Consider the following 243,793-nt stretch of genomic DNA (forward strand, 5'->3'; position numbering starts at 1 on the left):
TAGGATTCTAGTTGTTTTGCATATTCGTTATAAACTCTTTTTACTCCTTCAAGGAGACCTCTGTATTCTAAATCATCATCTCTGGCTTGTTTTTTGTTTTTATATATACGATATATCCATTTAATAAAATTATCATCATTTACATTTTCAAAACCGGGTTTTAAGATACTAGATTTATTAAACATACCAATTAATATTTTTCTGGGCAATTCTTCTCTTGTAGTATTTTTAATATCTTCAGCAAAACCCTCCCTAAATTTTGCAATCAGTCCAGTATTTTCCTTTATTGGTTTGGACGCGAGTTCAGTACGAATTTGCCCAATACCTTCAAGTATTTCTTCGCCGACGGGTGGAGGTTGAGCTGCAGCTATATCAGTTGGAAGATCTCGTAAAATCTTTTTTGTTTGTTTGGTTCTTCTAGCAATCTTTTCAGTCTGCTCAGCGGTTTGTTTTAACACTGGAAGAATACCCTTTTCATCTCCCAATAAAGCTCTTTCAGTGGCCGCCGCAGCTTTCTCAGTAGCTGTTGTAATGGGTTTAAATAATTGTTCTGCACCTGTTGCAAATTCAACTTGTGCTTGCTGCCGTGCTTGTAATTTTTGTCTTACACTGTCTCGCACAGGAAGAAATTTTTGTATTGCTTCTAGTCGCTCTCGAGCCAGTCTAGCAGAATGTGCTTTTCCGATGTTGGCCATTATTGTTAACTTAAATTTTTAATTCACAACAGAAATCCTAGAATTTTTAAATCAATAGCAGCAGAGAGACTAGGCCACCAAGTGTTTCGTCTAACCCCCCCCCCCCCAGTCAAGAAGTATTTTTATAGTTAGTTATTTTTCATGAAATAACTCTTCTAGTCAGCAGAGAAGGCTTATTTATCATAGTTTTCTGAATAGAGGGTTTATTTTGTGAAATAAGACCCTCTATCAAGAGTGTTCTCGATAGAAGGTTCTGTTGGACGGAATAGTTGGTGGGCTCAGTCTCTCTGCTGCTGAAAGACCTGCAAAACTGACCTAACAGTGGAGCGCTAACGGACCAAACACTAATTTCCCGTTCGAAATTTGTGATAGGGTATAAAATCAAAATGAAAAAATAAACTAAAGATAATTGTATAAAGCCACTTAATTCATCAAGGTTAATCTTATTTAGTTATTTTAATCTCGATATCATTTTTGATTCATTTAAGAACATAAAACATACAATGTATTGAAGACATATTTGTGAAACGTAACTGAATTAATTTTTCATAATTCAAAAAATATTTGAGAAGATTCTAACCATTTTAGTAATTACGAATTTTTAATTAAAATTAGCACGAAATCGACTGTACAACGGACCAACACATATTATATAGTAACTCTCAACAGGACGAACCTGATATCACATAACGGACCAACACATATTATATAGTAACTGTTAACAGGACGAACCTGATATCACATAACGGACCAACACATATTATATAGTAACTCTCAACAGGACAAACCTGATATCACATAACGGACCAACCCAACACATATTATACAGTAACTCTCAACAGGACGAACCTGATATCGCATAACGGACCAACACATATTATATAGTAACTCTCAACAGGACAAACCTGATATCACATAACGGACCAACCCAACACATATTATACAGTAACTCTCAACAGGACGAACCTGATATCGCATAACGGACCAACACATATTATATAGTAACTCTTAACAGGACGAACCTGATATCACATAACGGACCAACACATATTATATAGTAACTCTTAACAGAACGAACCTGATATCACATAACGGACCAACACATATTATATAGTAACTCTTAACAGGACGAACCTGATATCACATAACGGACCAACACATATTATATAGTAACTCTTAACAGAACGAACCTGATATCACATAACGGACCAACACATATTATATAGTAACTCTTAACAGGACGAACCTGATATCACATAACGGACCAACACATATTATATAGTAACTCTCAACAGGACGAACCTGATATCACATAACGGACCAACACATATTATATAGTAACTCTCAACAGGACGAACCTGATATCACATAACGGACCAACACATATTATATAGTAACTCTCAACAGGACAAACCTGATATCACATAACGGACCAACCCAACACATATTATACAGTAACTCTCAACAGGACGAACCTGATATCGCATAACGGACCAACACATATTATATAGTAACTCTCAACAGGACAAACCTGATATCACATAACGGACCAACCCAACACATATTATACAGTAACTCTCAACAGGACGAACCTGATATCGCATAACGGACCAACACATATTATATAGTAACTCTCAACAGGACGAACCTGATATCACATAACGGACCAACACATATTATATAGTAACTCTCAACAGGACGAACCTGATATCACATAACGGACCAACCCAACACATATTATACAGTAACTCTCAACAGGACGAACCTGATATCACATAACGGACCAACACATATTATATAGTAACTCTCAACAGGACGAACCTGATATCACATAACGGACCAACCCAACACATATTATACAGTAACTCTCAACAGGACGAACCTGATATCACATAACGGACCAACACATATTATATAGTAACTGTTAACAGGACGAACCTGATATCACTTTTTTGTGGCTTTTTATTAACCTACTTACTAACTGGTCATCTAATGCAACATTACGTCTGAACTTTGATTTCGTTGATGTCTGTCGACATGGTTACTGTAATCATGCAGAAGGATTTTGCTCAGGTATTTACTCCACCTCGTCAACTATCACGCATATGGACAGACCATTTTCTGAGAACGAAACAAGGTTACAGTAAAAAGTTAATTGTATTTACTAAAATTATTGCAGATATTTAATCCAAGGCCGTGAACACTCATTTGTCGATTTAATTATTTACTAACATGTGAAACTGGTTTAATAGACTATTCTCAGTGACATTATAGAGATAGCTTCAGCTTTATCTAATATCATTCCGGGACGCAGGAAATTGTGCTGATGATTTATTTTGCTAATAAATCTTTCACTGGTTAGCCACTATCTATTATTTTGAGCGATTAAGCGTCTTTTTAAGGACGTTTTGTTAAGTCATATCAGGTTTATATGTAATTTTCCATTATCACACATATTTGATCTAGTTATCAGATATGCTCATCACAGTATACACACACTGTGCAAGTTTAATGTAAATGTGTTAATATATGGGAATTACGGCCCGGACAGGAAGAATGGACAAACGTTTTAAGAATATTTTATATATCCTAGAAATTAGGTCACAACGGAAAGGGTCTGTTGAGCAAAGATACATCAGTCATATGAAGTTCCTTTAGGACACCTGTGGAGGTAATAATTAAAAGAGTAGTGGAATGAGGGTCCTGAAAAGTTTTAACATTATTTTATCTCAGAAAATACTGGAAAGTAGATCACGGCTACTCAAATGTGGTACATAACACATGCTCGTCCCAAGTATGTTTTTTGCATAAAAAGACAGTCAGTTGGACAAAGTAACGCCCGTAAACATCCAAATTATGAAAATTCTGAAAAGTACGTAACTCTTGCGTAATGGTCATTGATTCAGGGTAAGCTCCTTTACACAAAAATAATAAACTATAATGGAGTTTATAAGAGAAATTTGAAAGGTGCTTAAGAAGCACGGCTAGATTTGGCCCAAGGGAGATAACTCACCATGCTCACATTTAATTAAATTAGCAGTACGCCGGTTAAATTAGGTTCAAAGACATGTAGCATCTGTTGGAAATAAACTTTGCAGACAGTACCTTGTCTTCCAATGATACAACCATTGTAGGAAATGTAAAACAGTACCTTGTCCTCCAAGGATGCAACCATTGTAGGAAATGTAAAACAGTACCTTGTCCTCCAAGGATACAACCATTGTAGGAAATGTAAAACAGTACCTTGTCCTCCAATGATACAACCATACTAGGAAATGTAAAACAGTACCTTGTCCTCCAAGGATACAACCATTGTAGGAAATGTAAAACAGTACATTGTCCTCCAAGGATACAACCATTGTAGGAAATGTAAAACAGTACCTTGTCTTCCAAGGATACAACCATTGTAGGAAATGTAAAACAGTACCTTGTCTTCCAAGGATACAACCATTGTAGGAAATGTAAAACAGTACCTTGTCCTCCAAGGATACAACCATTGTAGGAAATGTAAAACAGTACTTTCTTCCAATGATGCAACCATTGTAGGAAATGTAAAGCAGTACCTTGTCCTCCAAGGATACAGCCATTGTAGGAAATGTAAAACGGAGACTTGTTTCATTAGTATTTAAAAGAAGCTAATTTATAAAGTTTGATTTCAATTGTCACAGTAGTTGTAAACGTATCAAAATATATTTCTTGCCTGATAGATGTAACAAAACATATGGCACCATCAAGGCAACAAAAAGCAAAATTGACTAGAATGTCTTTCAAAGTTTTATAACATTAAATGTAATTTGTTTAGAGAATTATGATTCTCACCTAGGTGTATTCGAGAACAACAAACATTGTATTATAATCATGATGACACACATTTCCTCCCTCATGATATATTCACATTTAAGCTTGGTGTTTTGAGGATGTGATGTGATGTGATTTTGGATTGTTAACGTAGCTTTAACAATTTTGCAGTCATATCGCTACGATGTCTGCAATATGGCAGTTTATAGTGATGTCTAGCACTGGGGCATCATGCCAAAGACATGTAAGATGATGTCCCACCCAGTCGCATTATCCTGACACCAGGCCGACAAGTCCTAACACTAACCTCTTAATGCTTAACGCCCAGCGAGGCAGCTGTTAGTGCCATTTTTGTGAGTCTATGGTATGACTCAGATGGGGATCTAACACACGACTTCCAACATCCGAGGCGGACGCTCTAACCACTAGGCGACCGGAACGGTGGTGTTTTGAGGAATTGGGAATCATATATTTTCTACCTGGTCGCTATGGCGGATTAAATATTGCTATGCAAGCTACGAAAATTCAGTTATAAGTTAATAAATATATAACATAATATTAATGGATAATGCGTGATATACGTATAATGTCTATGACAGATGGACGTATGTATGTCTTAAAGTAACATAGGCATCAAGACTAATACAATAATATAATATGACGTCAAAGTTACATGTCAACATAAATAATTGTCTTAAAAATGACCTTGACAAATGACACTGAATATGGTACGCAACACATTCTTTAATTATTATATATCAAAATGCATACATCCTTCGTAAAATCATGAAAAGCGTTAGATGGCTATGGACAATGATAGTTTCATCTCTCTAGATATGGACACGTGACCATAAACCAAAGACTAAGATTGCAAGAAAGTCACAAAAAGCAAAGATGTTATATTGTGCAATGTTTGAAAATACTAATTTGAATGGTTTCAAAGTAACAACATAACCATTACGAGAAAGTAAGCTAAAGATAACTGTTTCCTTAATTCAGATCTTGATCAAGACATGCCATCTAAAATATATCATTGTCATTACTTAAGCAAGTTCGGAGCTAGCGGTAGTGAAGGAAAGGGGGGGGGGGTCACTTTACGGACAATGAGAATTACCATTGCAAGACCCCCTGGATACGTTTATGGACAAGATTTATAAGGACAAGAAAAATCCCAGTCAGAAAGATCGTGGGTACGAATAGGGACAATGGAAATTTAACATGGACAAACCATGGGGCTGTTTAAGGACAATGGACTTTAACATGGAATTATTGGGTTTTTATAGGGACAAAATAATTGGGCTTGTATAGGGACAATATGAATTGAACAGAGCTAACACAGACAACAGACAATATACATCATACAAACAACTATACAACACGCTAAAACAAATCTGAGGCAAACAAACATATCGTTTCGATGCATATGAGTGGCCCTCAAAGGGCCTTTGGGTTTTTCTATTTTCTCCAGGTCTTTCACCATTTCCTCACTTTTTCAAGGATTCCTTTCTTCTTCTTCATTTCCGTTTCTAACATCCAGACAGTATGCCCCATCGATCTAAATTTCTCCTGTATCTTGATCCAGTTGTTATTAAATATATCAAACTCCTCTTTTATCTTTATTGTTCCTTTCTCTCCTTTGTCCAGATATCTTTAATGTTTTTCACCTCCTCTTTCATTACCTTTCTTATCATTTCTTCTTATTTATTTAGCTGGCATAATCCCCACTTTACAAACGACCACTCTGTCCAATACAATGTCTCTTCTAGAAAGCACCTCACTTTGATTACATTATCAACTGCTTTAGTCGACTCACCTACTCTCACATACGGAGGTTGAATGAATCTTCTTTTTTTCCACACCTCTTCCTCAACCTTGTACCAGGTCTCTGGCTACTTTTAGTCTGGTCTACCTTGATACTTTAATTCCTTCTCAAGCCTTTCCACCACATACGCGGCATCCATCATCCAGTACCAAATGTGTTGAATAAATCGATCGCAATCGTCTTGTTTTGTTATTCCGTATAATGATGAACGCTTCCCTTTGTATTCTTCAAGCAGAGACGTGAAGGAAAACATCCCCTACACTCACTTCACATATTATTTGCTATCCACACACGGGAAGAAGAACAAACAAGCCCCAAATTCTACTATCCACAAAATCATAATATACTATCCACACACGGGAAGGAGAAAATAAATCCTTACTATATTATCCACAAAACCAAAATGTACTATCCACAAACGAGAAAGATAAAAACCCAAAATATACTATCCACACTCGGGAAGGAGCAAACAAACCAAACTCATAAAATACTATCAATAACCAAAATATACCATCCACACACGGTAAGGAAAAATACAACCAATGTACCATCCACACGGAAGGGAAGGGAAGGGAAAAACTCCACAAGCTCTACTATTCAGACAAATGTACGCGAACGCCTACAAAACCAAAAAATCTACTATCCACACAAACATATGCTCACTTATACAATTACACACTCTACGATCCACACAAACGTACGTGAGCTCACACACACTTACACACACACACACACACACACACACACACACAATAACATCGGTAAAGGAGTGAGTGTTTATAATCACACTACTCCACATTCACACAAATTGGCAACTTGAATAGTCTCTTTTCTAGAGATTTGGTTAGCCATGAGGAGGGCTGGCTTTTGAACTCCAGATGCACCTGTTAGTGACTACATCTCGCAGGCCGTGCCCCACACACACATGGCCTACTCCAATCGTTCTCCTAATTCACCGTTGTGGTTGGGAGCGCTGAGGGAGGTTGATTTGCTTCACTCTCCCAATCTTCACTTTCAGGGATAGCGAAGGCTTCCCTGTGTCTTATCCTATTCCACACTCTTGGATGTTGGGGTCTCCTTATATCTTCCGCACGCACCTGAACAGCAACTTGCTGTGGTGCTGGTAGAGGATGCGGTGTTGGTAGTGGCTGTGGTGTTTGTCCCTGTGGAGGTTTCCTCGCCTCAGGTATCCATATTTTGTGTGTTTTTTTCTTTTCTTCACAGGTAACGATAAGTGATCAATTCAATCCTAACATTCTGTTTGGAAATATCTGACAAGTAACCTTTGCTTCGCTTTGTCTCCGCACTATGAACAAAGAGAGCTTCGATGTGATGGATCTATAGAGTCATCCATGGAGGAGAGGAATGATCACGCAAGTCTTTATATCACTGATGCAAAAAGGCTCCTTCCGAGATGAGACTCCAAGCTTCGTCCAGATATTCGTCCAAATTCTCTTCTTGACTCAGCATCATACATCTATCGTGTTGAATTTGACTTGGATGATCGTTTTGACATACATAGCAATCTTTCTTGATCAATTCCATAATTGTTTCTGCCAAGTGTGTGGCCAAACAGGAGACTAAATGTTGTTCTTGTTCTGGTCATCTGGACGTCATGACTATGTCCTTTTCGTCTTTGTCTTCGGGTTCTGTTTCCACGATATCTTTCCATTGTATTTTCGTAGTTTCTCCAACATTCAATGAGGTATTACAGTCTTCTATTGCTTCTAATAGTCTAGAATAACTTCTCTCAAACTTTTGATTTCTATGGTATTGTCGAATTCGGCATACATGATGATGTTCACTGTCTGCTTCAGCTAGCATGAAAAGTGAAGTTCCACACGAATCTGACAGGATTGTAAAGCGGGGGGGGGGGGGGAAGGTCGTTCGTTGCTGCTTTTTGGTCTGGAGTAAAATCAAAAGCCCACAAAGCGTAGCCTCCTGCGTAATTTTCGTACGTAATACTGTGACTAGTGTTGGTTCCTAGCTGTTGGTTCCTAACTGTCCGGTGGCTTCGTACAGGGACAAGTACAATGTCGAGAAATTCTTCTGGGTAAAGTTAGATTCGAAACGTCTGGTACACAAGGTCTTGCCTTCACGATTGACTTCGATTTTGGACTAGTCAAAGTGTTTAAAGTTGAAAGGGTTTTTATTGGCAGCTCCGCTGAAGGCTTCATTTTCGACGATACCAAGGATTAAACGTTTGGGTAACTGTTCTTGAAACAGATGATCTTCGATCATGGATCACTGATTCCTGGGAATGGTGAAAGTTTTCACTTCCACGCGTCCTATCGGATATTTGGCAGTCCTTCTGCTCAAAATGTGACTGATGTCGTTTCCAACTTTAGGTAACACTTCCACGCGTCGCACGTAGAGTCGAGCTTCATGGATAATGGGTTTTTATTTGGTAGCATCATCAGTTATCAAATGGAAAGCGGTAATGCTACGATTCAGTCTGAGGAGGACATCCATGCCGTTCAGCAAATACTTTTCTTGCAACCACATGTCCAAATGCTAACGATCCTTCAGATCTAAACTGCTGTCCACTGGTGTGATTTGTGCTTCGACGGACTACGAATCCAGGATTTTGACTAGTTATATCGTCTCAATTCTTCGTGTCAGTTTTCCATAACACACAGGTATTCCGATGAGTGTTATTGTCTTCTATTCCGTACGTCAAGATATTTTCCAGGTACACCTGGTACTGGTAAGTATTCACACTGCTGCTGACCAGTTTGTTATTCAAATACAAATCCATTCGCTGAGCAAGGAATGCACGAAATTGTTGACGGGGGCTACTTTATCTTCGTCCTCTGGATTATTATTGTCTTCCTTTTCGATCACTCTGACTTTCAGGTACAAGTAACTGCTATTCAGATCGATGTAATCTTCGGGCTGTCCTTTGATTTCAAACTCGATAGGTGCTCGATAGGTGCTCCATCTGTCAAAGAGGAGATGGGATGAAATTCGACCTACTTTGTCTTCTTCCTCTCAAAACAGCTTTTGGTTTGACTAGGAATGTGAATGATACCTTGCAGTAATTGACGTTTTGTCACCGTAAACCAATGTAAGAATTATTTGAAACTGGCTTCTAAGACACGAGCACGTATTTGTAGATGTTTTTCGCGACTGATGCCGTACAAGGCACGAATCAATTTGACTGGAAAATGAGACTGAAGGGACGTCATGTTGACGCTGTGTGAGACATACCCAAAGTGTCCGAGGTTTTGATAGGTTATTTTTTTTTAAGTCGACGACGGGTATTTGTACAGGACAGGTCATCCGTCTTGACACCAGTGGTGAAACAAATGGGTACGAAATCACTAATGATCGTGGGTGGTGGGTTTTAAATCCTGTTTGGCTAAGATTTGCACTTGCTATTTATCTCTAGGGTTTTTAAACAAGACCACTTAATGAGCACTCAGACTGATGGTTCGATGAACTTTACTTTGTTGAAACTAATTTTGAGGAATTTTACCAACTCTCAGTAAATGCGTTCTTTCAACTCCACAGCAAACCACGAATGCTCTCCTGTAAATAATCCATCCAGGAATTACTGACATTGTCCCACCAAAGGTCGGTAGTGACAATTCGGAGACCATCAAGCATGATCCAGGTATTCTGAATCTTGTTGTTACCACTGGTGTAATGACACACCACAACTGAAGCACTTGACTTTATCCCCTTCGCCCAAGTAGAACAATCCGGCTCTGTCGAATTCTTCGGTTGTAGGTCCTCCCACCTATTTAGACCATTTTCCTGGGAACGATTGAAAACGATTTTCAGTCACAGTATTCAGGCAAATGCACAGGGAACGAGCATTCGTCTTTTACAGGTTCATTTCGACGAGGGCAGGGTGCAATCGATAGGAGTTTGGTCAGCTTTGGATGACATCCGTTGGGTGGTAGACGCATGGTTTCACGTGAAGTTTGGAATTGACAAAGAAAACCAGTAAAGAGTCCACGATAACGAGTGACATCGCTTTTGCATCTGTCAGGTTTTACACGCACATCATCACTTTCCATGGGAGGTGTAGTGGTGGCAGTAGTTATAACAACGTTCACATCATGCGTTACTGTATCGCTGAGGTAACAGCTTACGCCATCGCTCTCATCACAAGGCACATCATCGCACTCCACTTGAGAGTCCCCAAACTTGAATGGTGTCTGTTTAAAAGGATTCATCGTTCTCGCTTGGTCTTGGTAGTGACAATGAACTATCGATCTTGGACGTTATCCCTTTTTATTTGCTGACCACTATCGACCTGACCGTACGTTGAATTGAAGTGGTTGGGAAGCCACACCCGCTTCTGGTACACAATTTGATACAGTTTTTCCACGGGTCCACAGACGGGTAAACGTGCAATCTTGTGCGGTTCGCAGATGGTTACTTTAAAGTTTCCATCCTCTCCCGACTGTAAGATTTCTTTCAATACGCACAAGTTCACCACTCGACTGGTGCGATAATTGAAAGTCAATCCTTTCACTTTACACTCCGTGTGCACTTCTTCTTTGTTTGTCCCGGTATTCATAGCCGTAATTTATAGGACCTCCACTTGCAAAACTTAGAATCTTGTCGTCGGGGTGCTCGTCCGTCCAGGCTCCTAAACGGTCTCCTTCGATGTCAGGGTGATGTGGACAATGGTGATCGTTGTAGATGCAACTGTCCTTGTCAAATTACACAGTTCTAAAGCTTCGTACAATTTTAAACGAGCATGGGCTGTCATGTGAGCCGCAATGATGACCTTTCGAAATTCGTCGGTTTGTGCAAAAGTCAGTTCTTCTTTGTAACTGACTAAGATCAAATCCTCACTAACGACGTACATGTGCATCATGTAATTGGTTTTGTCGTGAATCATCTGGAAGTACCGCGAAAGTTCTGTCAAATTCTCCGTGTTAGGTAAACATGGTCGTTGTGCCATTTCGCCCCACAAACAATTTAACATCACTTTGGTCTTTGGGAGTACGACAACAGGAAGGATAGCCGATAGCTTTTTGTTTCAATTTGAAAAAAGCATCCACGAAGTCTGCGAAAATGCTTCTCTGAGTCTCGTCGCCCTTGTTGTACTGTTCTGCCATGGAAAAGTGGTAAATTTCGTACACTTCTAAAAGTTGGTATCCCAGGTCCAGAGCTTTTCACGATTCCACGCTGACTCACGTTCCTGTCAAGGAGTGTTCTCCCTGAAATGTGCTGACTAGGTCGATCTTGATTGCACGTTTCGGCACAAGTACGGCACAGGGGAAGTATCAGTTGTCTCGGCAATGGTGAGGTAACACGGGATGGGTCAAGTCGGTGGGAGTCAAGACTTTACACTTGATGAACCTTTCGTATTGTCGAATGTTGTCCAGGTCGATGTTTTCCGTCAGCAATTGTGGGTGCCCTGAAGGAAAGTGACATTTGCACACGTAAGGATACAGCGAACACACGTTCTTATTATTGATTTCTTCTTCTTTCTCCTCGTCGACGTGGTACAGCAAACAGATGACATTCGTCCTTCCTCAGTAGAAACTACTCCTCTGGTTCAGTGGGTCCACCAACTTGTAATTTTCTACGATGCGATGAAACTCGGGATCGGTTTTCAAATGGTGATTGTACTCCCAAAACTTTGCATCCTTGATGTTCTAACCGTTAAACTCGTGCACGATCTTTGGGTTTTCTAAGTCCCAACCAACCATTGAATACCTTCCGACGGTCGTTTTGCCTCCTCTGTTGCGGGCGGGCTGAATCCATTGGTCTAACTTGTCGAACAAGTATTGTAGCCAGCGTAGACCTTTGACCGAGTACTGACTTTTGACAAAGTTGGTCGTTTGAGGACTGATGACATCCAGGGTGTTTTCGATCATGAATCGTTGGCAGTACACTAAGGAACACGCTTTGGCAATGGTGCAGGCTTATTTCAAAGGATCGATCCCTATGTGTACCATGAACAGTTCTCGAAATTTTCCACAGCAACGCCGTAAAATGTCCACGTTAGAACAACCATAATTTAACATTTCTTCCTGAAAGTCAAACGTAGAAAGCTTCTCGTTTTTCGGTACACATGTTGTCGGGGTTGTAGTAGTTAGCCTCAGGCAAATGAGGTAGAACGGCATGTTGATGGGTTTCGGTATTGAAAAAGTGAGGAAATTAAAATTTGGCCATTACTGTCATTCCAAAACGTTTTGGCCATTCGACTCAAGAGCATTGCCAATTAGCTCATTGAATATTTAAACTGTACTTGTCCCACTTGCATGGAAATGATCTTGACTCCATTCAAAGTCACTTTAGTACGTTCTGTACTTTGCTCCGTATAAATCTCAAAAGAAATTGCCCATCGTATCCCGAGAATTTGTGAGCCATTACCGTGGCATGGCGATGACAATCACCTTAATGTTCAATGTCCTCTTGGCTGCACGTCTCGTCGATGGGGTCTAAGATCAATTTGGCAAAATCGGCTAGCGTGTTCAGTCCCCGAAATATTTTTTTCACGTCCTCAAGGAATCTTACTGCAGTGACGGCAATGAATAAAGATAGGCTGTTGGATGCACTTTTTGCACGCTCAGTGAGCCATGCAGAAATTAGGAATGTGAATGCCAGTCTCTTGCATACATTCAGAATCGAAAAAGATGAAATTGCCTTTCTTCTGTTCATCTTCCTCCTCTTGTCTGGAATGGTATTTTCAAAAGTGCGTTTACATACAGGGCAATCCACTCGTTTTGTTGTCCTTCGTCCAGACAGGGTTGAGGAGATGCCAAACATCCTGAGCTTTTCGATCCACAATGCTTGTGTTCCTCGCGGTTGTTATAACTATGGTCACATTTCGCGCAATAATAACTGTATTCTATGAATGCAGTGATACTGGTGATGGCATGGAAATGTTCATCATGATAATAGACGTGAATGTATTTTCCGTCTTTGAAGTATTTGACTCGTAACAACAATGGTCCGCGCACTTCTTGACGGTGCACTTTCAAGGTGTAGCGTAGAGCCAAGACGTCTTGCAATTTTTGCATTTCAGGAATGCCAACGGATGTGTGTTTGGATAGCTCTGCTTGCTGTAATAGGACTTCTGCTTCTCTTCGTTCTTTGACGCAATTCGATTTATTAATAGTTTGCCAAGCTCTTTTCCTTTCTACCGTGTCGTCCTTGTCAACAAAGGATCCCACACCTCCATGATTAAGCCCTCTGCTTTCTGCAGCGGTACGTTGGACTTGAAATATTTAAACTTTACCGGGTATATGTAAGCAGTACTTCTAAATTTTCTAGAGGAGCGCTTTTCCGTCTCGGATGTGATATTTATTTTCAGGATTTACTAATGGTGAACTTTGGCTGGGTGTAGAGTGTCTGGGTCTGGATTCTGGCTCACTCATGTCATCTTCAAAATCGCTGGCATGAATTTGTGCCAAGATTTCAGCTAATGTACGAGGCGATAAATCACGTTTCTGCCTCATACTTTCTTCTCCTTTGTTTGCGATATGATGCGATTGTTTCATCCTAACCGTGATAAGTCAAACGACAAAATTTTAAACACAATCCATGTCAGACCAGTGTATATATAAAGGGCGTGTGTCTTTTATTATAATATTCATTTTCACTCTCAAACCGAGCACAACGATTGAAGAGCGCACACACATCGAACTTTTGATCAGAGCTTTGCGAGGTGTCATAAGAAAATTTTCTTCAGACAAGCCGACAGACTACTCACCCTCCATTCGAGATAAAAGTAAAGATACTTCCTATATCTGTAAGAAAAAGGGAAATAGTCTTTGTAGTGTACAGACCGTCAAAAAGCAAAACAGGTGTTAGAAGAGACAAATGTCAAGATACCTGTTATCATTGTCAAGAGAAAGGACATTGGTCTTCAGAATGCCCTAAGAAACAACAGGAGCAAGAAGAAGAGAGGGGTTCAGAACAGGAAGAAGAGGTACCCTTCCCAAAGGAAGAACCCAGACACGTGCAGAAAGAGAAAAATGAGAAGAAAAGAAGAAGAGGAGAAAGTGAAGAGAAAGATGGGGAAAAACATGTGAAAGTGAAGAAATCGGAAAAACAGTGAACAAAGATACAGAAGAATTCTAGGAGTTTTTTAAAGTGTTGAGTTGTGTTGTGAATCAGATTGTAAAAGGTTGTACCAGAATAGACCAGGCAGAAAACACGTGTCTCTTGGTTTGGATTTATTAGAATAAGGACCTACACTCATACACTCACACACGTACATTATGGGTAAAAAGGCATTTTTAGTTTTGATTCATTTTGGCACTCGAAATACTATCTCTTTTCGAGAGAAGTATGTGGCCCTGAAAGGGACCGTTAGGTATCTGTTTGTTTAAAACAACAAATTTAGGAACGGGACGTAATCATCTTTAACTGTTTTAAGCCTTTGCCACGGCCAATGCCTACTTCTGGTCTGGCTCCTGTCGATGATGATTTGGTAGAAATCATTAAGGGTGGTATCACAGGCGTAGTAACATTACTGGATTATTTAGCTCGGGAAGGTCTTTTTCTCTTCGGTCGTAATAAAGAAGCCTGATATAGTTGTTTCAGACTCCTTAACTCTGCTAAAATTTCTAAAAGTACCGTTACCGTGTGGCTTTCACTATTCTCCCTTTCTCCTAGACCTTGCTTCTCTGCTGCTTCTTCCTGTCGTTTCCTTATTGCCTCTTCTTCTTCTCGTTGTTGCTGTTGAAATAGGAAAGCTTGTCTGCTTCTTTCTGCTGCTGTAAACGTTTCTCCAATTGTTCTTTCTGTCTCTGTTTAAAAACATCGACATGTGGCAAAGAAGGAGAAGGTGGCGAACAAGAAAGAAAATCCACTAAATCCCAATTAAAATCAACCTCTTCTGGAAGTAGACCTGTGTTGACTTTGGTAGCCCTGCTATTCCATTGCTTCCCGTCTCCATGGATGGTACACCCCAATTCATTGTCTTCTTACTTTCCGTCATGTTTGAAAACTGTGTCGCATGGATTGACTGCGCACCGATGCTAGAGCTTCTATATAGGGAATGTGACGTCACAGTCCACTCTTTTCGGATTGGAAGACTGGCGCCGTGTTGAAAATAAATTTTGTAACGCGTGTGAATTGGTGAATAAACTCAATCCGTTTTGATTTACACTTCCTCCGTAAATAACCGCAGTTTACTGCATTCCCTTCTCCTGTTCTGGTCACAAGATGTGGACAAATGTAGAATCATCTACGTTCGTGTCGTCGATGCTGTTCCGTACGGACTTACCCATGTATGTCAGATCATCATGGACAAATTATCAGGATCACGGATACGAGTGTTTGGAAAAGAAGAATTTATGTGGAGAGATAGGGCTGTTTAAAGAGAGTTCTCATCTACGGACCATAATTCAGAAGAAGTTTGAGGAAGAGAAGAAGACCTATGCGATGCCCTCTCTGTTAACAGAATAATATTAACATAAACTCAAAAGCCCTTTTCAGGGCCACTCATATGCCTCCAAAAGATTTGCTTTCTTGCCTCAAAATTGTTTAGTGTGTTGTATAGTTGTTTGTATAATGCATATTGTCTGTAGTCTGTGTTATTTCTGTTCTATTCATATTGTCCCTATACAAGCCCAATATTTTGGTTCCTATATAAACCTAATAGTCCCATGTTAAAGTCCATTGTCCATAAACAGTCCCAGGGTTTTTCCATGTTAAATTCCCATTGTCCCGAATCGTACCCACGATCATTTTGATTTTCCTTGTCCCTATAAATCTTGTCCGTAAACGTACCCAGGGGGGTCTTATAATGGCAATTCCTATTGTCCGTATAAATCTTGTCCGTAAACGTACCCAGGGGGTCTTATAATGGCAATTCCTATTGTCCGTATAAATCTTGTCCGTAAACGTACCCAGGGGGTCTTATAATGGCAATTCCTATTGTCCGTATAAATCTTGTCCGTAATCGCACCCCGGGGGGTCTGTAGTGTATTTTCCCATTGTCCGTAAAGTCCCCACCCTCTTCACTACTGCTAGCCCAGACATGGGAAACGACATTGGTTTTGAATATGGAGCCATATGGTATGGAATGCAAAATATGACCTTACGATATGATGAACAATATATGATGTTTTATCGTAGGTTTACTATCCTTTAAAATTTCTGAGTTAGAGCGAAGACTTACACAAAATACTGCTGATAGCGAACTTAAACTTGATAGAAATACCATGAAAAATAATGACTCTCAGAACGTATGATGTAAACATAAGATCAAGAAGAATACATTTCAGCGGTTTTAATACAAAAATGAGTAACCGTCGATCTTGCTGATAGGGACATAGTACTGATGCACATAATAGGAATGCAAAGCACTCTCAAGCTATGAACTACCTTTGTCAAGAGCTTCTAGGTGGGAGTATTTACACAAAAAGCTATATGGACCTGAGACCTGGCATTGCAGGTACATTAATGAAAGTGTTAAGTGGCAAAACTAAGTCATAATGTGTAACTCTAACAAGTTTCATGTCTATTACTTTGTATAATTGTTTACAGGTTACAGCTTCAAAGACCAACATGTTCTCATTTGGCTTTGAAGTTAGAACTATGAAAGTGGTCAATTTGGCAACATTGCCTTAAATGCATGTAAAACTTTACCAATGTTCATATCACTCGTTGTATCAGTTTTAGAGTATCAAACTGCATATTAAAAGTTGTTGTTGTAGGGTTTAACGCCATTTTAAGCACAATATAGGCTATACATGTGTCACGTTTACCCCGACCCGGAGTAGCCCCAGTTTGAAACATGTATAATCAAGGTAATTCTGACAAGCCATTGTTTGATGTTAAACATTGCCGAAGGATAGCACTAATCCATTACGTAAGATTGCCGTGGCTAGAAGTGGAGACCTAGGAGCTGCGAGGACGCCAGATAGCCAATTATGGCCTAGATGTGGAAACGTTTGTCCAGATCAAAAGAAGTTGCACGAAGGAGTGGGAGTGTCTTAACTTTTTCCCCTGCAGACAGACATCCAGGTTGAACTGGCCGCTAAGACGATTGGACAGGGTCACAGCGCCACCCAATCAGAATCGAGATAGGGGAGAGACCTTGAATTGGGTAGAATTATATCCCCCCCGTCTTCCGGCAAGAATTAGTTCGCTAGAAAGTTTGCCCAGAGGAGAGCAGCGTAACTCCGAATAGCCATTCGTTATTGGCGGGAATATCTTAGAACGGGAAATTCTAAGTACAGACAGCTTCAAATAATGAAGCTTTGAGGGACAGACCAGTTACAGTTTGGTCCCGTAGTCTCAGATAGAGAGACGGAAGAAAGGAGAGAAGTCAGGAGAAGTTGAAGTATAGGAGGAAAAGGGGAGAGAAGGGAGGAAGAGGAAATTGGATGCGAAATTGGAGGAGGAGCTATTCGAGAGGGAAACGGAGTCGAAGGAGGTGTTGGAGGAACGGAAGGAAGGAAGGAATTAACGGGAGAGAAAGAAATGAGTAGACGCAAGAACAGGGGGGAAAATTGAACTCACACTGTAAATCACGGGATGAATTAGGCTATCACTTGGTTGAGGGAAAGACGGGTGATTGAGAGTTTATCGTTTAAATTATCGAATTTATTAAATTGTTATTAATTGAATTTCATCTTCGTGTTCTGTATAATTTAGCCGTCGGCATTGATGACTGGGGGCTCAGAGCTGTAAATCTACCTCGTCACTAATTTAACTTTCTAACCCTACGAGCCAGGGTGGAACTTTCATCATAATTTAATTAATATATATTGGAAGAATCCCACCCCACTGCGTGCAAACGTCACAACATGGCAGTCAGTATAAATGATGGAGGAAGAACACGGGGAAAACCCCAGAAAGAACCACTTACCCACGAGAAGCTACTGGCAAGCTTTTCCACATACCCACATTGGCCGAACCCGAGACTCGAACCCACGCAGACAGAAGTGAGATGGCAATTATCCGTAACGGTGAGAGTTTTAGACCACTCAGGGCCTCTCATATTAAAAGTAAATGTAACCTTGATATGTGACTGTCTGTCAAGGGAGGTTAGCAACATACCCTCTAGGTCCGATGTGTAATTTTGCAAAATGCCATTCAGCCAATGAGCTGGTTTAAGTAAACTTGGCAAGCCAAATAATTCTGGACGCTTTTGCACAAAATTACACAAGAATCTATGCATGCCATATTTCCTTCAAGAAGTGTGCACAGTTTAATTGTATAGTTTTCAGACTGGATGACTATTTGCCTACACATGACATTCAGTTTAGTTCAAAGTGAGACATAGAAATAAACTAGAATATGATAATTTGCATGACACTGCATATCATCGCGCTTCCACGTTATGCCAGGGCAAGTATTCCAATTGTGTAAATGCATACTTCTCTTTTCATAACAAACTGAATCAAATATGGTTATAAGGTGGGATTCTTGATTGCTTCAAACTTATGAGCCACGGGCAGCTACCCTACTTCGGGGCATGACTCATGATATGGATGTACAAGGACAAGTATCCAACTCGAGGGACAGGATCCAGGATATTGGTATACAAGGGCAAGTACCCTACTCTAGGGAAATGACCCAGGACATGGGTGTACAAGAGCTTTATTGCATCATGCCCATTAAATGTATACATGTTTGTTGGGTGGGGTCCTAAATAGTTTACAATATATGAGCGAGAATCAGGTTGCATATCCCAGATGCACAACCTATGGCATACAGAAGCAATGGTTGTGTACACAACTGGTGAACGTGAAAGGAAAATTAACCAATAACAACCAATGTACGATGCGGGGTATTATAGATTATAAAACTCTCCACATTAATTTCCTCTGACGACGACTATGTATGCAATATTGAAGGAATATCCATTTCTCTGGCACCTTTTTTATCAACATTAAATCATATCACGAATGCATACTATATTTTAGAAATAAATCAGCATTTTTATTTGAATGTTTAATTTGTTGTAACTTATTTCATGTTTCTAACACCATTGTATCTTTTGTACTGACGATTTATCCACAATTAATAAATCGTATTATGGGATCCACGTCTTCCACACAATCTTGTTTACTGGGAGGTGTCAGTGTCTATGATAACGACCAAAGTTTTCGAACATCAACGGATTTAATTTAAATAATCTATTAAACTCAAAAACGACGTCATTTTCAAATTTGAAAGTCTGACTTAGCTTATCTATGTTAACCCGTATGTCTTCATCTACGTGATGTATCAGATAGTTGTGTCCTTACAGTTGCAAGAATTTACAATATAGTTGTTTTTTTTATTATTCTATAGAACCGTGCTCCTTTCAACACTGCTCGAAAACTATTTTCACGTTTTAATCATCGCAAGATTCAGGAACGTGAAGTCATAGTAAAAATACAAGTACCTTTTGGAAATTTGATCATACGAAGAATTTAAACATTTTGACAGACTCGTGGATGCGGTTTGATTGGGTTTATATTTCGTACTTTGCTCCTCAATTTCGTCACTTTTTGGGGGTAACCATTTATAACTTTGGTCCTAAAAAGTCTTATCAAGCTGTGCATGTTTCAAGAAACACCACACAGAAACAGCACACATTCCCGTTCATATATAATTAAATGGGTTTTCTTTCTTGTCATTACAATATGAACACCCTCTACCTGATATTGTGCGATAATGATGGATTGTATTTCATAATTATGAAACAAACTGCGTTTCCAAATGCACATGGTTAATTTTGTATTGGAATTTCTAATGTAAAAAGCTACATGAGTAACCGCTGTAAAACATGATATGGTTCTGTTGTTGTGAGAATTTCAATTGTCTCAGGCTAGTTAAGAAAAGGCAAAGATATGCACATTCGAAAAACATGTGAAAGACTTCAATTTGAATTCGCTTTACCAATTCGTCTTCATCATATCGCTAACTTAAAATCGATTTAAAACCTTGTTTTTTTCTGCAAAACTGCCATTTGGGAGTGCCTGAATCAATCGAAGCGAGTTTATCATGTCATTTATAAGCAAAGTCTCTCGATCATTACGCATGACGGATATAAATCTAATTTGCATAAAATCATACAAAACATAACAAGATTTGCATCCATGACATGCTTCTGTCCTTTCGAGCTTTTCGCAACTGATGGTATGAGAGAAATCGATGTAGAAGACCTTCCACCGATGTTTCTCGCAGAATTTCGGTGATATCAATTACTAAAATGGTAATGTACATATGTTACGATCACACGGACTAATGCATTTCTAATTGCTTTTAGACGGAATTTTATTGTAGTCTGTTATTTGTTGTCTTAAAGCTTACATTTAATAGACTGAGAATACGATGTTTTGTTTGTTATACTGACTGATAGGAAACTATATGATTTAAATAACAAACATTACAAACAAAATGAATTACAGTCATGTTACACATGGGTTGTAAACAATCGGACGACTTGAGATCAGTGAGATAAGATCATATCATGCGCATAAGTACGAGATCAATTCCAACAAAATAATTAATTTTTATGCTTTTGTATCGATTTAATCACCAACATAAGTAGGTTTATTATTTTTACACTAACTTCAGTTACTTAGGCAAATAATTTGAGAAAATATTTCGACACTTAACATAAAATATGTCTTATCTTTGTTTCTTAAAATGTTTTTCTCAGCACATTACTAAGGGTTCCGGTTTTGTAGATAACAATCACCATAGCTATCAATTAACTATTTTTAGACGATAATGTTTGAGTAATACGATGCATAGTTACCTGCAAGAAAAATGACTAATGGTGTTTACGACTAGCCTTATCATAGTCGTGCCAGATCATTTGCTCATGTTTCCACCTACACGTGGCATAATTTGATTGTAATGTATAGAAAATTATTCACATTATACACATAATGATATGGAAAAATGCCACATATATTTCATATCTCTGACTTGAAACAAAAGAAACAGATTAATGTTATGTTAACATTCCATGCACAGAAAGGCTAATTGGTGATATTTTTTTGCAGGCAGTTTGCAATATATATTAACTATATGGACACATTGAACTCGTTTTTAATGAGCCTTCAAAGGCTGCTATTAGCCAAAAAGAACAGCAAATTTTTCCAGAGATCGTGTTACACATAAATATCATATATATATATATATATATATATATATATATATATATATATATATATATATATATATATATATATATATATATATATATATATATATATATATATATATATTGGACATATTATTTATTGATATAATGATAAAGGTTTGTATTCAGAACCTGTAATATGTCGTTCCAGCTGGTCAAGAAAGAAAGAATTTCTTTAATGATATTAGTAGTGAATAGGGGCACCCTAGCCTCAATGGGAATTAGCATTACAGACCCCTCTTGGGCAAACCTAGCCTCAATGGAAATTTAACATGGGAAAAAATCGTGGGCAAACCTAGCCTCAAGGGAAATTGAACATGGGAAAAAAATCATGGGCAACTCTAGCCTCAAGGGGAATTGAAAATGGAACAGGGTCGGGACCCTATTTTAATGCGGTCCCGACCTGATGAGTCTATGGAAAGGGAACAGGCGAAAATTGAAACAGGGAGGGTCTCTATTTTTTGTTTTTGAAAAAATAAAATAAAATAAAAATAAAATAAAAAAATAAAAAAAGGGTAGGCAATTGAAAGTCGATCTCTTTTCGAGACATCTGGGTGGCCCTGAAAAGGGCCTTTGGATTAATGTTAATATGCCCTTAACATAAAGCGCATCTGTGGCATCTTCTTGTCCTCAAGCTGCGTCTTACTGCAGGGCCATAAATCAGAGTCCTCTTGAGGCATCCTTGTTTCTCCACGTACACTCTTTGTATCCACAGACTGGTGTCTGACTTGTGGACAACTGTCCACTTGGATCGGACATACATTAGCATGTCCGTCCTGAACATCATCGAAGAAACAAGGGTGGATGATTCGACTGTGGTCCACATCTTGAGGCGCCGAGAACAGGTGAATCAATGCAGTGAACTGCGCTTATTTATAGGTAGAGGAAGGATTGAAACGAATTGAGTTCATTGGCCAATCAAAACACGCGTTACATAATTCAGTCAGCCCGCATCCAATCCGAAGAGAGCAGTCTGTGACGTCACGTGGTCTATATAGATTCGCTAGCGCCTGTGTGCAGTCAATCTATGCGACGGTGATTCAACATGACGGAAACTCAGAAAACGATCCATTGGGGTGCACCAGTAGTGAAGACCACCTAAGGGAACTCGGACTAACTTTCAGAAGAGGTAAATTGGGATTTTGTGGATTTTCTTACCTCGCAAGAATTTGTTCCGGGACCTTCGTCACCTTCTTCGTTACCGCACGTGGAGAATTTTAGACAGATACATAAAGAAGAACTGGAGAAATTTATACAACGACAAAAGGAAGCGGAACAAGCTTTTCTCCTACAGCAACAGCAGCAAGAAGAAGAGGTAAGAAAAAAACAACAACAAGAAGAAGTAGCAGCAAAGAAACAAGAGGGTGAAAATCAAACGGTCACGGTACTGTTAGACATTTTAGCGGAGTTAAGAAGTCTGAAACAAATGTATCAGACTTCTTTATCACGACCGAAGAGAATACGACCTTCCCGAGTTAAACACTCCAACCCTATGACTAAGCCTACCGTACCACCCTTAGTGATTTCAACCAAATCATCATCATCAACATTACGCAGTCCAGAAGTAGGCCATACCCGTGGCAAAGGCTTAAGACAGTTAAAGTTGATTGCTTAAACTCACCCCTACACGAAAAAAAAAAGGCCCTTTTCAGGGAAACTCCAATTTCTCGAAAAGAGATAGACTTGCAATTGCCAATAACTAAAAAAAAAACCATTTTATAGTACGTGTCTGTGTATGAGTGCGTGAGTGTACGTTCTTATTTTAAAATCAAAACCCAAAGACACTTATCTTTTTATACCTAATTTATTCTTTTATAAATATTTACAATCCAATTCACAATTCATAACAAATCACTTTAAAAAAGTTCATACACTTCTTCTGTCTCATTGTTTAGTCTCTCTGTTTTTTGAATTTCTTCACCGTCACAGTCTTTTCCTCCTCTTCCTCCTCACTTTCTTCCCTTCTTCTTTTCTTCTCCTGTTTCTTTATCTTTACCTGGCTGCTTTCTTCCTCTGAAGAATCCCTCTCTTCTTCTGAAGAATCCCTCTTTTCTTTTGACTCCACTTGTTTCTTTTTTGGGCAATCTGGAGACCAATGTCCTTTTTCTTGACAATAATAACAGGTATTTTGACTTTTGTCTTTTCTAGCCCCTTTTTCTTCTTTTTTGACGGTCTGGACACTCTGAAGACCAATTCCCTTTCTTCTGACAGATATAGCAAGTATCTTGACTTTTATTTCGAAAGGAAGGAGAGTAGTTCGTCGGCAGGTCTGAAGAGAATTTTCTAATGACCCCTCGCAAAGCTCTGATGAAATGTTCGATCTGTCTAGTCTCTTCCATTGTTGTGCTCGGTTTGAGAGTGAAATGAATAGTGAAAGGACAAGATACACACCCTTTTATATACGCTGGTCTGCCATGACTATAATTTAGTCTATGGTGTTTAAACTTTAGTCATTTGACGTTTTGCACTCAAGATGAAACGATCCAATTCATTCGAGAAGAAAGAAGAAGAAAGTAAGAGGCAGAAACGTGATCTATCTCCTCGTACCAGGGCTGAAGTCTTGGCACAAATTCATGCCAGTGATTTTGAAGAGGACATGAGTGAACCAGAATCCAAACTCTCTAAACGAAGTTCACCACCTTAGTCAACCCTGAAAAGTACTATTCCATTCAAAAGACGGAAAAGTGCTCCTCTAGAAAATTTAGAACCACGGCTTACAAATACACGGTGAAGTTTAAAGATTTCAAGGCTGAAGTACCGTTAGAGAAAGCAGAAGGGTTCATCACCGGGGTGTGGGATTCTTTGCTCACCACACTCAAGCGACAATGTCAACCCAAAGAAGACGATCGCTTGAGACTTTCCATACAACACGACGGTTTGAAATCCCCTGTTTGGATCGAGTTTAGCAGCCCTGCAGAATTGACCGCTTCCAAAGTCATGGACAAGATTCAACACGTGCAACAATCCAATGACCAGTTTGACATCACCGATGGAAAAGCCACAATGGACATGACCCACGTTTCTCCTCCTCAAGGGACTGGACGCAAAAAGATGTTATTGGTGGTCGAGCTTCGCAGCACCAAAACAAGTCTCGTCCGAATTCACAACCCTCAAGACCAGATGTGTTTAGCCCGTCTCATCGTGGTGGGACGAACCTATGCGAACAAGAACGACACGGTAGAATGGAAAAGAGCCTGGAAAACTATTCGTCAATCGGACCGAGTCAAACAACGAAACGAAGCAGAGCTGTTACGACAAGCTGGCTTGCCCAAAGACAAATCCTGTGGCATTCCTGAAATGCAAAAATTGCAAGATGCCCAAGCTCCACGCTACACCTTGAAAGTGCATCCTCAAGAAATGCGTGGGCCTCTGTTGTTTCGAGGGAAAGACCTTAAGGACGGAAAATACATTCACGTCTATCATCACGATGACCATTTCGATAGCATTGCCACTATCACTGGATTCCTGGGATACAGTTATTACTGTGAGAAATGTGACTATGGCTATAACAATCGAGAGCAACACAAGCATGGTGGATCGAAATGCTCAGGATGTTTGGCCTCTCCACCGTGTCAGAGCGAAGGACAAAAACCAGTGCATTGTTTCACTTGTCTGCGCACGTTTGTCAGCCCTGCCTGTTACCAACAGCATTTGAAGACGCAAGGTTCACAGAAGAAATGCGCTTGTCAACTGCTCAGATTGTGCCCCACGTGTGGACAAGGCCTATGTACCAATAGTGCCAAGCGACACGTATGCTCAGGAAAGAAAAATGTCACATTTGTCACCACATCGTGGACTTGGAACACCAGTGCTACGTGCAAAGATACCAACCCCCACCAGAGAAAGAGGACGGTCACAAGAAGAAAGGCAATTTCATCTTTTTCGATTTCGAATGCATGCAAGAGACCGGCATTCACATTCCTAATTTCTGCGTGGCTCATCGAGCGTGGGAGAAGTGCATTCAAGAACCTATCTTCAGTCATTGCCCTCACTGCAGCAAGATTCCTGGAGGGCGTGAAAAAATCTTTCGAGGTCCTAACACGCTAGCCGATTTCGCCCGATGGGTCTTAGACCCCATCGACAAGACGTGGAGCCAAGAGGACATCGAATGTTACGGAGATTGTCATCGTCATGCCACAGTGATGGCTCACCATTTCTCCGGATACGATGGACAGTTTCTTTTGAGGTACTATACGGAATATGGCACCGAACGTCCTAAAGTCACTTTGAACGGAGCCAAAATCATTTTCATGCAAGTGGGACAAGTGCAGTTTAAAGATTCGATGAGTTACTTAGCTATGCCTTTGAGTCGAATGCCTAAAATGTTTGGAATGACAGAAATGGCTAAAGGGTACTTTCCACACTTTTTCAATACGGAAGCCAATCAACACGCCTTTCTACCCCATTTGCCTGAGGCTCACTATTACGACCCAGACAACATGCGTATCGAACAACGAGAAGCTTTCTACGCTTGGTACCAGGCTCACGCCTCGGACCCTTTCGACTTTCAGGAAGAAATGCTAAAGTATTGTCGTTCCGACGTGGACATTTTACGGCGTTGCTGTGGAAAATTTCGAGAACTGTTCATGGAACACGGAGGGGTCGATCCTTTAAAAGAAGCTTGCACCATTGCCAAAGCGTGTTCCTTAGTGTATCGGCAACGATTCATGCGTGAAAACACCGTGGCTGTCATCAGTCCTCAAACGACCCACTATGTGAAACGTCAATACTCGGTCAAAGCCCTACGTTGGTTACATTACTTGTGCGACAAGGAAGACAAATGGATTCAGCATGCCCGCAACGGAGGAGGTGAAAAGACCATCGGAACGCATTCGGTCGATGGCTGGGACTTAGAAAACCCCAAGATCGTGTACGAGTTTAACGGTTGCTTATTTCACGGATATCCCGTCTGTTACCCTGACCACGACACTAAAAATCAGTTTTTACAACGAACCATGGAAGACTTGTACCAGGCTACTTGTCAGCTACGCCTAAAGTTAGAACAGGAAGGATGCCAAGTGTTGGAAATGTGGGAACACGAAAATTATCACCGTTTGAAAACCGATCCCGTATTTAAACGTGTCGTTGAAAGCTACCAGTTCATGGACCCCCTGAACCCGAGGGGTAGTTTGTACGGAGGAAGGACCAATGCCACCTGTTTGCTGTACGAAGCCGACAAAGAGAAAGGAGAAGAAATCAAATACTTGGACGTGTGTTCGCTGTATCCCTACGTGTGCAAATATTGTCGCTTTCCTGTAGGGCACCCACAATTGTTGACGGAACACATCGACCTGAAAAACATTCGAGAATACGAAGGTCTGATCAAGTGTAAAGTTTTGCCTCCCAAGGACTTGTACCATCCCGTCTTACCTCACCATTGCCAAGGCAAACTGATGTTTCCTTTGTGCCGTACTTGTGCCGAAACGTGCAACCAAGATCAGTCTTGTCAGCACACCCACGAAGAACGGGCTTTGACGGGAACCTGGGTCAGCGTAGAGTTGTTCAAAGCTCTGGACATGGGATACCAACTGTTAGAAGTGTACGAAATTTGTCACTTTCTCAAGACACAACAATACCACAAGGGTGACCCCACTCAGAAAGGCATTCTCGCCGACTACGTGAATGCCTTTTTGAAACTGAAGCAAGACGTCAGCGGCTCTCCGTTCTGGTGTCACACTCCCGAAGACGAAACAAAATTCAAAAACAAATACTGGGCACAAGAAGGCATTTCTTTAGACCACATCGAGAAAAACGAAGACAGGCGATCGTTTGACAAAGTGATGTTAAATTGCTTGTGGGGTAAAATGGCACAACGACCGTGTTTACCTAAGACGGAATATTTGACAGAACCTTCCCGCTACTTCCAGATGATTCACGACAAAACCAAATACATGAAACACGTGGACGTCGTTCGTGAGGATTTGATCATGGTCAATTACGAGGAAGATCTGGACTTTGTACAAGACGACCCTTTTGGAAATGTCATCATTGCGGCTTATGTGACAGCCCATGCTCGCTTAAAATTGTACGAAGCTTTAGAACTGTTATAAGAACGCGTCCTGTACTTTGACACGGACAGTTGCATTTACATCCATCACCCGATTCAACATCACCCTAACATCGAAGGAGACCGTTTAGGAGCCTGGACAGACGAGCATCCCGACGACAAGATTCTAAGTTTCCGTATGGACACGTTGGTATTGGTCTGTATATAAAAAGGAACCCTAGGCAAGATCGATAGTTCATTGTGACTACCAAGACCAAGCGAACAAGATGAATACTTTCAGAGAAACACAAAACAACTTTAGAAAGGCACAATTCAAGTTTGGGGCTTCTGAAGTGGAATGCGACTGTGAGCCTTGCGATGGGAACGATGCTGTACGCTGTGACCTTAGCGATGCCGTAAAGCATCATGGGAACTTTGTTCTCACTACCCCTATCATGGAAAGTGATGCTGTGCGTGTCAAACCTGAGGGATGCGAAAGCGATGCCGCTCGTCCACTTGGACATTTTACTGGGTTTCGTTTTAAAGGTGGATGTTCACCTTCACGTCTACCTCCCTATGGATGTCATCCAGCCCTGAGCAAACTCCTGTTCATGTCACCCAACCCTGATCGAAACGAACCTGTGAACGACGAATATTCGTTTCCTGTGCGTTGGTCGGAATACTGCGACTTTGAAAATCGTCTTCAATCGTTCAAAGGAAAATGGCCTAAGTATCTGGGAGGACCGCCCCCCGAAGAATTAGCCAGATAATGATTGTTCTATTTGGGCGAAGGAGATAATGTCAAGTGCTTTAGTTGCCTTGTGTCACTTCACCACTGGGAACCGCAAGATTCGGCCTACGTAGAACATGCTCGATGGTCACCGAATTGTCATTACTTACCCTTCGTGGGACCGAGACATTGAAGTAACTTACCATAATCTGTTTATGGATACTTTACAAGAGAACATTCGTGCTTTGCCTGTGGAGTTGAGAGAACGCATTTACCGAGAGCTGGTCAAAATACAAGTGAAACGTAAGGAACAATTGCATCCATTACGTCACCAGATGTTTAATCACTGGTACCTGAATGCTATACAAGGACTAATTGAGTTGAAAGTATTCCATTGGACAGACATTGATCAACGACCCCCTGTTTATAAAAAGAATTGGTTTGGTATGGATGATTCTATCTACTACATTGTAAACTTACTGCATCGAATTCCAGAGGAAGAGTTAACGAATTACCAACATCTTGTATACAATGTCAACTTAGTGAAAGAGGAAACTTCTGAACGAATTGTAATGTGTAAATTAGTAACTAAACGATTTAAATTCGACAATGAAGTAAAACCATTTCTGTGCAAACGGTACATTTCTTGTGTCAGACAAAAGAGGATTTAGTATGACCTATTGATGGATACTTTACAAGAGAACATTCGTGCTTTGCCTGTGGAGTTGAGAGAACGCATTTACCGAGAGCTGGTCAAAAGACAAGTTAAACGTAAAGAACAGTTGCATCCGTTACGTCACCAGATCTTTAACCACTGGTACCTGAATGGTATAAGAGAACTGATTAGTCAAAAATTGTTTCAGTGGTCAATACTTCCAGAGCTCCGATGATCCACGTGTTCATCATTTTGGTTACTTCGAGATTCACCAACATATTTTACGTGGAATCTACTTAGCGGAAGAGGAAACTTCTAAGCAAACTCTGACGTTTAGGTTACTGTATGCAAGATTTAGATTCCCTACTGGAGAACGAAGATCTCTGGCTAGAAAGTACGTGTATTGTTTCCGAAACAAAGAGACTATAAAAAACAGGCTGCCATGCCACGACTTTTATCACATGTAATTGAACAGATTCCGTGGGAGGAACCCAATGACCATATTCAAACCGTGGATCATTACCATCGATTATTACAAGAACTGTATCCAATCATTTTGGGACGACGCATAGTGTGTGTCTTAGTGACTTGTTTTCTGGGATTTCGTTTACCAGCCGATTCCTTGTGGACTCTTTACGAACAGTATTTACCACCCCTTTTGCTCAAAGCCTTACGTTTTCATCTGGATACTTCTCGACCTCTACGGGAAAAAAAGATTCGTCAGCTTTTAGCTATCCAAGACGTGTATGACGATGTGTGTGTAGCTTGTGACTTACACCCCCATTGGACAGATGTCCGTGCCTGGAAAAAATGGGATTTTGAGGCTTGGACCCAAGAAGTGGCCCAGTATGCTCGAGAGTTGTGATCCTTCCTTTCAACGTCCAAAGACAAAAGTCACTTTTCAACCTGTGTTAGTGATGGTGTCAAAAGAAGCCGTCACCCAGGACAGGACTGTCGTGGACAGGCCTGAAAGACCCTTTCGGGAGGACACTTGTCTGACCTTACCCCTTATAGAACTGGTCAGAACTTTACCCAAAATATGTTGTACAGACACTTGTGTTTATTCCACGTTAATGATTATCATGTGCCTTTTATCGTTGTACATAAGCCTTTGCTTTTATATATTTTTGTCTTTCGTGTTCATGCTTAAAACATTCAATAAACGTGTCCTGAACAAAGTATATAAACTCTCTTCTTGTCTGTTTTCGTGTCACAAGTGACATTCCTCACACTATGGCTACCTCTGCTGTCTCTGCTCCCTCTTCCTCCACTGTCAAAGTCATCGACGAACACTTAGATCGTGCCAGTTGGGAGGTTTTATATCTTCGCCATCCCTTTAACATGCTCATTGCTGGACCTATCGGTTCAGGCAAAACCGAATTCGTCAAACGCTTGATCGAACATAAACATCATTTGATCGATCGACCACCTGAACGCATCGTGTGGTGTTACAAAGAGTGGCAATCGGCGTACAGCCTCTTGCGAAAAAGTCAAGGCGATTCCATCGTGTTTGTGGAAGGCATTCCTAAAGAAGACGACGGGATCGTCTCTGACTCCCGTCAAGCCCATTTGGTCATTTTCGACGACATGTTAGGAGAAGACGAAGAAGAAATTAAACTGTGGTTCACGCGCAAAGTGCATCATCGTAATGCCAGTGTCGTTTACATCACCCAAAATTTGTTTCAACAAAGTAAAGCCCGTCGCATCATCAGTCTCAATGCGCATTACGTGATCTTGTTTAAAAGCCCTCGAGATAAATCGCAAGTGCAAGTCTTAGCCAAACAGTTAGGAACACCTTGGCTGACTCGGGAGTACGACGATGCCACTCAAACTCCACACGCCTATTTACTCGTCGATTTGAAACCTACGACCCCCGATGATTTGCGATTTCGTACCCACTTGTTTCACCACTGGTGCCAAGACGGAGGGCCTGTCCTGTACACGTCTCCGTCCTCGACTTTCATTCCACAAAAAAATCTATAAAAACCTCAGACACTTTTCGTCTGTCTCACACAGTTTGAACATGACATCCCTTCAGTCGCATCTTCCCGTCAAATTGATTCGTGCCTTGTATGGCATCAGTCGAGAACAAAATCCACAAATACGAGCTCGTGTCTTAGAAGCTAGTCTCAAAGAAGTCTTACGATGGTTCACGGTGACGGCACGTCAATTACTCCAAGGGATCATTCAGATTTCTCATCAAACCAAACGCTTTTTTGATCGAAACAAAGTCGCTGTGACCCAACTGGCCGATCCCCGCATCGACACTCAAACCAAAAAACAAATCATCTTGAAACCTGGAGGGAGCGGTACTCTAGGAGGGGTCATCGTTTGCTCTCTCTTAAGATGGGATCCTAATGCCCCCAAAGTTCTCCCCAAGAAAAAAGTCAAACGAAGTTCCAAGAAGAAGAAAAAGACCAAATTCACAAGGAGACCCGTGTCTCCAAGAACTTCTCCAGTGGCGGGACCCTCCTCTTACCAGACACCTCCCCGGAAAAAGAAAAGAAGCCCCCAGAAAAAGAAACAGAGAAAAAGTCCCCAGAAAAAGAAAAGTCCACAGAAGAAAACTAGTCGCAAGAGAGGCACTTCGGCCAGGACGCAACCTTACACTCGCAAACCACGACCTGCAAAGGCGGTGACCGCGTCTCCGGTAGCCTCAGGTTCATTCACTTACCCGTTGATGTCACCAAGAACTGAAGAGTATTTGGAGACGTTGATTACACCAAGAACTTCTCCGTTGATGACCCCAAGAACTTCCCCAGTGGCAGGACCCTCCAATTTATTGGCAGTGGCTGCTGCTCACAAAGTATCTTCTCCCAAAATCAAAGTCCAAGAAAGATCGGGCATGTTACAAAGTTTACTGGATTTGTCCAAGCAAGAACTGGCTCGATTTAGTCCGTTACGTACCCCTGCACGACGTGTCATGCCTGTCCTCAAGTTGATACGACGTAAAGACAATGAGTGGCGACGCGTTCCAGTATAAAAAAGGCCTGTGACCAAGTCGGGGTATCAGTGTTTTTGGTGCTGAATACTCAAAGATGTCACCCTCCAGAAAACATCCCTCTTCTAAACAACCCCAAGGAAAGAAAAGGAAAGGACTGCCTCCTCGTTTAGTCAAACAAGGGGCACGATCACTTTGACCAAGTCGGGGTAGCAGTGTTTTTGGTGCTGAAGACTCAAAGATGTCACCCTCCAGAAAACATCCCTCTTCTAAACAACCCCAAGGAAAGAAAAGGAAAGGACTGCCTCCTCGTTTAGTCAAACAAGGGGACATGTTATTTGTCCTGTCCAAAGCTTCTCCACCTCTACGAAAAAAACTCATTCAATCAGCCTCCAAAGACGTCATCGATACCGTGTGCGAATGTTGTTTGAACGTCTTGAAAGGCACGATCCCTTTGTCCAAACACCAGAAACAATACTTAGGCAAACATCGTCACGTTCTGCGCCAAATGGTTCAAAAGAAAATTCCCCTTCGTCAAAAAAAGAAGATGTTGGTCCAACGTGGAGGCATTTTACCCCTCTTGTTAGGTCCCTTACTGAAAGGAGTCTTGGGAACCTATTGGGAGGACTGGTGGGAGCAAGATAAAAAGGCCATCTGAAGTCCCAAGATCTCAGAATCGACCCCTGACAACCCCATGGAAGGACGAAAACTAGCTTTAGTGCCTTACAAACGATGGATGGAATACCATCGGTGGCAAGAAAAACTCACCCCGCATTTACCTCCCAATCCCCATTTGAGCGAGATGTCCCACTTACAACACGAATTGCAGTCCTTGATGGATCGCCAAGATTTGTCCGAAACAGAAAATTCGCAAAAGTATGGTCAACTCTTGCAATGACTGCAACTCTTTCACCAGAAAGCTTTTGACGAAACATCTCTACCCACTCTGAAAGATTTTAAGACCTTGATGAAAAGTCCAGCACCATCACCATTACCACTACCACCACCACTACCAGTGACCAAGACAGAAAAAGGAGAAGAAGAAGAAGAGGAAGGGTTTCAAACTCCACCAGAAAAAGTACGCAATTTAACAACACCACCTACCTCCAGAATTGGATGGATTAAAAAGATGATGATCACCCCTTCTTCATCACAAGAGAAAAAGAAAGTGAAGACAGAAGTGAAACAAGAAAAAATATCCCCTGTTCCGACATCCTCCTCCTCCTCCTCAACACCTATTGCCGGTCGCACACGCAAAGCATTGCAATCCAAGAAAGTACCCCAAGAGAAAAAGAGTAGCATCTTCCAAGAGTGGGTGCCTTATTAAGACACAAACAAACAAAAATGGAAAAAGTCTTAGCCAGCATTTACTACGATACCTCCCATCCTGCAGGTTACGCAGGAGTTCAAAAATTGTATCGTGCTGCCAAACCTCGACTGAAAAGTCTCCGTTTACCTCAAGTGCAACGATGGTTACAAGAACAAGCTACTTAGACTTTACACAAACCCATTCGACGCAAGTTTTCCGGAAGTCGCACCGGAGTGGAAGGCATCGATCATCAATGGCAAGCCGATTTAGCCGATGTCTCTCATTTGGCCAGCTACAATCGTGGCTACAAATATTTGTTTTGTGTCATCGACGTCTTTTCCAAATTTGCCTTGGTCGTGCCCTTGACTTCCAAATCGAGCAGCGAGTTAGTGCGAGCCCTGCAACGGGTGTTGAAACAAAGCGGTCATCACCCTCTTCGATGGCAAACGGACAAAGGTACCGAATTTCTGAACCAAGCTTTCCAAAAAGAATTAAAGAAACGTGACATTCATTTTTTTACCACCGAGAATCCCGAAACCAAAGGCAGCATCGTGGAACGTTTTCAACGCACTTTGAAAGAACGCATGTGGAAATATTTTACGCATCACCACACTCTGAAGTACATCGACATCTTACCGCACCTGGTTCAAGCGTACAACCAATCTTACCATCGAAGCATCGGACGTGCCCTGCAAGAAGTGACTCCTGACAACGAAGTGTTGGTGTTTGAGCGCCTGTTTGGTACGTCCCCGACGAGGGCTGTCCCCAAGAAAAGTGGAGAGTTGACCATAGGAGATTGGGTGCGCATTGGCAAAACCAAACGCACTTTCGACAAAGGTTACTTACCTAACTGGACGACCGAATTGTTTCGTGTCACTGGACGAGTGCATGGCCGTCATCCTGCCGTCTATAAATTGGAAGACATGAACGGAGAAGTGCTCAAAGGAACGTTTTATTTGCCCGAGTTACAACGTGTCGCCAAAAAAGAAGACGACGTGTACGACATCGAAAACATTCTCGAACGCAGAACCCGTAAAGTGGGCAAACGACGTGTCAAAGAAGTGAAAGTACGTTGGAAAGGATATCCACCCAGTTTTGATTCTTGGATCGACGCTTCGCAAGTCATCGACTATAAAAAGAAGCGACCATCATGCCCTTTCACACAGACGCAGCTACGTCGACCACTCCTTCACCCAGTCCTTCTCTGCAAGATTTACAGAAACAACCCTTGTGGGTGTGGTGTGGAGAACGTGTGCCTAAAACGCAAATCGTCTTTTTCTGCCAAATCTTCGTGGTGGATTGTGTCATCGGGGCAGTCATCACCAATTTGAGTTTGCAACAAGGAGACAAACAATTGTGGACCATTTTATTGAGCAGTTGCATCGGTTACCTGCTTCCCAATCCCTTCCTGAAATTCTCCTCGGACGGGAACCACGGGAACCTTGTGTCCAGTGCCAGTGCAGTCACCACTCCAACCACAATAACAACTCCATTTTGGCCGGAGACACGCCTCTGACGTCCAGTAACCCCTCGGACAGCCACAGAACTCTGGAATTATGAGTCACCAAAACCAATTTTACTTAACCTTACCCAGTGACAGTTCCATTTAGGCGTTTCCCCACAACACGTTGTGCTGTTATACGGCCAAATTACCTCAGGCCATCCCATGAGATCACGAAGCCCATTGGGAAGTGGCTTTGGTAGAAATAATTTACCCAACACAAATCAAAAACATCACTGAAACTCAAAACACTTTTGACGTCGAAATTCTGGACCCAACGGTGCAGCAAACCATGATGACCACTCCTCAACATAAATCACTTCCGCAGGCCCTAATAACCCGTAGCAGCAGTGACCCTTCTCCTCCTTTTTACGTTTATCACTTTAAAATTAACCTAGGCCATTATTTTAGTGGTCAACGTCTGGTGGAGGCCATCGCTGACAAATTCTATGCAACATTTGACAAGGTTCTGACCAAACTAAATAAACGTGTCACCATTGAGTACCACAAACTGTCTCACCGTCTACTCATCAAGTTTGAAAGTGAGGAAAAAAGTATATGTATTAAATTTTGCCCTGAATTGTATGACATTTTGGGTGGAGATATCAATATGGTCACGGATAAGCAGACCAAAAAGATTCACATGGCAGACATTGAGAACAATGCGCATTTTGCGAGGTATTTTCGTTTCCCGGTAGAACTGAACCAGGGACTGAATTTGATCTTCGTGTACTCCGATGTGGTGGAGTACAACGTGGTGGGACACACCTCCGTACCGTTACTCCGTGTCATTCCTTTCAAAGTGAATTCTGCCATGAACGATGACCAGGAAAGTGGAAACACTTATCACGTTCACCGCGAATTTGTACATCCTCATTATTTGCCCGTCAGCAAGTCGTATTTGGACACGGTCAACATTGCTATAAAAGAAGATTTGGGACAAAATATTCCATTCACCAAAGGAAAAGTCACGGTGAAACTTCATTTTCGAAAACGGTTCTCTCACGACTCGTAAGTAAGTCATGTATCCAGTGTACCGAGGGGTGGCTCGACAGCGAGGACACGGTTTAGGAGATATGCTAAAATCGGCCTTTCGTTCGGTGGCCCCGGTGTTGAAACCGATGGTGACACGCGGATTGCACGCCTTGAAAGATGCGGCACTGACGCAAGGCAAAGAATTTCTCCAAAATGTCATCATCGACAAACAAAACCCTAAAGAAGCCTTCATGAGGGCAGGCAAAAATGTCTTGCTGCAAACGGGCAAAGACCTTTTGGGCCGACGAGAAACACCTATAAATGCCCTGCACGCTACCGAGTCAGGCATTCAGCAAGGACAAGGCAGAAAGAGACGACGAAGAAAACACCCTTTCACCAGACTTCACACGTCTAAAGCTAGAAAGACAAAGAAAAGAAGAACCGTTCGAGACTTAGACGTTTTCGATCATTGAGACACAGAAAAAAATGATGCACCGAGAGTCATTCGCTTGTTCCAAGTCGGAACTGGATCTGTTTGCCATGCCACCTACCATGATGACGATGCAAGAATCCCAATGGGTGGAATTTCACCCTGTCTCCTCATTGACAGATTCCGCTCCCATCGAGTTTGAAATCAAGGGACAGCCCGAAGATTAGATCGATCTGAATAGTAGTTACTTGTAATTGAAAGTCAAAGTTCTAGATAAGGGAGGAGATACTATAGTGGACGAGAAAGTAGCTCCCGTCAACAATTTCATGCATTCCTTGTTCAGCTCAATGGATTTGTACTTGAATCACAAACTGGTCAGCAGCAGCATGGATACTTACCCTTATCGTGCCTACCTGGAAAATCTCTTGACATACGGAATAGACGCCAAGAATACTCATCTCAATGCCTGCGTGTTATGGGAACCTGACGATGCGGGCGAGTTTAACGATCCGAACCTGATTGAAGCAAATTACCACACAATGAGAGATTTGAAGAACGAAGAGACAAAATATTAAATGGAAAGAATTTAGAACTGATGGATCATTTGCATTTGGACATGTGGTTGCAAGAGAAATATTTGCTGAACGGTGTAAATGTTCGCTTGAGACTGAATCGTAGCAGTACCGCTTTTCATTTGTTGGCTGATAGTGCTGGCGTCAACCCCAAAAGCAAAATCGATGAGGCCAAACTCTACGTACGACGCGTGGAAGTGTTACCTAAAGTGGGAAACGACATCAGTAACACTTTGAGCAGAACGACCACCAAGTAACCCATACGACGCGTGGAAGTGAAAACGTTCACCATTTCCGCTAACCATCAATCCATAATCGAAGATCATCTATTTCAAGGACAGTTACCCAAGCGTTTTATCCTTGGTATGGTCAAGAATTCAGTCTTCAACGGAGCCTTCACTGAAAATCCTTTTAAGTTTAAACACTTCAACGTGAAGAAAATCGAAGTCAGTCGCAATGGCAAGACCTTGTGTACCAGACCTTTCGAACCTGACTTACCAACAAGAATTACTTGAGATCGTACTTGTCCCTGTACGAAGCCACCGGACAATTAGGGACCAACACCAGTCACGGCATTACGTACGAAGATTACGCAGGAGGTTATGCTTTGTGGGCTTTCGATTTCACTCCAGACCAAGGCAGCGACGAGGGACATTTTCACACTATAAAATCAGGCCAGATTCGTGTGGAACTTCAGTTTACAGAACCACTGAAAGAGACAGTGAACGTTATCCTGTATGCAGAATTCGATAATACCATATAAATCAACAGTTTGAGAGAAGTCATTCTAGACTATTAAAAGCTATGGAAGACTGTTATCCCTCTTTACCTAGTGGAGAAACTTTGGAGATGGAATGTGAGGAGACTGTGGAAGAAGAAGAAGAATCCCAAGACGAAGAAGTTATCATGATGAAGTCGAGATGGCCAGAACAAGAAGCCCATTTAGTCTCCTGTTTTGCGACATTCCTGACAGATGTAATGAAAGAATTGATCAAGGAAGAGTGCTATGGATGTCACAACGATCATCCCAGTCAAATTCAACACGACAAATGTCTGATGTTGAGCCAAGAAGAAAAATTGGACGAATATCTGGACAAAGCTTGGGGTGTCATCGAGATAGAATTCGTGTTGAACGAGTGGTATAAAGGCTTGGATAAACATTCTACTCCTCCATTAACTTCTCTGGAGCGCCGTCGCATCGAATCTCTCTTTGACCAGAATAAGAAGTCGGAGCCAAACGCCTTTTACTTGTCAAACATTTTCAAGCAAAAAGTCAGGATCGAATTGATGACTTATCATTACCTGTGAAGAAAAAAACAACACAAATCAATGGATACCTGGGAACTTTATTACCTTTTGAACCACAGCTCGTACACGGCTTCTTGGAATCCTGTCGTCTGTGCTAAAGATGAACTCCCTCATCACAAACCTCAAGACCATCTAGCTTATGTGATCAACACGGACGACAGTCATCTCCCAGGAACCCACTGGGTAACCGTCTACTTTCCTCAAGAAGGATGTGTGGAATATTTCGATTCGTACGGATTGCCTCCTTTGGAAGACGATATCATTGACTTTATGAGAAGAAATGCTCAGACCACCCGATTCAATAATGTGAAATTACATGGCACAGATTCCTTGGTGTGTGGACAATATTGTGTGTATTTTCTGTATCATCGCAGCCTGGGCTATTCCTTAGAACATTTAGTGACTCATTTTGATCCTCGTTCTTCTTCTAGAAATGATGTGAAAGTAGATCAATAGTTTTGTGACCATTATGCTTATCTTTTGTCTCTAGCTAGGAAACGTAGTGTCCATCAATGGCCTAATGACTTCCAACTGTGGAAATCACAATTTCATTCACAACGTTGCCAACCCTGTTTAAAGTAGAGTGTGAATTGAAAAAATGTTTGAGATTTGAAAAAATTATTTGATTTTATATTGTTGGATTATTGTTAAAAAATGTTAGAGTTGTTGGTTAGTGTTAAGTGATTTTTGAATAAAAAATGTTGTGTTTTTGAAAAAAATGCCTTTGTCTTTTGTTTGGCTATAAGAATGTTGATTCATGCTCTTTGACTTCTTTCTATCTCTCTTATGACACGCATTGATCGTTCCGGCTCGAAAATCGTACAGGGATGTTTTCCTTCACGTCCGCGCTTTGACTTTAAGAATCGGGGTAGTTTCCAGTCTAACCATCCATTGTCGACTCATCCTCCTACGAAGATGTGCTCCAAACTAGCTAAGCTAAACGAAGCCTACGTGAATTTGCATAGGGTTAGACATAGTCTGATACCGAAACCAGAAGAGATAGAGAATGTGAGAATGCTAAAAGTCACTGAAGACCTGATAGAAGAGCTCTTGAGAGAAGAAGTGAACAGAAAGAAAGAAGAATGGACGGAGAAGTACAGACTTCAGAGACAGCAGCAACAGCAACCTGAACCTGACAGAGGCTTTGTCGATTGTCGTATCGACACCAAAGAGTTCTTCTTCTCTTTCCGAAGAAGCATACCTATCATCAGAAAGTCTATCCTCAGAGGACGTCGCATTCTTAGAAACTAAAAGATTGCCATAGCAAACAAAAAAAGAAACCAGCCCTTTTCAGGGCTACCCAATACTCTAGAAAAGAAATAACAATCGATTTGCCAATGTGTGTATGTAGAGTAGTATGAATATAAACACTGACTCTTTTGTGGTGTGAGTGTATGTGTTTGTGTCGATAGTAGATGATGATCATGTTTTTTTTGCTGTTTGACGTGCGTGGAGAGTAGATTTGGGGTTTGATTTGATTGCTTTGCGTATGTGAATGGTATATTGAAGTGATTAATGAAAATTTTTTAATTAATAATGGGTAGTATAAAAAAGTGAGTGAGTGTTACTTTTTGGTCCCCGCGTTGTTTGGTCATGATCTAGGTAAGATCAATTTTAGGCTCTGTCTACCGGAATATCGGACTGGGAAAGGCAATTGATGATATCAAAAAAGCGGGCCACTTCGTCAATGCCACAAGACCAGGTGTCCTAATGTGACGTCATCGCTGCCGATCAATCGTAGCGGGAGTCACATACTGCTTGGTTTGACACCTGGGGCATTTCGATCCTACTAAGAAACACGAGTGTGTGGTGTGACTATTCCCACTCATGTTTATTAGCCTTTCAGTCAGGTTGTTAAGGACTAGTTAGTCCTACACCTGTTTGGCTAAATTAAAAAGTACTCTTTGAGTACATAAAAGCCTGGGAGATGAGGCTCCTTTTCCTTCACCCAGGAGTAATTAAAAATCACGCAGTGCGTGAATAAACAAGTGGTACATGTTCAAAAGAACGAAAACCACTATAATCCAACTAACTAACTAACAATTTTGTTTTAGGGGATGTTTTCCTTCACGTCCGCACTTTTAGTATAAATTGAAGTTCGCTCGGAAGTCTAACTACCCTTGATGATTGATCAAGAGAATGAACACCAGACTAGCAAAACTGCTTGAACTTCATGTACACCTGGAATATGCCAGGGGTATAGTGAATGAGCTGGCTGCAGAGGCCCTAGTAGAAGAGGGAAGGATGAAAGAGGAGGAGAGAAGAAACAAAGAAGAGGAGGAGAGAAGAAACAAAGAAGAGGAAGAAAAGGAGAGAGGAAATTTCAGAATCCCAGAGACAGAAGACTGAGATTCTGAAGCCACTTATCCCGCCTCTGCACTCACAAGAAACAAGGTAAAAGGAGACTGGGGAAGAAGATGTGTGTGTGGTGCCAGGCCTGGAAGGTGCCATTATTAACCAGGTGTCACTGGAGTTCAAAACCAAACAGCCCTTTTCAGGGCTACCCAAACGTTTAGAAAAGAAATAACAATCGATTTGCCAATGTGTGTAGGTAGAGTAGTGTGAATATAAACACTGACTCTTTTTTCTTGTGTGTGTGTGTGTGTGTGTATGTGTGTGTGTGTGTTTGTTTGTAAGCGCTCACGTATGTTTATGTGGATAGTAGATTTGGGTTTCATTTTAATGTTTTGCGTGTGTGAATAGTAGATTTGGGGTTTGTTTATTGCTGCTTCACTTATGTGAATAGTATATTATATGAAATGAGAAAAGTAGGGGGATGTTTTCCTTCACGTCCGCCCGTTGTTTGGTCATGATCTAGGTAAGATCAATTTTACGTTTTAAGGGGATGTTTTACTTCACGTCCGCACTTTAACTATAAAAACTAAAAGTGTTTGCCATTGGAGCCCATTCCACGGAATAAGCAAACAAGAAGATGCCAGTAGCTTCAGCTTTGGATAACAACCTTATGGGAAGTTGGTATTGGATGGTGGATGGATTGAATGTAGCAGAAAGGCTTGAACATGAATGGAGGTATGCAGTGACAAAAGGCTTCGTCTCAAGACAAGTAACCATCCTCCACTTAGCCATCGATATTGTGAAAGAAATGATAGAGGATGAGGAGAAGAGAGTCAGAGGTTTCATTAACCCACCGTATGTGAAAGTGGGCAAGTTGAAAGAAGCCATAGTTTATGTGACGAGTGTAAGGTGTTTTTTAGAAGACATTGTAGAATGGATAGATTGGTCTTTTGTGAAGTGGGGTTTAGACAAGCTTAAGAAAGCGGAAGAAGTAATGAGGAAAGTGCTGACCGAAGAGGTCAAGAACATCAAAGAAAGTGGTCTAAGGAAAGAAAAGAAGAAGAAAATATAAAGAAAAAGGAAGAACTAGAGAAACTAAACGCTAACTGGATGAAAACCCAACAGAAGTTCCGAGCCATGGGTCACCCGGACTGGATACCGGAAAATGAAAAGAAGAAGAAGAAAGGAATGATGGAAAAAATAAGGGGATGGATAAAGAAGTTAAGGAGTTAGAAGAAGAAGAAACCCAAAGGCCCTTTTCAGGGCCACTCCAATCTCTCGAAAAGAGATAGACTTTCAATTGCCTAGCCATATTTATTTTATTTTTTTATTAAAAACAAAAAATAGAGACCCTCCCTGTTTCAATTTTCGCCTGTTCCCTTTCCATAAACTCATCAGGTCGGGACCGTATTAAAATAGGGTCCCGACCCTGTTCCATTTTCAATTCCCCTTGAGGCTAGAGTTGCCCATGATTTTTTTCCCATGTTCAATTTCCCTTGAGGCTAGGTTTGCCCACGATTTTTTCCCATGTTAAATTTCCATTGAGGCTAGGTTTGCCCAAGGGGGGTCTGTAATGCTAATTCGCATTGAGGTTAGGGTGCCCCTATTCACTACTAATATTTAAAAGAAGCAATGTAAGTTGAATTAGGTATCCTCACTTGTAAGGAATTCCATACATAGGTGCTGATACAGTAAATAAGCATGTGCAATGATTTGTTTTCGACCAAGGAATCTGGAGATCGTTGTTAGTCGTTGATGGGAGATTACACTCAGTATTTGATGATTTTAGTTCAATTAGGTTAGATATATAAACTGGAGATAGACCACTTAAAGACTTATATGTCATGATTTCTTTAAAATAAAGAATACGTTTTTGTATATGTAGCCGTTGCAGACGCGAAAACAAAACATTTGAGGGAGTCATAACAGGAAGCTTCAGTATTATTCGGGCAACCCTTTTCTGGAGTTTATCAACTCTGGACAGATTATAATTGGATGTGTTACCCCACATGGTACAGCCGTAATCAATCAAAGGTAGTTTATATCCCGAATAATAAAGTTCACGTGATTGGGGAGGTAGAAATTTCGAAAGCAATTTTAACGGCGTTATTCTGTTGACTGCCATTGCAAATAGGTGATCGATATGTTCATTCCAGCTGAAATACTGATCAATATGGATGCCAAGAAGTTTTTGATTTTTGAGAATATATACGTCTTAGCCATTTTGAGTTAGAAGTAAATCCATGTTAGTAGATAGACACTGCCTTGTTCCGATTGTCATACATTTCGTATTAGAGATATTAATATGCATTTTGTTTTGCTGACACCAAACTGATATATTGTTGAGGTAGAAATGAAGTTTATTTTTAATAGAGTCTAGAGATTTACTAGATAATTGCGATGTGGAGTCGTCAGCGAAACGATCAGTGTTAGAGTGCGCTGGATACAACGCTAAGTCATTGATAAATAGTAGAAATAGAAGAGGCCCTAATATAGATCCTTGAGGAACACCACTTAAGATATGGCTTTTTTTCGGAGGTGTATTTACCCGTGTAAACAACATGGCGTCTGTTACTGAGATACGACGTGAATCAGGGAACTGAGTTTGGAGAAAACTTGTAGACTGAAAGTTATTTAATGAGCACCGAATGGTCAACCAAACTGAATGCGTTTTTCAAAATCGATGAATATTGAAATAGTAAGTTCGCCTGATTCTACTGTTAGTAGTCGTTGGTCTCTAAGTTTGTTAATGCAGTTTGACATGAATGATTCTGTCGAAAATCTGAATGTGATTTATGTAGGAGATGGTACGTATGAAGATATCTGAAAATATGCTTGCTGACACGTTTTTCAATAATTGTTTTAAGTACAGATATAACAGATATGGGTCGATAGTTGGATGGGTCATTATTTTCATTTCCCTAATAAATCGCGAATGTTTTTGCTAACTTAAATGGCTCAGGTAATTTACACGAAGTGATACTACAGCTGATTGTTTCTTTCAATGATTGTCCGATTGATAAAGCCGACATTTTAAGAGTTCTGGGGTGTATTCGATCTAGACCACCTGATTTGGTTGTTGCAAGTGTTTTGGACAATATCAAAAGCTTCATTTATTGTTATTAAGGGAATGTTGAAACAAACATGATCGGGTATCCTTTAATCCACGAATTTAGCAAGTTTGTCTAAATTAAGATTAGTAAGATTAGACCTGTCAAGGGTTTGGGATATATTAGTAAAAAAAGTTTATTTGTTTTGCAATATTGAGCTCATCAGTATAACTATTACCATCAACTAAAATTTCACATACAGCTAGAGGTGCAGGTTTCACTGAAGTTAAATTTCGCAAGTGATTCCAGATGGATCTTTTATCACAGTTTGAGGTGATCGCTTCTTTGAAAAAGTAGTGCTTTCGTTTTGCAATAAGTGATTTGACTTTGTTCCGCCATAAACGATAGTTAATAAAGTCTTTATATTTATGATAGTAGTTTCGTTTGCGTTGTGCCTTTGCGATTTCGTTTGCGTTGTGCCTTTGCGATTTCACTTGAATACCATTCTGGTTGTTTTGATCGTTTAATTCTTTTGATACATATGGAGGCGTGCTTATTTAGGATAGTAAGAAAACTTTGGTTCCAGATAGTCAAGTCATAATCTGAGTCTATGTTAGAGAACGTTAATGAGTTCATGTTTTGTGATAGTTCTGTGAGAAATTCATTTTCAGCAAAGTTTTTAAAACATCTGTATTGTATATACGCCCTGTTGCTTACGAGTTGCAGATATGGGATAGTGATCACTAATAGAGAAATATGGTACGTTTATATCATACACATCATATCATATTATAACACACGTTCTCAGTTTTAACAATCTTGTACTGAATAATGAATACTTACAAATTAATGCGATTGCAATGGACTTTAAAATGGCACCTAGGTATGTCAATATTTTCATGGGAAGACTATGGCAAAAGCTTCTCGACGAAGCACTATATAGACCCCTAAGCTGGTGTAGATTCATTGACGGTACAGTATCAAAATATAATGAAGTAGGATAACATTTCAAAATATTTGTAGAATTCTCCAGTAACGTTTCACCCTACGATTAAATTTATGTCGGAGTCATCGAATATATCCAGTATCTGTTTGGATACTCAATCTATGCTTTTGGAGGGGAACATAAAGCTGACCTATACTCTAAACCTAATAACTCACCAATATCTACTCCCGACAAGCTGCTACCGACAGCACATACTAAGATATCTCCTTTATAGTTTGTGCATTCGAACTAAAAGCAGTTGATCTAATCCTGCCACCTTTGTAAAGAGACTCCGAGAGCTCAATGCTCATCATTGAAAGAGAGGATAGAAGAAGAGCTACATTGAGCAAACTAGATTCATCGACAGAGAAAAACCCCTGAAGTATAAAATTAAGAAAACCAACAAGTATGTTTTCTTCGTGCTAACATTTCACCCCCATTCCCGAAACCTACAACAGATCATGCTCAAGGAATGGCGCCATTTTGAATCTTCTGAACGTCTCAATGGTCTATTTCAAGTAGTTCCAAAGACATAACATTCTCATGGCTCACCTGGTACGTGCTAGAGTAACTTCAAATAAGAGAACAGGCCCAGGCACATATCATGCAAAAACAATTTGAAAACATATGCCCAAGACCATATTTTTCAGATGTTTGACTACATGAGTTAACTACACGATCAACTAGAAGTTAGGATGTCGAGACAATAACAAAACCCATCTACTGGCATGCAAGATCTGTGCCACTCAACATGTTGCTGAAACATTTCTGAAAGCGAATAAATAATCACGAAAGCCGTATTAGCAACAATGTGATCGATAAAGTCGTCAACAACAACTCGAATGGATATTCAGTCGAGTTACTCAAAATGTTATCGATTGAATCTGACCTAGGGTGGACAGACACATAACGCACTGGATACTACAATTAGAAACGTATTGGAAATTTAACCTAAATGAAAAAGATCTAACTTTCTCATTGCGACCATGTCAAAATTACACTTAATCATTAATTTTGTACCAGACGCAAATTTTGTGCTAATACCTACCAAAGTAATTACATTTTAAAATGATTTTATTATTATTATTATTAATATTATTATTATTAGTATTATTGCTATTATTATTATTATTATTATTATTATTATTATTATTATTATTATTATTATTATTATCCCGATAAATAATTACTATAATATCTTTCCTTCAAAACCTCCCTGGACAACTCTACCGGGATATAATGTCTGGCGTCGATCTCTCACCAATGCTGACATAGCTTCCTAAATTCAGTACACGTATTCCTGTTTTTCTCATTGTCTAATTATAGGAAAATATGCGTTTAATGCTCCATAAATCTCATTTTTCAGATATTTATCGAAATTTTAATTGATAATTTAATTCAGAGTGACAAAGCGGATGAAAGACTTTTGAGCGCATAAAATGTCAGTGGCTTTGAGATAATAATTACAGTAAATAATGAAGTGTAAAACATTTTAAAGGGTACAATGAGTACAGCAATAAACCATTTCGTCAAGTCATAATCATAATGAATGGTAATCACTCAATCGAAATCTTACCCTTGAATGAAAACATGAATGACTTTGATATTAGTGATAACACTTTGAGCATAATTTAAATACAAGTATTTAGTTTTGAAATCAAATGACGACTCACATTATATATAATTTTAAAATCTGGCATACAACAAATAAAATATGATGCTATAAGATTCGCATAAAAATACAAAGGTAAACATTACCACTGAAAGTCATTTTTAATGTCGGCATGTGTTTTTTCTTCCTAATATATATATATATATATATATATATATATATATATATATATATATATATATATATATATAATTTGCAATTTGTTAGCCTTTTTATTCATTATATGCTATGGATTATTATATTTTGGACATGACCTTGTCCAAAATCAAGTCATTATTTACCTGACCAGAATAATTAATTTCGGTTTCGTAAACAACGTTTATTTCAATATGAGTCCAGAACATTGGAAATTCAGCATGTTACTCAGCACATCTTAGATTATAATTTTAGTAACAGATCTTCTAAATATAATTTTCTATCTTATAAACATTGGAATCTTCCAGTATGTTATTTATCCAATAGGTAATAGTTTGTTTTAAAAAAGGTTAATTGTGACATGTGGTAAAGTAGAGATCTATATAATCTTGCTGATCTAGAAATTGTTAATTCGTGCAGTAAGATCTGAGCAGAATACGTTTTATTAATGTTGTGTCCAGTTTTAATTTGGGCTGGAATGTATTTATTCAAATTATTTATTTCAATTTATTCTTCCCGGAAAATATAAAGTTATCTCAGGACATTCTTGGAAAAAAGAGAATTGGAATAATAGTGAAATTCAAATAATGACATATTTTGGATTCTATTAATGTGATTCAACACATGAACGTTGGCACATCACTACGACGAAGGCCCTCACAGGCACATCAGCAATTACAGCGTTGGATTTATTTTGGAATACCATTAAGGTTTTCTTAGAACTTTATTCATTAGGACTTGTGTTAGAAATTCTGTGATTATTTTCGATTTAATTCGCAAAACCGTAAGTCCTTCTTTCCAGTTTTAGCTTGGTATTATAGAGAAATAAAGTATTTGTTGAATTTTACAAAACTTGTTTGCTTTCACTCTTTTCTTTTACTTGGTTTACGACTATAGAGTCCTAATATTCCTTAGAAGATAAAAAATGATTTTGAAAGAAGATACCTATTGGGAATTAATTCAGCTATTCACTTTTGCAGACAGATATTTGTTTACATCAAATAAACTAGACTATGATTGCATTAATGTTATAAATCCAGAACGGTCTGCAAGAATGATGAATGTTGTACTTTGGATATTGTTTTGAGAAATCAAAGTTAAACTGATGCAACATATGGAAATAACTTTGCTTACCCAGTCCCATATGCGTTTAACTATTAGTTTCAGACATACAAGGATGATATACAGTAATAAATCCAATTTAATCATTTAGCATTGCTGAATAAGTAGAGATATAACTTGTCTGATCCTGGGACTCTTGAGCATCACTTTATTGTTATTTCATCCTTGTTTGAACCCGATGATTCTTGACGGGTAGTTTTGATTCTTGACGGGTAGTTTATCGAGTGTCAGCATGTTGCTTTCGAACATTCTTTGAACCCGATGATTGTTTATAGATAGCTTATCGAGTTTCATTGTATTTCTTATTGATCTTGTTTGTACCGCGATGATTCATGACAGGTAGTTTATTCTTTTCGTCACAACAGTGGCAACATCATTATCTATCTTGTTTGTAACGCGATGATTCATGACAGGTAGTTTATTTTTTTCGTCACAACAGTGGCAACATCATTATCTATCTTGTTTGTAACCCGATGATTCATGACAGGTAGTTTATTCTTTTCGTCACAACAGTGGCAACATCATTATCTATCTTGTTTGTAACGCGATGATTCATGACAGGTAGTTTATTTTTTTCGTCACAACAGTGGCAACATCATTATCTATCTTGTTTGTAACCCGATGATTCATGACAGGTAGTTTATTCTTTTCGTCACAACAGTGGCAACATCATTATCTATCTTGTTTGTAACGCGATGATTCATGACAGGTAGTTTATTTTTTTCGTCACAACAGTGGCAACATCATTATCTATCTTGTTTGTAACCCGATGATTCATGACAGGTAGTTTATTCTTTTCGTCACAACAGTGGCAACATCATTATCTATCTTGTTTGTAACCCGATGATTCATGAGTAGTTAAGTGGGCCACTTTACCGTCAATTGGAATTAGCATTACAAGACCCCTTGGGCAACTCTAGCGTCAAGGGAAATTTAACATGGAGAAAAATCGTGGGCAACTCTAGGGACAATGGGAATTTAACATAGAGTTTGGGTCTGCCTAGGGACAAGGGAAATTAACATGGGGAATAGAGTTTGGGCTTTTGGGATATTTTTTTTTTTTTTAAAAAGTTTTTTTAAATTTAAATTTAAAAAAAGGGGTAGGCAATGGAAAGGCTATCTCTTTTCGAGAAATATGGCTGGCTCCTGAAAAGGGCCTTTGGGTTTTCTTCTGCTTCTAGTTTCTTCTTTTTCTCCACCAAGTTCTTATTTTATCTCCAACACTCTTTCTCTTCTTTTCTTTCTTTTTTTTTCTCCTGCTCTTCTTTCTTCTTCTCTTTCTCCACTTCTTTCTTCCTCTTCTCATTTTCTTCTTCTTTTTCAATCTTTTCGTTCCATTTGCTTATTCTTGTTCTTTCCTCTTCATCCTCCTTCTCCTCCTTTATCTCTTTCATGACACCACTAATCTTGTCCTTTACCTTTTTTAAGTTATTAATTTCCATCTTTACACGATGGGGACTATAGCAATAATGGTCTTCAACCAGTCTTATCAACATCTGCTCCATCATTCCTAAGTTGTCTAAAACGTCTTGTAATGTTTGTATTTTGTCCATTTGGTTAGAAGCCATCTTCTTTTTTTATTCTTTGCAGAATGGTTTGAACGACGAATACTGTGGGTTCTTATACTTAAAGCGCGTACGTGAAGGAAAACATCCCCCTAAAACGTAAAATTGATCTTACCTAGATCATGACCAAACAACGCGCGGACGTGAAGGAAAACATCCCCTACTTTTTCATTTCGTATAATAAAACCCAAACTATACTCTCCACATACGCTAAGAAACAATAAACAAATCTATAATCTACTATCCACACAATCGTACGTGAGCGGATACAAACACAAACACACAAACACATACGCTAAGAAACAATAAACAAAATCCATAATCTAATATCCTCACAATCGTACGTGAGCGCTTACAAAACCCAAACTATACACTTCACATACGCTAAGAAACAATAAACAACTCCATAATCTACTACCCACACAATCGTACGTGAGCGGGTACAAACACAAACACACAAACACAAACACACAAACACATACGCTAAGAAACAATAAACAAATCCATAATCTACTATCCACACAATCGTACGTGAGCGGTTACAAAACCCAAACTATACTCTCCACATACGCTAAGAAACAATAAACAAAATCCATAATCTACTATCCACACAATCGTACGTGAGCGGGTACAAACACAAACACACAAACACATACGCTAAGAAACAATAAACAAAATCCATAATCTACTATCCTCACAATCGTACGTGAGCGCTTACAAAACCCAAACTATACTCTTCACATACGCTAAGAAACAATAAACAAATCCATAATCTACTATCCACACAATCGTACGTGAGCGGGTACAAACACAAACACACAAACACAAACAAACAAACACATACGCTAAGAAACAATAAACAAATCCATAATCTACTATCCACACAATCGTACGTGAGCGGTTACAAAACCCAAACTATACTCTCCACATACGCTAAGAAACAATAAACAAAATCCATAATCTACTATCCACACAATCGTACGTGAGCGCTTACAGAACCCTAACTATACTCTTCACCTACGCTAAGAAACAATAAAGAAACCCATAATCTACTATTCCCACAAACATACCTTAGCTCTTACAAGCACCAACACACAAACACATACCCTCACACTATCTTAAAAAAGAGTTAGTGTTTATATTCACACTACTCTACCTACACACATTGGCAAATCGATCGTTATTTCTTTTCTAGAGTATTGGGTAGCCCTGAAAAGGGCTGTTTTTTTGGAACTTCATGGACACCTGGTTAATGGTGGCACCTTCCAGGCCTGGCGCCACATACACATCTTATCCCCCAGTTACTTTTTACTTTTTGGGGGGAGAGAGCAGAGGCAGGATATGTCGCTTCAGAATCCCAATTTTCGCTCTCTGGGATTCTGAAATTTATTCTTCTTCTCTTCTTTTCCTTCTCCTCCTCTTCTTTGTTTCTTCTCTCCTCCTCTTTGTATCTTCTTTCCTCTTCTTCTTTATATCTTCTCTCCTCCTCTTCTTTTTTTCTTCTTTCCTCCTCCTCTCTTATCCTTCCCTCCTCCACAATGGCTTCCGCGGCCAGTTCATTCAACAGGCGCCTGGCATATTCCAGATGCACATGAAGTTCCAACAGTTTAGACAGTCTCGTGTTCATTTTTGGTGTTGATCAATCAACAAGGGTAGCTACACTGCCCAGCGAGTTTCAATTTATAGTGAAAGCGCGGACGTGAAGGAAAACATCCCCCTAAAAACATAAAATTGATGTTACCTACATCATGACCAAAAACAACAACGCGCGGACCTAAAAGAAACACTCACTCACTTTTTTATGCTACCCATCACTATTTTAAATTTTTTTATAAATCACTTCATTAGACTATCCACATACGCAAAGCAATCCAATCTAACTACAAATATACACCTCAAACACCAAAAAAAACATGATTTTAATACACTACTCTACCTAAACACATTGGCAAATCGATCGTTATTTCTTTTCTAGAGTATTGGGGTAGCCCTGAAAAGGGCTGGTTTTTTTTGTTTGCTATGGCATTCTTTTTTTAGTTTCTAAGAATGCGATGTCCTCTGAGGATAGACTTTCTGGCGATAGGTCTGCTTCTTCGGAAAGAAAAGAAGAACTCTTTGGTGTCGATACGGCAATCGACAAAGCCTCTGTCAGATTCAGGTTGCTGCTGCTGCTCTTGTTGTTGTTGTTGCTGCTGTCTCTGAAGTCTGTACTTCTCTGTCCATTCTTCTTTTTCCCTGTTCATTTCTTCTCTGAAGAGCTCTTCTATCAGGTCTTCAGTGATTTTTAACATTCTCACATTCTCTATTTCTTCTGGCTTCGGTATCAGACTGTGTCTGACCCTATGCAAATTCACGTAGGCTTCGTTGAGTTTAGCTAGTTTGGAGCACATCTTCTTAGGAGGATGAGTCGACAATGGATGGTTAGACTGGAAACAACCCGGTTCTTAAAGTCAAAGCGCGGACGTGAAGGAAAACATCCCCCACACGGTTTTTGAGTCGCAACGTTTAGTGAGTGTCATGAGAGGGATAGTAAGAAATGAAAGAGCATCAATCCAACATTCTTATAGCTAAACAAAAGACAAAGGCATTTTTTTCAAAACGCAACATTTTTTATTCAAAAATCACTTAACACTAAACAACAACTCTAACATTTTTAACAATAATCCAACAATATAACATCAAACAATTTTTTTCAAAACACAACATTTTTTATTCAAAAATCACTTAACACTAAACAACAAGAACTCTAACATTTTTTAACAACAATGCAACACTAAAAGTTTCTCCATTAGGTAAAGAGGGATAACAGTCTTCCATGATTTCTAGTAATCTAGGATGACTTCTCTCAAACTGTTGATTTCTATGGTATTATCGAATTCTGCATACAGGATGACGTTCACCGTTTCATCAGGGTCTCGGTCTTTAAACTGAATTTCCACACGAATCTGGCCGGATTTTGTAGGGTGGAAATGTCCCTCGTCGCTGCCTTGGTCTGGAGTGAAATCGAAAGCCCACAAAGCGTAGCCTCCTGCATAATCCTCGTACGTAATACCGTGACTGGTATTGGTTCCTAACTGTCCGGTGGCTTCGTACAGGGACACGTACGATCTCAAGTAATTCTTCTTGGTAAAGTCAGGTTCGAAAGCTCGGGTACACAAGGTCTTGCCATCGCGACTGACTTCGATTTTGGACACGCCAAAGTGTTGAAAGTAGAAAGGATTTTTTTCGGCAGCTCCGTTGAAGGCTGTATTCTCGACGATACCAACGATCAAACGTTTGGGTAACTGTCCTTGGAACAGATGATCTTCGATCATGGATCGCTGTCCCTTGGGAATGGTGAAGGTTTTCACTTCCACGCGTCGTATGGGATACTTGGCAGTCGTTCTACTCAACGTCTGACTGATGTCGTTTCCCACTTTAGGTAACACTTCCACACGGCGTACGTAGAGTCTGGCTTCTAGGATTTTGGTTTTGTAACCGTCACTATCAGTCATCAAATGGAAAGCGGCACTGCTACGATTCAGTCTCAGGCGGACATCCACCCCGTTCAGCAAATACTTTTCTTGCAACCACATGTCCAAATGCAAACGATCCATCAGTTCTAAACTTGTGTCGGCTCCCGTGATTCTCTTTCTTCGTTCTACAAATCCATCATTGTTGTCTTTCTTTTCATCAGTTTCCAATATTTCAAACTTGGTAGGTTCGTCAGCTTCCCATACCACACAGGCATTGAGATGAGTGTTCTTGGCATCTATTCCGTACGTCAAGAGATTTTCCAGGTAGGCACGATAAGGGTAAGTATCCATGCTGCTACTGACCAGCTTGTTATTCAAGTACAAGTCCACTCCACTGAACAAGGAATGCATGAAATTGTTGACGGGAGCTACTGCTTCATCGTCTATAGCACCTCCAGTCTTATCTAGAATTTTGACTTTCAGGTACAAGTAACTGCTATTCAGATCGATGTAATCTTCGGGCTGTCCTTTGATTTCAAACTCGATGGGAGCGGAATCGGTCAGTGAGGAGACGGGGTGAAATTCCACCCACTGGGGTTCTTGCATCGTCATCATCGTGGGGGGCATGGCAAACAGATCCAGTTCCGTCTTGGAACAAGCCCAAGATTCTCGGTGCATCATTTTTTTGTCTCTTTTTTCTCAATAATCGAAAACGTCTAAGTCTCGAACGGTTCTTCTTTTCTTGGCCTTTTTCGCTTGAAATCTGGTGAAAGGGTGTTTTCTGCGTCGTCTCTTTCTGCCTTGTCCTTGCTGAATGCCTGACTCGGTAGCGTGCAGGGCATTTATAGGTGTGTCTCGTCGGCCCAAAATGTCTTTGCCCGTTTGCAGCAAGACATTTTTGCCTGCCCTCATGAAGGCTTCTTTAGGGTTTTGTTTGTCGATGATGACATTTTGGAGAAATTCTTTGCCTTGCGTCAGTGCCGCATCTTTCAAGGCGTGCAATCCTCGTGTCACCATCGGTTTCAACACTGGGGCCACCGAACGAAAGGCCGATTTTAACATGTCTCCTAAACCGTGTCCTCGCTGTCGAGCAACCCCTCGGTACACTGGATACATGACTTAAGAGTCGTGAGAGAACCGTTTTCGAAAATGGAGTTTCACCGTGACTTTTCCTTTGGTGAATGGAATATTTTGTCCCAGATCTCCTTTTATAGCAATGTTGACCGTGTCCAAAAACGACTTACTGACAGGCAAATAGTGAGGATGGACAAATTCGCGGTGGACGTGGTAAGTGTTTCCACCTTCTTCGTCAGCGTTCGTGACAGAATCTACTTTGAAAGGAATGACACGCAGTAACGGTACGGAGGTGTGTCCCACCACGTTGTACTCCACCACATCGGAATACACGAACATCAAATTCAGTCCTTGGTTCAGTTCTACCGGGTCAGGAAATAACTTGCTAAAAGACTCGTTGTCGTAAACGATGGGTAATTCGTTTTTCTTGAGCATGGCCTTTCTCATGTCCATGTCTCCGCCCAACATGTCAAACAATTCAGGACAAAATAAAATGGACATGATTTTACTTCGTTCAAATTTCATCAAGAAGCTACGAGCTGCTTTGTGGTACTCCATGGTGACACTTTTGTTTACATGCTCCAAAGCTTTCAGAAACACGACATTAACCTGGAGGCTATGGTGCTGACCAAATGTTGACCACTAAAATAATAGCCTGGGGGAATGAACAAGTGATAGGTGGTGTACTTTTGTGTACGGGTTTTCTTGTCATATTTGACATTGCTATCCATCCACTGTTGCATTTGCTCGTCATGAACTTCCACATCAAAAAAATTTTGATTGGGAAGGACATTGAGGACTTGGGTCGGGTGAATCATTTCTACTAAAGCCACTTCCCAATGGGCTTCGTGATCTAAGGGGATGGCCTGAGGTAATTTGGCCGTGTAACAGCACAACGTGTTCTTGGGAAACACCTCCATGGAACTGTCACTGGGTAAAGTTAAGTAAAATTGGCTTTGGTGACTCATAATTCCAGAGTTCTGTGGCTGTCCGAGGGGTTACTGCACGTCAGAGGCGTGTCTCCGTCTAAAATGGGGTTCTGGTTGTGACTGAAGTGGTGACTGGCACTGGCACTGGACACAAGGTTCCCGGGGTTCCCGTTCGAGGTGAATTTCAGGGAGGGATTAGGAAGCAGGTACCCGATGCAACTGCTCAATAAAATGGTCCACAATTGTTTGTCTCCTTGTTGCAAACTCAAATTGGCGATGGCTGCCCCGATGACACAATACACCACGAAGATTTGGCAGAAAAAGACGATTTGCGTTTTAGGCACACGTTCTCCACACCACACCCACAAGGGTTGTTTTTGTAAATCTTGCACAGAAGAACTAGGGGAAGGAGGAGTGGTCGACGTAGCTGCGTCTGCTGTGTGAAAAGGCATGATGGTCACTTCTTTTTATAGTCGATGACTTGCGAAGCGTCGATCCAAGAATCAAAACTGGGCGGATATCCTTTCCAACGTACTTTGACTTCTTTGACACGTCGTTTGCCCACTTTACGGGTTCTGCGTTCGAGAATGCTTTCGATGTCGTACACGTCGTCTTCTTTTTTGGTGACACGTTGTAACTCGGGCAAATAAAACGTTCCTTTGAGCACTTCTCCGTTCATGTCTTCCAATTTATAGACGGCAGGATGACGGCCATGCACTCGTCCAGTGACGCGAAACAATTCGGTCGTCCAGTTAGGTAAGTAACCTTTGTCGAAAGTGCGTTTGGTTTTGCCAATGCGCACCCAATCTCCTACGGCCAACTCTCCACTTTTCTTGGGGACAGCCCTCGTCGGGGACGTACCAAACAGGCGCTCAAACACCAACACTTCGTTGTCGGGAGTCACGTCTTGCGGGGCACGTCCGATGCTTCGATGGTAAGATTGGTTGTACGCTTGCACCAGGTGCGGTAAGATGTCGATGTACTTCAGAGTGTGGTGATGCGTAAAATATTTCCACATGCGTTCTTTCAAAGTGCGTTGAAAACGTTCCACGATGCTGGCTTTGGTTTCGGGATTCTCGGTGGTAAAAAAATGAATGTCACGTTTCTTTAATTCCTTTTGGAAAGCTTGGTTCAGAAATTCGGTACCTTTGTCCGTTTGCCATCGAAGAGGGTGACGACCGCTTTGTTTCAACACTCGTTGCAGGGCTCGCACTAAATCGCTGCTCGATTTGGAAGTCAAGGGCACGACCCAGGCAAATTTGGAAAAGACGTCGATGACACAAAACAAATATTTGTAGCCACGATTGTAGCTGGCCAAATGAGAGACATCGGCTAAATCGGCTTGCCATTGATGATCGATGCCTTCCACTCGGGTGTGACTTCTGGCAAACTTGCGTCGAATGGGTTTGTGTAAAGTGTAGGTAGCTTGTTCTTGTAACCATCGTTGCACTTGAGGTAAACGGAGTCTTTTCAGTCGCGTTTTGGCAGCACGATACAATTTTTGAACTCCTGCGTAACCTGCAGGATGGGAGGGATCGTAGTAAATGCTGGCTAAGACTTTTTCCATTTTTTTTTGTGTCGGTTGGTGTGTTAATAAGACACCCACTCTTGGAGGATGCTACTCTTTTTCTCTTGGGGTATTTTCTTGGATTGCAATGCTTTGCGTGTGCGGCCAGCAATAGGTGTTGAAGAGGAGAAGGATGTCTGAGCGGGGGATATAGGTTCTTGTTTCACTTCTGTCTTCACTTTCTTTTTCTCTTGTGAGGAAGAAGGGGTGGCCATCATCTTTTTAATCCATCCAATTCTGGAGGTAGGTGGTGTTGTTAACTTGCGTACTTTTTCTGGTGGAGTTTGAAACCCTTGCTCTTCTTCTTCTCCTTTTTCTGTCTTGGTCACTGGTACTGGTGGTACTGGTACTGGTACTGGTGATGGTGCTGGACTTTTCATCAAGGTCTTAAAATATTTCAGAGTGGGTAGAGCTGTTTCGTCTAAAGCTTTCTGGTGAAAGAGTTGCAGTCGTTGCAAGAGTTGACCGTACTTTTTCGATTTTTCTGTTTCGGACAAATCTTGGCGATCCATCAAGGACTGCAATTCATGTTGTAACTGGGACATCTCGCTCAAATGGGGATTGGGAGGTAAATGCGGGGTGCGTTGTTCTTGCCACCGATGGTATTCCATCCATCGTTTGTAAGGCACTAAAGCTAGTTTTCGTCCTTCCATGGGGTTGTCAGGGGTCGATTCTGAGATCTTGGGACTTCTGAGGGCCTTTTTATCTTGCTCCCACCAGTCCTCCCAACATGGTTCCGAAGACACCTTTCAGTATGGGGCCTAACAAGAGAGGTAAAATACCTCCACGTTGCACTAACATCTTTTTTTGACGAATGGGAATTTTCTTTTGAACCATTTGGCGAAGAACGTGACGATGTTTGCCTAAGCATTGTTTCTGGTGTTTGGACAAAGGGATCGTGCCTTTCAAGACGTTCAAACAACATTCGCACACGGTATCGATGACCTCTTTGGAGGCTGTTTGAATTAGTTTTTTTCGTAGGGGTGGAGAAGCTTTGGACAGGACAGATAACATGTCCCCATGTTTGGCTAAACGTGGTGGCAGTCCTTTCCTTTTCTTTCCTTGGGGTTTTCTGGAGGGTGACATCTTTGAGTCTTCAGGAGCACCAAAAAACACTGATACCCGACTTGGTCACAGGCGTTTTTTATACTGGAACGCGTCGCCACTGATTGTCTTTACGTCGTATTAGTTTGAGGACAGGCATGACACGTCGTGCAGGGGTACGTAACGGACTAAATCGAGCCAGTTCTTGCTTGGACAAATCCAGCAAACTTTGTAACATGCCCGATCTTTCTTGAACTTTGATTTTTTGGAGAAGGTACTTTGTGAGCAGCAGCCACTGCCACTAAATTGGAAGGTCCTGCCACTGGGGAAGTTCGTTTGGGGGTCATCAACGGAGAAGTTCTTGGTGTGATCAACGTCTCCAAGTACTCTTCAGTTCTGGGTGTCATTAACGGAGAAGTGGACAAACGTGAAGCTGCCGGAGACGCAGTCACCACCGTGGCAGGTCGTGGTTTGCGAGTGTAAGGTTGCGTCCTGGCCGAAGTGCCTCTCTTGCGACTGGTTTTCTGTGGACTTTTCTTTTTCTGGGGGCTTCTTTTCTTTTTCCGGGGTGGTGGTGGTGTCTGGTCAGAGGAGGGTCCTGCCACTGGAGAAATTCTCCTTGGGGACCTGGTCTTTTTCTTCTTGGGGCTTCGTTGGACTTTTGTCTTGGGGATAACTTTGGGGGCATTAGGATCCCATCTTAAGAGTGAGCGAATGATGACCCCTCCTAGAGTACCGCTCCCTCCAGGTTTCAAAATAATTTGTTTTTTGGTTTTTAGTGTCGATGCGGGGATCGGCCAGTTGGACCAAAGCGACTTTGTTTCGATCGAAAAAGCGTTTGGTTTGATGAGGAATTTGAATGATTCCTTGGAGTAATTGAAGTGCCGTCACCGTGAACCATCGTAAGACTTCTTTGAGACTAGCTTCTTAGACACGAGCTCGTGTTTGTGGATCTTTTTCTCGACTGATGCCATACAAGGCACGAATCAATTTGACGGGAAGATGCGACTGAAGGGACGTCATGTTCGCACTGAGAGTGAGACAGACGAAAAAGGGCCTGAGGTTTTTATAGATTTTTTTATGGGGAGTGAAATGAAGTCGAGGACGGAGACGTGTACAGGACAGGCCCTCCGTCTTGGCACCAGTGGTGAAACAAGTGGGTACGAAATCGCAAATCCTCGGGAGTCGTAGGTTTCAAATCGACGAGTAAATAGGCGTGTGGAGTTTGAGTGGCATCGTCGTACGCCTGAGTCAGCCAAGGCGTTCCTAACTGTTTGGCTAAGACTTGCACTTGCGATTTATCTCGAGGGCTTTTAAACAAGACCACGTAATGCGCATTGAGACTGATGGTGCGATGGGCTTTACTTTGTTGAAACAAATTTTGGGTGATGTAAACGACACTGGCATTACGGTGATGCCCTTTGCGCGTGAACCACAATTTAATTTCTTCTTCGTCTTCTCCTAACATGTCGTCGAAAATGACCTAATGGGTTAGACGGGAGTCAGAGACGATGCCGTCGTCTTCTTTAGGAATGCCTTCCACAAACACGATGGAATCGCCTTGACTTTCTCGCAAGAGGCTGTACGCCGATTGCCACTCTTTGTAACACCACACGATTCGTTGAGGGGGTCGATCGATCAAATGATGCTTATGTTCGATCAAACGTTTGACGAATTCGGTTTTGCCTGAACCGCTAGGTCCAGCAATGAGCATGTTAAAGGGATGGCGAAGATACAAAGCCTCCCAACTGGCACTATCTAAGTGTTCGTCGATGACTTTGAGAGTAGAGGAAGAGGGAGCAGAGACAGCAGAGGTAGCCATTGTGTGAGAAATGTCACTTGTGACACGAAAAAACAAACAAGACAAGAGTTTATATACTTTTTCAGAACACGTTTATTGAATGTTTCAAACATGAATACGAAAGACAAAAATGCATAAAAGCCAAAGGCTTAAGTACAAGAATAAAAGGCACATGATAACCATGAACGTGGAATAAACACAAGTGTCTGTACAACATGTTTTGGGTAAAGTTCTAACCAGTTCCATAGTAGGGGTAAGGTCACACAAGTGTCCTCCCGAAAGGGTCTTTCAGGCCTGTCCAGGACAGTCCTGTCCTGGGTGACGGGTTCTTCTGGCACCGTCACTAACACAGGTTGAAAAGTAACTTTTTTCCTTGAATAACTCTCGTGCATACTGGGCCACCTCTTGTGTCCAAGCCTCCAAACCCTGGTCTCGGTGATGTCCAACATTTGACTCCTAACCAATCTGGTTTCTTCTTCGTCAACGACATGGTAAGTTACTTCAATGAACAATGAACTATCGATCTTGCCTAGGGTTCCTTTTCATATACAGACCAATACCGACGTGACCGTACGGTAAGGTGAAGTGATTGGGAATTCGCACTCGCTTCTGGTATACAATTTGATAGACTTTTTCCAAGGGTCGACTGACGATGTGGTGAGTGGGTAAACGTACAATCTTGTTCGGTTGATAGGTGGTCACTTTAAAGTTTCCATCCTCTCCCGATTGCAAGGCTTCTTTCAATACCCCAAAGTTGACCACTCGACTGGTACGATGATTCAGAGTCAGTCCTTTCACTTTGCACGTCGTGTGCACTTCTCCTTGATTGTCCCGGTATTCGTAGCCGTAATTTTTGGGACCACCACTGACGAAACTTAGAATCTTGTCGTCGGGATGCTCGTCTGTCCAGGCTCCTAAACGGTCTCCTTCGATGTCAGGGTGCTGTCGACTCGGGTGATGGATGTAAATGCAACTGTCCGTGTCAAAGTACAGGACGCGTTCTTCTAACAGTTCTAAAGCTTCGTACATTTTTAAGCGAGCATGAGCTGTCACGTAAGCCGCAATGATGACATTTCCAAAAGGGTCGTCTTGTACAAAGTCCAGATCTTCTTCGTAATTGACCAAGATCAAATCCTCTCGAACGACGTCCACGTGTTTCATGTATTTGGTTTTGTCGTGAATCATCTGGAAGTAGCGGGAAGGTTCTGTCAAATATTCCGTCTTGGGTAAACACGGTCGTTGTGCCATTTTACCCCACAAGCAATTTAACATCACTTTGGCAAACGATCGCCTGCCTTCGTTTTTTTTGATGTGGTCTAAAGAGATGCCTTCTTGTGCGTAGTATTTCTCTTTGAATTGTATTTGGTCTTCGGGAGTGTGACACCAGGAAGGATAGCCGCTGGCTTCTTGTTTCAGTTTCAAAAAGGCATCCACGTAGTCGGCGAAAATGCCTTTCTGAGTAGGGTCACCCTTGTGGTACTGTTGTGTCTTGGGAAAGTGGCAAATTTCGTACACTTCTAACAGTTGGTATCCCATGTCCAGAGCTTTGAACAATTCCACGCTGACCCAGGTTCCCGTCAAGGCACGTTCTTCCTGGCTGTGATGGCAAGGTTGGTCCTGGTTGCACGTTTCGGCACAAGTACGGCACAAGGGAAACGTCAGTTTGCCTTGACAATTGTGAGGTAAGACGGGATGGTATAGGTTCGTGGGAGGCAAAACTTTACACTTGATCAAGCCTTCGTATTGTCGAATGCTTTTCAGGTCGATGTGTTCCGTGAACAATTGCGGGTGCCCTACAGGAAAGCGACAATATTTGCACACGTAGGGATACAGCGAACACACGTCCAAGTATTTGATTTCTTCTCCTTTCTCTTCGTCGGCTTGGTACAGCAAACAGGTGGCATTGGTCCTTCCTCCGTACAAACTATCCCTCGGGTTCAGCGGGTCCATGAACTGGTAACTTTCCACGAGGCGTTTAAACTCGGGATCGGTTTTCAAACGGTGATCGTACTCGTGTTCCCACATTTCCACCACTTGGTATCCTTGCTGTTCTAACTTTAGGCGTCGCTGAGAAGTGTCCTGGTACAAGTCTTCCATGGTTCGTTGCAAAAACTGATTTTTAGTGTCACGGTCAGGGTAACAGACGGGACATCCGTGAAATAAGCAACCGTTAAACTCGTACACGATCTTGGGGTTTTCTAAGTCCCAGCCATCGACCGAATACGTTCCGATGGTCTTTTCGCCTCCTGCGTTGCGGGCATGCTGAATCCATTTGTCTTCCTTGTCGCACAAGTAATGTAACCAACGTAGGGCTTTGACCGAGTATTGACGCTTGACATAGTGGGTCGTTTGAGGACTGATGAGAGCCACGTGGTTTTCAGGCATGAATCGTTGGCGGTACACTAAGGAACACGCTTTGGCAATGGTGCAAGCTTCTTTTAAAGGACCGACCCCTCCGTGTTCCATGAAAAGTTCTCGAAATTTTCCACAGCAACGCCGGAAAATGTCCACGTCGGAACGACAATACTTTAACATTTCTTCCTGAAAGTCGAAAGGGTCCGAGGCGTGAGCTTGGTGCCAAGCGTAGAAAGCTTCTCGTTGTTCGGTACGCATGTTGTCGGGGTCGTAATAGTGAGCCTCAGGCAAATGGGGTAGAACAGCATGTTGATTGGCTTCCATATTGAAAAAGTGTGGAAAGTACCCTTTAGCCATTTCTGTCATTCCAAACGTTTTAGACATTCGGCTCAAAGGCATGGCCAAGTAACTCATCGAATCTTTAAACTGTACTTGTCCCACTTGCATGAACATGATTTTGGCTCCGTTCAAAATCACTTTAGGACGTTCGGTGCCATGTTCCGTATAGTACCTCAAAAGAAACTGTCCATCGTATCCGGAGAAATTGTGAGCCATCACCGTGGCATGACGATGACAATCTCCGTAACGTTCGATGTCCTCTTGGCTCCACGTCTTGTCGATGGGGTCTAAGACCCATTGGGCAAAATCGGCTAACGTGTTTGGTCCCCGAAAGATTTTTTCACGTCCTCCAGGAATCTTGCTGCAGTGAGGGCAATGACTGAAGATAGGTTCTTGAATGCACTTCTCGCACGCTCGATGAGCCACGCAGAAATTAGGAATGTGAATGCCAGTCTCTTGCATGCATTCGAAATCGAAAAAGATGAAATTGCCTTTCTTCTTGTGACCGTCCTCTTTCTCTGGTGGGGGTTGGTATTTTTGCACGTAGCATTGGTGTTCCAAGTCCACGATGTGGTGACAAATGTGACATTTTTTCTTTCCTCGACATACGTGTGCCTTGGCATTGTTGGTACGTATGCCTTGTCTACACGTAGGGCACAATCTCAGGAGTTGACAAGCACATTTCTTCTGTGAACCTTGTGTTTTCAAATGTTGTTGGTAACAGGTAGGGCTGACAAACGTGCGCAGACAAGTCTAACAATGCACTGGTTCTTCGCTCAGACAGGGTGGAGAGGCCAAACATCCTGGGCATTTCCATCCACAATGCTTGTGTTGCTCTCGATTATTATAACCATAGTCACATTTCTCACAGTAATATCTGTATCCCAGGAATCCGGTGATACTGGTAATGGTATCGAAATGGTCATCGTGATGATAAAGGTGAATGTATTTTCCGTCCTTAAAGTCTTGCCCTCGAAACAACAAAGGCCCACGCATTCCTTGAGGGTGCACTTTCAAGGTGTAGAGTGGAGCTAGGACATCTTGCAATTTTTGCATTTCAGGAATGCCACAGGGTGTGTCATTGGACAGGCCAGCTTGTTGCAACAGGAGTTCTGCTTCGTTTCGTTGTTTGGCTCGGTCCGATTGTCGAATAGTTTTCCAGGTTCTTTTCCATTCTACCGTGTCGTTCTTGTTGGCATAGGTTCGTCCCACCACGATGGCACGGGCTAAACACATCTGGTCTTGAGGGTTGTGAATTTGGACGAGGCTCTTTTTGGTACTGCGAAGTTCGTTCACAATAACACCTTATTGCGTTGTCCGGTCCCTTGAGGAGGAGAGACGTGGGTCATGTCCAGTGTGGCTTTACCATCGGTGATGTCAAACTGATCATTAGATTGTTGTACGTGTTGAATCTTGTCCATGACTTTGGAAGCAGTCAATTCTGCAGGGGTGCTAAACTCGATCCAAACAGGGGATTTCAAACCGTCGTGTTGTATGGAAAGTCTCAAGCGATCGTATTCTTTGGGTTGACATTGTCGCTTGAGTGCGGTGAGCAAAGAATCCCACACCTCGGTGATGAACACTTCTGCTTTCTCTAACGGTACTTCAGCCTTGAAATCTTTAAACTTCACCGTGTATTTGTAAGCCGTGGTTCTAAATTTTCTAGAGGAGCGCTTTTCCGTCTCTCGAATGGAATAGTACTTTTCAGGGTTGACAAAGGGTGATGGACTTGGTTTAGAGGGTTTGGATTCTGGTTCACTCATGTCCTCTTCAAAATCACTGGCATGAATTTGTGCCAAGATTTCAGCCCTGGTACGAGGCGATAGATCACGTTTCTGCCTCTTACTTTCTTCTTCTTCTTTCTTCTCGAATGAATGGGATCGTTTCATCTTGAGTGCAAAACGTCAAATGACTCAAGTTTAAACACCATAGACTAATTTATAGTCTTGGCAAACCAGCGTATATAAAAAGGGTGTGTGTCTTGTCCTTTCACTATTCATTTCACTCTCAAGCTGAGCACAACGATGGAAGAGACTACCCAGATGGAACGTTTCGTCAGAGCTTTGCGAGGGGTCATTAGAAAATTCTCTTGAGACCAGCCGACAGACTACTCTCCTTCCTTTCGAGATAAAAGTCAAGATACTTGCTATATCTGTCAGAAGAAAGGGCATTGGTCTTCAGAGTGTCCAGACCGTCAAAAAAGAACAAAAACAGGGGCTAAAAAAGACAAAAGTCAAGATACCTGTTATTATTGTAAAGAAAAAGGACATTGGTCTCCAGATTGCCCAAAACAGAAACAAGAGGAGTCAGAAGAAAAGAAGGATTCTTCAAAAGAAGAGAGGGATTCTTCGGAAGAAGAGAGGGATTCTTCAGAGGAAGAAGAGGAAGAAAGAAGACAATTCTATTTAAAAGAGGCAAAGAAACAGGAGAAGAAAAGAAGAAGGGAAGAAAATGAGGAAAAAACGGTGAAGAAATTCAAAAAACAGAGAGACTAAATAATGAAAAAGAAGAAGTGTACGAACTTTTTAAAGTGTTCTGTGGTGAATTGTGAATTGGATTGTAAAAAAATGGATAAAAGAATACATGAATGATATAAGGTAAGTGTCTTTGAGTTTTGATTTTAAAATAAGAAGCTACACTCACGCACTCATACACAGACACGTACTATAAGGGTAAAATGGGTGGGTTTATTTTTGAGTTATTGGCAAATTGAAATTGTATTTCTTTTCGAGAAATATGGCTGGCCCTGAAAAGGGCCTTTTTCTTTATGGTGTAGGAGTGAGTTTAACCAATCAACTTTAACTGCCTTAAGCCTTTGCCACGGCCAAGGCCTACTTCTGATGATTGGGTTGAAATCACTAAGGGTGGTACGACAGGCTTAGTCACAGGGTTGACGTGTTTAGCTCGGGAAGGTCGTATTCTCTTCGGTCGTGATAAAGAAGTCTGATACATTTGTTTCAGACTTCTTAACTCCGCTAAAATGTCCAACAGTACCGTAGCCGTTTGATTTTTACCCTCTTGTTTCTTTGCTGCTACTTCTTCTTGCTGTTGTTGCTGTTGTTTTTTTCTTACCTCTTCTTGTTGCTGTTGCTGTTGCTGTAGGAGAAAAGCTTGTTCCGCTTCCTTTTGTCGTTGCATAAATTTCTCCAATTCTTCTTTCTGTCTCTGTCTAAAATTCTCCACTTGCGGTAATGAAGAAGGTAACGAAGGTTCCGGAACAAATTCTTGCGAGGTAAGAAAATCCACAAAATCCCAATGTACCTCTTCTGAAAGTAAGTCCGGGTTCTCTTGGGCAGCCTCCCCTGCTGGTACACCCCAATGGATCGTCTTCTGAGTTTCCGTCATGTTGAATCACTGTCGCATAGATTGACTTCACACAAGCGCTAGCGAATCTATATAGACCAACTGACGTCACAGACTACTCTCTTCGGATTGGATGTGGGCTGACTGAATTTTGTAACGCGTGTTTGGATTGGTGAATGAACTCAATCCGTTTCAATCCTGCCTCTACCTATAAATAAGCGCAGTTCAGTGCATTGATTCACCTGTTCTCGTCGCTTCAAGATGTGGACCGATGTGCAATCTTCTACGCTTGTGTCTTCCATGATGTTCCGGACGGACATACCCATGTATGTCCGATCCAAGTGGGCCGTTGTCCACAGGACAAACACCAGCCTGTGGATACGTAGGATCTACGTTGAAAGACAAGGATGCCTGAAAAGAGTGCTGATTTACTGACAAACAGTGAGACGTAGCCTAAGGACAAGAAGAAAACCAATGCGGTACCATTTATGTTAATGAATACATTAACATAAACCCAAAGGCCCTTTTCAGGGCCAGCCATATTTCTCGAAAAGAGATAGCCTTTCCATTGCCTACCCCTTTTTTTAAATTTAAATTTAAATTTAAATTTAAAAAAACTTTTTTAAAAAAAAAAAATCCCAAAAGCCCAAACTCTATTCCCCATGTTATTTTCCCTTGTCCCTAGACAGACCCAAACTCTATGTTAAATTCCCATTGTCCCTAGAGTTGCCCACGATTTTTCTCCATGTTAAATTTTCCTTGACGCTAGAGTTGCCCAAGGGGTCTTGTAATGCTAATTCCCATTGACGGCAAAGTGGCCCACTTAACTACTTTCATGACAGGTAGTTTATTCTTTTCGTCACAACAGTGGCAACATCATTATCTATCTTGTTTGTAACGCGATGATTCATGACAGGTAGTTTATTCTTTTCGTCACAACAGTGGCAACATCATTATCTATCTTGTTTGTAACCCGATGATTCATGACAGGTAGTTTATTCTTTTCGTCACAACAGTGGCAACATCATTATCTATCTTGTTTGTAACCCGATGATTCATGACAGGTAGTTTATTCTTTTCGTCACAACAGTGGCAACATCATTATCTATCTTGTTATGCATATTTTATTTAATTGTTTGTTGGTTAGTTTTAAATTTTTTTCTTCATCAAATGGTATGGTAATGTCACATTGTATGCTGCACTTGAGCTTGTCCAAAAATGAGTTAGTTTCTACTTGACCTGACTGGCGTTTTATTTTATTTTGTGTAAATAACTAATATATAGCTAGATTATTCTCTCTGTGTATGGCCTTAATATCAGGGTCACTATTAATGGATGAAGTAAATATGTTTATTTGGGTCTAAATTTTGGAATTTCCTGAGTATAATCCAGGTTGTGGTTTTAATTTTGTAAATATCAGGATCATTCTAGAATGTTATTTTCCATTAGGTAAATGTTTTCTTAAGACAATGCTAAGTGTGACCTGAGGTCAAGTAGAGAACAATATAATCTTGTAATTGTGAGGACTTGGTCATTTGTGATTTAACATCTAGAACCTTGAATTTGTATTATGTGACCAGTAGCTTTGGGCTAGAATATTTTTTGTTCAAATTATTGAACTCAAGTAATTATTTTCTCTGGAAATACAAAGGTGCTCTGATAAAATTCTTGGATAAAGATATTCACTGGAATGTATACTGAATTCAAACCTGGAAATATATTAATGTGATTCAGCAAAAGACTGTCGACACATAATCACTCTATAAGCTATACTAGACAAGTCGTGACCTTTAGTTTTTGGATTTGTTCGGGACTTGTACTGAATTTTATTCAGGACTTTAAGTTAATAGGACTTGTTTTTCTAACTCTTGGATTATGTGGGGATTTTGTTCGCAATACCGTACATTCATTTTTCTCATTTTCACTTTTGTATTCTAGGGAAAGAAATTATTTGTTAAATTTTACAAAGCTTGTTGTCTTTCACTTTTTCTGTTACCTATTTTAAGAGCATAGACTCGTAGCAATCTTTTACCTGCAAACTGTTTTAAATCTAACTAAAACTGTATTAATTTATGATTTTTTTAATGAAGCGAAGTTTATTTAGATCAACCTCGCTATATTTTTTTTCTTCAAAATTAATTTATATTACATTAGTCATAAAATGATGCTATAATAATAAGATAAAAAGGACATATAAAATTCAAACAACAATGGTTATGGTAGGCATGATAAAGCAGTAGAATTTGCACGCACCTTACATACTACATCGATCAAACCGACACCGATGGAAGGCAAATTAATAACATGAAAGACGCATAAGACACGCACGCACACACACACACACACACACACACACACACACACGCACGCACACACACACACACACACACGTACATACACACAAAATTACAACGTTCAGACACACAATGTCATTATTGAAGCAAAATCAAACAAAAGGACTGAAGCAAACACGTTGTTAGTTTCTTCGATCTATTCATCAGTTTGGTATTTGAAATTTCGTATGTTGCACGAATAATGTTATTATTTCCAAAGAATAAGCCATTTAGCATATATTGAATAATAGACTCAAAGCCCCACATGTATAACATGTTTAGGTTAATTTGAGAAAAGGTTTGTACGGACATTAACGTATGATGAAGCTACCATTTATTTGGAAAGTATTTGTTTGACATAATACGTTTGAGCTGCTTTATAACACACGTATTAAAAACAGATCATACTTAGTTTCTCAGTCTTAGGATTGAGTTTCCCTTCATAGCAATAGGCATCCAGCATGTTCAATGTATTCCGAAGGTTTGTTACTGGAAGAATAAAATTATTTTATCTGGAAAACTAGACAGTTAATATTTACATCAGGAAACAAATTGTTAAATGTTGAGGGTAAATCTTTAAATATAGATACCTGAACCAGCATATCAGAGAGAACGGTTAGCAGAGCAAACAAACACGGACAGCATGATAATTGCCCGATAAGATGCGTGTGGAACATTGTTCTGTTGTAAATGAGACGTGGTTGTAAAACGTTTAGAATTTGACATACATCACAATAATAAACTTTCACCAGAATATCAGATTTACCAGCTAGTAACAAAAACTTTCTAAGTTGTTGCCTAATATAGTGGAATATATGTAAGTCTTGATTGATTAATTCGCTACTAGAACCATAAGTACAGCCGTCGAAGCTCCTTATTCCTTTTCCAAATCACTATTTTAAGTTTTTAAAATAGATGAATGATAAAAGCGATTCCATAACTATCTCAGTCCTCGACAGATCTTCATCGTCGACAATCCATGCAGCGAACTTTATTGTTACAAGATTATCGATTTTTCAGGACACAATAACGCTAGGTGAAGTATTTAAGAGGGCAAACACGTTCACGTCCGTAATGCTGCTTCTGTCTCATGAGATACTGTACACACGAAGGCGATAATTAAAAGACCTCTAAACTCCAACCTACAGCCCAACAATGTATGACTAGGTTTGAGTTGCCGTTCTGGAATCATAAATAAAATCGCTTTTGCACGAGATGTCCAAAATCTAAAGATCAAGGAAACAATAAAAAGAAAAATTCACAAAACTTGCTCGAACACGGATCCTTTCAGGATGGATATATTTTACTGCATCGTTTGAATACGTACTATATCGTAAGTAGATTTATTGTTTTTAGTTAATATTTGCAGGCTTCTGTGTCTGCTTTTAGTTAATATTAGTAATTTTGTGGATAACTTGTTCGAAATTGTACATATGGTTTCTAGTTTCTTGCGCACCAAATCTATCAATAATGCCATGCGTGTATAAGTACTATGTCGACCATGCATGTTTGATATGCCTGTCAGAACTAATGTTTCACAATGTATTAACAATGATCACACAAAACATCATTATTCATCACTCTCGTTGACGTCAAAATTGTGATCGTAGTTATTCGTAGTTATAGTATATTTAGCAGTGATACTGTTGTTTTTGTGTTTTTCCTTTAGTTGTAACAGTAATTGTAGTTTAGGTAGGATCAACAATGTGCTGATAGCATTTTATTTGATTCACAATATTATAATCCAAAAATATATCCTTACTGGAACTTCACTGTAAATTCAAGGCTCTATTAACAAGAATATTATTTCAAGAATATATTTAAATAAATAATTTGATTACATAAATTCCAGCCCAAATGAAATACTGGACACAACAATATTATATCTGTATCTGCTCAGATGTTAAAACAGGAATGAAGTATTTCGAGGTAAACGATATTATATAGCTTTCTACTTCACCTTAGGCCACAATTAGCATTTTCTATTAAACAAACTATTACTTAATAGACAATTTCATTATGGAAGGTTCCAAATGTTCACAAGATAAAATCTTAGTTATAATTATAAGGTACGTTGCTAAAATTGTAATATAATATGTGGTAAACAACAGGTAGACACGGCGTTTTATTGGGAAATTTCAATGCTCTGGTCTCTTTTGAAGATTTTGTACAGTACGAGATATCGTATAAGGTATCATATGAAACAAACGAAAACATCCACCACATCCATTGTTCGTTCATGGAAGTTACGAACTATGTTATAACGAAATACTGCTACCGCACCGGTGGCCTAGTCATTAGAGCGTCCGCCTTGAATGTGGGAGGTCTTTGGGTTCCAACCGCAGCCGAGTCATACCAAAGACTTACAAAAATGGTACTAACAGCTGCTTCTTTAGGCGCTTGGCATTAAGAGGTTAGTGTTAGGACTGGTAGGCCTGGTGTCAGGATAATGTGACTGGGTAGGACAGCATGCTACACGTCTGCGGCATGATGCCCCAGTGCTGGACATTACTATAAACTGCCACACTGCAGACATGGTAGCGATATGACTGAAAAATTGTTAAAGCTACGTTAAAAATCCTAATCACACACACACACACACACACACACACACACACACACACACACAAACGAAATACCGCCTATGACAAGACTATTATTGACATTGCTTTTGTTAGACAACATCATTTCACTTTGATATAAAGAGTCATTCGAACGGACATCGATGCTGCAATATAACCTTATCTATGTGCAAGCTTTAATAAATTTATGTTGCAAATAAGGACGGCGTTATGTAAAACCCAGTACGTGCAATAATCAAATGGAGTCATGCTGATCACATTCTTGGCAGGTAATACAAAATTATACAATACAATGATATGCACGTCGTCGTCATTAATGGAAAACCGATTATTATTGCCAGATGCATGTCACAGATTTTCAAAGATCTGTACCAATGTCCAGGAAGCAGGGCCGTCACAGGGGACACATAACACAAGGCTATTTCATTATAGACAAAATCTGAAATTATAGAAAACGTCCAAAGTAATCAGCATTTAGAATCTAAAATAACACAAAACATTGATTTGCACTAAGTTTAGTCACACCATTGTTATATGCGTGTATGTTGAATTAAATAAAACAACTAATTGTCCAAGTTTATACCGTGTATCGTATTTGATTTGTTTAAAGGACTTTATGCTTGGCAACTAATGCATATGTAATTTTTATTTCTGTAACGAGAGATTTAAATCTGCGTTCGTGAAATCCTGTCATAAGTAGAGTCGGCGTATAAATAGCTAGAAAGGGAATGATGAGAATTCTTTTACATCCTCCAATGCAGTCGTGCTTGATTGAGACCCGTTTCTTCTCTTTTCTGTCGCAGATATATTACTTCTAGTCATTAACTATCGTCATGGCTAATCCAGTTCGTACCCCTTCTTAATGAAAACATCCCTGAAGCATTTCCATACCTCACCAAACGTCTATGAAAACACAGGTCAGAAAAGAGCATTCATTTACGATTTCACGAGGCGTGAGCTAATTTCCACTTTGAGCATATTGTACATTTTGATTACACGTTCCACGTACCAAGAAACAAGAGACCTCACGGATGAACCATTCATTTATTTTAAGCAGCCACAAGTAACTAATATATGTAGAGACAGACAGACAGACAGACAGAGTCCTGCTGAAATATTGTTTCAAATCAGCAGTATAGCTTTTTTTACATTTCTGGATCTCACACACCATTATATGTCAGAATTAAAAAACAAATGAGCCTGAATAAGCACACACAGGAAATGTTCATATTTTTGGATTGACATCACCATCACTGCAGCAAGAGAAAAAGATATTGGATATCCTTTCCATCAAAGTGTTATATTGTTTTCACTATTAACAGGAACGAATAACCAGTAAACAAACACGTGGTTATGATCCAAGCTGAAGGACGTGAAATGCAAAGGATAACGGAGCATACTAAACGAATGACGATACTTTTCTATTTCAGCATCAGTTAAACACGAATATGTATGTTCCAATGTCATGCACGTGAACGACATTCGTATTGTCGTTATTGCAAAATAATTGTACCCAAGTTTACTCATCACCCTTGAGAACAGTGGGGTTGTACTAGAGATGACAATCGCTGTATGGCGACAAAATGATAAAACCTAAAACCACTCGCTAATTTCGTGCAGGGAATACAACAAGATTGGAAAAGGATGGATGGTTCGATCCAAAAGTGATCGTGTTGGCTTAATTGCACTCTTTAAACAAAATTATGACTATATCAAGCTGAGGAAATGTGTTTATTGGAATACGAGTCCGAACTCAGACAACTGAACTGCAACGGTTTCTTGAAATGAAAGTTAAAAATATAATAATCGCACTGAATAAACCTCATGAATGTGGTTAGCAAAGCGTATTGGCGATTTATTTCCGGGAAGGATATCATCGCATACATTATGCCGTCATAGTTTCATGCCAAGAATACTATTTCAGTAGGAATCTGACTGGAAGCTGAAATTTGCATTCGTTATACTATCAGAAATTTGATTGACACTATACAATCTCCTCGCACTATTTTATGCAGGAAAGCAATAGAAGGTCTGCAATTTTATTTATGAATAAAAAACACGCAGAATATGGCATATTAAACGACGAATCCATATGAAACACAACTCGCATCTACGCGTGTTCATTGTTAATAAAATGAAGACCAGAAGAAAAGAGATATGGGGAAGAAAACAACATAGGGATGCAAAATATGCTTTATTGTTCAGATTGTAATGCCAGGCGACAGCGATGTTTTGCACAGGCATATTGCAACGGGGTGGTCACCAAATGCAGACACTGTGGTTCAAATATAACATTCATAACATACCAATAGTCTGACGTCGATGTAATGAGAAATGTAGTGGAAGCCGGCGGCGAGAAATATTTAAATAAAAGAAATTAACTAAATCACCATATTACAAGTCAACGAGATAAATAATCTATTCCAAGCTGCCAACGTCGGGTATGTTACAAGTCAACGAGATAAATAATCTATTCCAAGCTGCCTTCGTTGGGTATGTTCAGCCAAATGGAAGAAGAAATAAATGAAAACTTTAACCGCTAAAACTTAGACGAAAACACGGCATGGTGTAAAAATGCCAGAGAGCATTTTCTCTTTTCTTACGCAAAAGGGTTTTAAGTTTATCACAATGACTATGTAAATACACCTACATATTTTAAAATCCGTGAAACTATTGCATCATCATCAGTTCAAATACGTATATACAATATATAAACTGACTACGAACAGTGCAAAACTAATACTAGTATTTAGCTAGCCTACGCGCTTTCGACTCTTAATGAGTCTATTTCAAAGGCAAATACAAAACAGAGACAAGACAAACAAATAAAACAGACGAACTGTTGTCTTTGTAAAACTTAATATGGCTATGACTTGTTGCAGATGCTAAAAGATATTGACCTAGAAATCGATGAGCCATAGCGTCAGCTGTTATTTTATGTACATTTATGTACGCGCAAATTATATCCCGGATATTTCATTGTTATAGTTGTAATTATAGGTTATTGGGTGACTAATACGCAAATTTAGAGAATCGTTGGAAAGAGAACATGCCGGCTGCAGAATGGTAATTTTATTTGTGAATGGCTGTCTTTTAGTAGTCTTCTTGGTTTAAACTGCTTGGTTTCAATGTTCTAGGTGGCGTATCCAGTAAGATTCCATTTCTTTCTTGGTTTCGGAACTTCATTTGGGGTAGTGAGCAATTGTTATAAGTGTTATATCACTGATAGTGTGGCCATGGGAGGAGAAGTGTTCTGCGACTATTTTGTACGTTTTGTTTGATCCATGTATGTTCAGTTATCTCTAGTCACTGTGCTAGAAAATGTCCTGGTTTATATCATAATTGGCAGGTTTTGCACCTTTTATCTCCACAGGGGCCATATTGACTAGTGTGGTCTTGGTTAATGATTGACCTTACATGGATCAAACAAAACGTGCAAAACAGAGAATGTAATTAATCTCCTCACATGTAAGATCTGTAGCATTCAGTATGTCGGAGAAACTGAAAAGCTACACATAGGGATCAACATTCTTATATCTAACTGAATGACACAAAAACTATACAGAAGCCCAGTCGCAGAACACTTCTCCTCTCCCGGCCACACTTTCAGTGATATAACACTTATTGCAATTGCTCACAACCCCAAATGGAGTTCCAGAACTAGGAAAGAAAGGGAATCTTACTAGATACGCTGCCTTAGAACATTTGGATAAACTTGTGATACAATAATGTCTGCATATTGCATCTTTGTTGGGTGATTGACAAACAATTTAGGTAAGATAACTGGGAAATCCGGTTTCCACCACTAGCGAATGAGCTAGGAAGAGTAGAGTTGAGGTTAGTTAAATTTGTGAATATAGAAAGGGATCTTACGGTTTACGCTTATAACTGTTTAATTAACTGCAAAGAACGGGAAGGATCTATCTGTTTTAGTAAATGTAATGTGTGATTGGGAACTAATATATGTTGACTCTGTTTTTGTCTGTTGGAGGGTCTATCTATGATTAGTAACGGCTCGTTACTTGGAATTAATAAACAAACTTGATTTTCTTATCAGTGTCGTAGTAGGATCCGCGTGAGTAGCTCTGATGATGTATTGGAAATGCACGTAACATGTAACAAGAACGCTTGACTTCATCCAAGTGAACGTTACCGCGTGCCTCCTATAAATGTGAGTCACTGATGTCCTTTGGATGATGCCATCCGATAGTAACGTTTGCTGGGACATAGGAATATTGTATGGCTGATGATGTCATTCAGAGACTAGTCATGGAAATTTACAATGACCGGAAGAAGTTATGTCATGATGCATCATTCTGTCAAATCATGCACTATTGCAGCTGTCATTTGAACTTGAGCTGTTGGCTCTCAATGTTGTTGCGGTGGAATTTACGTGCAAATATAATGTTGAATGTTGTTGCGGTGGAATTTACGTGTAAATACAATGTTGCTGCGGCGGAATGTACGTGTAAATATAATGTTGTTTCGGTGGAATTTACGTGTGTATACATACATACATACATACATACATACATACATACATACATACGTACATATATATATATATATATATATATATATATATATATATATATATATATATATATATATATATATATATATATATAAGCGAAAACTTGGTACTGGGTGACATCTTAAACACAGACTCAGCGAATGGATGAAGCTGGTATTTAATAAAACGCAAATATTCGCAAGTAGTTGTTCCTCTTTCACTGAATCGTTGCCATGACCAGAGCAAACTCCCAGGAAGAATACATATTTTTGATTTTTCTGCTGGGGTTCCCCCAAGGCAGCCAGACTAGTGGCTTGCTTCCGTCGCAAAATTCTCGCAGGTGCTTATATCATTAAATATTTTACCTGATCATAATTGAAACCAAGATGTATCTTACAGCGAATTGTACCTTAGAGGCATCTCTTGAGCGTGATGTTGTTGAAGGCTGCGCGGCTGACACTAATAAACCTAACCTGTTCTGATTTCACACAGGCTTGCTTTATTTCTTTTTCACGATACTAGAAATAAAATGCTTACACACACACACACACACACACACACATATATATATATATATATATATATATATATATATATATATATATATATATATATATATATATATATATATATATATATATATATAGATATATATATATAGATATACATATATATATATATATATATATATATATATATATATATATATATATATATATATATATATATATATATATATATATATATAAGTCTATGCTCTTAAAATAAGTAACAGAACAGAATGAAAGGCAACAAGCTTTGTAAAATTTACCTAAATAATCCAAGAATTACAGATAAAACTCCTAGTAATTTAAAGTCCTGAATAAAATTCATGAGAGTCCAAAATAAATCCAAAAACTAAAGGTGATGATATGTTTCTGGAAGCTTATAGAGTGTTGATGTTTCATCAGTCTTTTGTCAAATCAGAGTAATATATTATAGTGAATTCAATAAGGCTTGAATTCACTATAATCCCAATGAATGTCTCTGTCCATCCAAAGTTTTGACAGAGCACCATTATATTTCCACAAAAAATGATCACTTGAATTCAATAGTGTGAAGAAATAAAATTAATCCCAAATGGACACAACATATACTATGGCTTGAATTTGCCCGATCATAAAGCATGACTGAAAAAGCCTCTCATTTACAAGATTACTTAGTTCTTTACATGACCCCAGGTCATAATTAGCATTTTCTAAAAATAACTATTACCTAATGGAAAATAACATTGTAGAATGATCCTGATGTTTACAAAATTAAAACCATAACCGGGATTATGTAAAATATATTAAGGAAATTCCAAAAACTAGACTTAGACCCAAATAAATATATTTGCATCTATTAATAATAATACTGATTTTAATCCCATACAAATAGATAATAATTTAGCTCTGTATTAGTTGTTTACATAAAATAAACTAAAATAGGTAAATTCAGGTCAAGCAGAAAGTACCTGTTTTGGATAATAGAGTGTAATAAAATAAAGAAACTAACAAAAAGTAACAAACAAAGTAAATTAAACACACACACACACACACACACACACACACACACACACACATCTTTTACCTAGACCTAACATTATAAAACACGCACACCTAACCCAGATGTTGATTGGCTTAAAAAATCAGAATTAGACTGAAAAATCAATAGTTTCTTAATTGTTGACAAGTAAATATAATATGATAATTTATTTTTGGTTTTTTTTTGTTGCATTTATTGATGTTTTTTTATCACGTATCCAACACAAATATTTAATCATTTTAACAAGTTCCACTGACATTGGAAGTTTGCAAAATTGTAATATACTTAAAATAAAATGTAAATTATGTGCATCGTATAAGTAATAAATATTACTATATTTGTCAATGTCAATATAATCCTGAAATATAATAAAGAAATATGTAAATAAGAAATATCTAAAATGCATACAGATTTAGGCTACATAAAAAGAATGTTCAAATTCTGATTGGAATTAAATTATTCTCATTCCCACGTAAACTCAAAATAGCATTGATCCTGTTATGTATATTTAATTTGCATTGTTCGTTAGTAAATTTTTAATTTATTTAGTATATGCTATGGAACATATATTGAACTTCACCTTGTCCAAAATCAAATTTATTTTCGAATTGACCCCGAATCATTGAGTTTGTTTATTCTATAAACCACTAATATATAGCAAATAGTTTCATATGAGAATGGGTTTAATATTATGATTATTATCAATAGAGGTAAACATGTTCATTTGAATCTGGGTCTAGGCTATCGGGATACTCCTATAAATAAACTTGGCCTACCTGATGTATTACTTATTCTGTATTATAATTTTAGTAACACACCTTTCAATTATAACTAACATTTATTTTGTAAACATTAGGAACCTTGTAGAAATTTATTTTTCTTTAGGTATTTTGTTAGACTATGTTAATTATAACCCGAGGTCAAGTAGAACACTATATAATTACGTTGTTATTGAAATTATACATTAGTTCCATACTGCTGACTAGGGGCTATATAATTACGTTGTTATAGAAATTATACATTAGTTCCATAATGCTGACTAGGGGCTACATAATTATGTTGTTTTAGAAATTATACATTAGTTCCATAATGCTGACTATGGGTTCAGAGCTTTACATTTATCTTTAATTAAATTACCTTCCAATCAAAATCGAGCGTGGGTGGGACTTCTTTAATAGTTTAAATAAAAATATTGGGAGCACCACAACCCAACCATAACACTTCTCTCTCTCTCTCTCTCTCTCTCTCTCTCTCTCTCTCTCTCTCTCTCTCGCACACACACACACACACACACACACACACACACACACACACACGAGTCCAAATGTATTAAACGTTCCCCGTGAATTCAAGATTATCCAATGCATGGGTCTGCCAATAGTCATATTATATCTACATGGCGTTGTCGCGAACTCATTTGAATAATTCACATTAGTCCCAGAATAACATTTTAGTCCAATAAGCACATTGTAGTTCCAGTGAATAATCTAAATAAATTTCCTAGCAAATAATATCCAAACAAAACACTAAATACGTCAGCACATTGATGTTACAACAGAAACATAAGATTTAAGACTGCCTAAAATTGTCCAGCTCCACGTACTTATATAAAAACAAGAGTTAGAAACGCATTTTGCCACTACTCCTACGGGACAATTTGCAAATATCCCATATGTTAAAAGAACATATCTAAACTACGCCAGTCCACATAAAATAACTTAATTCTTCTAAGAATCCACCTGATCCCATCAGTTAATGAGAAATTAACTTAAACTTCACAACATGTTTACAACTAATATTATTCTTAGTAATTTGATCACATATATGCTATGATGGACCCTCATTAATTGCTTTAAATGAACACTCCTTGGCTCTCCACACTACATTGTGCTCTTGACTAAACGAACTGAGACTACATTCATCATTACCTAAATGTAAACAAAAGCGAAAAAAGAAACGTTGTTTCAAATCTGGTCGGCGTAGAACACGAAGAAGAATTCCAGTTATCTCCCTTATTTCGGCTCAACAATTTAAAAGAAAATTCGACCGTTAATTTAGATAACCTAATTCAAATCCCTATTAATTCGTCAACCTTTGTGTCAACTGTCCAAGAGATACCTCTGCTTATTGCATTATTCAATGCCCAGTCAGTAGGACCACCGGAAAAACGCACATTAATAGTTAATTGTATCACCGACCAGAATATTGACGTCTTTTTCCTGACAGAAACATGGCTAAAAACGTCAGGCCGTGAGCCCAAGTGTGCGGATCTAACACCCACTGGATACTCCATCAAGTCGTTCCCCCGTAACTCTCGCGGCGGTGTAATTGCTGTCATCACAAAGAACTCCATGATCAAACGTCTTAACCACGCCACACCATTCAATTTCAACTACATGTCGTTTGAACTAGTCCAAACCACACTCACACTGGAGCAAAGGTCAGTCCATTTTTTTCTGCCTATACCGCCCACCTCCTAGTAGAAAAAAAAAACAAGTTGGCTGAATCTCTATTTTTAGAGCAGTTTCCGAATCTCCTGGACTATGGAAATTCAATAGGTGGCAACGTGATTATTCTTGGAGATTTCAACTTTCACTTTGACTGTCCCGGAAACCCAAACACAACAAAACTCCTAGATTCCATTAATGTTTTCAACCTCAAACAGTCAGTTAACCAACCCACCCATAAACATGGTCACATTTTAGACTGGATTCTTCACAGACGTGAAGATAACATTCTGCTGTCCTCCCTGGTATCCCATGCCCGTGCATCAGATCACCTCTGCAATATATGCCATCTTGATGTATCAGTCCCTAACCCTCCACCTTTATCTGCTACAAAGAAACATTAGTATGATAAATAAAACCAAACTAATGCACGACATCCAAGCAAACCTAACAACTTGCTTACCTCCTACAGCAGAACAACTCGATAACTGCCTGCGTTCATTGCTCGACAAACATACCCCAGCTACCAAGTGCAGAGTATCGATTCAAAGGTGTTCTCCCTGTTATAGCAGTGATAGCGACCAGCTTCGCACTGCTAAAAGAGACCGCCGTAAAGCTGAGAGGCTTTGGCTTTCCACCAGACTCACTATTCATAAGCAAATCTATGAAGCAACTAAGAGGAATGTCACAAATATAGTCCATACAGCGAAATCAGCCCACTACACTACTAAGATCATGGAAAGTTCCAGCTGCAAAGAGCTCTTCGAGATTACTAACAAGCTAATGTCAAGGAACAAATCTACACCACTTCCAACTACCTTCTCTCCAGACGACCTTCCGGACATGTTTGCAAATTTCTTCCGTGACAAAGTACAAACCATTAGAGATTAGCTTGACAACACAATTTCAATTGACTCCTCGTCACCATACAGTTGGGATACAGAAATTGAGCGGCAACCATTAGCACCATTTGAACCTGTCTCTGTGGATTTCGTACGTGCAATCGTGATGAAGAGTACACCAAAGTCATGTGCTTAGATCCAGTACTGCCTTCACAAACTGACGTTCTTAATTTATTAATACCTCTCTCTCATCCGGGGAATTCTCATCATTTTTCAATACTGCCATTGTAAAGCTTCTGCTGAAGAAACCAACACTAGACCATAACGATTTAAAAAAAATACCGCCCAGTTTCTAATCTCCCATTCATAAAAAAAATCTTAGAAAAGGTTGCTCTATCCCAGCTTGTATCTCATCTGAATTAAAACAATCATTTTAGCAATGTACAATCTGCATATCAACCTTGCCACAGCACTGAAACTACTCTTCTAAAAGTAGTTAATGACGTTCTCTCTGCGTTGGATAGCGGAAACATTACAGTCCTCACCCTCCTTGATTTTTCTGCAGTATTTGACACAATATACCATATATATTATTTCACCGTCTCCAGTAAGTATTTGGCATTCATGATACAACCTTACTATGGTTCAAGTCCTACTTGGTCAACAGGACACAAATTGTATCTGCAAATGGAATACACTCCAGCCCAGCTGATCTATGTTGTGGTGTTCCACAGGGGTCTGTTCTTGGACCTGTTCTCTTCATTTATACACTCAGTCGCTCTCAAGTGTCATAGATCATCATCCAGTGTCTCACAAATTGTACGCTGATGACAACCAAATATACAAATCGTGCCACCCAACTGAAGCTGATGCAACCATCCAAGATGTAGAGAGGTGCATTTCTGATGTGAAATCATGGATGACATTCTGATCACAGCACAGAAACTTTCTCATTCACATCCTTTCCCTCAAACAATAAATATCAGTAACGCCAACATTAAATTCACACAGTCAGTACGAAACCTATGTGTTACTCTGGACAGCACTCTCACATTGCACCAACGTGTCATGAACATATACAAGGCAGCATATCTTGATCTGAAACGCATCAGCTCCATTAGCAAATATCTTTCAGCTGATGCCACTAAAACACTTGTGTGTTCATTAGTACTTTCAAGACTGGACTATTGTAGCTCAATTATGTCTGGTTCATCTCAATATCTGGTCCAGAAACGTCAAAAAGTTCAAAACACAGCTGCTCGGATCATACTTAGAGTACCACGATCAGAGCACACCTCCCCGCTGCTCTGTACCCTACACTGGCTATCCATTCGATCCAGAATCAAACACAAAATTTGTTCTCTGTGCTACGTTTCACTGTCGGACTCAAGTCCATCATACATATCCGATCTCACCCATGTGTACACGCCAGCAAAGACACTTACGTTCCTCTTCTGACAATAGTATGCTCATTATTCCCACTATGAAAACAAAGTCATATGTACAGCGTTCTTTTGCATACCAGGGCCCAGCAACGTGGAATGAATTGCCCACTGAACTTAGACACAAAGACACAGTGATCCCATTTAAGAGTGCTCTCAAAACTCACTGACTGCGTCTGCAAGAACAAACTTAAAGACCTAATAATGTTTCCTACCTTAAATATTCTCATCATGGTTTATTATGTTTTCTAATTTCATGGTGTTTGTTTTTGTAATAATATCATTATATGCCTTTTATCTTGTAGGTGTTGTCTAAGGTTGTAAAGCGCTTAGAGCTTCTAAAGATTAGGCGCTATACAAAGTCCTCATTATATATATATATATATATATATATATATATATATATATATATATATATATATATATATATATATATATGATCAAATTACTAATACATAGGAGAGAGAGACTGAACTGAGAGAGCGCGGTGGCGTGCCATAATGAATGACTCCTACTTTACATTACATAACAGATGGCATGCGTTATCTATTGCTATACAACCAGCGGACGAGAACTGCTTTATACCTTTAACAATACATTAGTGTGCTTAACAACGATATTGTCGTCGGCAGCATTAAATAGCCTTTTCATACGACAAAATGAGCATGAAGCACGTCGAAACTGACCTGATGTCTGCGTCAATGACTACACGATTTAGCGTGATGTGACCGTATTATTCGTAATCTTCTTGTATTTACGGCTGGGAAAACGCCTACGTACATTTTCTATATGCAATTGTTTGTCTGTTTACATTGAACAAAATTTTAACTTTAAGATGGTTCGACATTTTGAACAGACAGGAATAACAAATCCAAATTAAATGGTATAAAAACTTAGATTAGTGACCCTAGGAGTGTCGTCTCTAATTTTGGTAGTTCGAAATGCAAGCGTCGCGTAAGGAAAATGTACTTTAATCTGTGTCTAGCCAAGCCTGTAAAGTGCCAGGAACATTTGTCCCAACATGCAACATTCGATGCCAGTCTGAAGAAGGATGTCAATAAAGCAAGTTAAATCAATCTATTTTAAACCAATTTATCATTAATTTCCTCTTACAGCATACATTTTGCTTCTTAACTACTGGTTTCTACGCTTCCGTCGATCCCCACCCAGTAGCACTGTCATCCGTCCCTGCCACCACCACACCACCGACACCAAACAAGCGAAATGGGAACATAATATCATTGATAGAAAAAGATTTGTACACTCGTTTAATTTGTGAGAGATGGGTAAACTTTGCTCATATTGCAAGATAATTACATTTTGCCTCAGGGTGCGAAAGAAAGTTCAGTATTGTCGGGCACACAATTATATAAGTCATTCGGGCCTGCTTTGGCTTTTGTCGAGGATCATATGCTACTTTAATTTATCTTGTATTAAAAAAAAAAGACCTTCCTTTGTCCATAATTAAGGGTAGCAGTTTGGGACTACCTGACTAATGTCAGTTTTATAAACGACATTTTACATAGCTAAAATTTTACTATGATTTTAGATTATAATATAATATTATTATTTGGACATAAACATGCTTACATGGAACTAGATTCAGGACGTTAGTATTCCCTTGGGAAAAACATCGTAGTGGTGCCCTTTCGAAGGCAGCTTTCTGAACAGACCTGACCTTGTATACAATTTGATGGAAAATTTCATTAAGATGACAGATTATTTTCAAATTTGCGATACAAATCGGGTGAAGTAAATGAATGTTGTTTACCTCTGAATTACCCATTCCAGTATTAAAGTCAGTTGCTAGAGAAATCAATTTTAGTTGTATTTTGTTAACATTTGAGGGGATTTATTTATTTAAATTATTCATTGGAATTTCAAAGTGTTCATTGATACGCTTCGGACCACATCACTATTCTGTGATTAGTGTAAAATTGTCCAGGACATGTTGGATTATGTCAATGTGATAAATCACGACTGATAGCAAATCGACACTATTATAGGTTATTGGCTTCTTTGTTTTCCTTCCTGTAACATAAATTGGAAATTTGTCCTTATGTGGCATCGTGTTCAAGTCAGAACAGATTTTCATACGTGTTGTGAGTACATATGTCTTCTTCGTTTTAGTCGAACAACATTCTTTCTACTTTATAATTCTGAGGAGTATGAATTTATAAGTGCTTCAAAATCTCTAGAGAAAAATATTTGAGCAATAATCATTGCATCTGACATTACCAATCATAATCGTACTTCATCACAGTGGCTATCAATGTCAAATGCATACGTACTTAAACATAATGACTATCAATGTCAAATGTATCCATTTTGATTCTAGTAATTTCGGTCTCTAATAATAAGCAAAAAATGTTTTATATTGGATGAAAGGGTAAATTATATTAAATGTAGAGACATATGCAGCCAGCAGACGTTTATATATATATATATATATATATATATATATATATATATATATATATATATATATATATATATATATATATATATATATATATATATATATAACTATGTGTGTGTGTGTGTGTGTGTGTGTGTGTGCATATATGTGTATGTGTGCGCGTGTGTGTGTGTGTGTTCCACCAGTTTTGCCTACAATTCAATCTTTTAGCGCCAAAGGAGACAGAACAGAGATTTCACGTCATGCATTGTTCCTCAATAAATGCAACGTTTTCACCATTAAAGCAGTACACCAATTTTTTTAAAAAGTTTTTGGGAGGTGGTTCTGTCGTTCTGAATTTTCAATTCACAAAATCTACCTCCGATCACAGGTAACCCGAAGACGTCGCTGACCTTAGACCTAGGCAGAGAGCCTGTGGGAAAAGGAGTTGCGACTCGCGTGTATGAACGTTTGCGTGATTAATCGATTGACTACGAGGATACAACATATTTAGCTGAAAAGAGATTACTTACTGTCTAGACAGTTACTTCTTTACATAGATTTTAAATGGCTTCTGATAGCTGTTTAGCCCGTAATTTAGATGAAGGATGTATAAGTGGGTTGAGTAACATGAATAGGAGAGAGAGAGAGAGAGAGAGAGAGAGAGAGAGAGAGAGAGAGAGAGAGATGGTAGTATGGATTTATAATTCCATAAATAATAATACTGATGATAAAGTAATGCCTGTAATAATAATAATAATAATAATAATAATAATAATAATATCAATTACAATAATAAATGTAAATTTGAATAATCATTATAATTATCATATTGGTAATTTAAAAAAGAAACAATAAGATAATTATAGGCAGAGCGAAATCTGGGGCATAATGCTCAGAATATCGAGGTACAAATCAACCTTTTTATAAAGTATAACTATGATTATGAAGTATAAGTATATAATAAAAGAGGTCAAGAGTCTTTAAGTAGCTAATGTAAGTTCACCTTAGGACCGAGCAAATGTAAAAAGTTAATATCAATGTCGAACACAATGCGTGAGTTTGGCTTGATGTTCTTGGTTGCCATTTTCCCCGATTTCAAGAAAACAGTCGTTATCAATAGAACGATTTTTTGAAAGCGAAAATGTCATAAACAAGTTTCATCTAATTCACAAACGACTTCACATTAACTAATATCACACTTGCATGTTTCTTATCTTTTTTCTCACAGTTGGCATGATAATTATTTTAGTACGTATTTCATACCACGTACCACAAACAGGTCCTAGACACTTAACACATAATTAATTATATTTCAGGGGCCCCAAGTGGCCGAGTGGTCTAAAGCGTTCCGGATCACTGCCATCTCACCTCTATCTGCGTGGGTTCGAGTCCAAGGCTCGGCTAGCGTGGATACGTGGGAAAGCCTGCCAGTAGCTTCTCGTGGGTCGGTTGTTCTTCCCTGGGTTTTCCAGGGTTCTTCCTGCACCAGTTATACTGGCCGCCATGTATAGCTTATCTAGTGCTGAAAAATGGCGCTAAACCCTAGAACAACAACAACAACAACTTATATTTATAATTGTTAAACATTTATATTTGAAAATATCCCAAGAATATCTTGCTTTAAGGAGAAATGACACCATAAAGAAAATATAATAACTAAAATCTACAAACAAATATAACAGCAATTTAAATCAAACGGAATAAAATTAAAGTATGATGTGTACCAGGTAGCTGTGTCCGGCCGCCTTCACACCCTATTGAAGTCACACATTCGTGCTTTGCATCGCCGGCAGTGTATCGCTAGGGCATTTTTTTTTCTTCTTCTGATTTATCTACCAACACTTGACCATTTTGCTTCTTCTTTTTTTTAATTTTTTTTAAATTTCTAAACAAAAATTTAAAAAATATTTTTATTTTACAGTTAGATGGTTAAAATTCTGCTCTGGAAATGCATAAAATGCAGGAGCATCCGGGGGCTTCGGAACAAAGGTCCCTGACATGGATTCCCTCACACAGACCCCTCGCCTATTTGTTTATACTCCAGTATGCTTATGTTAAGCGTCAGAATACACTTCACCTTCTTCTATCGATTCAATACGAGAAACGTCACTCTCCAATAGCGGGTTTAACGTTCTCAGTTAGCTTATGGAGTTTTCATTCCATATATTTTTGTCAAGTATAACGAACATACTGATTTATACAATATTTGAAGTCAGTACTGTATAGGTAAACTGGTGACTGCAGGGCAGCTTTGGCTGCTTTATCTGCACTTTATTTACCCTTCCTACCATTGTGACTAGGCCGACAATAGTGCAGAATACTGTGCCCAGATTGTATGAAAATATCATGTTTCTATAATCTATGAGATACTAAAGGGTTGGCTGATTTTAGATTCTAATGGCTTCCACAGCGGAAAGGTAATCCAAAAGGATGATCAAATTTGTTTCTGAGAGGGTTCAATGCACTTCATGACGTTGAGTATGCATTTTATTTCCGCAGTTAAATTTAAGTCCTTATTTTTCACCAGCTCAAGATGCAGTGCCAGCCCCAACTTTGCCTCCATCTTTCGAACCGTCTGTGAATATATTCTGAAACAAGTAGAGAATTTGATGATGATACCTTTAATATTCAAATCTCCAGTATTACGTCGGGAGATTTTGGAATGCAGCATTTCGCCATATTTACAGCCTTGATGTTCTATGTCTTCTAGAGATAACAGATTCGTATGTCAAAAAGTGGAACAAAGTCTGGCTTCTGGCTGTACAAAGTTTGTTATTTGAGCATTAGATTTTGTACGGGGTCATAGGGATCCGAATATCGTTTTAGCATACGGAAATGAAATTTCTGGAGATAATGTAATGGTTAATTTGACTCAGCATAGAGACTTACATTATGTACGGGATGAGAGCGATCATATTATCTTTACAGCATACTGAAATTATATTTTCGGAAGTTTGAGATATTGCAATGGTTCATTTTACTCAACATGGGGACTTTCCGAAGTGGAAGTGTTAAATATACCCACACAAAGGTAAAGTCCCCGAATGCGTATCGACTCAAGCAAATAACCTTTTAAGACGATTCGTACAAAACCTAGCTAATCTTACTAATTGCTTGCATAACCATAGCGAGATCTTCCAATCTTGTCACCAGTCTTTGTTTGCTATGTGTCGTTTAAATCTAGGTCCCTTTGATATTTATCTCTGAGGTATCAAACCTGCAGAAGAAATGTTAATGAAAGGCCATACAAATTTGTTCTTTAGGTGTTCTCAAAGTTGAAAAAGACGGTATTTATATGTTAGTTCTTTGCAAAGTCTTCTCTTATAAATGATTGAAAATTGACAAGAGGATGTATTGTGCTTCTCTGGCGTCAGAATCCACATTGAACGTCTGATAGTAGTTTTTCAAGTTCGAGATACCAGATTGGTTTTCGAGTTACCATCCATGCCATTGTTTTTTCGAAATCTATTTGTTAATGCTGTTGATATAGTCGAAAGGGTAGGTCTGGTCCTTTCATGAGATGGACGTTGATATCTTCGTCGCTTTTCAACATGACTGGGGAAAGTCGACAGTTTTTCAAATTTGATTGATATTATTCAGTGGTGTGTTTAGAGTTATGTCAGGTGTGTTTAGAGCTATGTCAGGTGTGTTTAAAGTTATGTCAGGTGTGTTTAGAGTTATGTCAGGTGTGTTTAAAGTTATGTCAGGTGTGTTTAGAGCTATGTCAGGTGCGTATTTATGTGTCAGGTACGCATTTTCTAAGTCAGGTACGTATTTTCAAAAGTCAGTAGTAGACATCATCTGATCATGCTGAAGTGGAAATAGATTCAAATCAAAAGAATACTATAACTATCTGAGAGTGAAAAGTTTTTCTAATTGTTAGCGTTGATAAATCTGAAATTTAGGGGATCCTTTTGTTTCAAGTCTTTGATACGCCGGAAGTTTTTAGAATAATTCTCTATAAGAAGACTTACTCGAGAATATTTCGGCTAATGTATTTTTTTCTTCATGCATGATTGTGACGATCTCATCAGGTGTTTTGATATAGCTGCTTTTATTTTTGTATTCTATACCAATTAAACAGAGGAGATCATCCGAGAAACAGAGGCTATCCATGTTTTCATCTCGCTCCATCTAATTATACGACGAGTGTTGGTTGGTTGGTAACATACGGTATTTATTCATACGTTCCGTTGTTTGGATTAGCATTCAAATCTTGAGCAACCCTTGTGCTTGCTTGTTATTTGCAAACCATGGTTTATTAACACATGCAGGAATCTCCAATCGTTTTGGTATTTTATCTCTAGCAATATTCTGGAGTGTGAATACTAACGGAACCACTTCGTTGTCAAAAGGGTTAGATGTCAGATTTAACTTTCAGAGGCACAAAAAGCATTTCCCGATCTGTCTTGTTCAATTTCCATTCTGAAAGCTTTGAGGTTTGGGAATGTGACTTAGTAAACATATTTGAAAGTGATCACTACCATATTGTGAAAGAGAGGGACTTTAGGTGGCCAAATATAAGGACAAATGGGATCCGGTGACATAAAAAGAGCTAATATGGTCTTCTGAAACAAATGATTCCATCCTCTATCGATTACATCTTTACAGTTTCAAAGTTTGTGGTGGCCGTTAAGGCCGTCAATTAAATCAAAGGGTGCAGAGATCTGTTCAATAAGCTGTTCAGGATCAGATGCATTGAGTGGATTGCATGGAGAAATATATAGCGAACAAAATTAAACAGTTTTCTTTAACGATATACGAACAGCTACAGCCAGCAAAGAAGTAATGAGGTTAGTTTCGCTATTAGGAGTTTAATTTTGTATGACTTTAGGCACGATTGCAACAGCCTTATCATTAGTTTTTATAAAACTTCTGTGCTTGCTGAAGTTATGATCATTAATTCTACCGTTTTCTTTTAAAAAGGTTTCGGGAAGTCAAACAGTCATTGAGTAATGTTTCTGAAGTATAGGACTAAATGCATCCATATCTACCTTTAATCTGCGGCGACTCCATTGGATTATGGCGTCAGACATATTTATAAAAGTGTTTGAAGCACGGGACTTCTGAGAGCTGCATTGGTTAGGAAACGGGGAGATCTCAAGTATCCATGCTCTTTAGACTTCAAAACGTATAAAAGAAACTTGATAGGGGAGTCATACACATTGGGAATTCTAGTAGATTATTTGATTCCCTACTTGCTTAACTTATAATATATATCATTACCGGTCTACTGCTTATTGATGAACCAGATTAAATTGGTTTCTCGGTGGAGAGTTATGAATATCCTGGAATATTATGCAGTACACTGATCCTACGTCAACTCCGTCAAATGGTGGGTGAGACTTGTTAGGTTTGAATTGTGTTGGCGTTTCATTTTTACCATTGCTACGTCGTCACACTAATTATTTAAGTTTTCAATTTCGCTGTCGGCGTGGAAAGTATTTAGCGTGGGTTTTGGTGGCATGAAGATAATTTGATTTGACCCAGTGACTCAGTAATGTAATCTTGCATACAGACCACATTCATATAATGTTTCTTCTATGGCATAGGATGTTCCATCTATGGTAAGTGTAGCTGTGGCTTCCACAAGTTCCTTGACTCAAGGAAGCTGGTACCTTTCGCTTTCTCACGCACTGGATCCACGTCTCTATTTTCCACTAAGGACGGTGTACAACATATGGGAAATGTTATGCCTTGCAATTTGCACAAGACAGTTTCTTTCAGCAGGACGATCTATCATTTAGCCTCCTCGCTGCATCTGGGACGGACTGGTTTTCTCCTCCAACGTGGTGGTGGCCATATTTTGGTATCTAATACACGGAACATGATTATAATTGAAAGGGTTGACAGAGATATCTAAAAAGACGACTTTGCTCGATGTAGGCAAAGCGAAACACCTTCATGTGATGATTTGTGGAATCAACTTGCTGTTACGGCGAATATTGTTTCTTTTTACTTCTTATATTTTCGGGCGTCTTATCCTCTCTAAAACTAGCCGGTTCCTTAGATCTAACAACTCTTGAGGAGTTGGCCTGTTTACAAGGAAATACCCGAATAGCTGATTATTCGATTAAGCTTTACAATTACATTCTTCAAGAAGTTGATCAAGACTGGAAGTCAATTAATTGTCACATATTGTCGTAATTTGGTTAATGTAGTGGTTCTAATCCTTGGATTAAATAATGAGTAATCTTGATCAATTTCTTTGACTATTGCGAGTTTTCTCAATCCAGTTGCTGATTAAGTATTCTTAGTCCTTTTTAAATGAAGTCTGACATTAATTGTTGATTTTTTATTACTTAGTTACCTTTGGTCCCCACTCACCCACAAAGGGGTGAAATTTATGCTCATTTATTGCGTTTCTCGTGTCAGGGCTAAATGTGGTGATATACTCAGGTTAAAACTCTATTTAATTGATCCTTGGCTCTGCCTTCAAAACCCATGTCCTTTGTTAGGTTCTTAAACAAAATGTCCATTAATCACAAATTTCACTTTTAAACAATATGCAAAACAGTTAAGCTGAATATCTTGAACTTTTGTCTTGAAGATTGGCGTGATTAGCCGGTTATTGAGACTGGACAACCCTCTAGAGGAAGTTATGGCCAAGTATTGCATTGTGGCGGCATCTATCATTTTATCTTCTTTTCCAACGACACGGGGCGTAACTCACTGCTTTCAAGTTGCCTCCACTCCGACGCTTCGTAAGATATGCAGTGAGGCCTATTTACTAACCAAGAACCCTCAAGCAAATGTATAGTTTTAACAGCACGTCAATACAAGCCATACTATATAATGCCGAGAAGGTTTTGCCATCTCCCTAAGAAACATCCAAGCCAAAAATGACGGCGAAAAGGGATAAATACTTCAAACGCAAAGTCCATGTTTATATAGCCCTAACTATTTTAAAAAGTCCAAGAACTTTTCATGGCACGATCCAGATTAAACCGATTGCTTCAAGTAGCCATCTCTTCCAACATGCTAGAGGATGCCTCTGGTCGATTGTACATATACTAGCCCACAGGGGGAGTCACTGTATATTGAATTAGGACCGAAACATGCAAAACGTCATGTATCCAAACAAGAAGCATTTCTATTCACAAATACACGACATATATGAGGGAAACAAATCGTGCCAGACGGAGAATCGGCAGCAGGTACAAGAGCAATTCAAATGGTAAGTGACATCGGTTACTTCACAGGCATATAAGTAAAAGACATAAACGAATTTAATTTGTATATATGTCCAAATTAAATACTATAGTATATTCAGACATGTATGATTATAACAGTAGCCTCTTCACTGAAACGTCGGCTAAACCTAACATGACCGAACAACGAAAAAATCATAGTTCAAGAATATCATAGTTGTTGTGGTTACGGAAGAAGGAACGGAAATAGCAGTTGGAAAAACAGTTAAATTTACAGACATTTTAGATTTGTGACACAAATGTTAGAACGGATAGCTGAAAATCTGAGTCATGAAATATTCAAACAAACCTATTTTAGAGACACAAAGTCTCAAAATTGGACGGACGGACGGACGATATTAATCATCAAGATTGTATGGAAAGCTTTCAGATGTTTATGAAAACAAATATATCACCAATATAACGTTTTATTAATTTCTTAAGAAATTCACATGATGATTATCAGCAAGTTCAGGGTGTATTAAAATGATTTTAAACAAAATAAGAATTACTTTTATTATTTCTCTCTTTTTAAAAGTACGTCTCTACATGAACTGAATTACCACCTCATTAATGATGATTAATTTCTACCCCTTTATGCTTTGTTCGTATATTTATATTTGTTTTATTTTTCCTTAGTGTGCATTTCTTCCTTCTTGTATTCGGTGTATAGATTTTCAATCAATGAACAGGTGTTCATCCCTAATTTTGCCACACACATACGATAGCAATTGTCATGGCACCAGAAAGGTGCCAAACCAAGACAATGTAGAGAGTGCATTAGTTATTTCATTTCAAAACGTAACCATGGTAACCATCTTCAATATGAACAAAATCATATCCATATTCAAATCTTTTTGTGTGTTCTTTCAATAATTATATATATTGATCGAGACCCTCCACACCTGCAAAACAATTTATTTAGTTTTGAGCAAATAATTAATATAATCCTATTGTCAATGACAGAACTCATCAGTGTCAGTAATATAATCATATTGTCAATGATAGAATTCATCAGTGTCATTAATATAATCCTATTGTCAACGATAGAATTCATCAGTGTCATTAATATAATTATATTATCAATGAAAGAGTTCATCAGTGTCACTAATATAATCATATTGTCAATGATATAATTCATCAGTGTCATTAATAAAATCATGTTGTCAGTGATGGAATTCATCAGTGTTATTAATACAATCATATTGTCAACGATATAATTCATCAGTGTCATTAATATAATCCTATTATCAGTGAAAGAGTTCATCAGTGTCATTAATAAAATCATGTTGTCAGTGATGGAATTCATCAGTGTTATTAATACAATCATATTGTCAACAATATAGTTCATCAGTGTCATTAATATAATCCTATTATCAGTGAAACAGTTCATCAGTGTCATTAATAAAATCATGTTGTCAGTGATGGAATTCATCAGTGTTATTAATACAATCCTACTGTCAATGATATAATTCATCAGTGTCATTAATATAATCCTATTGTCAATAATATAATTCATCAGTGTCATAAATACAGTCCTATTGTCAATGATATAATTCATCAGTGTCAGTAATATAATCCTTTTGTCAATGATAGAATTCACCAGAGTCATTTTAAAATCATATTGTCAATGATAGAATTCACCAGTGTCATTAATATGATCATATTGTCATAGATAGAATTCATCAGTGTCGTTAATATAATCCTATTGTCAATGATAGAATTCATCAGTGTCATTAATATAATCCCATTGACAGTGATATAATTCACCAGTGTCATTTTAAAATCATATTGTCAATGATAAAAGTCATCTGTGGCAATGATCTTAATCCTGGACCAACTTTTGCAACAAATTAAATCTTGATATTTCCTTAAATACAAGAAGTATTATAAATGAAGTTGATGAACTTACATCTCAATTACACAAATTTTATATAATTTACTTTCCTGAAAATCACACTTTCCTGAAAATCACTTTGGTGATACTGTTCTGTACAAAATATAAGCTTAAAACATTTTGAGAGGATATAACTCAGTTTGAGGTAGGTGTGTCAATTTTAGTGAACGAAAGTTTATATTGCGAAAATAGAGAAGATCGCGAATACAGTATATGTGAGTTGATTTGGCTAAATCTGTCTATTCGATCGAAAATCAATTTTAATCTGCACTATATATATACCGCCAAATCCTACAATTAAATTTTCTGAGACCTTATCGTCTAATGTTGATGCTGCGAGCGAATTACCTCCGTTCCTATATATTATGGGTGATCCAAATGTCGACCTTTGTAGATCAACCAACAATAAAATGCACAGTCCTTTATCGCAAAGCAATTGGATTAACATATTAAATGAGCCAATTCACTTCTCGATACACCCTGCGACCCTGCTTGATCCGATTATCTCGATACACACAACGATCCTGCTTGATCCGATTATCATATCAGTAGGCTACGATATAATTGATATATTGCTTTTATCAGTGATCACAAAGCTTTATTATCAACATTAATATAGATTATTCCAAATTAATTAATTAGAATAAAAAGTCAGGTTCCGCAAGAAAGATAATTATGAAATATTCAATATCTTTTATTCTAATTACACATAGATTGAATCGTTAGTTCATAAAAGGACATGGAAGAAATGTTAGAATTGCTTTATAATGTTATAATCTGTTTTCTCAGTAGTGCATACGCTCTCAATTAGTTAAAATTTGAATAGGAGAAAAGCTATGGTTTATAACATATTAAGGCTGACGAGGAATACTGAGGAAGAATAATCTAACAACCCGCAAAATTTAACAATATGTACAATTTGAGAGTAGTAAACTTGAGAACGAAACAAACCCAAAAACCTGGAAATTAATTTTCGAAGCACTACTGTTTGTCTGAAAATAGTACAATATTAAAAAAATAGATTTAGAAGATAATGAAATTTATTTCGAACGAAAGTATTGGGTCGTCTAAAATTTAACAATTTAGAAATAGTTTATTGAAATTTTGTAACAGCAAACATTCTATGTTTTGATCACGAAGGATAGTTGTTTTCCATAGAGACAAAACCCCAACACACATTTAATAAAATACAGATAACTGAAGGCGAGACTATATACATAATCACCACACTCGAACATAGCAATGCTTCTGGTCCACGTGACGCTGTTATATGTTTGACAGCATTTGCAGCACATGATAGAGCACATACAGCAGCCAGTATAAATGGTAGAGGAAGAAACCTGCAAATCCCCAATACGAACCACCGATCCACCGGAAATTACTGGCAAGTTTTCTCACATACACACATTGGCGGAATATGAGACACAAACCCACAGGGACATAGGTGAGATATCAGTGGTCAGTAAAGCTGAACGCTTTAGACCACTCGGCCATCCGGGACCCAGGTCCAGACCATCTTCTTAGTTAAGGAAACGAAATTTAATAAGTCATTACATTGAGGAATATTTAAAAAATCAGTGAAGAATGGCCAATGTGGTGCCAATATTCAAGACGACGAATCTGTCCGGTCAGATCACAGACCCTTGTCACTTCTGAGTAACATTTGCAAAGGTTTCGAAAGTTTTGTCTTTAATTAAATTTACAGTTAGTTCTATGAATTTTTTTTTTTCTCATTACAAATATCAGTTTGGTTTCATATCTGGTAATTCAACATTGTATGAACTCTTGTATATATATATATATATATATATATATATATATATATATATATATATATATATATATATCATAACATCTACAATGCAATTTGTCGAAGTAAAATTTCGTGCATTCGATATTATGTGATATATTCAAAGCCTTTGGCATAGTGTGCAAGATGGGTTTACTACATAAATTGAAAAACTATGGAATGAATGGAATTAGATTGGTATGGTTATATGAATCTTAGTTAACCTAACCCCTACAGGCAATGTTGAAAATGTGTTCTCAAACCTTGGGCAACTCTATTCAGGAGTACACCAAGGATTAGTTTTGTTACTGTATGTTGGAAATGTGTTCTCAAACCTTGGACAACTCTATACAGGAGTACACCAAGGATTAGTTTTGTTACTGTATGTTGGAAATGTGTTCTCAAACCTTGGGCAACTCTATACAGGAGTACACCAAGGATTAGTTTTGTTACTGTATGTTGGAAATGTGTTCTCAAACCTTGGGCAACTCTATACAGAAGTACACCAAGGATTAGTTTTGTTACTGTATGTTGGAAATGTGTTCTCAAACCTTGGGCAACTCTATACAGGAGTACACCAAGGATTAGTTTTGTTACTGTATGTTGGAAATGTGTTCTCAAACCTTGGGCAACTCTATACAGGAGTACACCAAGGATTAGTTTTGTTACTGTATGTTGGAAATGTGTTCTCAAACCTTGGACAACTCTATACAGGAGTACACCAAGGATTAGTTTTGTTACTGTATGCATTAATGATATAGTTGAATGTTTAATGTCACTGTTAATATTAATTCTCTTTGCAGTGCATTTCGCATGAACAACATTTAAATCAAAAGAGTCTTGAAATGATATTGAAATATTATCGGAATAGACAAATATCTGGCTTGTTATTTCGATTCATCCAAAAGAGAATGCATCATTTTCATCTCCATGGAAATGGAATAATCACCAGTCCTTCAATTTCACGTGAAACGATCCATGTTGTAACACATATCGACATCTGGGAATTATTATAATATCGAGCGGCTTATGAGCAAGAATACGTAATCTATAATGTACTATATATCCATGCGAGTTGGACGAAAGGGGATATTTAATTATATTTTATGAAAACATAACCAAAATAAAAATTTATTTAATCAATATTCACCCATCTTTTGATACCAATGTAGTTAGTTGAAACGAAAGGTATGCATCAATACGTATGGACACTTGGAATATTCTATTACATTTCACCAGAAATTGTTCATCTATCCTAACAAATATATTACCAAGCTCAAACGATCTAGTCCGAGCTAAGTATGATTTGGAATTAGGAAAGCTTCAATGACATTAAGCATGTTAAAACACAAATGAAGTTAGCTTCTGTGATATTAACTTGTTTTCGTTCATTTTATTATGTATATATACTTGCTATCTCTTTTTAATATATTTAAACAATAACTTATAGTCATAAAAAAATTAATGACTGTAGTTAGACATTTTGGCCTAGTTTATGAATATCTGTGTGGAAAATTATAAACTGAAATAGAGACTGATCAGTATTACAATTCTTATGACTTAGCACTATGCCATGTTTAAAGTTTCTAGACGTTTAAGGATGACATAATTGTGTTCCACTTTGAAAAGATTTTGGGATATACTTAAAAGTAAATAAATAATCATACACAACAGACATAAATTATTGAATGTAAATTCGAGATGCAAAAAAAACAGTCTTTTAAATCAGAAGGAAAAGTAGTAGGAAATAAATTTACTTAAATCATAATAAAATTAAGATTTACAATATCAAAATTAATACCGTAAAATTGTATGATAACAAGTATTGCATTATGGTAGGTATCAAGATCCGTAAACATCTTGCATTGCAAAGGAATTTCAATTTTCATTAGGTGTTCTTATTTGTTTAAGTTTTTAAATATTCAAAGTTGCTACTCTTATTTATTCTGGAATGAATTGTTTCTATGCAGACAGTTTTCAAAGCTCCGTTTTCCCCGCTGTAAAATAAAAACAAGAACGTGTATTTTGAGGGTATTAGCAGTATATAATTGGTTAAACCTTGCAAGGAAATGGGACAAGTGCCTTCATATTTACATTCTTATAATTTCATTGACTTCTCCATGATATTCTAGATAAAATCTGACTCACTGTTTAGCCGCTGGTCGAATGCTAGCCAATATTAGTAGATGTTAGATATCTCAATAAATATTGCACTTTCAAAGCAATCATCATGCGTTGCATATCATTTGGTATTGTTTGACAGTAGGCTAATGTAAACTTCAATACCTTTTAGAAAAGCTTGGCATCAGAAGAGTTTAATGTTGGGCGATAAAACGTGCTAATGATGTTTTTGGTTTGAGTCGCTATTTGTCTGCAGACAAACAAACTGCTGTTTATAATATCAAAACGGTGCAATATTTCATCAATGTAAACTTTATTTTCCTTTTGGTTTAGGAATGTTAAGTATATTATCCATAAAAATCAATGTGCTATCAGATAATCAGGAAGAGGGGATATTCATTTCTACAGCCGCTCTAATATCCATGTTTGATGTTGAACAAATGGACATAACAAATACCTTTTTCAAAGACGTATTTTGTGGTTAAGCCACTTGAATTAATGCATTGTTAACAGAGTTCATGACATATTATGGTTTTGTTTATATGTCTATATGTCTGCGATTTTTACCTGTTAGACAAGGATACGTATTCGTGGGATAGAGTTAGTTATTTCAAAAGGACAAGGCACGTACTTTAGCTATGTTGATTTTCTTGTTCTCTAACATTATTCTTTTACACAGGTTTTGCATTGCTTTACAAATGAGAATCAACTTTACATTTGGACCAGCTAATCAAGAAAATAGCACAAACGATTCATTAACATAATTTTAAATTATATAGGGTAAATAAAACAACAGAGACAAAGTTATGCCCCACATGCCAAAAAAAAAGGGGGGGGGGGAGAAATAAAACAAGCAAAAGAAACAAAAGAAAAAGAAAATAAGACAGTATCTGAAATTAAACCCTTTCATTGAGAATTACACGAGAAATTTGATTGATTAAATAAGACAATTTCAGAAATAGAGAAAAGAAAAAAAAACAGACAACACTGAAATGAAAACAACAAGCAAATATACCACACTGATTAAAACCACAGGGTATCACACTTAGCAATACACAAAATTGCATAAGCCTTATGTGGCAATATTAAATGTGATACGATCTTTAAAATTCTTGTTGTTTCGTCAATGGCCTTCTACTGAAATTGAGTAAATTGAAAACTATTATTCACGTGGTTAAAAGATCAATCATATTGTTCATTTGATCTATCGATTCAGATTAATAAAGAAAATGATCGTACTGGTCAAATCAAAGAGATTACAAGAGTGAATACTACTACTATTACTACTACTGCTACTACTACTACTACTACTACTACTACTAACAATAATAATACTAAAGAGGACTTTGTATAGCGCCTAATCTTTAGAAGCTCTAAGAGCTTTACAGCATTAGACAACACCTATAACATAAAAACATAAAAACATGCTGAAAATATTTAAGGTAGGAAAACTATTAGGTCTTTTAGTTTGTTCTTGCAGTCGAAATAGGTGAGTTTTAAGAGCTCTCTTGAATGGGATCACTGTGTCTTTGTGCCTACGATCAGTTGGCAATTCGTTCAACGTTGCTGGGCCCTGGTATGCAAAAGAATGTTGTCCATATGATAGTGGGAATAATGAGTATACGATTGTCAGAAGAGGAGTATCTTGCTGGTGTGTACACATGGGTGAGGTCGGATAGGTATGTTGGACTGGAGTCCCTTAGTGAAACGTAGCACAGAGAACAAATGTTGTGTTTGATTCTGGATCGAATGGATAGCCAGTATAGTGTACAGAGCAGCGGGGAGGTGTGGTCTTATCGTGGTACTCTAAGGATGATCCGAGCAGTTGCGTTTTGAACTGTTTCAAGTTTCTGGAGTAGATTATGAGATGAACCAGACAAAACTGAGTTACAATAGTCCACTCTTGAAAGTACTAATGAACACACAAGTGTTTTAGTGGCATCAGCTGAATAATATTTGCGAATGGAGCTGATGCGTCTCAGCTCAAGATATGCAGATATGTTCATGACATGTTGGTGCAATGTGAGAGTACTTTCTAGAGTAACACCTAGGTTTCGTACTGACTGCGGCAATTTAATGTTGGTGTTGCTGATATTTATTGTTTGAGGCAAAGGATGTGAACGGGAAAGTCTTTGTGCTGTGATCAGAATGGCCTCACTTTTATAATCATTCATCTGCAGCTCGTTACATGCCATCCATGATTTCACACCAAAAATGCACCTCTCTACACCTTGGATGGTAGCATCAACTTCAGTTGGGTGGCACGATTTGTATATTTGGGTGTCATCAGCGTACGATTGGTGAGACATTGGATGATGATCTGTGACACTTGAGAGCGGCTATGTGTATAGAATGAAGAGAGCAGGTCCAAGAACATACCTCTGTGGAACTCCACAACATAGATCAACTGGGCTGGAGTGTATTCCATTTGCTGACACAATTTTTGTCCTGTTGGCCAATAGGACTTGAACCACAGTAAGGCTGTATTATGAATGCCAAATACATGCTGGAGACGGTGAAGTAATATATCATGGTCTATTGTGTCAAATGCTGCAGACAAATCAAGGAGGGTGAGGACTGTAATCTTTCCGCTATCCAAATCAGAGAGAATGTCATTAACTAATTTTAGAAGAGTAGTTTCAGTACTGTGGCAAAGGCGATATGCAGATTGTACATTGCTAAAAAGACTGTTTGAATTCATTTGAGATACAAGTTGGGATAGAACAACTTTTTCTAAGATTTTGTTATATGAATGGGAGATTAGAAACTGGGCGGTAATTCTTTAAATCGTTATGTTGGTTTGTTCAGCAGAGGCTTTACAATGGCAGTTTTGAAAAATGATGGGAATTCCCCGGATGAGAGAGATGTATTAATAATATCAGTTAGTGAAGGCAATACTGGATCTAACCACTCAAGCAGCAGTGATGTTGGAATTGGATCAAGTTCACATGACTTTTGGTGAACTCTTCATCAGGATTGTACGTACAAAATCCAAAGAGACAGGTTCAAATGCTGCTAATGGTTGCCGCTCAAATTCTGTATCCTAACTGTATGGTGACGACGAGTCAATTGAAATTGTGTTGTCAAGCTTATCTATAATGGTTTGTACTTTGTCACGGAAAAAAAATTGAAAATAGGTCCGGAAGATCGACTGGAGAGAAGGTAGCTGGAAGTGGTGTACATTTGTTCCTTGATATTAGCTTGTTAATAATTTCGAAGAGCTCTTTGCAGCTGGAACTTTCCATGATTTTAGTACTGTAGTGGGCTGATGTCACTGCAAGGACTATGCTTGTGACGTTTTTCTTAGCGGCTTCATATATTTGCTTATGAACAGTGAGTATGGTGGAAAGCCAAAGTCTCTCTGCTTCACGGCGGTCTCTTATATGAGTGCGTAGTTGGTCCCTAACACTGTTATACCATGGAGAACACTTTTGAATTGATACTCTGCGCTTGGTGGCTGGGGCATGTTTGTCGAGCAATGAACGCAGGCAATTATCGAGTTGGTGTGCTGTAGGAGGTAATCAAGTTGTTAGATTTGTTTGGATGTCATGCATTAGTTTGGTTTTATTTATCACACAGAGGTTTCTCTTAGTAGCAAATAAAGGTGGAGGGTTAGGTACTGATACGTCAAGATGGCAAACAATGCAGAGGTGATCTGATGCAAGTTCGTGGGATACCAAGGAGGACCGTGGAATATTGTCATAAGGTCTAGAAGAATCCAGTCTAAAATGTGACCTTGTTTATGAATGGGTTGGTTAACCGACTGCTTGAGGTTGAAAACATTAATGAAATCTAGGAGTTTTTATGTGTTTGGATTTTTGGGACCATCAAAGTGAGAGTTAAAATCTCCAAGAATAATCAGGTTGCCACCTATCGAATTTCCATACTCCAAAAGATTCGGAAACTGCTCCAAAAATAGAGATTCGGTCATCTTGTTTTTTTCTACTAGGAGGAGGGCGGTATAGGCAGAAAAAATGGACTGACCTTTGTTCCAGTGTGAGTGTGGTTTGGACTAATTCAAAAGATGTGTGGTAGAAATTGAATGTTGTGGTGTGGTTAAGACGTTTAATCATGAAATTCTTTGTGATGACAGCAATTGTTTTTTTCTATGGAAATAAATTATTTGTTAAATGTTACAGAGCTTGTTTTCTTCACTCTTTTCTTGTTACGGTTAAAAAGAGCCTTAACGTAACATTTTATCATTTCTCTATCATATCAACATCATATCTACATCATATTTATATCATATCTATATAATATCTAAAATTTATATATTGTATATATATATATCTACAATGTATCGATATCATATATGTATCATATCAATGTATTATCTTTAATATATCTATATCACATCTATATCATATATATATATATATATATATATATATATATATATATCAAATAGATATCATTTTATAACATATCTATCTCATATCTATATTACATCTATATCATTTTATATCATATCTATATTATATCTATATCATTTCCATGTGAGTTAAGCATCAGCACATTTCTCACCAATAATATCAAGCATCTGTGTTGATTTCATTTTATATATTTGAGGAATACGCGCTCATAAAGCTATCTGATTTTGAAGTAGGCCATCTATTCAAAGGAAGAACATATTTATAAAAAAAACTTGCATCATATAAGTTGTTCGTTAACGAGTTAGATGCCTTTTATAATCTACCTCAAAAAAAGGATCTGCAACTTTGCAAGTTCCTTTGTACGCGTTATGTTCTGAAAGTATGATACTCTCTTCTCACATCTGCCAGTGAAGCTATGTTTATATCCTATATCAATGCCTGTTACACTCAATTGCTAACAGTAAATGATTTCAGGACAAAATTAAATATAACACTTAACAGTTTGTAATTAGCTAGTTCAATTATCGTTACACTCATCTTCAAGTTTTATAACCATGAAGAATTCGGGGATAAATGAGTGTTACGGTACTTTAGGAAAATTACGGATGTTAAGAGATGGAACAATATAAATGTCTGCCAGGAACTATCAACTTATGGAGTTTGTGTCCGTGATGATTATTCTATTGCAAATGGCTTTACCAGATACTATGAGGACAGTGGCAGACCAAATTTTAGCCATAGTTGTGACGGAAAAATTTATGAATTAGATTGGGGTCAACAGGACGGAGTAAGCCATATCGAGGCCTTACACACCAGTATCAGTGTAAACGAAGCAAGAGCAATCGTTATAAGTCTAAAGAAATCATTAAAAATTCTAAAGAAATCATTAAAAGTCTTATAAAACATTAAAAAGTCTAAAGAAATCATTAAAAGTCTAAAGAAATCATTAAAAATTCAAACGAAATCATTAAAAAGTCTAAAGAGGCCATTAAAAGGTCTTAAGAAATCATTAAAAAGTCTAAAGAAACCATTAAAATGTCTAAAGAAACCATTAAAAGTCTAAAGAAATCATTAAAAGTCTAAAGAAATCATCAAAAAGTCTAAATAAATCATTAAAAGTCTAAAGAAATCAAAAGCATCGGGCCATGATCAAATTTGCAATGAACATTTGATCGATGGCAGCGACTAGCTCAACGAGTGCATGACAATTTAATTTACTCAGATGATTGATCAATATTACATACCTGTAGATTGCAGAAAAGGGTTAGTAATACTACTGTATAAAGGTAACATATATCAAAGAACTACCTCGAAAGTTACAGGCATGTTACTTTACTGCCTGTTATCTACAAAACATATGAGAAAATTATTCATTAACATTTAGTAACCTGGCTGAAAGATACGAATTCTAATATACCCAGTTCACAACAACATGTTACCAAAACGGTTTAGCAAGTTTTTTGCTGTTGCAATCAGTATAATATAATGTAAACCTGGCTTCACGGGTTTTGCTGCATTTCTTAATACAAAAAAAAAGGCATTTGATACCGTGTGACACAAAGGATTACTTTTCAAATTAGTCACGTTGGGAATTACGGTTAAATCCCTTTTGATATTTTTTTAACATGTATACAAATTTACAGAGGAAAGTTCTTGTCAATGGGCAATTTTCGGATTGGTTCTCAATTGGCCAAGGAGTGAGACAGGGGGGTGTTTTGTCAACCTTGATGTACACAAAATTTATAACTGACTTGCTGCTACAGTCAGAAAATAGTGGACCTGGAGCAAAGATTGGATCCTTAGCTGTGGGAAATCCAACCCTAGTTGATGACATTTCACTTTTGGCTATATATCCTAGCAATCTTCAAAAGTTGTTAGATATAACATACGTCTTCAGTAATAAGTGGCGATTTGAGCTTAGTGTCACAAAGTCATACATTATCATTTTCGGTCACTAATACAAGAATTATTTCAATATGAAATGGTACCTTAGGCCATCATGTTTCCGGTTACTGTTTCGGCAACACACCCGGGACACCGGATTAACTCAAAGCTGACGTCGCATGACGCAATACTCGATGCATGCAAGAAAGGAAATAAATCTGTTCACGGTCTGTTTGGTATTGGCATTAAACCGAATGGTTTAAATTCTTTGGTTGCTGTAGATGTAGTAAAAAATGTAGTGTTTCCTTCACTGTTTTATGGAAGTGAATTATGGTGTGACATTTCAAAAAGTGACCTCTTCATTGGATAAAACTTTGAGGTACTTTGCCAAACATTTACAAGTCTTCCCAACACACACGAGAGCAGACATCGCCCTGGGAATGCTAGGATGGACATCAGCGCAGTCCGAAATTGATACAAAATAATTAATGTTTTTACACAGATTGTGTTTGATGCCTACTAACGTATATACTAAACGTGTGTTTAACGCTGCGATTTTTCACTTCATTTTGAGGAGATGCATGTCACGCTAAGGATTAATTTCAAATTTATATTATACGTTAAAGACTACTGACTTGCTCGAGTATCTAACTGATTATTTGAAGCATTCCGAAATTCCAGATAAACAAAATTGGAAAGAAATTGTTAGGTCAAAAATTGCTGGTCTTGAAAACGGCTTCTGGAGAGTTCGTATGTCTAATCAAGCAGATTTTGATAGATTCTCTTCGATACACAATATTGCGACCTATCTCTGTGTGGCAGTCGGCTAAAACCAGACAGCACACTAAGGTATTTACATATGTAGCTAAACTATGGGCTGCTGTTCCTCAAACACAGCTCGTTATGTGTATTAGATGTGGGAATGTTCATACAGACTTGATACTTCATTGTTTTGTTACTTGTCCTTATATGTCGAATTTGAGAAACTCTTTCTGGGATTACCTTACTGATAAATTTCCACCGAGCCTGTGCATTTAACATGACGTAACACATTCATGTCGCATTAACATAACGTAACATATTCATGTCGTCGCATTAACATAACCTAACACATTCATGTCGCATTAACATAACCTAACACATTCATGTTGCATTAACATAACGTAACACATGCATGTCGCATTGACATAACCTAATACATTCATGTCGCATTAATATAACCTAACACATCCATGTCGCATTAACATAATCTAATACATTCATATCGCATTAGCATAACTTAACACATTCATGTCGCATTAACATAGCCTAATACATTCATGTCGCATTAACATAACGTAACACATTCATGTCGAATTAACATAACGTAACACATTCATGTCGCATTGATATAACCTAACACATCCATGTCGCATTAACATAACCTAATACATTCTTGTCGCATTGCCATAACCTAACACATTCATATCGCATTAACATAACTTAAAACATCAATGTCGCATTAACATAAGGTAACACATTCATGTCGCATTAACATAACGTAACACATACATATCGCATTAACATAACCTAATACATTCTTGTCGCATTAACATAACCTAACACATGCATATCGCATTAACATAACTTAACACATTAATGTCGCATTAACATAACCTAATACATTCATGTCGCATTAACATAACCTAACACATTCATGTCGCGTTAACATAACGTAACACATACATATCGCATTAACATAACCTAATACATTCATGTCGCGTTAACATAACGTAAAACATTCATGTCGCATTAACATAACACATTCATGTCCCATTAACATAACCTAATACATTCATGTCGCATTAACATAACGTAACACATACATATCGCATTAACATAACCTAACACATTCATGTCGCATTAACATAACCTAACACATTCATGTCGCATTAACATAACGTAACACATACATGTCACATTAACATAACGTAACACATTCATGTCGCATTAACATAACCTAACACATACATGTCGCATTAACATAAGGTAACACATTCATGTCGCATTAACATAACGTAACACATTCATGTCGCATTAACATAAGGTAACACATTCATGTCGCATTAACATAACGTAAGACATTAATGTCGCATTAACATAACGTAACACATTCATGACGCATTAACATAACGTAACAGATACATATCGCATTAACATAACCTAATACATTCTTGTCGCATTAACATAACCTAACACATGCATATCGCATTAACATAACTTAGCACATTAATGTCGCATTAACATAACCTAATACATTCATGTCGCATTAACATAACCTAACACATTCATGTCGCATTAACATAAGGTAACACATTCATGTCGCATTAACATAACGTAACACATACATATCGCATTAACATAACCTAATACATTCATGTCGCATTAACATAACGTAACACATACATATCGCATTAACATAACCTAATACATTCATGTCGCATTAACATAACCTAAAATCTTCATGTCGCATTAACAAAAACTAATACATTCATGTCGGTTACAGAGTAGGTCGGATACTCGTTGTTTACAGATTCAGCAAATACTATATGTGATATGGAAGTACGCTAAGAGGAACAATAGAGGGCAGGGGCCAGTTTTTATGGACAAATTTAGTGCCGCAATCAGCAGAAGAACAATAGAGGGCAGGGCCAGTTTTTATGGACAAATTTAGTGCGGCAATCAGCGCGACCTAGTATTAAAAAAAAATCATAAAAATTACAAATAGACAAGTGAGGTCAAAAATGGATATATTTTTGGATACCTATATTAAAACAAAACATAAGAATATTATCCACTTTACCAAGGGAGTCAACCGCAGTTCACAGTAGGAGACGTTTATGCACCTCAACCCCAAACGTCTACCATCAATTTTCATGTCCGAATGTCATTTTTGACACTATGTTGTGTTCAGAGTGCAAACACAAGCCCTTTTCCTTGATGACAATTCTGCAAATCAGTGTGTACTAAACAGGTTGATGCAATTGGAAATAGCTGTCATCCAAGCCGTTTTTGAGATATCCTACTTGCCCCAAACCCACGTGTTTACTGCTATGGGAGGCTAGCTCTTCTTCCTAGCCGACTATTGGTATTTCACTATCAACATACTGCAGAGCAACTATGGAAGGTGCACATGTCTGACATCAATGTCAAGAACGACACAAGCCCAAAACACCTAGTTCACAAATATATCCATATCTTTAAATAGTAAACAATAATAGCTGAAGAAGTCACACCATAGCCTTAAGTTAAGAAATTTGTCAGGGGCCAATTTATGAAACTGGACCATGCCACCACAGCATACATTGAAACTGAAATGGTGTAAGTTGTCATGTCTCACTATAGTCAGAAAGGCAATGTCAGGCTCTTTTTCTTGCCCATACCATGCGTTTCCTATCACCCCCCTCCCCCCTCCACCGCCCGCCCAGGCTAATTTCTGTAGATAGTTCAAACATGTTTTCTATCCACAAGCTTCGATCCGTTAGACTATTTCAATTCATATTAATAACTCTTTTGAGTCACTGGATATTAACTACCGTATACATTTGCTCGTAAGACAAGTCCAACCGTATTTACTCGCTTATAAGATCAGTTCAGCTGCAAACTGCACAGACTCAGATAATGCGCCGGAATATCTGGGCATGTGTAGTTTGTTAGGAGTAATTTGTATAATAAAAAGTATAGACATTGATTTGCAGGCGCATTATACAACGGCAGATCAGGATCTATGTTGTTTGCAGTTTGTCTCGGTATAATCATTTAGCCGCTAAAACTCAAATGAACTAAATATCAATTTCAAATGTAAACCTTTTCGTACAAATATAATCAAATTATTACCCTCATTTGACTTGAAAATAAATAAAAACAAAACCTACCATTGAATTTTGCTTTTCCTACATAATAAAAGTAAATATGTCTTGATAACAAAATTACCATGAACATGGTTTATTTGTCACCCTTTCTGTCTTCATAAATTGACTTATTATCCCTATTGTGCCTTCCACTTTTATCCTGATAATTTACGACAATCGATATCTTTTCAATAAAACATCTAGTAGGGGAGGTGATACGCACGTGTCCTGCCATTTTACCCTCCATTTTCTAACTAAAGTAATAAAGGGTCATCATGAAAAGTCTGCTTGTCGACGCACTGTTTACTTTTCTTATACACATTCAACCACGGTTTATGGGGCCCCGAGTGGCTGATTAGTCTAAAGTGCTCACCGTTAGGGATCACTGCCATCTCACCACTGTCTGTGTGGGTTCGAGTCTCGGGTTCGGCCAATGTGGGTATGTGAGAAAGCTTGCCAGTAGCTTCTCGTGGGTCGGTGGCTCTTTTCGGGGTTTTCCAGGGTTCTTTCTCCACAAGTTATAATGGCCACCATGTATAGCCTCTCTTGTGCTGAAAAACGGCGTTAAACCGTACAACAACATCAACCACGGTTTATTACGAAAAATATTTCCACGCTATATAGTTGATATTACAGTGATAGACATACGGACAGACAGACTGACAGACAGACAGACAGACGGACGGACATACATACATACATGCATACATACATACATACACACACACATACACACACACATACATACATACAGACATACATACATACATACATACATACATACATACATACATACATACATACATACATACATACATGCATGCATGCATGCATACATAAAGACAGACAGACTGACAGACAGATAGACATATATATAGACATGAACTCTATATGTCGCAGGGTCATTCGAAATAAGCTGTTTGTTAGGATGGGCATCTAAATAGCTAATCTTCATAAGAACATGATAAGATATAGTTGCACTGGATTACAATGATAAGATACAGTTGTACTGGATTACAATGTAAAATACAGTTGAAATTGATTACAATGATAAGATACAGTTGCACTGGATTACAATGATAAGATACAGTTGTACTAGATTACAATGATAAGATACAGTTGCACTGGATTACAATGATAAGATACAGTTGTACTGGATTACAATGTAAAATACAGTTGAAATAGATTACAATGATAAGATACAGTTGAACTAGATTACAATGATAAGATACAGTTGTACTAGATTACAATGGCAAGATACAGTTGCACTGGATTACAATGGTAAGATACAGTTGTACTATATTACAATGATAAGATACAGTTGCACTAGATTACAATGGCAAGATACAGTTGTACTAGATTACAATGATAAGATACAGTTGTACTAGATTACAATGATAAGATACAGTTGTACTAGATTACAATGATAAGATACAGTTGTACTGGATTACAATGATAAGATACAGTTGTACTAGATTACAATGGCAAGATACAGTTGTACTGGATTACAATGATAAGATACAGTTGTACTAGATTACAATGATAAGATACAGTTGTACTGGATTACAATGATAAGATACAGTTGTACTAGATTACAATGATAAGATACAGTTGCACTGGATTACAATGATAAGATACAGTTGTACTGGATTACAATGTAAAATACAGTTGAAATAGATTACAATGATAAGATACAGTTGAACTAGATTACAATGATAAGATACAGTTGTACTAGATTACAATGGCAAGATACAGTTGCACTGGATTACAATGGTAAGATACAGTTGTACTATATTACAATGATAAGATACAGTTGCACTAGATTACAATGGCAAGATACAGTTGTACTAGATTGCAATGATAAGATACAGTTGTACTAGATTACAATGATAAGATACAGTTGTACTCGATTACAATGATAAGATACAGTTGTACTGGATTACAATGTAAAATACAGTTGAAATAGATTACAATGATAAGATACAGTTGAACTAGATTACAATGATAAGATACAGTTGTACTAGATTACAATGGCAAGATACAGTTGCACTGGATTACAATGGTAAGATACAGTTGTACTATATTACAATGATAAGATACAGTTGCACTAGATTACAATGGCAAGATACAGTTGTACTAGATTACAATGATAAGATACAGTTGTACTAGATTACAATGATAAGATACAGTTGTACTAGATTACAATGATAAGATACAGTTGTACTGGATTACAATGATAAGATACAGTTGTACTAGATTACAATGGCAAGATACAGTTGTACTGGATCACAATGATAAGATACAGTTGTACTAGATTACAATGATAAGATACAGTTGTACTGGATTACAATGATAAGATACAGTTGTACTAGATTACAATGGTAAGATACAGTTGAACTAGATTACAATGATAAGATACAGTTGTACTAGATTACAATGATAAGATACAGTTGTACTAGATTACAATGATAAGATACAGTTGCACTAGATTACAATGATAAGATACAGTTGTACTAGATTACAATGATAAGATACAGTTGCACTAGATTACAATGATAAGATACAGTTGTACTAGATTACAATGGTAAGATACAGTTGTACTAGATTACAATGATAAGATACAGTTGTACTAGATTACAATGATAAGATACAGTTGCACTAGATTACAATGATAAGATACAGTTGTACTAGATTACAATGGTAAGATACAGTTGTACTAGATTACAATGATAAGATACAGTTGTGCTAAATTACAATGGTAAGATACAGTTGCACTAGATTATAATGATAAGATACAGTTGTTCACTATTACAATGGTAAGATACAGTCGTACTAGATTGCAATGATAAGATACAGTTGTACTAGATTGCAATGATAAGATACAGTTGTACTAGATTACAATGGCAAGATACAGTTGTACTAGATTACAATGATAAGATATAGTTGTACTATATTACAATGATAAGATACAGTTGTACTAGTTTACAATGGAAGAAAGAAAAACAATACTTGACGGAATTTAATTATGTTCTTGGTGTGGTCAAGATGGTGTGGTCAAAAGCTCAAATAAAGAGTTGTTCAAATTTGACAATATGTTAAACCGCATTCTATATAGAGAAAGCTAACCTGAAGCTTTCGTCCTCACGCTAAGTTCAAGTTCAATCACGTTTAAAGTATCACGGCACGTCCACAATATTTGCCCTGGCCATACTGTAACATGGAACTCAGTAAAGATTCTAGATTGAGGACAAGCCTGGAGTGGGGTTCAGAAACTGACGTTAGACTGGGATGTTACAACCTGCTATATATCTGGGGCAATCTGTTAACATCGCTCACTATTCCATCATGCGATGTTAACATTCAGTAGCGATTAAATTAGTCTACGAATGAAGTCCGTAGCACGAGGACGATGGCTTTAGGATAGCTTTCTCTGTGTTGTTTGTGTATATGGTTGAAAATGTATACATATTGTCAAATGTGAATAATATTAATACACAGTTAAGCTTTCACCAAAGTAAGAGTAATTGAGATTCATCAGAGTGAGGGAATCTTCGATTGTTGGATGAAGAAACCTATACATATGTGACTAAATTAGTGCTGAATCATTCTATCAAGTAAACATTTTTCAAGCAACACACGATGGCAATATCAATTGATATAATTAGGCAACACCAAAATCCCTTACCCCATGGATAAATCTTTAACATGCTTTGAAATACTACTAATTTTACTTTAATTAACTATTAATCTAAAATCTCACACTTGTCTCCCTGTTATAAAACTTGTTCATCAGTCAAATTGTAGATTTTGATGAGAGAATCGTTACCGTGTTTTAGAACTGTAAACTGTATTTAAAAGCCACGTGGTTTCCTCAGCCCCAACCATGTGATTCAAGCATTAAATTCCCTCGCGTTGAGTTGCAATTTGACGGATGACTTTGGTCAAACTTAAAATAGTTTTGAAAGACATCGAACTGTATTGACTACGCGTAAAATTATGTGTTATGAAATATTAAAGCTAAATATCAGTCATAACTTTTGCCTGTTTTGAATACTACACGAATACAGTTTTTATTTTCGCCATATTTTAAATTGGTAAACTTCACTGACCTTTTACACTAAGAAAGATTCAAAATATATAAGGCAAACTCAGCGATTTTTATATGATTACTTTTCTTTAGAATTTGAACGTTTCAAAACTAGAAACTGTATATCTATATTATTGGAAATTGTTCTTATACATACCATTTTCTCCAGTTCCGAACTGAGTACTTCATTTACCTAATAAAATAGAGCAAGATAAAATTATTTGCACCAAAACTGAAATGCAAAATGCTAAATTGAAGTGTTAACATAAATAGGTGTTACCTTTTAATCTTCACGTAATACCAAAGAACACACCTCTCACAGGCATTGGCTAACCGTAAGTTATCCATGTGTACCCGTGCATAAGTAATCCAGGCAATATGAACTATTATTTTCATTAAGTTAAACTTAATTTAATTTAATTACATTTTACAAGAAGGTGACATTATTTAATTAAGGAAATATTTCAGGAGCCTGCACTTTTAATTTGACGTAACCTGTATCTCAGACATCATATGAATCTAAAACGATTTACATGTTTAAACAGAACGCTTGGTTTCTCTCTCTCTCTCTCTCTCTCTCTCTCTCTTTATATATATATATATATATATATATATATATATATATATATATATATATATATATATATATAATTAATATAAATATATATATATAAATATATATTAAATCGTACTGCATCAATAACAGTTCACTGCATGTTTTTCTTAAGGAAGACATTGTAAGTAATGAGATCAAAATACGAAAATGTCTTTTAGATACTTTTATCTGCATCTGCACTGTTAACCAGGCGCAAAGATGTACAAAAACAAACAAAAAAAACCCACACATATATATAAACAAACATACACACACACACATATAATCATACGTGTCTCATAAGCTCCAATCAAATACACACTCAGTCCAGGAGGGGCAAAAGTGTCGCTTGGACCTATCAGGAATTCAGTTATTTAATGTGCAGTCAGGTGGACTGTACTATTCAGCTGATTCATAAAACAATTAGCTCAAGAAAGCAAGGGCATATTTTACCAAGTGGCAGGAACCCATACATGTATTAACAGTCGTGCGTTTGTGTCCATTATTCCGGAAGAGGAAAGACGACGTAATCGATATTCAACATATATGAAAATCACGAGAGGTATTTAAGACAGCGAACAGAATCTCTCTCGCAATGCTATTCTCATTTGACTAGATGCAGCGTGTTTCTGATAGGCTGTCTGAACTTCCAGCTGGAGCCATAAAGCTCATAATACCTGCACGCTCGTGCATACCAAGGAGTCTGAATGACAATATCAAACCTGGAATAGAGGGGAAGTCTGGACACAGTGTGTCCTGTTGCAGACGAGACAAGACATTGAGCGTATAACCTAGCATCATCTAACTTTATAGAGAGGAAGGGATTATTCCACTGGGGACTTTGTATGTAAAAACCTTCTATTAGGTGAGTAAAAGCGTGTTTTCGATCGTCTATCAAGTATTTTTGTCCAAAGATCTGACAGATTAAGCTAGTTGGTAAACTCAGTTGTGAGTTTTCAATGTTAAGTGGAAGTAAAATACCAAAATCTTAGGATGACGTGTTTTAGCACCGTTATATGCAACAAGTACGAAACATTTTTTGAATCGTTTTAGTAACATTTCCGAAAATGTAAATGAGGTTTATCAGTTTATTATAAAATACATTTATGGTTATATTGAATATGTAGGTATGGATGTATGTAAAAATACTGAATTATTGATGTATTGAAATAATAATTGATATGTTAGCAGTAAAATAACATAAGGAAAAAGAGCATTTTTATTTTCATGTCATTAGTAGTTGGGTTTCATGCATGCATGCATTCATACATACATACATACGTACGTACGTATGTACGTACACGTATGTACACGCACGCACGCACGCAAACATGCACATACATACATACATACATACATACATGTTAATCTTTATTTCAATATATTACGCTCATAAAATTTAGTTTTCTTCAATATTTAAAACCTTTTAAACTGTTTCCTTATAGTGTTACATCTTATTCAAGTGTCAATGCTCCCAATCAGCTGGGATATAAATCAGAATTCGAATTGTCAGTGTGATGGATTAATTTGTGACCCTCAGTAGAAAGATGCAAATACACGTTGAGTGTTGTTTGCATACCTGAACTATTCACTCTATTGTATCGGAAAACCAATTCTAATAAAACACAAGAAGTAAAATCAGAAAATGGCAATTCAACTTTAAAGACAGTTCTCCAAATTCCATTATATATAAATGCAATAAATGGACAACGAACTGTGCAAAACTAGTATCTACTAGCCTAAGCGATATACAATTAAAGGTTTAATTCCTGTAGAAACAGCCATGAAAAGTTTTGCAAACACAATTGCTTTTGTGTTTTATTTATTTGTCTTGTCTATGTTTTGTATTTGCCTTTGAAAAAGACTCATTAAGAGTCGAAAGCGCTTAGGCTAATTAGATACTAGTTTTGCACTTTTCGCTGTCAGTTCATTGCATTTATCTTAATCATTCCCTCACACACGATATCCATTGCTGGACCCAGTGCACTTAAAAGGACTGTTATTGTTATTCGCCATATGATTTGTATTCTAGAAAATATTTGATTTCCCATCATGCCATATGATCCTTGATTTTGTATTGGCTACAAAAGTGGTACCTGCAGCAGCAGAAATGAGTACTTTGTGAGCTAGAACAAGAAAATAAAAATCGTGTTACATTTCAGACATGGAAATTAATTTTTGATGAAGAAATTTGACTATATGCCGTTCGCGTATCTCTGAAGTTTTTTTCCCCCACTTTCTATCTTGACAACAACGAAAAACACGCTGTGATGCATTGCTGAATCGGATTTTGTTTTCTGATGGGCTTAACTAGTTTAGACAATGACAACAATGTAATTTACGGCAACATATATGGTCCACCCAATCCTACCGTTTCATTAAGTCACGTATGATCAGCCTATGGAATTTACGAAAAGGGGTTGGTGGTGAGGGTGTTGCGCCGAAGGGCGAGTTTAATCTTGTAAACTTAGATCCTGGAGCAAGTTTGGTATATAATACAAATAAAAAGTTCTGTTCACTTCATCTTGTGGTACCAGAAACGATATATTTTAAACTCTTGGCTTCGCCACTCGTTCAAGTAGCACGATTTTGTTCTTAACCACACGATGAAATACATCTCTCATTAACGTAGGAAAAGAAACGCTCTCCCTCTCTCCTTCTCTCTCATATATATGCTTCCAACAAACCTATATTGTTCATCTCTAAACATATTGAATTTGGAGATACCCCATATTGGAAAATATAACCTGAAATGTATTAAGTTACTTGTTTATGGCAGATATGCTTGGACTAAAATAGACGGCAACGCCTTAATTGCCTGACTTCTAAATTATTAATGTAACCATGGATTGCAATGTCACTTCTTGATGTTAGACTGATATTTGCAAGGACGCTGAAACCAGCCAATTCCACCCGTAACTTAATGCGATGCTTGTTAAAAACAGGTTCCGCCATACAAGCAATCAATTACCATTTACATTTTACTATCGTTCTCCTGTTAAATTCTAAGATTGAAATCTACCCTGTGAAACGGATTTTATTACGACATTGGCAAGTTGAATGGTGTCTTCGCACTGTAATATCCGTCGAGAAGTTTCGCTAGGTATGTGTGTATCTGGCTCGATGGTCCAACCTATATGACTGTCCTAATGTTTGCTTGTCATTTCGTTTGCAATAATATAAACGTTAGTTTGTTTGTATAGAATTTTGCAAAACAAATGCACCTTATTCAAAACGATAAGTTCACTTTAACTGCATTTATTAACCTCTTTTAGTAGACGCACACAATTTTTGCGCAATAGTGTTTGATTTTATAACAAGGGTGGGACATAACAATTTAGGATGTTCGAAAATGGCAGCTGAAATTTAATCACAAATTATTTTTCACGATTGCAGATAAAGAAGCCTGATGATTTGTTTAGTTATATGTCTACTTTCTATATCGCCCTATTTAGAGCCCCATTTTGACGTAGTTCGTAAGTCATCTGTAAGACGGGAAGCCACTCGAACCGTAAGCGTCGTGACTGGACAAGGACCGATTTCGGTTGACGCTGAAAGTCAAAGAAATAGCGATATCTTGGGTATGTAAGGAATTTCCAAGGAACCATATCATACTTCTGATTAATGGGGTTACTATGCAGTCTCATAGAAGAGTTATCTCTGTGTGCATACTGAGTGGTGTATCATCCAATTAGGAAACTTTCAACGAAACTAGGATGATTTTCAGCAAATAAAGTATTATGAAATAGATTATCATTATTATTATTATTATTATTATTATTATTATTATTATTTAAGAAAGGTCTTTTGGATTATTTTTATATGAATCGTCAGAAATCTTACTCATTTTCCACCCAGATATTAATCCTATTTATTTATAAACCAATACAAGAATATTATTATTGACGGAAAATAAAAGATGACATGATTACACAATAAGTTGTTGTATTGCAAATTATCGAAAATTGACAGAATGATAGAGCATAGTGTTCTGGATGTCCAGTGAAAAGTGAAACAATATTTTGAACATAGGTACATTAGAGCCAAAACTTGGTGATCGGACTTGAGACATGAAACTTTGGGCAGACAGTTTAAATTTGGAATAATTGAGGTAATTTTATTTCTACTGTTCGTTACTCGTTCGTATCACAATGTTAGCAAATATTACTACTTTCTTGACAAAGCTCAAGGATTGGAAGAAAATTAAACAAACCAAACAGGATCAACAGGTTGGAATTTGGCTGTAAGACTTTAAGACAATCGTTTTGGAAATTGTTAGGCACTGAAAAAACACGATTGTAATATTAATTAAAATTCAGTTTGGGAAATTATTTCAGCCTTAAATGATCTATATACAGGCCCGTGTGACATTACCATTGTTAATAAAAAGTCAGCGAAATACTCTTCTTCGAAATCAGTTTTCGTGATTATTCTGTGAATTGTAATGCTATAGGTTTCACAGTAAATTCTCAATGGACGAGGTTAACATTGACGTGGTTTCCTATCAGACAAATCTATCATACCAAAACCAGATGCTTTATGCTCTCTTGTAAAATAGAATTAGCTGATGAACGAGTAAACCTCATGGGGGACAAATGATGTAAATCCTGTCAGATCCAATTCACGTCGATGATTATGAAAGTACATAAATCTTTAGTTCATTAACTCTACATGCATTTATAATAAAACATAAAATAATACATGCCCATTCCTTTTATACCTCTTTAGTCATACTTTCTACAGTAGTGATGACCTAGCGAAAACAGTAAAATCTTCCATCTATTAAAGCGGTGGAGCGGGTTTTGCGTAAATATATTTGGTTACTTTTTCATTCGAGTGTCATAAGCACATCTCTCTCTCTCTCTCTCTCTCTCTCTCTCTCTCTCTCTCTCTCTCTCTCTCTCTCTATATATATATATATATATATATATATATATATATATATATATATATAATCACCAAATATCAGTTTGTTTTGCAGTTATACATTAAAAAAAATAATTAATTCTTCAAAAAATACGTCTTAGCATATGCTTTTCGGCGATAACTCTTTCTCTTATAGTCTGATGGAAAGTAACATTTTTTCGGAACTACCGACATCTTCTCAAAACGTTTCCATCTGAATGGAACGTAAACGTACATGGCTAATCACAAAAAAACTATTTGCATATTTTCATATTTGGTTGGTAACCATGTCCTGTATTTTCAACACTTTGAATAAATTAATAGTTTAACCTTTATTTGCCCCCTGACCCGATCATATAGTTTTATTTTATGGTTATTTTTCGTCAGCTGGGGTTATCATGGGAACTAATTAAATTTTGACTGCCTTTGTTTTTAGCATAATAATTCGCTTGAGTCACAAACAGCTCCTGTGACCTGTTGGTTAGAGTGTCCGCTTCAGATGCGGGAGTCATACCAAAGACTTATTAAAAAAAGATACTAATAAACATGCCTCGCTAGGCGCTCAGCATTAAGAAGTTAGTGTTAGGACTGGTCGCCCTGGTGTCAGGATAAAATGAATGAGTGGGACATCATGCTATATGCCTATGACATGATGCCCCAGTGCTAGACATCACTATAAACTGCTTCACTGCAGAAATCAAACATATCACACACTCGTTTGCGTCAGCTAAATTCAACCGATTGCTTATTTCGTATAGGAATTAAATACGAATCAAATATCCCAGTCGAATTTGTAAACTTTGCGAAGGGATGAATATTTAATTGTGCTTTGTAATATTTCTCAGAAAAATCTTTATTCTTTTAAAAGGACTCACTTATTGGAAATCATCAAGACCAACAAAAATAAAGTGATATTCAAACGGGAAAGATTGGTGTCGTGCTCCCTTTTCTATGATAATAGGTTCACTTGCTATCTTCCGACAATTAGTGTAGAATAATAGAATGGGCATTTTATATTACTGTATTATAAATGACGTAGATACTTGGACTGGTTTATGGATTTTGTTTCACTGCAAATACGTCAAAATGCTAATAATGCTTCTTTGGTTAGTGCAGTGTATATCCTTTCTATTAACATATAACCTATTGAGGAATCGGCTGTAGCCGTTCACTGGAACGATTTATAGCAGATTACAAATAAAACAGTTATCGCTGAACGACGTGTGCAGACATATACTTGTACAGAATTTAATTAAAGTTTCCATATGCATCTAGAATTTGTTATTGAAACAGACATTTATTCAAGGATGTTTAATCATCTCTGTCTATAAGTCTTTCTCCCCGACAACTTAATTAATTTGAAGACAAGTCATTCGTATCCATCCGATTGATATGCGTTCTTCCAAGTCATTCGTATCCATCCGATTGATATGCGTTCTTCCAGGTCATGAAGGGTAAATGGCTACTGTTGTGGATAAATATCATTCCGATACATGATCAAGGGAAGTATCATAACGTTTAAATTTAATTTCATGTAAATTAAAATTTTCAATTATAACTAGGAATCTAAGCAGTCAAAAGGTTTATAAAATTAGAAGGACTCCAAAAGAGGTGACCACCTACAAACCCACAAATAAATACACTGTGCATTATGTTTTTGATTCATAAATCGAAATATTCAATGAGCTATATTACCTGTGTAAAAGATAGTTCAATTCAGTAACTATTATCTGCCTCAAAAGGTCATGAAAAGTCGGTCAATATGATTAGAAACTTTTATTTCTCGTGGTTAGCACCCTAAATAGCTTTGAAGGTCTTTATAATCTGCATCGATTATCGATTTCGTGCTTTCTGCAATAATTGGCAAGGCTCTAGCAAATTAACTGGAATGCCACTGAAATTTAAATTCAAAAACGTAGTGAATAATTGTGTCCAATCATATAACATGGACAAAAACATGTAAATGACGACAACTATTTTCATCATTTCGATGTTGCATTCAAATTATTTCAACAGGGGACATTAACTACCCTCAACAATTTTCGCCACATACATCAGACCTAATAAGGTAAACGCAGGTATTATACCAAGATGTAGTGGATTTAAAACTGTTAGCGACGCGGATGAGTACCAAACTAGCAACCCGATGGCTTCGACTTAGTTGCCATACTTACTGCTCAGTTGATTTCCGAAAATATAACAAAATTTTAATCAAAAGCCATGTTCGTCAACATCTGTAGGAATCATGCAAATAAGGACAACAATAACAGCAACAATATAGCGGCTCATGTGGCTATTATATCGCTCCGTTGGCTGATATCGCCCTTAATTGACCTCCAGTAGCAGTTGCGGTAATCTCAGATGGAAGAGTTTGGAGAAATGAAAATCTTTCCAAAATTTATTAAAACAGTTACAATAACTTTCTTTTCATTTTAGCAATGAATATAATATTTTAGTTACGACATATTTTTATATATAAATTGGATGGATTCTGAAGGCTAAAGGCTCTTTGTAAATAAATTGGTCTTTGTGGTCAAGCTTATTTGTGAAAAAGATAAAATAGTTTTGTACTTTTAACGATGGTGTTTATAGCTTTTGTTCTTGCAGCGTCAGATTTCATGTAAACAACATGTCTCGAGTAGTATCGAGTCCAATCTTGAAATTATCACACTGTTTTGCAATTCAGATATATTTGGCATCCCTGACAAACAACCGTGATCTCAGTTCAGTATATCAGCATGCTCTGCAACTTAGACATAGAATTTTTCTCCTTGGTATCAAATTGAACGGTAACCAAGTGAATTTAAAATTGACAAACACTTCTTAATTACCTATAGAGACCGCATAAAGAGTGTTACATTTCTTTACCTCAGGTTGTTTATTCTCCATACACCTAACATTGCATATGGTGTGACGTCGAGTATATAATCACTGGCGACAATTAGAGTCCTGAGAATATTGAGTTTTCTTGCTCTACATAGTTTTGTGAACTAATGATTTACAATTTGTAAATACAACTCACATAGATGTCATTTACCTTCCATTTATCTTCACGATCATCTACTCTAACTAAAGGCGGCTCTTAAATTTATGAAAACACCAGCCACTTACCGGAGTAAAACAGCTCAATGATCACCGTCGATACTCGCTTATTCGAGCAGATCAACTGCAAATTGCGTAGACGGACCTGTCGTCGCACTAAGCAACGGCAGATCTCGATCTGTGCAGTTTGTTATGAGTAATCAGTTGAACAAACAACATAGACCCCGATCTGCAGGTGCATATCCTACAGTAGATAAGGATGTTTGCGTGCAGTTTGACTAGACTTATAAATACATACGTTCTGTAGATACTGTGTATACACTAATATTCTAACGGCAAGTGGATTGACGAACTAAGGAAAAGTAGAGTTTCGTTTACACTGACGTGTTCAATCGGTACTTCTTATCATGGTGAGTGCCACGTCTATTTCTTTCTATTTTTTGCTCTTCTAAATATCAAAGGAATTAACTGCCACGCTCTCTTTCAAATGTCAAGCCAGATTAATTGTTATCTCTAACATTTGAAACCAAACGATTAAAATTATGCAGGATTTAAATCCGGATGAATTAAACTATCCCGAAATTCGTCGCTGCAGATAAGATGTTGTTCGTTCTTCGAGTTCAAGATAACCATGCCATCACCATCTATCTTGGATTCCGTGAGAATATGAGTGGCTGACCAGGTCAACGTATGCTTTGAACTGTCTGTGGCACACTAGACAGGAAATGACGTTTGGGGCTGCTTTGTCATCAGAAGACTTGCTGCACGTCCTAGATTTACGCTGCTCTAGATTCTGCCCTTCCCCTGTGATGCTACTTAGCTCATAGTATCTAATTCCAATATGAATGCGACTGCGACAGGCAGAATGACTGTTTGAGAGATCTTCCCAAGATTCAGGGTCAGCGTTGAAACCTTTCAATAATGACATGAGTGTGTTTCAGCAGCGTTTCTTCTGACGTCCCTGTGATCGCTCTATATCCTTCAGCTCGGTGTAGAATGTCCTTTCTCGTAGTGTGATTTCATCAGCACAGGTTTGATGCTTAGATGACTGGGACCTTGTGCTGTCATCTTATTCTCATTAGCTTTCGCAGGCAGCCCTTGTGGAAATGGTTTAGTGTTATGGCATATAGTCTGTCCCGGTTTCGTATGCACAGACAACGGCTTTATTTAACTTCAGCTTTATTGTCGACTGTTGATTTTGCGATGTTACACATTTGAGCTTAGTAGGCTGGAAGCTACTCATGCTTTGGCAAATCTGGCGTCGGTTTATTCATATATGAAGCTGTTACGTATATCTGATTTAATATATATTTATTTTAATTTAATTATTTGTCAGTTTTAATTTTTTATTCATTATATGCCATTATAATGTAAATTTTTTCACTGGAGATGATATTTTTCCAGAACATTGTTTGACCTGAATCATTCTTTTCATAAACACCTGGTGTTGATCTAAATTCTGACCTTGATTCAAAATTAGTAAACAAAGTTCCATTTTATTTTAAAATGATAGGTTGTTTCCAAGATCATGATGGGCCTACATGGTTTAAGATGTAAACAACTTATTTTATTTTTTTATTTTAGAGAACATTATTGGTCTAATCAAGGCCATATTCTGTGTACGTGATATAAACATGATCACATGACTCCCCCCCCCCCTTTGATTTTGCAATTCTGGTTTTTCCATAACTACGCATTTGTTAGCTTTAATAGTGATGTGTAGAGAGAGATTTCTCAGTTTTCGGGCTTTTACACTTGGCATCAAGTTTTCTTTGATGTTGCCAGATTTTGAGTTAATTATCTTCAGATCATTTCGATTTCAAAAGGATTAATTCTTTATTCTCTGGAAATATTTGAAGAGTGCTCACACAGATTTTGGAAAGACATTGTTAACAAGTTTAATTTGTATTTCCAATACCGGAGTGTCATTAGTTGTATTTCTACAAGGAACTGTAGATAAGCACAGTACTGACTACAGCATACGTCATCGTCATCCATCTTGGATTTTACATCAGGATTCGAATTTGAAATTATTAGAACATTTATTACTAGGACTTTTGTAATTTTATTCGTGGATTATTCTTAGATTATTTTTTGGATTTGATTCTTGAAACCGTAAGTTCTCTCCTTTTTTCATTTTTACAGAATTTTCCAGGAAAATACATTATTTGTTAAATTTTAAAAAGCTTGTTGTTTTCACTAGTTCTGTGTTACTGCTTATTTGAGCCGAAACACGTAACAAATCATTCATGGTGAAATTTGATGCATCTCTGTCTGCATGATTCTGATTGTAATGCAAAGTTTGCAAAAGCTGAAGTTAACTGTTTCATGTCGGACTCGGATTTAGTAGTTAGAATACTGGTTTATAGACAAACCAGTGATATGTTGATTTCGACTAAAGACAACCAATGAGTTGCCCTCATCAGTGACGTAAGATTGTAGATTGCGGATGTTATTGAAGTGTTCTGTCCATCTTTGAAGTATTATTTCTTGTTGGTCGATAAGCATTACTGTTAGAAACCAGCATTACTGTTTCTAGTGATTCTGGACCGTAAACTGTTCTCAACGCATCTTAAAAGTTCTTCATGTCATTCCTGTCTGTGTAGGACTGAATCTCACCGGCATTGCGTTTCATCCATTATACTTGCAACTCTCTGTGTTTTCAATGGATAATCAGCCTGATGTAGTCTGTGTTTTTATTGGGTAATCAGCCTGATGTAGTCTGTGTTTTCATTGGACAATCAGCCTGATGTAGTCTGTGTTTTCATTGGATAATCAGCCTGATTTAGTCTGTGTTTTCATTGGATAATTAGCCTGATGTAGTCTGTGTTTTCATTGGACAATCAGCCTGATGTGGTCTGTGTTTTCATTGGATAATCCGCTTGATGTAGTTAAAGGCTGAATTTTAAGATCATGAAGTGCTATCTTTGAAACATATCTTTTTTCTCGTTCAGTAATGTCCATATGTCAGCAGAAAGTAAGTAGATAATTTCAGGTCCGTATTTACTCAACTATTCAAACTTCAAAGTAAACAATATATGATTAAGTATCTCAACATGCTATATTTTTATATGCCAAATATGCCAAATCGGCCTTTTATAGGTAAGGACGAGTCTTAACAATGCTCTTAAACTACCATTTCAAAAGCGTTTCTTATCCAGTAACTGTTAATTGTTTGTTGGTGGGGTTTTTCTTTAGTTTTTAAATTAGCACACATACAATTGTTTTACTTTGTTTTTATATTCACCTAATGAATGGCTGGTTAATCGTGTCAGATAGGACACTTTCAGCACCTAGCAAATCGACTCTCCCGTAGCAAAAGGAGGTCACATTGACCTTCATGATAATTACTTTTAGTGCCATGTCTCTAGCAAATAAAAAAGCTACGACACTTCAAAAATTTAAAGATATGTCATAGGGACCAGCTGTTCTCTCAGTATAGTAAAAGGTTAAGTTCGGTTTTGGTGTGCAATGGCGCTACTAAAAATTAGTTTTATTTTCATGCCCATAGTTTTTCGCACGTGCGTCATCCTTTCGTCCTTTGTAAGCATTGACTACCTTATGAATATTTTAATTCTAATTATAAAAGGAGTAATTCGTGTTGTTAAATACATATTAGGCTCATCTGATGAAGACTTTTGTGAGAATAGTATTTGGTGGTTTTCGTTTCTGCAGGATCTAAGAAAGCAAGTACCTCAATGTATATCAGCTTTATTAGCATTATTACATGCATGATTTTATTTCATGTCGGTGAGACGAGAGGAAGGGTATCTAACTGATTTAATGGTTTAGCATTACTAAGAGTTTTCTTTAAAATATAAAGTTGGCTCCACTTAAATGCATATCGCTTAATTGCATAGATCGCTTAAGTGCATAGCGAAAGTATGGTCCCCTTTTTCCTTCATTAATATGTATAGTAATCAATATCGGATAAATGCATGTCGGTTAAATGCATAAATCGTTTAATTGCATATAATTTGCTGGTCTCAGCCATTGACGTTAAACGTATTTGACACCGCTTAATTGCACAAACATGGTCCAGACATCTAAAGTGGAGGTCAAGGCTGTATACGTGTAGACTGCTATCCCAAAGATTGTAGAAAATTGTAGACTGGTGCCCAGGTCAACCTCTGCGCTCATCAGCTAAGGCGTTATTAATGCCGGTGCACTGGCTCTAGAGCTAGAAATTATTGCCAGCTGGCAGCAGCTTGATGACCACCTGACGAGTCATTAGTAACAGTAATCTCAGTGGTTAGCACAAATTCCTAGTTTGCTGGCGGCCTAGTCCTAAATCCGCATCGAATCAAGTTTCTTGTACAATTCCTGAAGAAAGCAATGACAATTCAACCCATTGACCAAATCTAAAATGACTAAGCGCACACGTAAGACGTTATTGTTGACGGATCGTGCGGAGGTGATAAATAAGTTAGGTAATAAAGAAAGTCAGTCTTCGATTGCACAGTTGTTTGGTGTTAACCAAAGTGCAATATCGACAATTCAGAAAAATAAGGAAAATATTCTTGAAGAGTGGCAGAGTGAATTAAAAACGTATGACGATATCTGTTCAAACGTCAAGCAAGACGTAAAGGATTCAGATGCAGATGACGTTGATGAGTCTACCAATGATTTGTCTGTCCCTCCGCCAAACTTTGCTACTGCGATTAAAAGTCTGGAGACTATCAGAGCGTTTCTGGAAGCAAATGGGTGCGAATCGTATAACGGATTTTATAACCCGCAGACTATTGTTCACCAGATTGTCCGCTCTAGCTGTGTTCAAAAATCAATTACGGACTTTTTTACCAAGTAACCTGCAAACTTTAACGAATTCAATGTCTTTCTTTTACGTAAGCTTATTACTTTACTGGGAACTAATTTTAGTAGCGACCCGTATACTATTTTGCTACAAAAGAGCGATACACAATGTCAATAATAATTTCGGCAATAACATTTTATAGTGTTTATCTCAATTTACATGTATTGTGGAATTAAATGTATACGTAGATGTTTAATCCACTGAAACACATTTATATAGCATATGAGCTTTGTTTGTATGATTTTCCATTTTACAAGTACATGTAAATTGTTAATATACATGAATTCCGCTTAAATGCATAATCCGGTTACATGCATAACTTGGGACCGGTCCCGATGCTATGCATATAAGTGGAGTTGACTGTATTTAATTGTCTTTCTTTCTTCATTAGTCTTGCTTTCCTTATACCCCCTACCGACTGTATCATCCATTCATTTCTTGTAGTCTTTATGGCAGAGGATACAATAAATATAGATACACAAAGAGTATTTAACAAATTCTGAATATGATTGTGCCGTTCAACAAAGTTCTATAGTCAATGCATCCACTAAAAAAATCCCCAAGCACGTCTTCACACTTTCTCAGTCTGATTACACATTCATTAAATACAATTTTGTTTTCACATTTTGGTACTGTATATCCACGGCGGCTTTCAAATCGTCTGCCGCAGAGCATAAATGTGTGTGTGTGTTTGTGTGTGTGTATGTGTGATTTGGATTTTTAACGCAACTTCAAGAATTCTTCAGTCATTTGGCATCGATGTCTGCAATGTGGCCGCTTGTCTAGCACTGGGGCATCATGCCGCAGACACGTATCATCATGTCCCACCCAGTCTCATTATCCTGACACCAGACCGACCAGTCCTACACTAACGCCTTAATGTTGAGAACCAAGCGAGGCAATTGCTTGTACCAGTTTTGTAAGTTTTTGACATGACTCGGCGGAGATTCGAGCCCGCGACCTCCCGCATCCGAGGCGGACGCTCTAACCTCTCATGGGACCTGAGCGGTCCTCAGCGTAATTCAACTGGAGCCAAATCAGAGTTGTATAGAGGATTAATTCTCGTGATAATGGAAACAATTTTTCCACTTCGTACCGAGAATATGCATCAATTATCTCATTTACAACAACCACTTCTCTATAACCAGTCCCATGTAACAGCATAAATGTTTACGATCGATTATTATTATTATTATTATTATTATTATTAACAACAAAGTATGCAATTGAAAAAGATTAGATATTTACGAAAGCGTTAGAAAGTGGATGTTCTTAATTATTTTATCCATGGTTTCCGAAAGGTGAGATGATCTTAATGTTACTGCAGTTCATGAGATCTGGCAGAAAATGATAGGACTTTATTTTAGAGCTTTGGCTGATATGGGCCACATTGTCCCTGAGATATCACTGACATGGGCTACTCTGTCTTTGATATATGGCTGGTATGGGCCACAGTGTCACTGAGATTTCATTAATATAGGCCACACTGTCATTAATATATGGCTGATATGGGCCACAGTGTCACTACGATATGGCTTATACGGGTCATACTGTCACTGATACATGGATGATATGGGCCACAGTGTCACTTAGATATGGCTGATACTGCCTGATATGGGCTACACAGTAATTGATAGATGGCTAATTTAGACCACCATGTCACTGTTATATGACAAAATAGGCCACAGTGTCACTGTTGTATGGCTGGTATTGGCCACACATTCACTATGTTATTACTGATTTGGATTACAGGTTACTGATATATTACTAATATGGGCCACACTGTCACTGATCTATGGCTGTTATGTGCCACATTGTCACTGATATATGGCTGATATGGGACATCCTTTTGTCTGATATATGACTGATATGGGCCACCTTGTCACTGCGATATGGATGATATGGGTCACCTTGTCACTGCGATATGGATGATATGGGACACAGTGTCACTGATATGACAGACCTTAAAACAGCTTGATCTCGAAATGCCTATTTGAAACAAGTACACGAAAAGTTCCCATATATTCATGACGTCAACAAGTACACGAAAAGTTCCCATATATTCATGACGTCAACAAGTACACGAAGAGTTCCCATATATTCATGACGAGCTTATGAAAGAAAAATACGGTGTTATTAAGGACTTTTGATCAAGCATATACCAATCGGATATTAGAGTTGCAAACGGAATAACAGAAACAATATATTGTCTAGCAACAAATAAGCCGTATGTTCTCGTTTCAATCAGATTCATAGAGTTTAGAAAGTTTATTCTAGTAAATATTGCATTTTGTTGTGATTCACTTTTGCCCAATGAAACCTAATCACCGCCTCTCAGAGCTCCTCAGACAGGAAATATTACCTACTGTAATAGGTTTCTCTCAGACAGAATTCAAATAAGCCAGCTTTTGGGATACAACTTCGTATCTTAAAATAAGATTTTTCCTCATTTATCTACAATATTAATAAGCTAAGCGTCCATTCTTCTCATTCTGACTTTTACTGTAGGTTTAATTTATGTAACTCGAAGCAAGAAATATTAATATGAAATTCCCAATTATGAATTGAACTCAATGCCACATGGCATCATCCATTCCTGAAAACAGTCGAAGTGAAAACAAAACCGGCCTGGACCTGTCCACTATGACTTACGAAGCATGTTGAGGTGGATCCCTAATCGATTTATCAGTTAACCAGACGGTCAGATGATGACAAGACGGAGCAGGTGTTAAATTGGAATTACGGTCAAGCAATAATTCGCAACTAGTATAATCAAGTCTTTGCCAAGAATAATGGAGATGAAAAGCGTAGGGGTATTCGTTGAGATAAACTATGCTCTGTGACAGGGTCAAAACTGATTCAAAGATAGACCTTGCTGCTATTCAGACTAGAAAAACTATACACATTTGACTGATTTTATCAGTAACGAAAATCCAGAACTGAAGATTAGCGTTGACAATTACGTAAGTAATTGTTCTGGTTTGAGTGTTTAACTGTATTTACTTGTTCCTTAGGGAAGCAATCAGTGTCAGTATCGTCTGGAATTTGACCATGATGAATCAGACATCAGAATGTTGATGCATGATAAAGCTGCAATGACAAACACATCCTTATTTACTCCTGAATTACGACGTTGGCCGAACTTTTGACCAGATACGTGCAAAACATTCCTGGGTCTTCATGAGGTGAGTATTTGTGATCATACGGACGGTTTGCTTTGGAAGAAGAGAAGGTAATATGGATTGCGATTTAAGACAAGATTTCCGGCGTAGTGTTTTTAGGTCAATTTGGCACGTTTATACAAGATGAGGAAATTTTTTAGTCAAAGTTTGGTGTGGTTTACATGAGTTTGTGAAAGGTTGGATTGAAAACTTGCCAATGTGTGGTACAATTATTTTAGATAAAAGAAATATTAATATGAGTGTTGATGCGTGTCATTGCTGAAATCACAAACACTTCTTTATTTACTCGAGTTTGAGAAAGGATGGATAGAAAACTTGACAATTATTTAGATAAATGAACTGTTAATAAGAGCATCCCAAATAATTCGCTGAAATAAATTCAACGGATTAATGTCCAATCATTCTTTCAAAAGAACGCCAACTATTGGCAAAAACTCGCTTTTTGCGCCAAACTAATCATAAATAGCGAAGAATGGCTGGTGCATAAGCAATGGCGCCAGTTCAGATTTTATTACAAAAATAACCCAAAAGATACATCGAGAAAAGACTTATGATGTGTGGTCTACGACAGGAAGTTTCTTATAAATAGTTTTGGATTCAGACGGCCATGAGCAGAACATGCACAGAACAATGCAGATGATTTGGAAACGTTTTTAGCACAAGTGAACGATTACACGAATGAAACATAGTAAAACACCACTTTGTAAGTTTTCTTCAAGGTTCTTTCTTCCATCTAAAGCGAATGTTACCATTCTCATGTGCTCGTTAACGTTGGATGTTGGGACATTTTCTATGAGATATTCTCTTCCATCTAAATCGAATGTTAATCAATCTCATGTGCGCGTTAACGTTGGCTGTTGGAACTTTTTCTGTGAGAGATTATCTTCCATCTAAAGCGAATGTTAATCAATCTTATGTGCGCGTTAACGTTGGCTGGTGGGACTCTTTCTATGATATATACTATTCCATCTAAAGAGAATGTTAATCAATCTCATGTGCGCGTTAACGTTGGCTGTTGGAACTTTTTCTGTGAGAGATTATCTTCCATCTAAAGCGAATGTTAATCAATCTTATGTGCGCGTTAACGTTGGCTGGTGGGACTCTTTCTATGATATATACTATTCCATCTAAAGAGAATGTTAATCAATCTCATGTGCGAATTAACGTTGGCTGTTGGGACTTTTTCTATGAGATAAACTCTACCATCTCAGGGATGGTCCTGGCTTTTAAAAAGCTGTCGCCAAAAAAATCGCCAACCTCAATATTTTGTCGCCAATTTTCAAAAAGTGTCGCCAGAACAAGTAGTGTACATTTTTCCAAGGGTTAATTTAGTCTATTAATGTAACAGGCAATGAAAATTACAAAAGATGGGTTACTTAATTCTTTAATTACAACAAGCATTAACAAAATGTTACAAAGTGTAACATGAAGATCCGTCGCAATTTTAGGGCTGCCCACTTGTTGAATGCAGTTTCAAAGTCTAATTTTTCACATCTGTACGTGCTGATTCTCATGAAATTCTCGAGAGACGAGATGCAGAGTTTATTTCTGATGTCAGTTTTTATGAGGTTCATCTTACTGAATCTACGTTCACAGTCCACAGCACTGACAGGTGACACCAGTAGTCTATCAGCAGCCCCCCCCCCCCCCCCCCCCCCATGGCTAGCTTCACAAAGCTTGTAGTGAATTGCTTCCTAAATCCCAAGAATGATCACTGAATGCTGTATAAATTTTCTCGACAAACAAAATATGATCTCCATTCCCACGAATGAAACTTACACGAGTCAACACTTGGCAATATTGGACCGTATATATAAGCATAAATTCACACCCAATTTAGAGATTCTTTCACTCTTGTATTTTGAGAAATAAATAATTATTATTAATTATGCAAAACTGGTTGTTTTTTTGTGCTATTTCTTGTTTCGGAGTTTAAGTCTCAGCAGCCGTAACACTGATTGATGGCCAAAGGAAAAGAACAATGAGTAAAATGCTGCACTGGCGACAGACATAATTGTGATTGAGATTTTTCCATTTGCTTTGTATTTATACACAGTAGTCGGTACTTCAAAGGTTATCGGTTTTCTATGAAGGTTCAGCAAAACTATTGTACTGGTATATGTAAAAAAAAAAAAAAAAAAAAAAAGAAAAACAACAGAAGATTTAGCCATTCAATTAATTGTATCTGTTCTATTCACGTCTTCAGAAGTCGGTCAGTTGTAGGTATAGTGCGGTAGCATGATTGACTGTATCGCAGCATACAGTACTCAGCCCAGATGTCAGCATAAGCAGATTATGATGTAACAATGCACTGTAAAGATGGGGTTGTCAATGCGAACAAAGGATTGTTTGTGTAACAGATTGATTCCAATGCATTGCTTAGTCAAGTTTGTGGCTTCCTTTCGTTCTCCCTTTTAATTTATCCAGTCCAAATCTATGATTGTATGTACAAATTAAATAACCAAAAAGTCTGTCGCCAAAAAAATCGCCAGATGGGATATTTTTGTCGCCAATAAGGAAAAAAAATCGCAATTTGCGACATTGGCGAAGCCCAGGACGATCCCTGCATCTAAAGCGAATGTTAATCAAGCTCATGTGCGCGTTAACGTTGGTTGTTGGGACCTTTCTATGAGAAATTCTCTTCCATCTAAAGCGAATGTTAATCAATCTCATGTGCGCGTTAACGTTGGTTGTTGGGACTTTTTCTAAGAGATAAACTCTTCATAGTATTTTATGTTTAATCTCATCAATATATAGATGTTCAGATGTAAAACTAGTGTGGATACTTAATCCTAATGACTTGTACATTAGACGCACGGAAAGAAAACGTTTAATTTTACGTAAACTACCAAACGCATACAAAATACTATTTTGGGAGCATGGTAATTCTCAATATTTTGTTTTACTGTGTTATTGACTGCTGTAAAATCAATTGGTATCAACATTTAATAAACAGAGCGTCTTTTCAGTACTTTGTTTTACTTTTTGCATAAAAGCAAGTACGGAAGTCTAAAATCTATTAGAGATTTCAAATAGCTTTCATTTCCTTTTATTCCAGTTTATGAAATGTTTTTACCAGGATGTATATGCTTTTTTCCATACAACTTAAATGAACACAGGATAGCTATTGTTACACGCACACGGGTATTTACTTGACCGAGCGGTTGTCAAACCCTGGCGCGATTCTCGCTAGAAGTCATAAGTTTCCCCGACTTTCCAAAGACTTCCATACAACCTCAGTTGTAAATCAGAAAGCCCGACGTGTCCATTCTATACCTAAATTTTCCTCTAATCAATGCAAGACCACAGATAAACCAAACTGCCAACTATCTATCAACCGTACATCTGCGTGTTTTGGCTTCATTATGTTTCCGTACCACCAACCGTTCACGCCTTAGAACATATATGAGTACTCCTTAACAATGGGAACTATTTTAACTCCGCCACCTTAGGCCAGTCAATGTATGCTTTCCAGGCACATTTCGCCGATATAACTGCACCATATTAGCCCACATGGCAACATCAACGGTGTCTGTCAAGTCCCTTTTTATTTATTCCCTTGTGTAATTTACCGGTTTAATACCGTAAGTACTGTCCTTGTAGTCACGCTACCAATGTATACCACTAGATTTTAATATGTACTATTTTGGGACAGGGACATTCATTCGGTTTTGGTCGGAATTCACTACTAGTGAACCAGGACATCATGGAAACACACTAACACTTCACTCCGTGACGTTTGCTTCTATTAATTAGCTCATTAGTTCGGGCCAGGAATATTTCCATGGCGCCTAATTCCAATAATCAAACAAGTAATCACACAAATCTAAGAATTGCTTAAAACGGGGCACTACAACCAAGTGTACATGCTCTAAATTTACTACACTATATTTGTGTATGAATTCATTAAAATTATATTAAGCTACTGCATGTTTCGTGCAGTTTATACATATTGGTTCTCTCTACTTAACGTGATGCATAAAACTTAAAACTACGACAGCTTTGTTGATTAAGCACGTATGCATAAAACTACGACAACTTTGTTTATAAGGCACGAGCTACATAAAACTACAACTTTGTTGATTAAGCACATCAAAGTAACAAAATTATTCAGACAAAAGGAAGAAATACACTCAATCGATTGCGCTTCTTAAAGTATATCCCTAACAATACCAGTTACAATCTGAACAGTGGTGTCCCCTTACTTTTGTATCAGAAGTTTATATTGAAATTGAAGAAAGACTTTGGATGAAAGGTATTTATTATTGAGCAAAGGTACTGGATAAGTTTTACTTATAAGAGTGAAGAAAGGAGGCATCGAATTGATGAAATTTCTAAACATGCCCTAAGGCTTCTGTTGCTCCTTAAAAGTGTAATACTGAACTTTAGAATATATATATTTATTTTATGCTAAGCAGTGAATTACTTGATTTTCTAGTTAAAATAACATTGACATTTCACTGTAGTGAAAAAATAACAATATTTTTTCACTAAAGGAAATACTTTTTGGGGTCAGAACACACTTACCTCCCTTTGATTTTCTGTCAGTGAACTACCTTTTCCTTATGTAGTGGTTGTTTTCTTATTAATAACCCCTGTCTATTATCCTTGTAATTTGTAGTTTGTTATTCTGGAAATATCAGTTAATTTTTATCAATCTGATGTGGAACTAATTTTGTGCGCAGGTACACATAGCACAGCATAACATGTACGGTAAACAGCTGACATTACCATAAGAAATCTGCTAATTCACTGTGTCACAAACTTTAGGTAGCCAACGTATGTGAGCATAAAATAAAAAGAATATTTGCTTGAAACGAGTGAATAACAGATACATTTCATCTCGTGGGTGAAAAACTCTAGCATAGAGATATAGTGATAGTGTATATCACTTGTTCATATGATTCTAATACATCGTGAAGCTGAAATCGATATTTCTACGCCTTCTCGAAAACATTTTGGTAGCAGAGTATGTCTATTGGGTTTGTATCAAAGAGGTAAAAAATGATCAGCAATGGAATTAGAGATTGTGTAGAAGCACATAGAAACTGAATCTCACAGAATAGCGGAAAGACCTGAGTTAGAGGAACACATCAAGATAACTACGAGATAGATTATCTAGTACTAATGTTGCCTTCCCTAGAGCAAGGTATAAGTTTTTGGAACTTCCGAAGAAGGAAAATATGTCAAGTACGGGAAGGGTTCTTGTATCTTGCATAAGACGTGTCATATCTCCATAATGGGACATAACTACAACATTTGGGAAAGAATATTTATGTCGGAAATACAACTTAAACACATAACAAGTTAACTATGAAATCCAATCACCGATGCTGAAGTCACAGAGACTCCGAAACCGGCGCACGAAAATTTAAAGTCTCGAAACGAAGATAGTTGACACGAGGAAGCGCAGTGTGACCGTGACTCCAACTGTTAGCACCGCTAGTAGTAAAGGGGGGCTGTTTAGCACCGCTTTCTCACAAATGATTGGTGGATGCATCACCTGGGCAGTCTCAAAAGTAATGTTAGCATTAGCAAAGAGAGAGAGAGAGAGAGAGAGAGAGAGAGAGAGAGAGAGAGAGAGAGAGAGAGAGAGAGAGATATAGTTCACCTGCAAACTCTCTTGGTTTAGATGACTGAAAACAGTTAAAACTATAGTTAATTCCTGCGTTCTCAGGCGACAGGGATCAACAAACGCTTGTTCTTAATGATATTTTTGACATTGCCGTGGAGGTTGTTAAGCAAACGCTTGTTCTTAATGATATTTTTGACATTGCCGTGGAGGTTGTTAAGCAGGCTCAGGCACAACAACCACCATGCTGGACTCTAGGATATGCGCTAACAGTTCAATCATCGCATTGACTAACAACCTCAGATACTAATGATTGGATTGTCGACGATCATGTCGAATGGTCAAATTTAGTACATCTGGTAGTATCGAGAGTTGCAAAAAATGTCTCTGCTGCGGGGAATTGTTTACGACATAAATCAACATCACGTGGGATCCACCACTAAGAATCTTGGCACGGTAAAGAAACAAATTAGCTGGCTATCAGCGAGATGACGAGAAAAGAAAATCGAGTTCGATTTTTATGCTGAATGTATCATGACGCTGAAGCAACAACAAACTAATAAATGTGCCTTCTGTAACATGATGACGTTGTGGGGATATTTTCCTAATGGTGTACAACAATTAATCATTGTGCCTGCTGTAACACAATGACGTTGTGGGGATATTTTCCTAATGATGTACGACAATTAACCGTGGACAGAATCGATGGCAGTCTCGGTCTCACACTCGAAAACGTTGCGCTGATATGTCTTGAATGTAACTGACGTCGTGGCGCTAGTGTCATTTGCTAACGCGAATCCAACCTTGTCGTAATTGTGTATTTCCAGGAATTACCAGTAATTGTCCACGGACGAATCTACGCGGAGATGCTACAGAATCTAGTATGCAGATATTACCATGCTGAAATTGTTATGTGAGGTTACACACCAGATAGGACCGGTTGCTCTTTTTCTTTACCTCATTCAAGTTCACCAGCTTCATATAAATATCTGACTGACACGTTACTGCCCATCACTGATCTCTCCGGCAAGTTCGTCGCTTAGCCGGTATGTGTTTATTCGCGATTGCATTGAAAGGTTTCACGCAGCTATTACAGTTGTCAGTTTCGCTACCCATTCACGAGTTCTACTTTTGAACAGTAATTCTTGTGCGTACTCATGTTCAAACAATCGCTCAGCAAGTGTTTGATTAAATCGTTCAATGATTGGTTGATCAAGACGTAAGGCGGCTTGTCTGCGTCTGATCTAAACGTTATTTTGTTGCATCAACGATGGTACTGCACCAAAAAATTCTTAGCCAGGATACGTCTGTAGAAATTGTGACCAGCGTAGGGGTCCACGCGAATAAATTCGTTCAAACGTGGCTGCGACTTCAGTTGCTGTTTTAGTCGACAGTGGTTCCGCTTCCTTGTATCTTCCTGCAACGTCGACGACCGTCAACGCGTATTTGTATATACAACTCTGTCATTTACGTGTTGTGCCGGTGTTAGTGTTACGTGGTAAAAACAAGATATTTGCCTGATGCACTTCGTTGGATGTGCTGACATCAAACCGTCCATGTAGAATCGTTTTAGTCAGCGGCAGTTAAATTTGCCATAACGCAAGTAGCGACAACCAATCTGCGACAACACCACGCGAGATACCCGCGGCATTGTCGAGTTTGCTAGTCGCTTCTGAGCGTTTCCAATACCCTCTTGGACTATAGTAAATTTATTCCATTATGTTAGTTATCAGACAATTAATTGCCTGCAGGCATGGCTAACGTACCACTCAAAGCCGATCTTATCAGAACGTTGAGAAGCGACTCCCTCATATTTCTATTTTATATCTACTCAGCGTGTGAATCAACTCGACATCAGCGATATGTCCTGTTGCAGATCTCTATTTTTTATACGCAACGATATGGGTGAGGCAAGACTGATCAAATGCATTTAATGAGACTTCGCCTGGATTTAGTTGATCCTTAAAAACCACTACCTCATTCCGGTAAATCTCAGCGAGAGTCATTAGATCAGCAAGTTCATCTCATGTTGCCTGCACTGATAAATCAAAGGCACAGAGACCAGGTTTTTTAACTCTAGCGAGCGATCTTCCGTACATATCTACTATTATAAAATCCTACCCTGTTTAATATAACCTCTAGTGTACTTGTGCACAATTTCATGAGAAGGCGCTGTTAAATAAGGATGGTTTGGTTGTTGCGGCGATTGATCACGCACGAAACCACCTCTTAAGGTTTTTATGTTTAGTCGCCGAAGGAGCAGTCTCGGTCCCACACTCGAAACTGTCGCGCTGATATGTCTTGAATGTAACTAACGTCGTGGCGTTAGTAAGTTGGAATTTTAGGGATTAAATGATCGCGGTTTGGACATTATTTACGTTGTGAGTGATTGGTTAAATTTACACATCTCTAAATACCTAACCATGATTATTTAATTCTGTAATAAATGCTGACAGATAGCAGCTGATTCATTGATTATTTCGGGGGGGGGGGGGCGGGGAATAATTGCCAGGTTCGTCTTCCACCAGTCACAATTTCTAGTCGATCAGCAAGGGACAAATCGCGGAAGAGATTTTTTTTTACGACCGAGATCGATAGTAGCAGTGCCACTTTCCACTGCTTCTTCGAGTAATTCGTCGTGCGGATCTGGTTGTGGCTCAGTTGGCGACGCAAATGTTTCTTTTCCTTTCTTATTTCAGTCTAGATTTTACACCTGACTTTCTCATTTCCTCTCTGTCTTTTTCATGTTGACGCTCCGTTTCTTCCTGATCCTTTTTCGTCTTCTGGTCTCATTTTGCAGCATATTCCTCTACTCCTTGGTTAATGGTATTAATGTTTCCGTATCATCATTAGATTTGATTTGCTGAATATTAAAAGCAACCCCAAATAATTCCTTTTAGACTGGATATATTCGGGTTTTACATATTGTTCTCTACGATCATATCCAAATGCGGAAATATAATATATTTGGTGTTTATCCATAATAGTTGCAATACCTTCCTCAGTACATTTATCTATTATGTTTGTTCTGCCTTTTGGGGGTGGCGGTGGTTGATCTTCTGGTTGAGGCTGAATAGGTTGTGGAGCTGGTTGACGACGACAAACAATGTTCTCATTTAATGTCCTAAGAGCTTTTAATGCTGCCTCAGTTACAGTAATATCTTTTTGGTTGGTTCGACACCTGGCTTAAATAAATGTTCTCTTCCTTCTGTAAAGTCCAATTTAACCCTAACCCTGACGTTTTTGTAGCTCCTGTTTGACAGATTCACGGACGGGGTGATATTTCTTAATTGCCTTTAGTCGTTGTCGAGCACGTTTAGCAGTACGAGATTCCATAGTTAGCGGAGAATCACTAATTATTATTGTTAAATGATGTAAACAAACAATAATATTAGCAACGTAGCGGTATAGTCCGACACCAATAGATGTACATGAAAGCCAGGTTGTATTCGGAAAACACTAATAAATCACAGTGGTACGCACAATCGTATTTTAATAACATTTATATCTTAATTAAGTCAGTCAGGTTTAAAACACTTCTGTTGTGTTTTGATACCATACATATCTTTATGTATCAGTTCAGAAATATTTTTCTTTTAACTAGCTCGATGGTGTAAAGGTAAACGCGGTTTAAAGTTCATTCAGCAACTCGTTGGTCACCAAGCGGAATCACGCGACGGACAATTTGTAGGAGTTTGTGAAAAAATATTATAATGGGGTGGGGGGTGGGGCAGCTGCGATCGACTAAGAAGATGTTGAAACATCAATGAACGGGTAATTGTAAAGAAGATAACTTAAACCAGGTGAACCTTGTCTGGTCCCGCCATGGATTTACTTTGGTTGTATGTGTGCCTGATTCCAAATTAGCTATTAAAGTTCTGCCGGGACAGCCATCTGAACCACTAGGATTTCGTTTCGCTCCAAGGGGTTCGCATAGCGGGTGTGTGTTCAAACGCAGGGAAAATTACCCCCGAAACAGTATATTAAACATTATGCTGGGCGTGGTCATTTTGATTTCCTAATTATATATATATATAGCAACAACCAGGCTTACATACAAGGCTCAGATTGGTTTAAGGCATTTAAAAAATAAACATTTTCCAAGGCCCGGATTGTAGTGGGATTTGGCCAGGGGTGGGTTGCTTGTGTTGACAAAGTGGCTTAAAGTGTAGCAAAACTCAATTTAGATCCCCATAGGTTTGGATAATTTCACCATTCAAGATGTGGACTAAGCTGGTGACCACCTGACCCTCGCTCACAGTAATTAGCAAGCAGTATTAGCATCGGGTGTGTCTTGACAGCCTATCAAAGTGCAAATATGCCAACTAAATTGAGAAACAATGAACTCACTATGTTGTTCCAGCCTGCCTCATTTACGATCAAAATAACCACAATGAAAAGACAAGAAAGAAGAATTAAAATCACATTTTTAAAACTGGTATACTAATTTGGTTACGGAGACCTACGGGGATTAAAACTGATATATGTATTACTGAACTTCATCGATCAATCCAAATTTTGCTAATTGGATATTTTTGTGGTTCATGCATTCATATGCGAAAGATCAGACTTAATTATCCGTGGCTTTGTGAAAACTGGATCTTTATAATTAAACAATTTTGAGGATGATATATATTTGTGTACCACCAAACTTGACTGATAAGATGTTCATTAAGTGCTATTTTCACATGTACAGATGTAAAAGCTTCTATTTTATCACCCGATTACAGAAATGATGTTGATTTATTAAAAAGCTTTGTTAATATCCCCACATTAAGCACCAGTTTTGTTTATAATGTAACCATATCATTATTTCATGTATAATCATTTCATTTTTTCAGGCAATCATTCCAGCCCGATATTGTACATGTCTTAACAGTAGCTCTTTTCTGTCCTAACAATATTATATTTATGTACCATAATAATATATTGTTTGCTTTTGCATTTCGAGATATTTGTTTCCAATGTGCGTATTTTAATCAGTAACGAATGGAATATTGTTTCAGTTTTTTTGAAAAATGATACGGAATGTGAAGAGACATGTCATGTCATGAATCATGTATACACATTTTGATAACTCAATCCATATTTATTCAAAATGTCATGAATAATGTATTAACGTTATGATAACTTCAATCCATATTTATTCAAAATGTCATGAATAATGTATTAACGTTATGATAACTTCAATCCATATTTATTCAAAATGTGATATAAATTTTCCCTCAGGTGATGTTCACTGCAAATAGTTCATTGTATAAAAAAAAAAAAAAAAAAAAAAAAAAAAAAAAACTTAGCTAGAGAGACACTGTAAACCATATTCTTGGAGCCATATTGTATCAGCTTTTATAGTGTTTCACTTTCGAAACAACGCAAAACTTGGTTGTTGAAATATGATGTGTTGATTTCCTTGCTAATAGAAACATCAGACACATACATCAAAACTGAATTATATTTAAATATTAAATTGTCCATTTTATGGGCATGGCCATATCAACTTCAGATAAAAGTGGATGTACTCTGTAATGATCATGTCATAAGAGGAATATGCGCCATTAAAAACCATTAGCTGTTAGTTTCCAACATTGTTTCATTTCTATGTCGTTTCTGGTACGATTCACCTGACGAGGAACAATTCCATTTCTTGCGATTCATCAAATAGAAAACAGTTAATGTATTCATTTAACTGCAGAAATTACAAAAGTAGGAGGCATACATATTATTGTACAATTATCTATGGCGCGTAATAGAGAATTTTAAAAAATGCCAGTTATCGAGAGAGATAAGACACTTTTTTAAAATGGTATATATTATATATTATACGTAAACTTCATAGATTTTCATGTGACTGGGAAATGCATTCATGTGCCAGGGCAGGACTCGTTTACTTTTAATAAAAAATGTAATCTCGTGGTATGTAAATGATACATCACACACACACACACGCACGCACGCACGCACGCACACACACATGCATAGACACATACATACATACATACATACATACATACATACATACATACAATGTTTTCTATTCATTTCAGTCTGTTTATGATTTTTGCGTCCCATGCCAAAGCATGATAGTTTACTATTGCCTACCTAAAATTAATCCCTGACATCAGAGTGATATTTACAGCAGGCAACAAGGTCCAGACGAAAATAACACTTTTTCTCTCATTTAGTTAATATTAATTAACGTCTGACATTTAATGCCAATGGCAAAAAGTAATATCAGAATATTATATAAAAGTGGAAGAGTATAGCTTTGTATTTAACATTGACTTCAGTATTTATTACTATGGTGGCAACAGTCAGTGTTCTATTGCTCTTCCCAGGGATCAGGAAGGGGGAAGAATGGTTGAGCCTGCACCCCTTCCCAAGAAACATCAGCCCAAAATAATCGGAACATTATCTACAATAAAGTATCCTTTCATTCTGATAGTTAATTGTATACCCTGGACACGATAAAATTGAAATATATCATGGGGTTTCATAACTCTGGCCCGTCAGGCATTCTGTTCCTCAGACTCCTCGTTTAAATTTGTATGCACACACACACACACACACACACACTCAAACACGCACACCGAAATTTCCTTGTCATTACAGTATTGTGACTAACGCTGAAATGGTTTAATGATGCGACACAATTTTAATAGACTTGAGGGGCTTAGAAATTGCCAGAGATTTTGGGTAAATAGGGTCGATTAATATTTCGTGATAAAGATCAAGGACCGCATAGCGTCGATTAAGATTTGGTGATGAATATAAAAAGCCGCATAGGGTCAATGAACGTTTGGTTGATGAATATCAAGGGCCGCATTGGGTCAATGAACGTTTGGTTGATGAATATCAAGGGCCGCATTGGGTCAATGAACGTTTGGTTGATGAATTTCAAGGACCGCATAGGGCCAATGAACGTTTGGCGATGAATATCAAGGACCGCATTGGGTCCATGAACGTTTTGTTGATGAATATCAAGGGTCGCATTGGGTCAATGGACGTTTGGTTGATGAATATCAAGGGCCCCATAGGGTTAATGAATGTTCTGTTGATGAATATAAAGGGCCGCATAAGGTTAATGAACGTTTTGTTGATGAACATCAATGGCCGCATAGGGTTAATAAATGTTTTGTTGATGAATATCAAGGGCCGCATATGGTTAATGAACGTTTTGGTGATGAATATCAAGGGCCGCATAGGATTAATGAACGTTTTAGTGATGAATATCAAGGGCCGCATAGGGTCAATGGACGTTTGGTTGATGAATATCAAGGGCCGCATAGGGTCAATGGACGTTTGGTTGATGAATATCAAGGGCCGCATAGGGTCAATGGACGTTTGGTTGATGAATATCAAGGGCCGCATAGGGTCAATGGACGTTTGGTTGATGAATATCAAGGGCCGCATAGGGTCAATGGACGTTTGGTTGATGAATATCAAGGGCCGCGCATAGGGTCAATGGACGTTTGGTTGATGAATATCAAGGGCCTCATAGGGTCAATGGACGTTTGGTTGATGAAGATCAAGGGCCGCGCATAGGGTTAATGGACGTTTGGTTGATGAATATCAAGGGCCGCATAGGGTCAATGGACGTTTGGTTGATGAATATCAAGGGCCGCATAGGGTCAATGGACGTTTGGTTGATGAATATCAAGGGCCGCATAGGGTCAATGGACGTTTGGTTGAGGTGGTTGAAATATGCTAAGCAATGACAAAGACAGTCTACATGTAGCTGGTCTTGAACTATATGTCTAGTGACGTGTTTCACTGCATGCACGTGATACCTGAGTTCTGTATACAATCTTCTGTAGGTATACCGTCTTTTCTCTTAAATGCCATGATCTGGTGTTAACGAGCTCAGAACCTCAAACTAATGAACGATGCCCCTCCCTAGCACTATATATTATAATTTCCCTTTTCAAACGTGATGCACATGAAACATTCAAATGACATTTTAAAGTTTAAACAAGTTTCATAACATATTGAACCTAAAATTTTCTTCCATCGCTTTAAAATTGCTCTCTCTCTCTATCTCTCTGTCTGTATATATATATAGATTTAAAATAATGAATCTGTCTAATCGGCCTAAGTCCGTCCTGCCCTGACAGTTCTTATCAAATGCAACCTCGTGTTAAAATGGGCTAGTTTGTTCACTTGTTTCAGCAATATGGGTACTTTTAATGCACGTTTGAATCATTTTTCCTAACCCTTTGTCTGATAATATTTGTATACAACTGCTATGGGATATTTTGGGGCAGGTTGTGTTTTCATACTGCTATTGCTGTTTGCTTTCAAAACTCGTCATTAAGTCTTTTCACATATTTTACTGAAGATAATTGGCTTGTATATTGAACTGTATTAAGCATGGTGCGGTTAAAAAATAATGTTTTTGTGTGACAGGGACTATTAGAAGACTATTTTCTGTCAATGAAATTTAAAAATAAGATAAGAATACGTATTGATATATTTCTCAGTCTCTCTAGAGTCTGCGAGCTATTTACAAAGAATGTACTCAATAGTTTAACCGGTCAGAAAACGATAAAACATGTTTATATGAACCTTTCAGGAAGTTAGGGAATATTTCGTTAGATCAATTCGGTATATCCCTATAATAACGTGTAGGCTATTTTTTTTTCGAGGATGCTGATTTACTTCGCAAGTTCGTTGTATCTAACTTCCTAATAACCATGTGCTGCTGTAGAATCGTGAAGATTCGTGCTCACCTTATGACACGAGCGGACACAAGCTGACGCAGGGACAATCAGAAATAATCAGTAAATGTTGTAATTGCAGCTTGTAATATGTGAGACTTGTAAAATGTTTCATACCTTTATAAAAAAGAACACTCATTCATCATCATCAATTGTTTTCTCCTCTTTACAGAGGTAAAAGAGTTTAGCAATGTAAATGTTGAAAAAAGACATTATAATTCTCTTCGTGCGCATATTGTCAGCCTACATCTTGCGACATGTATTTCAAAGAATAATTTACATGAATTAATCGTCGAAGGACTGATATTTGTCTTAACGCTATTTCCACGCTATTTCCAGCAGTCTACGGTGAATCATCGTCCTTATTTCTTTTCAAAAGCTCAGCTTTGCCTTCGTTCTTTGACATTACCAACACTGGGCCTGAATCCCTAGAAAATACGTTTCTTCTCAGATTTATTAATTCTTATGTCTGGATCGAATAAACGGAAGTATCGAGATTGCCTAGCAATCGCATTTAAGACCGGCTTTTGCAGATATAAATCTAAGTCTGAAAATAAGAGACTAAAAAAAAAAAAAAATTAAGTGAGATTGTTTTGACGGCGAGTAGGTACGTTTAAGTGTCATTAGATTCATGTCAAATAGAAATAGTAGAAGAAAGACCTTACAAAGCCAGCAAAATACTAAATGAAACAACTATTTAATTATGTTTTATCTTGAAATCGGTTGATGCATCCAACGCTGAGAAGAAGCAATACACTATATATCGTTCATATTAAGCGTAATAATGATGGATGTGAACGATGAAAGTTTCATTTTCATAATCCATTTTAAATTAATTTCTTTTCGTGTATAGCAATTTTTGTCCTGCAGCAAACATGATAATTAAGATGATAAAATATTATTTTCTCCTTTCATTCGTTCAATTGAGAATCGTTTCAGTCATCTTTGGTTAGGGTTTGAAACAGCGACCTCTCGCATCCGAGGCGGACGCTCTAACTCCCAGGCCATCGGAGCGGTATAACAGACAAAATCTCGTTGGGTCATTAAAAATTTGGTTTGCAGTGGGAGACACTTTGAAAGTAAAAACAGTAAATAAACAATATATATTTGAATACATCATTCATAAACTTAAATTTGTATGCAAATTGAACTCACGTGAGTAATATTTCTCTATTGAAAAAGAGTAAATTTCTTCAAGGTGGCCAGCCGTGTTAACTATAGATTTAAATATTTACATTTATGGATGATATGAGGTAAATACAGAATTTCTATGACATCGCAGCTATGATATAAGTCGACATCATTGCCAACGTCTTAACGTTTCTAAAACAACCACTTTTGAAATGGTTAAAAAATGGGATGATTTTGATTAATCATCATTTTTTTTACATTGGATAACACGTACGAATTCCTAAAGGATGATTGTTGCAAATATCTTGCCTTGGACACCATAAGATTGCTGCTGAATGTGTAATCCGGATATAAATTAATTATACAACTCAGTCATGTTAAACCGCTTCAGCATACTGACCCGTTCATGTACTTTTCTTTTGTTGTTTACGGTAGATATCATCACTGATCAGTCCTTCTGAGCCACTATAAGTGAGAGTTAACAGAACTAAAAGGATGGTAATCTAATCATGTGTATTAATTCTCCCTTTAATTACCAAGGAAACCAATCCAATTTATTTCAAAATGACGTTTCTAAGGTCAAGTGATTCATTTACGGTTGCATATTCGCTGGCTCTTGGCTCATAATTCTGAGAAGAAAAAAAACAACAACATAACAGCCTAATAGCGTAAATTGTTGGATTAGACAATTATCAATCTTGTGCCGGCAAAAAATCAGCAATTTCAGAAAACCATCATCCTCATTAAATTCGGAATGGCGGCCGATCTCTGGTCTGTTTGGTACTTGATGCATCTATCAGTGTGTTGAATTGCGTTCCAGAATTCGCAAGAATGCATTTTAAGACAAGTTCCTTACCAAACGTATTGTATGGGTGGGGGTGAGGGGTGGGGGTGATATTGATAATCAGAGGGTAACTTCACGGACTGCCAGCATACTCTTAGTTTTATCTCCAGGTTAATAGCAATGAAAATTAGTTCGAATCTATTTTCAAATTTCAGACTTGTGACACAGTGCAATATGTTACTTAAATCTAGGAATAGTTTCAGTCAGAAACAAGAAACAATGAAAAATACTAGAACTTGGATAACCTCTGAAAGTGAAGAAATGATCTAGTCTGAGTAGAAGAAATTTACGTATTCATTATTATTAATATATTACGACTTATACTAAGTAACATAAATAAGCCAAAACCAAAAAGTTTTGTACAACTCAACAAATAATTTAATTATATCAGTTAAGACCGAAAATGTAAGAGAACTTACTAAACTAAATATAAATAAATCATGCAAAGTATATCACTTGTAAACTAAATATAAATAAATCATGCAAAGTATATCACTTGTAAACTAAATATAAATAAATCATGCAAAGTATATCACTTGTAAACTAAATATAAATAAATCATGCAAAGTATATCACTTGTAAACTAAATATAAATAAATCATGCAAAGTATATCACTTGTAAACTAAATATAAATAAATCATGCAAAGTATATCACTTGTAAACTAAATATAAATAAATCATGCAAAGTGTATCACTTGTAAACTAAATATAAATAAATCATGCAAAGTATATCACTTGTAAACTAAATATAAATAAATCATGCAAAGTATATCACTTGTCCAAATATTTAGAGTTTTCTGAATGAATTGAATGTGCTGATGTACCAATATGTTTGAATGTATTGAAGTGCCAACAGTCTTGATAGATCGCAATTGCATTTTCTAGATCATCTTTGAATGAATTCACATTAATCCCATAATAGTGTTTAGTAAAAACAGTCCTATGAGCACTTTCTAATTCCAATAAATAATTTAAGTAAATGATTATTCTTTAATTAAATATATATATATCAGTAAACGCTCCTGCAGACCAAAAATAATAAAATAATAAAGGAAAACTAATTTGAATATTAAATTTTATTTACTTCTCTCCCTAAATACATCTCCACGACTCTATATCACAATACATATCCACGTCTGTATATCACATCTCCACGACTCTATATCATAATACGTCTCCACGACTCTATATCACAATACATATCCACGATTCTATGTCACATCTCCACGACTCTATATCATAATACGTCTCCACGAATCTATATCACAATACATCCCCACGAATCTATATCACAATACATCTCCACGAATCTATATCACAATACATTCCCACGACTTTATATCACAATACATATCCACGATTCTATATCACAATACATCTCCACGACTATATCACAATACATCTCCACGAATCTATATCACAATACATTCCCACGACTTTATATCACAATACATCTCCACGAATCTATATCACAATACATCTCCACGACTATATCACAATACATCCCCACGAATCTATATCACAATACATCTCCACGAATCTATATCACAATACATTCCCACGAGTTTATATCACAATACATATCCACGATTCTATATCACAATACATCTCCACGAATCTATATCACAATACATTCCCACGTCTTTATATCACAATAGATCTCCACGAATCTATATCACAATACATCTCCACGACTATATCACAATACATCCCCACGAATCTATATCACAATACATCTCCATTTCGAAGTATATGTTATATATATATATATATATATATATATATATATATATATATATATATATATATATATATATATATATATATATATTTTTTTTTTTTCAAAAAGCTTTTGACACATATTGAATTAAAAAATATATATCGTTGATCCATATATGTTTCCATATTAAAAAAGATTTGTGTTGCTCAGAAATTCCTACTAATCTGAATTAGTACAATTAGTAAGGATACATTTAAATAGTTACAGGCCACAATAGTAATCACTTACTTAAATATATTTTCAAAGTGTCTATTTTTGCTTCACCTGTTCATTTCCGGATTAAAAAGGCTGATGTATGTTTAGAGTCAACACCGTTATACATATAACCATAACAATGCATGCCGACATTCATCATAGAGTCAACCCTGTTATACATATAATCATAACAATACATGAATACATTCGTTATCATCTCTTCTGCTCTACTACGACATGTGTTCCTTGATGTCTAGCATTTCTCTACCCTTACTTATTAAAATGTGTATCAAATCGAGTGGAGAGCGATGGTGGTGCAGCTATTGATAACTCAGGTGGATGCACTAAGGCTTCAGGAATAAAAGCACAAAACGAATAAGCTAGGATGAAACCAGATTTGCATTTATATAGAGATACTACAAACAATGGTCAAGCAAATGTAATGATTCATCGAACCACCACAAGGGTAGCTATTAACTCGTCTCAGACAGTTATTGCCCAGAATAAAGAATTCACATGATTAGTATAATTTCATTTTCGCAAACTTCAAGCAACCAGGAGAATCAGTTGGAGAGATCCGTTGCTTGATTGAACAAGATTGAACATTCTAAGTGGATGCTGAGACGTTGAAAGGATACAGGACACTGAGAAGTTTAAGTATATTTCTGAAACACACAAGGAGCTCATTGCCGAATCATCAAACAGCTTCATTGTGATCTTGCCTTATTTCTCCTGTTTTCAAGGACCTCAAGATAATTAACAGTCGTTGTCAACTAATGGGTTAATAAACACGTAAATACAGCAACGAAATGAATCACCTAATACCCACATATAACTAAACTCTACTTTTACGCATGCGTTAATTTTATTGCTTCAGATTTGTATACCATATTTGGAACTCTTCCAAGACGAAGGTTGGTACTTCACGTCATGCACCACAAAATACTACATAAACACCTAATACAAGGAATTATTCTCAAACTACTATAAACACTAATTAATTAGAATAGCCCGATAATTCATTATGTTAAAACATCAGAGAGAATACATTCTACAAAACTAATCCCTGGAAAAAGAAATTCTCATGAATACTGTTCACTTAGTACACGGCTTCTCCGATAAAAAGGATAATTACTCGGTTTGAAGTTTCTCCAAACCGACAGTCGATAAACACCAAATAATCAATAGCATCTAGCAAAGCTATACACGAAAATGTAAATACGGTTGGTATTACCATATAACTGGCTCGCCTGCTTCAAAGTCTCTGAATGTGTATGCATGTGGAGTATTTGATCTCGCACGTGGTAATGTTCACGAGTGTATATGTGAGTGTGTCTCTGTGTATGTGTGTGTGTGTGTGTGTGTGTGAGAGAGAGAGAGAGAGAGAGAGAGAGAGAGAGAGAGAGATTTCGATCTGTAAAACTTATATAAAGCTGACTAGCTAAGTAACAAATTGAAATTGCCAAATTTCTTCATTATTAACACCGAAATATGACCTATTGTTTACTGGAAAAAGGGAAGTTCGTATCAAACCGACCTAATTCCCTCAAACTTTGCATTGATTATGCAAGCAAATTTCGAATTCAAGCAAAAACAAATCTTTAGAGACGAAGTGCTTTCGCTGCATGGGAAAATGATTCTCTATAGGTGAGGAGTGTGGGTATTTTAAAGAATGATTATTATTTTACACAATTCTAAACGTTTCCTCTTATTAAAGTGACATAGCAATTATTCAAAAGTGATCTCAGATGCATCAATAAAATTTATTCTTTTGATGAAGTTTTGAAGGAAGCGCGGCATGAAGTGTTTTTTGAGCCGTGTCAAGTAAATGCAATATAAACCAAACGATTACTGAGCAGTGTCAAGGAATGCGACAATAAAACAAGCTTTTGTTGAACAGTGTCAAATAAATGCAACAAGAAGCAAGAGTGTGTTGAGCCGTGTCCAATACTTTTCTTTTGCCTGCACCATCCCAGAAGCAGTTGTCTTTATTATATGTTCAAAACCCTTTCCAATTATGTTCTGTTTTGCAACCTTCGAATTTGTATTAGTCATTAATTTCAACAAATGGGATTTTTTTAAATTCCCAATGGACAGGAACATGTCAGATCTGGTGAACTTGTTTCCTGTCCCTTTTGCAAATATTTAACATTTTTTGCAATACATGTGGTTTAAACTTTAACTAAATTTAAACTGTAAGAAAGTAACAGTATGGAGGTACCACAAAATTAAATTTGGCTTTGTATCATCAATTGCTAATTATGCACCTAAAAAGTGTCTATATATACAAAATTTAAAAATAAGTAAACTTTTGAAACCTTTGGTTCGCAGGTATTAGCTGGGTTCTGGTCTGGTTACATTCAATAAAAGCATTAACGCTGTTTGTTAACATAAACACGTGCTTTGTGTCAACATATGTCTACATGATTATCATAAATGTTGCATTAACTTCTTAGAAAATAAGAAAAAGAATATGTGTGTACTAGTATAAATCACTAAAGATGAATCACTTAATATAAATTTGCAGAGAGTTTATATAAATATTAATGTAAACACACGATGATACGACCGAACTTTATGTTGAGCAGGCTATACTATCGTATTGTGACTAATAGGCATGTAAGAAATTATTAATTACAGCAGATGTACGAATTGAGACAAGTAACTATCCGTATCATTAATACTCTACAATGCAAATACATTTCCTAATTATCTGAAACTGATTCTATCGGTTGGTATATAGTTAGTATTTTTCAATTAATAATGTAAGTGGGACTTGATGTGTTGCTATTGTCGATTTATATTCTATATTAGTATCGTCATGTAAAATTCGTTCAATAATAATATCCAGTGTATACTATTACAATATTAAATATTGACAACCAATATTCAGAATTACATTCATGGACTGTGTACCTATGATTGTGTTAACAAGTTCCAGGTATCGGGTAATAAAGATGGGTAAGATCCAAAGATTAAGAAACCAGTCTTATTGCCAGGTGGCGCTGTAATAGACAAATAATCAACAGCACAACACTATCGTTCTGCTCGTTATAAACGGGACTGTTTCAAGTGACATTTTCTTTTCGTAATATTTTTACGTGTTCTTATTGGTTTGATTACGTCTTTTTATTGAAAGAGGCACGCTTTTTTTCAATTAAAAATATGATACCCATTGCTGTATTAAATTGAACATTTTCTGTTTTTTAATACCTGAACAATCTGAACTGATTAACGTGTCGTGCTCATCGATATAGCTAATCTAAAAGTTCACACAATTTGTCAGCTACGTACATTTAAGCGTAATCGAAATGAGTTCTGGTTACATAACACATAAAGCGAATACATACCAGACAATACAGTTATGTCTTGTTTGCTTGCAATATGAAAGCCATTTTAAGGTTTCATTAGATAGAAATCATTTCAGATCGCAGGATGTAAGAGTCCTGTGTAAGGAAAGTCACTGGGTACAAATTAATTTGACATGCACACAAAATAAATGCACGTATAGGAGAAAAACACCATGTCGATTCTTCCATTAAAATTCTTTAATATATATATATATATATATATATATATATATATATATATATATATATATATATATATATATATATATATATATATATATATATATATATATATATAACTAGTTTTAGGTTTTGTCAACCGGCACTTCGTCTAACTTAGCAATATGAGTAATTATATTACATACTGAACCAGGCTATATATATATATATATATATATATATATATATATATATATATATATATATATATTTAAACAAGTGTGGCAAGTGTTTACATTTTAGAAAAGTACTTATCCCCTTTGACTTGTCAGAGATTTTGGTTTGGTAAATATTTAGTTTTATTATAGTCATTATTGTTAAAGTGAATGTTTAATTATAAAAATATATTAAAAGTTCATTTTCAGCTGACATGGTATGTTCTATTGCTTTTAAAATATATCCCATTGACAGTGCCATCTATATAACTGTTTCGGGTACTTGTTGACCTTTAAATGAGACGTATGCTAAACCGTATTTGTGAGTGTGATTTGGCTTTGATACGTAGCTTTACAACATTTTCAGTCATATAGCTATTATTTATGTAGTGTGGCAGTTTATAGTGATGTTTAGTACTGGTGCATCATGTTGCAGACATGTAGCATGATGTCGCACCCAGTCACATTATCATGACATCATGCCGACCAGTCCTAACACCAACCTCTTAACGCTCAGCGCCTAGGGAGGCAATTGGTAGTACCATTTTATAAGTTTTTCATATGACTCAGCCGGGGTTTGAACTCGCGACCTCACGCACACGAGACGGACACTCAAACCACTAAGCCACCGGAGCGGTCATTTGTAAATTATAGATTCATTATTAAACTTTCAATACATTCTTTGTTCGTTATATACTATGTAACATTTTCTTTATGTAACTATCAATATAGGTCTTTTACACTATTGAAAAGCCAACCTAACTGTACTTAAATATGAATGACTCGGAAAGTCATCTGACTTAAAATGAATTATTTTAATGTTTTGCTGCAGTTACTGCAGCATAACCTGTAGATTTGATTTTCGATTTAAAATTATTGTTAGAGTCTGGCTCATTTGATAAACAGACAGATAGGTACAGGTGACATGAATGATTTCATCATACTTTACACACATGATGTACGCATTGCTTACCGATTGGCCGGATCTCGATGAATATTCTAATGAAATGTCTGGCTGATAGTTCATTACTTGCAATTTAGATTTTCAAATTTTCCTCCTGTATTTAGAATATCATCCAATCCACGTTCTTTTATTCCTCAGATTATCTCATTTCAGTACTGCCATTTTAAACTTTATTTCGGAAACTAATTTTGTACACACGACAGCAAGCTGAAACATTTTGCAATTGAAAAGTATTCATTGTATGCTAAAGATTGCTTAAGGCTGCATTAAGTTGCTAAATGTGCTTAACCGATCCCATTAGCAATCTTAGCAATAAAATTGCCTTTAAACAGTTAATTGTTTGAAAGTAACATGCATTAAGCGAGTCATTCTTTTAAATTGTTTATTAAATGTATCATTTCACCGCGTGTTTCCCACGTTATAAGTCATTTACTCAATGTCACACAAGTGTAATGGGTTGAAATTTACCATGTGAGTAAAAACTAAGCTTATTCTGTTATCTAAGAGGATCATTGGTTTGGCGGTTGGGTTGCACGAGGGGTATTTGAAAATTTCTAGATATTTTGTTGTAACATGTTTGCTCCTTCGAGCCTGTCAACAAATTTAATGACGAGCGATAGGCAAAATAGCTCTTTAAAAACGAATGGTGGCTGCAGTTACAGAAAGCCGGACTCATGTAAATATATGCCTATGGCTTAACATAGGTAAATGACAGTGACGTATAAACTTCAGAGAAGGAGAAAAAAAATTGCTGAGCAAAGAGCATTCTGTAAATTACAGAAGTTGTTGGGTTACGCCACCTGATATTAGGGACGACATGGATAAAGTGTAATCGCAGAATTCGATGTCATAGCCTGTAACTTAGAGGTGGCTTCGTCGGTTAAAGATGGTACTGAATCTGCTAAAGATGTTCAATGCTCTTGTAGACCGTCGTCTGCGACAGGTGAGAGGGAAGTGCTTGCTGTAATGGGGGCAATTGATGAAGATACTCGATAGACAGTAGAAACTTTCCTTTAATTACAGACATTAATTTATTCCATGGTTCATTTGAAGCTCAGAAAGCTTTCTATAATATGGGTCCTGCATTTGTTGACGACAGATCAAAACAGACTCAAGCAGACGACAGATCAAAACAGACTCAAGCAGACGACATATCAAGACAGACTCAAGCAGACGACAGATCAAAACAGACTCAAGCTTAAATCCCAAATAGCAACTCTCCAGATAAGTCTGACTGAGATTTATTACAGGTGATGCAACAAAGATTTATTTTTTGCACAAGGCATGCGAGGCGATAATAAAATTTGGGTTTGAGAAAACGAGACGAATCTGCACATTACTGGACCTAGTCGGACTGTGAAGAGAATTGTATAGGCGTTGTTATTGGTGCAAAAGATTAAAGTGTCAGTGGACATTTTCATGCCTATAATGTATCGAGAAACGCTATGAAACGCTGTCTAATCATTCATCAGCGCAACGGGCATCTATTCCATGACAACACATATGCACATTCATACGCCTTCGTGACAGACCCCATGACGGGGCACAACATTCAAACTTTGCCACATTCGCCATACATCCCTGCTTTAGCTCCAAGTGATGTTTCGGCTGAACCATATTTTCAAAGATTTTCTGAGGGCAAACAAGTTGAAAGCCGCCTCGCCGTTGGAATTGCAATTTTCCAGTATATGATCAAAAAGCCAAAACGTTAATACAACAACATGACATTTAATAATTAGATAATTAGACCGAGAAAGTGTATCGAGGAGCACTGGGAGTACTTTGTTGGAACGTCTCGACGTTCAGATCACAAATATAGAATTTTGTTGTACAGCAAATTGCTATTCATAAACATATAAACTAATCCTTGTGCACAGTTTTCTCCAGAGCTTTACTACCTTGACCTGCAAACTAATAAGATTGTGAAATAAATATGTTTTTGTTCATTATCACTTGTTTAACGTAGGCAACCTTTTAGCCAACATTACAGAAAAACTGAACGCTAATAGACACTATAAGAAAAACTCATTTGTAGAAAATGAGATTGTGTCATCGTTGCTGAGGGGTAGAAAAAGACTGATCGATTTATCAGTGCAATGAAGGTCGATAAAGGTTTCAGATATAACATATGTGCATTAGATTTCTGCTATTCTATAACCGCTAACACTGGATGGAAGAAGCATTATCCGCAATAGATGACAGAATGCTACGGTGGGGCCATTCTCACCTCGTGACTTGTGATTGTTAAGCTTTTTCTTGTTTCGTAACAAATGATGTACGGAACTGATATGTCTTGACGGAAACTATGGATCCAAACTGTTTGGTGAGTACAAACATTTGCAGTTAGTTATTATTCTATCAGATGTCTCTAGAAAACATCATTGTTTTCTCGTGAAGTTTTAATCTCTTTGGTGAGATTGTTTGATATCAAAGATGCCTAAAGACACAATAATATCGGACAAATTATTTGATGAAAATGTCAATGTAATTTATTGATTGATACAAGCTTTATATTCTTGCGAAGAGTAACCCCATAATCGGATACAAGCTGTATCTAAATGAGTGATGAAACTATTCAAACATTTTCGTCTGCTTTGTGGATTTTGTCATTCAAAAATATGCAAAAAAATACTATCTGTAGCCAGATCATGAACACGGACACTTTCTTTTACAATAGCTGACACATTTTCAATTTAAAGGTCGACTTTATGAAGCAGAATTGTGTTAAAAAATCTACATCATTTGATTTTAAATTGTGTGGAGTCATGTCTAACATAACATTCGAGTAACCTTGTAAACCATTTCGCATACTTTGCCGACAAAATGTTGCATTGTTTAATTAAAAGAAACAAATGATTACTATAATACCATATCTCAAACTTTGTGGTCATCATATAAAAGGAAGGTGCTAATATAAATATACATTTATTTGGCTTCATGGAATCGTATCATTCTTCTTATCTGACCACGAACTCGATTTGAATGCATGCCAGTCACAAGAACTTTACACTGCATTTTAAGGTACCAACGTTTCTTAAGTACGTTATACTTTATCATGTATATGAACGTGTTCACACAGTAAATAGTTATTACTAACCTACTGATTCACGAGAAAGAAGGAAAATAATTTAGAAATGCAGTTAAAGATTCCAGTTCAGTATGTTAATATCTCAAGCAATACACTGAAATGGAATTCTAAGGTTTCGAATTATTTATTTGAGATCGCGACACAAGAAACGTTCCTCTTTGATATATCAAGGCGATATATTAGTTTGATGTTCCTGAAGTTCAAGGAACATAACTTTTTTTTGCGCTTCATAAATTGTGTCACTTATATATATATATATATATATATATATATATATATATATATATATATATATATATATATATATATATATATATATATATATATATATATATATATATGTATATATATATATATATATACATATATATATATATATATATATATATATATATATATATATATATATATATATATATATATATATATATATATATATATATATATATGCACCTATTAATGGAGCTGCGACGTATTATCGTCTTATAACGTTATTATCATTTGCAGAAGAAAGTAATAAGTATAGTCACAAAATGTGCTGCATTGATCAAAAGGGTTAAATAATTAGCCAAAAATATTGAGTTAAATGAAGGCAAATCAATTGAAAATATAAATTCCGTAATTGTTACAATTATGAGATATTGTGCTAAAATTCTTATTTTCCTCAGCTCCTTTTACAATACTCTCTTAGATGTTTCACTGTCTTAAGGATGTCATGAAAACCAGCCAAGAAAGAATTTTAAATGTCAATAAATACTTTTGGAGACGGAGCAAAAATTCCTCACAGAATATAAGTATGTTAAGCCACATAAAAGTGAAAGTAAGTCCCATTCAACAGCTCTGGTGGCTAAGTGGTTAGTGTGTCCGCCTTTAAAGAGATCGAGGGTTAGAACAAAAGACATATAAACATGGTACTATCAGCTGCCTCACTCAGCGTTAATAGGTTAGTGTTAGGACATGGTCGGCTTGATGCCAAGATAATGTGACAGTTTGGGACATGATGCTACATGTCTGCAGAATGATGCCCCAGTGCAGTAACCGTTTTAAACTGCCACACTGCAGACATCGTAGCAACATGACCGAAAAGGTGTTAAAGCTACGTTAAAAATCTAAATCGAACACACACACACACACACACACACGTTCCATTCGTAATATATCTTTCTGCCTTTTTACCAACATAACGTAGCATTTATAAAATATTTGAAAAACTAGTTTTTCTCCTCTTAATGATTTACATAATAGTGAACAGAACGTCTTCTATGTGTTTATATATCATTTACTATAAAATTGTTAGGAATAAAAACATCTTATGTCCAAAAGTGTTTTTGTATTGTTTTTGTTGGTTCCTATGGCAGATTTATGTTTACTAGCCCAGGATATATCAATCTGGAAACATAACGAATCACTGCGTTGTCAGGGAAGCCTCGTTCGACGAATCTTATAAATCTGAAGAGTGCGTTAGGGCAAACCTTTCTTGGACTACGGCACACAGTTGACTATTGAGTGGAAGTAAAACTATATATCCACAATAAATGGAATAGTGCAACTAATAACCGAGTTAAATGCCTACCGCAAAGAACATGCATCTCAAAGAATGCAATAGCAGGTTCGAGTTCATAGCAAAGAAGAACGGCTCCCTCGTAGTAAAACGGAAGGAAACGGGACCCTGCTACGCATTTAAAAAACCTTGTTTATTTTGTGCCACTGTCTTATTAGAAAATGGTTGGGGAGTTCATTTCCTTCGAGAGATTGGGTTCAAAGAGTAGTCGCCAGAGGACTAAATAAAACATTGACGTGTCATAAACCGAGGTGTGATATCAGTGAACAGTGGCATAATGACAGATACTGAGCTTTTAGCAGTGTCGCGATAAGAGTACATGAAAACGTTACACAATATTTACCTTGGTAATAATATCGCAAGAATGGGAGGACGAGTTATAATGTCATGCTTAATCAGGACTATTTTGATAAGATTGTATTGGAGAGTTTAGACGTTTCCAGTTAGGTTCAGTTCCCTATGAATTTTCAGTACTAGTTTGCAGTAACGTTTATTACGTGTACTATCCATTCTATATCAAGCCAAGGGGTTCGCTCGGTAGCATCTCGAACACTTGACTAAATGCTGTAATATTTGGAGAGTTGCTCTTGTGATTATTCATTCGATATATGAACATACTTAGTGGCGCAGTTTCCGCATGCTTGCCCTTTCGCTTCAATTTCCAATGTTCTGATTGATAATAAAGCTAATTCGTCTCTCCAAAGTTCTAAACTATTTAATCTCGGGTATACATTTGCAAAGTACATACGGAAAATCACTTGTCCTTGCAGTAATGTGTCTGTATCTGCGGTCTTGTTTGAGATGTTTAGGTCTATATTACGCAGCCATAGGAACTTCTTATAATATGTTCTTCAGACGTTCGAAGGAATCGATTTGAGCTCAATTTTTTATTGTAAGCTTGGTTCAATGGGGAGGAAAGTAACCATAAAAGGGACCTCTATGTTGGTTTTCTTTCTTATGCATTTCAAGGGGGCTCCTCAGTCGAGGAGTCTTTGACTGCTAATAGCATCGTCAATGTATCCATGGATCATCTCCTCCTAAGGTGCTATATTGAGCTATCTGAGTCGCTACTGAGCTGTCTGAGTCGCTATTGAGCTATCTGATTCACTATTGAGATATCTGAGTCGCTATTGAGCTATCTGAGTCGCTTTGCAAAGATATCGGATTAGTCCGTATCCATTTGGTACGTACGCATAGGCTTTATAGAAGATTGTTATTATGTGGATTGGATAGGGGTCTGGGTCAGATATTAGTGAGAGCGGAGAGCGTGTGGTTTTAAAATACGGTTGAGCTTTTATTCAGGGGAAAGATTAAGTATCTTAGAGGACGTCGGACCCGTTTGATGACTCCGATGTAAATTTAATCATAGGACGGAAGTTATTGGCGAATTCAAAAATTATTGTGAAATTGTCCCGATTCATTTAATTTGGAATCTGAATTTATATATATATATTTACTTTTGTTACGTCTATATACTCTTAAAATAAGTAATAGAAAAGAGTTAAGACAACAAGCTTTGTAAAATTTAACAAATAATCTATTTCCCTAGAATACAAAGTGAAAAATGAGAAACAACTTATGGTATTGCGAATTAAATAAAAAAAAACATAATCCAAGAATTAAAAACACAAGTCCTAGTAATAAAAAGTTCTGAATGAAACTCAGTTCAAGTCTCGAAGAGATCCAAAATCGAAGGCGATGACGTGTCTGTTATAGCCTAAAAAGTACTGATGTGTCAACATTCTCTTGTTGAATTACAGATAAAATGTTCTTGGTTTGAATTTAGTATATATTCCAGTGAATGTCTTTATCCAAGAATTGGTTCAGAGCACTTTCTATTTCCAGAGAAAATAATCACTTGAAGTCAATAATGTGAAGAAAATAAAAGTCAGCTCAAACTGGTCACAACACACTATAACTTAAAGTGCTAGATATTAAAGCACGACTGGTAAAATCGTCACAGTCACAAAATAATATAGTTGTTTGCTTGACTTCAGGTCACAATTAGCATTTTCTAAAAGCTACCCTTACCTAATGGAAAATAGCCTTCTAGAACGATGTAATGAGCCTTCTTTATAAACAACACAATAGTCTACAAAATTCACGTAGGAATCGCCCTGACTCTGATAAAAATATTTACTCCTTCTGTGCTTACTTGAATAATAATCCTGATAATAAGCTCATAAACATAGAGCATAATGAAGCTATTAATAGTTGTTTATATAAATGAAATGTAAAAAAAAAATAGAAGTCAATCAGGTCAAGTAGAAATGAACTCAGTTTTGGACAAGGTCAAGTCCAGCATACAATGTTACATCACAATAACATGTAATGAAATATTTAAATAAACTAACAGACAAAAGATTGAATTGAATATGCACAACTCTTTATTGTTCTTTGAATGCTAGTACTAAACAGCAAATAGATATGCGGGTTTGAATTTGTCACCAATGTTCTCAAAATGTTGTTTTAATCCATTATCTGGCTAGATTCTTAAACATTTGCTTTTAATAAGCACATATGCTGTTAAACATGCAGGGACATCAGCTGGATAAAACGTGAACTATAACAGTGATAAATCAAAAAGTTGAAAGATAATTTAACGACAGAAATATTTCCATTAGAATTAACATTACTGGACTCGGTTTCTAATTGAACCTAAGTTATAAGTATATTTCATGAGATCATAACTATTATAATTGACCAGTTTTGTGCTAAATATGTCCTCTTGACGTCATGTTGGCTAATGCAGAAAATCCAATTTAGCAACAACTTTGGCAGAACTGTAAATGATGGCTGAATCCTACATTGATCAAAAGTTTAGAATTAGCTTGCTATAAAATTAATTAATCTGTGACTTACATCAACAACTTTTTCTAATTAGTTATTAACTAGGAAGGAACTTTAACAAGCATTTACCCGTTACACTTGTTGAAGAAAATGATATACATTTCTCATTTGTCGGTTAGAATGAATTTTGTAATCCTAACTATCTTGCATATCAAAGAAAAATATACGGAATAAACGCAATAGGTACTTTATTGCACTTTTATTAATATCAGAAGACATTTACTAGTTACATATTTACAAGAAAGGTAAAAAAAAATTATGCCGAGTTCGATAAAGTATAAAAATGTTCATAGGATCGACATATTTACGATATCAACAGACTATTCCATTTTGAGTGTATTCGGGTTTACAGCGTAGAAAGGTAAGTTATTGACCAAAACAATTACTATTAAAAAGATAAGATGACATCTCCAATCTCGTTTAGAGTACACAGTGGATATAATCTGTCCTCACTGGCATCAGTTTCTCATCTTAAACTGTGATTTAAAGTTCTGAATTTACCCCATACATGCTATAAATTTGAATGATATATTTACCAATGAATTGCACAATCCAAAATATTCTTAAAATAAGAAAAACGTGTCCCTAAGAACTACTTGTTGTTGCTTCATTCCAGTTTAGTATGAAAATATACTGCAATATATAATGATTGTATCAAAACATTGAGCATTCAATTATTGTTTCGAATGTGTTTCTGAGAGACTTTATCAAATATGACCTTTATAAATGTTATCCATTTATATTCCAATAATCACATACCACCTTCGTTAAGTAACGATCTCTGAAACACTTATATGTGATAATTTACATTCTTACTTCATAATAATCAGTATAAAAAAGTTACATGTCTTAAGTGTAAACAAGTAATATAGTCCAAATGCACCATAAAAAAACAATAATGAACACGTTTTGAAACATGGAGTAAATTCTTTAAAATGTCTAAATATATGCTCTTTGTCTAAATAGATGCTATTTTAGAAATCAATCACATCCACACAGGAATACTTGCAGTAAATCAATCAAAACGTTTTAGCCTCGATCTGTTGGCAGATACGTACTCCTCCGATCTATTGGCAGATACGTACTTCTAATTTAAAATTTAAATAGAAAGAAGAACTAATCAGCAACGTTTGCAAAAAGCATTTTATCTTCAAACATTTTGCATTTATCTGGGATTTTTGTACATTTATTTTGTAATGCAAAATTACATCAATGTTCTTCACGGTTAACAGCTGACATCATCCTAGCTTTGCGCGTGTTCACTTTCAATTTGCATTTATTATTGTAATCATCGAACGCATTTGAATTTGCACGTCGACGTCATTATAAGTTAATTTGTCTGCATGTCGACGTCATTATCAGTTAATTATATATGGATCATACATATCGGCCTTTCTCTTGTAAAATATACAACATATAATAAAATATAAATTGCAAAATATGTAATATAAAATAAATTATAAATTGTAAAATATATAACATATTATAAAATATCGTAAAATATATAGTATATACTAAAATATAAATTGTAAAATATGTATAAAAGCGCCAAGCAATAAATCCAGTATATTATCATTGTCAAGAAAAGCATCAATCATCATGTACAGAGGTTAAAACAAACTTTGAGTGCTTTTTTATTATTATTCGATGATATTGTTTGCTATGGTTTTGATTTAAATACATCCATAGCATATTATATTTCTTCGTCTATAGCATCGCTGTTTAATAATCATGGCTAAAAAAGCTTTCATTATCAGGAAAAAATCCTCTGTAAACTGATCATTAATCAAGTACATTCATTTCACAAAAGATAAACAAAACGGTTCCAATGGTACTAAATTTAATTTATTATCGTCTTGCAGTAGGTCTTTTGATTAAAGTCAGACAATGTCTACACTTATTTACATTTATTTATGAGTAGTCTTTCCTTCTGAAGCTCTGTACTTTTAATTAATGTAATTTATATAATTTGACTGCCTTGACATTTGCAATGTGTAATACCCATTTTCAAACCAGTATGCTGCTTCAGTACACATATTCTACTGGATGGTTGGCAGTCTCAGTGTTTTTAATTGAACTATTATTTATTCTTCTGACAATCTTACCTTTTTATGAAAGGCAGTATTCATGCCAGACTTTCCTTGAGACGCAAAAAAAAATCACAAAAAGCTCCTTCTTAATGAGACACAACGAATCAAACGAATCAGTCCATCCCAATCGGAAAACTGCAGCACACCAGTTATTTTCTAACATGATTTTGACAATTATTTCCACATTGATATAAAACATTTAAGATACTATTGAGGGATAATCAAAATAGATTTCTCTTTTACAATATTGCTGCGTTGTCAAATTTGTCGTCAGAATTTCATACACGATTCACTTGAGTCTATGACGCTAAGTTTTTTTGCCAAACTTTAAAAATTGATTTACCTTAATAACCAACAAAAGTAATGATTTCCTTCAGAACCTGCAATTGGCAATTTACTTATGTGTATTTACTTTTGACGTGATATGTACCGTCTAGAATGCTGATTACAAGTATGCATGTTTTTGCTTAGGTATTTTGTAATAATCTGCTGTTAGTTGCGACTCAGTGTCTGTGAAACCTCTTTAACCCATAGCTCCTGAAAAAACTTGCTCAGAAATCTGAGTTCAGAATACTTTCGTTCTATGTTCAGCATTAGTCTATAAACTCAGAGCACGGGATACGTTATACAGTGTATATCTAATACGAGATTATAAACACATACCAAGTATATTTCCCGTTGTTAGATGCATGTAGTTATATTAATCTCATTGACATTAGATGACCTACTAGTCTCAGTAAAATCAATGTTTCTGTCTAGTACATGTCAATGCAATTTTAATTTCAATAACAATAAACACGATTTTCTTTGACCTCATATGGAACACTGAATATATTGTGGTACCCATTGCGGAAGTCGCTCACTGCCGTATCTATTTAGAGTCACTATGGATATTCGTTACAATCGCTTTTCCAAAATCAACACTCAAAGACTGCCGCTTGTGAGAAATGCACCTCTATGTTCACGTTGTGCCTATTGCAAAGCTGGTACTATATGATGGTTCTGATATTATTCAAGTAGAAACGAGGTTTTAACCCATACGAGTGGTATTTAAAAAGGTTCTGAAACTATTGCAGTTCAAAGCAAAGTGATCAATGCATCAGGGCCTTTCCTCTACGTTTTCCCTTTTAGAACACGTGCATTCTCAGTCAGATAAGTTTATAATGCACTTGTAAACTCCTCAATGATATTATTAACCGGATTCAACCCAATACACTGGAGATAAATCTGGGTTGTATGATGTACATGTCAAAGGTTTAATACTATACACCAGACAGAAAGCTTCAAGACGGCCCATTTATGCCTCTGCGTTGTTATGCAATAGGTAAGACTGGCAAGACGACCAATTTATGCTTATATGCGTTGTTATGCAATAGGTAAAATTGGCAAGACCGCCCATGTATGCCTTTATGCGTTGTTATGCAATACATAAGACTGGCAAGACGGCCGATTTATGCTTCTATGCGTTGTTATGCAACATATAAGACTGGCAACACGGACCATTTATGCCTCTATGCGTTGTTATGCAATGTGTAGATAGTTCGGTTACCAGTAAGCGGACGTATGTCCGAAAGTGTTCCATAACCCTTGGAAACACTTTCGAGGCATAAAATCCTCCTATGACAACAATAGTGCCACGCACGTGTGTTCTAATGACCTGGACTTTTACATTAAAACAATGCTCATTAGACTATCTTAACAGTCCGATTATGTCTATCGATTCGTAGTCTCTACCTTCCGATCCAAGCTATTATTTTCTCTTCATTTGGGTTCATAATCTGTTTCATCCCTTTTTAACAATCGATTATGCCTATCGATTCGTAGTCTCTACTGTCCGAACTTTTACTCTTCATTTGGTTTCATAATCTATGTTTCATCTCTTTCGAACAATTTCCTTCACACGTCTCTGGTCACTGTATTCATATTTAGCGAGTAGATGCTTGGAGATTTCTACCAGACTGGGTTTTTGATCAGACATTAACAAATCCGAGACCCATCTTGTATACATGTATGAGATATCTTCATCAATTGCCTTTACATCTCAGATACATACAGCTCACTAATCGCAGACAGTGCTTTCTCAGAACATGTGCCATTTTTTTTACGGATTTAAGACAATCTATACAACGATAAAACCAGCTGACATTTGTGGGATAGAACAGAGATTACTGTCGTATACTTCAACCAGCTCGACCTTTAAATCAGTCTTACAGTAACATACGAGTCCCAAGATTTCAAAGAACACTCTTTGCTCAGTAGCATAATTTTTACTCCTTCTCCGGTATTCTACATCACTGTCATTAACTTATTTTACGTGATATTCGTATATTTACAGGTATCTATGCATGCAGTTTCCTATCGCTACGTAAAATGTTTTTTTTGTCTATTGTGCAGCAAAAATTTACTGACAGGTCCAAGGTCCAACTAAACAACTAAGAGAAAAAGCAGTAACAAAATATTCCGAACTTTTCAAATATCTCTCTTGTTATTCCATCAGAAAAGACGCTTACAGTCATATAAATGTAGAAAGAGAAATAACGACTATTACTATATATATATATATATATATATATATATATATATATATATATATATATACACAAAAGTAACACCTGATCCAATGTTTACATAAATGACGGATCGTTGCACAGAATTGCCCGAAGCGCAGAATTAGCCGACGTGGTAATTATTACCACGTCGGCTAATTCTGCGCTTCGGGCAATTCTGTGCAACGATCCGTCATTTATGTAAACGTTGGATCACGTGTTACTTTTGTAAGAAAATCCATTTTGTATCAAGAAAGAACGATCGTACTTTAATTAAGGAAAGCGATATTCATAAAGTGTAAAAAAAAAAAAATCCAGCATTTCGACTCGAAACGCATATGAAAATGTGGTTTCTAAATGTCAACATTAAGACCCACTCCATGACCTTCTTGAAACTGGTAACCCAGAAAATCCGATTTACTATGTATATTTTAGAATCATACAAATAAATACATGATATAAAAGATGTAAATGTATAGCTTAAAACAATACTGCATTTTAATCCAAGTTCCCACTTTTGCAAGAAGTTGTCCCACACCTACAAAATCGTCCGCTACCCAACAAGTCAACTTGCCGCTAAAACATAAATTCTCAAGAAATTCCACGGCGTATAGTCTGTTTTTAAATTCTGTAATAATTTTTCCCCATCAATAAGACCTTACAAACACATTGCATCCTATTCTTTGTTGTTTCTCTTCCACATAATAGCTTATTTTTGTATCAAATGTTGAACTTTGCTAAATATTTTACAAGATCGGTCTAGCTTGTTTAACATGTCTTGCCATTTATTGGCAGTGTTACGTTGGAGTTTGTAAAACTAGCTATAAACATGACCTAATTACTCGATTAAGCTGCTGACAGAAGCAGTCCGAAGTAATGTATTTCATTTATATAGTCCGATGGATAAACATTACATCTTTTCAATGCTGTGCGCAGAATAGGCCGACATATCGCGAGTCAGAAAAAACGGGGTTGGTACCCCCAGTGTCCAAAATCAATATTATTTTGAACATAATATTCCCATGACAATTGCCTTTTTTCAAATGGTAAATATTGTTGTATTTTATTTTGGTCAATCGGTGGAATTCGGTATGCGCTTTGCTTTAATATTGGAGACGGAAAACAGCCCGACAGCATTGTATATATATATATATATATATATATATATATATATATATATATATATATATATATATATATATATAAACACCCAGATTTGTCTTTTTTCCTTGTGTTATTCTGTGTGTCCCGTTTGTCAGACAAGAGGTAACGAGTTCGAAATCATCCCAAATGTTTTTTAAAAGAAAAGCCAAAATATTTTCTGTTTTTAGGTTTCATTTGTAATTTTAAACTAGCTCATACCATTTTTTAAATTATATGCAAACGTTTTTATTTTTATACTGAAACCTTTTTATATCACTCACATCCTTTGACGGGCAATCCAGCTGCCAAACAAGATGCTAACGAGATGATTACTGGCAGGCAATATATATTTTCATTATAGCACATTTTATTCATTATTTATTATATTTAACCCAATATCTCTCTCGTAGACAACCAGTTCCCACTTCATAGTTTGAAGCTTGAACCAGATATATGCATCTCCAATCACTAGTCGTTTCTAACTGATGGGTAAACACATTAAATGTACCGCTGTCGATTTGATATAAGCTTTCAGCGCTAAACGTGTCGAAGAGTTAATCTGTTCGGTCAGGATTCGTCTAACGCGACATGAAATGCTTAGAACAGATTAGTCAATGGAAACTTTTAGTGGGTATTTGTAACAGCTTGTTCCAGACAAAAATCAATCTTATTCGCTTGTGTTAGAATTGATGTAGTATTTGTGCAATAGGTGTTTCAAGGCTTGGAAAATTTTAAACATTTCTATCCCGTACTGAATTATGTATTAAGATTTCCTAACATGTATCAACAATTTTACTTATATAATTTAATTTTATCAGATACGTTCTATATGTTTATCTGATGTTGTGAGAAAAAGACAACATTTTGCATCTAGTAATAACATGTATCAACCACACTTCTATGAAAACCATGTATCAAGCAAACATTTTGGAATACCATTTATCAAGCAAATTTTTAGTAATGCCATATATCACCCAAACTTCTAGTAAAACCACGGATCAACTAAACGTCTAGTAATACCATGCCTCAACCAAACATCTAGTAATACCATGCCTCAACCAAACGTCTAGTAATACAACATATCAACCAAGCATCTAGTAATACAATGTATCAACCAAATTTCTAGTAATACCCATGTATCAACCACACTTCTAGTAACACCATGCATCAACCAAACGTCTAGTAATACAACATATCAACCAAGCATCTAATAATACCGTGTATCAACCAATCTTCGAGTATCATCATGTATCAACCAATCTTCTAGTAATACTATGCATCAACCGAATTTCTAGTTACACCATGCATCAAGCAAACGACTAGTAATATCACGTATTAACTAATTTGTTGATAATACTATGTATCAACCAAACTTCTAACAATACGATGTAACAACCAAACATATAGTTATATTATGTATCAATCAAACATCTAGGAATATCATATATCAACCAAACCTTTAGGAATAACATGTATTTAGCAAGCTTTTAGTAATACCATGTATCAGCCAAACTTCTAGGAATTCCATGTTTTAATCAAACTTCTAGTCATACCATGTATCAACCAAGCATCTAGTAATACCATGTATCAACCAGTCTTCTAGTAATACTATGCATCAACCGAATTTCTAGTTACACCATGCATCAAGCAAACGACTAGTAATACCATGCATCAACCAAACGTCTAGTAATACAACGTATCAACCAAGCATCTAGTAATACTGTGTATCAACCAATCTTCTAGTAATACTATGCATCAACCAAATTTCTAGTTACACCATGCATCAAGCAAACGACTAGTAATACCACGTATTAACTAATTTGTTAATAATACTATGTATCAACCAAACTTCTAACAATACGATGTAACAACCAAACATATAGTTATATTATGTATCAATCAAACATCTAGGAATATCATATATCAACCAAACCTTTAGGAATAACATGTATTTAGCAAGCTTTTAGTAATACCATGTATCAACCAAACATTAGTAGTACCATGTATCAAACTTCTAGTAATATCATGAATCAACCAAACGTCTAGTAATATGATGAATCAACCAAACGTCTAGTAATGTGATGAATCAACCAAACGTCTAGTAATATGATGAATCAACCAAACGTCTAGTAATATGATGAATCAACCAAACGTCTAGTAATATGATGAATCAACCAAACGTCTAGTAATATGATGAATCAACCAAACGTCTAGTAATATCATGTATCAACCAAACGTCTAGTACTACCAAGCATTAAGCAAACGTTTAGTAATATCATGAATTAACCAAACTTCTAGTAATACAATGTCTCAATCAAATTTCTAGGAATATCATGTATCATCCAAACTTCTAGGAATGCCATGTATTTAGCAAGCCTCTGGTAATACCATGTATCAACCAAACGTCTTTTAAAACTATGCATCAAACTATGTATCAAACAAACTTCTTGGAATACCATGTATCAACCAAACCTCAAGAAATACCATATATCAACCAAACGTCTAGGAATACAATGTATCATGCAATCTTCTAGGACTACCATGTATCAACCAAACTTCTAGGAATACCATGTTTCAACCAAATGTCCAGGAATACCATGTATCAAGCAAGCCTATAAGAAAGGTAATAGGTTACTATGGTACTCATAGGAATGTAACTTTATACAGTAGTTTGGATCCATGTTTAGATCGTATATGTTTAGCACGAGGATTAGATCAATTCATTGCTGATGAAAATTTAACTTGGGGATGGGTCATGTATGGGGACGAACATTACTATGATACTATGGGCATGGACATTGTACATTATGGAACACTTGTGGCAAGCATGGGAACTAACATTACTGTTATACTATGAAACAATATGAGATTTTACAAGTATGGTTGTTACTCTAGTCATATATATGAACTTAATATAACCCCATATCCTAGAATTTACAGCTCCGGTGGCCTAGTGGTTAGTCCGCCACTGATACTGGAGGTTGCGAGTTCGAGCCTGATGTCCCAATGCTAGATATCTTTATAAACTGTCACACTGCAGACATCGTAGTGATTTCACTGAGAAACTGATAAAGCTACGTTAAAAATCCAACACACACACACACACACACACACACACACACACACACACACACACACACATATATGTCCTAGGATTTAAGAAACGCTAACAAAATAGGTCCAACATCTAATGACAGACAAGTCTTTATGCTGACTGATCAATATGTATTGTGACTGAAATAAATCTATGATGGCTCACCAATATTTAATTTGACTTAGTGCTACCTATTGTCACAGACTAATACCCATTCCAACTGACCAACACCTATTGTAACTGGCCATAACACGATAACCATTTATGAGGGTTTAATAAGAAGATGGTTAATAATAACTTCTAAAATTGACAGGGTTTGGGAGAAATGCCCATACACTGTGAAAAGTATTTTAAAAAAATAAACAAACAAACAAAGTGCAGGAAATACTCATACATTGCATGATTGCCACATAGGTGAATTGGTTTCGAAATGAAATATATACACTGTTGCGTGGGGATGAATGGGTTCGGAGAAAAACATATACATTGTAACAAAGCCACGATGGTCTTGACAGATATAAGTCCTGTCTCATTACCAACAATAACTTAAAGTAATACATTCTCTCTGACTTTCTTGCGACCATATAAACAAACAGGAATAGTAACTATCATGCTTTCAGACATAAATATTACCAAATATTCCTCCGTTCATGAGAAATGATTTTGTTCAAAGATTTGCTAATTGTAAATAATACCTATCAAGCTCTATTTGAAGGAAGGATGTATTGCACTTTTTCCACATGCCAATCTTATCAGAAATTGCGTGTTGCTAGTGACTGACACCAACATACTTTTAGATCAGAATGATTTATACGACTAGAAATAAATGCATATGTATTGATTATTTCAATCGTTATCTGAGATTTATGTTGAATACATTTCGTTTTAGCCCTAAGGCAAGAATTTGGCGTGTCTCTTAGAGTGTTAATTTCACCTGGTACTGACGGCTTCCGAACGTGAGAACTACGAAAAACTTTGAATCGTTTCATCTGCAACCACACAACCATTACAGGTCGAAGTCCACCATTCTCGTATCATTAGACCTAGACGTATCTCGTAACTATTTATTAACTGACCCAGCTACAGATTAATGTCCGGTGGAAGAGACTTTTAATATTGTTCCAGTTGATAGCTACCTTTATACTTCGGTACAGGATGACCTACACCATATCTACTCTCGTGCATGGATCGAACTAGTCGTCAGTCGGAAAAATCTAAACTTTATCAGCTAATTTAATAATTCTGGTCGTGTCTCCTTTATGTATGGATTTGAAAAATGCTTAAGATTTCAAAATTAATTCAGATAATTACACTAAAGATTTACGGAGAGAAATGTACCCAATACGTTTTACCATCACACTCATATGCATCAGTTGATCTGGGAATCAAGCGATAGTGGCTTTGACTATAAAGTAGATTGAAGTGAACTGATCAGGATTATCTTTCCGTTAAGGACATTATCCCTCAGCAGGACTTTATCCGATCCATATGTCTTAATCTCTCTCTTTCTCTCTCTCTTTGTATATATATATATATATATATATATATATATATATATATATATATATATATATATATATATACATATATACAAAGAGAGTTACAGGTTAAAAAATCTAATCAAGCGTTAACAGTCAGTAATACTCTCTCAAAATGGACATAACTTTAATTTATATTTATATACATGGCATCTTAACGGACAAATTTACTTTATTATCAAGTCTGAGAGAAGACGTTCTCAAGAGAATAAGAACTTCGAGATTCATCAGTCGCCCATCGAGTCATCTGATTGGTTGATAATATTTATATGCTTCAGCGATACAATGGCTTAGACCCCCTTAAGATATATTAAAGTTAGCTATTTCCAATAATAGGCTATTGATTTATATTCCTTATTGCCTGGATATAAACTTCGTAAATGTCCTTCTTTTAGGATGAAGAAAAAGTAACCCAGTATTTCAAATCTTAAATGAGGTTGATAGACAAAACAATACCATCGTCTGACAACCATCGTATGTCGCAAAATCAAAGTTACATTATGAAAAATACCCAACAAATCCATTGGTATTTGAAATTTAAAAAAATCAAAGACAATACACATAAATGATGTGTGACAATCACGTACCTTTTATTAAAGTGAAGTTGCTTATTTAATGCATTACATATATACATGTACAAATAATTGATTGAAAACGGTTTTCCAATGTTTCGGACTAAGCAAGCTCTTCGTCAGAAGAAAAATAATCACCTTGAATATACAACAGCAATATTGAACAGAAATTCCAAACAAAAGTTACAACAGCTGGAATGGACACCAACCCTGGATATCCAAAAATGAATGGAATTAGAATGTTAGAAATAAAAAGAGAAACACTTTTCACTATGAAAAAAGTTTTCGTTCTACATTGATTTCATGTTAAGACGTGGTACGGAGGATGTACAAACCATAGAAAATGTAACAAATGGGGAAAAGTAGGAAACATGCCTAATACGTGCCCAACACAACAAGAGCAAACGAAACAACATGGGGTAACTCATATTAGTGAGCAAACAATCTTTCCCAAACAGAGCAAACATCAACAACAAACAGAAAAAGAAAACGGTAAATAACAAAATAAATGTAAACTAACTTAAGAAAACGATGGCGAAACAGGAAAAGGCAGAAAACTACAACAAAAACAAAAAGTAAAAGAAAACAGCAACAACAACAAGCTGAGAAACGAAAAGTTACACAAAACCAGAAACGATGTCACCATAAACAAGACTGAAGACAAAAGCCAAACGAAGCCTGAAAAAACAATCTGAGAGAATGAATTACTACAAACTCGATTTTAACGAAGAACTAGAGAAAGAAGAGATACACTGAAAAGGACAAAATCCCTACAATCAAATACACTCTTTTAAATCGATAAGCAACTCTAAAATTGAATACAACCTAGAAAATTAATTCAAACATTTATAATTACCGATCAAATAGAGAATAAATCATATCATATTATTGCACTAATCAGAACATAACACGACGCCTCTTGGTACCCACACAATTAGGTAGGGGGCACACTCTAGCTTTTTTAGAAAGAAGAAAAGGATGCTCCCTCCAAAAAATATACGAATGGCATCTTGTGTCTAACATATAGCGAACCAAGATGTTTTTACCTAATTCTAAGTTGTGAACAAAGGATGAAAACAACGTGGCGTGAGATCAACGCCATCTATAGGATTTGGGGGAACAATTATATCCGGGTAGAATAATGCAACGAGGTTCTGAAGGAAATATGTTAAGATAATTTTGTATAAGGATAACAACAAGAACTATAATAATAATAATAATAATAATAATAATAATAATAATAATAATAATAATAATGATGATAATAATAATAACAATAAATAACAATAATAATAATAATGATAATAATAATAGTAATAAAGACTGTAAAATAAACAAATGTAATAACTTTGGTAAAAAGTAAGCGCAGAATTCGCTCCGGGCGAAGTAACTGATGACATGATGTTTTGGATAATCCTGCAACTGGAAGGTTATTTGTATTCATTTAGGCAAAAATGACCATGAGATTCAATTGTTCTACTCAGTATCGTTCCTTATGTGCGCGTTCTGCGCCTGTCCACTCCAGTTTTGATTCACCGGTAACATCTGGAGGGACTCGACTAACTGACTGTATGTCCACTGTATTGTAATTGTTGGCGTCTGTTGCATTTATTTTATATTATTTGGCGAATGTGGCTTTTGTGATTATCCATTCACTATCTGGAATCAAGGGTTTGACCAACATATTAAGTGGCACAGATTTAGGATGTCAAAACATCTATTGTATTATTGGCTCGACATACTAATTTTTGGTTGATTTTGTTGTTAATTACTGTTGTCGAACTTCTGAAAGATTTTGTCTCAGCTATGTGTTTGCAAATTAGGCACTGACTGCCTTTGCCTTTATCTGTGGTCTTTAAACTTACCCTGACACGAGATGAACGTCTTGAAATACACACTTGAAACACTCGGTCGATTCAGTATACACTGTATATATATGCTTTCTGACCAAAGTATATTGATTCGTTCTTTGATTGCGTCTTTAATTTATGGTAAAATTGTTCTGATGTGTCTTTGAGTTGACGTAGCGACCAGTCTTTGTTTTCAAGGCAAACATATGGCAGAATGTGATTAAAGTTTATTAGCCATTCACTTTTGGGGAATGCAAGACATCATTCCAACAAGCTAGTAGACGATGTAAATGTTGTTTTTTTTGTTATAGCCTTTTCTCCCAACATAATGAGTAATAGCTCCTCGTAGTTTAACAATATTTCACGTATATTCATTAAAAACTACGTATTTCCTTTCGGACACGCGATAGAGCCACTGTATATATTGCAATTGCAAAACCGTTATGAATACAATCCAACTAAATCATTTATAAGCGTATAAAGCTTCTATACTTAAAATATAAACTTTCTACGCTTATTCATAAACCACAACGTATTTTATTTCGGACATTCAGTAGATTTAATGGATAGATTAATATTACAAGGCCCTTGGGAATATCTTGAAACCATGAGAATATCATAAAAAAGATTTTAAAACCTTTAATCCGAACTGTGGTTGACACGTTTCGGAAATTAAATAGTGCACTAACAGATGCGCACAAGCACAGACAGGACATTTTTGTTCCAGGTAGCTCTATGAAAGATGAACTTAATGAATAATCGAATTATATTCACGCTAATTGAAGGTTGGTTAATATATAGGAGGATTACAAACATTTAATGTTGCAATCATATCTAATATTTGGGAAACATATTTTCGATAATGGTTCAAGAAACGTTACTCACTGAAAAAACTCTGGGATATGACAGGTGAAAGGATATCAAAGTTATCTAGAAAAGTCCTGTATGAAAATATATTTAATGATCACTAAAGTAAAAAAAAAACGAATTTAGTGGAGAAAAAAAAAATTGAGCTTAATTCTGTCCAGAAGAGTGCAAGGGCAATATAGGTGGTCAGGTATTTGAAAAGATACAAATTATCAAAGGCTGAAACTACAATCATACGATTCAAGGTGTAATTTTGCATTACCTGGTTTAGCCGTGATTACTAATACCATTACTAATAGCATCATACAATTCAAGGTGTACGTTTGCTTTACCTGGTTTAGCTGTGGTTACTAGCACCAAGATTGCGAAGGAAAAAAATCACTTAGATTTATTTTTACTCAAATCATATCTTCACCTATTACAATTGCAATTATTGTGAGTTTGTTATTTTGTATTTTCTTCCAAAGGCTATAATGAAAAAGTTTGAAAACATTTACTTCATATTTGCAAGAGTTGTTTTTTGCATACTCGACAAGTCAAGTATATTAGATAAACGATTACAGCACCATTCATTTTTTTCAAAAGGAGTCCATATCTGTTTCTGAACATACAAAATTAACTAATAGTTATTCTTCTTTTTTGTTACAGACTGAACAAAATATCAAAAAGAGATTGTAACTTGAAGAAAAATGCCTATCCGTTGTGGAAGAAAGAAAGTCACTCTGATATGGGGACTGCTCGAATGTATCTTCTTTACTGGACTTATCAATGGATGGTTTTGGATGCAACAAGTACTCAAAAGCGAGGAGTTCTTTCTGGACGTATGTAATACATCGCTCATCCCAGACCTGAGTGATTTATTCCAGCAATATAACATTCATGACATGCCAGCTCCTCAGCGCAGTGATACTTCAGGTTTAACCTACCGCCGAAAGTGTGTGTACAGAAGAAAGGATAACAATGAAATAATAACAATACTGCCTACAACAACTGAAGTTACCTTTATAACTGCAGTGGTTCATGAACTAAATATTTCTGAGGATATTTTCTGCAAAGAGCAAGATGAAAGACTGGGGCTTCTTCAAAGCATAGTTATTATTGCCAGAAACGTGTTGGCATTGCCGGTCGGAATATTTTTGGATCATTACGGTACCACAAAAACTAGACTGGTATCGGTGTAAGTATACAATAAATAATTTATAATTGTACACTAAAGTATAGAATTTAATACTTTTTGCATGACGTTCTCACAATTTTAACCTTGTCTTTTAAATTGTCTCCATAGAGAAGAGACAGCAATAAATCAAATGTATAGTTAAAACGCACAACTTCAAGTTAGACAAGTGAAAATCTATAATCAATTTTGAACTGAAGCTTAACGAAGAAGTCTTTGTTCTTATTCTTGAATCATAACATAGATTTCTTTCCTATGTCAAAGACGAAGTAGTACATTTTAGTTCGTGGCTATGTATTATTCTAAAATCTAAATGAAAGCACAGGAAATAAAGTGATAGGCGAGCAAATGTTCCTTATCACTTAATGGAAAACAGCTTCTGGAGGCTAATTTATCGGAAATACCTTTTGAATTCTCGCAAGGTAAATTTGTGGTTGCGAAGCAATCTGCATTCGTACGAATAAAATTTGTAACTACGAAAGCTTTGCACGAAGTTGACCTACACACTAGATGCTCTATAAGGTGACATTTAGTCTCCGGCGTACTGTTAGGGTTTTCTTGGCAAAAATGATAATGCAATATATGGGAGATAGAACCCAGTAAAGTAACTGGATTCAATTCCCTAAAGACCATTATTTTACTGTAATACATTACGAATGGAAGTATTCCGTTCTGTCTTCTTCATTTTTACTGATGTAAATAAGTGTTAACAAATTCCCCTGATGTAAACATGACCAAAAGGCCAAGAAAGTAACGGATTTATTTGTGTTTTATTTCTTTCTTGTCTCTAAGGAAGCTCAATTGTACAGGATTTCGGTACTATTTTGAAAGTGTTTGTCACTAAAACAAGTGTAAACAAGACACGCATTTTCAACATAAATATCCACTAAATATTGATTCCGCTCACGAAACGCTTAAGGAAATCCTAGTATTTCAGACAGCCGAAATAAGACACAAAACATTCTAATATAATATGCATGATAAGGTCAGTACAGTCTGGAAAATTATTAATGTTCCAATACGCATTTCTTTATCTTATTTAGAAGAATAATCATGGGTTAAAGTTGACTACATATATTATTTATAAGAAAATGCTCAATGATATAATTTAGCATAACTATTATAAGTTGTATGACAAGGAGGTTTTTTGGCCCGCTTTGCTGATACGAATCAACGCCTCTTATATCCTATAACTTTAACAATTATTATACCTCTATCATGATCGAGGGAATTATTTACGCGTTGGGTGTAACTTACAAAGTTAGTGTAAAGCCATGCCGACAATGTAAGCAGCAGAAACGCTGCTAACATAGGTACAGACAATTCTGTAGATTTTGATCCTACAAACATGGCTATAAAATATGTTCTATTTTGTCAACACCTACTGGACAAACTTCCCATACGTGAACGACTTTGCGCAGCATAATCGATTTTTACCTTTCAGAAACGTTAAAGATTTTTCAAATCAAAATGTAGCACAAACAGTGAGCTTCGTGTGAGAGACTTCTCTCACTGGCACCACAGCTGGACCAATGAAATAGTATAGCTAATAATACATATTATTGATTGCAATTATACAGCACTTAAAATATTTTCCATAGATTCTTTTCGTTGTGAGAATATGTTATATTGATCGCGATTACGTTCTATAATATATTTTGTAGAGATTGTTTCTTTCTGAGTGAGAATATATTAGATTGGAGAAGTATATATATATATATATATATATATATATATATATATATATATATATATATATATATATATATATATATATATATATATATATATATATATATAATTAAACATACGTCACACATTGATGCGTATACTATTTTAAAAGGATTCATAATATATCTAATACGGGAATCATATTTCCCAAAGAAAAGATGTTTGTAACGTCACAGAAAAGTGTAAAACAGTTTTTTGCTTAAATCCATCATACCAATTTTATAAAAGGCTCAAAGGATATTGTTTCATTTTTCAACTATGTATTCGGAACATCTTGATAAATTAATCAATTTAGGAATCGTGAACAGTAAGGAGGTGGACTCGGTGAAACCTATAAACACTGCACGATATTGTTCAAGACAATTGTAAGTTGCTGACGTTGATTAAGTTATCCACGAAAGACATCAAAATGACTAGTCAAGGTAACTACGACATGACAATAACTAGTGAAAACATTAACGACAGATTGCCTTCATTAGACATATGCTCTCAGCATTATCATATATAGAAACACCAACGGCAATAATACATAGCGATGAAAACAATGTACAACCTCTAGAGCATGAGCAACAGATGCAATCTCATGAGTTTCATCAAACGAAATTTGCATGCAAAGACAAAGAAACTATGGAATCGGTAGGTGTACAACGTTTGAAATCCTCAGATGTCATTTATGAGTTAGTATAATACTTTGTACTGGCAGGCTGCATTGATTTGACCAAATGCAGGGTTTAAAAAAATCACTCAAGAGGGAAAAGCTTTCAGAAGGTAACCTTCGGGCTTTGCAGCCAGGTCAAAAAGTGACTTTATTTAGTCACTGCCACGAGTTTTGAAATTACTATCATGGGTAAAAAGTATTTACAATGAATGGTCGTAAAATAAAATATCATACACCGGAGCATATTCGACATCCTTATATATTCTATTAAACATTCGACCGGATACGCCCGAAGTTCTGCGATGCAAAAGTGTATGATTGAAAAGATGAACTCTGTGGCAAAACATGCCATATGAATATTGTATATCACATTTGATCGCTTTATGTTTGTTTGGATGATCGATCATGTCTTAAACAGATATCGGAGTAAAAGTACGTAATCTTTGCCCATAATGCGGATCTCACCAACATAAATATAGAACCTTCCGAGGATAAACATGCAAAAGTCACTGAAATAAAAGACAGGATTGAAGCGATTGCGATTTCTGATCATAGTTAAGTAAACTTATTAAACTTGCATTGGTAGAATAAGCAATTAGACAATGTTTTGTCCTTATATCAGCATGCCTATTGTGAATCAACTTAGAAATTTCGCACTATGGCGTTGAATCAGGATTCAAAACAGAATGCAAAAGGTAAATATATTGACCACATATAAGCTGCTGTTCCTTTCACTGAAGGAACCACATCAGGTTGCAATAGTTATATAAACTGGAAAACAAATGAAACAATCTGGGCGAGAACGTGGAATATAATTCTGAAAGGGCAAGAAGAGCCAACATATTTGCTCAATTAGGTCGCATAGTTGATCCGCGTCCAATTGTGCAGCGACAAGGGCTGCACAACATAGCAATAAAATCCCTCTACGGGCCAGACGGGCTGCAATAGCACGCATGTTTGTCGATGAGCAAGAGCATCGACACCGTATCGCACGTAATATTCACCAAGAGGCAGCTACTTCAGTATGCCGACTTCAAGTTCCAGATTTTACACAAGCTCTCTCTCTCTCTCTTTCTCTCTCTCTCTTGATTTTGAAGACTATCTTGCAATTATGCCGATCGAATAAGTGCCTAGAAAAGAAACAATCAGCTTCTATTCAAGTTTCAACCGGGAATTATAGCAACATTGCAGGGTCCAGGCACCGCCGCGGTGACGATGCGCACTTAATTATACCTCTGTACTTCTTTTCAACAGAATATGACGTGTTATTACTGCTAGCCATGCGGATTCACAGTGGTACATTAAACCTAAAAGTGACTGAAACCAACAGTGATGGAATCAATAAAGCTGTTGCAGCAATTCTGGAGACGTTGAAATTTATTTTTTATGCCAAACTCGGGTTAAAGATGGAATCTTTCTAGATAAGTTCTAGTTGACCTTCCTATTTCCCGTTTAGGAATTTTCGCGGGTCAAATTATATTACATTACCAATGCATGTTCTGCTGCCAAGTGTAATAAGTGTAATAAGTGTAATAAGTGTAATAAACGGTGACAACCCATATCATGCATTGGCGCTCGCTTTAGATCACGTGAGGCATCGTAATGATCAATTTTAACAATATCAGTAATACCTTGGTGAACTCAATTTCGGTAACATATAATTTCATGTTCATTATAATAAGATCTTACGTGTAGATTTAAAAATGTGTCGTGAATTGCACGCATACTGGGAATATGTCTCCATGCCGAAGTTGCCTGCAGATGTTTAGTATTCAACAGCGGCTTCACAAGCATGACTTTCACTACCGTGGAATCAGTAAATAGCCGCAGCGTATAACCGTGCCAGAAACTAGCAAGAGAATTCTTATAATCACTTCATTACAACAAAACAATGAAAGCCCCGTATGTCATATACGAAGACTTTGAACTCTTGAATGATTCCGTGAGAAACAAAGTTTTCAGGGTCAAGAGGTCGTCACATGAGGTTCATTTTCTGAGCAAAGTTTGCTACAATGTAGTCCAATGCAACGGAGCGACTGAGATACCAATGTTTTATAGCAGTTATGACTGAGTTTATGTGTTTCACCAAGCACTAAAAGATTACTCTAAGATAGATCCAACAAAGGCCTACCTTGCCCGCGGACATGATTATAACCCATGATGACTCAAGGGAGTTTTCCGGGGACACCAATTGCCGCAGTTGTCGTGGTCCCTTTTGACTCATACCAACAATCGCGATCGCTGCATCATCACTGGTGCGTATATAGGATTCGTAAACAGCCAATACAATCTGCTTTGCAAATTTACAAAGGAACATACAAAACTTGGTCATGCTACATATTATTCGATGGCCACTTAGTCATGCAAGAATGTGTAATAGCACCGAATGCACCACTAACCGGCATTCCAGGCAATAGTGAGACTGGTCTAGCTGAAGTTTAATGATCCGCTGCATTTTCTCATTTCATTCCATTACATAAGTAGCGAACGACCTTGCAAATAACGTTAAATACCATTTTGCAATCTCTGATCGATACAGAGATGTTTCCTGTTCAGGACGAGAAAAGTTCGCCTTGGCCAATAGCAAAGGAATTTATCTTTAAGAGTACATGATCGACTATGAAAAAGCTTTCAAAAACTCATTTGTCACCCATTTCAACATTATATTCATCACTGTCTCCCAAAAGGTCCGCAACGGTATTTCCCAGTGGGTCCGCGTTTCTTTGTCAGATTCTCAGTGACTACCATGGATGCGCTCAAACATGTTACTCCTCGCTGACGTTTTTGAACTGTTTCATGAGATTTTACACGCTCGAACCCTCGCTCAACATTTCGTCACCGTTAATGTCCAAGTACTAAACAACAAAGTTAGAGCTTAGTATGAGCTGCTCCGAGGTGTTGCTTAGCATTTGTTTATTGAACGATGAATGTTTGACAGAATTTCTATGGCGATTCATCATCAGGTTCGCTGTAACAATCCGCTTGTCGACGGATGAGGGACATTGATTCACCTGGGAAATTCGTAATTATTGTTATTGTTGTAATTAAACAGCGCTATTAAAATAATGTCATATCAGGAAGTTAAGGTTGGCCATAGTGAAAACCAGTTTGCGAAAAAAAAAGCAGGCTAATTGAAACTTTCTCCATAAATGCTAACTGGAAACAGCCTCGTGTACATGGCCACATACAACGTCATCAGTGTAATACAGCTAAAGACAAAAACACATCAACGACATGAAGGTTATCCGATTCCGAAGAATACTAAATGCAAAAGACTGGTAAAATATTTCCATTCCTCACTGGGAGTCCAACATTAACCATATCATTACAATTGGTTGAATTTTTTTTACTGATAAGGCTGGATTTGATAAATCTGAACCTTTCATCGTAAAGACGCTCGAGTCCAGATCGTATTTATTTATGGTAACCGGTGATCGTTGTGGATGGAGTTAATTGCAAGCATTGATACACAATTAGCCTGGTGTACGAGTGTTAATAATGATCGATTCCGACACCGATCATCCAAAATCTTCATTTATACGACATCGATATGATTAATAACTAGAAATAAAATTCAGTTTGAAGCTTTTCAAATCTATCCGGACAGCTACTCGGAGTTTGTGTTTCACATTAATTAGCACATGTAAGCCATGCATTCTCAGCGTAGTAATGAGATTGACGAATGTGCAATTTGTGCGTTGGAACGACTAGCAACGGATGCAAACATTGCTAACATTTTCATTCCGGTGGTTGACAGATATCTGAGTCAGGGTGGTGTTAACAATCCCTATTATACACTGAAATATAATCGTGTTAAGGGTCAAATTGAAATTAACAGCTGGAACAACATTGATGTATCAGTACCAGCTCGAAGCCAACTTGGAATTACACCAAAGTACGCAAGGTGTTAAAGCACCTTGGGATAGCTTTTACGACGATGAAGTAGAATTCATGCAAATCCCATCCGAATGCTTTGTACCAACATTGACTCAAACTAAGAGAACGATCTCGACTATTTATTCAACAAGGACACCCTTCTCTTCGTAAAAGTTCTTAGTTGAAAACAAGAACGATCGTTTCGGATACCAATTAATAAATCAAACGGTGTGGTGTTATGCGGTCGTGTGCTAGGCCCCATACTGCAAAATTGCCGGATACAAATATTCCTCAAGTACGTATTTTCTACGATTGCATACCAGTTGTACAAGTAATACAGATAATTGGTTGGAAGTGCATATACATGTAAACCTGAACATGGTCAAACTGTCGAGCAATTACTTTACGCTATCACAATATTAATATAAGAGCTATTTCAGACCCTTAAAGTTACCAACGTAAGAGTATGATAGCTTCGAGATAAAATCACCACGAAAACCACTGAATTGGAGATATATAAGCGCGCATATGTCATTGAGGATGCGATTTGCGGACTCACTACCACAACTATGTTTGGCCTGGATGCAGATGGGATTAACTGGGCGGCGAAAATTACAGGAACAACTTTTGGACCTGTTGTTGAAGCCATAATATTAGTAACCGATAGACGGTCGGCGCTGATAAAATAAGTTCGTTACCCTTCGTTTAGCGAATACTTGTTTATTCAGAACATTAAGCTGCAGCGCAAAGTAATGTCAATAATAAACTGTAGTCAGTTACCCTCTGAAGTAAAACCACTACCATGGCGGACGTCGAGGCCGGATTTGTGGAAATGGAAAATCAAAGGCGACTCCGCCCACAAATAACTAACCGGAGAGCTAGCGACCAAAAGCAGGTAATTGATTTACAGGCAGTGAAACGCGATTAAATCTCTTCCAGTAATAATGTGTTGGCCGGACTATAACACAACGTGGTATCTTAGCTTGGGACGTCTACAGGTGTGGCTATTCACAAGAGTCTCACCGTTTGAACTTGCATATTTTGCTTTGAACTATCGTTTACATTTCAGAATGTAAACCTCTTTTAAGTTAGCAGATTTTAGTAAGCAAATTCATTCACGTTTTCAAAGAGAATCCATTATGTTTTGACAAAGTTAAACGGAGTTTACACCAATGTTTGCAGCATCGACTTCAACGGCATTATCTGCACCTATAGTTTCAGCTTTGTGTAATTGTTTGCATTGACTATGTCTCTTTATACAACGCGATAAATATTTTATTTTAGTGATACGGATATAGAAGGGATCGAATCATCTCACCAAGCCCGTTTTAGAATCATCAATGAGTGTTTATCTAAGCAATGCTGGATATGCAGCATTTGAAAGCGTTATTATTTTATTCCTTTCTTTTCTTGACATTGGTCCATTATGAAGCAATTTTAATTTAAACGTGAAAGGATGTAGCAGTGTAAAAAACACAAAAGCAGATATCTCATAATGAATGATTTTACAACGAAGTTTGCTGCCTCGATGTTAAATTTATGTGAGTTCCTCTATCGAGGACCACTTTAGTCATCCTGTGGTATTTGGTTGGTTGGTTGTTGTGAGGTTTAACGTCATTTTTCAGCACACGATAGGCCATATATGGCGGCCAGTATTAATGGTGGAGGAAGAACCCGGGAAAACCTCGGAAAGAACCACCGACCCACGAGAAGCTACTGGCATGCTTTCTCACATATCTACATTGGCTGAATCTGAGACTCGAACCGGCGCAGACAGAGGTGAGATGGCAGTGATCCGTAACGGCGAACGCTTTAGACCACTCGGCCACTCGGGGCCCCCATCCTGTGGTATAGCTGGAACGAATGGTCTATGGGTGTGCAGGTGGCTGGAGTGGCCGATGTACGCCATGAGTGTTCCATGGCACCGTAGACAACGGATGGCAGCCACGCAGATTGTGGGGTTACTGGCTCTGGATTTTCTGGCCTGCCTTATTTGTTCTGTTGTGGCTGTCCTCTTGGCCCGGCATGCTGAAGCACCTTTAGGAGTGCCACACGACAATGTCCTGGGCAGTCTGCTTTCACATTTCATAGCTAATGCAAAGCTCTTCAATGACGTCTTCAGGGCGTCTTTTTATCGTTTTCTTTGGCCTCCGTTTTTGCATTTTCATTGTTCAAGCTTGAATTGTCGGCGAGATTAGATTAAAATATAGATGCGAAACAAAATCTTTAAATAGTACTTTTTGAATAATACTAATTTTCCATTTCATTTTATAAGTTCAGGCTTCTTTCTTCATGGATAATGCTGAAGATGTATTAGCTAAATTCGTTTTGCAGCAAAAAAATATAGCATCATATAGTAATTCGGTAGGTATTGCAAAATTTAATAGCTGCAGTATTTGCTCGTAGTTATAATTTTTCTATTTAATTTATGACATTACTAAATTGCTCAGAGTTATTAAGGATATGAATAAAATCACACATAGGTATTACTAAAGTGACTTAAAAACAAAGATGAGGTACATAAGGAAAAACAATTATTAAAATAACACGTATAGCTCAGAAAAACAGCAATACAACGTTGGATTTCACTTAGGTTCGGAATAACATTACAAGCTGAACGTCATGGCACCAAGTTAATGAAATAGTTATATCATTTCGTTTGATTTATTTTCAAAGGAATTTGTCTTTGTAGTATATTATACCACAACGCTTACGTACAACAAAGAAAACATGTCAATACTGATATGAACCAAAACAATGGGCGAACAATACTGAAGATGTTATTGCAAGCGCATCGCGTAAAGTTCGATTATCGAATGGTGGTCAACTTTTCGTTGTTGAAAAATTGATTCAATGTAAACATGACACAAAGTATAGATTCTATCAAAGGTAGAGATATAAAAACGCACAGATTTAAACTGCCAGAGCCGGGTCTGGTCTTTGGAAAATATGTCTCGGTACCAATCGTTTCATGAACTTTAGTAGCTAATTATTTATAAATGTCCACGTTATGTCTGGAAGTTATTGATGGGATGGTATTGCATATGCTTAATTAAAAAAGAATGCAATATTAAAAGGTTGGAAACTTTATGAAAACCTAATTACTTTAATTTAAATTAGTTTTCTGTTGAAAAGAGACAAGCTAAAAGCAGTGTTTATCTCGTGAACGTAAGAATGAACTCATCTTGCCTTACAAAGTCGCTACAAATTCGAGAAGCATTTTTTTACGGAATAAAAATGACTTTTTCTCATTCTCCGTCCTGTGCCATGCATTAAATTGATCCCAAACCTTGAAATTGTATTAAATGCTAACGTGATACGCTTAGCTGGAGACTCTTGACCATGCATATATTTCTGTACTGCAGTGTACCCCTCTTTATTGTGAAAGGTCGCGATGACTTAATCCATTCACAACTTATATACATTTTGTTTTGTTTTGCTCAATTTAACTGCACGTTTCCACTGTAAAAAGCAAACGCTAAGTGCTTTTGTCAAGAATACTACTGAAACAACCAAATATCGCTGGCCTGTGTTGGTATCGAATCCACTACCATTTGATTACATGTCTATGTCTGGTTCATCTCAATATCTACTCCAAAAACTTCAAAAGGTTCAAAACACAGCTGCTCGGATCATACTTAGAGTACCACGATCAGAGCACACCTCCCCTCTGCTCTGTACCCTACACTGACTATCCATTCGATCCAGAATCAAACACAAAATTTGTTCTCTGTGCTACATTTCAGTGACGGACTCTAGTCCAACATACCTATCCGACCTCACTGATGTGTACACACCAGCAAGATACTTACGCTCCTCTTCTGACAATCGTATACCCATTATTCACACTATGAAAACAAAGTCATATGTACAGCGTTCGTTTGCATACCAGGGCCCAGAAGTGTGGAATGAATTGCCCACTGAACTTAGACACAAAGTGATCACATTCAAGAGTGCTCTCAAAACTCACTTATTTCGACTGCAAGAACAAACTTAAAGACCTAATAATGTTTCCTACCTTAAATATTCTCAGCATGTATTTTTCTGTTTTCTAATTTCATGTTGTTTGTGTTTGTAATCATATCATTATATGTTTTTTTTATCTTATAGGTGTTGTCTAATGTTGTAAAGCGCTTAGAGCTTCTAAAGACTAGGCACTATACAAAGTCCTCATTATTATTATTATTATTATTATTATTATTATTATTATCATTATTATCATGTTGTTGTTGTTGTTGTTGTTGTTGTTGTATCAGCTGAGCTACCCCGGCTTCCATTAAAATATATGGGTGCTAATCCACCATCAAACTTGTGGTTGAGGAAAAATGTCCTTTCACCCCCAACATCCGTTTAATCAACAGTTCCCATTACCCCCCAAAAATAAAACAAAACAAGAAAGCAAAAACAAAGTGGTCTTGTCGATGCAATTGCCTTTAAAATAAATTATATCTTTTAAGCTTTCTCATGTTGGAATTTCTTACATCACAAAGTAGATCTGTAAGTTCCTCAATGACTTTTAAGAAAGTGGATATGTATGCGAAACACGTTTGCAGTCATCTCAAACACTGTTTTTTGAAAATTAATTGAAAAAGGTTTGAACTCTCAAAAACGTATGTCTCAAGATATTACTACAATGCATTAAATAAGTTTATAAACTTCATAGAAAAATTTTTAAAAGCTGCATGCCAAAAAATTGCCTTACTTTAAATGTACTTTCATACGAACATTAGGCTAATCCTAAGTGGTTTTGCGTATGTCTCGGATGCGGGAGGTCGTGGGTTGGAACCCCGGCCGAGACGTAATTATGATACTAGCAGCTGCCTCGCTTGACTTTCGGTATTAAGAGGTTAGTCTTGAAGACTGGTCGGCCTGGTGTCAGGATAATATGAATGGGTGCTACATATTTTCGGCATGATACCCAAGTGCTAGAAACTACTAAAAACTACCACACTGCATACATCGTAGCGATATGACTGGAGATTTGTTAAAATTACGTTAAAACTCAAAATCACACACACACACACACACACACACAAGTAGGCAAATAAAAGTCTTCCATCTTGACAGACGTCCCGAAGAAACACAGCATCCAAACCTTGCCACATCCCACATACAACCCTGACTTCACCCAAATCTCGATATGAAGGATACATTGAGGGGTATACAGAATATTGTACATCCGCCATGCGGTCGGAAGTTCATTTGTGCAGTGTATGAACAACACCAACAACCGTAAGTAGAAACTGTCCTTTAATAACTGGATAATCAAGTAGCACCGGGTAGTTATGACAATGTTGTTATACTATATGCGTTGGTAACATGGTCTGGTGTATTGGGTGGAATATTGCTCTACCGTTATCGTTTAACGTCTTGATATGACAATCTCCTGAAAACGTTCAGAAACTATTATAAACTGTGAAGAATAAAAGCTACTTTGCATGTTTGAAACACGTATTCCCAACGACTGCCAAAACGTCCTAGTCTACTATTAAACAGTACTAAAATCAAGCGATATATTCCCTCACTCAGTATAAATATTGGTACAAAATTTCTTAAGCAAATAAAGTTTCAAAACATGTTTGTATAGCTTATACATCGCATTGTGAATATAACATATTTATAAGATCATGCGTGATAAGCTTTAAAAGTGTACCGCAAGTGGCTTTTGTTTAACTGTTCTAACAAAAAATTGTCTTCACTAAATTTTAAATTTCAATAGTTCAAACAGAACAAAGATATTAAGAAAATTGTGTAATAATTCTCACAATGTAAAACGGTTCGCTGATGTGTGCAAGAAATTGTGTATACTAATTTGCATTTCACTACATTAGTTTGTTGTGATTATAAACAAACACGCAATGAACATTTTGGGGTGATAAGCCATCGCGAGGAATGGGCAGGATGTCATTCAATTTCTCTTAATGCAAGCAGCGGAGGAAAACAATTCAATTCACTAAACTGCATACACTTTTGAAACCGTCTAATTGTGACATAGAGAATGCTTTCGGAACCTCTTTGCCATGATCGAACAGTCTATACACCACATTTTTCAGACATCATTACTTACTGTTGATGGTATGAAAACCTGTTCAAGTATCATATATAAGTAAATGAAATTACTTGTAAAATATAATTTTGTCAATGCAATATTTTTCATGTAGCTTTCATAATAAACATTTCAAAGACCTTAAATGCCAAAGATATAGACATTTTTATTTAAGATGAAATAAATGGTATGATAGAAAAAATAAAATGAAGTATAAAAAAACTGAATAAAATAAAAACAACATATTTTCTTTGATGACTTTGTTTTACTGTACATTTGTGTTTGGAATTGAATACGTGTCTGCATCGAAATATGTGTCCTGGATATCAAGGTCAAGGATAATCTGAGTGACCTTCATGCAAATCGACAATAGATCTTAATTCCTGAACAAAACCCTTCATTATGTCTGAGCACCACTTTCATATCTTAAAGTTTAGTGAACAAGCGTAATGAACTTTTTTTTCACTATACTTGTGTATCGTTTAACGAGACTGAACGTTGCCTTTCATATTCATGTGCCCATTTTGCACAAATATGGTGTAAGTCATTTGCCCCAAAAGGTAGATTTTATTTTTCCTATTAAATCTCTTTCAGTAAATACCTATGTGGCAATACGTACTCGATGGGACAAGTTGTATATAAACTTCAGTTGTTCGATCTCAGTATGAAACTGAGAGACGCAAGTAGATTTTGGAATCATATACAGTAAAGAAGAAATAAAATCAATATTTGATGAAGAAAATGCTCCAAATGTTAGCCATGTATTTTCCCCTCTTCGTTGAGTCAACGCATTGGTGAGTTTCAGCAATTCATGCCCGGCCCTAGGATGTGCGGGGTCCAAATGAGCACGCGGTCTGAAAAGCAGCACGCCGGGTCCAAAGCGGCACGAGGGGTCCAAGGCAGCAAAAGCGATGAGCGGGGCCCTAAGCAAAGAAACTGTATTGTGCAGTTGATTTCCTGAAAGCGCGGGGCCCAATGCGATTGCCTCGTTCGCCTTGCCTTAGGGCCGAGCATGCAGATATTGTCTCTACAGCTTCATTGACCTTGTTTGGTTCCTGCATGAGTTACAAGTACTCTTTAAGATAAGTTTCACTACAAAGGATATTTGGTTTGTCGAATTTTATAAATTAGTGACGTATTTGTTAAGTACATTCTCTGAAATGTGGTCTGAAGCTATTTTACACGTTAGCATTTGCGATACATATGCGAAAAATCTGTGCCTTTTCTATTAGGTTAAATATATGCGTCTACTAATATGAAACATAGAAAATGTAAATCATATCAAAAGTTATGATCCAACATCTGTCGATCATAAACCCTTAAACGCCTTCTGATTAAGTTCATCAGGTCTCTCTTTTTATCATTGTTTTCAACTTTTCAGTAACTACAAAGTTAACTAAAGTAGTAGTAGTAGTAGTAGTAGTAGCAATAATAATAATAATAATAATAACAATTTCTTTATCAAAGTTGACAACATATATTTTGTTTTTATATCTGGATTTTATGCAAATATATTTGTACAAAACTTTATAAAATTTAAAATTGTGGCATACCGTACAGGGCCCATGTGAAAAAGGAGAAAGTGTCGGAGTTTTAATTTAAGAAATAAAATTTGGGCTTGAAAATATGATGTGGGATTTTAATGCTTCTAAATGATGTTAGGCTATTTTTTATACAAGCGGAATAGACCATGGATATATTCAGCGACTATGTTATATTACAATTAGACCAAATATTTGAAACATTCCACAAAAGAAATATACCTTAAATAACAACTCTCCTGAAAATTTCTAAATATATTCCTTAAACTACTACTCTTTCTAGATTCTCCTCTAGCATCAGATAAGATCTTATAATTTTTATACTGATTTGCTGGGCCCTGGAATCATTTCTTACGAATCGTCTCCTAGTTGCTTTGGAATAGTTTCTTACGTATCCTCTCCTAGTAAACCTAGAAAACATTTATTATTTTTCCTCTCCTAATGGGCCTTGAAAAGGTTTCTTACGTATCCTCTCTGACTGGGCCTTGGATATGTTCCTGACGTATCCTCCCGTAGTGGGCATTGGAAATGTTTCTTACGTATCCTCTCTTAGTAAACCTTGAAAATATTTATTATTTTTCCTCCCCTAATGGGCCTTGAAAAGGTTTCTTACGTATCCTCTCCGACTGGGCCTTGGATATGTTCCTGACGTATCCTCTCGTAGTGGGCACTGGAAATGTTTTTTACGTATCCTCTCCTAGTGAACCTTGAAAATATTTCTTACGTATCCTCTCCTACTGGGCCTAGGATATGTTCCTGACGTATCCTCTCGAAGTGGGCACTGGAAATGTTTTTTACGTATCCTCTCCTAGTGAACCTTGAAAATATTTCTTACGTATCCTCTCCTAGTGAGCATTGAAAATGTTTCTTACGTATCCTCTCCCAGTGAGCCTTGGAAATGTTCCTTACGTGTCGTGTCCACCTAGGTATTTGCTTTTTCCTAAGAGTTTCCTTAACACCCCAAACAGTTCCTGTTGATTCTCTTTAATACTGTGCAGTTTCATACGTGCGTTGATCTGGAAAGCTTGGAGAGATCTGAGATAGAAATAAATGAACTTTTTTTTTAGCAAAGTCATTAGTAATAGTGAACTTACGTAAGCTTTGAGAGATATGAGATACCGTAAGTAACTTTGTTAGAAAAGTCATTAGTAATAGTAAAAATAGGTGTGCTTTGAGAGATCTGAGATACAATAGATGAACATTTTGTTCAAAAGTCATTAGTAAAAGAGGACATTCGTTGGCAATGGAAAAAAATAATTATTGCAATCCTTCTCTCTGAAGATTATCATTAACCATATAATTAAAAATCTTAATCTAAATACACGTTGTAACATGCAGATTATTTTCACAATTTGTACCGAGATACATTATTGAATACGTATCTAATCATCCATGCTAAGCTTTTTGTCATATGATAATCCCTAATCTTATATACCGAAATCAGTTACTGACCGTGAGAAATATCCGTTCTTGCAATAATAAACCTAACGTACCATTATTTCAATAAAGGTATTTCAAAATTTAATAAACGTATTGAAAAAATACATTTCAAGAACGAGACCTTCTGCGTAATGTCAGAAAACGTCGTCATTACTACAGCATCGGCGAATTCATATGAACAAATTTACAGTTTAAGTAGATAATTATTTCATTTCTCTGGAACATCGTACTCCATTATCATTTCCGAGAATTGATTTGAGTATTTTATCCATGGGTAGCTTTTAGTGGGAGCACTCCCGCTATTATCGCATGTCAGCTCCAATTTGCGTTCTTTACTAGATGGCATATACAATATTATAACCAGTTAGTTCCATTATATATATATATATATATATATATATATATATATATATATATATATATATATATATATATATATATATATATATGCATGGATAGACGGGGGTGTGTGCATGTGTGGTTTTCCTCGATCTTTTCTATTTCGATTTAATTTATATAATTTTGTTTTTATGCATTTTTTTTTCCTTTTCTTAAAAAAAACGATAAATCACGCGCCGATAATGCGCATTTTATAACTAGTTTAATGGTTCATTGTCTCCTACATTATCTGTAATAATGCCCATTTTCCAGCTCACCAAGATAAATTTTTTTTTTATCTGTATACATATCTATGACCATCCGGTAAATGCCACATGCTACCAAGAATTTATATTGTTCTATAAGCACTGTTCTGTAGCGTATACTTTTCTTTCTTTGAAAATTGCAGCACGTCGCACGATATTAATACGTGTACGACAGCTTCCGTGGTTCAATGAACCCAAGAAAATATACCACACCGATCGCGTAATTTTCTACAACTCTAGCCGCAAATGTTAAATTAACGGTTCCGTATAATTCATTGACGGTTCAAAACTGTTGAACATATGGAATATTTCGGTCGAAGTGTTGTCCAGCAGGTACTTGAAGGGCTACAAGCGCTGGTTGATAGTTTTGTAAAAGCTGATAAGGCAAAGCCCATTCCTCATGGTTGCGATTGTACAAGATAACAAATAAAATATTTTCTGCAGCCTTAAACAGTCATCTATTTTTGGAAATTATACAAAACAGCGATGACTCTATCGGATTTGTGTTTTACACAACCTCGGTATAACGTAGTAAAACTTGTATTATTATTTCAGCATAAATAACACCATTTGCTGTGTATTTATAATCGTTGTGCTAATTATGAATTCTGCATACGTTTGGTGGACAATTATGACTAATTGTTTGAACAATGTTTTGGTAACATTGTTTCAACGTTATTTTCGCATGCAACCAACTCACAAGATAACAGTAGCTTTGCAGAAACGTTGTTTGTTAACTGGGCCGTAGGTAATTATTGTGCATGCAGAAGGACATTTTGTGAGCTGGTGTTGATTTATTATTAAAAAAAAGACAACCACAAAACAAAACACAAAAGGATCTGTAGAGTAAAATTGACATTGAAGAGGAAGCCAAAACCTACGCAAACCTTAGAATATCTTTAAATAACTCTTTTCAACAGCAGTAGTTTAATAGAAACAAATGTCAACGAACGTTCTTTACGGTGGGATAATATTGCAGGATATTGCATGGTAATTATCTTATGAAAGAGTTTTGTATAAATATATCCCATTATATTGTCGACTGATTGGATTTTAGCATCCAAGGCGCCATCTAAATGGTTTTTACAATTAATTGTTTAAGACAGGAAATTATCATTCCTTTGAGCAGTGAAGATGTGAATCAGATAATGCTTTCGACCGGTCTCTATTTTCAATGCTCTTCTTTTCTATACCGCCTGGCTGATATTACAAAACAACTGTTACATAAAAGAAACTGCACTGGAGAGAGAGAGAGAGACAGAGACAGAGACAGAGGCAGAGACAGAGAGAGAGAGAGAAAGAGAGAGAGATTGAGAGGGAGAAATGAATGTTTGTCTTAGTTTGATTAATCTGTGAACAACATATTTTGCTATTCAGCGGAAGAAAGCAGCTTTTTCAAATAAATTAAGTTAATGATCGTATACATTATCTGGCCGTATGGCTCTGACAGATTTCTAACACTGATATTCGTTTTGTGCTTTTTCTCTATTTCACACGAACTATTTATATCGCTATTTTTGCATTTTTCATTTTTTTTATATTCTTATGTCACGTGTTTAGGCTCGACTATTCAGTAATGCAAGAAAGAGTGAAAACAACAAGTTTAAAAAATACAATAATTTATTTCCCTGGAAAAATTCTGTAAAAAGGAAAAAATGTGAACTTATGCTTTTATAGAATCAAATCCAAAATAATCGAAGAATAATCCAAGAATACAATTTTTGAAGTCCTAACAACAGAATGTTCTACTAATTTTAAGTTAGAATCCCAACGAAGGATCCATGGAAGACGATGCCGTATGCTATGCTGCAGTCTGTAGTGCTGAAGTCTACAGTTCCTTGTAAAAACAAGAATTATCACTCCGGTTTTGGAAATCAAAATAAATTTCTTATAAGAGCTGTCTGTGATTAAGAATCTCACATAAGCACACGTATCGTCCAGAAAAGAACATAATTAATCCTTTTGAATCCAAGTATTCTGAAATAACTCCAAACAGCACAAAGTAAAACTTCCAGTTTAACAGCCCAGTTTCTGCTGAGAATAATTTTCTGAAACAGAGGTTATAAGGTCTTCAAAACCGTAAACAAGGGGTCACGTGATCGTGTTCTCGAAGCTTTTAGAAAATACGTACTTGTTAAAAATCACGTCTATCTATGTGACCATGACTAAAACCAACCATTTTACTCTTAGAAATATAAAAAAACAACAACAATTGTTTACATCTTAAAGACGATGTCCCATTATGACCTCGACAACAACTAGGCATTTTAAAATAAAGATAGAACTTGTTTACGTGGTTGCCCCAAATTTTGAAACATGGTCAGGATTTAGATCAACACATGGTGTTTATAAAACAAACAGTCAAGGTCAAACTATTTTCTGAAAAAGTATCATCTCTAGTGAAAAAAATTACATTACAATAGCCTGTAAATAAATAAAAAACTGATAAACAATAAAATTGAAGTAAATATATATTAAAACTGATACAAGTAAATCAAATATACACAACACTTCCTTCATAATGAAAAGGAAAGATTTATACTTAAAACTTTCTTTTTATCACAGACTAATTATACATGAGATTAAAAAGAACTCGTGTAAATTACACACAGTGTACATGAAATAATACATTGTTATACACGGGAAAGTGTGTCTGCTATTAAAGTATCTTTTCCCTTGATGTGCCTGATGTCCAGATTATATTCCTGTAACAACAAACTCCATCTTAATAGTCTTTGATTTTTAGTTTTTATATGCAGATTACAATAAGGGGGGTTGTGGTCACTAAATACAATAATCGAAGGAACTGAACTTAGGTAATCTTCAAAATGTTGTAATGCCAATATCAAAGCCAAACATTCCTTCTCGATTGTTGAATAGTCTCTTTGGCGCTTATTTAATTTCTTAGAAAAAATAGCACACAGGATGATCAATACCATTTCCATCTTCTCGAATCAAAACTGCTCCAACCCCAACATCACCTGTATCAACATACAGTTTAAATGATTGACTGAAATTTGGAGCTGTAAGAACTGGCGCACTTTTAACCATGGCTTTCAACTTGTCAAAAGCCTCCTGATATTTTTCAGTCAAAAGGAACTGTTTTTCTTACTCAATAAATTTGTCAGCAGTCATAGAAAAATTGGAACAGAATTTTTGGAAGTATCCGGCCGAACACAAAAATCGCATACATTGCTTTTTATTAATAGGCACGCGAAATTCAGAGATAGCCTTGACCTTAGCATATATAGATTTAACTTGTCCATATCCATTTATGGGTCCCAGGAAAGTAACACGAGCACGGCAGAACCCACTTTTATATAAATTAATTGTCAAACATGCATCTGTGAGTCTGCCAAAGAATTCCCGAATTGTTGCTAAATGTTCTTTCCAGGATTCGTTGTAGATGATGACATCATCAATGTAAGCAGCACAATTGTCTAGACAATAGGTAATCATATTCATGAGACGTTGAAATGTATTTGGCGACCCTTTCATCCCAAACGGCATTACTTTATATTGGTAAAGTCCATCTGGAGTCACGAATGAAGAAACTTCCTTTGCTCTTTCCCTTAGTGGAATTTGCCAAAATCCTTTCAGAAGGTCACTTTTGGTGACATACTTGGCATTCCGAATCTTATCAATGCAGTCATCGGTTCTTGGTAATGGGAATGAATCTGTTTTTGTCATAATATTCACCTTCCTATAATCAGTACACATACGGAACGTTTTATCTATTTTTGGAACATGTTTCCATGGTGAACTCCAGTTACGTTTACTGGGCTCTATAAAACCATTCTCCAGCAAATATTGAATTTCTTTTTTCAGGTATTCCTGTTTGAGAGGGTTCGTCCTCTATGTGTGTTGTTTGACAGGTTTAGAATTTACAGTTTCAACGTCATGAAAATTTTTGTTCGTTCTTTTAGGAACATCTGGAAGAAAGTGCTCATATTTAAATAATAACTGTTTAAGTTCATTTATTCCTTGCTCGTGCAAACGGGAACATTTCTGGTCTAGATTTTTCCTAATGTCTGAATTCCGAAGATTTATCATTCCAATATCAGTAGAATCCGATGGTAGTCCTTCACTTAAATCTTCAATGAGTGGGACAGGTACAACTAAATTAATTGCATGTTTAACCTGGCTATCTCTTAAAATATAAGGGTACTTCTATAATTTATTTAGATCACAGGAGCGCTAATATTATAATTTAACTCATTCATTTGCTTCTTAACCTTGTACGGGCCGTAATATCTAGCCTGAAGAAAATTATTGAAGAATGAGCAAGAGAGACAGAACTCCATTACTACAAAACTCAAAAGTTCACTCTATTATAGTTCTGTAAAACCATAACTTCCCTTTAGACTTGAATTGCTGAATGCCAAATTCAAGCAGAATAGGTTTGAAAGTTCCACACTTAATATTTGACGTTTGACTCGATTGGACAGAGTTGGGCAGACCAAATTGAGTAAAAGGTTTTATCAAAGTTTTTACTACTGATTTAGATTTTACATCTCAAGGGAATTGCCTCTGAAAACCTTGTTAACGCACACATAATGGTATATATGCATTGATTACCTGACATGGTCTTAGATAAGGGACCAGCACAATTTACCATAATGCTAATGAATGGTTCGTCAAAGGCAGGAATAGGCTGCATATGAGACTTGAGAATTTTCTGAGTTGGTGTCCCTACCATATGACAGGTATGACCAGATCTACAATATTTACTAACATCACATTTGATTTTAGGCCAACAGAAGCGAGTCAACGTTTTGTGATAAGTTTTATTGATCCCTAAATGACCAGCCAATGGTGTTTCATGGGCCAAACTAAATTTCCTGTCTGTAAGGTTTCGGAACTACAATTTGATAGTTCACTGACCATTCGTCGACAGCAGGTACCTCAGAAGGTCTCCATTTTCTCATAAGAATTTCACTTTTAATGAAATAACAGACCGGAACTTCAGTAGCTTCAGTGTCACTACTGGCCTTCTGAAACAAACAGGAGATCTCAGGATCTTTTTCTTGTTCAACGACAAGCGATTGTCGTTTGTCACCCTAATTAGAATAAAGAGAATGAGTAGTTAAAAGAGGATCATTGTGATCAATACCTTCTGATTGATCCAAACAAGGAGTGTAAGTTATCTCATCAAAAGCCTGACCAATACATGTGTCAGCTAAAGGAATACTTTCCTTATCTACATCATTCTCAAGACCTTTTTTGCCATAGCTCTGGTGACTGCACAAAATGGGAATAAATCAGGGAATTCATTTTAAATTGGATCGACTTTCTGATCCAAGCAAGACGTGTCAGTTATAAATGGATTAACCACAACCTTGTCTCCAGCTAGGTTTTTGCCTAATAACAAATGAATGCCCTCAACGAGTAAAACAGAGACTGTTCCGACTGTCACGGTCATGAGACTAAGTCTGATGACAAATGTACACAACGGAGAGGAACATTAACAAAGCCGCACTCTATTCCCTGAATAGGAACACTGTGATTAGAAGAAGACGTCTCAGGAAAAGGGAAAGTACCTGACAATAAAATACTCTGGGAAGCTCCTGTGTCCTATACAATTTTAATAGGGATAAGATTGGCCGAATCACCCAAGAGTGATATAGAACCCTTCAATATGAATGGTTCATAATGTTCCATGATCAAATCAGACTTGGGTTTGATAGACCCAACAAATGCATTGCTTTCAATAAATAACCGTGACCTTGACGTCTTAGAAATAAGAGCATTTGGAATAGGTCTGTCTTGATTCTGATGCCTATTTTTCAATTTGTAGCAATCATAAATAACGCGTCCTTTGTTTTGCTATAGGTACACGTAGGAAAATACAAGGATCTTGAATCAAGCTAATCAGAAGCTTGATTTTTAGAAGTTATGCCAGTTTGAGTTTTAGAAGAGCGTGTATAAGGCTGATATACATTTATGCCAAAATACAGTTGAGTAGCAGTCTTATTTACAAAAGGAACCATATGAGTTAAGAATACTCACCAGCAGCACGAGCAGCATTTTCCAAGGTGTCAATCTGCTGCTTGTCAATTTAAGACTTAATGTCACTATGGACACAGTTTTTGAAATCTTCAAGTAATACAAGTTGTTTGAGACTTTCATAATCTCGTTCCTCTTTCTTGGCTATGCACCATCTATCAAAAATCTGCTCTTTTTCTCTATCAAATTCGACAGGAGTTCATCTATTTTTCTATAGTTTGCCGATAGGATTCAAGGTCTAACTCATAACTCCTTAGGATGCATTTTTTTAACCACATCATAGTTACCACTTTCGTGAAGTGACAGTAAATATCACTAGCCTTGCAAGCGAGTACAGGTTGTAATAAATGGGCCCAATGCTTCCTTGGCCATTTCAAATTTTCAGCAACTTTTTTAAAACGAGTAAAATGTTTGTCTACTTGTTTTTCTCTGAAAGGGGGCACTAACCTAATATTGTTTATACAAGGTCAAAACTTAAATCAGATCTGACGAATGCGTGTGCTTTTCACTTGCCAGTTCCGTTTCTTTCATTCTACATTGATATTCACTCACTTCTGTCTTTCTTGCTTATCTAGTTGCATTTGTGTTTCTTGTAATTGCATTTATTTTTCTTGCAAATGCATTTGCTTTTCATTCTCTTTTTCTTCTGCTTGCAAATTCATTTTTTTCTTCTTCTTCTATTTCTCCTCTCTCTCTCTCTCTCTCTCCTCTTTCTCAGATTGTAACTGTATATGTTTTTCATGTAATAACATTGGTTATTTTTCTTTTTCCTATAGCAACTGCATTTGCATTTGTTATTCTTCTTTATCTTTCTGAAGCTCCAGCTTCCTCAACTCCAGTTACATCTTGTATTTTAATTCTAATTTCTTCTCTTTTTTGTCACAGTCTGACACAAACGTACTGATCGAAACCAAAGCACTTTTACCTTAAACCTTCTTTTCTACCAAATAATGAAACAAAATATTTCTTATTTCCTGTTTCGTTAAGGAAGCCTTTACTTCAGAAAGATCAAATTTTCTGGCAAGCTGAATCAAATCATCATTTTTGAAAAGATCTAATTGTTCCTGGGTAGGATTTGAAAGAAAGGTTTCCACTTTTGATGACATTTTAGAAAATGCTTTCCAATTTTACCGAAAATTTCAAAAACTAGGGGAATTCAAATTTCAAATCCGAAATTCAAAATAATCCGAGACGAGCTACCCATTTTCTATTTCACGTGTTTAGGCTCGAATAAACAGCAACACAAGAAAGAGTGAAAACTACAAGTTTTGAAAATAGAATATTTTTTCCCTGGAAAAATGAAAAAATATGATCTTACGGTTTTATCAAATAAAATCCAAAATAATCCAAGAATAATCAAAGAATTAAATTTTTGTAGTCCCAATAACAAAATGTTCTACTGATTTCAAGTTTGAATCCCGACGAAGAATCCAAGATGGAAGACGATGACGTATGCTGCAATCTGTAGTGTTGAAGTCTACAGTTCCTTATAGAAATAAGAATTATCACTCCGGTTTTGGAAATCAAATTCAATTTCTTATAAGAAGTGTCTGTGATTAAGAATCTCACATGAGCACATGTATTTTCCAGAAAAGAACATAATTAATCCCTTTGAATCCAAGCAATTTGAAATAACTCCAAAGAACACAAGAAACAACTTCAAGTTTAACAGCCCAGATTCTACTGAGAATAATTTTCCAAAATAGAGGTTATGTGGTCTTCAAAACCGTAAACAAGGGGTCACGTGATCATCTTCTCGAAGCCTATAGAAAATAAGTACTTGTGAAGATGACGTTTACCCAGTGTGACCCTGACGAAAACCAATCATTTTACTCTAAGAAATAATTTATTTTTCATTCTTAAAGACGAAGTACCATCATGACCTCGACAACAACTAATCATTTTAAAATAAAATAGAACTTGTTTACGTGGTTGCCAAACATTTTGAAACAAGGTCAGGACTTAGATCAACACCTGGTGTTTATAAAACAAACAGTCAAGGTTAAACTATTTTCTGATAAAAGTATCATCTCTAGTGAACACATTTACATTACAAGAGCCTGTAATAAAAAAAGTAAAACTGACAAATAATTAAATTGAAATAAATATATATTAAATCAGATACAAGTAAATCAAATATACATAACAGTATATCTTATAGTTGAACACTAAATAATATTTGGTAGCAATAATTGCACTAGCTGTTATGATCATATCAGCCATATTGTTATGTTGAGCTGTATCTGTATTTTCATGTTGAGTTGTATCCTTATTTGTATGTTGATTTGTATCAGTATTTTTATGTTGAGTTGTATCTGTATTTTTATGTTGAGTTGTATCTGTATTTTTATGTTGAGTTGTATCAGTGTTTTTATGTTGAGTTGTATCTGTATTTTTTATGTTGAGTTGTATCCTATTTTTATGTTGAATTGCATCCGTATTTTTATGTTGAGTTGTATCAGTATTTTTATGTTTATGTTGAGTTGTATCCGTATTTTTATGTTGAGTTGTATCCGTATTTTTATGTTGAGTTGTATCCGTATTTTTATGTTGAGTTGTATCCGTATTTTTATGTTGAGTTGTATCCATATTGGTGGGTTGTTATTATCATGACATCCATATTGTTATGTTGAGTTGTATCTATATTGTTATACTGAGTTTTGTTATGATCGTAACATCTATATATTTATGCTGGGCTTTGTATTTCATATCAGCGTTCCATGTTTTGATCAGATATGTTGATTAGTTTTGCACATTTTCAAGTATTATAGAAGCTGCACAATCTACTGTTATGTGTCAAATTATCACGTTAGACAATTAAATATGCATGACCATGCAATGTCCACGTGATCAATCAATATATAAGATAATTAATTACGCACAATCTTGTAATTTACACGTGATTGGTCAATGTACGTCTGTTCCAAATATTGTCCGTTGCATGCAGCTTAGCTTTACTTTTAGTTAAGGAGAACATATTTTCTACAACCCCCACACCAAATATTGCAAACATTACAAAATATTATGCCCACCCACCTCCAATAAAGTTGCAGAACAATCTATCCTAATTGAAGCACGGACTGATTTAGCTTGAATGATCGATGCATGCAGATAGAATCAGTCAAAAGACTCGTCGCGACAGTTTTGTCTGCGCTGCTTTACAAAATCTCGGCGTTTCCTTTGTAAAAAAAATGTTTCTAAGCTTGTAAGGTTTATCAAAACAGTTACCCATACGTTTTGAGGCTTGAACGAAGTTATTTATGGTACTTTCGTCTGTTTTTAACGGTAATCGGTATATCAATAACATATCCTAAGTATTACGATTCTTTGGTTTTAAACTAAGCAACAGAAAAGAGTGGAAACCCACACGTTTAGTAAAGAACATGGCAAAGATCAAGTAGACCACGAATTCCCGGGGGGGGGGGGGGGGAACCAATGCACAGAACTCAAATCCAGTTAAACATGTTTATTTACAAATAAATTAATAATCTTAAAATATACCATTCAATCCAAGGCAAAAAAATTATATGTAATATGTTGTTTACACAAAAAAGATAAGTGGGCACAAAAATGCTACCCTCAGTTATGGAGAAAGGCAAATCATACAATACAAATTAAATATATATAAAACGGTCTCCCCAAGCGGTCTCCCCCAAGCGGGTCTCGCCAAGCGGGTTCGGTGGTTATTACATACCCATTTAACCTTACATGGCTAATCTGGTTGGTGTTCGATACAGCTTTACAGTTAATAATTCCGTATCGCACACCCAGCCTAGAACTACTTTTACTACTTTTTACCAATTAATATATTAAATAATAGTCCACTTATAAAATATACGGAATGATTTAATGCTATACAAATACATTTGTAATTTTATGAACTGCAGTTATATTTGGTAAAAATGACTGCTTTTGTCACTGGGATAATGGGATAGTCAGGTATGTAGCAACGAACAGTTTTGTTCGCATTTCACGGCATCTCGGAACAAATTTTTATGTGGAAAACAATATATTTGACAAGCAGCAGGGGGGGCGAATCGGACATTTTGTCCAATCGTTATTTTGCTTAATTATTACTTTCTGCAACACAACGATCTAGTGTCGTCAGCGCCTGGTAAAAAAAAAACGACGTCGGTCCATCCTACACGATGGTGACGTCATTTGGTTTAATTAACACCTTCTGCGCGCCGATCCCAGCGTCGTCAGCGTCCGGTAAGCACATCGACGACCGCGTCGATGTCATTGCCCCCCCTGCTGCTATGATCTTACAAACAGAGTGATCACTAACTCCTCCTCTTGCAGATCAATTAGGTTATTTGACTGATCGGTAATTCTAAAATTAATTCTCGTTAAAAACCGATCATGGCATCGCATATAGACCGGATTAATCGGACTCTCAACGATTAAAAATCCCGGTGGGGCTGTTGGTGAAAACGAATAAAGGATATATCCCTGTTGAGCCTGATTTGATTGCTTGGTATCCACTTGGTAACTCCCTTCGATAACATCACACACTAGATTAATCGCTATCACCGATGCAATATTTACGTTGTATGGAGCAATATGCCTACCACCATCTCCGTTATCGTATCTGAGGATAGTTGATGGGGGGGTGTCCGCGGGTGGATTCTCAGGCCATCCTAGTATGGTTCTTATTGAACTGTTATAAATATCAACCATATACCCCGGTGTGCTTATTTCAATCGTCGACGATAACGTCGGTTCATGAACCGTAATAGCGATTTTTGATTCCTTTCCTGTGATCGATTTTATCCTGCGTTGAAATTCTTTATTGATTTGCTCTATTTGGTATGACCCAGTTGGTATTGTAACCTCCTCCCAGTTTGGGGTCCCATCGGGTTTATTTGTCCGTGCAAAAACCAGCGAGTTATTAGGTTGTTGTCCGTTAAATGCGTCCGCTCGGATATTAGGCCAACTGTGATATACTCGCAATTTTGCCAGCGCTATTTCCTTTACTGGAACCGGTGATGGGAAGTTCACACTGAATTCGGGTTTCGTTGATGTTATCGATATCATACTTGTTTGTACCGGAGTGGTGTTCTCCGCGATCCGCTGAAGTAATTGAGACCCTTCGGGGTTCAGCGACATTATTATTATTCGTTGTTTTTAGTGTCTAATTTTAACAACCAGGTGGTTTCGGCTTCCAGTTGAAAATCCTCGATTTTTGACATCGCGGAGCTATACAACTGGACCATCGTGGAGAATTCAACATCGGATACGAACAAATTATCAATCGATAACGAGATCAACCCGGATAATTTCGAGTATGCGTCGGATACTATTTGATGTTTTACTGTATACTCGTTGAGTTTTTTCTGAAAACACGATGATATCTTCCTAGTGATTGCGTTGGCAACTCCAGCAACTGTTGTCATTGCGGAGACAGCGATTGGAACAGCGATCGGGGTTATCGTGGTCACCGTGGATAAAATAACACCGGCGCCAGCTACTATACCCGACACCGAGTACACGACCGCGTCGATGGCGGTTATTTTACGACGGTATTTTTTTATTTTTACACGGTATTGTTCGGAAAGCGTTTTCAAGTTCGCGGAAAATTCTTTTGCGGTATCGAATCGATATTGATGTGACGTCGGTGATACCTCTGATTCAACTTCCTTGGTGGTCATTTTTATTTTAAAAGAGCTAGTGTTTTTAATTACTTAGATTCGCTGCAAATTCCACATACCATGTAATGTTTGCCCGGGCTAGATTTCTATCAACGGCATAAATTGTAAACTGTTCAGTTGCGTTCTTGTCTATAATTGTTGATATTGTATTGTTAAACCCGGATGAACTCGACGATAATATATTAAACTGCATCATTGAAACCAGTGTCAGTCGATAAATACCCTTAACAGTTGCGGTGATATTTACTGTATTCTGTGTAGGAGTCCAATCGAATGATCCATGCCGAATTGTGTATACTGTGTTGATGATGTTCTCATGAGGGGTTTTTATTTTTTCGAATTGCTCTGCTACTCTCGGTAGTCCGTCTTTAATCGCTTCAACATCAGTTTTAATCGTTCCTATTTCCTGTATATGCGTGTCCACATCTTTTTTGTTCGCTGCAACATTAGTTTTGATTGTTTCTATTTCCCGTGTATTCTCGGTTATACTTTTTTTGTTTGCTGCAACATCAAGTTTGATTGTTCCTATTTCATATGTATGCACGTCTATGCCTTTTTTGTTCGCTGCAACATCAGTTTTGATTAATCCTATTCCCCGCCAATATGCGTCTACATTTTTTTTGTTCGCTTCAATATCAGTTTTGATTGTTCCTATTTCCTGTGTATGCGTGTCCATATTATTTATGATCGTTGTAACATCAGTTTTGATTGTTTCTATTTTCCGTCCATGCGAGTCTACATTATTTATGATCGTTGCAACATTAGCGCCGATTATTTCTATTTCCCGTTCATGCGTGTCCATATTATTTATGATCGTTGTAACATCAGTTTTGATTATTTCTATTTCCCGTTCATGCGTGTCCATATTATTTATGATCGTTGTAACATCAGTTTTGATTGTTTCTATTTCCTGTCCATACGCAGTGATATCATTTATAGTTATTGTGATTTCATCCGGTTTGGCATTTTTTTTACCAAGGAATTTATCAAAGTTGTCATCGATCCTGTTAACATTTTTTCGTAACGAGGTAAATTGGCCCGACAGCGTCGTAAACTCCAAAATAGTATTTTTTATTGTTGCAAGATTCGGTTCGGTTACCGTCGGGGTTCCAAAAAAACTAGCGGTAGTGAGTTGTATATCGGTGACAGATTTTTTCACCTCGGCGACAGATTTTTTCACCTGCGCGTCAAGTTCGGTCACCGATCTATCTAACCTTGTAAAACCGTCCTGGACTAATGTTACCCTATCCGTCACCGCTGATATATGTCCACCCGGTTTGAGTCGTCCGTCGGCGGTATACAACGCGATAGCGCCCTCGTCGGTATCACGCTGTCGTATTAAAACGTCATTCAGTGACACATTACCGGATTTCAATTTACCCTGGCGGTCTTGAAATACAACTATTTCGCCCGGGTCAACACTTGTTAGATTCAACATATCAGTGATTTCATCCTCAATTAGTTTTTTTATGTCGGCGGCGGCCGTTTCCGTGGATTCTTTAAGCGCCGAAACCGGTCGCCCCCAGATATCAATCATTATTATTGTAAATGTTATTCTCTAAAATCCGTTGAGCTTCTACGACCCCACTAGTGTATTCGTTTACAACCACATGAGGTGGTTTCCGCGATGATGAAATCGCCGCGAGTACGTTCAATACCTCATGGCCACATATCGGCGGGTCACTCAATTGCTGTGTTGGCAGCGTGGAATAAAAAACCCGGGCTGAACACGCCCGGGCTGAACACGCCCGGATATACCGCATGAACTCTTTCGGCGGGGCTAACCCGTATGAATCAAAATAGACGATTGCACGCGGATCAATCGCGTACGCAACCCAATGAGTTCCCGCTCCGGAGGACCCATCGAGGTTAATTATGCCTGTTTCAGTATTCCTTGGGGCCGCCGGTAATTGATCCCTCATAAAAACACCTCTGAAGTTTTTTATCGCTAACGCGTTTGCGGCGTCTATTAAATCAAAATTAGACATTGGAGTCATAGACTCAGGAGTCATTGACTCCCGAGTTAATAAACGGTTCCCGGTAGTCTTAGACCCTTTCCCGAGTACCATGAATACGGGGTTCCCGGTAGTCTTAGACCCTTTCCGGCCACGGGTCGTTTTTTTTTGTAGCCTTTCCCGGTTGCCTTCTTCAATGCCATCCCCGCCGCGGTACCAACGGCTCCTAACGCCGCCGCCTTAGCCACTGCTGGTGCGGCCGCGGCAATTAATGCCGGAATCGCAGCTAACAGCGGAAATATCCCACCGGTCCTTTCCATGTTTTTAATTGCTGCGGCTGAAAAATCTATTTGAACACCCTTTTTATTCTTCATCGCATCATTGAAATGTTTTATTTGACGCGCCGTCAACGATATCTTATGATTACCACCTGCCATCTGTGACGGCTTCAGCGTTATTGTGGTTCCGCATTGTTTAGCCGACTTTGATCGTAATTTCTTGACTTGACCATCAGTCAACTCTACACTGACTACACTATACGACATTTTATTGTAAACGCGTTTGTGCTTTCAATTACATGTTTTCCACTGGCGCATCAACGATTCTCATTCGTCCACCAACGCCTTCTAGCAGCATTGATTTATCGCTGAGAATGACAGCAACCGCTCTATAATTAACACCACCCGGGGCTATACGAGCTCGGAAGTGTATATCAACGACGGATTGTCTCGTTAAATCAAGATGTTCCAGCGAAAAATAATAAATCGGATACAGGTTTTTAAAATCAAGTTGTGATATTTGCAAACCAGTGTCGACGTTTTGATCACGACCCATATACGACAGCAATCGATGATACACACGTGCGATATGGTTGTCGCCGTAATTAAGCTGTATATCCTCGGATGGTTCCTGTTGTCCGTTTATTCTCAGCGAAACATCCCTGACTCCTAATTGATCAAATATCATATGGCTGCGTTCTTGACTACCCAATCGTTCCCTATTCTGCAGCGCTATGAATATATGACGCGGGGCTGAAACACCCTGTTTTGACGCCAGGTGCCATGTAAACGTATCGGCGACGTTATCCTCTTTAGCATCAGTTGTTACCGCTAGCCAACTCAACAACGATTTCCCTCCCTGTTCCATAAATGCTAACAATCGTGCTTCCGTGGTAACTGATGGAGTCAGCACCGGCATCCACAATGCCATTTTAGTTAAAACGACTTTACCGGCAGCGACGCCAGCAGCACGCCATATTGCATTGTTATCATCGCCCCTTCGCGTCAGCGCGATTGTATGCTTAGCCCCATAGACAACTTTTCTGACATTTCTGCAGAATCCAAATATGTGATGGAGTGGAATCGCGCATGAAAACTGTCGGCGTGGTCCTTGCAACATTCCTACTCGTGCTGCGAATCCTAGATTGTAATCATTGTTGGTGCTTTTTATAATATTGAAATTAGCGCCTGGTCTTGCTCTGCGGTCTGGATTGGCTGCTTCAGCCTGTGGGTCAACTGCGGTATCTCTTTCCGCCAGCACGTTAACGTACTGAAGATGGTCAGCGTTATTGGTGGTGTCCTTCGAAAACATCATAGATGGGCCCGCCGATCTTGTATAATCATCCGAGTATCTCGCCAACCCAATTATCGTTGTTGCAACATCAACCTCGCGTTCTATTGATTCAATTTCTCGCCCGTCAATAAGATATCTGGCGCTCTCAAATAACGCCATGATACCGTTGTTGACGAAGCCAACTCGAACACGATGGTCATCTGCGTATGGTGCATTATCGGCGGCATTTGTCACGAGTTCTCCCTCGATTTCGATAAACGCTTCACACGGCAAAAAATATTTACTGGTATCTTGGACTTGAAGTTCAATTCGCGATCGTAGGTCGGGTTGCGCTGCATAATAAGAATAAAATTGATAATCACGGACAGAATCATCCCTGCGCACTGGGGCGTCCATATCAAACGCGGGATCAGCGGTTCGCGCAAACATTCTATTATTTATCATGTTGATGTTTTCAATTGAAATCCATCAACGTCGTTTTCGTCGTAAATTCTTTGAATTTAAACCACTCCCCGCTATCGCGTTCATGAGCGCGTTGGTTGCCGCATCGGCGGATGGCGAAGTCGCCAACGACTGAGTCGTCGCCAACGACTCTAGTTTTTCTTCCACGGCGTTATTTATTACTTTACTGACATTTGCAGGCATCACTGTCGTTGATGGCATTACCGGTGGTTTCTGTTTTCTTTTTGAAAATCTCTTGGATTTCACCAACGACATTAGTTTGTCTCGTGCGGCAGAAAACGCCCTTCCGGCAACATCTCCAATGGCACTAATACCCTTATCACGAATAACATCAATAGCCTTCATTCCTAATTGTTTGGCTAACGGCGCTACTTTTGGAGCCATTCTTGTAAATAACCCCGCAATGGTGCTACCGAGACCATCTCCATAGTACGCGCGGTAAATAGGCAATCGCGAGTTTACCACGTAGACGAGTACTGGTTTATCATGGTTGTAGTGTATGATCATCCTTATTAAAAACACCAGTTTTCCAATTAATCATCCACGAGTTCGTCTATGAGCGTTCGATATGCATTAATGTCCATAATACCGCCTGCAAATAACCGCTTGCAAATATCAGCGGCTTCATTGATTATTTCCGGAGAGTTATTTCCGGCTCGTTTTCCTCCAATTAGTACCTCTAGCCGTGATATATCACTGAGAACACTACCAGGACAGGTAACGCCGTAGGATTCTTTACCAACAGAGTATCCTTTTCCTTTTTTTGGTGTTATACTCTTAACTTCCTTGTGGAATGCGTCGTAATCGGATTTACTACGATGTGGTAATGCATCTTTATGTTTACTCGCTAAATACACTATTCTTGCCCAGTCCTTTAACGACTTTATATTTTTCTCGTAACCGCTATTGATATGCTTCTTATCTCGTATGCTCTTAGCAAAATTGTTGGCAGCAAAATTAATTAATTCTTCCCTGTTGCTGAAGCCTCTAATTTCATCTATTGTGCTCTTCTTGAGTACAATACGGGGTATATTCCCCTCTTTTTCTTCCGGTATTTCTTCTTCTGGTGTTTCTTCGGGTATTTCTTCTTCTGGTTCTTTCGCAGTAGCACCTAATTCTTCCTCGTCGGCCATTGTAACATAAGGTTCTTGTGGTTCGGTTATAGCGAGTGGTGGTGGCCTCCGTGTTGTGGCTAAAGACCTTTTTGTTTGTTCGGTCTGAGCCGCTATCTTTTCAAGTACGCCAAGCAGTGACGCCTTTTTCTTTCTTTCTTCGTCGGGAATATCCCCGTATATCGCTGTTTTCACGTCTTTGGTTGCACTCGTTATCGGAGCAAAGAGTTGTTCGCTTCCAACAGTAAAATCGGTTTGTAGTTGCTGCCGCGTTTGAAGTTGTTCTCGGACCCTGTCTCGTAACGGTATGAACTTTTTAAGCGCCGCTAGCCGCTCTCTGGCTAGCCGAGTAGTAAGTGATTCGCCTACCATTATTGCAAATTGCTCCGCAATTTCTAATTCCCCGCCGAGTGTACCATCGGGGGCTCCACGGAGTTTTCGTCTATAATCCTTCTAATGTTTTTGATCTTACTAGAAATCTCCCGGCGTCGTTCATAAACACGTCCGAGTTTTTTTCGTATTATTTCAACGGCAGCAAATAGTCCAATGAATGCATTTGCGTCATTGTGGTACAAGTTTTCATTAATCGTATGTTGTAATCGTTTTATAAAAAAGTACTCGCGGGCCAGGGTAAAACGCCCCCGTTTCGATTGTTCGTTAATAATCTCATAATCGGATAATATTTTTTCGCTGTCGAGACCATCAGATAATTCAATTCCTTGATTTTTTAATTTTGAAATCTCGGCTAATATATTATTGATGTCTTCGATATTCATTATTCTTATAAAACATCTTGTTTTTAAATAAAAAGAAAAATGAAACCCCGTGTATCAATTCCGAAGGTGTTTAATAATTCGTTAGACGTGACCTCGTCAGCGCCATAGGCGCCGGTGACTTCATCACTCGCTGATTTCTGTTATATATGAAAATCGAATTCTATGCCCGGTCTTTTTTGAGATCGCTGAATTCTGTATTCCTTCTGCAACAAATCGTATTGAGGCGATATAAATGTCAAAATATTTTCCTGCCTCATTCATCGACTGAAATATTTTTTCCTCGTGAGTTGTTGTATCAAATGACTTTACGGGTTTTGCTTTCTTTGGGTATTTACCGGTTTGGCCTTTTTTGGTATTCTGACTTTGCGAGATAGCTTGCAAGTTTGTAAGAGAATTATCAGTCTTATTATTATTAATATGATCAATCACAAGCCCATTTTCGATTAATCCGTTGAATGCTTCAAATACAATCCTGTGAACATAATACTTCTTTTTTCCGGCACCAAACATCAAATACCCCTGATTATTTTTCCATCCAACCGGCTTCTTCAGTCTACGATTTCTAACAATGCCGTCGCGAGATGCCTCGTAATTGACGACCAGGGGATGCGGCTGAAATTCTTGGTCCATTTGTATAATAATACTACTTGTCTAATTTATTATTTGGTTTAATTATGAATCTTTCAACGTAGTCTTGGGGGGTTTTAATGACGAAATCGGCGGTGGGGTCAATGACGGCGTTTTTAATTCGCTTGTCATAATAGCGTTTTAGTTCCCTGTATCGCTTTCCGCCACAATTAATACACAACTGCGATTTTCCTCTTACACCGACGTGACAAACCAAGCACGGGAGGGGGCCAAGAGAACCATTACGAACGCTTTGTAAATGATACCCGCAGAATTCACCTCTACATGATTTATTGCACGGGGTTGTCGACCCAATCATCAACCATTTGCAGTGATTCATTATACTATATTCTTTCATTTAAATACTTGTTTTAATTATATGGATGAGTTTGAGAGATTAGCAGTAATTAAGCCCTGGAAAAATATTAAGTTCAATCTCGATAGAGTCCTCAAGGACACACCAAAAGCGTTAATAAACGATAAAACCCTGTTGAATAAAATACGCGATTGTATCAATGAATTCAAACGTGATGGTGCATCTCATAGTTGGTCAACATTTCGAATTGATGGTGTTGTTGATGCTACCATGAACGACAACCGCGCAGCAATGATAATATCACAACTTGACAGTAAAAGGTATTTCTTCAGAGTAAAATTCATTGTCCGGGTGGAATCAGGCGATTGGATCATACGTGATAAATTTGAACCAGTTTTCAGCGACAAGAAAACAGTCACTGTCAGCCGCGACTCCAAGCCGGGGTTGTTAACCGGAATTGACAGACCATACTATGAACGAGCGTATCCTGAAACAGCAGTTGTTTATGGAATATACCCGTTAAATAAGAAACCTGATATCGGAAAACTGAAACCGATGAAACAGTCAACGGGGATAAATTGTGTAGCAGAACGAATAATAGAGCATTTTACAAATGCATGTCGAGGAAACAAATTGACTGATTTACGACGTAGCAAAATCAACCAGTGGGAACTAACCGTAAAAGAGCGTGGAGCGACCATCAGCGACATAGCGAGATTAGAAACATCGCTGAGATTTCCAATAACCGTTACAACGATAACCGGTGAAGTATTACACGAATCAAAGTACAAATCAAAGGGAGCCCCAATCAAAATTATCGATCATAACGAACACGCATGGACGCCCGTGATCACAATATTTCCACGGAATAGAACAGTAAAGTATATACCCGAAGAATTCCTGGGAGAACAATTCTCCAAGGACGGTTTTCTCGCGGAGAGGAAACTATTTGATGCTATTGCCTACTTGTGTAAAAACGACCCTGTATCAGTGTGGTTACTTCGCAGCGCTGAAAACGATGCGGATACCTTTGATCAGTTTGTAAGGCCAAACGGTGAATTATATCGCACTGAAGCATTTCACAACAGGATGAAAAAAACCGCCATAGAATTTGAGGAGCATGATGAACAACTGCTAACAAATTGTTTTACGATTCCATCGGTTGCGGCTCATGTTGCAGCAAGGAAAAATGCGTGGAGACCAACGCGCAAGGAATTTCTGCCGGATGTACAATCCAGTTGTTTGGAGTATTATCACGGTGGATTATGGAACACTGAATACAACCGCGACGCTATGATCTCGGTTGATATGGTTGCCTGTTATCCAGCGAGTTTTCTCGGGTATGGATCCGCCGCCGAGTACTTTAGACGATTTGGACACCCCAGTCATGAAATGACTCGTGTTGCTATTAATGGACCACTGCCTGATTTTGATTTAACCGGATTCGCTCGCATAGTATCATTTGAATTCGCGGCAGGACTCCATCGCTGTTGCTATATTTGGATCGGTAGACACATGGCTGAAAAGAAGTGGCTGCCAATAGCGCTGCTACGGTATATGATTGATTGTAGCATGCTAGTTTCGCTGATTGTCAGTGACGCGATTATATCATACCGGGCACAGACTGAAGTCTGGTTACCAGAACCGGAGCGTCTAGATAGCATAATTGACGAGTCCAGAAAAAACATTGATGCCGACGAGGAATATATCATCGAATGGTCCAGGAGGATATTTAACCAACGAAACCGCGAGGCAAAAGATCTCGGTAGAAGAATAATCGGTAAGTTCACACAAGGTGGAAAAAACTGCGACTACAAACGATATTGCTCACGGCTGATTATAGATGACGCAGAATATGATTTCGTAATCAAGGACGCAGTGGCAAAAAATAGATACGTGAACTGCAAAACAGCTTTCTTGTCCAATGGAACGAGGTTGGGTACAGTTGTTACCTACAGCGATGGAGACAGCCCAGCATACCCGCATTTGAGGGCGTCTATGCTGGGTTATGCCGCTATCAATTTATTCTCGATGATAAATAGATTTCCCGATACCGCGGTTAGAGTAGCAGTTGATTCGTTTTATATAGACGTAAAGTACAAGGAAAACATAGCCGAGTTTACTAGTCCGGACGAGAGTTGGGGTATATGGAGAATTAAAAATGAAATACGACGCGATTATTCCCCTTCAGCAAATGTCACCGTTGAAAATAATTACTTACGCGGTGATAATTTATCAGAATGGTCTAATGCACCACCGTGTTCTGATCCAATTTGTAGACACAAAACAGTTTATTTAAGCGGCTGTGGCGGGTCAGGAAAGACGACTCGGGCAATTGAATTATTTCGAACGCGGGCAAGTATAATCGTGCTTACACCGACCCATAGACTAGCGCGAGAGATAAAACAACGAAATGTTGACGCCGTTACTTATCACAGCTTTTTTCGATACAGCGGCGGTGAGTGGACTCCTGATCGAATGGGGGAAAAATTTATTCCTGAGGTTATCATTTGGGACGAGATATGTACTGTTTCGTTAGATACTTTACAAATGTTTCTTGAGTGGTTGCTGCGCGCGAATACAGCGGTAATCATGTGTGGCGACCATGGCCAACCACCACCATTTGTCGGCGAGGGTCCACATGATTGGTTGAGCGGGTTCGTGGACTATTATGAAGAAACCGATACTGATTACCGAGCACTTGATGAACAACTGCGCGAGGTTAAAAAATTAATCAGATTACAGCCGGATAGAGTTCAATGTGAAATAATCCGCGAGGTGATTCCGGAAACGCCGTTAAATGAATTCTGGGAAACATGGAGACCAGACGATTTGATTGTAGCGAGTAGAAAGATAGTCAGAGACACACTTCAGCGGAAGTTGTTTGCGTTGCATAAGGAAAAGTTTCCAACGCGTCCAGTGCCGTTGTGTTATAGACCCGCGGATACACGGCGGCAGAACATTGAAGTTGAAATCCCGGGCCGGACAGAAAAACAAATTCTTGTGCTGAATGATATTGTGCTCGTTGATATCAGCGTCGTCGAAGACGCGCTACGTGCTGATAAATCCCCGTGGACGTTAGGATACGCAACGACAATACATTCCTCGCAGGGACTGACTATCACGGACACAATTGTTTGGATGGTTGATAATCGCATCGAATGGTCGAATCTAGTCTATCTTGCAGTGTCCAGAGTACGGAGAATGAATCAGCTTCGAAGAATTGTTATTGACGGAGTCAGTGACGAAGTCAGTGACGGAGTCACCAACGATGCAAGCGTCATTGATAGAAAACTCTCGGGTTACCGCCAACAGGATAAAAAAAAAACAGCAGCGTTTTGATATTGATGCCGAATTAATAATTGCGTTACGACAACAACAGAATAATCACTGCGCGAGTTGTAATTGTGTAATGCGCTGGCGTTATTCGGATAAAGACGCTCGCCAGTTTACCGTGGACAGGATCGATAACAGTCTCGGTCATGTCAAAAACAATGTGAGATTAACCTGTCTTGAGTGCAATAGACGCAACGGCGCTAGTTAAGACCACGCGGGGGCAATTGAGTATCGTCAGGTATCACTTGTAGTTGCTCGCGAGTAAATCCGCGCTGAGGAGCAGTTGAATCCAGTCTATAGATCGGTGGTCTACCAGTTGATCGTGTTATCGTTGATATGTTATGTGTGGTAACACTCCAAATAGGATCAGTAGCTCTTTTTTTACCGCCTTCAAGCTCTCCTGGTTCATATAGATATCTAACAGTGACATCGCCAAGAATCGGCTTGGAAACGCTATTTATTTTTGATTTTCCGGGTATATACTCGTATTTAATCGCGTCGCTGGGCTTCATGTTGATTGCTCGGGTAATCTCGTTATTTAACGCTGCAATTACACCTGGCAACCTTTTAACCCATTCACGAGATCGTTTTTCTTGGATGAATTCCTTCGCGTATTGATATCCAAATAACCGTTCAGCGAGAGTCCGATTGAATCGTTCAACAATTGCCTGATCACGATGTAGCGCAGTATGACCTCGTCGTATCGCGACGCTATGATGTTTCAGCGTTGATAAAACAGCGCCGCGAAATTCACTACCGGGATCAACTTGTAATAGATTTGGCCAGCGCAGAGAACCTCTTTGATAAATTCTTTCAAACGCAGCGGCTACTTCAGTTGCTGACTTTGTTTTTAACGGCTCCGCTTCTTTGTATCGACTCGCAACATCAACTACGGTTAGCGCGTATTTGTAACCATTGTCATGCGGCAAAAATAGTATATCAGCCTGATGAACTTCATTAGGTACGCTGACATCAAAGCGCGAGAAGTTGATTTGTTTAGGCGGTGGTAGATAAATTTGCCATATAGCCTGTTTGGATAACCAATTAACCGCAGTGGCCTTTGTTACCTTTGCAGCGCTTGCAAGCTTACCAATTGCGGCCTTCCCCTTCCAGTATCCTCTCGGAGAATAATAGATGGATTCCATGCTGTTATTATAAACGCTAGCGTTTTCAATTACCAGCGCGAGAAGCTCCGCTTCCAATCATTAATTTACCTTTCATAGCCGATTTTACCAACCATGAGGCCAATTTTTCTTTGACGGATTTATCAGGAATAGCATTTAATGCGTGAATTAATTTTACATCCGCGATATGACGCTGTTGCAGATCACCGCTACGATAAGCAACATCATGAACATGACACGCCTTATCGATAGCGTTTATTGGATACTCACCGGGTTTGGGCTGATTTTGATCATCGAGTCTGATATCTAATCGTGTTCCGGGGCCACAGTAGCTATATCCTGGGAGGTGCTTTTCTCCTGGATACTTTGCCCACGGTGTTCCGGGGAGTTTTGATAACTTGGCTGCGATGTCACCTCCTCGCTTTTTTTAAAAACATCTCCGGGTCTAACAGAAATAAATCTAAATTTCTTTGTACCGCATTGTACGCACTTACCAGTAAGCGCCGATCTGTTATTTCTTGTTGTAACGGTTGTCATATCATTTGTGCCAGTACGCACTCTGCACTTCACACAATATAGATCCATAATTTATGTATAGAGATATGAATATAATTGATTTTTCGGCGACTAAAACAAGAGAACCAGTTAAGCATGTTGCAGCGTTACCAAACTCGATCCGGATGATTATCATCGGACCATCTGGATCCGGCAAGACGCAATTGTTACTCAATTTAATAATGAGATGGATGAAGTGGGATAAGTTGTATTTGGTTGCTCCTAGCGTAGATGATCAACGATGCTACGAGGTGTTGAAAGATTTCAACGAGAATGCATCAGCGATCGCTAAAAAAAATGTCATCGAGTTTATTACAGATATCAATGATGCACCGGGTATTGATGATATTGATGGCGACGTTAACAATCTAGTCGTGTACGATGATGTTATGTTAGACAATCAAAAAAACCCAGCTAGGATATTTTCCAGAGGCAGGCATAAAAACACTGACGTGATATATGTCACTCAACGATACACTCAGATTCCAAAAGTAATTAGAGACAACTGTAATATTCTTGCTGTGTTCAACGGCGTTGATACACACACGCTACGAAATATTTGGCAGACATGGTGCGGCGGTGACATGGACTTTAATGTTTTTCGAAACTTTTTTAGTCATGCTCAGTCGACCCCACATGGATTTGTAACGATAAATTTACATGACCCTCGGACACGATATCGTATCGGACTTGACCAAATATTCGGTTAGTTGTAAATAACCACTTAGCAGCAGAGGGGGGCAATGACATCGACGCGGTCGTCGATGTGCTTACCGGACGCTGACGACGCTGGGATCGGCGCGCAGAAGGTGTTAATTAAACCAAATGACGTCACCATCGTGTAGGATGGACCGACGTCGTTTTTTTTTTACCAGGCGCTGACGACACTAGATCGTTGTGTTGCAGAAAGTAATAATTAAGCAAAATAACGATTGGACAAAATGTCCGATTCGCCCCCCCTGCTGCTTGACAAGTTGTTTGACAGTGAGCTCTCAGTTAAAGCTCATGCGCAAAGCGACATCAGACATGAGAGAGAGAGAGAGAGAGAGAGAGAGAGAGAGAGAGAGAGAGAGAGAGAGAAAACAAGTACTTTGCCTCTGAAATCTTGTATTGGCTTTTGTAAAAATCCAGACAAGGAAGAAAGACTAATGGAGTCATCTCAAGATTCAAGGCATAGTTAGAAATGGCCCACATTTGCAGAAAACCTTACCCATGCTTAATTCCCAAGACATTCCACAATGTAAGTCATTTAAAATGCCAAGCACCTAAAATCAATTTCAGTTTTAGAGTTTCAAAAATATGGACTCTAAAAAAATGTTTCTATAAACAAGTTCAAGTGGAGAGACTAACAATTTGTCTATTAAAACTGAGTGAAATTTTGAGTTAAATAAGAGGGGAAAAAAAACATTTGCTACATAAAGATATGCGTATCACATAGATTTGATTTTGACCCAAATTAGAAGTATTACATTTTGTTATAATGATAATGTGGATAGTAGGTCGTAATGAAGGAGCTGTATGTTTATATTCTAAATTCTTGCCACTGTTTAAGTAGAAAATAAAGAGAAGGAAAACCCAGATCAATACTGCAATATTGCCTAGAATGTTCTTATTAATATGTATCCAAATGAATATTTAAAATCTAGTCCGCTTTCTTAGAGACAAAATTTCTGATTTCTTAATTTTATGCTTAAAGTATCACTTTAAATGCAATGCATCAATAATATCTTGAATTAATTGAAAATGTAAAAATACAGAGTTTGAAAATGAATTAGTTTGGGTTTAAACTTGAATATAATTACTGTTAGTCTGTAAAATTTACCCTGAAATTTAGTTGAATATATTTAATTAAATGTGTGTCGGTAAAACTTGCCCTGAAATTTGCTTGAATGAAGAATGTAAGAAGAAACGCCACTTATTGATTCAAAACCAATGATCCATTTGAAAAATAAGAAAACTATCGCTTGTCTGTGATTGCATTCATACATCACATGCATTTTGAAAACTTAAAAGCTAAAGAGTAAATCTCTATCTGAAATGCAGACAGACAGACATATCATGCAACAGTGTAAATAGGCTTTGCCTCGGTTATGTACATATACATGTTCAGGGTTATACAATAGCTTTCATTAAACATACTTGCTTAATTCATTGTGTAAGTATACATTAAAATGTTTTCGAATTAACGTGTAAATAAAATGGGAACGGTCTCGATATTCATACGGTCTATCTGTGTCAAGCTTGTTCTTTCATCTCGCTTGGAACAACACACATAGGTCTAAGACGTTTTGTCTATATATTGTACACGTGATCTAAGACGTTTTGTCTATGTATTGTACACGTGATGCGTCCGCGCTGAATTCCGTAAAGGGCGACTAAGTGCATGCATCCTGTCTTCCGTACGTTGCATAACATGAAGCTGAGGAGAGAAGATTGTTATAAAATTCATCTAGACAGGTAGTCCTCAAGCAACTTATCTGGTTATCGCCCATCTTCCTGGAATATTTTAAAGATATTTGGTTTAAATTCTGTGCAGAAAGTCTAAATGTGACTCTGTGATTAAATGGAGTGTTGTTTACCATACCACAAACGGGGCATAGCCTCTGAGGGTGGTGCCAAGGGTCAAATTAATAATGTTTCTGCTCTGCTTTTATATATCACCCTGTGTAACCCTGACACGAGAAATGCAATAAATCGAAGCAAACTTCTATCCCCTTGAGGCGAGTGGAGCACATAGACGAATAAATAATAATCTGATGTCAGAAGAAAACAAACAAAAAATTCAAGCTAGCAAATCCGACGAGGAAACTCGCCTGAGTCTGGGACACTGGAAAAGATGTCTCGTCATTTAATACATTAATGAGAAGCAAATACGAAACTAACAACTTTTCTGATGATCAATGCTGTTCAAGGCTTGGCTGGAGCTGGAGAGCCGATTAAAGGTATAAAAAAAAGTTAAGTTTGGGCCAGTTACCTGTTGAGTGTTCCTGCAAAGCTCTTTCTGATAATGTGTTTCCCTGAATGCGGTTTGTTGCAATGCCTATTAAGGTGTTTTAATACAAATCCATCAACGTCTCAAGAGTTGTTGTTTGACACAGAGAGTCAGTCGCCTGCACTGTTGCCAGACATTCTCAGATCCCAGAACGTCGAACAGGTGAAGGGAATCAACATTATCCGTAACGACAAGCTGGTTACAACAAACACTTGCATACTGATTTTCAAGTGGGCCAATTTGCTTATATCGATCGAAACTGGGCTTTTAACCTTTGATCTCTCCATTCCTAATCCTTTGTGGTATTTCAACTACCAGAAATATGGCGACCACAGAGAAGGATGCAAGAGGAAATCTGTCTGTCCCAGATGCGGGTATTATGATGGTCTGTCATGCTGAGAGAAAATCTCATGCTAGGTATAAAGGGCCGGCCAAACTTTATGTCCAAGTTTTTGAAAAATTAATATTTCTGAGTTATGGTAGTCAGCACCCTGCTGTAAGCGATTCGCAGGTCAGTGTAGTGTTAGTCACCTTTTTCAATATTAAAACTTACAGCAAAGAAAAAAACGTTCATCCAGGAACCGAGTGCTTATTTAATGTTATAGCTCAAAGAGTACGCGCACCATTAAACATCAACCACAGACAAGCATATACAGTTAAACTCGTCCTAACGGTCATCTGAGTTCTGCCATCACCTCGTCACATCAGCCATTCAATTTTCTTCCCACAAATTTCCTATATAAATGTCATATAATCAGCGATCATGCCATCTGCGGTCAGGGACCATGTGTTTCCTAAACAAAAAGTATACAAAGTAAATAAATGTTTGATCTGACACACAGTCAAGGATTTAGACTGTCTGGGTAAATTTGAATTTCCACTTCAGTAAACCTTAATGTTTGATCTGACGCACAGTCAAGGATTTAGACTGTCTGGTTACAATTAGAATTTCCACTTCAGTAAACCTTAATGTTTGATCTTACACACGGTCAAGTATTTAGACTGTCTGGGTACAATTAGAATTTCTACTTCAGTAAACCTTAATGTTTCATCTGACACACGGTCAAGGATGTAGACTGTCTGGGTACAATTAGAATTTCCACTTCAGTAAACCTTAATGTTTGATCTTACACACGGTCAAGGATTTAGACTGTCTGGGTACAATTAGAATTTCTACTTCAGTAAACCTTACTGTTTCATCTGACACACGGTCAAGGATGTAGACTGTCTGGGTAGAATAAGAATTTCCACTTCAGTAAACCTTAATGTTTGATCTAGGACACAGTCAGGGATTTAGACTGTCTGGGTACAATTAGAATTTCCACTTCAGTAAACCTTAATGTTTGATCTGACACACAGTCAAGGATTTAGACTGTCTGGGTACAATTAGAATTTCCACTTCAGTAAACCTTAATGTTAATCTTTACTTATTTCAGACGGTCGAACTTGGCTCATAAGTATGCTACCAAACTATCTTCTAATTTATCTAACCCTGCTTAAAATGTAGCGTTCAAGTCAAAATATAAAAATGTATACGTTAAGAAACTAAACTTCATTCTACCTTTTGGGACACGAATTCCTCACCTAGAAAATGTTAAATCAATTTTGGAAATATTTGTAAATTCTTTATCTCAAAATCACAACTGTTCCCAATAAACCTCCCAAAATAACATTTAACCGTAGCAAATTTCAAGAAGTTGTTGCCAAAAAGTCCAAAAACCTTTTTCAGAGTAAATTCATTGAAGTTAGAGTCTCTCGTCGTAGACATATGTCAGAATACAGACGGATCGGAAGACTGAGACAAAGTTCGAGCTGTCATTAAATTACTCCATGGCACTACCAGGAGCCTATTATCGGATAAAACATCAGCTTTTATCGTAAAAATTAAAGCCATACTCAAAGCATCGAACAACTTTTATACCTTTCAAAAAGCAAATTACATCGTCTTTTCGGATTCCCTTTCCACACTGGAAGCCTATCAAAGTCTTAAATTTGACAACCCTTTAATATCCCAGATATTATAAAAACATGTTTTCACAGAATCTAGGAAAAGGAATTTTGTACTTCTGGCTGCCAAGCCACATTTGCGTACAGAATAATGACTGGGGAGAGAAAGCAGCGAAAACTGCCATCAGAAACACGATTCCGAATGGTAGGTGATATATAATGACTTAATGTATTGGAGAGAGAGAGAGAGAGAGAATTCAACTTTGCATTTCTCGAAAGCAAAACCTTTCGTTGGCACTACATTGACGCTTTTATGCTGCGGTGCCTTAAAACACTACATACCGACATACAGCCTACTAAGGATGTTGACATATTTCGGAACAAATCCTGCAACAAGGAAGTTCTTTTGGTAACAAAGTCAGAATGCTTAAATACTGATGTTGTTATTGTTTTGAGGTTCGGTTAATAACTCATTAAAATACGCTTAAAATATATGATTTTATACATAGGATGTCACCTTTCTATTGCATTTTGTATATTTTCCAGGTTGTTCTTTGTTATTGGGTCTCTGATGATGACCTTCTCCAGTAAAGGTAAGATATGAAAGTTCAAGCCTATTTGTGTTTTAAAACTATGATTCTGTATTCATTACTGTTAAATATTTTAATCCGTAAAGAATGTCTGCACATTTTCATTTGACTGGCTGTAAGCTATAACGAAACAAAATATTGTAATAATTATTTTAACCATTTCTGAACTATGCCGAATTGCAAAAGATTATCAAACATCAAATTAATACAAGTTTTAGTTCGTAAAATATGTTCACCTGGTTTTTATAGGATAATGTGGGATCATCAATAAAACATTCCACTGAGGTGCTGCAAATTGATAATTTTGGTAAAAACAATTTTTGCTGACTATTACGAAATCAGCGGACATTGTATTGAAACTGTATATTTACATACATGCCCACATAAATGAATACATATGTACGTACACAGCGCTGTCACCGAAGACAACATCCAGTTTCAAGATATTTGACTCAGTTTTTGAGTTAATTCGAAGGTATATTCTGCTGTTCTGAGATATTTTTAAGCCCCAATGCCGCCGTTACGTGCAAAAGCTCGTCTATACCACGTCATCTAAATAATCCTGCAATCTTGAAAATTATTGGTCCTAAACATCGTTGGGTTATGTTAAACCAGATGCTACTGGGTGTCATCGCATTATGAGGTATGTAATTTCTCCCTCGAAGTAGGAAACTCTGCAATTTCTCACATCTGTACAAAATTAATCTGACGATGATCGGCCACATCCGTGGGTGAACCAATATCAGTGGAAAGCTGCAACACAAGATTTGATGACGTCAGCGTTGTAAAAAATCATGTATGGGGATTGTCTTCAGCCGAAGTTCGTGCTTCAGTAAATAATTTAGTGCCCACGTGATCAGTAATGTTCACCCTAGTCTGATTTGTATCTAATGTGTATTTTTTCATCTCAAATGGCTTGAAAGATCGATCATGCATATCTTTATTTACTCTATTTTCGATATGTGCTCCACGTGCGAATGTTATTGGCATTATAAAAGTTAATAATGGAATTTTTGGAATGTATATAATCACTGCTTTTGGAGTACTCCGTAAAAGATCGCAATCAAAAACGACTTCGTTGACTGAATTAAAGGGTGGCATCTTTGGATTCTCCTAAAACTGAATATCGGAACGTCATCTGAACCTAACATCTTGTTTATTTCAAAGAACGGTTAATGTCGGTTGTTGTTTTAAATTAATCATTTCCTTCCTTCCAACCTTAGTTAAATTCGAAGAACGGTGAAATTATGATAAACGGCGGCATTGGGGCTTTAAACTTGATATACTTTGTATCTGTTGAGAGTTACACACGTACATTGAGTTTCACTGATGAGTACTTACATATAGAACTCATTAACTGAATGGCTGGCTGGATTAATTCCTGTTTAGCAGAGATTACATCCGGTTCATCGTTTTCAGGGTAACACATGATCTTGAAACACGACAAGGAAACAAGATGATCAAGAAAAACAGCATTTACAAAATGTAATACATACATTCATATAAATATGTCTATATAAATTTCATTTAGCTTAGTATGGCACTGACGGTAGCGTAGCAGCTGTCCGAGCAGTCCCTGTAGCTTCGGGGTGGGGTGGGGGTTCGTTTGTGCCCAGGCCGATGGGGACCACAAATGTTGAATCCAACATGTTTGGGCGCCAGACCTAAACTTTGCGTGGCGAAGGACAAACTATCTTGCTACGCTATTGGAACTTACCGTCTTTAAACATTTTCCTGTTGCTGCTAAGGATACAACGAATAACGAATATAAGTATATCTAGTATATATTATTGCATGAGAAACTTTGAAATGGCAAATACAAGGATTGATAGTTGTGTGTTGGACAATGTTTGATATTACTTATATTTATTCCTTATGCGGGAGACTGATTCATTAATGCACATTATACCTAACTCGCTTGATATCCAACCCCCCACCCCCCGCAACCAAACCAAATAAAAGGAAGATACAAATGAAAGCTTTATGCAAATTGCAACAATTTCTTTCTTACAGCATAATAAACGTATGGATGGATGGATGGATAGATGGATAGATGGGCGGACGGACGGACGTACAGGCGGATGCATGTATGTGTGTGTGCGTGTAGGTATGTATGATGGAAGCTATGGTAGAAGTTCTGATGGCTATGGTGGTAGTGGCAATGATGGTGGTGGAATAGTTTTAGTGTTGTTTATTAAAGTTAGTATGAGAGGGAGAAGAACTGGAAGTAGTGAAGCATGACGGATATTGTATTGCACTCGTCATTAACACGATCGTCTTGTATTGCACTCGTCATTAACACGATCGTCTTGTATTGCACTCGTCATTAACACGATCGTCTTGTATTGCACTCGTCATTAACACGATCGTCTGGCGAATTCTAATGCGTTATCTTTTCTCATTTTTCCACGTAACATGAGGTTTTATGTTTCAGATTTTCCCTGGTTGGTTATTCCCGCAATGACGCTCCTGTCCGTTGCGGGTATTGCAATTCTGTTGACCAATCTTCAAATGTCCAACCTGTTCGGTCCACGTCGCTACACAGCTATGTCAACCTACGTGGGGGCCTTTTATACCGGCAGTATAACTCTGCTTTGTATGGAGGTAATCACTACATACATACATACATACATACATACATACATACATACATACATACACACACACACACATACATACACACACACATACATACATACACACACACACACACACACATACATACATACATACATACATACATGCATACATACATACATACATACATACATACATACATACATAAATACACACACACACACACACACACATACATATATATATACATACATACATATATACATACATTCATACATCCATACATACATACATAAAAAAAGGTCGAGAAAATTTGGACCATGGCCATTTCCAAGTCTTATTAAAAGTGTCTATAGAGTTAAACGCATGGCAATTTCCAAGTCTTATTAAAAGTGTCTATAGAGTTAAACGCATGGCAATTTCCAAGTCTTATTAAAAGTGTCTATACAGTTAAACGCATGGCAATTTCCAAGTCTTATTAAAAGTGTCTATAGAGTTAAACGCATGGCAATTTCCAAGTCTGGATAAATATGTTCAAACAGTTAGGCCCATGGCCATTTCCAACTCTATGGTAATAATATTCTTACTACAAATCAAATCAAACTCGTTGACTGGAATTTAACCGTTTTCTTCTTTACAAAAAATTAGGTTTCCAACCCCAACGCTGATTCCAGCTAGGTACAGTGAATACGTTGTATTTTCTTTATTTGAATTTTCAAATATGTTTTATTTTTTATTTTTGTGTAGAGAACAAAATTATAAAGATTCATTCACTTCTGAATCTAATTGATTGTGCAAGTTTAAAAATTAATTTGGTTTTCTTCTCATCGAAAAAAAAGTATAATTAAATTTACACGGCCATGTTTCGCCCTAAAAAAACCCCACATTTTAAATTATTGTGCTTAATGCGATGTACCAGTTTATAACGTGAGTCCATATGCAAACATCGTTCACGCATCGGTAGACCAGAGTCTACACTGTAAGTTTCATTCAAATAATAACAAAATTTGAACGATTAGAGTCGATCTAGATCTGCCAGCGCATACTCTTAGGGTGAATATAGGTCTTCACTGTTCACAGTTGAGTGTGTCAATACATAAGAATAATGTTAGGATGAATATAGATCTTCACTGTTCACAGTTGAGTGTGTCAATACATAAGCATAATGTTAGGGTGAATATAGATCTTCACTGTTCACAGTTGAGTGTGTCAATACATAAGCATAATGTTAGGGTGAATATAGATCTTCACTGTTCACAGTTGAGTGTGTTTAATACATAAGCATACTCTTAGGGTGAATATAGGTCTTCACTGTTCACAGTTGAGTGTGTTTAATACATAAGCATCATGTTAGAGTGAATATAGACCTTCAATGTTCACAGTTGAGTGTGCCAATACATAAGAATAATGTTAGGATGAATATAGATCTTCACTGTTCACAGTTGAGTGTGTTTAATACATAAGCATACTCTTAGGGTGAATATAGGTCTTCACTATTCACAGTTGAGTGTGTTTAATACATAAGCATCATGTTAGGGTGAATATAGGTCTTCACTGTTCACAGTTGAGTGTGTCAATACATAAGAATAATGTTAGGATGAATATAGATCTTCACTGTTCACAGTTGAGTGTGTTTAATACATAAGCATACTCTTAGGGTGAATATAGGTCTTCACTGTTCACAGTTGAGTGTGTTTAATACATAAGCATCATGTTAGGGTGAATATAGACCTTCAATGTTCACAGTTGAGTGTGTCAATACATAAGCATAATGTTAGGGTGAATATAGATCTTCACTGTTCACATTTGAGTGTGTCAGTACATAAGAATAATGTTAGGGTGAATATAGATCTTCACTGTTCACAGCTGAGTGTGTCAATACATAATAATAATGTTAGGGTGAATATAGATCTTCACTGTTCACAGTTGCGAGTGTCAATACATAAGCATAATGTTAGGGTGAATATAGATCTTCACTGTTCACAGTTGAGTGTGTCAATACATAAGAATAATGTTAGGATGAATATAGATCTTCACTGTTCACAGCTGAGTGTGTTTATTACATAAGCATACTCTTAGGGTGAATATAGGTCTTCACTGTTCACAGTTGAGTGTGTCGATACATAAACATAATGTTAGGGTGAATATAGACCTTCACTGTTCACAGTTGAGTGTGTTTAATACATAAGCATCATGTTAGGGTGAATATAGACCTTCACTGTTCACAGTTGAGTGTGTTTAATACATAAGCATCATGTTAGGGTGAATATAGACCTTCAATGTTCACAGTTGAGTGTGTTTAATACATAAGCATCATGTTAGGGTGAATATAGACCTTCAATGTTCACAGTTGAGTGTGTCAATACATAGGCATAATGTTAGGGTGAATATAGATCTTCACTGTTCACAGTTGAGTGTGTCAGTACATAAGAATAATGTTAGGTTGAATATAGATTATCACTGTGCACAGTTGCGTGTGTTTAATACATAAGCATACTGTTAGTGTGAATATAGACCTTCACTGTTCACAGTTGAGTGTGTCAATACATAAGCATAATGTTAGGGTGAATATAGATCTTCACTGTTCACAGTTGAGTGTGTCAATACATAAGCATAATGTTAGGGTGAATATAGATCTTCACTGTTCACAGTTGTGTGTGTTTAATACATAAGCATACGGTTAGGGTGAATATAGACCTTCAATTTTCACAGTTGAGTGTGTTTAATACATATGAAATATGTTAGGGTGAATATAGATCTTCACTGTTCACAGTTGCGAGTGTCAATACATAAGCATATTGTTAGGGTGAATATAGACCTTCAATGTTCACATTTGAGTGTGTCAATACATAAGAATAATGTTAGGGTGAATATAGATCTTCTCTGTTCACAGGTGAGTGTGTTTAATACATAAGCATATTGTTAGAGTGAATATAGATCTTCACTGTTCACAGTTGAGTGTGTCAATACATAAGCATAATGTTAGGGTGAATATAGATCTTCACTGTTCACAGTCGAGTGTGTCAATACATAGGCATAATGTTAGGGTGAATATAGGTCTTCACTGTTCGCAGTTGAGTGTGTCAATACATAAGCATAATGTTAGGGTGAATATAGGTCTTCAATGTTCACAGTTGAGTGTGTCAATACATAAGCATACTGTTAGGATGAATATAGATCTTCACTGATCACAGCTGATTGTGTTTAATACATAAGCAGACACAGTATTAATAGGAAAGAAAATAACATAGAAAGGTACATCGATTAAGTATTATCCCATTATAACGGATGTTCGAATTCATTATCTGGCCCCGGGACATAACTATATATGTGATTTGTACATGTGCAGAAGTTAGAGCGAAATAGTATGCATGTGTCTTACATAGCGTTTTGAGAGAAAACCCAACAGAATCAAGTTTTGGTTAATTGCATTTATCTGTTCACTAAATTCGTTGTGCATCAGGCAGTCTCCGTCCACATGGAGTTATCGACATGGAAATAAGGCTAGTCATTGGTTTTGTTCGTTTGTGGACATTTCAAATTGCTATTTTATAACAAAGCAGACATTTCCAGATCTGAAAATAAACCATCACAACTGCCAATTTAACGTTTCGTTAAAATTTGTTTTCTTTCTATAAAGTACATGAAAGCGTAAACCATTCTCCATCCCTACCCTATTGGGTTTTCAGATTTTATTTAGAGTAGGTATGAATATTAAACTTTGTCATGCTATGGAAAATTTATAAATTTCATTAATGTAATCACATCTTCAATTTGTAAGCGGACTCGCCAGATTATGTAAGGAACCCACTGAACTGTGGCAACGATTTGCTTTACACGGCAACGAGGTTGCAAAATATATTTTCTTAACCTTTTGTCCAGACCCTCGTGGATTTTGTTGCTTGATCCCCCCCCCCCCCCCGCAGCCAGATCATGCCGATAGCATTTTTTGTCCGAGCAGCATCGCGCTGAATCCTCCTGCGATTTTGTTGGCCCAAGCTATTCATTCCCCATTAGACTCCTGGGTCCATCGACTGCACTATCCTTCAGAGTTACATTTACCACTGTCTAGTGGACATGAATTTGATAATCACCCTAATTTTAAAATAAACTTGAAACAAGCAAATAAAACAAGTTTATGGAATTCGACTAAATATGAGTTTAATCAGCACAGGCAACTGATTCAAAACTTACACAAACGCAAGCTAACATTTTTAACTAAATTATTTCTAGGATTCACTACGAAAATATGAATTTTATTTCGAAGGATTATTCTTTTTATTTCTTATTCACTTCAGATGACAAATTATGCGGGGATTATTGATTTCCAAACATCCTTCATGTTCATTACTGTTGGTGTCGTGCCTATATTAGTGTCGTCAATAGCATTTCTGCCAAAGTCACGTGTTCCATGGCCAGTTCCGGTGGATTATGGGAAGAATCGTTATGGAGGCATGGAAAAGGACTACAATTCACAATCCAGCGCATGGCAGCGACGGATATCAGGTTTGGTCACGATATCTGGATATGCAGTGGCTCATGGAATGGTCTTTTATGAAGCGAAAACCCGGTTATCGTTTATTTAAATTGACCATTAATAGTGATTTCTTTTATCCTTGCACGCAGTAAACTAGCGATAAGAATTTATTACCTAAAAAAATACAAAGCGAGCGAGAACGTTAATAAATGAGTTTTCGATCTATCGTCCCTTACTTCTAATTTTGACAGTTTTAATGTACATTAGAAGTGCAGATTAATATTTACCATATTTACTGTTTTCTACTTGCACCCAAATGTAGATAAAGTACAGCCGTATGCGTGTCTTATGATGTAATGACATATCTGGGGTTTCGCTGTTCGTTTGAATTCAGATGCCGAATGAACAAGCATATATAATGCTCTGTGATGTATTAGGTAATAATAAATATGGGTCACGATTAGGTGCACGTTAAAATGATACATACTGTACTCTTTTATCCAGCTGGTGCGAAGTCGAGGAAAGACACACCTAAGATTTTACCAGTGCTAAGAAGCCCCCTGTATGTCTCGTCCGTTGTGTGGTGCTGTATTCTTAACCTAAAGACAATATCGTCTGAGGCGAACACTCCAGTTCACTTGCGATATCTTGGCGCAGACAATGAAACAGGTAAGACAGATATGCCGTATTACTAACGAGCACTTAGCTGCACGCAAGAGCTGTATCTAATTACCAAGCTTTTCCCCAATCCACTTTTCAAATAAAGACAAACTGATATGAGCAAGTGATAATATCTAATATGAAACTTCAAAAGACTTAGCCTTCAGAGAATACATAAATAATTTGAATTGGAAGAAAATCGATATTTTGATTAATGGTTATACAAATTATTATTATCATCTTTCCACTGGAAATTGCTTCAGTCAAGTTACCCAGCTTATCAATTGAAATTATGATACCCTGGTATATGTGTCCTACAGATTCAACAACATAGAATTTTTACACTAAAAGAGATATTATAGAAGAAATAAAATTACAATGAAATTAAAGTTGTAACTCTTCTTGGACATTATTGTTTATAAAGAAGTTTAATCTTATCAATGTCTTCTATTTAGACACAGATGAAAAGCCACTATGTATGTATGTATGTATATATATATATATATATATATATATATATATATATATATATATATATATATATATATATATACAGACACTTACACACACAATCACACACACATATATATATATCCATCCACACGCACACATACGAACGCACGCACGCACGCGCCCAAACACGTATCCGACAATAATGAATTATATACGTCTGATGCAGCATGAATGATATTTGTTAAATCTTTCATTGCGGTTTTTACAGTTACAACATATGTCAAGCTGTACTACCAAATCTTGCTTCTTGCTTTGCCATTTTCTCCCGTTCTTGGAATACTTATGGACTGGAGGAAACGTTTTGGTAAGATACTTTCTGATGTGAATTTGATACATATTATGTATATGCATTTGCATATTATTATTATTATTATTATTATTATTATTATTATTATTATCATAACTGTTCTTAACAGATTTTATTTAAACGTACAATATATAATTGGGACGAACTATTTAATATTGAGTATTTTTTAAAACAGTAATGACTATGATTTTAATATAATGGTGTATATAAATTGTCATTTGGGTAATCAACTTAGTCAGTCAACAGTTGTGAATGAGTTCATTGCCTCTCACATCCTCACCCCACACCCAAGCCAATCTTTAAGAAAATAATAACAAAAGCGACATCTGGTGGAATTCAGCGTATCCTTGCACTTGCACCGGTGATCAAACTAGGGTCTGCGTAGGTGAAACCCTTGAGTTCACCTACAACATCTCATTGAATCGTTCTTTATATGAATGTTTGGGGCAAAGAGAAGTTCTAGACGTTTGTTCTTATAAATCCATGAATCAGATATTATTTATTTCTCTGTATCGAAAATCACCCTTATGGTTAGTTTATTCCTTTCACTATCTCAGCTAGTGATAACAAAGTTTGGAAAAGTTCTATATTAGAATAAAATTTAATAGATATTGAAATATTATTTCTGGACTTAGTTTCGAATTCTAAAATCATTTCCGAACAATATCAACACACACACACACACACACACACACACACATACACACACACACGCGCGCACGCACGCACAGCTACTATTCCATTTCCAGTATAAGTGAATTAATGTATGGTTGAGACAGCTCTAATTTACTCAGAGTTGAACGTTGCGATAAAGTAACAGCCAAGGTTCTAATTCAGCTAGTTCGTACGTTTATATCAAGACCAAACGGTTCATACAAAAAAGAGAAAAAGAAATGTAGGAAATAAAAATAAAACAATACCACGTTGTGTCTGTCTGTCCTGATGCTATTGTACCTCGTTATTTCCAGGGTATACAGACAACTGTTGGTTTCATTACAGTGTTCATTAAAATGTCCTTATGGCACAAATAAGTTTCTTCCATGGATCACATATTCACGGATCGCAACTTGTTACGCTTGTTTTAACTTACCACTGGTAGGATTTACGAGTATGCAGTTGTAAGACACGAATCTGCATTTTATACCATAAGACACAAAACAGGCCAAGAACACATAACACACAGAATCATTCCTATTCCTAATTACTAAACATTTTTACTTTAGGATTTCCAAGAATACCCTATATAAGAAAATTTGATAGGCTCCAACTTGCGAACCTAATCCATGCTACCATAAAGCCCTTAAATCTAATCCATGCTAACTTAAAGCCCTTAAATCTAATCCATGCTACCTCAAAGCCCTTAAATCTTATCCATGATACCTTAAAGACCTTAAATCTAATTCATGCTACCTTAAAGCCATTAAATCTAGTTCATGCTACCTTAAAGCCGTTAAATCTAATTCATGCTAACTTAGAGCCCTTAAATCTAATTCATGCTACCTTAAAGCACTTAAATCTAATTCATGCTACTTTAAAGCCCTTAAATCTAATCCATGCTACCTTAAAGCCCTTAAATCTAATCCATTCCACCTTAAAGGCCTTAAATCTAATTCATGCATTTTATACCATAAGACACAAAACAGGCCAAGAACACATAACACACAGAATCATTCCTATTCCTAATTACTAAACATTTTTACTTTAGGATTTCCAAGAATACCCTATATAAGAAAATTTGATAGGCTCCAACTTGCGAACCTAATCCATGCTACCGTAAAGCCCTTAAATCTAATCCATGCTAACTTAAAGCCCTTAAATCTAATCCATGCTACCTCAAAGCCCTTAAATCTAATCCATGATACCTTAAAGACCTTAAATCTAATTCATGCTACCTTAAAGCCATTAAATCTAGTTCATGCTACCTTAAAGCCGTTAAATCTAATTCATGCTAACTTAGAGCCCTTAAATCTAATTCATGCTACCTTAAAGCACTTAAATCTAATTCATGCTACTTTAAAGCCCTTAAATCTAATCCATGCTACCTTAAAGCCCTTAAATCTAATCCATTCCACCTTAAAGGCCTTAAATCTAATTCATGCTACCTTATAGCCCTTAAATCTAATGCATGTTACCTCAAAGCCATTAAATCTAATCCATGCTACCTTAAAGCCCTTAAATCTAATATATGCTACCTTAAAACTCTTAAATCTAATTAATGCTACCTTAAAGCCCTTAAATCTAATCAATTCCACCTTAAATACCTTAAATCTAATTCATGCTACTTTAAAGCCATTAAATCTAGTTCATGCTACCTTAAAGCCGTTAAATCTAACTCATGCTAACTTAGAGCTCTTAAATCTAATTCATGCTACCTTAAAGCCCTTAAATCTAATTCATGCTACCTTATAGCCCTTAAATCTAATGCATGCTACCTCAAAGCCATTAAATCTAATCCATGCTACCTTAAAGCCCTTAAATCTAATTCATGCTACCTTAATGTCCTTAAATCTAATTTATGCTACCTTAAAGCACTTAAATCTAATTCATGCTACCTTAAAGCCCTTAAATCTAATCCATGCTACCTTAAAGCCATTAAATCTAATCCATTCCACCTTAAAGGCCTTAAATCTAATTCATGCTACCTTAAAGCCCTTAAATCTAATGCATGCTACCTCAAAGCCATTAAATCTTATCCATGCTACCTTAAAGCCCTTAAATCTAACATATGCTACCTTAAGACTCTTAAATCTAATTCATGCTACCTTAAAGCCATTAAATCTAGTTCATGCTACCTTAAAGCCCTTAAATCTAATTCATGCTACCTTAAAGCTCTTAAATCTAATTCATGCTACCTCAAAGCCATTAAATCTAATCCATGCTACCTTAAAGCCCTTAAATCTAATTAATGCTACCTTAAAGCCCTTACATTTATTCCATGGTACCTTAAAGCTACCTTGTGCATCAAGATCCCACCCGGATGTGTCTGCATCCAAGCGTAATGTATTCTGTTGTTTAAGTCTCATTCTCGTTTCTGAACGGATTTCATTGATTGAAATATTTGTTAAAAGATTGTGGGTGATAAAAACAGATTCAAGTTTGGTCTTTCTACATCGGAATATGATGGTGGCGTTTGAAACGGAGTTGATTAATATCGTTATGCACATGCATGTAATCGCAGGTCAGTACAATATTTATTATATAGCTCCTATTAAAATATAATTATTATATGCTCATTTCCCCGTTTACTTTACATTGTCAGAATCTTGCAGTATTACCCAATACTGAACCCGCGTGCCAATACACATAAAGCATTCACGTGGATAAAGGAACTACTTTCTATTGCAAATAAACAATGGACGCAGACGCCAGCACTTTTGATTTGTAAACTAAGAATGTACACTCGCGTAAGAGGCGCTTTACGTTGTGGTTGTTTAAATTTGTTTCTGAATGAACTAAAACAGATGTTTCGTTGACTGCCACATACCAGCTGCTTTAGCATATTCCGCGTTCATACAATGTATTGGATTTAGGCTAGCTACAGTATACAACAGACGAAAGATAAGGTCCTTACAAATAAAATACAAGTGACAAGTCATATACTGTCTTATTTAGCTGGTGATAAGAATGGCAAAAAAATATACTTTAGTTTTACATCCTGAATTTCCTCAAAATGTACTTTCTTAGTTCTGCAAATCCGAATTACACGAGCAATGTCATAGGTTCTCATTCTTGATTACACATTTCGAAATTGTACTCTAATTTCGATAAGTGCAATTACATCCTCCTTACTGCACTCAAAATGAAATAAGCATGAAATTCCATAGCGTCTTTTTGATAGTTGCAATTAAAAGACTTCATATATTTCCCACATTATGATTTCAAACATTCAATGACAGAAACAGAAACACATTTGCGAACGTCAACCGTCTTCTTCATAGCTTCTTCAATCTGATGTATTTCATGTGGAATTGTCACATACAAATCCAGTCCATAATCACGAAATTTCGTAGAATCGAAACAAAACCTCAAAATCTATTCATTCCAGATCAAATGGAAAAGTTGTTGCAATGCACTTTCATTTATATGACTCCAAATTTCAATTTAAACTAGACATGCCATTTTCTTTCTAAAGTTATGTCGAGCGCGCACCTAAGTTCAAATTTATCTGGGCGGAGTTATGTGCGCAGTAATAATGTTATTGTTGTGTAATGATGAATATGCGCTTGTGTATTTAGTTTGGAATACGGCATACATTCATTTACGTTGTTTCTTGTAGTGTATTATGTTTATATAATTAAGCCTTAGGTATAATTAAAAAAAATGAGCATATGATAAAAAGATTACTGCATTTGTATGGGAAAATATGAACTCGTTTTGTTGGAAGGATATACTGCAGTCCCAAGGTCGTGCAGTATTCCATCCAAAATCTCGGTAATTAAGCCACATTATTGTAAACGTTCAATATTTTCCCTGGAGGTATAAACCTTCTTCATTGATGTCGCATCAGAAAGTAGATGAAGCAACACATATGTGCTGCACTGCCAGCGGAAATTAGAAACGTATGCACTCCAGTCGTGGTTAATCTTGCATGAAGTATGCATGAGTGAGTGAGGTGTGTATGCCCTATACCACGATTGCTCTATATGGACATAGAACACAATTAATTTTACTATATGTTCTCGACATTTTTTTCTCAATACTGACCTTTCCACTGTGTGACAATCAATGCAAATCATATGTTAATCTAAAATACCTTCAAAGATGACTTCACGATGAAGTTCTTGTCAAAGGTTGACCTGCTCTTTTTTGAGATGCTGGACTGTGAACATAGCAGCATGTAAACAGAACAGATTTCACTTCCGGTCATCACCAAGGCCTTATACTCACTGTGCACTGTCGCCGAAATACACACAGACAACAACACCCCGAGCTCATGCTATCAAGAATAAACAGTTACCTTTAAATCCCTACCAAAAATGCATAAATAAAACTCTTCTATCACCACCAAAATGGGAGAGGAAAAAATGTCCTAAAAATAGACTAGAACTACATTCGTGGGTACTGAACTGGAAGTATTAATTGTGACCAGATTCCATATCAGGATTGCCATTCACCGGTTTTGCCATGCATGTAGAATATGCCGGTTTGCGTTAGCTGCTTGGTCAGCCTTTTTATTCCCAATAATACCCACGTAACTAGACAACAATGAATCCAGATGGTATAAGCAAATCGTATTTATGTAACACTTGGGATCTTAACTGGTTGTGACATGTGTTTTAGCAAGGTTTTCAGTGTGGAAATGGATTCCAAACAATTCATGAACTCTATGGTTTGAGAGATTATGATGAATTCTCGTATCAGAAGATAAAATGACAATTAGTTTCCAAGCATGGTATTTAGACCTTATGACGACACCATATGCAGGGTTAAATCTAAATCCCTTATTGGAAATCGGATCAGGCGTGTACAGAAATAAGGTGCAAACTGATCCGTACCGTCTAGTCATAGATCTGGACAGTTTCGTCATATCTCCGTTAAGTCTAGTCATAGATCTGCAAAGTGTAGTCATAGATTCGTACAGTCTATTCATAGATCCGTACAGTCTAGTCATCGATCTGTAGAGTTTAGTCATAGATCCGTACAGTCTAGTCATATATCCGTACAGTCTAGTCATATTTCCGTACAATCTAGTCATAGAACCGTACAGTCGTCATAGAGTTGTACAGTTTAGTCATATATCCGTACAGTCTAGTGATAGATCCGTACAGTCTAGTCATAGATCCGAACAGTCTAGCCATAGATCCGTACAGTCTAGTCATATATCTGTACAGTTTAGTCATAGATCCGTACAGTCTAGTCATAGCTAAGACAGGATCTCACTAAAGTCGTATATAACTGTAGTAGGTCCATCTACTCTGCTCCAAAATCTCTCTTGGCTACTACTTGTTTTAAATCTATTCCATTTGTCGAATATGTATCTGATATGCAGAAGTGAATGCAGTTTGCAACAAAAAAAAATAATAAATAAATAAATAAAATAAAAATGCTTTCGTTTCCTTTGCAACAAGTGTAAGATAGCCGCCAAGATAGTGTGTTTGGTCATCATGGAATATATTTAGTAGTCACAAGCTCAAAAACAGTTTTACATTTCCAAAGTTTGAACTCGTTTTGTTATACACATGTTCTGAACCTTTTTGATGCATATCTTTAGTTGAAGTTTCAGTGCCGGATTAAACCCTGTGGAGGCCCCAACGCCATGCGGCAGTCGAAATATTGGGGCCCACTCGCAAATTATCTACTAATACGTTTTATCAATATTATTTTGATCCGTTGTGCTGGGCACCTAGTCCGGTGCCTACTCTGCCTTTTTGGTAATACGGTACTGGGACGTTTCATAGTATACACACTGGTTGATTTTTAACAGATCAAAATTTAATGGCGACTAATGCACAGTTATTTCCTGTAATAGGGCATTTCACTATGTTGACATTTTTATGTTGAAATGTGTGACTGATACTACATTGCTCCGAGGTACACATTACAATTAAAAGTACAAATACATACCAATTTTCCACAGAGTGGTAATTACAAATGTAAACGTTTCCTTTACAGTTACCGATGTACGAGTCGAACAAATGCAGAACATTCAACACGCACTGGCAGTTACAGTTATTTTGTCTCTGTGTAGCACCATTACCGCCATGATACCCGTCCTTGACCTTCAAGCAGTTACCTTCATCTTCCTGATGGCAGAGAAAGTGGCTATGCTTGCATCTATGTTTGCCTTTTACACTCACATGTAAGAGATAATGTTATTGTAGATAACAAATTCATTTCATGTGCAACGGAACTTTCACTGTTTGTATATGACGAACCTACAACAAGTTTTAGGCTGTTTATTTGCATTCTTTTTTTGAATATACAGTACCTTGAGCGATACTTTATCTTTAAACATTCGCTTCTGTCTATTGGATTTGAAATTCGCCGAGTTTAGAATATTTACTGGAATAGAATGACAAAGTGATCTCTTGGAACGGTATACAGTTTCATATAATGATAGAGTGTTTGATTGGTTTGTTAATGTCGTTAACGGATGCAGATGCGGGTGTACGTTTGTATTTAGTTTGCATGGATAGCTCATCAGACTCAAACGTTTTTCAGAATATAATATTGAAGCTACGAATTCTGGTGTTGTTTATTTTAATCTATATGCAGATCTTCATCGACAACTAAACACACACAAAACCGTTTTAAATTAATCATTAAGTTAATAGGAAAATTAGAATGACAACATGTGACCTATCTGATTAATATAGATTCCCTTAACAGCCAGGGTCACTGATGTAGTAATAATTTCTATCTCCATATATAAATATTTTACTAAATCAGCAGAACACGTGTTGATTATATTTCCTAAACGTCTGTTATTTGTTTATATTTGTAACGAGACAAAAAATATTGAATTTACATAGAGCCATATATGTAAGCCATGTTTTCATGCATTTTACGGAAAAATATATTTAAGGGGAATCGAAACCTAACAAAATGTCAGGTCTGGAGTATCAAACTATTTCACTGACTTTCAAACAGAGAATCAGGTAACTGTAAAAAAGAATTTGCAAACATTATTAAGGGGGAACTTTAATTAAAATACACACATGCGCGCATGCACGCACAAACACGTACACGCACAGAGAGAGAGGCACACACGCACACGCACACACGCACACGCACACACACACACACACACACACACACAGATATATATCTATGTGTGTGTGTGTGTGAAAACAGGTGGCAGGGGGTCCTTATCGCAAAGACTGTTACAAAATGATTGATATGCTGTTTTCCATCTTTTACGTCGCCTATTGTCCCTTTCTTTTTTCAGACTATCTCCATATTTTCGTTGACTATACCAAGTTTACCAACGAGCGATACATTCTTCCTATACAGTTATCTCGCCTAAGTGCCTCCCAAACAGTGAAAAGATTGATTGCTAAACTAGTGGAGTAAAGCAAGGAAATTGTTCATCCAATCTCCTTAAATGCTCATAAGAAGATAAATGAGTAACTGATATTTTATCGCAACTATCTTTTCTTGTTATGCAAGTGTTCAGCCAGTCAACTGTTATTTCCATGTTAAAGTTCCAAGAAAATCATTAATTGTATTTTTTTTATTTTTATCGGAGATTTACAAACCACTGAAGAAGATAATTTGTATTCAGTACAAACCTTAGTTAAGGCCTAGAAAATTGTTTATTGAGTTCAGCTCTTGCATTTTGCGCTGATTGACAAAGCAAATTGGTATGATTAGTTCCATAATTGTAAAATAATTCCAGTCTTTTTTATTAAACAAATGCAAAGAGTTCCAGAAGTTGTTACAAAACAAAAGCAACAACAGCCTTTGTGCATCTGAGCTTTTATTCAGTGTACCGTATTTCAGGAAAAATGTAAAGGAAATGCAGACTAGACTTAGTCTAGCTATGTCTTTAAGGTGATTTAGATCTTATTCATGCAGACTAGACTTAGTCTAGCTGTGTCTTTAAGGTGATTTAGATCTTATTCATGCAGACTAGACTTAGTCAAGCTATGTCTTTAAGGTGATTTCGATCTTATTCATGCAGACTAGACTTAGTCTAGCTGTGTCTTTAAGGTGATTTCGATCTTATTCATGCAGACTAGACTTAGTCTAGCTGTGTCTTTAAGGTGATTTAGATCTTATTCACAATGTATAGACACGTCTAACTACTTGGAATACGCCGCTATCATTTATGTTGATGAGGATAAAGACGTTGAATGCATATTTAATGTGTATAATTGTCGATAAAGTTTAGATAATTGTATCTCTCTCTCTCTCTCTCTTTCTCTCTCTCTCTCTCTCTCTCTCTCTCTCTCTCTCTCTCTCTCTATATATATATATATATAAATCGACACAACAATTAAATTATACATCTATGTCTACCTTCATTGCAGACATTTTCCAAATGAATTGCTGGGAAAACTGACTGGAATAGCTCTTATGAGCTCAGGAATATTTTCATTGCTCCATTTTCCTCTGCGGGAATTCATTAGGGTTACATTACGGGACGATCCGTTTTATGTAAGTATCTAATGTAAAAGCCTTAACAAGTGGCATGCAAAATATACAAATACCAAGGAAGGTAGGGTCATCTTGATACGCGTGCTGGATCATAAGCTCCCCAAAATGTTATTCATACATGTTTAAATAGATACTACATATAGTGTCCGAACCTAGTGTCTCTACTACATTTTAATGTGTCTACAATGTAAAAAGTTAATATAGAAGTTGAGAAATGTATTATTTGATGTGGAACATGATATGATCTTATTTACATTTTACATCCTTCTCTATGTTCTTGTACGACGATAAAAGGGAAATATTATTTTCTCCTCACTGACAACACTGTTTAAAGAGATTCTGGATTAAATTTTAAAAAATTAAAAAACTTTCCGAAAGACAAATACGTACTGATGAAGAACGTAAACTCTCCATCTATATTTGTTCAGCCGAAAAGTTTTCACCGCCCTATTGTCCTTTATATAATTGCAAATTGAAGAATGAAAACTAACTTAAAGTTAGGTTGAGATTGTGAAGTTTCTCAACAAAATAGGAAAGCGTTTGATTTTATATCGTTATGTCCTCATCCGAAGCATGGCAAACTGTATTGTGTATGACTAAAAGTAATTTATTTAAAGTTGACATCAAGGAGCCTTAACGTCGAATATTTTGTTTATAACAACACAGCTAAAGGTTACAATTTGAGCATCCTTTTGAAAATGGAGTAATGCCAGATAAATGGTAATTCAGTGTGGTTAATATTAACAGGAGGAGTAGGTGGTTCTTATGGATATGAAATACCATATGTGATAGGTCCTTGGAACAATACGTATGGCTGTTATGGATATGAAATAGCATGTGATAGGTCCTTGGAGCAATACGTATGGCTGTTATGGATATGAAATAGCATGTGATAGGTCCTTGGAACAATACGTATGGCTGTTATGGATATGAAATAGCGTGTGATAGGTCCTTGGAACAATACGTATGGCTGTTATGGATATGAAATAGCATGTGATAGGTCCTTGGAACAATACGTATGGTTGATATTGATATGAAATAGCATGTGATAGGTCCTTGGAACAATACGTATGGTTGATATTGATATGAAATAGCATGTGATAGGTCCTTGGAACATTACGTATGGCTGTTATGGAAATTAAATAGCGTGTGATAGGTCCTTGGAACATCCGCATGGTTGTCATGGATATCAAATAGCACGTGGAATGTCCTTGTGCCGTTATTCATTTCCATTTTAGTTTGTTTCTTTATACATCAGAGCAAAATTATATTTTAAAGATTCTTTGAATGCCAAAAGTCTCTAACGAGATTACTTAATGCTTTTTTCTGTAGGTGAACCTGATCTTACTGTTGCTGCTCGTGGTTGCTATGGGACACCCAGTGTGTGTCTGGTACCACTGTAAGTTGAATCTGATTGGTGATTCGTCCAGCCAGGACATGGAACATATCCCCGTAACTCTTATTGTGGAAGAGGAACCAGCGAGAACGGAAAATAAAAAGGTGCCGTCTACAACACTAGACGAGAAAACAGGCCTTCAAATTACAGACCTGTAGAATCTCCAGGAAAAATATTTCTTGTACCGATCCATCCATGAAAATACAATACAACGACAACAACAACAACAACTACTACTACTACTAATAATAATAATAATGCGTAGTTTTATTCGTCCGTAGTTAGTGAACAACACCACATACCTTAATAAAGATGGATGAATTAAATTGTACAACTCCATTGTGAAGATTTGTCATAGACAGAAGTATAACATAACATAATATTTTACTGTCAGATAACAAGTCTACATCAATACAAGCCAGAACAATAAATATTAGGGGCTGCACCTATTGGCTAGTAAAAGGATTTCATTTTCATCCATTATACATTTTGTGAACTTGAATATATGTACTATATTTGACAACAAAATAGTTGCTCTCATTTTATATATTGTGTTTAATGTACTGAATTTTAACATGGACTGGCACGAGTCTATGATGTTTGGTGCAAAATGGACGATCTCCTGTTTAGTAGCACGCAGCACGATGCTCAAGAAAATGAGGCGAAACATCTGGGTTTCTTCAAGGTCGAACATCTTTCTATTATTCTAAAGAATAAAAGCATGCGCAGTTTCTATACCACTCTAATGAAAGAGTCGTTAAAAATAAATATAAAAAGATTTAGTAATATGGGAAATGAATTAATGATCCGATCCCTTTAACAAAGGTTATAAGATTTTGGCGGAACCAACACCATATTGGCTCGTTCGAGGGTAAAGGTTCAACGTGAGAATTAATATTTTAGGGTATCGCCGAACATGCCGTGCAGTACTTATATATTCTGTTCATAAAACTAATTGTAGATTTATTTCAATACCGCTCGTCTGAGGCACGTTATGTCTTACGCTTTACAAAAGTGGATTACTATCAAGCTTTGAGACTATTTATACATTCTGGTATTTCTAATTTCACTTCCAATTGTTCAAACTGGTTACAGTCTAAAGACGCAGATGATATATCGTATTTTTCCTATGTAGGTATATGCGTTTCTCCGTTTATTTTCTCCTATATCTTCATAATTTACCATTCTTTCCTTCATCATTGCTGTCAACAACCAACTCAGTACTGATAACTTAATGTTTCATAGCAAGAATGCTTGATTTTTTAACCCCCAACCCCAACCCACACCCATCCCAAATGTATGTAGCCGTGTCCGGCATATGGGCGTTCCATCTGTCTCCGTGGAATGTCTGAAATCTTGAATTATAGTCCATGAATCAGATCCTAACATTTACATGATTTGTACCACCCGTGGGAACTAAGGTTCATTATCATATTTGGCAGGGGCTGAAACTATCGAAATGGAAAATAGGTGTTTGCAGTGCATACAATTTTACCTTGACTGTTATTAACACATTTTCAACCATATACCAAATTCGTCAATAACTTAATTTCAACGTTTCTGCAGAAGGGTGTTTATATCAATCTCCTGGAAAATGTTTTCTGTTTGCAAACCCAGAATACTAAAATTAAGAACTAAGGTAGTCGACCATCTACACTTACGACCGTAACAAACAACATCTAGCTATCTTCACTGATTAGCCACTGGCATCCTTCTGAGTCGATTTGGTCTTTAAACACAAACTAGTTTACTCAGATATTAGGTGACAGTATTTGTATTCCCGGTTTCGACAATTATTTCATCTTTTCGTACCTTTTTGTGCAAGGAAGGGACTTAGGGTTATTAAAAGTGTCATCACCCCACATTAGATAACTCGTAACAGGAGATAATAACAATGACCCGTCATTGTGCTTGCATGTGCTGTGTACTGTTATCTAATCTGACGTACCATTTGTCAATCTTTTTTAGTTTCAATAAGAAATATATTAAAAGCGGCTGGCAGAATGAATCAGCAACTCTGTCTGGATTTGTAGTTTTGCTCAGACATGAAATTTAGAACTAGAAAGTAAGAGGCAGTTTAAAAATGAATTGCTTATTTACGTCTCTCTGCAACGCCTGTGGCGGTCGCAGGCTAGGAGATGATTTCCAAGAATACAGTCTACTCACATATGTACTTCCCATTCTGCTTTTCCCACTTATAGCATCTCCAATTAGGGCTATGTATTCCCGTTCCTTTCCCCAGACACATCCTCCATGTTGCGACCTAGAAATTGGCTTGTTCTGATTGCTTCTTTAAGCAGTCTTTGCCAGGGGGAAGGCAGATGGTCTTTCGCAATTACACTTATCGTTAAACATAATATGAGATATCTTGAATTATTTACTTTAACTGTGGCAGACTTTTCTGCATCAAGAATGAACTTTTCTAATTTGTCTATGAGCTCCTTTGACTTATCCCATTGTTTCTCCAATTGGGATCACACTTCCCGTGCCTCTTTTGGAAATCAGGATTTTGAGAGTACTTACTTTTACTTTGTCTGCAAATGTGCTGACTTTGTCAAATGCCTTATACGCATACATGGCCAAAAGTGCCTGACAAACATTTGTACCTAAAGCAGCTACTACGTTTTCAATGTTAAGAACTCTTGTGCGTGATGTAGTGCCACGTTTCATGAAGATTGTGACCTTGATGCAATCATCTAATGCTAAGCATCTGATGAACACAGCAGTGTCTTCTGAACTTATCAGTTCTGATTGGTAGCCAACCTCAGCAGCATGTACTGCAAATAGCAAGAAGAGATCATCTCCCTCCTCGTGTATATTCTTGAGATCACTCACCTTCTGTTACATAGAGATGTAAATTTACACCGTGTTTCACCAGCGGTTGAAGTCTCTCTGGCTCTATCCCTTTGATTGTCCTTTCACTGATCTTTATATATGCCTTCTGGTAGGTGCTAGAAACCACATCAATGCTTTGACTCTTCATTCAGAGTTATGAACTACAGAGACTTGAGAACTTCGTCTAAGTTAGCTTGATCACATCTCACCCTTTGAACAAAAATATTACTATCATTCACAGTGGCAGAGGTTTCCGGCATTACTTTAGGTGATACTTTATTGTTCTGCAAATGTGTGTCAAAAGTAGGTTGGTTGGTCTTTCGAAGAAGCAAATCTGGGTTACCCGAAATACTTGGCCAAGGTCCTAGCTGATGGGAAACTCCATCCTCCATCTGAAGATTCTGGCAGTGATACTAAGAAAGAGTGCCCTGTCTGCTTTCAAAATGCATTGCTCGTCACCTCCTTCTTCTTGTACATATTGTTGAAAGTTTAAAGCTAGTTCATTTTTATGGGGCCATAAATTGTCTTCACTGGTGGAATACTTTCTAGCCTCTCAGTTCTGAAGTCGGCATAACTTTTCTCTCATACATTACATCCATTCATTAGGTTAGAGGCTGGTTCCCAAAGGGCTACCTTTGCTGTTGAGATATCAATAAGTTACTGTATCCCAGAAAATGGTTGTCACAGCTTTAAAAATGACTCACCATTGCTGACATTGCATCCCATCTTCCTGAACCCTTGGTTTGTGGAGTTCTCCATGATAAAGATCTGATATTTTGTCGTTCACCATGTCATTGAACCCAGGAAGGCTCTCATGTGTTCGGCGATGATGTAATATATTTTCAGAGCACTCGATTTTAGGCTGAACCTTGCTGTCCCCCCTGGAGGCTCTGTGTGTTTGTTGACCGTGACGTATGTGGCTTGATCAACATGAATGCGATCAAATTGTAATGAATATTTGCTTTAATTTATATTAAATTTAATTTAATTCTTTGCTTGTTAGTTTTAATTGTTTTATTATCATTCAATTACATGCTATTGTAATGAAAATTTATTTACTGGAATTTAACATATTCCAGAAAGTAGTTTGACCTGACTGTTTTTTCTTGAAACCTAATATTAGAACGTTGTATTTAATGCTGACCTAGTTCCTGACCTTGATTCAGACTCAGCAAGAGTTGAAGTAAACAACTTCTTTTTTAATTCTTTTTAAGTCTTTCTTAATTTGGGATTTATAAAGTGAAATCGAGGCTGTACTGGGAATACGTGGCTTTAGACATGTAGCAATTTTTTCAAAAGTCTTTATCGGAGGGTTGATCCTTATCCGGGCGTGTGTTTTGCGTAGTAGTCATATTTAATAGTGATGTTTTCAGAAATAATTTAATTTGGGCTATAAACCGTTAACACTTGGAGGATCTTTCTGTGGCCAGCATGAGTTGAAATTCTGTTTATTGGAATTAATAATCTTTTCGCTGGGAATATTTAAGAACTCATACAGAATTCTTAGACAAAGCCATTTATTGAAATTTTAATTGGAATTCAAACACCGGATTTTTTTTTTATGTGGTACAACAAAGAACTGTGGACACTTCAGTATAATACTGACTACGGCATACGTCATCGCCTTCCATTTTAGATTTTCGCCGGGACTCGAACTCAAATTCATTAGAACATTGTGTTACCGGGATTCATAATTTTTAATTCTTGGATTTTTTTTTTTTTTGATTTTATAAACGTAAGTTCTTTTTTTTTGCATTTTTACCTTGTTTGTCTAGGAAAATACATATTTGTTAGATTTTACAAAGCATGTTGTCTTCACTCTTTCCTTGTTAATGTTTATGAACGCCTACACATGTAGCAAGGAAATTGGCTTGTTTGTCCTTGGATAAATACATTTTGGCAAAAATATTTCAGAAACCTTTGTGTTTTGAAATTTGAATTCCCCTAGTTTTTGAAATTGTTTAAATCCCAAGTATTATTTTACAATTTTGAAGTCTCAAGTGAAATCGACAAGTTTTCTCTACAATGACATCAAACGTGGAAACCTTTCTTTCAAATCCTAAGAACAATTAGACCTTATGAAAAAGATGAATTGATTCAATTTGTCAGAAAATATATCTTTCTGAGGCAAAATCTTTCTTAGAGAGGCAAGAAATAAAACATTTTGGTCCTGATATGATATAAAAAAATGTTTTTGATGAAAGTGCTTTGGTTATGATCAGTAAGTTTGTATCAGACTCTGACATGAAAGTAAAGGAATTAAAATTAAAATACAAGATGGAATTGGAGTTAAGGAAAAGCAAAGGCAGTTGCAGTTTAAATTGGAGAAAGAGAAATAACAAATGAAATGTGAAAAAGAGAAAGAGGAAATGCATTTACACTCGGAAAAGAGGACAGTGAAAGACAAATGCAGCTACAAAATGAACAAATACCTTGACAGAAAGCGCAAATGCGTTTACAACTGGAGAAAGCGAAAGAACAAATGCAGTTGGAGAAAGTGAAAGAGCAAATGCATTTACAATTGGAAAAAGAGAAGGAAGAGAGGGAATATCTATGAAGAATAACAGAAATGGAGCTAGGAAGTGAAAAACACAATCATACTTTGGATACAAATTCAAGAACGTTAGGTTTGTGCCACCTTCTAGAGAAAAAGAGGTAGACAAATAGTTCCCTTATTTTGAAGAAGTTGCTAAAAATTTGAAATGGCCGACGGAGCATTGGACTCAATTATTACAATGTACACTTTTTGGCAAAGCCCGATATATCTTTGCATTCCTCTCAGTACATCAATGTACTGACCATGCATTTGTTGAATGAATGCATCTTATGGGGTTAAGACTTAGTTCCTGAAGATTATCGGCAACAATTCAGAAACTATAAAATGAAGCAGGACAAACTCATGTCGAATTTGCAGGAAAAATAGAGCAGTTTTTTGATAGATGGTGCTTAGCCAATTAAGAGAGTTGATCCAGATGATAAAAGTCTCAAACAACTTGTATCACTTGAGGAGTTCAGGAACCCGTTGACATTAAATCTTATCTTGATAGACATATGGTCGAAACCTTGGAAAATGCTGCTTGTACTGCTGACAATTATTCTTTAACTCATACATTTTCTTTTGTAAATAAAACTTCCACTCAGCTGTCGTCTGGTTGAAACGTATTCCAGCCTAATACAAGCCCTTCTAAACATCAATATGGCACAACTTTTAAAAATCAAGCTTCATACATGCACTTATATAATAGAATTCCACAAGTGTGCGTCTTGCCTTCAAGAATGAGAGTTACGGAACCGTCTGCAATGATGCCTGCTTCAATACAAAGATTTCGAAGGCCAATATATTGAAAGCATTGTCCAAGAATTCAGCAAGCATAGATATTTTCTGCAATTGTTGTAGTGCCTCCATGACGCTTTGCAACTGGTACAAAATTTAAAACATTGTGGTCAACTCAGTAGCCGGGGCATTCATGGTAGACAGGTGATCTATGACATCATAAGCGATGTTCACTAAAACCATAGTACTGATGCTAAACCTAGCCAACAAGGTATTATATAATGCAGTGTGTCTGCCTGTTTTGCAACTGGCCAGACCACGTTTTTATTTCGAGTATCGTTTTCTTTCTCTTTGCATTTAGGTATGGATGCGGGCTGTTTTGTCAGCGGCTCTGGTCCAGCTGGCATACCAGCAGCATAATTTAGCAGTTCTTCTTTTTCAGTGGTTGCAGTTCTTTCCTATGCTTCTCAATGTCGGGGAGAGGAGCCATCGGGAAATGTGGTTGAAAGACTTTGGCTCGTACGGCAATGCCAGTGACTCGATAAGTGGCCCCCTTGCCTATCATACTCTCTTCCTGATTATCAATGTTGATCAATCTTAAATGTGTGCAAACATAAGACTGAATCTTGGCTTGAAGAATAATGTGCTGATTCAATATTTTATCAACAAAAGGCTTCCATTTGTGAGTATGATAGTCAATGTCCTAGACTGTTCAATGCATGAATGATTTTGGCATTACTAGTGAGTGTCGCACAGCACCGGTATAAATAGTTGTTTTGGTAAGTTTCTTCTGGTCACAGATCACTGCAGATATAATGCCCCAACTGAGCGTGCTGACTCTTTTTGAGGGCTTCTTGTTCCTTGGATCACCAATAAGAATAACCAGGAGGAACAATTGAAGATAACCAGGAGAGGGAAGATACCGATATGATTTTGTTTTCATTTGTTTTTTTTTTTTTACAGCTGATCTCAAGAGAGATAATGTTGATTTAGTTTTCCAAGCTGCAACTTCTCGCTTGACAGTTTGGTTTTCTCTAACAATATCCAGTAATGTGAACTATCATATACAGCCAGTAATTTCTTTTTATCGCTTGGAAACGTATCAGGGCTTTTTACAGACATTCTTTTTGGCTGATCCTTTCAGTCCCCCAGATCTCACCAGATTTCACGTGAGTTTCGAGCTTTTCTCAGAGTAATCACATAAACAATCTCTTGGCATTTCAATTTGTAACTGAAACAAGTAAATATATGCTCAATTTTCTTTTTTGTGAGCATCAAACAAAATGGTCTCTGAATCTGCTTTGTCTTCAGTTTTTGATTTAACCCTTGTGTAGTTCGTACAGCGTGATATATGGTAACATGCCTTTACAGCCACCATGTCCCTACTAGTAAATATGCATCACCTTTGCTGACTGTGCTTGTAAAGTTTTTTATCAACTTATGGCTGTGGGATTTGTTTACGTTTTGATGTTCTCTGTTGGCATTGGACCTGTTCACAAAATATGCGCACTTTGTCTTACGGTCTTGACTCTGTTAAAGATCTTCTGGCTGGTTTTTAATGGTCGTGTCATCTGGTCCAGCTTCATCACAGTGACTTTCTTATGTTTTTCGTTTCAGAATCTCCAAGTATTACGTCACGGAAAACAGGTTCCTGAATTTCATGTGGTGGAGAAATTGGGTGATCTCCCTGTCTCTAAAGTTTTGAGCAATGATTAATATTGAGGCAAGATTCCTTGCTTGAGCAGCCTCTAGCAAACACTACCATGATTCATAGCTTTGTGGACGGGTTAAGTGGTCATCTTCTATCTTTGTTGCAACTTTGTGAATTATACGCTGGGTTTGACGAGTACCATGTTATATGATGTCTTTTGGTTTCTTTTTCTTTAAACAGGGAGATAACTCGGGCGCTAGTATAATATTTCTACACCTTTTTCACCACCACCATCTTTCCTAAAACAAACAATAAAGCAAAAAGGTATAATTACGAAAAATATACCTTAAATGTAAACTATCACCAATT

At 37.2% G+C, this 243,793-nt stretch overlaps 1 protein-coding gene across 1 annotated transcript; it reads left to right on the top strand.

Annotated features, from left to right (window-relative positions):
- Window positions 1-111,083: 111,083 nt before the first annotated feature.
- LOC149775120 (equilibrative nucleobase transporter 1-like) lies at window positions 111,084-239,492 on the top strand. The gene is made up of 10 exons (XM_089943368.1): window positions 111,084-111,303; window positions 171,153-171,681; window positions 216,592-216,638; window positions 219,070-219,239; window positions 223,511-223,718; window positions 224,194-224,358; window positions 225,071-225,166; window positions 231,782-231,968; window positions 234,142-234,268; window positions 235,601-239,492. The coding sequence occupies exons 2-10, from the start codon at window positions 171,194-171,196 to the stop codon at window positions 235,820-235,822; spliced, it is 1,710 nt and encodes a 569-aa protein (XP_089799494.1). The 5' UTR covers window positions 111,084-111,303; window positions 171,153-171,193; the 3' UTR covers window positions 235,823-239,492.
- The last annotated feature ends 4,301 nt before the right edge of the window (window positions 239,493-243,793 follow it).

Source organism: Sinohyriopsis cumingii, chromosome 19, assembly GCF_028554795.1.
Source record: "Sinohyriopsis cumingii isolate HCF-2022 chromosome 19, ASM2855479v2, whole genome shotgun sequence".
Lineage (NCBI taxonomy): Eukaryota > Metazoa > Mollusca > Bivalvia > Unionida > Unionidae > Sinohyriopsis > Sinohyriopsis cumingii.

What these genes read in the sequence shown, in the direction of transcription:
- LOC149775120 (XM_089943368.1), top strand. Translation starts at nt 171,194, where the DNA reads ATGCCTATCCGTTGTGGAAGAAAGAAAGTCACTCTGATATGGGGACTG. An exon ending in TGGCGCAGACAATGAAACAG is followed by an intron (nt 224,359 to 225,070) that starts GTAAGACAGATA and finishes CGGTTTTTACAG; the next exon opens with TTACAACATATGTCAAGCTG. An exon ending in TTTGCCTTTTACACTCACAT is followed by an intron (nt 231,969 to 234,141) that starts GTAAGAGATAAT and finishes CCTTCATTGCAG; the next exon opens with ACATTTTCCAAATGAATTGC.